The 288,358-nt window shown below is 36.7% G+C and overlaps 2 pseudogenes; one reads left to right on the forward strand and one right to left on the reverse strand.

Annotated features, from left to right (window-relative positions):
• Positions 1-156,300: 156,300 nt before the first annotated feature.
• On the reverse strand, positions 156,301-156,832 carry LOC116905616 (annotated as a pseudogene).
• A 32,591-nt stretch (positions 156,833-189,423) lies between these two features.
• On the forward strand, positions 189,424-190,823 carry LOC116905617 (annotated as a pseudogene).
• The last annotated feature ends 97,535 nt before the right edge of the window (positions 190,824-288,358 follow it).

Below are 288,358 nucleotides of genomic sequence, written 5' to 3' on the forward strand. Positions count from 1 at the left end.
GTAGATAGAATTATTATTGAATAATAACTTTTTATCCATCGGTTTTTTGACACAAACTAAACAATTGCTCTAATATAGAGATCTGGTTGCATGCATTTCACTGTCATTCCACATTAATTTAATGAGGAATTAGATTGACTGCAATGTAACATGCAAAGCTCTTGCTTTCCCTTAAGTAATTGCAAAACCACCTACACTCTCTAGAGATTTCTGATAGTAGTGCTCAATCCAGTCTGTAAAATTTATAGGTAGAAATTCAATTAGATTATGGTCTTCAGGGTTTTACACAAAATTTATTCATGCCTTCTTATCCACGGTTTCAAAGTAGTACCATTAAGCATTCTAATGCCTCAACATTGAGAGTTTTTTTAATCACAGAATTTTCTTCGTGAAAAGGAAATGCAGGCTACTCACTTGGAAAATAATTTGTGATGTTAAACCATCTCTTACTTCAACAGAGCTCATGTACTCCTTTATTTTCTTAAGCGTGATTGTCCTATACAGACAGCAAAGATGTAAATGTACTTCTTCTACATTAAAGAAAGAGTTAATTAAATCATAAAAGATACAATCTCTTATTCTCCAAGTATCTTACCTATTTTTTGTGATTATTCTTACTTGGATTTACCTCAGTGTCTTGAAAGATACTTACTGCTTTTCCCTTCTAACTGCCATATATATTTTATGAGGTTGATACCTTTCTGTTCTTAGTGATGACTGTAGGTAGATCTTCAGCCTTTAAAGTAGGATGACAGTTTTCTTCCCCTTTGTGCCCTCTCAGTTCACTTCACAAGCAGATGGTTGCTTATGACAATGCATTATTTTTTCTGTCTATCCTGCCTCAGTTTTCCTGGTGCTAAGAAAAGAGGTGTGAGTGTCCCAATCTAATATCTTCTTTTTTAAAGATGTATTTATTTTATTTATATGAGTATACCATAGCTGTTTTCAGACATACCAGAAGGCACCAGATTCGATTATAGATGGTTGTGAACCACCATGTGGTTGCTGGAAACTGAACTCAGGACCTCTGGAAGAGCAGTCAGTGCTCTTAACCACTACACTATCTCTCCAGCCCCACCTAGTATTTTCCTTATAGTGAAAAACTTTCTGGGAATTTTACTGTGATAACAGGATACTTGAGTGACTAATCAAGGCTTCAGAGCAACTTAAACTGCAAAAAGATAACTCTTCTATTTTAACAGGATAATTACTTGATGTTTTGTCTTAATCCAGCAAATAATCATGCATTCTTTACTTATATAGGAATATGCAAAGTATAATAAAATACAACATATGCAAAATAGCAGTAAAATTTATTAGCACGTGACAAATACTTAATATTTTGAGAATAAAAGTATATAACTCTATAAAAATGGTTCCTACACATAAGGGGAATAAGCCATTTAAGGAGATGTTTAATAATTCTGTATTTCAAGAGGGAGAAACTAGCAAGTATTGTAGAAACTAAAACAAGCCAGACATTTCTGAATGAGGGAGTTATTCATAAGTAGTAAAAACAGAGAAAGGAAAACTGGACAAAAATTGTAACCACTCTCTAAACACAGTTTTATATCTCAATTTATCCAAGTTTTTCTATTTTATGGTAGAAAATCCATCTCTGTGACAAAAAGGAACAGCATCAATTATGTCAACTTATAGCTAATTATAAGCAACGTTCCCTAAAGTAAAAAGAACACCTCAAATAATAAATATTTTTAAAATGTAACCACATCAAATTAGTTGAAAACTTCTATTTATTTGGCTTTTACATATAAGTGTTATATTAGAATTAATCTAAATGATAATGGGATATATTTGATTAATTAAAATATACTCTAGATAACACTATTTTCTTATTTTCTTTATCATTTGTGATTGATGAGTTCTTAAACAACTGTCAGTAATTCATTGAATTTTTATCTCATAATTGTTTCAATACATTTTTAAATTTTAAATATATGTGTCATTTATATTAATTGTGAATGGTAAAAATGAGTTAAATTAATTAAATCAGAATTTTCTCAGACACTAGCTAATATTTATACAAAACATTAGCATCAAGTCATTGAATATATCACCAAGTCCATAGAAGTAAATTCTCAAGTGTTTGATCAATGTCAAATTGGTTCTTCCCTGGGCCCACTTATGGTCAGAGCAGTCAGATATTGAAGTTGTTTGCATAAGATAAAAGGGATGTAGTATTACCTCTAATGACTAGAAGCTATAGAAGTTTATTTCTATGATTTTTTTGGGGGGGAGAGTCTAACATCATGCATCTTCCCCAAGAATATTTCAACAAGATACACAAAGATTCATCAAGCAGTAAGTATTGAGTAAAACCACTTACACTACACAAATGGATTATTCAAGAAAGCCCAAGGATCAGACCATTTGATCTCCAGCTATAGCTATTTATCTTTTCCTGTGACACCGAGTCACATCATCCATCCTCCTGAAAGTTCAACGATCAAAAAGTTAGAACTCCTTCTTTAAAAGGGGAACAAGAATACCCTTGGCAGGGAAGAGAGAGGCAAAGATTAAAACAGAGACTGAAGGAATACCCATTCAGAGCCTGCCTCACATGTGGCCTATACATATACAGCCACCCAATTAGACAAGATGGATGAAGCAAAGAAGTGCAGGCCGACAGGAGCCAGATGTAGATCGCTCCTGAGAGACACAGCCAGAATACAGCAAATACAGAGGCTAATGCCAGCAGCAAACCACTGAACTGAGAATAGGACCCCGTTGAAGGAATCAGAGAAAAGAACTCTTTCGAGACCCCATATGGATGCCAAGCAACAGAGCTTCCAGGGGACTAAGCCACACCTAAAAGACTATACATGGACTGACCTGGACCTGACCTCATAGGTAGCAAATGAATAAGTAAGAGCACCAGTGGAAGGGGGAAGCCCTGGGTCGTTAAGACTGAACCCCATTGAACTGACTGTTTTTAAGGGAAAGGGGGGGGATGTTTGCCTGGATCGAAATGTATATAAGAAATATTCAAGTTAATTAAAAAAAAAAAAAGTCAGAACTTAGGTACCCTCTGAGTGTTGAAGATCCATAGTAAACTTTTGATCCTTTGGTTTCATGGGTTTTAACTTGACAATGCCCTTGTGGCCATTCTCTTTAAAGATGGATCTTAAGGCTTAATGGCATCAGTAATGAGAATGAGAAGTAAGGACAAGCTTTATTTCTGTTTTGAAATTAATAGATCCAGACCGTATGTTATTTTCTAACACAAACACAACATCGATGAAAGTGCTTGAACACACAGCATATGTGTGAGAAGTTACTTTACCATAGGGAAGTGGATAAATAAAGAAGGTGCTACCAAAGAAATTTGCAGAAAAGCGATGCCCAGGAAGTGAAGTTCTGGGGATAGTGAGCATTAGATTCAAGGTGGGTATTGCTGGAAAGGTACATTTGATCTGCTCTGAGCACTCTTTACAAAGCTCTCATAAACCCCATTTTAGTAGTTCTCAACATTCCTAATGCTACTCTACTTTACTACAGTTCCTCCTGCTGTGATGACCCTTACAACATTACAATTGTTCTTGTTGTTACTTCACAACTTTAACTTTCTACTGTTATGAATCATAGTATAAGCATCTGTGTTTTCTGATCGTCTAAGGAAACAGCCATAAAGTTTGACTCTCAAGTGGGTAGTTACTCACAAGTAAAGAGGTAGGTATTCACAAGTCAAGAACCACTGCTCTATTGGGTGTTTTCCAGTGGTTTCTTCAGTTTTGGAATGTTAGGTATGTAGAAAAGAAAACAAACTGTTTTGAGATATCCTGTGGTTTAATATGTTCTTATGTATTTCCAGGGTACTATATTGACCTCAATACGGTTTTGTGCATTGTGGTTTTCTCCATGCACTACTACCTTTGTTTCTCGGTTGATATATATTATAAATACCCTTACAGCACTTGCCTACTCTCTTTTTACTGTCAGAAATCTAGGGGAAATTTTTCACTGTTTCTTATCCTATGTCCAGGTGAATCCTGGCACCACAGAGGAACATGATATAATGTATGTAATATCAAAGACATTGGGTCATTCATGTTTCTTCTTCATGTAATATAATTAAAGATTATATATATTTTATCTGTACTTTTCCAAATTCCAAAGAGTATTCTCAGAATGAAACATTATGCTCCCAAGAGGAAAGGTATCATTTACCAGCCTCTTAACAGAGTTCATTTCCTGATACTTTTGAATATCAAGTATAATGGGGATATTTGAACACAAGAAATGAAAAGAAAGAAAATTAAATCAGGGTGTGTTCAAAAATCTGAATAGCATGGTTCCAGTAGCCAATTTATCCAGATCTAAATACAAGAAACTAGTGCAAATAACTCAAAAACTACTATATGAAATAACAGTTCTTAGTTGGACCTGAAATTTCAAATTTCCTCTCTATCCCAACATATTTGTGAATTAGGGCACTAGGTGTCCATAGCTAAATAATGGAATATTTTTCCTAAACTTGCTCTTTCATTCACCAAGCAATTGAAGTATGAGAGAGAATTTTAAACAGAGCCTACTATTTAAATATGTAAAATTAACAAAAATGGCAAGTATTTCTCCATTATCATGCTTCATTGGCTATGAGTGTCATTAATCCTTCCACACAGCTGTGTCCATGTTAGCATCTGAGGACACCAACTGTAAATCTGCATAGAAAGTTCAGTCCATCGAAGTAGAAGTAAGGGCTTGGTAGCTTAACATAATACCCTGTGTTACTTATAAAGATTCCCATCTAAGTTATATTTGAGACGTGAACTTGACGCTGTAATGGTGATCTTAGTTGCAGAGATCTAACAATACTAACAATGTGCTAGCATTTATTACCAATGGATGCTGAACTAGATTCTCATCTAAACACTACATAGCACAGTTAATTTTAAAAATAATCCTTTGATGGTGGTGCTATTTATATTTTGATCCCAAAAGGGGTTTGTTAAATTGCCTGAAATTTCATCACTAATAAGAGAAGGGGAACGAACTCAAACCCAGGCAGTTTCATAAGAACTCATGCTGTCATCCTCAGCACTAGACTATAACAGCAACTATATCTGCCAATATCTGGAACTCTGTCAATAGCCAGGATAATCTGATCTTTATGTTAGGTTCTGTAATTTAGTAATGTATTGAGTTCAGCTTCCAAAATGTAGAAAGGATACTTGCTAAAACAAAAGGAACTTAATCCTTGACTGTTTTGATGGGTTTGGTAAAGCTATGTTGCCTTTGCACAGCAAAGATAACTGGGCTTCATATAGTCCCAAATCAGCCTGAGGCAGTTGAATTCATTCATAAATATCCTGATTAAACTCTCACATCTCTTCTTAAAAGGAAAAAAGGATTTTCAAGTCAATCCAAACAAGAGACAGGAGGGAAGGATTCTCTGTTATCCTTTGGAGGTTACGAATGAAATGCAGGGGTGTTAAAACCTACAAAAGAAAAAAAATAAAAACACAAACAAAGATGTGCATCAGAGAAGCAGTAGAGAACAAATTTCTTAGATTTCACAGCCAAAAAAATCCTGGCATGCAAATACATTTCTATATTATTCCAACCAAATGTTGGTAAGTGGACAGCTTCTGTTTCTTGTCCATTTTGTTTCTTGTCCAAAATGGAAATACCGTTCTGGTCCTAAGAGATAATACAGAGTCCTAAACTACATGGCCATTTCAGCTGTCTCTCAATAAATGTACATTAAGATATTATCATGGCAAAAGAAATGATTACAACTTTTCCCTTGTGGTAAATCTAAAAACCCATAGAAGGAAGCTATTGGCTCATCTAGGTGTAAAAGCCATTACCTTCGTTGTCAGCATTTGAAACACAGACCAGTTGGTTTTCAGAAGTTAGGATGTTTAGAATACATGCTGGGTATGGCTCTACTTGCTAGCGATGTAATTACTCTGTTTATTCATTTTAATGATCCCATAAAGGAGAATGAGATATGATGTGAGTACAGGACAAGAAAGGAGCTTGTAAACTGGACATGAAAATTGTTTGGAGCCAAATGTGAAGCTGTAGAACAGATGAGCTAAGCTGGTCAGAGGAAGCCCATCTTTCGTGAATTCAGAAAAACCATACCGGTCTAAAGGATTTCATTCTTAGATATCATCTTCTATGTATGTTCATGTGCTGGCTCGTAAAGCCATTAATTTTCATTGATGATGATCGCTTGCTATTTTTTGTGTGTTGCTCACTTCTGTTCTTGTTTCAAGGGAAAGCCACCTTAACAACATAGCTTTAAGCAAGGAAGACAATTAGGAAAAATTTTTTTTAAAAAGTAGTTTAGAAATAAATGCTATACCACCAAATGGAATTCAGATCATCTATTACTAAACATTATTATTAAAGTTATTTTTATTATTTAAATTTTTAGTATGAATTAATTGTACATGATGAATGATTTCACCCTGACATTTTTGACATACAAACAATGCACTTTGATTGTGTTTTTTTCCTGCTACCCTTTTACCTCTATAATATTGATGCTCCTTTGAAAATAATCTTTCAATTTGATATAGTTTTCTAAAAATCCAGATTCTACATAAGAAAAATGTGTTATTTGTTTGTGAGCCAGATTAGTTCACTTAACATGATGGTCTCGTTTCATCCATCACTGCACAGGTAACATAATTTCATTCTTCTTCATGACTGAATAATACTCCCATTGTATGCATGCATATATCACACTTGGTGAACTTATGCCTCTCCTTCAATAATGTTTTATGTATTAATGTTTATATTTCCCTAAATTCTTATACTAACTATATATTTAATCTTTACATGATGATTGACATTATAGTGGAGTTAGAGTCATAATCCTATAATCAAACTTTAGAAGGTTTCTTAATTTTCTCAACTTTCCCTTGCCTGCATAATTGGTAAAGTTTATGTGCATTAGAGGATCTAAATGTGTCACTATCTATCATTCATTCCTGAATATACACATAAATGCAAGGCCTCTGTCTGCTTATATTTAGTCCAAGAAATAGAAACAGTGATGATACCAGTAGTGTAAATAAATGCAGTACTGGAACCACTAGCTTTGACTTCAAAAACCAGACTTTGGAATGATCAAATAACATATTGGCACATCTTTAATTTTCTAAAACCATACTCATGCTCTATGGAGGTAGAAAAGACTGATGCGATGGTTTGCACTTTATAAGTAAATCTTGGGTTGTACAGTGTTTAAAGTTGCTTTGTGGTCCCTTTAGCAGAACAGACAGGACTAAGAACTAATCACTACTAATGTGAATGTGAACGTGATATGATTAATGGAGAAATATTCAGAGAAAAATGATAGATATTAAGCAAAAAAAAAAAGCAACATCCAGCAAAGGGACAATAGATGAAATTTGGCAAACTTGAACTCAGAAGGTTCAGATTGGCTTACGTCGAATAATCCATAATGAACTTTAAATTTCCTAGCAAAATTATGACGCTGTGATAAGGCTAAACATCCTGTAAGGAAAATGATGTGAGTCCTTCACCAGAGTCTAGAGGAGTCTAAAATCCAATCACTTTAACTCACATACTTTTCTTCGACTTGCTCTTAACAGGAGAACCATAAACTTGGACTTTCAATATAATCAGAACCTTTGAAGTGGCTATTTATTTTTGAAAGGCTTTGTGTAGCATACCAATAACTGCATTTCACAGTTCTCCATCAATATACCATTCAATAAACTAACCAGCTGACCACATTTATTTTAAAGTTCAGGTTTAATTAAAAGATAAGGCCAGAGTGACAAAGTGGCAAGGGAAAGAGAGGTGCTGCGGGTTTTTGTTTATTACTGCAGAACTGCTACATTTATTCTTAACTGATCCCCATTAATGTCAAACCAAACAGCAGCCTTTCTTACAAACACCCACATTTGCCTTGTTGCCTGTATCCCTCAAGAAATCCCCATGCAGTTCTTTGTTCTGACTTCAGTGTGAGTGTGTTTTTGCATAGCAGAAATGTTGACAAATTGTGGACACAGAGTTAGGTTTTCAAGTTGAAGTGCATTCTCTCATTTAGAAATATCTGCTGAAAATGCCTTCTCTCGTTTAGGATGCTGAGGTCTAACTGGTCCTAAACTGCACCAAGAGTAAGAATGTCTGAGGAACTATTTCAAACTCCATTTTTTTCCCATTGAATCATGAAGCTTTCCACCTTACCAAATGCTTCTTTTGTAATAAAAAATAAATTCTCTCAGACAATTAAATGTCATAATGATGACTGGATACATCTCTTGTTTTCTTGGTTTTTAAGCATTGTATGATCTAATCTAAAGCTGTTCTTTAGGAATCCTTATGGTAAAGAAAGAAAGATAAATCAAGGCAGGACATACACTTGGGGAAAGGGTACTCTATCAGCACCTAGTAGGTCTAATAATATTGAAGCTTTTTGTTCCTTGTAGGGCACAAGAGTTCCTGGGCCAAGCCATTTTCCAGAAGATAGGCTATCAACTGACAGATTAAGATGCAGAAACTGTTTTGCTCACTGGTCGCTCTGGGAGATGCGGTTAGTTGGCATTGTTGTTCTTCCTGTGGGGTTGCAATCCCCTTCAGTTCCTTCAGCGCTTCCCCTAATTCTTCCATGTGGTCCCTGTAGTCAGTCTGATGGTTGACTATGAGCTTCTGCATCTGTGTTGGTCAGGCTCTGACACAGTCTCTCAAGGGATAGCTATACCGAGCTCCTGTCAGCAAGCGCTTCTTGGCATCAGCAATAGTGTCTGGGTTTGGTGACATGGAGGGACTCATGGTTCTAGCTGTATATGTCTCTGGCATCAGTGGAATGGGAGGCCCTTTTTTCTGTGGAGGCTCAGTGCCCCAGCATAGGGTTTTGCTAGGGTGGCATGGTTGGAATGGGTAGGGTAGTGCCCAAAAGAGGGGTGATGCGATAGGGGTTTGCAGAGGGGAAACTGGGAAGGGGGACAATATTTGGAATGTAAATATATAAAATAACCAATAAAAATATGTATCTTAAACTTAAAAAAAAACAAAGATGTGAAAACTGTTATCTAGAACCCCGTTGATCAGGTTAGGAAACAGTTGGAGATGTAAAGAGCCTAACTCAAAATTTCAACAGATATAAATCATTTTCTCATCCTGCTGGCCTTGGGAATTATTGGAACAGAAATTTAAATAGATAATAATGCTAATTAATAATTCGGATGGGAAAATATCATATGTATGTAACCCCACAGTATGAGACTAATTTAACTTGCTATGAACCATGTTGTTCACATACTAATATGTCTCTTCTCACTTGCCTAAGAGCAATATATGACATAATTACTGCAGAGGAAACATTTGTAGAATAGTTATACTTAATGAATTCTAAACATTTCCTTTTTTCTTATCTTTCTTCTAGAAGATCTTCAGATAATCTAAAGTTCTCAGTAAAGCTTCAGAACACAGTTTATGTACAGAGAAACATATCTCAGGAAAGCATGCTGCATGTACCTATTTCCAAACCTTGAAGTGAATTATAGTAAGATTTTGCATATGCCCCAAATCTTCCTAGTGCAAACTTCTTCTGAGATCTGGGAAGGAAGATACATGAAAAATAATGACTCACAAAATAAATTCTGTACTCTGGCCAAATCCTAGAAATTTGGCAAAATTCCTTTATGAAGTTAAATGATTTCCTTGAAATATAGTTAAGGAAGAATTTACGGCAAGAGTCTCTGTTTGCAACTTGCCTATTAATGTGATAGATAATCTATAGATTCAAAAAATCAGGGCTGCTGTTTACAAGCATACATCTATTCATGCATCTTTATCAAAGAGAAAGTCCATTATCAAATTGCACACCAGTGAGAAGTTGAGGTAATTATGCTTTTGGTTCTGCTGAATTTTGCAAGTCTAAATTAATGACAAAATACTGATTTAGAAGAGAGCTAATAGGATGCCATCTCTCTATCTAGTTATTGCTTAACTCAGATATCATATGTCTTAGACAAGCAGTTGACAGGCGCTAAATTGAGTAAATTCATGATTGAATTCTCTAACAGGTACATGTAGTACTGATGATCTATTATATGGGTTAATGTGTAAGCCATTTACCTTTATCATTTCTGACATCCGTACTATGCACAGAAAAACTAAAGGCAGAGGAATTATATTTTTCCCCTTGCAGTGTTAGCATAATGTTGAGTCTGCAAACACAGTCTCAAGGTCAAATAATTTCCATTAGCCTGCATCTCAGGCTGGCTCAATCCTGCCCTATATAGGATTTCAAGATTTGAAACTCCACAGGAAGAACAACATCAACCAAACAGACCCCCCCCCAAAGCTCCCAGGGACTAAACACCCACACATGGAGTAAACCATGGCTCCAGTCCCATATATAGCCTAAGATGGTTTTGTCTGGTATCAGTGGGAGGAGAGGCCCTTGATCCTGTCACAGCTCGATTCCCCCATGTAGGAAGAATGCAGGGACAGGGAGGCGGGAGAGTGATTGGTTGAGTGGGGTAGCACCCTTATAGATGAGAAAGGGGGTTTCCGAAGAGGAAATCAGGAAAGGGGATACCATTTTGAAATGTAAATAAAGAAAATACCCAATAAAGAAGAAGTAGCATATAGAAATCATCCTCTCATGCCATGTCTAAAACTCCCAGCTGACCAAAGAAAATATTTCTATTGGAATTGTCTTTATTGTTGTGATAACTACTAAAACCAACTTGTTTGTATCTAATTCATCACTGGCACCTAGTGATTTGTCACCTAGCATTTAGGTAATATTAGATCTCAAAACTTTCATATCCATTAGACGGTATTTACTACAGTTAGACTCAAGATTTTTCCCCACTCAACTGTCTGGACCCTATTGTCTTCTAGCATCAGAAATATCTTACAACTACTCTCTTTATGAAGTGAGCTTCTCCCTCATCTCCACCATGTTCTTCACCTTCTCACTCCTTTTTCTCTTCCGTTTCTTCAGCTATCTCCTGGCTCAGTTCTTCTTTCTCCTATACTTTACCCACTCTTCCTTCTTTCTCTGGTAAAAATGAACTATAAGGTCCACAATATATTTTGCCATTCATCCTTTCAAAGTGGTGTTTGTGTAGTTGCAGTAAAACACACACAAATCACACACACACACACAAACACACACACACACACAAATTCACACACACACACCACACAAATCACACACACACAAACACACACACACAAATCACACACACACACACACACAAACACACACACACAAATCACACACACACAAATCACAACACACACAAATCACAACACACACACACACACAAATCACACACACACAAACACACACACAAACACACACCACACAAATACACACACACCCCACAAACACACACACACACAACACACAAATCACACACACACACACACACACACACAGTGAATATAGATGGGAAAGTTTCTTCCTCACTCCGCGGGCCCAGCCCTCCCCCAGGTATTATATTGTAAGCCATGAGGCATTTTCCGCATCTTTGTGATTACCTGTTTCTCCTGGGCATTCTCACCTTCACAGAAGAAGTTTAGCAATATGTTTGCTGTGTATTTCCCACTCTGTCTTCCATCTCAGTTTCTCACATTTTAAAACAAACCACCATGTTGCAGAATCTTTTTTTGTATGTTTCTGCATGCCTGTGATGGACAAACTTTCCTCTTTTCTTCCATCACTTATCATGTGGTCATGTGGTCATTCTCATGGTCATTTCTCTTTCCAGACCTCTTTTACACCTCATAATACTCATTCCCTTTTCACGTCCTAATAGCTCACACTGTCTTCCTAGGCTTTTCACTTGATGATCACAATCTGGCCTACCAGTGTTTCCTATACACTTACACAAAACACGTCTGGGTCCACTATGTGCCTACTATTTCTATGTTAATATCTATCCACTTTATTCCTTGGAGTCAACAGTAAATAACACATTTCCTGACAGGCTGAACTATTATGATCATTTTTGTCCTTCCTCACAACTTAGTATTAGAAACAGGAAATCCGGTAATACTTTACTCTTTTTTCCTGCTCAAAGTCCCATCTAATCAGAGAATAGCTGGCATTGTGGACTCTATTCCTCAATGTATGAAATTTAGAGGGAGAGCTCCATATTTCCAACAGTCCTATGATTTTATCATAGCATTCAATTCTTCTCTGTTCAATGTAAATGTGTCATGTGTGAGCATATGGCCTTGATTTCCAATCAGTGAAGGAAACAAACAAACAGTTGAAGCTGGCCACATTCTACTATAATGACATCTTTTTCCTAAGGCATGAACTTGAATCTGTTAGCTACATATTCTCCCAATGAGGGTACTTTCTCGTTGATAAACTCTAAAGAGAAGTTTTCATGTATTAAACCTCGTCCACTCTGTGCACATTATCATATGTAATGAGGAAGTAAATGAAATAACCACTGTATTAAGAATGTAAAATTTCAGACTGGACTCTAATCATTCCATTAGAATTCATGTTTATTTTGAATTTTTTTTTCATTTTTCTTTTTTTCGGAGCTGGGGACTGAACCCAGGGCTTTGCTCTTGCTAAGCAAGCGCTCTACCACTGAGCTAAATCCCTAACCCCGTTTATTTTGAATTTGAAGAGTTTATCTCACACATATCGGTTTCTCTGCTCTCTTGAAAGAGATTTCTGTGCATATTAAAATCTTAACTTACCATTTTTTTTTATTCACCTCCGGTTAAAATACTTTTAGAAAGCATTTTTCTCTATAATGAAAAAAATCATGTTAGCACATTTTTCTATTTTCACAATACCAACCATCACCTTTCTCAGCTTCTAGGTAACACTTGCAGTGTTTCCTAGTATATTCATTCTATCTCTAATTCCTCCAATGGGGACCCTGACCTCTGTATTTGTCATGCTCTGGCAGAGCCTCTCAGGAGATAGCTATATCAGTCTCCTGTCAGCATGTACTTCTTGCCATCAGTGATATTGTCTGGGTTTGGTGGCTGTATGTATTTGGGCTGGATACCCAGGTTGGGCAGTCTCTGCATGCCCTTTCCTTCAGTCTCTGCTCCAAACTGTGTCTCCATATTTCCTCCTATGAATATTTTTGTTCCCCATATTATAAAGGACTGAAGCATCAAGCATTCAAACTTTGATCTTCCTTCCTCTTGAGCTTCATGTGGTTTGTGGTTTGTATTTTGGGTAATCTGAAGTTTGGGCTAATGTCCACTTATCAGTGAGTGCATACTATATATGGTTTTTTTTGTTTTGTTTTGTTTTTTGTTTTTATTTTGTTTTGTTTTGTTTTGTTTTGTGATTGGGTTACCTCACTCAGGATTATATTTTCCAGTCCATCCATTTGCCTTTGAGTTCCATGAAGTCATTGCTTCTCATAGCTGAGTAGTATTCCATTGTGTGAATGTACCACATTTTCTGAATCCATTCCTCTGCTGAAGAACATCTGGGTTCTTTCCAACTTCTGGCTATTATAAATAAGGTTACTATGAACATAGTGGAGCATATGTCCTTGTCATATGTTGGAGCATCTTTTGGGTGTGTGCCCAGGAGGTGGGTCCTCAGGCAGTACTAAGCCCGATATTCTGAGGACCCTCCAGACTGATTTCCAGAGTGGTTGTACCAGCTTGCAATCCCACCAACAATGGAGGAGTGTTTCTTTTTCTCCACATGCTTGCCAGCATCTGTTGTCACCTGAGTTTTTTAACTTAGCCATTCTGATTGGTGTGAGGTGGAATCTCATGTTTGTTTTGATTTGCATTTGTTGATGACTAAGGATGTTGAACAGTTCTTTAAGTGCTTCTCAGTCATTCAATATTCCTCACCTGAGAATTCTTTGTTTATCTCTGTACCCCATTTTTAAATAGGGTTATTTGATTCTCTGGTGTCGAACTACTTGCATCATTTATATATATTGGATATTAGCTCTCTATCCAATGTAGGATTAGTTAAGATCTTTTCCCAATCTTGTGGTTGCTGTTTTGTTCTAATGACAGGGTTCTTTGCCTTACAGAAGCTTTGCAGTTTTATGAGGTCCCATTGTTGATTCTTGATCTTAGAGCATAAGCCATTGGTGTTTTGTTTAAGAAATTTTACCCAGTGCCCATGTTTTGGAGGTTCTTTCCCATTTATTTTCTATTAGTTTGAGTGTATGTGGCTTGATGTGGAGGTCCTTGATCCACTTGAACTTAAGCATTGTATAGGGCAATAAGAATGGATCGATTTGCATTCTTCTACATGTTGACCTCCAGGTGAACCAGCACAATTGGTTGAAAATGCTTTTTTTACACTGGATGCTTTTGGCTCTTTTGTCAGAGATGCAGTGACCATTGGTGTATTGGTTCATTTCTGGGTTTTCAATTCTATTCTGCTATCTGCTTGCTTTTCTTATTACCAATATCATACAGTTTTTATCACTATTTTTCTGTAATATAGCTTGAGGTCAGGGATGGTGATTCCTCCCAGAAATTCTTTAACTGTTGAGGATAGTTTTCAATATCCTGGGGTTTTTGTTATTCCAAATGAATTCGCAAATTGCTCTTTCTAAGTCTGTGAGGAATTGAGTTGGAATTTCGATGGGGATTACATTGAATCTGTAGATTGCTTTGGGCAAGATGACCATTTTTATTTATTAATCCTGCCAATCCATGAGCATGGGAGTTCTTTTCATCTTCTGAGATCTTCAATTTCCTTCTTCAGAGACTTGAAGTTCTTGTCATACAGATCTTTCACTTGCACGGTTAGAGTCACTAGTATTTTATATTATTTGGGACTTTCATTTCCCTAATATTTTTCTCAGCCTGTTATCCTTTGAGTAGAGAGGAAGGCTACTGTTTTGTTTGAGGTAATTATTGTCCCAACACTTTGGTGTAGTTGTTATCAGTTTTAGCATTTCTCTGGTGGAATTTTAAATATACTATCACATCATATGCAAGTAGTGTTATTTTGACTTCTTCCTTTCCAATTTGTTTCCCTTTGACCTCCTTTTGTTGTCTGATTGCTCTGAGTAGGACTTCAAATAATATACTGAATAAGTAGGGAGAGTGGGCAGCTTCTCTAGTTCCTAATTTTAGAGAGATTGCTTCAACTTTCTCTCCATTTAGTTTAATGTTCACTGCTGGTTTGCTGTATATGGCTTTTACTTGTTTAGTTATGGGCCTTGCATTCCTAATCTTTCCAAGTCTTTTACCTGGAAGGGGTGTTGAGTTTTGTCAAATGCTTTCTCAGCATCTAATGAGACATTCATGTGTTTTTTTATCTTTGAGGTTTAGTGTGTGTTTATGTATGTGTGTGTTTGTGTGTATATATATATATATATATGATTTTATTGATGTATTATCCTATATTGAACCATTCCTACAACCCTGGAATGAAGCCTACCTGATCATGGAAGCTGATCATTTTGATGATTTCTTAGATTCTGTTTGCAAGAATTTTATTGAGTCAGTTTGTATCGATATTCATAAAAAATTGATCTGAAGTTTTCTTTCTTTCTTGTGTCTTTGTGTGGTTTTGGTATAAGCATAATTGTGGCTCCATTGAACAAATTGGGTAATGTTCCTTCTGTATCTATTTTGTGGAATAGTTTTGAGAGTATTTGTATTAGGTCTTCATGAAGGTCTGATAGAATTCTGCACTAAACCTTTCTTGTCCTGGGCTTGACAGTCTTATCTAAGATTCTGACTTCAATATTATTATTTTCATCAATTTCATACTTACAAATATAACTAATTAACCAATAAATTCACTTTGCTTTCTAGGAGTCATCTTAGATGCTACACTATTCTATCTTTATAAGAAGTACTTAGAAGGCAACTGAAGACTGTATCAGTTTACCATACAGTAATAATAACATCTTCCCTAGGAGCTGTGTTTTCTCCAGTCATGGGTTCTTGGCTAGGTTTATAGTAGCAGGCATAAGTTCCCTTTTGTTGAGCCAACCTTAAGTCTTATTTGGCTTGATACTTAACTCCGAGTCACTAGTACCACTGTTACACCTTTGGTCATATTTTACCAAATAGGTGTGATATATTTCACAGGATTTAGAGACAGCTAGTAGTGCTGATACCTTTTTCACTGTTGCCTCCATATCTCCTTCTAAACCAATAAACCCAGATAGTTCAGGGCTGCAAACGAAAGTGGAGTCAAATGATTTTATGAACGAAATCCCTGACAAGTTCCCCACATTCCAGGTGGTCAGCTGGAAACCCAGTTTTATACAGACAACACTAACTAGACTTAGTCAGTATACATACATGCATACATACATACATACATACATACATACATACATTTGTGAAGGGAATGTGGAGGTATGAATTGTGGAGAAGAGTCATGGGTAGATTTGTTAAAAGTGCATTGTAATCTTTTATTAAGCTCTTAGAAAAGGCAAAAAAAATATACCCAAAAGATGCCCCAACATATAAAAAAGACACGTGCTCCACTATGTTCATCGCAGCCTTATTTATAATAGCCAGAAGCTGGAAAGAACTCAGATGCCCTTCAACAGAGGAATGGATACAGAAAATGTGGTACATCTACACAATGGAATATTACTCAGCTATCAAAAACAATGACTTTATGAAATTCGTAGGCAAATGGTTGGAACTGGAAAATATCATCCTGAGTGAGGTAACCCAATCACAGAAAAACACACATGGTATGCACTCATTGATAAGTGGCTATTAGCCCAAATGCTTGAATTACCCTAGACGCCTAGAACAAATGAAACTCCAGACGGATGATCAAAATGTGAATGCTTCACTCCTTCTTTAAAAGGGGAACAAGAATACCCTTGGCAGGGAATAGAGAGGCAAAGATTAAAACAGACACAGAAGGAACACCCATTCAGAGCCTGCCCCACATGTGGCCCATGCATATACAGCCATCCAATTAGACAAGATGGATGAAGCAAAGAAGTGCAGGCTGACAGGAGCCGGATGTAGATCTCTCCTGAGAGACACAGCCAGAATACAGCAAACACAGAGGCGAATGCCAGCAGCAAACCACTGAATTGAGAATAGGACCCCCGTTGAAGGAATCAGAGAAAGAACTGGAAGAGCTTGAAGGGGCTCGACACCCCATATGTACAACAATGCCAAGCAACCAGAGCTTCCAGGGACTAAGCCACTACCTAAAGACTATACATGGACTGACCCTGGACTCTGACCTTATAGGTAGCAATGAATATCCTAGTAAGAGCACCAGTGGAAGGGGAAGCCCTGGGTCGTGCTAAGACTGAACCCCAGTGAACTAGACTGTTGGGGAGGGTCAATGGGGGAGGGTGGGGGGAACACCCATAAATAAGGGGGGGGGGGACTGTTTGCCCGAAACCGGAAAGGGAATAACACTAAATATATATAAGAAATACTCAAGTTAATAAAAAAAACATTAAAAATAATACAATATAATGAGCACATCAATCTAGCATAAATGCTTGGCTATTGATATTGAAATGGAGGGTTTCCCTTGTTCTTCATTATGGAGACAATATTTCAATTAAAACATATTTTCCTAATCAAAAAAAAAAAAAGAAAAGGCAAGAAAGATGAGGAAACACAAAGGCATACAGTGCTGCACAGCGCGTAGTACTTGCTGATAATATCCAATGACTATTAAATGTCTTTTACTATTTTATGACATGTTATGCATGCAAATAAATTTCATCGTAAAGCAAAACCAAATGAACAAATAACAAGCCTTTTTCTCTATTTGATGCACTCCAACTATGACCACTCAATAGATCATTCAAGGAAACTAGTAAAAGAACTCTTCACAGAGACCCAACCTGTTCCATCCAGAGGCTCAGTCACAGCCCGTATGCAACTCCGAAAGCTATCAAGCTTCAAAGTGTGATTGATTTTATTTCACATTGTTTTATTTATTTATTTTTTTAATATGGTGCAATCGCCAAGCAGAGTCTAGAAGTACGAGTGTTGCTTTCCACGCTCCCAGCTGGATTATTCATCTTTCTGTCAAGTCTAATTCCTGACCCTCAATTTAGTTCTACTTTGCAGCTGATGCCTCTATTAGCCTGACTGCACTTGAATTCTGTTGCTCCTGTGGCTACAGCCTGCTGAGAAAGGGCTTCCTGAGTGCTTAGCAGAACAGCTCTATGTTTTATTGACTCAGATTTTAATTTCAAATACTACCCTGACTGATCAGGCCCTTGAAAACAAATGCTGTGAGAGGCTCCCCTCATGGACAGTGAGGTAACAGCAACGTTCCATGCACATACAAGCAGTGGATTTACAAAACCCTTTCAAATCTTACGCTCCTTCATTCTTTATAATATTAATAAAGTCTCGGAGAAATCATGACTTTGGGAAACATAAGAAAATTAAGAAAATTGAGAGCAGTGCCATATACAGGTAAGAAAGAAAGGAAAACATTGGCCAGATTTCACTATTTGTACATCGTGGTCATTGTAACAGGATAAATACAAGTAGACTGAAATACAAACTCAGTGTTTAAGTGAAAATATGAGGTAACCCGAAAATAAACAAAGCACAGTTCCACAGTGAAGGATCAATGCAGTTGAAGGAGGTGGTGATGTCACGCTTTTAGGTTTCCTCCACTTCCGAGCAGCCGGAACTGATGACAACAATATAATGAACCAACCAGCTGGATTTTGCTGGCTTCTTATTACAGTTTTATCACTGATGGTAACAGAGCATTAAATACCTAAGAAATGAGGCATCGTGACAAAGCATTCTCCAGTATTGCTGCATGCATGAATCTATAAAATGCTTTACTCTCCTCCTGTGATGGAAAGTCAAATTGGATCTCTAGTATTTCTTCTCATCACATCTCTCGTTAAACAACATTTACATACAAGACTTTAAAGTCATTAATCCCAGCTTCTACACTTAAATGAGAACCTACTCACTGTCGATAGGAAGTGCATTCCAGTTTTTTTCTGATCTTAATATTTAAAGAATATAGTCTTTCAATGATCTCTGTATAACCTCCTGCACTACTCAGTGACACCGTGGAGACACTGGAAATTGTAGAGGAAATATTTCCCTGTCCCTACTCCTTTGTAGTACTGAGTCACTCAAAAGTTTAGTTTCTAGTGTTTCCTCTTCATTTTCTGTATTCCTCCTCCCAAGTATGTTTTCATGCATTATCCATTTCTAAAAGTAGAAAATGTATGACAGCATTAGAACTAAAAAAGCTAATAGTTTTCCATCCTCTCTCATAGCTACTATCCATTGCCTGTATTGTCTTTCATTTTCATCTAGTATTAGACTTTGTTTTCATTTTTTGTTTGCACATTCTCTACATAAATTTTATTTGTGTAACATTACATACATATAATATATACATATATATTACATATATACATATACATATATACACATATATACACATATACATATTCATACACATACATGTACATCATATACATACATATACATTCTTAAGATGAGAAACAGCATACTATTTTCTGAGATTATATGACCTTGCTTCATTTTATACATTGTTTTTTTCATTTTATACATTCTAAATCCATCTCTCATTTATCTGAAATTTTCATTATCACTTTATCTACCGATGAACAGATCAATTGATTTTATTTATTTGCCACAATGAATAGAGCTGCTAATGTATTTATAAACATAAATAACTTTATGGTGTAATAAGGAATTTTCTGGGTATTATCCTAAGAATGAAATAGTTGGGTCATATGGTAGTGCTCTTTTGCATTATCAAATTTAAAAAAGCATTTTTAATCTTAGTTAAGTAATTATATATGTTTTATTACATTTTAGTTTTGTCATACTTTTCAAAAAACATGCATTTATTCAGCAAACACTTGGAAAGTACATGCAATGAAGTTGTGGACTTCTCAGATTCTGGATAGTAGGGAAAAAAGTTGCATGTCCCTGTCTTGTATTAAAGGGAATACAGTATGTATTAAAGAAAATGGGTGAGAAAGCAACTAAGCAAAACTCAGATGTGATATCTGTATTGTTTGAGCTGAAAGTTTTATTGTAAACAAACAGATGGTTGGGACTTTTCTATATACAACTGAGAATAGACACGTTTAACAAAATGCATTTCTTAAATTCTAGCTAATTTTCAGTTTCTTGCTTGAGGTATGCATTACAAAACTTATGAAAATTTCAATGAAAAGATGTGTATTCATTGTAGCAGATCAAACAGGAAAACTCAGATCAGATGTACACAAAACACTATCTCTGACTGTTTGTGTTTCCCAGTTAGTGTTAAATTCAATAGAGTATACATATTAAACCTTCATAACATCCACGAACCTAAAACAATCAATTCTCTCTCTCTCTCTCTCTCTCTCTCTCTCTCTCTCTCTCTCACACACACACACACACACACACACACACACACACACACACACACACACACATACACACATCCACATTCTTTCAATTTGTTAGGAATCAATAGGGTTATACTATTGAATTTATAAAGGAAAATGGGCATTTAGATAGTTTAAACAACAGTTTGAAATGGTGTTAATCTGAATTACTGAAAAATGGATTTTGACACCCAAGAACATTTTGTTAACTTTCTATTGATTTTTCTTCTAGAAGAACAGCAGTATTACTATATTACTATTACAGTATAATAAACAAAACAAACTTGCCTCAAAAGACAAGTATTTGGAAGATTAATATTTAAACCAAAATGATTTCCTTTTATAGTGTATTTATGGTTATGGACTTTAAATGGATGTAATTTCTATCATATAAAGTTATATAAACCACATCAAGCTCATATCAAGAAATCAACCTCACCTATATATTAGTGTTCATAAATGTGGAATTTCATGAACAGATAAAATAGTCACTGAATTAGACAAAGTTTCGGAGAAATATCCAGTGTTACAATTATAACAAGGCACAGATTATTAGCAGAACTTCTCAGAGTTAATTTATAGTTTTCTTGGCCAGTGCCTTTCCCTTGATATTTTACTAGAGTCTGCCAAGATGTTTCATGGCAAAACCATGCACTTTGCTGGGGCCCCGTTTACATTCCTGGCTTCCAGTCTCAACACCTGGCTCCTGTGGATTCCCACAGCCCATACTTATGTTTTTGGCACACGTTGGTGACTAAAAACCACAGTGGCACAGCAACAGACTGAGTGATCAAAAAGCAAAATATCAATTCCAGGGCTTGGCATAAAACCATGGTTTGTGTCAGGTTTAAATAAGTGTATTCTGTTTTGCTAACAGTTTTCAAAAAAACAAATGCACAAAGAACACACCAAGTACTGTGTGTTCCCACTTACCCTGTTATGTGAACCTATTTCTCTTGTAATAACCTTTCTTTTTTGTCTAGTGTATTTGTTAATAGCATCCGTTAGTTACGTATTGTGAACGGTGAGCCACGTGTTAATATTAATTCTAGTCTATGGTTCATATATATCTTTAGCTTTTAACTGATGCACTATTCTTTTAAAATAAAATCTCCAAATATCTTACCTAGCATGCCACATGGCACTTTTGTTGTGTCTTCTTAGATGTCTGGAGCTATTACAGTTCACTGTACTTCCTAACTATAAGAAAGAAATCATAGAAGCAAGTATATTACCAAATCACCTCAAAGGTACGTGCTGTTATCGTGAATCACAGCTGTTGGTCGACTAGCTGAACTACTGGTAAATGTCTCCATTGCAAAGTGTCCCAAGTCATTTTTTTCTTTATCATACCTGCTTTAGAGTATACTCTTAAATTTACGTTGTGCTGAGGAAGAAGTGAGTCATTCTCCTTTATCATACTTGCTTTAGAGCAAACCTTTGAAGAGACCCTGTACTTAGAAAGAAGTGAATTATCCTTATCTTCACTGAGGATTGGAGAGCTATATAATTTTTTTTTAAATATTGTGTTTGACAATTGTGTCTCTCTCTACCCTTTATTTATTTATTTAATCACTGGTTTGTTTCACTAAAATATATACCATTAACATTTCATTTAAAAATACATTTTAAATTACAGAATTTTATAAACACAACGTGTACATCACAAGTTATAGCTCCTTGCAAATTATTTGGCTCTTCAGGTCACATCAGCTTTGGCCACTGGGGATTTTTCCACTGGCTTCTTTCCCATATGGCTACAACTTTTCCTTTTGAGTATTATGTTCTGGCTTTTTGAAGTTTCCTGGGAATCTTGAATATTTCCTTTCCCACTCCTAAAAGCAGTCATTTCATTGGGCATTTAGGCCATCTCACCGGTACGTGGCAGGAGACAGCAAAGTCAAGACCCTACACTTACTTTCTGCTAGTTGGATTTAACCTGATTTAACACTAACCTTACAAAGCAAGTACATATATGTGTGCATACTATAAAAATACAGATGTGAATTTACATATACACATACATGAAACAACTAAAGTGCAAATAGACATTCCTTGTTCTTGGTTTTACAGATCAATTCTTTATAAAGGTGCACTTCTACGAGGGTCAATAAATTTTCATTAGTAATGTGGCTAGTAGTTGCTGTAGTTGTCTTCATGATGTCTCTGGACTCTTCAATTACCTCTATACTTCTAACTGTTAAAATTAAAAGCCAATCTTAACTCTAAATTTACCTCTTAAAATTAAATTACACACCATCTTTACATGTCTCTCAGTTTTCTCAAACCCTTCAGTCTTCTCTAACTTCTGCTTTTGGTTTTCTCATGTGTTACCTTTCCCGAACTTCAAAATAGTTGAGGTCAAAATATGGAGCTCTCAAAAATCCTCTTCCTTTCCCAAAGCATTATGTGTTTAAGGACCATTCAAATCTCTCTCTCTCTCTCTCTCTCTCTCTCTCTCTCTCTCTCTCTCTCTGTCTCTGTCTCTGTCTCTCTCTGTCTCTCTCTCTCCCTCTGTCTCCTTCTCTCTCTCTCTGTCTCTCTCTCTCTCTCTGTCTCCCTCTCTCTCTGTCTCTCTGTCTCTCTGTCTCTCTGTCTCTCTGTCTCTCTCTCTCTCTCTCTCTCTCTCTCTCTCTCTCTCTCTCTCTCTCAATGAGCCTGCCTAAAAGTGTAGCATGTTTTCCATTAAAAATTTACTTATCTATGTTGTGATGGTACAAGTTCGCACTGCCCTCAGCAATGGAGAAATCTTTGTCTTGCTCTACTATCTAGACAGCGTGTGCTATCTTCAAATTTTTTATGACAGTCATTTGGAGCACTGTGAGATGTGCTCTCAGACTTGGTTTGATTTGCATTTCCCTTTGATTAAGGTCTTTGAAAGTTACTTTAAGTGCTTCTCCAACATTCAGGATTCCTCTGTTGAAAATTCTCTGTTTAACTCTGTTCCTGATTTTTTTTTTACTTGGGTTATAGTTGGGTTGTTAGTATTGAACTCTTGAGTTCTTTATAAATTTTGGATATTAGCCCTCTGTAGGACTTAGGATTGGTGAATTCTTCCCCAACTTGTAGGCTGTCATTATATTCTATCGACAATGACACTTGACCTACGGAAGCTTTTCAGCTTCATGAGGTCCCATTTGTCAATTGCTGATCTTAAAGCCTAAACTATTGGTGTTCTCTTTAGGAAGTTGTCTCTTCTACTAAGGAGGTCAAGGCTATCCTCTACATTCTTTCCACTGATCTATGAGCATGGGAGATCTTTCCATTTTCTGATATGTTCCTCAATTTCTTTTTTTCAGGGACTATTTCACTGTATACAGGGTATATGAAATAAATGGTTTCATTGTGCTATTACCACACATACTGATGATGTATTTGATCATATTAAAGCCAATTTTGTTATCATTCTACCATTGTATTTTTGTCCATGTCATCCTTCCTTCCCATTTAGGTTTCACACATGAGCAAAAACACATTTGCCTAGAATAGTGACTAGCTAGTATTTATTAGTATTATCTCCAGTTCTGACTATTTTCTTGTAAGCCACACTTATTCTCAACTTTCGGTTTCTGTTATTGATATTATTATTAGCTGTTATCAGTTTCAAATGGTGATGATTTTAGTTTGGGCTTGTTTCTGATTATTTCTTTTCCCAGACATATTTGTATTCTTCTGATTAATTTCTTTTTAATATTATGAGTATACTTCTAAACCATTGCTTTCATTTTAATCTTTGTATTTTGGAGTCTATACGTTGTTTTGAATTTAAAGTCTGGGTAGTTTATGGCTACCTTTGGTCTCCTTTCTTCTGTAACATTTGGTAAAGTATATGCAAATAAGGTTTTGTGCAGTTTCAGTTTACCATTATGAATGTTCCATTATTATATGAAACTTAAAGAAAATGATATTAAAACTACTCTCACCCCAAATAGAACTGAATATATAAAAATTCTCTACATTCTCAGAAAGTCATAAAACTATAGCATTAACCAATAATATGAACCCATTAAATAGTCCTTGGAAAAAGAACACGAGGGATTAAAATTATAAGTATATTGCCACCCTTTCTATTGCTTCATTTTTATAATGCAAAAAGATCTATTTTCTATACAACATTTCTATTATTGCGGACCTCATTTGCAATAATGAAGATTGGAAATTGTATAAAGAAAGAAATTGCTTTTCTATTTAATATATCTTACAATACCTATATCCATATCCATATAATATCTATATCTATATCTATATCTATATCTATATCTATATCTATCTATCTATTTATCTATCTATCTATGAGGGATTTTCATTGATTTGATTGGATTTACTTTAATATTGAGATATCCATCCACTTTATTACTTAATTTTTCTGTAAAACAACACAAAAAGCAACTATTAATACATTACAATTATTAATGGTCATTTGAATTCTACCTATTTTTTAACTATCCAAATTGACAAATCTAAAGTTGGCATGTTAGTTTTCCAATTGGCTTGGGGTTTCCCAATTCAAAGCTGGGTATTTTTTTGAGTATTCAGAATATATGACAAATGATAAAACAAAGCAGGAGGTAAAATTGTCACAGATTCTTGACTATAAAAGGAAAGAATCAAATCAGTTCAAAGGGGGATAAAAGATGTATGACTGAAGATCTGAAGATTCAAAAAGGCTGTCTGAAAGAACAGACTCTGGGATTGGCTGAGGTTCCAAGGTAGTGCCTTTGCATTTTCTTAATGAAGCACAGTGAACTGACTTCATGGAAATCAGAGTAGGGTGCAGTATTGTTATGGTGAGCTCACTAGAGTAGACCACACAGACACAGTTTATAAGCAATTGAGAGTCCTTTCTCCAGCCCGCTTGAACTATGCTCAAGTATTCCATCCTGTGAGCATCATCAATCATCTAGATCAAGAGGCTCTTAAGGGCAAAAATCCAAATCCTGGCAAATTGCATTATACCTGTGAGTGGAAATTTGCACAAGCAAGCACTTCAAAGCTAAGTTAGTTGAGGAATTGCTGGTCTTTGGTTCTATAATAGAGCTTGCTAACATCCTATGGCATTCCCCATCAAGGAGAGCAAATTCTAGTTACACTTGAAATGGCCTCAGAAAAAAGACAGGATGGAGGCGCCTCTGCCTTGCCCTGTTACAGTATAAAACACATAAGATAATCCTTATATATTATCTAATCCTACAGTCTTTACAAGGGAAGTGAAAACTTAGCGTTACTATAATCCTCAATTCAGAGATTTTCTGTTACTTACGTTATAGCTCCAGTTTCAAATAAAATTGTATTCTGCTGTTACATAATTCACTTCTTATCTACCATCCCAGTTAGACCTTCAACTTCTTTGAACAAATTATTTTCAGATATTCATTTTGTACCATACAGTGTAGTGTGAGACAGATATAATAGGAATATAACCAATGCTAAATAAGTGAATTTCTGTAACCAGATTTTTAAATCTTTAAAATCATGTTGTATTATCACAAGCATCTGGATGACTCCCATACATGTATATCTTCAACCAAGACAGAACTTGATACATCAGTCTCCTTCACCCATATTGTCTGACTTCTTTATTTTTCATGTCTATTATTTTCTCTCAACACCATCACAAAAGAAATATATCCACAGTGTGATATTCTATCCTTTGCTTGAATCTACATTCTGATTTCCCATCAAGCTTAAGGAATCCCTTTCTAAGTCAGGTTTAATTAGTGTCTTACAGGTGAATTAATTCACCTGAAGAATGCAACATTCTGATACAGACGTAAACACCAGTCTTATTTATTTGTGCATGGATCATTGGAAGCCATTATCCCTTACCTCAGCATTGAGCTAGCTTTTGACTATGGCTTATTCAGGAATTTTTCATGCTTTGTTAACAAGCCATTAGTACTGTTGCCAGTTCATTAGCCCTGACTTTGAAAAATACTTCTTCCCAGCTCACTATTGTCCAAAAGGCCTATAAACATAATAAAGTAGAAGAGAATTTCCAGATTGAGACATGAGCTAACTCTAATCAGTAACTGTGGGAATTACACTTACTAAGATGTTCTTATATATGGAAAATGTTAACATTCCTGCAATAATCTATATTAATTTTTTGATAAAAAGGGGACGTTACATGAAATAAAAGCTGTTCAAGTATCATGGTTTGTGTATCGTCTTTGGCCTTGTTATTATCTCTCTAGCTTTTCTACATAATTGGAGGTAAAGATAAACTTTCTGAAAATGAATGTTCATTACCTATCATTGATTTCCCATGTTGATACAATTGCCTCTGATGTGACCAATATATTCACTGAGTTCCTTTCCCTTGCTTTTCATCCTCTCTGTTCGGTATTCTTTTTCTTTATTCATACACATACACATACACATACACATACACATACACATACACATACACATACACATACACATACACATACACATACACATACATATTTTTGAATTGCTGCTTGGTCCCCTTCTCCCTTCCCCGCTGTCTAGTTCTCAGCATTGACATTCTTCCTTTCTAAGGCACATTTTACTTTCCTCGACCAGAAAATATTCAGCACAATCAGTTCCAGCAGCCTACAAAGGTTCATGCAAATAGAATAAGTGAGAGAATTCATAAACTTAGTCATACTACTCTTCAATAATAACTCATTTTTAAAAAATTTCTTATCATAGATACATTCTCGTCATCTCATTCCTTCCCCCACCCCTGCCTTTTTCTCCCGTCTCTCCTCTCTCCCTCTTTAGCAAATCCCAATCCCTTTGGATATATGATTTGCTTTAGCATTTTTATGGACAGGGCTTAACCATGGCATGAGAATCAGTGTGGGTCTGTTTCACACTCCATGAGTAATCTCTTGGGACAATCTCACTGGAAAAAATGACTTCCCATAAGCTCACCCAACTCATAGCCCTAATCTGCAAGTCGCTACCTTAGGAGATCGTTTTTCTATGTAGTACACCTGTACCCTTTCTCTTAACATGTATTGCAGAATGCCTGTGTGGCACAGGTTGTTTCCTGGGTCTCATTGGTATTAGATCACTGGAATTTATCTCTAAGTCAAAGAATCAGAACTCCCCTTTCTTTTCTCTCTAAGCCGTCCTCACCTTACCCTAAAGTCTCTCCTAACTAGAGAAAGCAAACCAAAGAAAAGTATTTTAAATTCTTTGCAGGTCACTTCTTTGTAGGGGTTAGTCTGGTGTGGCTTGTCTTAAAATGCTTAATGCCAGCTCTCAAGATCTAGTTTCTCTTTGACCAGGATTTCCTCCTGTGAACCAAATGTTGTCATGTAACTTTGCTCCTCAATGAATTAGTCAGTAAGAGGCTAAAACTGTGAGTGGGAAGAATGTAGAGGAAGGAGGGTTTTATTTAACTGGCTTGGGGTTTATTGGTAGTGGAAAAGAAGCTTCCATGAGAGGAGATTGTGGACCATGATCATATGGCCAGGAGAAACTTGAGTAACCAGGAATTTATGGCTGGGTGTAATTTAAAATAGCTTCAAATCTGCCAAATCTAGGTTTACAGATTGCAAATAAAATACCTGGATTGTGTGTCTTTTATATGGATTAGAAAAAGTTCATAATTCATTTTACACTTCCCATTCCACTCAGCTGAATGCAGTGGTTTCTCACAGAGCCACTACTGTATTTCTTTAACTTGTAGATGAGCCCTTAAACTATGACCAGCAAAGTGAAACGAAATTGGCCAAGACTTTTAAGAGACACCATTTTAGCTTATGTTTGGGTGCAGAATTTTAGTATTTTATACATCTGTAGTCTATGTTCAGTTATATATTACTATAATTTCATATAGATTATCATCAACTATTTCCTATTGTATATGCAAAGTTCTCCTGTACATTGATATCTATTTCAATATTCCCCTATTGGAGATGAAAATACTGAAGTTACTACAATTTTAAAACCCAGAAAACAATTTTAAGTTATCTTAGATAATTGGAGGTTACAATATTCTTCATGGTATGATTTGAGGCAACAAATTAATAATTAGTCATTGATAGAAATGATTTTTCTGGGGATCTTAAAGTCAATAGAATCCACAAAAGATTGTAAAATGAACTACCATATAAAATTCGAATATACAGGATTTGAATTTATATCAATATAGTATTTTAAAAGTAGAACATGAAGACTCTGCTTAATGAATCTCTTCTTTGACATGTTAGCACTATTACGTAAGTAATATCCTTGGGTACTTTGCACATAAAAATTATCTATTAAAATTCACTTTTGATTCATAAATAACTATAGAGTTAGAACATTCACATACAGTCAACTCTTTCAATATGCTACCCTAAATAGTACATTGAAATTTTTTAATAATTATAATTAGATTGATTGTCTCAGGATCATTTTTATATCCCTTTATTTTAACATTTGTTTCCATATGCCTTCCCCAGTTTAGGCAATACAATGGATAACCTAATTATATTCAGCAATTTCTTCCAGATTGACTACTAATATCTGTGACTCAAATTATAAAACAAACTTTTCATGTTACCTCTGATGCTATCCACTCTCTCATCAGTAGGGGGAAATTTGCATGAAAACATATTACCCATGTAAATGCTTCCAAATTATTGCAAGAAAAAATAAGACCATTGAATCATTATCGAGCTCATTAGAATAAATATGCCATGCAAGTGCAAAATATTATCATTTTGTCTGACAAATACCATTAGTTCATTATGAAGTACAGCATTAATTATCTCCAACATGCAACAGAAGCGAGAGGCTTTGTTAGGTATTGCTAAAGTGTTCTTCTGAAATTACTTTTTAAATTTATCTGGCACTACACTTTTGTTATTAAAGAAACAGTGGGCTTAACTTAATTCAGAAAAAAAAATGTTTGCTTTCCAGATAAACGTTTTGTAAGGCTTGAATAGTACAGAGAATTTTGCCGCCTCTGTGGCTCTGCAAACATCAGAGTCATCGTAAGAAGCTCAGCGACAATGCCGTGCATTACGTAATATACCACGCTATTGTAAATAAGGCACACAATAGAGGGAAAAGTTTTGTGAAAGTTTATTGTAATACAAGTGGTTCCATTTTGTTTTATAATGATTTTTCTGTTCATTATTTGTTTACTTCACATCACAACTGCAGCTTCACCTCCCTCCTCTCCCTAGTTCTTCCCTCTCCTCTGCCCTTCTGCCAACTTCTGTTAATCCCCTATTGCTCAGGAAAGCAGTTAAATCATCTAAAACTGATAGATAATTATAAAGAAGAATTATAAACTGATGTTACTTATCTCAAGTATACAAGGCTGTTCAGCGCTCAAAAATCAATATCCTCTATCTCATCATTGGTATAGACAAAAAAAAAAACCCACAAGATAATATTAACAGATGAGTTGGAATGCTTCAGCAAAATGAAATACCTATTGTGGATAAACATGCTCATGAGGCTTGGAATAGAGATTTTTCTTACTGTCATAAAGAACATCTTTCAAATACCTACAGTTACATTATTGTGGAGGAACTCAAAACATTCTCTCACTAATGCTGGACAAGATACAGATAGTCCTTCTTGCTTCTGACTTTCTGTTCTAAAGGATGAGTACTAGCTAATGCAGTGAGATGGAGGAGGAGGAGGAGGAGGAGGAGGGAGAAGAGGAGGAGGAGGAGGAGGAAAAGGAGGAGGAGGAGGAAAAGGAGAAGGAGAAGGAGGAGGAGAAAAGGAAAAAGATAATATGTATTTTTAGGGAGGAAAAAGGTTGCACTATTTCTGTGTAAAAAATGCACAGGGACCCCAGTGGAGGAGTTAGGGGAAGGACTGAAGGAGCATAAGGGGTTTGCAACCCCATATGAAGAACAACAATATCAATGAATCAGATTCCCCAGACCTCCCAGGGACTAATCCACTAACCAAAGAATAAACATTGAGAGACCCATGGCTCAAGCTGCATATGTATTAGAGGATGGCCTCATCTGGAATCAATGGGAGGGGAAGCCCTTCGTCCTGTGAAGAGTTGATGCCCCAGCATAGAGAAATGATAGGGCGAGGGGCGGAAGTAGTTTGGTAGGTGGGGAAGCACCGTCATGGAGGCAGCAGAAGAGGGAGGGGAAACCGGAAAGGGGGATAATATTTGGAATGTAAATAAACAAAATAACCTATAAAAATAAACAAAGATATGATCAACTATATAAACATACCAAAAAATCCACTTAATCTTAGTCTACTGAGTGATCAGAGTTGTCAGATAAGGAGAATATGTTAAAATACCAATCATTTTCCCATCCATTAAGAAAAGAACATGAAATTTTAATTTAAAAACAGAAGTACCAACTACTATGACATCCAAAGGTTATAAAAACTGTGGGTTAAGCATTAACAAAACACATACAAGACACCTGAGAGGAAATATAAAATGCAATGAAAGAAAAATATCAGATTAATGAGCATTCTACATTTATGGTTATAAAAGTAGCAGATGTCTAAGTGAAATTATAGATACAATGCAATAGTAATTAAAATATTATTAAATGCCGTGGCTATGAAGAAACTATATTACATATGCTTAGAGTGGTAAAAAACACAAAAGTCAATGTGTTTTAAAAATCAAAAAAAAAAAAAAGAATGAATGAAATTACTGTCTTGAGATTTTTTTATGAAGCTACCATCACCAAATCAGAACATTGTTTATAACAGAAAGACAAATAACAAACAACACGATCAGGATTTTAAATACCTATGGGAACACTCACCTGTTATTTGACCAATAACCAAAACCAAGATGAGAGAGAATGGGCAATTTTCATGAACTAAAATGCAAAACTTGGACATCCATTCAAAAATGAATGTTTCTAGACATCTATATTCTTCAAGAAATTAATTCAAAACCAATTTTAAAAGCCCATATGTAAATATTTTCTAAAATCCTTAAAATGCATCTCAAAGTACTTAGCATTTAAATTTCTTTTCTTAGTGTCGTAATAAAATATTCTGGAAAAAATAGATGCAGGAGAGAAACAGCATATTGTAACTCACGGGTCTAGAATACAACTCCTCATGGTGTAGAAATAAAGACAGCAATAGCTTGAAGAAGCTAATTGGATCACATTTGAAAGCAAGAAGCACACTGATAAATGAATGTACTGCTCTTCGATTCTGTTCTTTGTTTATTTAGTTCAGGATCCAATCTATGGAAAACGGACATCCACAGTAACACTGGGGAAACACTTTACCCTTTCTCTTGAGCCTGTCACATGTGTATAAATCCCTTTCCAGTCTCTCATGAGTTGGTCTTGGAATCTTTGACTGTCTGAGGAAATCTTTCATCTTCTTTTACTATGAAAATGGCAACACAGAGGAGTGCACTCACTCAGAACATCCTTATCTGCCTATACCTGAAACTTGTCATTATCACACTATGCTGGTAGTCTCTGGGTCTCGGTGTCTCTGTATCTTAACACCACACCATGGTTACCATGCACGGAACCACTTGTTTTATTTATGAGTGCCTGGGTATCTGAACTTAAGTCTCAAAGTCTATACAGACACCACTCATACCTACCAAATCACCTCTGTAGCTCTAGTATTCCTTATATAAATTATGCAATAAATGGAGTCAGGTCAATACAGGTCATAATGGACAGGACTGAACACTAGTCTTATAGCTGTTGTCATTTTAAGATAAAAGCAACTTGAATGGGGAGAGAGAGAGAGAGAGAGAGAGAGAGAGAGAGAGAGAGAGAGAGAGAAATTGGTGTGATATATCCAGAACTTTGAAAGAATAAATTTCTGTGGCTTCAAGCTATTTAGCTCATAATACTTTGTTATGGCATCCCTAAAAAATGAAGACAATAAGCGAGGTTAAATTGTTTCTTTAGACATTATGACTGGCTTGCTGCTCATGTTGATGCCTTAGGCAAATGAATGAAAAGTTTTGTTCCTGCGTTTGATGGTGACATAAAGAAGATATTCTTGGCAGCATCATGTAGTGCTGAAGTGCAGAAGCTAAACTTTTGTCTTAGACTGGTCAAAAGTAAACTTTTCTTTTTGGATTTCTCAAATTCTCTCTCATATATATATATATATACATATACATATATATGTATATATATATGTATCAATATCATATATTATATATGAATGCAAGTGTTGTTTCAGCAGTGAGAGTTTTGATTCATGCACTAAGCAAAAATGAACCTCACAGTAAGATGACTTGGACAGTAAACTGATTCATGTATTTTAGTTTAATGTAGTCAGGGTGAACTGATGATGAAAGGACCAGTATACGGAGAGGTCATTCAGATAACTAATATTTTCCTCTAACACCCCCTAAATTATCACCTCTTCCTCTCTACATGTTTTCTTCCCACATACATAACCTTGTGTGGTTGCTGCATTCTTTTCTTACTTATTTCTTTATACCCACTGACCTTAATCAGGATCACTGTGGTGCCCAGAGAATTAGAAATATTTGCTAGACCCTTATAGGTATCTCAGAGGCTACATAACTGAAGGCAAGGAACTTCTCTCCCCCTAATCCATTAGCTGTCAAAAATTCAACAGTGAAGGGTAGGACCTGATAATCCCCTTCCTGATCCACATTTGACTATTGATAAGCCCAATCATGTATTTGCACATTGCAGGTAGCCACAGGTGCTGTGATACTGTGACTGTATTTAATGCGCCATCCCAGAGGAAAACGTTTCACATCCCTTCTCCTAGTCTTCCTGTTTTAACATTAGTGTGATTTTTTTTTCTTGTAGCTTTTATGGATCTTTGAAGGCATGGTTTAAGTTTCCTGGTCAAGACTGACTTCTCAGACAATATTCTCAGCACCTTAGTCATGTGTCTCTGCCATTATTATAAAGAGAGGCTTCTCTGATTAAAGCTGAGAGTACCACTTGTTCGTCAGCATATACATTTGGAAAAACAACTTGGCACAGTGCCCATTTAGCTACATAGGCATATTGAAATTGTCCCAAGAGCTTGATAGCTTTTGCCAGTGATTTTTTTAATGTATGTACAGTACTGGACATGAATTCCTTTTTTTAACAGCATGCTTCCAATCTTATCAAAATGGTTACTTTCACAGTAGTAGTGCTACTCTGACATCGGTGGCCATACCATGCCTGGCAGATGGATGATATTATGGATAAGCAAGTTTTCAGATGTGTAAAGCCTTACATGCCTTATCTCCAAGCAGTCTGACCACATTTGTCGTACAATGAAAGCCATCTGGAGAAAGGGAAAATTACTTTGTGGTTAAGAGTACTTGCTGTCCTTGCAGAGGACCCAAGATTGGTTCCCAGTAAGCATACTAGGAAGCTCACAACTAACTATAATTTCAGTTCTAGGGGAACTGACACCTATGCGTGAGCAAGTGTGCATTACACAGACATGTGTTTGCGTGCAAACATGCACACACACACACACACACACACACACACAGACTTTAAACTCACTTTCAGTTTCAGCTTGAGTTCTTTATATGTTGCAACTAAAAAAAGTTGTGTCTAATTATTTAGTTCTCATGGCCAGTTAAGCCTCTGAGAGCTCCTGGACCAACATTTCATAAGGACACATGGCCAGCTTTTGTTTATTACTCCCTGGCATCATGATTCTCCCTCATATTATAGTCTCTCTCTCTCTCTCTCTCTCTCTTTCTCTCTCTCTCTCTGTTATTTTTATTTACATTAAAAATACTGTTTTCCTATACTTTTTTATACATTACTAGTTTTTAGTTCACTTAATTTCCCCCACCCACATCACTCCATTCCTTTTATTTTTCGACACTGAAATGTCAATTTTTCTTTATATATTACATTTATATAGGATCAGAATGAATTTTTTAAATCAGTAATTTAAAAAATGTTTTGCCTGCCCAGGATAATCATCAATAGCCAGCTCCTAGTTACAGAGACACCTTTACTTCACAGCAAAAATCTCAAACGCAATCTTCTCACAAGGGAAGCAAGCAGAGTGGTTCATATTAATTTTCTCAAATGCCATATGCTCAGTAGATTTGGTCTACAATCTGGAGCTAAGGCCATAATGGCCCCTGCTGGGTAAAACATCCATAAGAACAGACATTTGTTGGTGCACAACTGAGAGATCCAGGCACTTGGCACTCACAGAAAGAGTATGAAATAAAGTGAGATTGTATTAGCAAATGAAAGAATCTTGACAACTCTTGAGGTTTATACAAAAACATTGCTAAACTGTGTAATTGTTATCTTTTAGGAGGCACTAAGTGACTTTTTTTTTTAATACTAATGATCAAACCCAGCTTATAACACGGAAAACATTTGTTTATATTCCAAATTACCGTTTTTGGAATCCCATTGTTCATAAATAATTTTTCACCCACATACATATATTAACATATGTTATTATATAAAAGTGGAATTTAAATATGTTGTTTTAATAAGTTTTATTTTTACATATGGTACATTTGACCGTTTTATGGAAAGAGGACTGTAAGATACCTTTTGTGGAATGGTAGCTACATAGAGAGGGCGTACTACTATGAGTGAACGTGGTCGTAGATTTTGTGCTTTTTATGAGTGAGAGGTGTCCCCAGAGGCTTATATATTTAATAACTTGTTTCTAATGGGTGGAACTGCTTGCAATGATTAGTACTTGTAGCCTTCCTGGAGGAGGAATTTCACTATGGGAAGTCTTTGACATTTCAAAAGGCTCCACCATTCCTAGTTAGCTGTCTCTGTGTTAGGTATGTGGATCCAGATGGAAGCTCTCAGCTATTCTTCCAAGGTTATCGTGTTCCAGCCACGAGTGCCATGCACTTTAACCCTCTGAAATGGTTGTCTGCCAGTAAAACCTTCTATAAGTTGCTTCTGTCATGTTATCTCATCATAGGAAGAGAAAAGTAATCAAGTATTCCATTCTGCCTGAAAATCAATACTTGTCAATACTGAAATGCAGACAAAAATTACGTATTAAGGCTAATTCCTGTTAAAATTGTGGCTTTACATCTAGGGGTAGAACCCCAGAAAATGTCCCTCCTTCCATATTAACCTGTCCATTTTGTATTGATCTTGATTCAGTCTTATTATTTAGCTATTTCTAGGAAAGACTGTCTCACTGCAAACTTCCTAGTATAATGGTTTCTAAAATCTTTTTACCTCAGTAATTTACTTGTGTTATTCATTTTACATCCTGATCACAGCAACCCCTCTCATTCCCATCCTTACAAAATTTCCCCACCCCTTACCCCCTGCCCTTCTCCACAGAGAAGAAAGAGCTCTGCTTATGGCACTACTCCACCTTGGGACATCTAGTCTCCCACAGAGACAAGGCTCCTCCTCTCCCACAAAGGCCCAACAAGAAAGTCCATGTAGGAAAAGGGAATCCAATGTCAGGCAACAGAATCAAGCACAGTAACTGCTCCAATTGTTAGAGAACCACATGAAGGTCAACTGCACATCTGCTACAAATGCGTGGGGGGCCTAGGGCTATCTTGAGCATGTTCTTTGGTTTGGTGGGTCAGTCTTTGTGATGTCCCATTGGCCCAGGTTAATTAACACTGTGGGTCTTCTTGTGGTGTCTTTAATGTCTCAGGCTCACTCAATTCTATCCCCCATTCTTTCGCAAGACTCCCTATTATGCCTGAAGTTCGACTGTGTCTCTCTGCATCTATTTCCCTCTACTACTAGATAAAGCCTCTCAAGAGACAGTAACACTAGGCATAGCACAGTATCATTAATAGTGTCAGGGGTTAGCTCTCTAACATGGGATGGGTCTCATATTAGGACAGTTGTTGGTTTGCTGATATTCAGTCTTTGCTTTGTCTTTATCTCTATAGAACAAATTCGGGGTTGAAGATTTTGTGGATGGGTTGATGACCCCTCACTTCACTGGAAGTCCTGTCTGGCTACAGAAGGTGACAATAACACTTTATTTATAGGAGCCAGAAACTGACAACAACCTAGATACCCATAAACTGAACAATGAATAATGAAAACGTGGTACATCTACACAATGGAATATAATTCAGTTATTAAAAACAAAGATATCATGAAGTTTGCAGGCAAATGGCTGGTGAACTTCAGAATATCATCCTGAGAGAGGTAACCAAGACCCAGTAAGACACATATGGTACATACTCACTTCCAAGTGGACATTAGCCATAAAGTACAAGATAACCATGCTGCAAACTACAGACACAAAGAAAGTGGGTAATAAGGAGGGTAAGAATTCTCCAAGAAAGTGAAAATGTTGCTAAATCTTGAAAAGTATGCTTGATACAAGCGCGTACCACTTGGAACTAAGAATTCGCTATGAAACCGAGATTCCATGAGTGAAAATCTTGCTATATCTTGAAAAGTATCACTGGAGGATGTGTGAATATCCATCAAAAAGGAAAGAAAGTAGTCATTAGATGTGGATGGAGAGAGGGAAGTGTGTGAAAGAGGATGTGAGAAGGGAAACAGCAATGGAGACCGATGTGGGGAGAGATCATGTGGGAGAGCCCTAAAAGTGAAAATGGAAATATAGGGGCATCTCTGGTACTAGCTGGAGAACTGGTATGGAGAGTCTATGAGAGGGACCCTAACAGATTCCTACTAGAAAAGACTTTTACAATCTTTTTAAACCCCTTTCCATGTGTTCATTGACTCATAGATGCAGGAGTTCTAATATAGATGTGTCCTTTGGTATTTGGTTTTACATGATCTATTGACTCTACACTGTGTTAAATTGTTGATTTCTGCTAATTGTATACGTATGTGTGAGAATGCACACACATATATGCACATGCACATGTATACACACATGCACACATGCACAAACAAACACACAACACACACACACACACACAGCAAACAAAACCTAAAATTGAGGCATAGCAAGGATTGGAGAGAATATAGATTCTGGAGAAAAGTAAAGGAGTAGGTGAAGTTGTATAATTAAAACATATTACAAACTGAAATAAATAAAATTAATGCAATTCTTAAGGTCATATGAAATTATTACTATACACTGAGAGTCATTCAATATTTATTTGATGTCTCATTTTATGGCTTCCTTAAGTCTTAAAGGACTATATCATAGACAAGTTGTATTCATGATACTTGTAGTAGCCATATTTATAATAGCCAGAAGCTGGAAAGAACCCAGATGCCCTCAACAGAGGAATGGATACAGAAAATATGGTACATCTACACAATGGAGTACTACTCAGCTGTCAAAAACAATTACTTCATGAAATTCATAGGAAAATGGATAGAATTAGAAAATATCATTCTGAGTGAGGTGACCCAATAAAAAAAAAAAAAAACCAAACAAACAAACAAAATCATACGTGGTATGCACTCACTGATAAGTGGACATTAGCCCCAAAGCTCCTTGAATTACCCAAAATACAATTCATAGACCATGTGAATCTCAAGAATAAGGATGACCAACATAAGGATGCTTCAGTACTTCTTAAAAGGGGGAATAAAAATATTCATAGGAGGAGATATGGAGACAAAGTTTGGAGCAGAAACTGAAGGAATGGCCATTCAGAGCCTGCCCTATCTGGGGATCCAGCCCATATACATACAGCCACCAAACACTGACAATATTGATGAAGCCAAGTAGTGCATGCTGATAGAAGCATGATATAGCTGTCTCCTGAGAGACTCACCCTGAGCATGACAAATACAGAGGTGAATGCTAGCAGGAAACCATTGAACTGAGGATGGGATCCCCATTGGAGGAGTTAAAGAAAGGTTTGAAGGAGCTGAAGGGGCTTGCAACTATATAAGAACAACAATACCAACCAACCAAGCTCCCAGGGATTAGACCATTACCCAAAGGGTGCTTGTAGACAGACCCACGGCTCCAGCTGTGAATGTAGCAGAGAATGGCCTTGTTGTGCACCAATGTGTGGAGAAGCCCTTGTTCTTGCCAAGGCTGGACTTCCCAGTGTAGGGGAATGTTGGGAGAGGGGGAGGAAGGAAAGTGGGGGTGGTTGTGTTGGGGGAACACCCTCATAGAAGAAGGGGGAGGAGGATGAGATAGGGGCCATAGGGATGGGAAACCGGAGAGGGAATAACATTTGAAAATGTAAATTAAAAAAAACAAAAAAAGCTCAAAAAAAAAAAAAAAAAAATAATAAATCCATAAGTCAAAATTAACTGTATAAAGTCTTAAGTGGATTAAAAGCAAATATTCCAGCAGCTATATATTACATGACACAGACCAAATGATAAAACTTGTGTTATCGCTTTCCTTTTTCTCTTCTTTTCCTTCCATCTTTTTTCTTTTCACCTCCTTCAAGGACAGGATGGTTTTTCATTGCGAGTTCTTCTTCCAGTCTAGAATGCAAAAATACTGAGAGGAGGTTAAATGCAGGTTTTTTTGCACTGTTTCTCTATATTGTTCTCCAAAGACAAAGGAAATGAGGATCACAGAAGAAAAAGTCTTCCTCTAATCTGCAGATATAGCTCTGTTGCCAGTCTCTTAGAAACAACTTAAGAGCCAGATGCCCACATCTCCAGAAAACACTGCAGAGTGCAATGCTACCATCCTTCATAAAAAATTTCCTGTCAAACTATTTCAGCAAAATTGGTTCTGGAATATATAACTGTCAAATTTTGCAAAGTACCAGCAGAGTCAGACAGATAAAAAGTCAGGTATGTTTTGGTAAACTTAAAATTGACATCAGACAATATCTAGGACTAAGTGCTACATAGTTCTGAAACAAGGGCTGGGAAACCTAGAGTGGCATATACATTGTAAGACAAGCACTCTCCAGTTTAGATTGTATTCTGTATGTGAAAACTCAAAACCTAGAATGCAGAAACATAGGACATCTCCTTGTAAGGAAATATTCAATATAGTAATGACATTTAATGTAAAATATACTTCGTTTTGATAAAGAAGATTGGAAAAAGAAATAACTGTATCTACTATTTGCATCATATGCCCTGAAGCAGTGGCAGAATTTTTATATAGCTCATTTAGATTCTATGATCAATCTTTCTTTGAGCTAGTTAGAATAAATAGTTTCATCTTTATTTCTAATAAGTTAAAAAATTTGGAGAGGCCAAATTATCCCAAATGCCCTGCGATGTGTTAATAGTTAACTCAGCAATTTTTAAAATACTCACATCTCTACAGATTATCATTCTATTCTGTTATAGCACAATTTTGGAACTACTTGAAAATATCTTTAAATATGTTAATTTCCAAAGGAATTGAACTGAAGTCTTGCTCAATATTTAAAAAGTGCTGTGAAAACTGCGGACATACTGTCTTTATGAAAACTGTTTTTAATTAATTATGCCAAAATGTTTAACTTTTGTTTGTTTGTTTTCACACACTCATTAAGATAACCTACATTTATGTCAAGATTTAGACCTCTCACAACATCAGAACGTTCTGCCCTTTCACTTCTCAGTGTCTCTAACCAGTATTGTCCTAGATAAAAATTTCTTTGAATTCTATCAATTTCTTCAATTGCTATCACATTGCTGTCTGCTTAGTTAAAAGGAAAGTAACACCAAACCTGGAAGGACCAGAATTTCATATCTTACTGTAATGTTGATACATAATCATCTTCTCCTCAAAGTTTTAATTATTTCCATCCTTCCTTGATCATTATCTACTATTGGTAAATGGGCAAATACACAAAGAATAGCTTTTAATTAAGGAGGACTGAACACACTACAGATGTGTGTAAGTTTAGGCACCAGAGCCATGATGTGGAAAGCCATTATTCTGGGCAGATTTGGAAGACATAGGACAGAGTCCATCCAACAGATCATTTAAAAAAACTAGAAAAGTAAAATAAATAAGGATATAATTAATATTATTTGTTAATATAAAACAATGTACAAAATGTAAATGATGTTCCAGAAGCAATAGAATCAACAATATTCAAAGGACTCATGATACCTCTTGAGGTTAAAATATCTTAAGGATTGCATTGAAAGCATGGAAGGAAAAGTTTGTGATGTTACAGAGAGAAGAAATATTCACCCATGGAACTATGCAATCACTTTATTTATCTAAAAACAAAAAAGATCCTTTAATATTGGACACTTCTATTATAAGTCCACAGTAGAAGCCAATACTGAAGAGAAGACCAGCTACTATCCCTATTTTTTTGGGATGACTGGGATGTGACTGAATTTGCAGTTTCTCAAACATATATCTAAAGAAGATAAATTTTACCTGCATATGACAGCTATTGTTACCTTCTTATTCAACATTAAGTATCCATCTTTTATTTATTAAGTTAATGTTTTGCCTTGTTTTGCCTATGATTGTAATGGAGACCTGTAGGATGATGTCAATATACAGAAAGGCACGTCCGTCTAGGGAGGTGAAGCCTATCACTGGATGAGAAGGAAGGGGGGTGGGGGGAGTCAAGGAGAGGAGAGGAGGAGGAGAAGTGGGAGATCAAGATGAAGTCTAAGGAGCTTGGTGGTTTATATCTTTATATAAATGGCAGTGATTTATTGTGAGGAGCAATTGTGGACGAGGATTTAACATGTAAATCTAATTGTTAAATTACAAGTTTCTGGAACTTTGATTTTACCGGGCTAAAGAGGACAGTGTGTGAAAGAAATGGCTGAGAGGCAGTTGGAACTTGCGCATCTGGTTCTGTTGCCTGCACAGAGTAAGAATGCACAGGATCTGCAGTATGAATTGTGTGTGTGTGTGTGTGTGTGTGTGTGTGTGTGTGTGTGTGTGTGTGTGTGTGTCAGAGGGCGACTAAACGGGAGACAGCCAGGAGAGGGTGGCTTGCAGACCACGTGGCAGAGTAGCAGCCAGAGCGAGCAGATCCGGCTCCCAAGAACTGATAGCAAATGAGTCCTTTGTAATTTTTACCACAACAGAGCTCCTCAAAACAAACAAACAAATGAACGAAAGAACAAAAAAAAAAAACATATTATTATCAAGAGATGGCACTGGCATCTCTGTTTTTGTAGGTCTATGATAATATTTTATTAATACATCGTTACATTATTGGTGTATACAGCATTAACTTAAAATGTATCTTAGGCTAAAATAATTCATGCTTTTGAGTATTGCATATATCAAATATTGCAGGGTTTTTTTTTTTTACGAAGTATCTGTTAGATATATAAAGGTACAAAGAAAAGACAGGATATATAAAAGAACCATGACCTTTGAACACTTTGAGTCTTGGAATTCCAATTTCCCATCTTAAGAGGCCTAGGTACTTTTCATGCTTTTGAGTATCAGTTAGATTGATTGATATTCTATAACATAAATTTAATTAGTGAAATTGTTACATTTCTTAATTTCAGATATCTCCAAGTTTTCTATTTAGGGCTTAATTCTTGGGTATTTCTGTGATGGATTAAACTTATTTCTTGTACATTAATTTTCAAAACATAAATCAGTTCAAAATTTTCCTGTTGTGTTATCATTCAGATTTTGAACTACTATAATCTTTGCTTCAAAAAATTCCCAGAATATGTGTTATTTCTTTGAAAGAGCTGGAGTGTATATCATATTATTTCTTTCTTAAAAATCTGGAAGAAATAATCATGAAGATGATTTGGACTTCATAAGAACTTTATGAAGTTTTAATTATAGACTGAACTTCTTTAAAAATAATAGACATTTCTGAGTTTCTAAATTTTGACGTGTCTGATGTTACATTTTTAAAGGCAATTTGTTCATTATATATAATTTGTCAACAGTTTTTTGTACTAAAATTGATCATTGTGCCATATCATTATCTTTTCAATGTCAAGAAAATTTGAACTGATGGTCACTCTCGGAAAATATAACATTGATTATTTCACGTTAGCATTTGTTCTTAACTATTACTTATTTTGCTAAATTTTGATTAGTTTCAATTCTCTGTCTCTTTTAAGTTGATATTTGTGTGGAATATATTTTAGTGTTAAGCTTTGACATCTTTATATTTAATGTATAATACTTCTAACCAATGTAAATTTTATATTCATCTAAAAATCATGAGTGCTTTATAATTAGGTATAAATTAGCATACTACTATTGAGTGAAGATTGCACAACACTAATAAAATTAGGCTCATCATTTTACTACAGGAAGTAAGTTTTTGCTATTTCTGTATTCTTGTGTGACATAACCTTTATTTATTTATTGTTTAATATATACTAGGGATAACAAGTGGAGTCACAGGACAATTTCAAGAGTTGGTTACCTCCTACTATTGTGAATCTTGGGAATCAAAATCATGCTGACAGCTTTGGTGTCAAGCACCTTAGCAGCTGACTATATTCCACACTAAACACATTTATTCTCCAAACTACCATATGTAATCATCTAAAAATTCCAATCTTCACACTGCGCTTTCTAGTTTTCTATGAAATTGCAACACATGTCATTGATACATTAGACATTGTGATTTTTCCATTTCTTATAAACTCATTCATCACATTCGTGATGATTTGTCTATAATTACAGCTGAGTCTCATATATCCCAAGCTAGCCTTGTATTCATTGTGTAACCAATTCTCCACTGGATTACAGGATGAAAGGAATGCATTATGGCTATTTATGTAGTGCTATGCATTCAAGTCATGATTTCCTGCATTCCATATGATCTTTCTTCTAAATCAATGTTTCTTTAGAATTATTTTTTTAAAAAATTTAATGATTGTATTGAAGTTAAAGCACCCAAATTGTTTAGTTCTTCATGTGTTTATTTCATTCTACTCAGCTATTTATTCCGATCAATTATAAATTTTATATATTTATTTATTTTTATTAAAAAGTATTTTTATTTAATATATTCTTATTATAGTTTTCTGTCTTTCAAATTCTCCCCAACTGATACCCACCTAATCTCACATCTTTTCTTTCTCTCAATAGAATACAAACAGGCATCTGAAACTAATAATGAAATATATAGGATAAAGTTAAAACAAGATAACCAGAATAGGATTGACCATGCAAACTAAAAACAATAAGCATGACATTGCTGAAATATCCAACAAAGGGGAGATAGAATATATAGGGACCATCTACAGTAGATAGGCACAGGCCCTAGTTGAGGGATGGGGCCACCCTCCAATCTCAAAATTTTTAACCCAGAATTGTTTCTATCCAAAAGAAATGCAGAGACAAAGAGTGGAGCAGAGACTAAAGGAAAGGCCATTCAGAGAGTGCCCCTCCTAGGGATCCATCTTATCTGCTAACCCAAAACCCAGACACTGTTGCTGATGCCAAGAAGCACTTGTTGACAGGATCCTGGTATGGCTGTCCGGTGAGAGGCTCTGCCAGAGCCTGACCAATACGGAAATAGATATTTGAAGTTAACCATCAGACTGAGCACAGGGACCACAGTGGAAGAATTAGGGTAATGACTGATAGAGTTGAAAGGGATTGCAACCCCATAGGAAGAACAACAATACCAACTAACCTGGCCAGGGACTAAGCTATCAAACAAATGCTACACGGGCATGGACCCATGGATCCAGCTACATATGTAGTAGAGGATGATCTTACCTGGAATCAGTGGAAGGGGAGTCTCTTGGTCCTGTGGAGGCTTGACACCTCAGACTAAAGGGATGCTACGGCACTGAGGTGGAAATGGGAGTAGGAGAGTGGAGCAGCATCTTCACAGTGGCAAGGGGGAGGAGCAATGATATGGGTGGCTTGTGGAAGGGAAATCAGGAAGGGGTAAACATTTGAAATGTAAATAAATAAAACAACCAATTTTTTTTTTAAAAAGAGAGAAAACCCAAAGAAATAACATAAGAAACACATGTGGATTCAGACACATACATGTTTACACCATTACAGATCCCTTAAAAATAAAATACTGGAAACCACAATAAATACTCAACAGCTTTTTATGTCAAAGAATATAAATAATGTCCAAAGAGTTATAAGTCATGGAACTTCCAGAAATAGCATTGAGTTCATTAACTGCTGTCTGTCCATGGGGTCTATGCATATGGGTGGTTTGTACATCCAGTAAGAGTACATTGGAAAAACCCCTATTTTTCCTATTGGGAAGTGCTACCAGCTAAAGATAGCAGCTGGATTAGGAATAGGTACTTTGTCTACTTCCCCTCTCAGTGCTGAAACATCTGGCTTATACAACTAATTTCTAATAAGTATAAAGGACTAAGTCAAATTGATTAAAAACTAGATACAATGCTAAACAGATCCTCAATATATGAAAAAGTCATAGCTGAAAAATACCTAAAATAAACTCATCATCTATAGTCATCAGGGAAATATAAACCAAAACTATCTTGAGACTTCATATTATATCAATAAGAATGGGCAAGAACAGTAAAACAAATGACAGCTCCTGTTGGTGAGTATGTGGAGGAAGGGGACATGCCCACATTATTAGTGAGATTTCAGATGTATACAACCGCAACTGAGAAAGGATCCGCCTCAAGATCTAGGTTTACTACTTTCAGACACATACCCAAAGGAAGCTACAGTGTCCTACTATAGAGACACTTACTTAACCATGTTCGTTCCCATGCTGTTGGTGATACCTAAATATTCTAAGAGGGCATACAATCCCAATTTATCAAGTTTGCTCTGGGGTCATTAACAGTGTCATAGGAAGAGTGTTGTATCATTGTTTATCTTTTATTAGAAAATGAATCACTTATTACTTTCTTATCTGTATGCTTAATTGTGCTTTATAGTCAAATTTTAGAATTTGGGGTACATATCTTGCTATTCCTAGGGCGAACTTTCTATTCTTTTCTCTCAGATAAAAGTTAGGTTCCTAAGATTAGGTTTCTAAATACCAGGCCGATCTTGCATTTTTAGAATGCAAGGTTATTACAAGTTATTAGTATTTTCTGTATACCTTTGATTTCATACACTTCATAAAATACTGTAATAAAGAAAACCAACTGATAATTTCTCTCTTCCTTTCTTGTGTGTCTTTTAAGGTTGTATTTGACTTGCAGAACTATTGAGAAATAGTTTAAATTTTAAATTTATTATGTGTGTCATTGGTAAAATAAAATTATGTTCATTGGAAGATTTAAAACATAATAAACATTTCCAATATTTTCCAGTTGACATTGTCAGTTCTCCATGGCTGTGACCAAACTTCTCAGATACCAAGTCTGCATGGAGATTGTATGCACTTTGAGTTTTAGGTTCAGAGGTTTCAATCCATGGTCACTTGTTCACATTGCTGTGATAGAATGAACATTGCTTAATGATATAAACAGGTGAAAGAGAACCTCTGACTATCTCAGGGTATCTGAGAAATGAGGAAAAGCCTAGGGCCCTATTATCCACTTCAGTGAGTTCACCCCCCACAGATAGAACTTTTTTTAGGAGCTCTGACATGATTAGGAACCACTAGATGACAACAATTCTGCAGTATGGTGACAATATCCTGATCATGAGAGTCTTTGGATAACAAGACTCTCATTAAATTACGGATCACAAAAGACATCACTTTTATTATTTCTTAAGCAAATTATTCTCTACCTTTGCTCCTTTTTCTACTCACACTTTAAAAAGGTTTACATTTTCTATCTCCCCTTTCTTGAATATTAGCTAAAATAACAGAAAAACACAATTTTCTTTCCCTATTCTTCAAACTTCCAATCTGACATTTTCCCTAAAGTAAGTTAGAAATTCCTTCATGATTTGCAATATCCATATATTTATTTTAATACATTACTATTACCTTTCAAATATGACTACCAGGAGGCAATGATAACTGTAAAATAGTTTATATTCTGAAACAGAAATCCTTCTCAGAGCTTAACGTGTTTGATACAAGATAAGAATATAAGATTATTCCAGGTCATTCATTAGAGGATACAGAAAATATCTGATTCACTGTCATGATTTCTAAAATTTTCATAACTCATCTGCAATATAAGCATTTTGATAAGATACACAGGCCAAATAAAGGAGAAGTAAGGCCAGGCACAGCGAGGGTAAGACATTCTCTCAAGCACAAAGCTTGTAGCAGATAGGTTTAAGACTCAAATAACATATACCCGTCTGACTCCAAGGCATGCTCTGAGAATTAATACCTGTATTTTCAAGTGATTTACCAAGTACACTGCAATCCTAATCACCCTTTATGTACCTTTTCTTCAGTACATCAGGAAACCTTGAGTGGCATCTCTGTCCCTAGATAAGCATCTTGGTTATAGTGAAATTAGTGTATACCTCAAATACTTTGAATTTAAGAATTATTGATTTTGGCATCAGAACCAACAGATCTCAGTTTCTACTTTTGGCCATTAAGCAGAGATCACTCCTGTACCCCTTCGTTTATATTTCCTTTCTTTGTTCAGTCCATTTTCTGAAAGATACGCAACATATTTGTTGCACAACATAAGGAAAACTGGAAAGGGTCATGCAAAGAAACAAATTGGCAAACCATCAGGAATGCAGACTTTTTTTTCTATTCATGCTTTTGAAAATACCTGAGAAAAACAGGAACCTTATGAATGCATCAGAAGTTTTGAGATACAGAAGGAGGAAAGGAATATGAGAGAAGGAAATGAAGAGATAACAAAACATTTATTCTCTGAAGTGACTTTTGCTTCCTTTAGCCTGTGAACAGAGGGATAAGTCTATAGCATCTATAGGTTCTTTTCTGTCAGAAAAGAACATTGGGCAAAAAAGGACTGTCAATGGTCTCTGCTTTGTTTTCTCTGTTTCCCTTCTCCATCTCCATTTATAATAAAACTGTATACATACACACTCTACATATTGTTGTGTTTTTGAAAGAATAAAAAGTGTTCAAATCACACTCCTCCATTGTTGGTGGGATTGCAGACTGTTACAACCATTCTGGAAATCAGTCTGGAGGCTCCTCAGAAAATTGGACATTGAACTGCCTTTGGATCCAGCTATACCTCTCTTGGGCATATACCCAAAAGATGCCCCAACATATAAAAAAGACACGTGCTACACTATGTTCATAGTAGCCTTATTTATAATAGTCAGAAGCTGGAAAGAACCCAAATGCCCTTCAACAGAGGAATGGATACAGAAAATGTGGTACATCTACACAATGGAATATTACTCAGCTATCAAAAACAATGACTTTATAAAATTCGTAGGCAAATGGTTGGAACTGGAAAATATCATCCTGAGTGAGGTAACCCAATCACAGAAAAACACACATGGTATGCACTCATTGATAAGTGGATATTAGCCCAAATGCCTGAATTACCCTAGATGCCTAGAACACATGAAACTCAAGACAGATGATCAAAATGTGAATGCTTCACTCCTTCTTTAAAAGGGGAACAAGAATACCCTTGGCAGGGAATAGAGAGGCAAAGATTAAAACAGACACAGAAGGAACACCCATTCAGAGCCTGTCCCACATGTGGCCCATACATATACAGCCACCCAATTAGACAAGATGGATGAAGCAAAGAAGTGCAGGCTGACAGGAACCAGATGAAGATCTTTCCTGAAAGACACAGCCAGAATACAGCAAATACAGAGGCAAATGCCAGCAAAGCACTGAACTGAGAACAGGAACCCCCGTTCAAGGAATCAGAGAAAGAACTGGAAGAGCTTGAAGGGGCTCAAGACCCCATATGAACAACAGTGCCAAGCAACCAGAGCTTCCAGGGACTAAGCCACTACCCAAAGACTATACATGGACTGACCCTGGACTCTGACCTCATAGGTAGCATTGAATATCCTAGTAAGAGCACCTGGAAGGGGAAGCCCTGGGTCCAGATAAGACGGAAGCCGAAGTGAATGTGATTGGTGGGGGGAGGGTGGTAAGGGGGGGAGGATGGGGAGGGGAACAACTATAAGAAGGGGAGGGGTAGAGGTTAGGGGTGTGTTGGCCTGGAAACCGGGAAAGGGAATAATATTCAAAATGTAAATAAAAATACTCAAGTTAATAAAAAAAAGTGTTCAAACCATTGAAATTCAAAAACACTATTAGAACAAGATGACCCTTACTGTCAACAATCATATTTCAAAAAAGTCAACCATATTCCTCTTGAAAATACAAGACACAAATGAGTCACTTCATCTGGTCTCAGGATCCACAATACATGCAAGCTAAAATATAGATATAATCATTTACAAAATGATGAATGACCTCAGAGAATATAGACTTGCCTAGTCACTGCTTCTTGGCCTTTTGGTTAAGATCAAGTGCAGACTTGGCTAGTGTGGGGAATGTCTCTAATAGAGGCTTGCCTAGAATGGTTACCATCATAAAGGATGAACACTTGACCATGTTGGAGAGGAGCTAGTAGAAGGTTAGGTCCTATGGCTAGGTCATAGTGAACTAATTACAAGAGTGTTTGAAGTCATAGATGATGGATAGATAGTTGTCTGCAGTGGGAAGATCAAAGAATCAAGGCTTAGCTGGAGTGAGTATGGTGAAAGTGGGCCAAACCTTAGCTAGAATGGGCAAGGGCCACAGTGAAGGCTTTTTGCTAGAACCTGCAGATTATATAGAGAAGCCTCACTAAGAGTTGGGCAAACAAATAATACAAAATAAAATTAAAAATCAATGTGTAGTAGCTAAACGCTCCCATTTTTCTTCTTTTCTGGTTTTAATCTATAATAAAGTCAAGTTTGCTTGAAAAATTAAAAAAAAAACAAATATAATGTCTTCTAGTTTGTAAGGATACATACAGTTCCAGCACCACTTCTTGAGAAGCAAGGTAGAAGACAAAAGGTCAAGACAATGAAACAATGGCATTATACTTGCTCTCAGAATCCAGAACATTTATGAAATGATAAAAGACCTCTCACATGCAAAGTATTTTTCTCTATATGGTGCACTACCTGCCTTCTAACTCTCCTTCCTAATCATGCCCTCAAATAGCAGAAGGCACAATGATTTCTTAGTTTAATATTTTAATTAATTATTTATTTTATGTATATGAATGCACTGTGGGTGTCTTCAGACACACCAGAAAAGGGTACTGGATCCCACTACAGAATGGTTGTGAACCATCATGTGGTTGCTGGGAAAAATCAGGACCACTGGAAGAGCAGTCAGTGCTCTTAACTGATGAGCCACCTCTCCAACCTGATTTCTTAGTTTTGAAAGAATGTGTTGTGATTTTATTTTTGTACATGTATTTCCTCTGGAAAACACACATAAAAATATCCCCTTAGTTATCACTTCAATCCCCTTGTCTTTTATTTTTCTGCATAGCACTTAATAATTATCTAACATGCCATGGAATATTTCTGGTTTGTGTTGATCTGTCTCTATTGCTAGGCTACAAGAAAAATAAAGCCTGTGATTGTTTTGTATTTTATCTATTATTCTATTCATAGTGATCGTTTGATATTCATCCTGTGGAGACTTGCCAGATATATAACAAGTACTTAAAATTGTTGAATGTGTGAATGGATAAACATACAGATAGGACATCACTGTTTTCTTACTTTAGAGAAACTTAATTTCTAGAAAATTCATTTTGTTCATTCTTTTTTGTTTACTTGTTGTTTAAATCTATGTTTAATATGATAAATGCACAGTTCTCAGTTCATAAATGTATCCAGCCGTTAATATGGTAAATATGAAGAGCTAATGGAGAACAATCACGCCACTCTTTTACTGTCTCAATCAATACTCAAGTAAAGAACTTGACTCTCATAGAAATGAGAGTACCTTCCAGCTAAAATTCTGAGACTTAAAGAATATCAGAAAGGAGTGTTACTTGCCCCCACACTTTCTTTTTATTTTCATTTCCTTTTGCTGATTTTTTTGTTTGTGTTACTTTGTTATGTCTTTCTTTTTTTTTAATTGAAAATATATTCTTCTCAGACACAATACATCCAAATCACAGTTTCCCCTCCCTCTGCTTCTCCCAGCCTCATCCCCCCACCTGCTCAGCTGCTACCTACCTCTCCCTCTGCTTCACTCCTCCTCAGTCTCCCCTCAGAAAACAACAGGCCTCCAAGATACTATAAGCAAACAGGACAAAAAATATGGTAAAAAAATATAAAATTTCCCATACGGAACCCTGAGCTAAGGATTCTGAGGAAGATCAGAGGAAGATTGAAGTCAGACAGGATGGAATACAGCAGGAGAACACAAGCCACTGAATCAACTGACCAGAGACCACATGAACACACAGCAACTGAAGTGACAAGACAAGCATGGGGTTTGCATGGATATGGACCAGGTCATCTGTGTATATGTTCGGGCTGTTAGCGTGGTGTTTTTTGGTGTTCTCCTAATTGTGGGAGCAGGTAGGTTTCTGACTCCTTTGACTCCTCTTAAGACTGTTCCTTAAAGATACACGAGGACTATAAGACTGATGAAGCTAAAAAGTGAACGCTGAAAGGGACCGGATGTAGATTTCTCCTGAGAGACACATCCAAAGCATGTCCAATACAGAGGTCCATGTTAGCAGCAAATCAGTGAACTGAGAACAGGACCCCCTTTGGGGGAATTAGATGAAGGATTGAAAGCTGAAGGGGCTTGCAACTCCGTAAGAACAACAATGTCAACCAACCAGAGCTTCCAGGGACTAAATCACTACCTAAAGACTGACTCAGGGCTCCAACCTCATTTGTAACAGAGTGGTGCCTTGTTGGGGCACCAGTGGAAGGGGAAGCTCTTGGTCCTGCTGAGGTTGGACCCCCAGTGCAGGGGAATATCGGGACTGGGGGGGTGGTGGTAAAGGAGGTGGATAGGTGGATAGTTGGAACACCCGTATGGAGGAGAGGGAGGGGATGCGGGCTTATGGACAGGAAACCGGGAAAGGGAATACTATTTGAAATGTAAGTAAAGAAATATATCTAATAAAAAATTTTAAAAAAGATGTGCACGAGGACAAGTCTATTAAGAGAAAATGGCTTACTGTTCATTTGTACTCAACTGGCCAATTATAGTCACAGGCTTACAAGTATGTATACCCTTGAGTACCCTCCAGTAACCTTCCATAGTGGATATTTGAAGTAGTCTCTTTGTCATGCATTGGTCTACTTTGCTCTGCAGTCCCCAGAAAAATAATGGAACCTAAACCTCAGAATATAGCCCACAGTAAGAGAAAAAATAATCGGAAACTGGACAAAATAAGGAAAATAAAAAATAAGGCAGAATCTCTGAGAATTTTGAAAATACTCTCCATCCTTGTTCTGAATTACATATTAGACTTTTATGATAAATGATAAATAGGACTGTTTTTGTTTAAAATTCATTTTAGGTGGAAATTCTTTGATATCTATGAGCCAAATTGTTTCTATTAACATAGCTTTAAACATAAACCATGTCCTTCATGAATTATGGCTGTGTGCAGACATTTACCACATGCTCCACTTGCCTTCCACCTCTAAGGTAAACAGAACAACCCAAAAATGACTACAGTTGTGAATGTGCTATAGGATTGAATAAAGAGTATATATGAAACCTTTACCATTATGACTCATGCAAAGAGCATATTGAATAAACATAGCAGAGATTTTTTATCAGAGAAAATGATCTGTATAGTCTATGGCTTGAATAAAATCTGAGGGAAATTTTCGAAGGTTCCTCATAAATAGACATTGCTGTTCTTTTGCCTTTATACTACATGTGCTGCCTTTAGACATAAGAGATTGTTTGCTTTTGCCCTTACAATTTCTTTTTCTCTCTGTCTATCTGTCTACACACACACACACACACACACACACACACACACACACACACACACACACACAAACAAACACACACACACAATTTAGTTTCCAAGAACTAAAATGTTTGAAAACTTTTTTGTTAGAAAAAATAAAAATCAACAGAAATTTTTTCTTCTTAGCTTTCTATCAGAATATTTAAGCTATTTTCCTTTTACATAGCATAAAAATGTGTGGATAAAAAAATGGATTCTGAACTCTGCATCAACAGAAGCTCTTCCTAGTTACTCATCTTATCCATACTAATGCCATGCTCTCATGAAAAGCAATTATACATCATAAATCAATAGTTCTATTTCAGTTGTATATTTGAGCAGAAATGCTTATCTGGAGAGCCAACAGATAGGGAAACAAAAATAGAGAAGAGTTCGTTTTTTATTTTATATGAAAGATTCAGACAGAATTATGGGTGCCTTAGATATGTTAAAACATATTAAAATTTGATATTAGGTCATAGAAAACATGATTAGAGTAGATGAGTAGACAAAACATTCAAATTTCAAAAAGCTCAAGATTTTAACTTCAAGTAGCAAATGATTTTTTTAACTTTTTAAGCAGATGAACTACAGTGGGAACAGCAGTTGTTGTGCACATTGTCAGTTAGAGTAAGTCTATCAGAGTACTTGATTAAAAAATACCACAGGAGACATTTATTTCACAATTAAAAATCAAGGGAAAATAATATTTCCTCTAGGCAGAGGAGCTGCAAAGCCAACCTCTAAGAGGTAATAGATTGAATATTTCTAAGTACTTTAAAGTAAATTTCAAATGATCTTGCCACCAGAAAGGAAAAATGTATAAATTGATGGATATGTTACATATCTTGAATTACTATTTCATAGAATTGTATTACATCTCACAACTCTGTATAGCTTTAATTTGTTTATAGTTTTTAATAACTTTATATTAGCAATTACAAAAACAGAAGCAGTATTCAATTAATAATTCCCAAAATACTATTGATAAATATCACCATTATCAAAAGTATTTTTCTATTTAAATAGGGAATGTTTTAAATGTACTTTAATGGAGTACATGTATGGATTGATACATGTCCATGATACACAAGAGCAGATACAGAGCACAGACATGTAAAATAAAAAGTAATGTAGGAAAAGATAAGGATTGTGACTACACTAACTGTAGTGTGTGTGCTGAGAATCCTTGGAACAATGTCCATACACTCACCCAACACAGATACACTAAACAGATACAATAATAAATAATAAAACTGATTAGAATTATTGGAATCAAAATATATTATCTGAAAAGAAAATTTGAAAGTTGTACTAATTTGAAAACCAAAAGGATTTCCTCTGAGAGTAAATCTTGATGGTCAGCATGGTTATGTATAGAATCCACCAAGAGAAACACTTCAGCTTTGTTTCTGAGGGCATTTTCAGGAGAGGTAGACAGGGGGAGAAGACCTCCTCAGAAACAATACCAACTTTCCCACAGCCTCTCAGATATATTGAGATCCAAGGAAACAACAGTGCTGTGTGCTACCTTGTCTTTGCCCCTAGATGGTGAGTACATTGATCCCTTTACTGTTGTTGCCATAGATGCTATGCCCATCCTTCACTGATAACAGGGGCCTGAACAAGAAGTACTCATGGATGTAGGTGGCATTGAACAGTTGATACCTAACCCATAGTAGCATGTTTAAGCTATTAGAAACTGTAGAGCTACTGATATAAAATAGTCCTCTTTCCACTGGCATGGGATCACTGAGAACTTTGGTAATGAAAGAGGTTGCCTTTCAAAGAGTCTGAGAACTCATTCTGCTACAGTGTGTCTCCAGTATAATCCTGCCTATTTATAATGTCTTTGTTCTACTTAAACATGATTAGAAATTTGTTATTGATCTCATCTGCCTAGTGATTCCTGCAGTTTGTGTATAACCACCACCACAGATATGAGGTGGGGCAAATTCTTCACTTAGCCTTTGTTATTCATAATAATTGTGAACAATTGGCAAACAAAAGTAAACAAATTGGGGAGGGGGGATATTGTAGAAGAATTCCAAAATGAGTAAAGCATGGGTAAGCTTCACAAGTGGATGAGTATGATGTGGTCTCTTACTATTCTTCAATCACTTCTGAATATATGCTCCTATGGAATAAAAAAGGACACACACACACACACACACACACTGTATACATATATATATATATGATATAGAGAGATACAGATATAGATATAGATATAGATATAGATATAGATATGGATATAGATATAGTCTCTATGTATATTGATGAAAAAATTTTCAATTGCATGGTTGAAAATTGTCAGTCTTGTGTTTTTCTAGAAAGAACAAGAAATAGAAATGGAACCTCAAGTTTATTTTAGGATTTATTGCATAAGATCCTCAGTATCACTGGTGTTCTTTGATAGATCAATGTGGGCTGAAAACTGTGGGCAGAAATCCTGGTTCTTATGAAGAAATTTCAGTTTGCTGAAGGCTGACATTTAGAGATTTTGTATTGGTTATGCACTTCTTGAATTTCTCAGTAGACAGGAGGATTTCATAAATACAAACTTAATTAAGTCTGAAGACTTGGTGCTGGATTTCAGATGAGAGGTGGGAAGAGTTTGTACTGCCATGTTCTCCAATGAACCAATTTGGTTAAATAAATGTAAAAGTCATAATAAATCACTGCTAAATTCCACCCTATATTTTAGGAAAGTGTTGCTTGTAATTAAAGTACTGACTCCTCTGCTTCTTCCTAGGAATTAATCAACAGAAATTTTCTTACATCTTGGAACCTGAATTTCTAATAAAGTTAATAACTTTTTGGTTCTAATAAAAATTAATCATCTCTATTGATAAAGGTAACTGTCCCTTCATTCAAACAGCTTTGACTGTCTTTTCCAACCTGCCACTGCGTTACAGTAAATGTAAATAATGAATAAAATCTGTGGTGTAACTGTAGAGAAGACTAATATCAATTTCTACATTATATTACATGTGTATCTTTGAATTTATTTATTATGATGAGCATGTGAGTTTCTCAGGAACTATTGTTAATTCCATCATTAAAGATTCTAAAAAATGTATATTGTAACAAATTGTAATTGCACCAATCATTTTCAACTCCTTGAAGAATCCACAGATTATGCCTTTATCCTTCTCCAAGCCCTCCCAGGATATACAACTATCATTTCCATTCTTGAGGGCAGAAATAATGCTCCTGTAAACCAGGAATTCCAATAAATCTGATGTATATATAGTATGATTATGGTTGATACACGCTTAGAAGTTCAATCCACAAAGTATTTACATGTACAAAGAGATATATTTCAAAGAAAATATTGCTAGTATTCATTTTACTTGTCTTAGATTGTTGATATTTTGCAATTCTCAAGTAAAAGTAGATTTTATTGAATCTCCTTGATAGAAGGAGAGACCTCATGAGGAAACAGGATTCAAGCCAACCTAGATTGTTATTGGAATCATCAATCCTTTGTGTGTGTTTATTGGGTGTAGGCCTGTGAATGTTTTGAAATTTAAGAAGGAATAAAGATACCAGAATGGAAAGACATAAAAAGCAATACCAATTACTTTTTGCCACAGCAAATACTCTCATTTTGAATGTTTTCTACAGTTTCTTGCTGTACTATCTTTATTGAAATTACCATCATTTCTAGCCCTCTTCCTCACTGAGGTCTCTGCTCCTGTCACTTAGTACTTGCCACAGATATTCGGCAGACTTATTATCTGGTGTTTGGTTTCAAAACATGATTAGAAACACTTCTTTGTGCTTTTTCCCTGAATTTCAATATGGACAAGCATGCAACTGTGCTAAGTACAATCTGTCTCTTTTACTTTTCATTACAGATTTCCAGTGAACTAGAAAGCAGTTAGAACTTGACAGAAATGGTCCCAATCAAGTGCACTAAAGAGACAGAAAGTCAAAGTTTTATTCATAACTCAGAAGTGGAAGGCATGGTTGCTAAATCCTTACTGGGTTACTGATCGTAACGAAAGGAAAATTTACTGTAGAAGGTGGTTTCTACCTAGGAAAAATTGACTGAGAAGTAGGACATGTTTACGTTTGTTCTTCAGGATCTATCAAAATAGTAAGTAGATGGAATTGAGGCTGTTATTTTCTACAACAGGCTTGTTCTTCAAAGGTGATCATTCTGTCTATCCCAATGGACTGAATGTCATTGGATAGTCACTGATGCTTCTAGAGGATCAACATATATTCTAAGTTTGGGTGAAGGTCAGAGATAAAATCCAGGCAATGGATTCCAGAGTGTATCTCTTTCTTCTACATATCTAATGTTTCTTTATGGTATGATAAAAAAAAAAACTGATTTCCTGACTATCCAACACCATCAGCCATTTTACCACTAACCTCGTGATTAGATTCTGCTTGAAATTGCATATTTCTGAGCATTCCTAAATAGATTACACACATTTATATTACTGCAATATGACTCTGAGCAAAAGAAAGAAATCAAACTATTATATGACTGAGTTTGATTGTTCCCCAAATGGAGGAGAATTATTTGCGAGGTAGGATTGGCGATAGAGTGAACTTCTAAAAGAATAGATGGAATTATAGACAACTCTGTAGTTGGTAACGTTATTCTGGCTACATTTTTATGTCTCCCTTTCTAAGATGCCCTCATGCAGTCTTCCTTTGAAAGTATATCACTTCCTGTTAACACGTCTTCCTTCAGTGGGAATTTCTTCTTCAATCCTGCACTGAAATAGATGTCTGACACTCTGCTGAGAAAAGTGGATGCTATGAAAACAAATGAGATTAAGGATTGGCTTTCTAAGATTTACAATTTCATACAAGCTTTTGTATACAAACACTGAGCACAGTTTTCTCTGGATTCTGTTTCCTAAAGTTCACATTATTTGTCTTTTTTTTTTAAAGTAGAAAGGTAGTCTTTCTCAAAATCCATTAATTATCATACACTAATCTTCTGTGCGAGAAAGAAACCTCAGTTCAAATCCTAAGCAGCCATGTAAAAGTTGATCATGCTCACACATGCCTATAATTTCAGTACTGGGCCACATCAATGCAGCAGGATCCTAGGAGTTTGGATACCCATAAGTGTAGCCAAATAGGAGTTCCAGGATCAGTGAACTTAATTGTTTTAAGTCAAAAGATTGGGAGAAATCTAGGAAGACTCACAAAGTTCTTTTTCCTCTCTACATGAACAGAGAGTTACACAGCCACATACATACACACACACACACACACACACACACACACACACACGCAAGCACACACACACATACACGCACATGCACACACACATGCACACGCACATGCATACACACACAAACACAGGCACATATACACATACACACGCACACACACTCATGCACATTTACACTCTCACATATAGATTTTCTGGAGACAATAATGATCAAAGTGAATTTTTAGAAGAATTTCAGAAATTTGTGCATATTGTCTATGGATGGTCTTCTTGGATAGTTAACAACATCGAATTTCTTCACTTCCAGGAATTATTTTTTTTTCATTTTATATAATACGCTATTGCATGTGGCAATACATAGCATTGATTCATAAAAGTTGACCAACTTAATTGGAGAGGTGGTACGCTGGTTTAATATTTCCCTTTTACATGTAACTTACTCTACTCTATACATTCACTATGTGGTATTTTAGGAAAACCGTCCTCATACAGCGTGAATAATGTCAGAGTTTTCACACTATTAGTATTCAGCTTTGGGCTAGGGAACAAAGTTGCCAGCAAACCTGAAGATGTGTTCAGAATACATTCCGTGTTTAAAAGCCCTTGCAGTGATTCAAACTACAGACGATTTTTGCTTTTATTAAGCTAGAGAAATTGGAACGGAAAGATGACCACTTTTCCTTTGGGGAGGAGGAGCTTTACTGAGAATCAAACTGTTAGGTGTATGCAAATTTGCCATTTTACAACATGAACCAATGTGTCCATCTCCTCACAAAGAGAGGAGAAAGGCAATCCCAAGGTCGGGGTTCCAAAAACACTTTATTGTACAATGGCAATTCACTGACCTTTGTGAAATAAAGATATATTAAGTTCAACCTGATTTGTTTACTCTCCAGTGATGTTATCCTGCCATGCATACAGATCAGTGAGTGCAAAGAAAAAGGAGAAAAAGAAACACATTAGAGAGCAATTCAACTGTTTAACGTTCTGTATAGCTAATGTTAATATCTGAAGAGATTATTTTTGCTTTTTAATCTTCTCTTGGACATTAATGACAGAAGTATTACAATCTTTTGAGGGAATAGTCATTAAGCCAGACGGGTAAATGCTTTCCTAACCTCTTTTAGAAACTAATAATTTGGAGGAAGTTGTAAAATATGGAGACAAGAAACACATTGCATAAATAAACCATTTTGGCCTTGTTAAAAATTATAATCCAGAAGTATATATTATATGACAAGTTAAAAGCATTTCTTAAGTTTGTTTAGTGTGGCTTCACTGTAACCACAGGTTAAGTAACAGGGCACAGACTTCAAAAACAATCTAATAAGATATTTAGAAATAGGAATATCTGTATCACAAACACTTCAAAATAAAATTTAGTATTGTCTACTAATCAGTCTTCAGGACAGTTTGCATTGCAGGAAAGTATCTAGGAATGTCCAAGTTCTAAAGTCTTTATAGCAAAGTGAGAACACCCCTTGAAGTGATGATAACAGTTATTTTTACTCCATATATATAAGAGCAATAGGGTAGGTGTTAGTAATCTTTCTGTTGCTCTGACTAAGCACTCAAAACAACCAATTTAACAGGAAGGTAAGCATATTTTGCTGGTAGGTGTGAATCTTTATTGCCCAGAAGATGGTACTTACCATTTTGGGACCAACGAAGAGGTAGCACATAGTGACAGAATATCTGCAGCGGTGTAAAGTGTCACCATGTAGAATCCAGCAAAAAGTGAGAGTCAGGAACCAGGGCTCCAGTATGTCCTTAAAGAGCATGCCTCCAGGGTTGGGGATTTAGCTCAGTGGTAGAGCGCTTGCCTAGGAAGCGCAAGGCCCTGGGTTCGGTCCCCAGCTCCGAGAAAAAAAAAAAAAAAGAGCATGCCTCCAATAACATCATTGCCTTCCATCTGCACCCCCCTCTGAGATGCAATGACGTCTGGCAACCAAGTTTTTAGTATATAGGCCTTTAGGGAATATTGAAGATATGAATTGTGTCATCAACCTTTTTAAGAGAGTGATGTCTGGCTACAGTTAAATACACAAATCTTTCAAGTAAACATTGTTATTCATTATGTATATTTTACTAGTTATTGTTATGTATATTTTACTACAACCTTTGAATCACTTAGACACAGTTGGAATCATAACCTTCAGTCCTTCTTAGAAGGAGGAACAAAAATATTCCTAGGAGGAGATATGGAAACAAAGTTTGGAGCAGAGACTGAAGGAATAGCCATTCAGAGCCTGCCCCACCTGGTGATCCAGCCCATATACATACAGCCACCAGACCCAGACATTATTGCTGATGCCAAGAAGTGCAGGCTGACAGGAGCCTGATATAGCTTTCTCCTGAGAGGCTCTGTCAGAGCATGGCAAAAACACAGGCAGATGCTTGCAGCTAACCATTGAACTGAGAACAGGGTCCCCATTGGAGGAGTTAGAGAAAGGATTGAAGGAGCTGAAGGGGTTTGCAACCCCATATGAACAACACCAACCAACCAGAGCTCCCAGAAACTAAACCATCATCCAAAGAGTACACATGGATAGACCCATGGCTCCAGCTGCAAATGTAGCAGAGGATGATCTTGTTGGGTACCAATGGGAGGAGAAGCCCTTAGTCCTGCCAAGGATTGACACCCCAGTGTAGGGGAATGTTGGCTGGAGGGATGGATGGGTGGGGGAACACCCTCATAGAAGAAGGGGTAGGGAATTAGCATAGGGAGTTTATGAACAGGGAAACCAGGAAAGGGGATATTTGAAACGTAAATTTTAAAAAACCCAATAAAAAATTTAGAAAACCATTAACATATTTTTCATATAAATAATGTTATCCTCAATAAAAATTTTAAAACTGACACATTTCAAATTTAGAATTTCCTTAACGAATGAATGATAAAAACATACTTTACATTCTGATTAACACATAAAACCTCTTTAATTCTAATTCTTGCAAGCTGATAGAATGTCAATTTTCTGTTTAAAGCAGAGAATGCAAGAATAGGAAAGATTTAAGAAACGAATTAGTAAAATAGTAAAATGTAAAAATACAAATCTTCCATAAAATCTATTTTTTTGCCTAATTCTCATTTCAGAAAATATTAAACTATTCACTTCAATAAAATAAGAAAAATCTTACACAACCTCCTCCATGCATTTGCTTGCATACAGTTGTCACAGGATGTGAGAGGAAATTTCAGAAATGAGTTTTTCAATTTAACTTGGAAATAATTCAGATTGAAAACCCGGTGTCTAATATTAACACCCTGCCTCCCCACAGCTGAGACTGGCAGTGCGTCTGGCCTCACCTTTTCAGTCCTCACCTCCCTAATATTAAATCAGTCATGTCATATGCATTGGAATGAACTTTGTCATTTACAAGTTAGTCTCAAAACAATATCATAAGGACAGATAGTGGCATCTATTTTACAGAATTGAAAGTGTCTAATTCACGCCAAGTCTCTGCAATTATCAGAATGAATGAAATGCCAGTTTCAAACTCAGATCTGTCTAGTAAGGACCTCTGAACTTTTTCCTTGAATTCATCCTGGTGCACAATGGTCCTGGAATGATATCAGAGCAGGCAAGCTCTCCTCGTGATTTGACACAACCTCTGTTTAAAATCCGTAATTAATGAAGTCTACTGGAACCTCATTAAAGAAAAACGATCTTTGTGTTTTGTTTTGTTTTTCTTTCTTGATTTTTGACTCAAAAAGACCTCTTTTTTTCTTTCTTGATTTTTGACTCAAAAAAACCTCTTTTTTCATATTAACTTTCTATGTTTTGAAACTTCTATACATGCCCAGAATTTTATTTGATCCAATCCAAACCCATTCCCTTCTCTCCAAGTTCTGCCCTGACTCCTTCATTATTTTTTTGGTCCAATTTCTTGTGTGGCCTCCACCCTCAGTGCTGAGGCCACCTAGGGCTTTCAACATGTAGATGAGTCTAGGACAACCTATTGAAGCATGAATAGATTCTGCAGATTCCCAGTCCCGAAGAAGACTGTCCTTCCCTCACCCAAGAGCCACCAACTGTCTTAAGTAGGACTTCATGTGTATATTCCCCATTCATGCTGAGATAAATTTATTGTTCTCCATGTACCTCACACAGTTGTATAAGTACAGTTATCTGTTTAAGGATATTTAGTGTTTTGCATTCAAAATATTTTACATAAAGCTCACACACAACATTGGAATATAAAAATTTAAAGCAAAAAAATAATAACTAGATAAGTTTTTGTATGTAAATCCTCAGGGAGACTATTAGACAAGGTTTTATAAGTACACATGTTACCCGATCTTTTGCATATCCATTTTGGAAAATGTATAAACTTTAAAGAAACAAACAAAGTCAAAAGGAAGAAACACTTTAGAGCAGAAAAGAGTTGTTGGTTTAAAGCTATTGTTTTGCTGTGTTGAAAACAGAGACACTTGATTAAAATGACCTCGACTAATAGTGGCCAACTTCCTAATGTTGTGGTACTTTATTTAATACAGGTCCTCACGTTGTGATGATCCATAACTATAACATTATTTACATTGATACTTCATACCTATAGTTTTGCAACTGTTATGAATGATCATGTAAGTACTGGTGTTTTCCAATGTTCTTTGTGTCACATCCCACAGGTGAAAAACCAATAAATTAGATAGATTGAAGTTGTTGAGGGAAGAAACAGATATAGCTATGTCTATATAAATATAGTCAATGTTATAGATATTATCTTATAAATTAAATGCATTCATCATATATTTTTTAAAAGGCTGGATACTGCAAGAGCTCATGGAGCAGATTTCAGCAAAGATAGAAGAGAACAGTGTCCTAATCCTTTCACTGAAGCACAATAAATTCCCTCTAGCTAAGATTTTATCGATTCTACCCAGGCTTTTGATTTACTGATGGGAGTCACCTATAATAAGTGACTCCTATAAGGGGATGATCTCATTTATCAAATTTAGCATTATCTCATCTAGAAATACCTTGAAAGACACACTCAGAATAATTATGTACCACATGCACATATATGTACCTTGCGCAAGACAAGCTGAAACAGTAAGGTAGCCATCATGGCATTCATCAAAACAGATTCATCAATGCGTGTTCCTTCACTGAATGCTTACTGAATTGTTGGTTTTGTGTTGGAAAGAGAGATAGAGCACAAACATAATATAGCAATACTAGACTTTTCAGGGAGATCAAATCTGAATAGAGTGATATAATGTGGTTCTTAGACCTATCACTGTCAAAGGCTTTGTTTAAAAATCACGATTTCTGTGTGCCAACCTAAAGCTTTGGAACTGAAAAGTTGACAAGTGCTTTATTAGTTTCTTCCTCTCTACTATTATAACGTTCCTAAAACAGGCTACTTTATAAAGAAAGATTTATTTTGCCTCTTGGTTCTGGAAATGTGAGATCTATAAGCTCCTTCTGTTGATTGCTTTCGTGGTCCTACAATTCTAAGACACAACATAAGGCAGGAGAAAAAGAATACAGGTACATTTCTTCTCTACGTCCCATAAGCTGGCAAAATCCTAACAGGCAAGCTCCCTCTAGTGGCCTCATCTAATCCTACACTTATCGTTTGAGTTGACTTCCTTTCTTTCTTTCTTTTTTAAGTTGTTGGTCTCTTTATTGCAGCTTTTTTTTTTATGCATAAAAAACAAAATGAATAAAACGTAACTTCAAATTGGACAGGCTTTTAATCCGGATTGGAGGCATGACAGTTGCTTTGAAAATCAAGTCGGTTTTCTTCTTGACACGTAAATCAAAATATTTTGTCGGTTATTTTTACCAGAGTGGTAATAAAACAATTGGTATAGGCTAGAAGGCAGTATCTTAGGTAATCCATGTCAAAACAAGTCAAGAAAAAGGGCACATAATGTATTTGTGTCTGTTTTAGCTGGTGATTGATTCCATTTCTGTTAATAATTTTCTTACTGGGAAATTTAATTTTCAATATATAAATTTTAGGGATACTTTACATAGCCCACAATAATAGGCCTTGGGCTACATGCCTCATATATTATAGCATTTAGTTTTTATAACAATGCCACAAAGTCTACATTATCCAATATATCTTACAAATGAAGAGATAGAGATTCAAATAAATTAAATAATTACTGCCTTAAAATAAAAAGAATATTAATGGTAACTTTGAGAGTTGGAGTAGACTTGGGGTTTGTAATGAGAACTGCTTAACTGCTTTTTATGTTTCTTCTCAACTGCTCCCTAAGGTTTCATAGTCATCTCTATTATACTGGATATTTTATTTATTTATATTTCAAATGTTTTCCCCTTTTCAGGTTTCCCATCTTGAAACACCCTATCCCTTCCTCCATCTCCCTGCTTCTATGAAGATGCTCCCTACCCACTAATTCCCACCTTCCCACCCTGGCATTTCCCTACACTGAGGCATAAAGACTTCACAGGACCAAGGGCCTCTCCTTTCTGCCTTCTTTCGATACGGTTAGCATGCAGCTTTGGCAACTAAACCCCAACATGAGTTTCCAGAAATTAGACACTTTAGATCCTGTCATGAACATTGATTAATCTGCACTATTAGCACAAACAGCACCTATAGCATGAGATATTCTATGTCTTTGATGACACAGTAACTGGGTAAATTACTCTGCTTAAACTGACTCCAGGAAAATACCTCAAATCAAATGAAGTATGGGAAAGGGTTGGAAAAAGACACCTACTATGTAACTCAATGGGGATTCTTCAATAATTAAAGTTACCTAAAGCCTGAGTAATGTCCAGGTTATAAAATGGCAAGTGCCAAAAACCTGTGCTGCAAAGTCAAATTAAAGAAATAATTTACCTTTTTCTAAAACTTTATGGTTTCGTATTTGTGCTTAAATAAGGAACTCATTTGTTCTAAAAATTTAACACTATATATGGCATGAAAATGGTATTAGTATTTTAGTGCTATTAGTATGAAATGTCATATGTTTGTAATATGAAAATATCAATGTTCATAGTAAATTTGTTGAAGAAAGCACATTGATATAAAATTTTATACATGCCACAAATAGTGAGCAAGGAACTGACATGGGATGTCCAAAAGATGCTAAATAAAAAAGCAAATATATGAGTTATAATTAAATGTATAAATATAAATATATCCTAATTGTGTGTCCGCAAATGTGCATAGACATTGTCTGAATGAGGCTAAATGAGCACATACTTCACTTGAGAGAACAATGACACCAAATATTTGCTCCCTTTGAACTGAAGTCAGGTGACAGTCTAAGCCCAAGATCAGGGATCACATCAGAACCATTCATGTGAGACTTAAGTACGGCGTCTTAACTGCATAAAAAGTCCAGATAGAAGTGCCTGCATCTAGTATCTGCTGGTGTTGGCAGAGTTTTCTACAAGTGATCTCACTGCATCAGTAATTTTTGAGAGCAAATCACTAAGCAAGGCTAAAGAACTGGGAGAAATGATTGTCACGGCTATTTCTCCTCAAAACTCTGAGAAACAGAATCACCCTCCCGAATGACAGCCAGCAAGTTATTTATTATTCTGCCCATTCTGTCCAGCTACAGATCTTGTTTCTTGAATTCAGAGATAAAATTGGAAGTCACAGACCTGTAGGAGTTGCTGAACACTGCTTTCAATTTCAAAGGAAGCTGTATTAATTACTCCCTTGAATGCACATAGAAAATTATGCAAACTACATCGTACATTAGTTTTAAAAACCAACAACAGATAATATAACACGATGTACAAAAAAAAAAGCAAAGATAGACTGCCTCATTTTGTATATGGAGTGAAGAAAAGGGAAATACTGAAGTCCTGCTAAGATTAAAAGAGGGTTCTGATCCTTAAGTTAACCATAAATCTGGTTACTGACATGTTCAGAAGTTCAATAAGCCTATCCCATTCTTACCACTTCTGTCTCTAAATCCAAATTAGTTTCCCATTAAATAAATAGTAACTCAAAGCTGATGGAATTTTTTTAAGGGCTTTAGGAAGCTGCACAATTTTAAAGTACACATCAGAGCAGAGGAATGAGAAACCAAATTAGAAAATAGTACACGTGTGTTTATGTGTTATGATCCCTTATGTGCTTGTGTGTGTGAGACAGAGAGATAGAGGGACAGAGACACAGAGACAGTTGGAGACAGATAATTATCTTAGATAATATATAGAAGGGGAGAAATATTGATAATTACAAAGTATCTTTATCTCTCTGATTCCATAACATTCTATCCACAGTTTCGTCATTAAAATTCTAACTACTACACTACTGAAGAACATAGGACCTAGCATAGTCTTAGCTTGCTTGCTGTAGGAAGAGGATGTTTTACAAAATTTTTGACATAATTTGTGTACGTTATGTCCATTCTGCCATTTGGTCTTGCATCTGCTCTTAAGAATACAAGATATCAAGGTTTATCATTTACTTCATGAACACAGAATTATTCTACTCTCAACTTCTCCTTCAGGTTACTTCAAATGTATCCACCTAAATGGTCTAATCTCTCACTGAACCTGTATGCTGCAGTATATTTGAACAGAAGCAGTAATTTTAGCATGACAGTTTATGTCTATAAAAGAGACTATAAAAGCTTCAACTGTATAAAACCACTTCAATAACTAATGAAAAAACTAAAACTGCAATTACTTTTAGAAGTTTTATTGTGCAAAACATTAAAAATTCTCTTACTCCTGGTTATAAATTTATGTAGAGAAATAAAAATTATGACATGAATTCTTATGGGTAACATTATTATTTTAAACTAAACGTTTGAGAATGTATATGTCATATTGAAAAAATAATCTACTGGCCATACCAGCAGGTGAGTGAGACAGATGCAGATATTACACCCAATCCTTAGACTGAAGTCCGGAACCCCTATGGGAGAATTAGGGGAAGGAATGAAGGAGCTGAAGGGGATGGCAACCTCTAGGAAGACCAAGATTTTCATCCAACTAGAAACCCTGAGAGCTAAGCCACCAACCAAAGTGCATACAAAGGCTAGTCAGAGGGCCCCTGCATATACATCTGAGGGCTGCCTTGTCTGATCTCACTAGGAAAGGATGTACCTAATCCTGTGGAGACTTGAGGCCTCAGAGAACTGGATGCCTGAGGGGAGAGGGAGCATCCTCTCAGATGCAAAATGGAGGGGGAATGGGATAAGGAAATATGGGAGGGGGATTCAGGAGGGAAGGCAACGTCTGAAATAAATGTAAATATTTGAAAGAATTAATTTAAAGTGAATTAATTAAATAAAAAGCGTTCCCTTCCTGTGTAAATCGCAATGTGGGTTTGGAATCTTGTAATTTAGTCACCTGTGCAGCGTTTTGGGTAGTCACTGACATTCATCCTTTAGCTCTTTGTACAGAGCACCTGTGAATTTTTATGCCGAAGCGTTTAGCCAGTGCCGCTTCCTCTGGGGTCTCTCAATCCTCTTCTTCCACACCACTTCTCATGTGTCTCCCCAAGTGAACGTTCACTAATTTTTGGTGGCTAATTTGTTTAAGTGGCATGCTTTCTATTTCAGCGCTCAGCTTCCTGATCGAGTCCGTGGACGCTGCTTTTGAATTTCACTCTGTGACTTTGCATGTCTTTGTTGCATTTCATTCTGTGCAAGCCAGTCTCATTTTACGATTCCTTATTTTTACACAATGCAACGAGAAGTCATCATTTGCAAACAAGTAATCAGCACAACTCCAGAAGTTTGATGAATAATAAGCCAATGTGCTCTGAGCAGTAAAGTGACAGACTTTGAAGCAAGTCATGTGGATACTGACAGGATACGGTATGTGTCTGCTATTTATATGATAGAGATACTGAATGGAATGTCATTAGTTGTAATTTATGTAATCGGCAACAGTTAAAATGTGGTAGGAGCTAAAATACTGGGTTTAATATTGAAATTTAGTATGATTTCACTATACCATAATAGTAGAAATTCATATATATATATATATAAATTCATACTTATATATATAAACAAAGCAAGATATGTCTATTTATATATTCAAAAAGGCTTTACATATTATTTAAAACATGCCAAACCTTGTGCAGTTAATTGTACTTGCGTGCTAAAGGTTGAGAAGGATTACAAGGTTGAAGCCTTCCTAGGCTATGTAATGGGTTCCTGGCCAGTATGAGATATACTGAGTACCTCTCTCTTGGAAAACAAATAGCAAGAAAGACACAAAGTTATTTCAAAATAATTGTACACAACCTAACTCCAAAGTTAGTTTTGGTATTTGAGAATATTTTTTAAACAACAATAATAAAACCCAAGATCTCAGTGGGTAGCCCAGGCCTCGTTTTTATTTATTTCTCTGAAAATTATCATAGCAGGCATGATTGGACAGTAATTCTGAACTTCAAAGTGTGTGACAAGAGCTATCTTTACAGACAAACTTATCAATTTCAAACATTTTTTATGTAACCCAGAGCTATGGATTCTTTTCTTATGTAAACAATAACAATATCAAAACTTCCAAATACCACTGGAAATGTAATTAAATTTACTTCCTGAATAAATGGAAGTAATGGCCATTAATGCAAAGTCCATACATAATTCCCATTAAAATAATGAAACGCTATGTGTTAACATTAAAGTTTATCTTCTTCGTATAGTGAAAGACACCATAATAATGACTGCTTGATTTTCAGTGGCACAGTCACAGCTCTTTTTAATTAATCAAGGTAACTAGAGAGGATTGATGAGAAGTCAGATAGGCTGCGAAAGAGGTCAGAGGACTAATGGCACACAGGTCCATGGCTTTCAACCACACAGATAGCTCTGCTATTAATTCATTTCATTCCATTCTTCTCTTCTCCTTATCTTCTAGCTCTTAACTATCTCTGGATCTTAGAGAAGTTACATGCCAACTGAGTATAAGGAATGTATAATGATAATATGGGACTCCATGGGGCATGCATGTCTGAAGTTTAGAATTTGGAAAATATTGTAATTATGCTAGGGAATAGGTGTGAAAGGATTATTGATAGTAGAATGCTGCTTCTCCGGGTTATTCATACAATGATAAAAACTAACAATAATCAATATTGTGTTTTAATGCCATCAAAGGTTGCCTATTGAAGAAGGTACATGATAATGAGAAAATAGATTATTAATAGTGGATCACTACCAACAATACATTCAAAATAATATGCTTTTAGTACTGACAGTATCCATTAATTAAATTCAGGGACAATCATATAAAAAGGTATTTCAAAAATTATCAATCCTGTAGCTCCCTTTAGAAATACTGAAGGGTCAGATACCGCCTCTAGACTCCATTCTTCCAGAGAATGGAACTGAAATGCTATGAACACTGCCATGGAGAAGAGAAATTTAAGATAGACTTTTCACAAGAAAAGCTCATGTACCCTGGTTCTGTCACCCTAAAGTCGTGGTCAGTCATAGATTTGAAGGTAGAGAAACTACTAAAGGAAAGTAGCTATGTCTGGGAGTAGGTGGTGGTGACATTGTAGTCTTGTTGGTGTTGGGAAAAATGTAAGACTGAGTGTAACTTTCCTAGAAAATTGATCTGTTAACAATTCAGAAGGACACTATATTTTTGACTGATTTGGAATATCCACCAGAATATCAGGGGAGGGCCACTGCACATGCACAGTGTTTCCCAGGACTAGGGACCTCTGTGGGTAACTTAACCATAAGGCTGAACTCTCAGGTTCACATGTTAATATTTCATCATTAATCGTATTCATTGTCATTCTTTCTTCTCTGCTTCCAAAGGAGTATCATGTAGACCTTAACAATAGCGGAACAGGCAAGAACCACCTGTGCACAGTTATAAGGCAATGCTAACACAATTTTCAACAATTAGTATTTATGTATGAAAAACACTCCATTTGCTTTTTTCTTAGAGTAACAGGATCTGAACGCCCTATCTGAATTTAATTATTTATATGTAGGTTATTCATTTGTGGTGATGGAATACTTATTAGAAGTTATATATGTCAGTAACCTGTGGTGAAGCTATATAAGAAAGTGTTTTTCTAAATTATTCAGTTATAAAATGAATAATGAATTATAATGGAAACTTACCTGAAAAAAAATAGCTGTTCAAGTTAGGGGGGTAAATAGAGTATGGATAATGAGTTATTTCATCCCTGTGGGAGAGTAGAGCAATCTTTTTGATAATGTAACAAGTGATGCATCCACAGGGGGTGGCATAAAACAGTAACAGTCGTAGTCACGGCACCTTGCACACTAATTTTGCTCCATTTCTCAAAGTATATCACAGCATTGTTGAACCATCATGCTCTGTGTCCTATGTCCTTTAGCACAAGCCTTACATAAACATAATTTTTCTATTCATGACAAGGAAATATTTTAGCAGTTAAGCAACACAAATGTGTGGATGAAGTGCTCTAAAGATTGGAGATGGAAATAACTTACCGATGTTGCAGTGTATATGCGCGTATGAGGGAAAAGCCTTTACTTGCCATTTGCTCTCCCCAAAGTAAGCAGAGTTCGTTGGCATTTCTGTGATTCTATATGATAAAGCTGCTTCCTCCGATCTAGTTCATTTCCTTTGGATTTCTTTAATAGAGGTGCCTGCAATTTGAGTAGGGGGCTCCAGTGATATGGCTTCTGGGACCTGCTACTTACAATATTATCAGTAAAACCATTGTGGAAAATCATTGTTTATCTACCTAAATTTAAATGGAATCACTCATTTATTTTTCATTGCTATTTTTTTTTCTGTAAGGAATGGACATTGTTCACTTCCTCTACCGTGAAGTCACACAACCAAGATTCTGATCATAGGCAAAACAAAGTGCTTATAATAACAAAATAGCAATGAAAACCCTTACACATTAATCCTGAGCAGAGACAATATCACGGCCACTGTTATTCAGACAGAGTAACAGACATTTCTAGAATTTGGTTGATTTGGACAGTGCAATCCCATTATCATGTTTCTGGGCAGTTACCCAAAGGAGTTGAAAACTTATGTCCATCCAATATGTTATTAAATAATTGTCAAAACTTGGAAACAACCAAATTGTCTGCTATGACCTGAATTTATTTGGCCTTCCCTAAACTTACACTGAAATGTAATAATGTAAAGAAATGCAAAAGTATGTCATGAGGCAAAACCCTTCTTAATGCTTCTGAAAGGAATCAAATGATGAGCCCGGAAATGAAATAAATAGATATCATCTTACCAATTCAATAAGTTATATTTAGGAATATATGTGTATATGCTTATACTTTTATTCATGAAATAACAATTAGAAGGAAAAAAAAGCCATGATTTTAAAGGAGAATGAGTAAGGGCATATTTGAAGCTTTGGAAGGAGGAGAGAAGACTTGATAAATGTAATCAAATTATAATCTCAAAAGCTAAGAAAATTGATAAGGAACAGGCAGCACCTAAATATTTAAAAATTTATAGTTAGTATTCTTCAGTGAGATACATAAAAGCTGCAGCCATCTGCTGGGGAGAGAAGGATCTCTTTTGTAGCAATGCCTGCAACTTGAGCAGGGGTTGCAGTGATATTGTTCTTTAGAGCTGTCACTCATATTCCTGTGAGTAATTCCAACAAATAAACTCATTGTATAACAAGGTAAATTTAGATGAATATGAATATTTGTATGTTTATGTGTATATTTCTGTGTACCTGTAGATAGATAAATAGTTAGATTGATAGAAAAATAGATAGATAGACCAACAGACAGACAGATAGTTAGGAGAACATATTACCCAACAGGTTGTGTGTGTGTGTTTGTGTGTGTGTGTGTGTGTTTGTGTGTGTGTGTGTGTGTGTCTCCAGTTCAGTGTTCTTTTGAGAGTCCTGAGAATGTGAGTGAGGTGATCTCTGTTCTTTTGCTTTCTCTTCACCTATTTTCTATATCTTTATTTTGCCCAAAAGGATGTTACTTTTGTTTATGTTGTCATATTTTATCTTATTAATTTTATTATCATTGAAAAGAATAATAAAATAATCTCATCTTTGTAATTGGAAACTGCCTATCACCAGACATTGAATTGGCCAATAATTCGATGTTGGACTTATTTTCCAAAACTGTGGCTGGCATTTCTAGTATACATATTCCAGGATATCATGATTTTGTTAGAGGAGTTTAAATAAACTAATACAATGAGCACGAGTAGGTAACTGAATCAGTTCTTACGTACAGGTAGTGAGAAAATATTCGCTGCTACAAGGGAATGAGCAAAACCGTGAAAGGACACAGAGAAAACAAGTGGATGTGGCAGAGGGAAAGAAGTCTGCTGAACTTAAGCCATTAGAGCCTGTCCAAGAATTCTGCTCCGGGGCAAGAAGATAGCTCTTATTGGCATGTTTCTTTATCCGTGTCCTTCTCCTTCACATTTCTGTGCTCGTTATTATTCTGAAATGGCTGTACCTCTGCACTATGCTCACCACTGCATCTACAACAAAGTGCAGGTGCATGGGGAGCCCCTGGAACCTCATTTTGTTTTCATGACCTACCCCATAGCCAAAAGTAGGATGTAGTAGTTGGGTTTCAATTTCAGACAACCTGAACAGATTTGATTGCTATAATATGAAGCATAATTCCATAAAGAGATGTAGGAGGGGATAGACAAGCACAACTTCTGCACTGACTTAGATATTTTCTTAGTTTACCTGACATTCATGATTTGTTGACACCTACAGTTCCTCAGGCTCATGAGCACCACAGTAACTACCTTATAAACAAAAGTGTCTGGAAAGTGTTTTAGGTACCATTTTCTACAGTAGACATCAGATGAGGTTGTGATTATTCAATTGTTTATTGGTTATAAAGTTGTCTTCAGTTTCTTCCACTTTCTTCAGCCTTCTCATCTCCTTAATCTAACTTAATTATTTTATTTTTGAAATCATAATATGATTATATCATTTACCCTATTCTTACCTTCTTCCAACTCTCCCATGTAGTCTCCTTTCTCTCAAATTCATGGCTTCTTATTTCATTAGTTACTGTTACATAAAAACATATACAGACATGTACTCCAAAATGCATAAAAACAACTTGCTTAGTCCATATAATATCATCTGAATGTATATCATTTCAGGATGATCACTTTATATCGAATAACCAGTCAGGAACTGGTTACCTAAGAAAGACTATCTATTACATTCTCAGTCCTCCATGCTTATCTACAGTGTACTCTACTTAGTGTAGAGTTCATGCATAGTGTGCTTGTCTCTTTCCATGTTAGCATGTCTATCTGTATTGTCATTATTTAGGTGTTATTTTGGTAGCCATTTAGATTTCATGGGCATAGCTTCTCCAGAATTTCTAGGAGATATAATCTTACCACATCCCTCCTGATCCTCTAGCTCATTCAGTCTTTTTATTTTCTCTTTTACAATGATCTCCGAATATCAGTGGCAGTAATCTGTTTTATATATATATATATGTATATATATATTATAATATATATATTATATATGGGTGTGTATGTATGTGTGCATTATAATTATATAATGTGTAAGTATATGATGTATATGTTTGATTTATAGGTATATATAAGTTATATAGTCATATATATTTCTATGTACATATAAATATAATAAATACACACACAGGCACACACACACACACATACGCACACACACACACACACACACACACACACACACACACACACACACACACCTGTTGAGACTGGAACCCATACAATTTTTTGTTCCTTGTATTTTTACCAATTGTGACATTTCTTTATGAGGGGGAAGAGAACTATTCTTATTCATGTATAGTATAAGAGTATAATCAAAAGACAGAGAGAGAGAGAGAGATTGAGATGGGGGGCAGAGACAGAGACAGAGACAGAGACAGACAGACAAAGACAGACAGAAAGATATATCAAATTGAAAAAACTATTAGAGGAAGGGCTTAGTTAAACATTTAAGGGAAAAAGTTGCAACACACATACACACACAAAATAACACCCATATAGAAGGAGAGGGGGAGGGGGAGGGGGATGTTGGCCCAGAAACCGGGAAGGGGAATAACAATCGAAATGTAAATAAGAAATACTCAAGTTAATAAAGAAAAAAACGGAAAAAAATTTTTAAAAAGAAAAAAAATAAAACCCTTGATTTTCAATATCATTTCCTTTACTGAGACTGCATAAAGAATGTCTTGAAAGTTTAAATAACACTAAAGAACTACTTTTTATCTTTTGTTAAAGGACACATAAATTAAAGAGGCTGAGATGTAGTCTTCAATCCAAAATTTACATCTTTTTCCTTAACCCAAAACCAATTTTCTCTGTGTTTAGATAGATTTCTTAATTGTGTTTCCTCCCTTTTAATCTCAGCAATTTGTGGTCTTTATTTTAAGAGATAAAGGCAGAGATAAAAAAGCAATAAGAATGATAGAGTAAAAATAAGATTGTAAAGAAAGTATTGGAAATTTGGGCAGAGGCATATTTGAGAAAGTTATAATGGTTATTGGAGATCTGAAAGGAATTAGACAACCAGGAGATAGAATGTAGAGCTACAGCGGGGTTGCTGATTTAATCTAATGCAACATAGAGCACCAATGGAAGGGGAAGCCCTGGGTCCTGCTAAGACTGAACCCCAGTGAACTAGATTGTTGGGGGAGGGCGGCAATGGGGGAGGATGGGGAGGGGAGCGCCCATAAAGAAGGGGAGGGGGGAAGGGGATGTTTGCCCGGAAACCGGGAAAGGGAATAACACTGGAAATGTACAAGAAATACTCAAGTTAATAATAATAATAAAAAAAAGAAAATGCACTCTCCATAGGATTCATTTTATTCCCTTCCCTACCTTCTCTCCAAACCTTCCTATATATCCCTTCCCGATCTTCAAATTCTACACCTATTTTTGCACTAATAATTATTACACTCATCTGTGTACAGTTTTATTCATATATGTTTCTGAATGTAGCCTGCTCAGTCAGTATAATATTACATGTCTAGAAGATAGACATTGTGAGTTTCTCCTTATTCTTGGTGGCAAAGTATTGTGTTGTCATTATTATGCAGGCCTTGTATTTGAGATTTCAAGGGTACAGTTTCCCAATCTAATTTAGAAAACACTAGCTCATAAATGATATCCCAGTCACTTAAGTCTTAGAGTCTTTACCATGTGTCTGAGCCATAGATTTGTGTCATGGATGTACCAACTGGGTTCGGGTATCTCATGTTCACTTATTTACTGTATTTTAACCTGTATAATATCAGTAATGGACTCTGTAAGTTACAAATAATAACATCTTTGAGTTCCAAAGAGTACCCCAAAGAGTACCCAGAGGTACCAATGGCTCCAGCTGGATGGATATGTAGCAGAAGATAGCCTTATCTGGCATCACTGAGAGAGGAGCCCCTTGGTCCTGTGGAGGCTTGAGGACCCAAGACAGGTGAACCCTAGCCTGCTGAGGCAGGAGTGGGTGGGTGGGTGGTGGGCACCCTCATAGAGGAAGGGAGGGGAAGGAGAGGATAGGGGGCTTGTGGAGGGGAAAGTGGGAAGGGGGGTAATATTTGAAATGTAAATAAATAGAATAACCAATAAAATTTGATAATGGGTGAGAACTACACTTATTTGTGGTCTGTGCCTCCAAAGCTAGGCCAGATAGTATGTGTTGATACAGGGAGGCAAAACAATGAGTTTCCCTTTGGTTACTTACCTAAGCTTAGGTAAATTCTGTGTTCTCAGGATCGGATCACATTTTAAGAACTTAAGCCTTAAGGATTATTTGGATAGCAAATGTGATACTAATGATAAATAGGGTTTTTATGCAAAAACCCACAACCTTTTCATGCAACTTCACTTCACTTCTAACTTTCTTACATAGTATATTAGTGAGAAAAATCATGAAAAATTCTTCCCTCTGGGAATTTCATTAAATGTGTTAGAGGTGCTAAGAAATGAATGTGCTTGCTAAGTTCTGCCTCCACTACGGGCTCCCTCTGTCACTCCACAATGTAGGCAGACTTTCAGAGCCCAGTCATTTTCTCCATGGGAGGCAGCACTTTCTACCATCATCCAGAGCACTTTTCTAACCTTTGTAAATGCTTCATTTCAAGAAAAGAGATGACAGAGGTTGGCTTTCCAGAGGAACATCTGAAATAATTAGGTTTTCCCTTGGATGAGACTTTCATGGAACTTTCCCAAGGTTGTTAGAGAAAGTGCAGACAGTTTAGATCAACCCCCACCCCTCAGCACAAGTCTCTCTTCTCACTATAGCTTCATTCATTCTCCAAAGGTTGGCATTTGCTCATCTCAGATGTGATTGCATAGCTTGGTCCTCAACAATTTGGCTTAAATATTTCCTTTCTGAATTACTATCTACAGTTAAGAACAACTCTGATATGTAAAACAGGGAACGATGAAAATACAGTGAAAAGTTATCCCAATTATGTTTCTGGTTTAATAAGATATGACAGAAAAATTATTTTACATTACTCAATTTACTGGAATCTACCTATCAAGGATGCTAGTCACTGCACATTTTATTGCATGTATTTTACTCCCACAACTGCTGTTCTGCTGCACTGGGTTGTTATTGTCCACACTCTCAACCCTCCTTTCTGTTTATGAAATGCATAATGTTCTTATAAAGAGACAGTGTCTCAAAATAAGAAAGAAAAAAAAGGATTTAAAAAAATTACATTTCTTCTAATTGTTATTAACTCTTTCTAAACAATTTCAATTATGTCATAACTGTGAATATAACTAACTTCAATAATCGTAGAGACTATGATATTTTAAGTGACTCACTTATTTTAATGCCTAAACCACTATTTACAGGTTTATAAGCTTTATAGAATGCCATGTCCTTGTTTATGTTGGTTCTGTGTTTCTACTGTAATCTTGCATTAGTTGAGACATCAATTATAATCAGAAGTGTCAAAGAAGTGCCAGGCATGTACATACTTGCCTATGTACATACGCACACATAAATATACTACATCTAGGCTTTTGGACGAGGTTTTGCTAAATCCATGGCTTGGAAAGGCTAATGGTTCTTAGATTCTTTAAATCATCTTGGCTTTAAACATAGTTCTTCCGAGTGTTTAAGTACAGGACATAGGACAAACCATAATTGTTGCACATTTAAAAGGAGAGGAATGAAGACAAAAGAAATAGATACTGATGGACTTTCGATGTAAATAATTATTTAATGGATTTTTTCCTTCGATAAGAAAATAATTGAGAACACTATTCTTAGGTGACCCCACCCTGATACGTCAAAACTTGCTGTCAATGACTGTTGCATTAGAGTTTCCAATAACAATGCACATGTGCTGTGACAGGGATGTCAAATGTCACCGAATTTATACAATCCGTTTCAGTCACGAGTTGTAAGAAACAAAAACAATGCCTTCTACTTGTCCAAGTAAAACCCACTTTCAAACTCATTTCATCGAAGAAGGATAATATTCCCTCAACTTCATTGATTAAATTTCCCACAGTCCTCTAAGGTATAGTTGAGATTTCAATATTATAATTTATCAGAGTACTGTACATAAATCTCAATAAATGTAAGGAATTAGTTCCTGTCTTTTGGAATTTGGGTGGGATTCTGGTATGAATAAATGTAGTTCCACTGAAACCTCCTGTAATGACTCAATTTGATGCCATATAGCAGCATAGTGGTGTAAAAACTGACGTTTTCTTATTTGCCATACACAGGGGGGCTATTTCTGTCTTAGAGAATTAGGAATATTTGATTATGGTTGCTTTTCCAACCTCTCTGCTTGTATTCATCTGCTTTATCTTTGTTGCTGACTACATAGCATTTAAAATTTGACTTTAAAAACCTGAATACTTATTGGTTATAAAAATAACTATATACATGTAGAAGCAGTTGGTATATATGTCATATTTTTATGGATGGATCCAAGGTGGCATCTCTGTCTCTTAACTTCAAAACAGAAATATCGTTAAAGGGTCTAGTTTATGATATATTATTGAGCTGGCTATGGCATTGTCTCACTAATTACTGTTAATTTACCTTTTATATATAATGGCTTTAGACATTAAAGAAGACAGACACTGGACATGATGGCAAATATTTGCAAATGCCAGCACCTGAGAAGCTTGAAACAAGAAAATCATGGCTAGGGGGCTGGAGAGATGGCTCAGCGGTTAAGAGCACCCGACTGCTCTTCCAGAGGTCATGAGTTCAATTCCCAGCAACCACATGGTGGCTCACAACCATCTGTAAAGAGATCTGATGCCCTCTTCTGGTGTATCTGAAGACAGCTACAGTGTACTTATATATAATAAATGAATAAATCTTTAAAAAAAAAGAAAAGAAAATCATGGCTGGATTTGAGGTTAGCCTGGGCTACATATTGAACTTGAATTGAGGCTAGAGAAGAGATGAAATTCTCTGTCAACTAACCAATTAAACAGACACAAACAGAAAAAACAAATTCTTACATTCCAGGTACTAAATTGCTTTGATTAAGAATTATTAATTCAGGTGTGCTGGGAAAGACTCTTGTCTCCTAGCCTGAAGGCTTGAATTACATCCTCTGGAACCACAGGTTAGAATGAGAAAACCAATTTCTACAAGCTTGTCTTTCGTCTCCTGTATAACTGTAGTGTCATACCCATGGACACACACATGCACAAAGACACAAACAAAATAAATAAATGTTATATGTGGGTATCTCATTTCAGATTGTGGTTCCTTTATTGCATTAACTTCAATTAGGTAAATGAGTTCAATGACAAGCTTTTTAGTTACTTTATCTGTGTCTGTTTTAGGAGATTTTTGAAGGAAGTTCTTTAAGATATTGAAAGAAGTTTCCTTATGTAGTAGTCCTCCTCCTTCAGCCTCCTAAGAGCTGGGATTACAGACACAAGTGCCTCACCAATACAACATCCATTATAGATTTCCTAATTCCTATGTCTGCATTCATAATATAATAGCAAGGTAATGTTTTGAGCAGCAGGGCTTCCTTGCACACATTCTGGTTCCTCTAAATGTTAAACATTGCCATGTATTATATCTAACTGGTGACTTTCACTGGATTTTCTAGGTGATGACTTCTTCAGCAAACAGTAACAAATGCTGAGTGTTTTGCCTTTATTTCTGAGCCATGATAATATGGAAAAAACACAAGGCATTGTGGGTATCATCACCACTTACATACCTCCTGAGGCTCTGTGCTATATTTTGTTGGCTCCAGAATCAATAGTCTTCGAAACATAGCAACCACAACCTACAAACAATTCCCACCTTCCCTGTAGCTATCATGCATTTACTTTCCCTATGCCAGTTTTCTTCACCGATTTTTGGCATGACATTTTAGCACCAAACTAGGAATATCATAGAAGAGTCTTAGAAGCTACAGCCATGACAACAAAACAGAAGAACTTGAAAATTCAGAATCAGAAAAAGTTGAGAGTTTCTAAAGCTCGAAGAGAAAGAATTGCTGATACTTCTGCTTCCATGTTATCCACTTCATTTCTATCAAGAGACACTTTCATTTTCATATCACTGTTTTGGATTTCCCTGTCTTGAGTGGATAGATAATATATGTAGATTAGTTTCTTCATTGAATTAAATTTGGTATGAAATGTTTGCTCCACTCAGTTGTACAAGCTCAGAAAAAAACAATATTTTGTTTTTCTCTGACTCAAGTTATCTATGTGACAAGCTTGTCAAAAATGGGACTTCAAGATTATTCAAGAGGGAATTGGACTTTTTAATTTTTATGACTTTAGATGGTACAAATAATAGACCAGATGGCCACCTAGACACCTGACCTTAGGATTTCATAGAATATCTTCCAGATGTTAATAAGCTGACTTTGCCATTACCAATACAGGAAATGTAACACACACACACACACACACACACACACACACACACACACATTCATTCGTTCATTCATTCATTCATGCATGCATGCATGCATGCAAACACTCATATTCTTTCAGCTCAAATAAATATCCCACCCAAATTATGGATGTATCTATTCATCATATAAATCTTCCAAATGTAAGGTGAACATCTGTTGATCAAACTTCTAGTATGCAAGTTCCTAGGGATCACACTGTAAATCCAAGCATTGAATTTTATGTGGGCATCTTCAAAGTTCATAGACATTTGACTGTAGACGGTCTTCAGTTATGAGAGACCTCATGATCTTAAGAGTTTCAATATCGCTCAAGACCAAGTGCAAAGTCTCCTATGAGACTCATATCAAGTTTTTAGCTGTCAGAACCTGGCAGAATGAAACTTGAATTGTACACTTTAATGACAAAATAGTATTACTTCATAAATTGTTATTCAAAAAGGAGAAATAGAATGACTGCATGGAATGACATAAAGCAAGCTCTCATCACAGCAAGGCAAATATTAAACATTAAACATTGTGCCTAGTATCTAGAGCCCAAGGTATGATGTGCACTCTTATCACTGAAATAGATACCCTTTATTAGTTCTGGACCACAAGACCTCTCTTTTTTCCTCTCTTTTTTTTTAATTGGGTATTTTTCATTTACATTTCAAATGTTATTCCCTTTTGGGCTTGCTGTGGTCAGGTTCCCATTGTTTAGTCAGCTTCCCTATCCTATCCTCAGGTGAGTCTTACAGGAATTCTGGAGTTGCTATGCATTATACAGCTTCCCAATCCTTCTTTCAATTGAGTGGAAAATCTTATCATCTTGTAACTGCAAACCTCCAAACCAAAATGTGTGGATGATGCCAGCATCTACATATGTGAACAGTAACAGGGTCATCTGAGACCATGGTTGTAGTTGTTCTATTCTGTCTGGGTTTCCTATGTATAAGGGGTCCTACCCATTATGAGAGTGAGTCTTCTGTTCCTTTGTGGACACTATTATTGGATGAATCCAGAATTGGGCTTTGTTAATCTACCAGTCACTTCTCAGTCCAACGAGTTGAAAAATCAAGATTAACTATCATATAACATACACAATTATAACTGTGGAGTTCCTTGATTATTATAGCAAAACATTTTTCATACCAATATATTACATTATTGGGTGCCAAACTGCAGTACTGTTTGCTTCCATGATTTCTTTTTGCTATGTTTATCATCACAAAATTTATATAAATAACATTTTTTTATGAATCTATTTCTCTTAATATAAGGCAGGTGCTTTCCTGAGGAGAGTTTCTATAAGTGCAATTACCCTCTCCATAGGTAGGGCTGTGCCCCGAGGCACGCAATTATTCTGAGTTCAAACAATGTTTATTCACAAGGAATATACTTGGAAAAGATTCCACTGTGGGTTTTATTGTCATAATAAATTTTATGTTAATGTTGCTTTAACAATATGACATTTTGCATTATAAGCTGGCTGTTTGTTATTCATACTATATGGTATGGGGATCCACAGAGAGTGCAGCTCAGAGCACTAGAATATTTTTAATAACTCATTTTTTATGAAATGTGGGGAATAACAGTTGAAAATCAGCATCCTAAAGTGAACTGAATAAGCCAAGACCAGTTGGACATGGACTTTTCTTCACTCTGTTCACTCTGTCCTTGCATTCTTTCCCTTTCTCTATCCCACATTTCCAGAAATGTCCTCTAAGGCCAGCAAGATGGTTAAATTTCTAAAGTCACTTGCACCCAAGCCTAATGACCTGAGTTTCACATCTGAGACATACTTAGTGGAAAGGAAGTAACAATTCATTTAAGTTGTCCACTCACTTCTATTTAACCCTCATGTTGCAAGCGTATGAGTATACATGGGCGTGCACATAAATAAATAAGTAAATTAAATGTAAAATATAAAATATAAAGTGTATTTAGTATAGCATTTATATGTTACTTCATTGAAGCTGTGTCTAATAATTCTGGGAAAATTATATGGTTGATTATTAATTGAAACACTCAAGAGGAATCACACCAAGTGCATATTTAGACAGTGATGACACTGGACAAGATATTAAGACTGAATTTTATATATCATAAATATTATCAACTTTATATGATACACATAGATGTAAACTCATGGACTTCCTAGAAACTTTGAGAAACACATAATGATTATCATTCCTTATTGTTGCTGGAAAAAATTTTGAATCTGATGTCATGTCTATATTTATGAGCTCCAAGTTATGGAAAAGCATAATCAGATGAAAGATGTAAGAGTGGAACAGTTTCTAGAGAGATGACAAAAGGCTCTTCATCTATCAAATGAAGTCATGAGCAGCTCCTTGCATTACTCTTCTGTTGGAGAAAATGGAAACATGTTCTCTTGGAAAATATGATACCTATGTATTTCTTTAGCTCCAGTCTCCCAGGAATCTACTATGTTTTGAGTTATCTGAATAAATAACTCTTGAATATGCTCAGCATATGCTTTCCAAGAAATCACAAACTTAAAAACTTTGCTTTAAACAGTCCAGAACCTACTGGTTTTTAAGGGAATTTTCTCATTTCTGGCTATTATCACTACCGCTGCTATAAACATAGTAGAACACATTTCCTTGTGGCATGGTGGATCATCTTTTGGGCATATGCCCAGAAGTAGTATAGCTGGTTCTTCAGGTAGAACTATTTCTAATTTTCTGAGGAATTGCCAGATTGATTTCCAGAGTTTTTGTACCAGTTTGCAATCCCACCAGCAATGGAGAAGTGTCCCTCTTTCTCCACATCCTTGCTAGCATCTGCTGTCACTTGAGTTTTTGATCTTAGTCATTTTGCTTGGACCTAGAATTATTTCTGTCTAAAAGAAATGCAGGTACAAAACTACAACAGAGACTGAAGGAAAGACCATGTAGTGACCCATGCAACTTGCAATCTACCTCGTGGGTGGTTACCAAACTCTGACGCTATTACTGATGCCATGTTGTATTTGCACATTGGAGCCTAGTATGACTGTCCTCTGAGAGGCCCTATCAGCAGCTAACTGAGACTGATGCAGATACTTACAGCCAAGCTTTGTATTGAGGTTGGGGACTCCTATGGAAATGTTAGGGAAAGGATTGAAGGAGCTAAAGGGGATGGCAACCCCATAGGAAGTCCAATGTCGTCAACTAACCTGGAACCCTGGAAGATCCCAGATACTAAGCCACTAACCGAAGAGCATCCATGGACTTTTTCTTTTGTCCCAGATTTATATGTAGCAGAGGACTGCCTTGTCTGGCCTCAATGGGATAGGAGACACTAAATTCTGTCTCAGGGAAAGGGGGGCATTGTTTAGGAGAGGTATGGGGTGAGTGAAGAATTCTCAGAGTGGGGACCAAGAAGGGGGACTTTTGAAATATAAATAAAGAAAAGAATTTAAAAAATAACTTTCCAATGCTGATTACTTTTTAGGTAAGTTAAACAGCAATCAAAACTGGGAGTCATTTAAAGCAGGTGCTTTTCTTTAAAAGATAAATATAGTTGAATTTTTTCTGTGCTTATATACTACATATAATTCATCACCTTCAATACTAGATGCTAGAAATTCAAAATAATTCAAGGCCACCATCCTCTTCAGCTTCTTCCAGTTTTTCCCCAATCCCACTACAGAGATCCTCAGCTTTCTTCCATGGGTTCGATGCTAGTATCTATATCTGACTCTTTCTTGTTGGGCCTCTCAGAAGGCAGCCATGCTAGGTTCCTGTCGGCAAGTATACCACAGCATCATTAACAATGTCTGTACCTCCCCTTGAGCTGGATCCCAATTTGGGCCTATCAATAGACCTCCTTTCTCTCGAGTTCTTTTCCATTTTTGCCTCTGTACTTCCTTTAGACAGGACCAATTCTGGGTCAGAGCTTTTGACTGTGGCATGGCAAGTCCTTCCCTTGATGTCATGTCCCACCATTGGACATGAACTCTACAAGTTCCCACTCCCCACTGTAGAGCACTTCATCCAGGGTCGAACCATATGAATTCTGAGAGCTTCTTATGTCCTAGGAATTTGGTACATTCTAGAGGGTCAACCTACCCGCTACCTCCTGAGGTTGCCTGTTTCCATTCTTTCTGCTGGCCCTCAGGGCTTCAGTCCTGTCCCCCCAACACACAACCTGATCATCTTCCTCCTTCCCCTCCACATCCCCCCCCACTATGGTCCCTCCCTCCCTCTGGCCCCAGTGACTACTTTCTTCTCCCTTCTAAGTGCTTTTGAGTCATTCTCACTTGAATCCTTTGGCTAATTAACCTTGAGTCCTTGTAGGTTGTGTCCTCGGTATTCTGTACTTTGTTGGCAAATATCTACTTATTAGTGAGTACATACCATGCATGTCCTCTTGAGTCTGGGTTTTCTTACTCGGAATAATATTTTCTAGTTCTATCCATTTGCATGCAAAAATCATGATGTCCTCATTCTTAATAGCTGAGTAGAATTCCATTGTGTAAATGAAGCACATTTTCTGTATTCATTCTTCCATTGTGGGCCCTCTGTGTTGTTTCCAGTTTCTGGCTATCACAAATAACTTCACTATGAACATAGTGAAACACGTATCCCTGTGGCATCTTTTGGAATATTCCCAAAAGAGGTACAGCTGAGTCTTCAGGTAGATCTGAGTCTCAGCGACATACTGATAATCTATGCCTGGAAACAACCCAAGTATAACATCTATTGCTACTAGAAAGCAAAAATCCTAATTCTGTTAGATCCCATTAACTTTAAAGCGCATTTTTAAGGAAACAGTATAAAAGAATGCCCCTTAAGAGTCTAAAGAGGTGGTCCAACTGTTACACCTGATCCTGAGCTTTTATAAACAAATAGTCTTAGAGGAACTAAAGCTCTCTGTACCAGCCTGCTTCTGGCAAGAATAAGAATAAATTAAAAAAAAAAAAAGAATTCAAGTCAAATATCCTCACGAGTTCATATGTAAATAAAATAGATTGTTGAATGATTGACTTATTAAAATATGATAAGCCCTGTAAGAAAATTAACATAGGCAGGGTACAATAAGATAGCAAGAACTCATGATGTCACTTGTCTGGTTTTTAAGTAATTACCATTCTAAAGTACAATTCCTGTCAATATTTAACAGAAATTGAAAGGTAACAAAAGGAAGAAAGGATCATATTTCAGGAAAAGGGAAAATGAAACAATACTACTAGACATACATGGAGATGGAATTATGGGAAGTTGCTAGACCTCTCAACATGACTGGACACCATGACTCTCTCCTGGAGGAACACTAAAGGTACTTTAGAAAGATGTCTAATGAAAATTACACCAAAATAATTATCAATAAATCACAGGATGGACATTTCCCTACATGTTTGGAGAGTATGTTTATGATATTAGTATATCTAAGAAAGCAAGACATTCTTTCCCCAAATTATGAAACATTTAGATGTCTGAAACACATTAAGTAACAAAGAAAATGTAAAAATGAGCAGGATTGAGGATAACAAGGATATAACCAACCTAGATTTGAATATCAAGATCGAGATAATAATTAAAAATAGCACAAAATGTACAAAAATTAAATTTGTCATTGTAAGGAGGGGCCTCTAGAGACAGAGGTATGGCTTATATGAGAGGAAATCTGTTATTACTTAGGAAATACATCATGATTGAATAATAAAATGTACAAATCTAACATACTATGAATTGGGAACCACAGAACACTGCGGGTAAAAATGAAACTAACAACAATAATAATAATAATTAATAATAATAATAGTAAAGTATATATTTAAGGAACACAGAGAATAAAAACATGTACAGTTACAAAAAATAATAGAAAAGACATAGAAAACCATTTAGAAGAAAAATTGAATGAATAAATGATTTATTTTAAATTCTCTATGGGTTGAAATTATTCAGTCTAAGTTAAAAAAGAATGATCTTTTTGACAGTGGGGTAGATTAGTGAGGTCACTTGTAGGGACAAGATGTTATTTTTGGATATATATACTCTACATGGCTAGTATGTTCAAACTTTAGAAATGGTTATAAGGAGAATGCATTAGATGAGAGAGAGAGAGAGAGAGAGAGAGAGAGAGAGAGAGAGAGAGAGAGAGAGAGAGAGAGAGGAAGAGGAGAGAAAAAGAAACACAGAAAATGACAGAGGCAAAGGCAGAGAGGAAGGGAAGGGGAGAAAGAGAGGAGACATAAGACAAGCCAGATTCTCTTTTTTTCAATTATCTTACTTACATAAGTTGTATATCTTCAGATATGTCTGTGTACCATGCTATCTATGCATACCAGAAGAGGACATTAGATCTGGAACTGGAGTTACTGAAGACTGTGAACTATCATGTGGATGCTGTCATTCAGACTCTAGAAGAGTAGCCTGTGTTCTGACATTCTCCAGCCCTGAATTTATAAGTTATGTATTAAGAAGATTGCAGAGAGTGGTCGAATTGGGACATGGGGCAGTTTCCTGTGGTTGTATTTTCACAGAGCTTCTTATAATTTTTCTTTTATTGGAGATGTCAATGTGGATTATTAGCTGATGGAAATTAATGCTGGTGCCTGGTGCTACAACACCGCTACAGTAGATATTCAGAATTTGTTTCAGTGCCTACCTTGGTAAAATTAATATCTTCAAACATACCTACCTGTTCCAGTTATGATGGCTCATCACTGTTAATTACAGTTCATGTTGTCAAAGATATCAAGTGGTTTTGATAAAAACAATGGGACCAAGATGAAGAAATGTGCTATAAGAGAATACTATGCTTGCATTTTAGGGAACTTTTAGAATACAGAACTTGACATGTGCTAAAAGAAAATGGTTTCCTAAGTTCCAATGAAATAATACTGAAGCCAATTATGTTTATCTAACAAATTGATTCTGCTTCTAATTTAGGGCAATGTGAGTAAAGCATTGTGGGGATTTCAAAGGTGACAAGACAGGTAAGGGTAGCATTAGTCAACTTATTCACATGTAAGTAACACAGAAATGAAATATTTTCAGTATAAAACTTTCCTACAACATCCATGTGAAGCTCAGTAACACTCAAATGACTACAGTGATAAGTTACAACATAGTGGAGCATTAGTTCTCCATGTAACATCAGATCATTTCTAAAGAAAAATATTACCATATCATCTCTGTTGCTAACATTTACAAGGAATTATACTTTTATGTAGAAAGAAAATGCTTCCCTCTATTTAATTTTGAATTTGAATTAGAGATACTGGAGTACTACTCAGCTATTAAAAACAATGACTTCATGAAATTCACAGGCAAGTGGATGGAACTAGAAAATATCATCCTGAGTGAGCTAACCCAGACACAAAAGAATACACATGATAGTTACTCACTGATAAGTGGATATTAGCCCAAAAGCTCACATTGCCCATGATACAACCCACAGACCCTATGGAGCTTTGGAAGGAGGAAAACCAGGGTGTGGATGCTTCAGTCTTGAATTGAGGGGGAACAGGATGATTGCAAGAGATGGAGGGAGGGAGAAGCTGGAAGGGAGAGAGGAAGGAGTGGAAATAAGTGGGACAGTATCAGGTACTGGAGTGGATGAGAGAGAGGTTCAGAGGGTCAGACATTCAAATAAAAATATGTAGAAGTGCAGGATGAGGATGTGGGGAGAGCCACTGGAGGGTCCCAGACATCAGGGACGCAAGAGTCTCTCAGGACCCTACAGGGATAACTTTAACCAAACTGTGCAGCAAAGAAGAGACAGAACTTGTAGAGGCCATCTCCAGTAGAGAGGAATGGCCCCAAGTCGAGGGATCTATCCATCTCAAAGGTTTTAACCTAGAAATGTTCTTGTGCAAAAGAAAGACAGCAACAAAAAAATGGAGCAAAGACTGGAGAAAGGGCCTTCCGGGAACCACCCCTCCTGGGAATTCATCCTGTCTGCAGACATCAAACCCATTGTTGGAGTTGCCAAGAGGCGCTTACTAACAGCAACCTGGTATGGCTGTTCCCTGGGAAGTTTTGCCAGCACCTGACCAATACAGATGTGGATGCTCCCACACGACCATCAGAGTGAGCTTGGGGTCCCCCGTGGGGAAGCTGGCAGAAGGACTGGTGGAGCAGAGGGGGGATTGCAAACATGTAGGAAGAACAATGTTTGCTTGCCGGACCACCCAATGTTCCCAGTGACTAGACCACTAACCGAGGGGTGTACAGGATGGGATCCATGGCTCTGGACACATACATAGTAGAGGATTACCTTGTCTGACATCAGTAGGAGAGGAGCCCCTTGAATCTGTGGTGGTTTGATGCTCCAGAGTAGGGGGAACGGTGGGGTGGGAGAGGGTGGGCAGGTGGGGGAGCACGCTTATTAGAGGCAAATGGGAGGGGGGAAAGAGTGTGAATGTGAGATGGGGGTTTTGTGGAGGGGTAACGGGGAAGTGGGATATCATTTGAGATGTAAACAAATGGAATGCCTAGTAAGAATAAAAAAAAAACTTGAAATTAAGTCTATTGTCAATGCTTCTTTATTTTATCATTACTGCAAACACTTTAAGGCTATATATTAGAAAAACTGTTTAAGAAATAACGGAACTTCTCTCATTGATCACGCTGACATTCCATTATGTCAACAGGAAAGAGGTTACAAGCTTAAGCCCACACTCTTTACATAAAGCAGTATTTAGAATCATACTGTTTTTAAACTCTTAAAGCTGTAAAGCTATGCTTCATTTCCTGCCTTGGTTCTAGTCAAGTTCCTTGCATAAAGTAATTACAAGTGACATTATGTATTCATTTTCTTACTAGCTTAAAGCAAGTTTCATAAGATTTTATACCTAAGGTGGTAAATTTCCCATCCAAGGAATGTTCAACAATAATTCTATAATTTAAGCTGTTTTACCCACCCCCAAGAAAACTTTTCCTCACATTTATCAAAGTCAACTTGAATCTCTTAATCCATCTGTACAAGGCATTCTTACAGCTACATTGTCAACTCTATATTTAGGCTTATATCCTGATGAAACCTCACCTGTGAAAAAATATATATGGAGGATGGAACACAGACACACACACACACACACACACACACTCACACTCACACACACATACACGCACACACACACACACACACACACTGGTTGAAAGCTGTTTCTTGTATTCATTTTTAATTTAAAACTTAAGCATGTGCATTTGAAGTGATGAATAGTTTTTGCAAGTCATATTTATTCTGAGCATACGATGTGATATTTTCATCTGTATTATATAAACAAAATTCTTACTGCTGAATATAACTGTGAATGTTAAATAATGAAAATAACACATAACTCCTAGCTTGTCCATAGGAATTACTGAATACATTCTCTCATATCTATTTTCATTTTCTGTTGTTTTATTATTCTGATTTTTACAGCTCACTAGGATACATATGATTAAGCCAAATACAGTGAAGATTAGGAGTTCTGAAAGCCTGCTGTTAGCATCCCAACTCAGATTATCCTAATTGTATGACTTTGAGGGGAACTCTTATCCCCACTAAGACATAATAGTGATTATATAGAGATGGTGTGATCTATGTATAGGAACGGACATAAAATGTGTCCTCATGTAGTGCCTCTTGGATAAATATGTGAGTGATGCACACTTATGTATGTGCAGTGCAGAATTGTTATGAGCGGTTTCAAAAGGACCTTCATCAAATCACTCAGCAATGGTTTATTTATCAATCACATATGGCCAGTATACTGTGAAAGGCACTAAAAATAACTTCAAATAAGGCTGATAAACAGCTTTATCTGTCGATATAGTATACAATATAGCATCTCATGCCGTTAAATTGGTTAATGGTTCTCTTGAAACAATAGCAGATGTCGCTACTCAAGCCTAACCTGTAATTCATGTACATCTGGATATGCCTGGAAAACTGATGAGGCTGCCCTTCCCAAATCAATTTCCATAACTTATTTTATTTTCTCCTAAAATCTTATCAAGCCACTAGAGAGAGTTATAGGTACACCTAAAGAGTAACAGCATCTAGAGAAACGTATTGGGAGAGGGCACTTGGAGATTAGCTATGACAGAACTTGCAGGGTAAAGTCTGACTGGAGCCTAGGGGAAGAGCACTATTGCATTAAAAAAAGAAGAAGAAAAAAACATAGGAAATAAACTGAAGTGAGACTCAGGCCTAGTCACTGGGCAAAGCCTGGCATAGAAAGTAGCAAATCAGCATTGCACAAGAGATAACGTACTGTCTAGTTTAATATCAACTTAACAGAACTAGAGTCACCACAATGGAGGACCCAAACTAATGTGGGTGGTGCCACCCATGGGCTGGTGGTGCTCAGTTCTATATGAGAGCAGACTGAGCAAATGATGGAGAACAAGCCAGCGAGCAGCACCCCTCGATGGCTACTGCATCAGCTACTGCCTCCATGTTCCTCCCCTGGCTTAGTTCCTGTCTAGGGTTGATGTCATTATGCAGGTGAAGGCAGACAAGATAAAATGATGCCTGTCATTGGACGAGAATGAAGGGAGGCTAGAACAGAGTTTTTAGAAGGAGAGGGAGAAGCAGGAGAGAAGGAGCTAGGAGAATCAAGACGAAGATGGAGAAGGATGATCCAGGTGGTCTTGAATTGCCAAAGTGGTCACGATAGATATCTGTTGGCAAAGTTATCTTATCTAGGTGGGAAGTCCATATCCTTATAAATTGGTTGTGAGTTCATCGTGAGGAAGCATTGTGGATTGAGAATTTAACATATAAATCGGATTGATAAATTACAGTTTATTGAGTCATGATTTCACTGGGTTGTTGGGAGTGTGAACAGAGTCCCATTTGGCCCCAAAGTTACCGAAATTAACACCAGAGAGCAGCCTGGCAAGGTGCCATGCTGGAACGGTCCATGGACCCCCCCTGGGTCAGAGAGTACTTGGGGTTAGCATGGAGCCACTGAGAGAAATTAGGGCTAATTCCTACGGCCTGATGGAGACAGAACTAGCAAGAGAGTGACTGCCTGGGTCAGAAGAGTCCAGAGTGAAGAGCGAGCGGTACTTCCGGGAACCGGTCATGCTGTTTTTTTTTAACCGCAGCACCTGCCCTCATTTCTTTTGGTGATGAACTGTTTTATATAATCATAAGTGAAATAAGCCCTCCCTTTCCATGTTGCTTTTGGTTTTAGTGTTTCATCACACTAACCCCAACTAAGCCTGATAATGAGGACAAATGTGGCCATGGAGTCTGGATTAATTTTTCAGTACCACGCGCAAATGTTGAGGAAAATTTTTTCTTAATATTTTTTGTTTGAATCATTTTCATCAGCAGCCAAAACAAATGTAATTGTCATTTTTTGGAAGAAGTATGTGTTTAATAATCAAATTCTCACTATTGACTCCTCAAAAGGTGATGTAAACTGATTTTAAAAGGTCAATGTAATTATGACAAATGAATATTGAGTGCATGCATACATTACCTATAATTTTATAAATAGATGATTTATATGGAAGATTATGCAACATAAGATGATGCATACATGAATACTGTAGCAGCAATTTCCTCTGTTTGAGGTGCTACTAGATTATAATAGTTGATTATCAATAATTTTTTCTTCAGTCCATATGATGTGTTTATTTCACTCACTCTTGAAATTTCCAGAAATTAGAAGAACAGCATTATCACATTGGAACAAAATCCAATTAAATTTCAAAGCTATATCTCACCACCCGTAATCCCTTGGAAACCAAGAAAACCTGATCAGAGTTTTTAATCCCAATTTGATTTTTAAAGAACATATTTGTGGTAGGAATTTTTGAGAGTCCAGTGATGGAGGGGAATTAATTGAAAAAGCAAATGGAAACACATTCATGTTATTTCCAAACACAGATAAGATGATTGACACACGACCGTGAACTTTTGGAGAGAAAAAATAGATGGAAATCTCCTGCTATTTGACATTAAAATTCCAATAGCAAATGTCTCTGGCAGTCTTCCAAGCTGAGCTCTTCAGTCTTCAGCTCTTCTATAGCATAAGCTTTTGATGATTTTACACTTCTTGGTATGCCCTGCTTTTACTGCTTCATTTGGTGAAAAGCAAGGGGTAGGGGAAAAACAGAGGGGTAAAACTGGAAATAAGGAAGGTCTGTTTTGGAAAAACATAGGCATAGATTCAGACTGACTATGTCATACATTTACACACAAAAAAATATACACATTCATATACACATATATGAATATATGTTAATCTTGGATGACATTAAATTCTACAAAATATTTTCCTTTTCTTTATTTGATTTTTTATGTGTCTGATTGACAGAGAGAGAGGTGGGGGGAATGAATCGGGAACATGTAATATACAGGTAAAGCTAAGAGAAGCACAAACAGTACACCTATTGCTCTCTACTCTGTTGCTTTAGGGAAGACTCTCAATGAAGCTGAAACTCATGTCTCCAGCTTGGAGGATGAAGTCTGTCTCTACCTCTTTTCTACAGTCCTGGCATTACAGGCGCAAGCAATCATGCCCAGCTTTTTACCTTCACAACCCCAAGATCTAAACATACTTTAGAGAACAAAAGAGCAAGGCAAACAAACAACAATCAAAATCTCCATTGTTTCAGTGTCTGTTTGCTATACATTTATATTTCAATATAGTTTGGGTGTGTGTCAGGATCTCTTGCAATGAAAAATACTGGGCAGGTGGTAGGCCCACGTCAAGGTGGATGAAGGCTCTTTATGCCAACCTAGTGACCTGAATCCCATTCTCAGAACTTATGCAGAAAGATGGAAGGAGAGAACCGATTCCGCAACTCTGTCCTCTTATCACCACATACTCATCACACAATCACAACACATACACATACACAAACACACATAGACACCACACAGACACACACACACACACACACACACACACACACACACACACACACACACACATACACACCTCCCTCAGCTTTAGTAGAAGACAAGCCTGTAGACAGAAAGCATTTTAAGCATTTTACTTTCAGCAAAGTTTCCCATTACCACTGAGTATCAAGTAAACCGTAGGTCTTGGGTATCCTGGGATTTATTAGATACTATGCATTTAATTTGGGTTATTAGAAATGAAGTTTGAAAAATCCTGAAAATTCTTTATCTAGGTTGCTGACTGACCATCCTTAGAATGTGTCATAACTGTTTTGAACCACTCTACCAATTCTGGCACGCCACTTTCTTTTAATACACAGTGCTGATTAACAAAATTTAGTGCTGAATTTAAGATAAATAGCTTCTGAACAAGGCAAAGGAAAATAAACTGAAGATGTAATACATGTGCCCCAGGTCTTGGTGTGTAAATCAACTGAGAACCAATGACCATCTAGGCAGTAGTTGAGTGTAGTTTAATCTCACTTCCTGGGAGGCAGAAGCAGTTATATCTTTGTGGGTTTGAGGCCAGCCTGGTCTACAGAGCAAGTTCCAGTATAGCCATGGCTACACAGAGAAACCATATCTCAAAGACAGAGACAGAGACAGAGAGACTGTTTTAACAAAGACAAAGTACCATTAAAGGTCAAGATAAATTAAAGCAAGATTTTTTAATTAAAATATGTTTTATTCATTTATTTGGTGAGCATATACACGCCACTATATGAGTATAAGAAAACATTTCAGGTATGAATCCTCCCTCTCCTACCACGGAATTGAATTCAAGTGGTCAAGCATATATTGACAACCTCCCACTGAGCTACTTCACAACTTTAAAGCAACATTTTGGAAAACAAAACTGGTTCACTGAAATGTTTTTTTAATTTTTATGACATGATTGCATTTTATAAAACTTTATGAAATATGTTACTACATTTGACCTTGAGATTTACCCTAATATATTGTTTGTAGATAAATTTAACAAAATAGTTACCGAGATATTTCACCCATTTTAGCAGATATGAAAACAGTGCTAACAGCAGGACACAGACATTCTACATGGAGATCTACAGTAGTGTGTGTAGATGTTGAGTGTCTAATTACAGGTAGTATGCACTGTGTTTAAAACTGCTCACATCACTGCAGTTCAGTGAAATATCTACTTCCAAAGTATGTTTCATTCTGACAATAAACTGTGTTATGCAATTGAAAGAAGTTAGAAGCTCTAGTGCAATCTTTTTATATCACAAAGAGATTTTTCATTTGATTTACATATCAAAACTGCAAGGCTACTGTGGATAGGTAGGTATCCTAATCAACCAGCACAGCTCCACTTAAAAGCACGAACATGACTGTTGTGTCACACCAAGGGAGTCGAGATATCTTTGTTATGCTCAGGTCACCTCTGAGGATTGGCTACTTTAATGAAGGATCAAGAGAATGAAAAAGATGGGTCACTCTGAAAGAAGGTACATTTGGCATTGTCCTGGCTGCTTCATCTCCAGTAACATTTTAAGACCTCCCAACAGCCTTATAAAGAAGAAACATGATGTTCCACTTCTACAGATGATGAAACTGAGTCAAAGAGACTAGAATAACTGTTTAAATGCTTCATGAAAGGTCAAAGGCTAGGATGTGTTTTGCCTCTAGGTACATCTGGAACACAGGAAGTGAAAAAAGAGAATACACTGTCCTTTTGAGAGGAGGTTTACACAATGGTGGTGTTGTCTAAAACTTTTCCTAACTTACTCAGAACATGTTTACCTCACCTATGGCATAATCCATTCTCCAATGAGATGGATATTCTGAAAAAAAGCCTTCTCTTAGGATCATTAGAAGATCGGGAGTTGGGGTATGAGGATGGGTCTGCCAGTAAGGTGTCTGTCACTAAACATGTCAACCTGGGTTTGATATTAGGGATTCAGTATGTGGAAGGAGATTGACTCTTGGAGCTTGTTCTCTAACCTCCATCCTCGCTCTGGAACATACTCACCTACCCATAACATATGTAAATGTTCATATGCACCACCTGCTGTATTTATTTAATATAAAAAAATACTTTATTTATCTACTAAATATTATGTTAGTCTCTAGATTAAAAAAAAAGGCAAGTGTGATGACATATGTGTCCAATGCACCCAGATGATCATGTCTACATGCTGACTGTAGAACATTATCAATTACATTTTTAAAGTAACTTCTCCTAGTCAGTTCTTAAAAGCAAAAAAACTGAGGGCTCAAAATGTGAAGTGACTTTGATTGTGTCATCTAGAACAAATTCAAGATTCACTCAAATACCCTTGCAATCTGTGAACCCCAAATGAGTAAATAAGGATCGCATTACTTTTGTATTTTCCCCAATTAAAAATTGTAATAAAATATTTCAAACTAGTTTCCTCTGTTTTCATGGTTTCCCCCTTTGAGCGTAATGAAAATCAACTGTGATTGGAATATCCTTTTAGACAATTTTATATGTCATAGTTATTTCCAAGAAGACTGTAAAAGTCTTTCTCCTTTCAAAGGCAACTAATAAATCATACTGAAAAACATAAAATAGTATCAAACATATTTCAAATTCAGCATTCTCACACCAATAAAATCACAAAGGAATTGTCTGCCTTGCTTCTCATTGCTAGGGTGTCTTTGTGATTATGTAGCTGACAGCAGCCATGGCTTAAAGTAAATACAATAGTTAAGAGGTTAGAAGATCCGAAAACGTTATAAAGAATAAAATCAAACTCAGGCACATAAAAGGCAAACTCTGAAAACAAGGGAACCTTCAATCCCTGCTCCCCTGTCCATCAGCAAAATCCATGAGCCAATCGCAAGTATGATTTACCAACACAATGACCAGGCTGTCAAATAGATCTTTCTATTGTAGTCTGTGGATTTTAAAGAGCACAGCTCCTGATATCCAAAGTGGTAACAGAAGGGCAAGGATTGAAATAAATTTTTCTGTCCTTCTGTGACTTTTGTATAATACAATGGAAAACAGAAGATAATTCCGTCTAAGCACAGGAGTCTCTAAAAATTCAGCCATTTTCTTCATCCCTAGCATAGAACTTAATACAGGTTTATAAAAGAAAAACGAAACAGTTTAATTGCAATCTACAACAATGTGTTAGATGCAAATACATGTAAATGTATTTGTTAGAGGGAGGCTGCAGGTCACTTCCATGCTAGAGTAAAATACAGATTAAGGAAGTGTACAAGGAAAAGGAACAAAACTGTAAGGGAATTTTACGTGAAGTAATAGGCACATTTCTGATATTCAGGCCTGGAAGGATATACATTGTGCTAACAATTCTTCCATTGTTTTAATTTGAATAATAGATGTCAGCTGAAAATAGTTCTTGACTGTCTATTGAATCTTTCTCAAGCTGACTCAGCTGCAAAGTGATAGTGGTGGAAATCCAATCAGACAGGGGCACATGTTCCACTATATTCATAGTAGCCTTATTTGTGATACCCAGAAGCTGGAAACCACCCAGATGTCCCATGACAGAAGGATGGATGCAAAAAAGTGGACATTTACTTAATGGAAGACTACTAAGCTATTAAGAATGAGGACATTCTGAGTTTTGCAGGCAAATTCATGGAACTAGAGAATGTCATCCTGAGTGAGGTAACTTAAACCCAAAAGAAAATGCACAGTGCATTCTCACTAATAAGTAAATATTACCCACAAAACAAAACAAAACAAAACAAAACAAAAAGTACAGACACCCAGCATACAGTCCAAAGAACTCAAAAAGATTAATAAGCTGAAGGGCCCAAGTAAGGAGGCCTCAGTTCCACTTGGGAGGAAGAAGAAAGCAACCACAAGAGGAGAGGGAGGAAGGGACAGGGGAGGGAAAGAATATGGGGTTGAGGGAAAGGGGAAAATGATCTGATATTGGGTGAGGGAAAAGGACTCAAGTCCTGAGTTCCAGCAGAAAGAATGGAAACAGGTGACCTATGGAGGAAGAAGGTTTGAAAGATTCTCTAGAATGTACCAGAGACCTGAGAAGTGAGAGACTCTCAGGACTCAAAAGGGGGTAGACCTTAGATGAAAGGCCCTACAGTGGGGGAAGGGAAGTTACTAAATCTACCTTCAGCAGAAAGACAGGGCATCAAGTGAGTAATGGGGTTGCTATCCCACAGCCAAAGCTCTGATCTATAATTCTTCCTGTCTGAAAGAAATACAGGAATGGTAATGCAGGAGAGCCTGAGGAAAAGATGGTTCAGAGACAGGCCCAAAGGGGGATCCAGCGCAATGGAGGGCACCAAGACTGAACACAGTTACGGAAGCTATGGAGTGTTCACACAAAGACCCAACAAGCAGCCGAGTCAGATGCAGATGTGTGCACCCAACCAATGAACAGAAGCTGCTGACATCTCTGCTGAATTAGGGAAAAGCTGGAGGAAGCCAAGGAAGAGGGCAACCCTCTAAGAGGACCAGCAATCTCATTTAACCTGGATCCCTGAGATCTCTTAGATACTGGATCACCAACCAGACAGCATACACCAGCAGAGATGAAGCCTCCAACACATATACAGCAGAGGACTCCCGGGTCAGGGTTCACTCAGAGAAAATGCACCTAACCCTCAAGAGACTGGAGACCCCAGGAAGTTTAGAGGGCTGGTGGGGTTGGTGGGGTGGGTTTGGTGGGGACATCCTTATGGAGACTGGAGAAAGGGGAGTCTGTGGGGAGGAGTTACGGGATGTGGAACTCTCAGGGGATGGTCCTGGAGGGGAATAAAATTTGGAGTATAAAAATAAACAAACAAACAAACAAACAAATAAATAAACAAAAAAGAAAGAATCCAATTGCACTGAGGCTCAATACTGTTTTGGTTTCCGTTAGGAGCGTATTATTTGAGACTCATTATTTTTAAAATAGCACATGAAACAGAACAGCCAGAGGAGATATTGTTGACTTTATTTGGAATATAAAATTAATTTTTAGACAGTAATGGGGTTTGCTGTATTTTCATTTTCAGGATATTTTTATACTTTTCATAAAATAAGTAAAATTCTAACAGTGAACTTTATATACTCACTCTTTTTCTGCTTGTCCCATATGTAGACAATACAGAATATAAAATTAACAAGCAGGGGAAAAGGCGAAGCCTGAAGAATGAAAGCAAGTCGCTTTATGCACACATAACTATATCAAACATCCCTAATGTTGCTATTTTCTTTCCTTCAGTTTTGCTTTTGTCAATTCATTTAAATGAACCACCCTTTCTTCCTAGAATATAACATTCACAGTAAAAAGAAAAAAAAAAAAGGAGAGAGCTGAAATATATGTAATCAAAAGACAAATGTCATAGGAGTACTTTGTTCTGTGTCGATGAATCCTAATGTGAATTTAACTCATAAAACACCCAAAATACCCATTATCATCGATTTATAATGCTTTAATAAATCTATATGACCACACAGCTGCATGGATATATTATAAATGTATAATAACTCAATAAATGTTTATTAAGTTGAGCATCTCTATAAAAACACCAGTTTGTAGAACACTCAACATGCCTTTTAGCAGCTTCCCAAAATACCTATATACTTTTGCCTCACTGAGTGCACAAGCTATTCTGAATTCTATTGTTGTTTGAGGCTGTATCTCTCTGTGTTAGTCAGGTTTTCCTTAACCATGAGACCTTTGTGCTTTAGCCTTCCCAATGTTGAATGGTAGGTTTCTGTCATCACTGATGAATCCTTCTGCCAGGACTTCCAGTATGTAAATCAAGTTGGCCTGTTCTTACATATTTTATAAATGGATTCATAGCATATGTATTCCCCATGGCTTCTTCTGTTCCAATTTATGTTTACATAATTATACTTCCTTTTTTATGTGAGCTATGGAAATCATAAATTCCTTGGAGAAATCACTAGTTGGTATATTTTAAACCTTTTCTTTCTTTTTAAAGGTTTTTAATATTTCTGTATACTTTAGATACATTTCAATGTCAGACATATATTTTGTAAATATTTATATTATATTATATGGGGTTGCCCTTTACATTTCTTTATTATATTCTTTGAATTCTTTTTGAATTATTGATTAAATTAATGTACTTCAATATACATGGTTTTCCTCACTGGGTAAATATTTCTTGTCATATCTATGAATCTCTGCTAAGCACAACATTAAACATAATTATTCATTTTCTTCTCACACTTTTTAGTTTACTACTTGCATTTATTTTATTTGTTCTGAGTTCAGGCTGCCTGTGGAAAAGTTCACCGATGATCTAATATCATTCTATCTATGCATGCCCATTTGTCTTGGTGTCATTTGTTCAAAAAATGTTCAATTAATTCATCTGAGTTTTCCATTTTTGCACGATTGAGCTATCTTTAAATGGGCATTTGTCACCCATTACATGTACATACAGTTATTAAAATAAAATCAAAGAATTCTGGCAATATGATCAAACTATGCTTGTTACATTTTCTATATTAAGCAAAAACAATTCTCAGGGTCAAGTTAGGGCTCAGTGGTGCAGACCACTTATTGCTCTCATGTATATCCAGGGCATCAAGTATCTCCTAACATCCATGAGATTGTACACACATGTGGAGACATATGCACACTCAGGCACACAAAAACATTTTTTTATAAACCAATTCTCCTATAGCACTGTTTTTCTTCCTGGTTTTTAAGGTTAAAGAAACATAAAGGATCTACAAGGAGGAATTCAGATGAAAATATATAATAACCTTATGACAAGATCTCATGTTTGAACAATCAATACAACCAGAACTGTGGTATAATGATCACAACTCCGCATTGCATATCATATGTCTCTAAGAAAGCAAGAGCTTTCTAGTAAAGTCACAAATATAATTTCCAAGTTTCAGTGTCAGCAGTGTAGAGGTATACTCTTCATATTTCAATTCCTAACTAGGCTCTATACTGCCAGTTTTCTAAGTTTCATATTAACTTTGGAGTGAATCTACTGGTTATCTTGCAACAAAGTGACTTTTACTTAAATTAGACTAATGGGAAGACCTGGTGTAACAACATGGCCAGGATGTGATATTTTGTATGCTCCTTACGATCCCCCAAAATACTATTTATGATGTTATTATTTTAATTCTATTATATTAAGAAAATATTCTGGCTTTAATATCCCGATAGATTAAAATTTAATAAACCCATTGAAACAATGTGTGCTTTAAAAATAATGGATTTTTATTAACTTCTTATATTGTTTTGACTTACAAATGTGAACTTTATGTTTATTATTTGATTCAAAATATATTTTAACATATATTAAAATCTACAAAATTTTGGATTTCATTATAACATTTTAGTACATTTATACAATACAAACCACATTAGAACTCCTTTAGATCTGGTAAATTATGTGATTTAAACTAGGGCAAAAACTTTTCTAGCATAATTTAGAAAATGTGAACCTGGCTCAAAAACTATTATCAACCTATGTACAGAACATTACATGACAAAGTGTAATGCCAGCCATGGTGGTCATTCCTTTAATCCCAGCACACAGCAAAGGTAGGTGAATAATTGCATGCTCAAGACCAATCTGATCTACATAGTTATTCCCCCAATGATCAGCTACATATAGGAACTGAGAGAGAGAGAGAGAGAGAGAGAGAGAGAGAGAGAGAGAGAGAGAGAGAGAGAGAGAGAGAGAGAGAGAGAGAGAGAGACAGACACACACACAGACACAGAGACAGAGACAGAGAGAGAGACAGAGAGAGAGACAGAGGGGGGGGGGGAAGAGAGAAGGGGAAGAGAAGATATGCAGGGAAGGAGAAGGTGACTGCAACATTAGCCAAAAATAAACATTGGTACAGAAAACACAAAGGACACTGAAAACCAAGAATCATGAGAAAAAGTTGAAGCATGAGGCAGAGCCAATTACTACATCTCATGTATGTCTATCTATAATACATTTTATTTTTAAGAAAACATATTAAAAATAATATTCTCTCTCTCTCTCTCTCTGTGTGTGTGTGTGTGTGTGTGTGTGTGTGTGTGTGTGTGTTAAATGTTTGAAATGACACAGAAAGTGAAGGCAAACTGGCATTCCAGTTTTATGGATCCCAGCAGACAATATATAACCCTTCGTTAGTGGGGGTGGGTGTGTGAGAGAATTGGTTAACATAATTATCTGCATTACACAGGACATTAGTATTTTTGTACTGGTTCTTTGAGCTAGATTTCGAATGGAAGAATTGTATGAGGTCCATATAATGTCTATGTGATGTCTGGACATGAAGTGTTTGTGAGGTTTGGAGAATTGAGGTATGGAAGAGGGGAAGAATCCTGAACATAGAAAACTCAAATCTTGTATCATAGGATAATAACAAGGTTTCTAACTCTGATATTAGTAGCCCTTATAAACTAGAGTATTGAAAAAGCACAATCCTTTTCTACACATACACATCTGTCATTTTTTTTTCATTGATAGTGAAATGACATTTGACCTTTTAGAATGAACCTTGTGTTTTGGCCACTCATTATGCCATGATTTGGAAGATGATTGGGTATCTTAGCACTGCAATTTAAAGCCCAACAGAGTGGTATAGCTGGATCCTCAGGTAGCACTATATCACATTTTCTGAGCAACCACCAGACTGATTTCCAGAGTAGTTGTACCAGCTTGCATTTCCACCAAAAATGGAGAAGTGTTCCTCTTTCTCCACATCCTCTCCATCATCTACTGTCACCGGAGTTTTTGATCTTAGCCATTCTGATGGTGTGAGGTGGTATCACAGCCTTGTTTTTATTTGCATTTTCCTGATGACTAAGGATGTTGAACATTTCTTTAGGTGAATCTTGACCACTCAGTATTGCTCAGTTGAGAATTCTTTGTTTAGCTCTGTACACCATTTTTAATAGGATTATTTAAATCTCTGGTGTCTAACTGCCAACTAATGAGTATCCATGGAGGGACCCATGACTCCAGCCACAAATGTGGCAGAGGATGGCAATGTCCAGCATCAATGGGAGGAAAAGCTCTTGGTCCTGTGAAGGCTTGTTTCCCCAGTGTAGGGTAATGCTAGGGCATTGAGAGTGGAGTGGTTGAGTGGGAATGGGAGAGGGAGTATGGGAGAGAGGGAAAGGAGAAAACATTTTAAATATAAATACATAAAATATCCATGAGAAAAAATTATTAAAAATAAAGCCCAGCAGAGAAATATGAATAATTCCAGACTCAAGATATCACTTTTCTGTCTTATTGGGGCCTGAGTAATAAATATTTCAAGCTGAAGCTTTATCCAATAACATAATTCTTCCTTGGTAGCCTCAACTTTGGTAATTTATCATCTGTATGTCTTTGAAGTAGTTCTTAGTGTGAAGACAGCATATGGAGTTGACGTCATAAGACATACAATGGCAAAAAAGAGTATTTTTCTTCTACTTCTCTAGGAACTTATCAACACCTCTGTATCTACAACAGTTCATGTGGTTTCATCATGTTCAAATATAAGCAAATTGATAGATTCAACAAAAGCTATCAGGACCAAGTTTTCTCTCCAACGTCTCTCTTTGTGTGACTGTGCACTCCGCATTTTAAAATATTCAAGGCAGACTCTTTTAGCTGGCTCAAGGTAGCTATCGGATTTATAATTCAGTGCTGCATGTGGCTGTACAAGAAAGCATACCTGTACCGAGAAAAGGGGTGGAATGACTAACAGCAAGGTAAGGTTTAATGCCCAAAATAGATTGCTTGATGAAGGGCTTATGGATTAACTTGTGTGACCAGCTAGATATCACGCCCATTCCTCTGATGGCACAGAGCATTCCTAGAAGATGGGAATATCCATTTATTCAGCAACAATCTATTATAATGCACCTCTATTTTAACAAGAATAAACATCTATTTTTTGTTTTACCTCCATTTAAAGCTCATGAAAAAACTCTCAGGATGCTCAACTGTATACAAATCAGTTTGTAGTCTGCAAGATATCCCTCTTTGTTCTCTGAAGCAATAATGTTAGTACTGGAATTACAGTCGGCAGAGGGCTATTGCTGATGAGGGTAAAGATCATCATCCTACACCGGATAATCAAATGTTTTAGGATAAACTGTTGGGTTGACATATTGGGCTGGATTAAAGGGCTGCAAGTGACTAAAGCAGGACAATATAGCTACAAACTGTAGTGTATATAATAAGCAGATACAGAATGTCCCTACAAAGGGACCTCAGGGATGGTTCTCCTAATTTAATACTTGAAGGCTACACCAACATCATAGAGAGGAAAAAGATGAGAGTCCAGCCTTTGGTTTCTGTTTCTAAAATATTTTCTTAAATCCAATAAGTATTTCAGTTAAATATCACATATAATCTTACTAAATAGTAGACATTTTGGATGATTTTTAATGTTTTAAAACATAGTGGTGAAAATAGTTTATTGAATAGTAGAAAATGATCGGTTTCAGATTAACATATAGAATTGTGCTTAGTGGTTACTTTAAAAACCCCACTGTATGTAAGGAAGGAAACAGCAGAAAAGAGATAGTGTTTCCTACAATTAAAGTTCTTTCTCTCTACATTTAGATTTTCATATTTTAGATATGTGATTTTTTATCTTTGCATGATATAATTTTTGAACCTCTCTTAGTCCCTCCGCCCAGAATTCTTCATCCCTTCCTTTTCCTCTTTACCTATGAGAGGATGCACCCTGCCCCATCTGGGGATTCCCTTTTCCAGAGGAATCAAATCTCTACAGCATTGGGTTCATCCTCTCCAACTGAGGCCAGACACGGCAGTCCTCTGCTACATTTGTGCTGGGGGACTCAGACCAAACACTTTTATGCTCTTTTGTTGGTGGTTTAGTCTCTAGGAGACTCTAGGGGTTCAAGTTAGTTGACCCTGTTGGTCTTCCTATTTGGTTTCCTCCCCTTCACTTCCTTCAATCCTTTCCCTAACTCTTCCAAAGGTGTCCCTGACCTCATTCCAATGCTTGGCTATAAGTATCTGCATCTGTCTCAGTCAGCTGCTGGAAGAGCTTCTCCAAGGACAACTATGTAGGCTCCTGTTTGTAAGCACAGCATAGCATCAGTAATAGTGTCAGAGTGAAGTAAAATCTTAAGGGTTCTTTGGAAAGTTGTTTGGAAAATGTTTTGCTGGGGCAAACATGTGAAGTAATGTTTAGCTGAAGTGATCACAGGTGAAAGACTAAGGCAGACTCGTGAAGGAAACTTTAGCTGAAACAGACACAGATGAATGGTTCTTCTGCTACAGCAAGCACGTGAAAGGATATGTGAGGAAGGATTCTTTGCTAATGACATGCATCGATCTGCCTTACATTGCATAGATGAGCTGCATGTGTCAGGACTCCATAGAGAGAAACGCAAAAACCTTCTGGAAGTATGCTGAAGGTTCTTGCCACTTCTGTAATGCTTGTGGGTCTCAAGTCTTCGCTGATATGTGTGCTTCCCTGAGAGACTTTCATCCTTGCATTCTTATTGGCTTCCTCCTGGAACCTCCTGCCGATTGGAGTCAAGGCTTAGGTCGGGCTATCTCTGCTAGGTAATAATAACCGTGATGATTCCTGTTTGCTTTCCACTCTACCTAAGTGGTATCCATGAAGTGTTTGCGAGTGCATTGAGCTGCCCCTGCTGACATGTGAACTAAACTACCAATTTCCAGACAACACAGTCCAGAATTGCTCAAAATAACCTCTCCAAACATGTCTACTCTGCCCTCACATTTATCCTTTCTTCCCTACTACCAGTAGAGTGTGGTGGGTTAAAAGGGAAGGTAGAGCATTTAAAAATGAGGTTACATCATGGTTTGGTGCCCACCCATGAGATGGATGCCAAGTTAGGCCAGTTACTGGTTGGGCATTCCTTCAGTTTCTGCTCCATTTTTGTACCTCCATTTCTTATAGATGGAACAAATCTGAGTCAGAATTTTGAAAGTGGGTTACTGTCCCCATCTGTCCATCGGGAGCCCTGTCCAATTACTGGAGGAGTTCTCTTTAGGTTACATCTCCCCACTGTTGGACATTTCAGCTAAGGACATCCCCATTGAGTCTTGGAAGCCTCTCACATCCCAGAACTTAGGAAATTTCTAGAGAGGTTCCTCATGATTTCCCACCCCTTGAATCCATATATTCCATTCATCCCCCTGGCCTTCTTGGCCTCTCTCATATCTTCCCCCTTATCTGGTTCTGCACCCATTTGCTCTTCCCTTCCCCCCCTCTCCTACACAGGTTCCTCCCACTGTCTGTCTCCTATGATGATTTTATTCTGCCTTCTAAGTGGGATTGAAGGATCCACACTTGGGCCAGCTATCTTGTTTAACTTCTTATGGTCAGTGGAGTTTACCGTGGGTATTCTGTACTTTTGGGCTAATAACGACTTATCAGTGATTAAATACCATACCTGTGATTTGGGTCTAGGTGACCTTGCTCAGGATAATATTTTCTATTTCTATCCATTTGCCTGCAAAATTCATGATGTCCTCATTTTAGTAGCTGAATAATATTCCATTCTTTAAACAAAAAATCATCCATTTCATCAAGATTTTCTAGTTGTGTTGAGCATAGCTTTTTTGTAGCAAGATTTGGTGATTTTTAAAATATCTTCAGTTTCTCTTGTTATGTCTTCCTTTTCATTTCTGATTTTGTTAATTTGGATACTGTTTCTGTAACAAAATAGGAGATTGACTATCTTGTTGACTGTCTCAAAGAACCAGCTCTTCCTTTTGTTGATTCTTTGTATTGTTCTTTTTGCTTCTAATGGATTGATTTCAGCCCTGATTTTCACTATTTCATGCCATCTACTCTGCTTGGGTGTGATTGCTTATTTTTATTCTAGAGCTTTCAGGTGTGCTGTTAAGTTGCTAGTCTACGATCTCTCCAATATCTTTATGAAGGCACTTAGTGCTATGAATTTTTCTCTTATCACTGCTTTCATTGTGTCCCATAAGTTTGGGTCTGCTGTGTCATCATTTTCATTAAATATCAGGAAATCTTTAATTTCATTCTTTCTTTTTCTTTATGAAGAGATTATCATTTAGTAGAAAGTTGTTCAGTTTCCATGACCATGTAAGCTTTCTCTTGCTTTTTTTTATTCAAGCACAGCCATAGTCAGTGGTGATCTGCTAGAATATATGGAATTATTTCGATCTTCTTGTATCTGTGGAGGATTGTTTTGTATATAATTATATGGTCAATTTTAAAGAAGTTTCCATTAAGTGCAAAGAAGAAAGTATATTCTTTTCGGGTGTATGAAATAGTGTGTAGATATCTTTTAAATTCATTTGGTTCATTACTTCTGCCAGTTTCACTGGTTCTCTATTCAGTTTCTGTTTTGATGTCCTGTCCACTGGTGAAAGTGGGTTGCTGAGTCCTCCCACTCTTATTGTGTGAGGTTCAATATGTGTTTTGAGCTTTAATAAAGTTTCATTTTTGAATGTGAGGACCTTTGCATTTGGGGAGTAGATGGTCAGAATTGAGACTTCATCTTGGAGAAGTTTTTTCATTTGATAAGTATGAAGTGCGCTTCCCAGTCTCTTTTGGTTGAATGTCTATTTTATTGGATATAAGAATGGCTACTCCACCTTTTTTTCATGGAACCTTTTGCTTGGAAAACTTTTTTCCAGCTCTTTACTCTAAGGTATTGTCCCTCTTTGTTGCTCAGTTGCATTTCTTTTATAAAGCTGAAAGTTGGATTCTTCTTACTTATCCAGTCTTGAGAATTGAATCCCATTGATATTAAGAGATATTAATGAACAAGGATTGTTGGTTCCTATTATTTTGTTGTTGGAGGGGGTACTGTTTTGTGTGTGTGCTTCTCTTTCTTTTGTGTTCATTGTGAAATGATTATTTCTTGTGTTTTCTTGAATGTAGTTATACTTGTGTTGGAGTTTTCCTCATAGCATCCTCTGTAGGGCTGGACTAGTAGGAAGTTATTGTTTAAATTGGATTTGCCATGGGATACCTTGGTTTGTACTTCTATGAAGATCGAGATTTTTTTTTGGCTATAGTATCCTGGCTGGCAATTGTTTTTTCTTAGGGTCTGTATAACATCTGTCCACGATCTTCTTGCTGTTAGAGTCTCTGTTGAGAAGTCTGATGTAATTCAGATAGATCTGCCTTTATCTTACAGCTTTTAGTATTCTTTCTTTGTTCTGTGCATTTAGTGTTTTGATTACTATATGGCAGGAGAGTTTTCAGCCTGGCATGATCTACTTGGTGTTCTGTAGGGTTCTTGTACATTTATGACCACCTTCTTCTTTAGATTAAGGAAATTTTCTTGTCTAAATTTGTTGATGTATTCTGGTACTTTGAACTAGACATCTTTACACAATTCTATTCCTATTATTCTTAGGTTTGAACTTTTCATAGTGCACTGGATTTTTTGTGATAGGAACTTTTTCACTTTGCATTCTCTTTGACTGCTTTATCATTATCTCCCATGTTGTCCTCCACACCTGAGATTCTCTCTTGTATTCTGTTGATGATGATGTTATCTGTAATTAATGTTCTCTTTCCTAGGTTTTCCATCTCTGGGTTTGTCTCCATTTGTGATTTCTTTATTGTTTCTATTTCTGGATTTTGGTCTTGGACCATTTTGTTTAATTCCTTCATCTGTTTGCGTTTTTCTGTATTTCTTTAAGGAAGTTATTTATATCCTTCTTAGAGGCCTCTATTGCCTTCTCAAGATGGGATTTTAGGTAAGAATCTTGCTCTTCTGGTGGGTTACAGTATCCAGCTCTGCTGAGGTCGTGCTGGATTATGATGGTACCAAATTATATTGGCTTTTGATACTTACGTTCTTGGGATTGCCTTTTACCATCTTGTTTTCTCTGGTGTGAATTGGCCTGCATATGTGAAATTCAAGCAAGCCTTCTTGGTGACAGGCAGAGCTGTACGAACTAGGCTAGAGTAGGGCTCAAAGGAGGCAAACAGTACTGTCTCTGGATAGGGCAGGCCTCCTGTGTCTCTCATAAAAGCAATCCTCCTATATCCTTGGATATGCCCTCCTGGGAGAGAGGCAGGGTGTGGGTTCTGGGGGGTATGTTCATTGATCTGCCCAGATACATGATTTTTATATCTAAACTATTTCAAATGTATTACCACTAGAAAGTATGAATCTAAAATCCTGTCCTAGCATTTACTTATAGAAGAAATTTCATATCTAATGGATATCAACATAATCAACTTCAGCTTGCTTGTTTTAATATTGTGAAAATTATTAAAATATTTGATATTACAAGCTGGGGTGCTTGTGAACACTTGTAACCTTAGTACTGATGAGGCTGAAATGGGAGAACAGTGAATTCTAGGTCAGCTGTGGCTACTTGTTTCAAAGAAGGATAATATATTTCTGTATCCTCAATTCTTGTTCTGCATTCACTTTTTATGACAAGCCATCAGTTACCTCTGAATAATTAACTGATGACCTACTAAATGCCAGATGTCAATCTTTACCCTATATTTGGCGTACTTTATTTTAACTTATTAATGAAGCTTGCAAAGTATTATTATATTCATTTCACTGAAAATAAAAGAAACTAGTAGTTTACAAATTAATCCTTTTACATTGGAATGATTGCTCAGTTTGTAAAGAGCCTCCCCAACAAGCAAAATAATGTGAGTTTGAAACCCTGGACACAAATAAAAGTTTTATATGGTGCCTGCTATTTAGAACTGGAAAAGATGTGACAAAGAATTCCAGGAGTTTACTCATCCCCAGTCTAGTTGATTAGGTGATACCCATGTTCTGTTTGAGTCCTTGTCAAAAAGCAAGTATGGAGATCCTTCACAGAATTTACCCAACATCAAATATTGGCTCCCAATTGTGTGCTCTACCTCTTTCTCTTGTACATGTACCCACACATGTCAAAACTCATTTCTTCAATAGACATTTTAAATGCTTGTTGTCAATAGAAAATAAAAGTCTTTTTCTGACTGAATTTGCAGAGTATCTATTTCTGGTTAGGTTAAATACCCAGTCACTATGACTAGTAACCTTCAAGCTTGGAATGTGTTATAGGCCTATCTAAGTGCTTCCTCCTCTAAAAATAGAAATATGAAATTAGTAATATAAAATAAAAAGTCTTATGTGAAATAATTGAATTAAAGCCTATGAACCTGTGTGGACATTTTTCCCATTTTTTTATTCCAGTATATAATAGTTTGTGGTTTTGAGGAAATATGACAACAACTAGGCCAACGAACTGAAAATCACTCTGATGGAGAAGCAGTGTGTGGAGAATCTGAGATACTGTAGAACAAGGGGGAGCCTCAGATTTCACTTTCTTAGCACACCATTTAAATATTTTTTGCCAAAGACTATACATTCTCTCTGAATTCCAAATGATAACATGCGCTTTCAAAGACTTTTCCAATGCAGATTTCATGTTGGTTGCCCTTATCATAAAAACCTACCTTTTTACTAACAGTCTACATTTTTACCATCTCTAATTTCATTTTAACATCCTGTCATCTTAAATTCTGTATTTTTTGGAGCAAATATTTTTTGAATTAGTTTGCTCATTTCCTTCCCCTGGCACAAATCTCACTCATTAAGTGTGTTATAACATAAAAAAATCTTTCCTAAAAGTTAGTGAAGATAATTTGTATATGGATAAAATAGTTAAGTAAAGAAAACAGGAGGCCATTCTTATTGTCTCTTTAATCGGACGATTATGTTCTCCTTATTTGTAAACCAATTACTGCCTGCAATCCTGTCATAAACCAACTGCAATAAAACAAATCCAAACATACAATATTCTGTGACTTTTCCATCTAAAACTATCCTATCTTCAGTTATGGTTGTGCTATCGATTCAAATAAATTATATTTCCTTCCATTTTCTGAAAGCTTAGCTATGTGTGCTACAAATGTTCTAGTCTGAATTTTCATTTAATTGAAAAGTCTTAGGAGATGGACATTAATGTTGACTCTCTTTGAGGACTGAGAACAAAGGTGATGACTTGACAAATTGCAGAAAAGAATCATGTTAATATTTAATCATCACAAAGTCATGCAAAATTTTTTTCAAAGAGATGGAAGTATTTCTGAGGCTCTCTGAGACCACATAATACCTGGCTACCCACATTTTGATTTTGGCTGAAGTAATGCACAGGAATATATTTGGTTTGCCAGTTCAGTTCAGAAAAATACACTAATTTTAATTAGCACACTCTTTCATCCATTTATTTATTAATTATTCATCTGAAAAATATAATTTATGGGACCAGCTGCTATTTTAGAAAGAATCTCCTTACAATTCCAAATTAAATTTCACTTCTCTATTTCTTATTCTGTCTTTAAATTGATTGTGTTTTACTTTTTAAAAATTTCATCCAAATTTAAAACATCATGTTTTGAAAATACATGTTCCCCTAACTTGTCCTTTGGCCTGCAAGCGCTTTGGATTTATAATATTATTTGGTCAATACCTGAATCTGGATGACTTGATAACTTTTATTTTAAAAATTCAATCATGCCTTTAGACAGTATTTTAAGATATAAAATAACTCTAGTAAGTCTTATTTCTCAGACTTAGAAAATGCTGTGACAGCTTTCTTTAAAATGCTCCCCTTCTAAAGAGAGATAAGATTCTTATCCCTGGATTTTCTTCTCTAAGATGGCAGCTTTAAAATAATGCGTGCATTTTCAGTGGCAACTGCCTTCATCAGAAGGTATATTGTTGACATGATGCATTTTCCTAGGGAGCCATTCAATTCATTTGTGGATTAAAAGCTATAAAAGAAAATAATAAATGAGGATAGGAAACCATTCTATTTTCTGATTTCTGTGTTACAATATGGGATATTTCAATGGGCTGATAATTGAAAAGATGTTTACTTCTCTTTTTCTAGCTACACATACATCTCTTTCACACACACATAAACACACTTGTGCTCAAATAGAAAGGCAATGATCACATATAAAGGTCACTTCAAAGATTATAATCTACTGCATATGTGCATGTGTAAAGAGGGCCTTCATAATATATTCAAATAAGTAAAACAATTGTTCATGGATCATGTACATCCAACGCTATTCAGAAGGTTAAAGTTTGCAAGATTTTAAGTATCACATGCCATGTATAATCACATAACCTACTAAATCAGTGCATTTCAACCTTCATAATACTGCAACTCTTTAATACATGTCTACAAGTTGTGGTGATTCCCAACCATAAAATTATTTCATTGTTACTACCTCACTATAATTTTGATACTGTTATGAATTGCAATATAAATAATTTGTATGCAAGATATCTTATATATGACAGCCCCTAAAGGTTGAGACTTACAGGTTGAGAACCAGTGTGTTAAGTAGATATTGCTTTGTGACTTAATTTTTGTCTTTCTCCAATCAACAGACTCTTGCTTGTAAATCTATATTCATATTTTATCTAAAGACAATGGCTTTAATGCTTCCTATCTCCTCTCCAGAAAGAACAGAGTGCTAACTCTAGACCCAGAGAGTGGCAGGGATTGTTGTTTTATAATTCTACCTTCCAGGATTTCATCTCCAAGGAATACAATTTGTATAACACAATATATGCTCCTATAAGTGATAAAGGAAAAGTCCTAATATAAACCTTAAAAAGCAATTACAGAAGAAAAAATAAAAAAATCTGCTGTTTTCTCCCAATCCCCTCTTTACATAGTTATAGATTATTAATATTTCATGAAAACATTGTAAATCTCTGCCTGGAAATACTACAAATTGTGAACTTGGGCCAGTGATGACAATTGAAAGTTTAATTGCTAAGGTTTCTTAGAGCTTTTCTCTAAAATCAGAAGCAATGTATTCTGAAACAAAAGCCTCAATAATTTATAAGAATTTGTTTAATTCTCAAGAATGTAACAGCATAGAAAAATCTTGTATTATTAAAAAGTGGAAAGATGACTCAAAAATGGACAGAACAGGGACTCTTAGCTAAAGTATTAACCTATCCATCCATCTTCCAAAGCAAAATAACAATTTGAATAATGTGAATACTGTAGAGGTAGGTGTTTCAGCTTTAGATGTGAATGCCAATACCTTATTTCCCTTCTGATCATTTTCTTCATTTTCCTTTTCCTCTTTCCATCTATGCTTTCAAAAATAGTAAACATGGCCATTTTGCCAAAAGCAATCTACAGATTCAATGCAATCCCTATCAAAATTCCTACCCAATTTTTTTATAGAGATCAAAGAGAATTTGCAAATTCATTTGGAATAACAAAAAATCCAGGATAGTGAAAACTACACTCAACAATGAAAGACCTTCTGGGGTAATCATCATCCCTGACATCAAGCAGTATTACGGAGCAATAGTCACAAAGACTGTATGGTATTGATACAGAGACAGGCAGATCAGAGGAACAGAATTGAAGACCCAGAAATGAACCCACACATCTATGGTCACTTGATTTTTGACAAAGGAGCTAAAACCATCCAATGGAAGAAAGATAGCATTTTCAGCAAATGGTGCTGGTTCAACTGGAGGTCAGCATGTAGAAGAAGGCAAATCGAACCATTCTTATCACCATGTACAAATCTTAAGTCCAAGTGGATCAAGGACCTCCACATCAAACCAGATACACTCAAACTAATAGAAGAAAAAGTGGGGAAGAGTCTTGAACAATGGGCACTGGGGAAAGTTTCCTGAAAAAAACACCAAAGGCTTATGCTCTAAGATCAAGAATTGACAAATGGGACCTCAAAAAACTGCAAAGCTTTTGTAAAGCAAAAGACACTCTCATTAGGACAAAACGGCAACCAATAGATTGGGAAAAGATCTTTACCAATCCTAAATTTGATAGAGGGCTAATATCCAAAATATACAAAGAACTCAAAAGTTAGATACAGAGAGCCAAATCACCCTATTAGAAAATGGGGTACAGAGCTAAACAAAACATTCTCAGTTGAGGATTATCAAATGTCCAAAAAGCACCTAAAGAAATGTTCAACATCCCTAGTCATCAGAGAAATGCAAATCAAAACAACCCTGAGATTCCACTCACACCAATCAGGATGGCTAAGATAAAAATCTCAGGTGACAGCAGATGCTGGCGAGGATGTGGAGATAGAGGAACACTCCTCCATTGTTGGTGAGATTGCAAACTGGCACAACCATTCTGGAAATTAGTCTTGAGGTTCCTGAGATAATTGGACATTACACTACGTGAGGACCCAGCTATACCTCTCTTGGGCATATACCCAAAAGATGCCCCAACATATAACAAAGACACATGCTCCACTATGTTCATAACAGCCTTATTTATAATAACCAGAAGCTGTAAAGAACCTAGATGCCCTTCAACAGAGGAATGGATTAAAAAATGTGGTACATCTACACAATGGAGTACTACTCAGCTATCAAAAACAATGACTTCATGAAATTCGTAGGCAAATGGAATGAACTAAAAAATATCATCCTGAGTTAGGTTACTCAATCACCGAAAAACACACTTAGTATGCATTCATTGATAAGTGGATAGTAGCCAAAAGGCTCAAATTACCCAAGATGCAATCTACAGACCACAGGAAGCTCAAGAAGAAGGATGAAAAAAATGCAGATGTTCCCACTCCTTCTTAAAAGGGGGAAAATACTCATAGGAGGGGATATGGAAGCAAAGTTTAGAGCAGCGACTCAAGGAATGGCCATTCAGAGCCTGACCCACATGTGGTCCATATATATACAGCTGCCAAAACTAGATAAGATTGATGAAGCTAAAAACTGCACGCGGAAAGGGGCTGGATATAGATCTCTCCTGAGAGACACATCCAGAGCATGTCCAATACAGAGGTCAATGCTAGCAGCAAACCACTGAACTTAGAATAGGACCCCCATGGGGGAATTAGAGGAAGTATTGAAAGAGTTGAAGGAGCTTGCAACCCATAAAAACAACAATGCCAACCAACCAGATCTTCCAGGGACTATCCCACTATCGAAAGACTATGCATGGACTGACCCACGGCTCCAACTTCATATGTAGCATAGAATAGCCTTGTTGGGGCACCAGTGGAAGGGAAAGCCCTTGTTCTTGCCAAATTTGGACCCCAGTGCAGGGCAATATGGGGGAGGGAAATAAGGGAAATGTATAGGGGGAATACCAATGTGGCGGAAGTGGAGGGGAGGAAATGGAGGCTTATGGACAGGAAACTGGGAAGGGGAATAAACTTTGAAATGTAAGTAAAGAAATATATAATAAAAATTTAAAAAAGAGGGGTTGGGGATTTAGCTCAGCGGTAGAGCACTTGCCTAGCAAGCGCAAGGCCGTGGGTTCGGTCCCCAGCTCCGAAAAAACAAAAACAAAAACAAAAACAAAAATTTTAAAAAGAATAGGATTACTTGAATTTTGATCTTAGCATATGCTGTCAAGTTGTTAATGTATAACTTATGACTCTAATTTCAGTATCTCAAATCCACTGGAGGCTATCATTAAAGAAACACCAGGTAGTTTCCCTGAGATTCATTTATTTATCAAATATTTGCTGAACATCTGTGTACCAAATTCAAATGTGTTTGATGATAAGGTTCTGTTCTTTAGGACAGACCTATTCTTTCTCAGAAGATATCTCACAGTTAAACAATATTTTTATGGAGGGGTGATATAATGGTAATAATTTAGTAGTTAATCCATAGCATTCAACTATACCAATTATAGGAAAAATCACTACCTTAATATGTGTCTCACAGCAGACTTACTTTCTTTAGATTTTGGTGTTGACAGAATTATTCTGGAAACAGAAACAGCATGATATTAAAAAATGTTACTGCTGTCTTACATCTTCTCTGGTTCACCATTTAAGTATATTCTTGTAGAATTCCAAGGATATTTGAAACTCTTTACTTATGTGTCCCTGGATATGGATATTTAAAGAGCCTTTGTCCACAACAGACTGGATGTCACAGAGAATTAACTGCCTAGGCAAGCAGCCCTCCAAAATAATGGATATGAGTATATAAGTATTTCTGTTCCTTCAATACTCATGAAGAATGGCTGGGATTGTCCAAGTACAGGAAGCCACACTGTCTATGAACTTAAGTCTGCTTGATAACCATGTTTGGGTGCCTCTGTCCTCATTGACTCTTATCTCAACATTCTTCTGACTCACATGCATTTTCCTAAATAGTTCATAAATAAATTGACTCTATGTGAATTAATTTTCTTAGTGTCAGCTCATGAGAGTATCTAATTTAAGGTCTTTTTGTTGTTTGTTTTCTTTATTTCTGGATATTTTCAATTTGTTGAAGAAGTTCGTTTTCTTGAAGTGTAGAATAAAAGTCCATTTTTTTCTTCTAAACTTGGATGTCACAGTTTCTTAAATGATTAAGAGACATCATCATGATATTAATAATGGCAATTATAGCTATTGAGTAGTATAGCATCATAATGACTAATATTCTGCTTGAAGTGAATTAGTAAATTATTAAAATGGCTTTTAGAATTAATAAAATTATCATTGTTGCCTTTGGAATATCTCTAAGAAAGTGAAAATAAATAACTATTAAAAGGGGCAAAGAATTCTTTTATTATGAATATATAAAGCAAAGCAGTGACAAAATCAACTCAAGGGGGCTTTCCACTTTGGGTGTGACTGTAATTAGCAAGACTGATATTTCATTTCCTGAAATTGGAGAATATGACCTAGAAATTTGACCTGAATGTCCTAATAATAAGTTGACTCAGAAGACTGAGTTCACATCCTGTCAAAACTTCAATGTCTTGAAGTAAGAGTCCTTGATAAATAAGAAGACTTTAAAATCTTATATGAGATATTTCATTACAATATATACCTTGCAATTTTCTAATAACCTCTGAGCTACTGGAGGGATCTAAACATTGCCAGGCAAAACAGACCCTTCTCTGGAAACTGTGCAAAGAATTTATCTACAATAGAAATCTTATACAATCTTATTCAAAGAGGTTTTTATTCTGAACATGCCTGCTGCCTTTGTAATTATGATCTAGCATGATCCTACTGGGAAAGCACCCATCCTATCGTTACAATTTCTGTGTAAGGAATGATTATAAAATTGATCTATTTAAAAAGCATATTCATAGCACAGTTCCTTGTGCTAGTCTAGAGTGGAATTAGTTGGGCTTTCTATTTCACTAAGTTACAAAGCTATTATCAACAGATAAACAATTCCATTCCATCTCAAGCTTCTCTGGGGTGAAATATTTTTAAAGATTATATACATTGGGATAGTCTTTAATTTGTGTGAACTTTGGACTGTTTTCCTAAAAAATATCAGCTGATCTGTAAAATAAAAGCAATAATAGCATACAAACACAAGGTATAAAAAACTAAAATGTAGACATATATTACAAAATTTGTGTGTGTGCATGTGTGCATGTGTGCATGCTTGTGTCCATTTTTAGAGCTCCTGTTGTAGAGGAAGTATGAGCAATGCCTGAGTAATGCTATGTATAAGGGACAATGCAATACATGCAGTGGTAAATCTTTCAGACTTTCCTGCCTTAAAGGGGTCTTGAGCCTTTTGTAGCCACTAGGCTGATAACTAAAAGCTGATAGAGCCAGCATCCCCCAAGGTCTAAACTGATATTGTTATGTGGAACCCAAAGTGTAATGAAAGACCCCAGTACGAGTTAAATTTCATAGAAGCTAGACAACGTAGAGCCTATTGGCCTCTGTGATCTCATTCTGAGTCGTTCCATAGACAGAAAAAGGAGGGAGAGAACAAAATTAAATAGGATGAGACAAATGACAAGGTGCATAAACTTAGCCAGGTGTTACTTGCAATTGCAGCTGCTGTGCCAGATGTGTAACTTTGCTAGAACAGATCAATATAGCCTTGAGTATCTGAAATACAATTATTGATCTGGAAAATGTGCTTTTTATTCTCTCTCATGCTATTGAGGAAAGAGGATTAGAAGGAGTTTAAGTTCCCCTGAAATGCATGAACTATACACTTTGAGTCTTGTCTACAATAGTTTTAAGTCTTCTTTTCCTAACCCAATTTTCTCAGAGATGACCCAGATCAGTAGAATGTATACTTGATTTTCCAAATAATGCCATTACATTTATTAGACCTAGTGAATGGAAGGTACTATGCACATTGGATGTCATGTGTACCAGGGATTATTAGGGGAAATAATATGATGTGAAATCCCTATTGAAAAATGTTTCAAGCTAGGCATGTATTTATCTACTGATGCTGCTAATCTTAGCTAGGAATTGCTGCACAAGCACAGCAGAATTCCATCACAGAAGAAAATTGACACATTCATCACTATTTCTGAAGACATCCAGAAGCTAAAGTAAGCTTCACAACAAACTAATCCTAATTCTTAGAGGTCCTAAATCTATCCCAACATCTCTTCCTAAGTAAAGAATCCTAACTCGGTATCGGATTCTCCATGTCCCCATTGTAGAAACAAACCTGGTCCACCTTCATGGAGAGATTATTTATTGTAAGTCAGTAACTCAGTGCTAGCTAGATTGGGAGGTACTCCAAAACAGATTTGATAAGAAACTTTGCGAAAATATAGAACTTTGAACAAAGTCTCAGGCCTTCAGCTTTATGTCAGAAAAAAATCATAATTAGGAAGTACTAATAAATTACCAGTTCATAGATAAAAAAATCTATACTGCACAAACCTGGAAATACTTCATGGCAAATCCCTAAATGAATATCTGTCCCAGAGAAAGCATCAATAATTTAGACATAAGGACCCTTGGTATGCTTGACATGCTTGATAGGCATCCTTGGACTTCTGATGGCAAAATGCTTATGAACTAGTCTCATGAATGAGGTATTTAGGATAGAATGAGGAAAGTCTGATGCGTTGGCCTTTAACATTGGACCCTTCTTAGTAAGAAGACTATAGCCACGGTGTTGCTAAATTTCTGACCAGTCAGAATTTTACAGCCATACTAATGCACATGATAAGGATGCTGTTTGTCAGTTTATTATCTATGAATTTTTCCATCCCCACTACTTTGTTTGGCTTGGTTCTGTGATATTGAATTGCAATTTTATGTATTTATTTATTTATTTATTTGTTTGTTTTACCATTTTAGATATTTGATTCAATGTTTAGCTTTGTTACTATGGGAGAGAAGAGAACACAATGACAGTGTTCCAAAAGGAAGGGGATTTTCTACTCAGAGCTCCAAAGATCTGGGAACAAACCCTGTCTATTAGTTTACTGGGCATACCAGAAGTCTTTCTGAAACAAGTGAGTGGACCTGAACTTCTGACCCATTTCTCCATTTCTCTTCATAATGGTGTAGTAACCTTGCTCTAAATCAACGTCTTCCAGGCAGATTCTCCAGGAAATTCTTAATTTCTTCCTTGTTAATTGCCTCTCCTTATTATGTAAAAATAAGACTTCTTTTCACTTCCTTTGATACTGAATAATATAATATACCAAATTATTCCTATCTACCAAGCTGGTGTAACTTGTACCAAGAGTAAAAACCATGCCATAACAGTCAAACCTTATAGAGACTAATCAAATATCTTTTGGCTGACTGAGTATATGACACTCCACATGGAGGAAGAATAATTAATTTTCTTCTGGTATCCATGTATTTTTAGAGTCTATGATTGCATTGCCCCTGTCCAGCACATGAGGCATTGCCACTTTCTGATGGCTGTCAAAGAAACTGCACATTGCAAATTGAACATTTATTAGCACAAGACATGTAAGAGTTGAGTTCAAAATGCAGGAGCAACTTAAAGTTTTTGGGGAAGCTCATAAACAATTTAGAAAGAGATTTTGAGTGGGATCATGCCTCTGCCTGCAGAGTGGCATTTTCTGACAACATTCAAGTTACTCCCCTAGTGCTGGGGCTTGGTTGAAGAACCAATTTCCTTACAGACTATGTTTCAAGGGATGATCACCAGGGCCTTGAAGAAGACAGTTTCGGACTCAGAACTAAACAGAAGTTTTATATATCAGAAAGGTGAAAAACTATGCCTTCTACATAAATGTCTAAGGAACAAAGGTACACGAAGAACAACTTATAACTAAGAAAATGTTTAGAGGAAATCATCTCGGCCAGGTTTCAGAGGCACTGTTTGTAAACACTTGATTCTGTACCATACCACATTCAATCAAGACAACCTGTTTTACAGAAAGGAGTGCATCATTGGATCCATTTGTCTAGGTGGACCACATAACCAGACACTTCCCTTAACACTATCACAGTGTTAAGATTGCCTCTGACACAGTTGTCACATCTGCTTGAAGATGATGTCATTAGAGTTCTGGAATATATTTGAGGCACTGTAAATGTCATAGTATAAGAGGTAAAACAGAAAAAGTGTCTTTCTCCTGATTTCCCAAAGATTCACATATGGCAGTGCTGGCTTCCATGAATATATCTTTAAACTCTGTTATAACAAATGACTTCTCTTTAATGTTCTATTAATCAATGACAAGAAAATTTCTACAAACATCATAGCTGAATTACTACCTCAGCATTTGGACTTTTATCCAAAGACCGGCAAGCAAATGAACAAATAAACAGTACCAAATTATATCAATGAATTACATTCCTCTCACCACAGAGTGAATAAGACAGAGTTCATGATTAGCCAAATATATGTGAGCATAGCAGGAGAATATGAGCTTGGACTCTTCTGCATTATATGCTCTTTCATGAATGTTTAATAGTCATTAAATGAAATGAAGTCATAAATCAAAATGTTTGCTGAATACATTGACAATAGGATTAAGTAGTCAAGTTAAAGTGCAGCAAAGAGCCTCTCATAGGTTTTAATTACCGATGGCATTGTTAACTTTGGGGTGGGCAGAAATCAGTGGCCTCGTAAGATTTTGTCTGACTGTGAAATCCAGACACAGATATGGGTGATAAACAGTTATTGGGAGAAAAGCCTAGCCCAAGGTAATTTTGATTCTGGACATACATTACACTTTTCAACAAACCAATTAATCCAAAGGGTCATCAGCCCAAATGAAACTTCTTCAAGGGACTTTAGAGCATACACAGTGAGATAGAACTCTGCCACCTGAGAAAGCTGGAGTTATATGGAGACTTAATATAGTTTCAAAGTTGGCTCATATTGCTTTATTGAACAACAGCTACTAAAGCATCATTCCTATTGAGGCCATAATATGTCTCCCACTGAATTACATATTTTTGAATGGTAAAATTCTATATGTAGACATTGCCCAAGTGATATAGACTAATGAAAAGGCTAGGTGAGACTGAAAGGAAGGCATCATTGATGATGACAGTGGGGTGATCTACTGTCAAGTAAGGCTTTAGAACCAACTTGGGAAGATTTGACCGAGATCCAGCTATCCTTCTGTTAAATCTCTAAAAATGGTGAAACAGCAGGTGACCTCAGGACAAATTGTTTGACAGTTGGTTTGAGTTGATTCAGAACTCAAGAGCTTTCTATCTGGCAAGGCATACACTGGGCCAGAGGATCATTTATCTCCATTCACATCTTATACATTCCTACCATTAATGTACATCATAAGACTTTTCTTAAAATTTATTTTTCTTGAATATTTTATACATTTATATTTCAAATGTTATCCCATTTCCCTCTGCTCCCATACCACCTACTCCTGCTTTTACAAAGTTGCTCCCACTCCCACCTACCCACTCCCACCTCAATACCCTGGCATTCTCCTACATTGGGAAAATGAGCCTTCAGAGGACCAAGAGCTTTTCCTCCTATTGATGCTGGATAATGACATTCTCTACTACATATGCAGCTGCAGCCATAGTTGCTCTAATGTGTACTCATTGGTTTACCTCGGAGCTCCAGTTGAGTCTGGTTGATTGATATTGTTGTTCTTTCTATGGGATTGTAAACCCCTTCAGTTCCTTCAGTCCATTCTCTAACTCCTTTATTGGGGTCCCCGTGCTCAGTCGAATGGTTGGCTGCAAGCATACTCATCTGTATCAAGAGTGGGCTTTCTGATTTCCAGCATTGCCTCTTTTCACAAGATATCATAAAGGACATTGCTTATAGAAAAGCAGACATTAGGGACATTACCACACCACTACTCTGCAGAGTGACATAAAAAGAGCTCAGTCTTTCCGATCTCACATAGCCTGTGGTCTACAATGTCTAAGGGAGTTCTCTTTGTCTACAAAAGCAATTTGTTTGATATAAAGCACTCTTTTTGGTCACTTTCTGTCTTTTCTTTCTTTTTTCTTTTCTCTTTCTCTTTCTTTTGATTATTTTATTTGTTTATACTCTTGTTTGTGTTTTTTTGTTATAATATGAGGAAATTACTTGAAAACAAAAACTTTTGTGAAAGTTGAAGTCCTGTGGAAACTGGGAAATCCTAAATTAAAGCAAGCCTTGGAACTATACTGATTTGATTCTACATCTGACTGAAATTTCTCTTTTTGTAATGCCTTTCCCAGCCTTTGTTTTCAAATCAAATGTCCCTTTTGGAATATAATGAAATTTAGCACTTGTAATGGAAATATTTTTATAATAATTAGTTGCAAGATCCAACACTTTATTTAGCAAAGTATATTTTGTTTCCTCATTTTGTAATAATAAAAATTCTTATTTGACAGAGTATTGATCAGTACTGAGTAGATAAAGAACTTAAAACAATGACCTCTCTGTCTGAAATAAAAACTGTCTTAACAACCTTGCATTTACTTAATCACATTATTTTACATTGATAAATAGGAATTAAAGGAAAAAGTTTTACACTAGAAAAATATTTGTGATTGTATAACTTTGTCATATGTTTCATGTGAATGTAATTAATTAATGTGAGAATATAGTTTCTAAAATCATGTGTATGTAAGTTCATATGGCAATGTTATTCAGATTAGCACCAAATTGAAATTGTTCAAAATATCAATAGTAGCATGAATACATCATATATTGGTTAACTAATGAAATATTGTGCCATGATAAAATTTAATAACTTTTATCAATAGTATAGCTAATTTAATGTGGTCTGTTATAAACTGTCCATACTTGTTTTGTTGTTCCATTTTGAGAAAGCACAAAAATAGGTTAAGCAATGTGTACTATTAGCAGGCAGAATAGTCACTAGACTAGGGTACATAAACTAGAAAAGAGGCATAATGAGGGACATTTGGAATACTTGCAATGTTGTCATTAAAATTCCAAGAATTGTTTGCAAAAAAAATGTTTAATTTGTGAAAATCCAACAGACTTTAAACTTGTAAGTACTTGCTTTTAGGTATCTTCAAAGAGTTAATGAAAACTAAATGGAATGAAAGACAGAGATATTTTTTCTAGAAGTTATCTAGCCCAAACAGGTTTCTCGAACAATAGACAATGGTATTTGAATACATCAAAATATTCCATTTGACATTCATCATGATTTAGGCTTCAATGCTTTATTATTGCCAGGTAATTGATTTCTTTTGTAGCATCATTGCGTGTGTAGTTGTGTGGTGTTTAAAACTCCCACATCCATATAATGTACATCAGAACACGTTCTTCACTCAGGTAAAATTCATGGCAGGCTTGACAGCTTCTGATTGAAAAATTAAATGATTCCTTCAAATTAATTTCCATAATATTACTTTGAATTGTTTTAAAATTGGCCTTCAACTTCTTAATTTTATTATATAAATCAAATCAGACACTCATCATTTCTTAGGTACTTTCATTCTTATTGTATTCCCATTTCCTTTACAAATTCTTTTTGTAACTCAGGAAAAACTATAAACTATGTATCACAACATCAGATTGGAAGCTATGCTGTTTAATATTTTTCTATATTAGAGATTTCAATGACAGGGCTTGTGAAGAAAGGATGGTGGCGATGAAAAGTAAAAGGTTGCTATTATGTCCTATATCAGTAAAAATGTTAATGTTCTCAATTATGCTGCCATAAACAACTACAATGCATTTTTTTAAATTTTTGCATGAAGGGCTGTGGCTTCATGTATGTTTGTGTAACCCTTGTGTCATTGCAGACTACAGAAGAGGGCAATATTTTCACTGGAACAGAAATTCCAGAAAGTTGACACCCACAATGTATTTACTGGGAATTTGAACTGGGTCCTCTGAAGGTGATTTTAGCCACTTCCCTTCTCTCTATCCCATATAAGGCACTTTGTCATGCTTATAAACATATTTTGATGCCAGTTCCTTTATTTAAGATACATAAATAGACATAGATAGCGATATAGTTATAAATAGATAGAGAATTATATATATATATATATATAATGGATAAGTATATGTTCATATATTTTAATGTCTATAGGAAAAAAGAAAGAAAAACTGCTGTATAATATATAATAACTAGACTAATATCTTAAAAATTGTATTAGTCCGATTCTTACAGAACTCATAAAACATTCAGAACTATTGTGTACAAAGAAACAAAACAGAGATTTACTTAGTGTATAACTTCAGAGTTGAAGGCCTAGATCAGGCAGGTCTGTATAATTCATCTCTGGTGACACTCTTCTATCAATATCACAATATGGCAGCCCATTCATAGCGAAAGAATGTTCAGAAGATATCACTTGGTACAACAAGAACAAACACAAGTTCTGGAGTCATCTTCTCTGTAAATGGCACTTTCATTATTTAATTACCTCCTACTACAGTCAATGTCCTAAAGTTTCTCCAATCAACACCATCATACTGAGAACACAGATATTTAAAGGTATAGAGGATATACTCTTATATATAACAATACTCATAGAACAGATGAATAATATAATATAAAGCATGCCTTCAATCTCTCACTAAACCACACAGAGAGTTTCTAGGTGAGAATTGTTATACATGTCTTATACATGCTTATACAATAAATATACAATAACTTTATTTTGGTTTATTGGTTATTTAGTTTTTTTTTTTCATTAAAGGTCAAATCCAACAGCATATATATATATAGAAGTTGTTGACTCATGGTTTTCTTCTCCTAAAAGAGCTGAACTTGGTTTGTCCTGTTAGTTTTATAAAATTTTATGGTCTTTTTGATATTTTATGTAACCTTCCAGGCACTGAGTAAAGATCAAGGGGGTGGAGAAACAAAACTTTTTTTCCCAAACTTGAGTCATTGTACAGAGGCTGTTGAAGGAATGTCTGGTTGCAGAGGTCAGGACTAGTGGTATGGGAACAGATTTGGAGACTTTTCTCTAACATGATAAACTGACTAAACAGGGTTGTTCTTGTATGTGGTAATGGCCACTGTGGGGATAGTCACTGTAAAACAGAAGTGCATATGGCAACCTTTACGTGCCATCTGTGACCTACTTGGCTTTGGAGTCAGACAGCAATCCTGCCCACTCAGTGTTCAGTGCTCATCAATGTACCCTGTGCATCAATGTGTTACACAGATGGTGCACCTACTACGCTACTGGGAAGCACAAACCACATGGAGAAGGCAGGAGTCAATATTTCCATCAGCAATTTCAGCTCAAGGCTGAGAACAACAGTCATAAGTACACAGCAGTTACCTAAGTAAACACACTTTCAAACTGGTCAAGTACCCAGTCTCGTTCCACTGAAGGAGGACAGAGGAACTTTCCCTGCACCAGAGCCCTGAGGAAAACAACCTGATAAAGCTAACCTAAACAATTCTGATGTAAAACCTGGGCACTGTGCATGGGGTAATTATTTTGTACCTTCATAATTACTGAGGTAATTATTTGAGACAAACTCTGAAGTAAAACTCACAAATACCTTCTGGAAAAGCTTATAGGTCAGGAAAGCTAATGACAAAAGCACCCACACCTGCAGAGAATAAAGTAGAGCATAAAAATTCATAATACATATAATTTGAAATTTGAAATTATACGGTACAATAGCCAAGGTACTCAGGTGCTTAGATTGATGGAGCATCCATTGGATGGCAGGAAACGATACATCATTGAAAAATGTTATATTTGAGATGTACTTTGGAACATTAGTTTCCAGGGAAATTATGCACTTTTTGATTGGTTAGTTTTGGTTTTGAAGCAAAACTATCCTAGGGCATCAATGCCATATTTTTAGAGAAATGCCAGGGGCTAGACCAGGCAATGGTCAGTTGATGCAGTAGAGGCGAGGAGTCAGAGATGGACGAGTAAGTCAGGCAAGGGTATTGTAGAAATCTTATCGCCTCACTAACGAGCCACCAGAGTGCTTTTTTATTTATACAGAACTCAGTAGGCAAGGATAGATTCACATTGTTGCAAAACATAAAGCATACCATTATGTCCCTGGATATGTGTTTTAACTTTATCTTGGTTATAAGTGTAGTCATCATTGGTAAGCCATGACAGATCAAAGTTATCTTTTACAATCATTTTTCCCATCAACCCCATAACACTATTTTTAAGAACCTAGAAACAGATTTTCCCAAAGCATGGCAGCCCATTCTTGGGCTGGTTGCTCTTGTGGTTTCCAGGGCACTAGACATAAAGAAAATCTCCAAGCCAGCCTGGGAAGATTGTCATGTCCCAAGCAGTATATTGTCAACTTTTAATTGTCACTAGACCAGGAGAAGTCTTCAGGCCAAAGCTGCTTCAGCTCTTATGCAATTTCTGCCATGTTGTATCTTTGCAGAATGTATTAGTAAGTCTAATTTTGTTATTATTTGGTTCTTTCGATATATGATACCACAGTGGCTCTGTACAAATTAAGTTTTCTAAAAAAGCAAGGTATGATGACAGATTCTTTTATCATTTTTCCATACCATTCTTTGTCTATCAGTATAAGTCCCTCTGTCGGGCAGAGATAACACCAGCCAGTCTAACTTTATTGTTGCATCTTTTTCTTGAGGGCCCCCAACTTATATGCCACATAATCACCTGAGCATATAGAAGGAAAAGATATTTAATTTGCTGTGCTACCAACTTTTCTAGTCCACTAATCTTGTTTACCTTTTTATGTCTACTTTGTTAGGATTCCTTACTTATTCCTGAGTAAGTATAGGGACAGAAGTTTCAATCATATCAAGGATTCAGCACCTCACAAGGAAATTTTTGGAGTCTCTATTAGAGTTACAAAATCCAGCACATAAGAAGTACCTTCAAGTAATGCCAGAGAATTATCTCCCTAAAAGCAGGAGAGGAGTGGTAGGATGCCCAGGACTTTCCTGGGGAAGCCTAGAAGCAGTTCTCTTGAAAGAAATCATAAATGAGTCATAAGAAATCTCCAATGAATACAATGTCCCCAAGTTATACAAATATTAACATAGCCTCTAGCATGCAACATGTGGACAACAAGACCACAAGTGGAAGACTACATGACAGAAATTGCATCTTGCAGCACAGCATGGCTGGATCTTTGCCAAGCAGCTCTGCTGCTTTCTGACTTTCCCTATTCCCGTTTGATATGGCTTTGTGAGAGGAAACTTTTTATCTCTTTTTTTCCTTATTAGATATGTCTTATTAACATTTCAAATTTATTCCCTTTTCCATTTCCATCCATGAACCCCTATCCCATTTCCCCCTCCCCCTTCTTTTATGATGGTGCTCCCCACTTTCCAACTCCCTGCCTTGATATTCCCTTACACTGGGGGGCTCCAGCCTTGGCAGGGCTTCTCTCATTGGTGCCCCAGAAGGCCATCGTTTGCTGCATATGCAGTAGTAGACATGAATATGTCCATGTGCACTCTTTGGATGGTGGTTTAGTTCCTGGGAGCTCTTGTTGGGTGGAATTGTTGTTCTTATGAGGTTTCAAGCCCCTTCAGCTCCTTCAGTCCTTTCTCTAACTCCTCAAATAGGTACCCCATTCTCAGTTCAATGGTTGGCTGTGAGCATTCGCATCTGTATTTGTCAAGCTCATGCAGAGACTCTCAGGAGACAGCTGTATCAAGTTCTTGTCAGTATGCATTTCTTGGCATCAGCAATATTGTCTAGTTTTGGTGGCTGTACATATATATATATATGTATATGTGTGTGTGTGTGTGTAGATAGATATATAGAGATATAGATATATAGATATAGAGAGAGAGGTATATAGAGAGATACAGATAGAAATATATAGATATAGATACAGATACAGATACAGATACAGATACAGATACAGATACAGATACAGATACAGATACAGATACAGATACAGATACAGATATAGATATAGATATAGGTAGATAGATATAGATGGTCTGGATCCAAAGGTGGGGCAGGTTCGGAATGGCCATTCCTTCAGTCTCTGCTCCAAACTTTGTCTCAATATCTCATTCTATGAATATTTCTGTTCCTCCTTTTAAGAAGGAATGGAGCATCTACACTTTGGTTGTCCTTCTTCTTGAGTTTCATGTGGCTTGTGTATTGTATCTTGGGTATTTTGAGCTTTTGGGCTAATATCCACTTATCAGTGCATACATACCATGTGTGTATTTTGTGATTGGATCACCTCATTCAGGATGATAGTTTCAAGTTCCATCCATTTGCCTATGAATTTCATGAAGTCATTGTTTTTGATAGCTGAGTAGTGCTCCATTGTGTAGATGCAACACATTTTCTGTATCCATTCCTCTGTTGAAGGTCATTTGGGTTCTTTACAGCTTCTGGCTATTATTTAAAAAAGGCTGCTATGAACATAGAGGGGCATGTGCCTTTGATGTTGAAGCATCATTTTTGTATATGCCCAGGAGTGGTATAGCTGAGTACTCAGTAAGTCTAATTTCCAGTTTTCTGAGGAACCTCCAGACTGATTTCCAGAATGGTTGTACCAGATTGCAATCCTACCAACAATAGAGGAGTGTTCCTCTTCTCCACATCCTTGCCAGTATCTGTTGTCACTTGAGATTTTTATTTTAGCCATTCTGACTGGTGTGAGGAGGAATCTTAGGGTTGATTGATTTGCATTTCCCTGATGACTAAGGATGTCACACATTTCTTTATGTACTTCTCAGCCATTTGATATTCCACAGCTGAGAATTCTTGGTTTTGTTTTGTCCCCCAATTTTAATAGGGTTATTTGGTTCTATGGAGTCTAACTTCTTGATTTCCTTGTATAAATGGGATAATAGCCCTTATAAATGTTGGTTGTCATTTTGTCATAATGGCAGTGTCGTTTGCCTTATAGAAGCTTTGCAGTTTTATGAGGTTCCACTTGTCGATACATGATCTTAGAGCATAAGCCATTGGTGTTATGTTCATCCTCATTGCCCATGTGTTCGAGGCTCTTCTTTGCTTTTTCTTCTATTAGTTTGAGAGAATCTAGTTTGATGTGAAGGTCCTTGATCCACTTGGACTTAAGCTTTGTACCAGGTAATAAGAATGGATCAATTTGCATTCTTCTACATGCTGACCTCCAGTTGAAGCTGCACCATTCATTTATTGAAAATGTTATCTTTTTTCCACAGGATGGTTTTAGCTCCTTTGTCAAAGATCAAGTGACCATAGGTGTATGGGTTCATTGCTGGGTCTTCAATTACCTTCCATTGCTCTACCTACCTGTCTATGTATAAATACCATACAGTTTTTTATCACTATTGCTTTGTGATACAGCTTTAGGTCAGGGACAGTGATTCCCCAAGAAACTCGTTTATTGTTGAGAATAGTTTTTGCTAACCTGGTTTTTTGGTTATTCCAAATGAATTTGCACATTGCTCTTTCTAACTCTATGGAGAATTGAGTTGGAATTTGGGGGGATTGCATTGAATCTGTAGGTTGCTTTTGTCAAAATGGCATTTTTACTGTATTAATCCTGTCAATCAATGAGTATGGGATGTCTTTCCATTGTCTGAGATCTTTTTCAATTTCTTTCTTCAGTAACTTGAAGTTCCTGTCATAGAGATTCTTTACTTGCTTGGTTAGAGTCACACCAAGGTATTTTATGTTATTTGTGACTATTGTTTAAGTTGTCATTTCCATAATTTCTTTCTCAGCCCTATTTATCCTTTAAGTAGAGGAGGGCTACTGATTTATTTGAGTTAATCTTATTTATACCCAGCCACTTTGCTTCAGTTATTTTTCAGGCTTAGTAGTTCTCTGGTGGAACTTTTGGGTTCCTTTAAGTAGAGTATCATATTATTTGCAAATAGTGATATTTTGACATCTTTCTTTCCAAGTTGTATCCCTTTTACCTCCTTTTGTTATGTGATTGCTCTGTCTAGGACTTTGCATACTATATTGAATAAGCAGGGAGAGAGTGGGCAGCCTTTTCTATTCCCTGAATTTAATGGAATTGCTTCAAGTTTCTCTCCATTTAGTTTCTTGTTGGCTACTGGTTTGCTGTATATTGCTTTTACTATGTTTAGGTATGGGCCTTGAATTCCTGATCTTTCAGGACTTTTATCAGAAAGGGGTGTTGAATTTTGTCAAATGCTTTCTCAGCATCTAATGAGGTCATGCTTTTTTTTGTTTTGTTTTGTTTTGTTTTTGAGTTTGTGTACATAATGGATTACTTTGACAGATTTACATATATTGAATCATCCCTGCATCCCTCAGATGAAGCCTACTTGATCATGATGGATGATCGTTTTGATGTGTTCTTCGATTCGGATTCCCAAGAATTTTATTGAGTACTTTTACATCAATATTCATAAGGGGAACTGGTCTGAAATTCTGTTTCTTTGTGGGGTCTCTGTGTGGTTTAGGTATAAGCGTAATTGTAGCTTCATAGAAGGAATTTGGTAGTGTTCCTTCTGTTTCTATTTTTTGGAAATAGTTTGGACAGTACTGATATTATTTCTTCTAAAAACATCTGATAAAATCCTGCACTAAACCCATCTGGTCCTGCGTTTTTGTTTTTGTTTTATATTTGTTTGTTTGTTTGTTTTGGTGGGACACTTTTAATAACTGCTTCTATTTCTTTAGGATTATGGGACTGTTGAGATGGTTTATCTGATCCTGATTTAACTTTTGTACCTGATATCTGTCTAGAAAATTTTGCATTTCATTCAGATTTTTCCAGTTTGTTGAATAGAGGCTTTTGTAGTAGGATTTGATGATTTTCTTGAATTCCTTCAGATTCTGTTGTTATTTCTCCCTTTTCATTTCTGACTTTGTTAATTTGGATATATTTTCTGTGCCGTCTGGTTAGTCTGGCTAAGGGTTTAGCTATCTTGTTGATTTTCTCAGTGGACACGCTCCTGGTTTTGTTGATTCTTTGTATAGTTCATTTTGTTTCTACTTGGTTGGTTTTCGCCCTGTGTTTGATTATTTCCTGCCATCTGCTTCTTTTGGGTGTATTTGCTTCTTTTAGTTCTAGAGATTTCAGGTGTGCTGTCAAGGTGCTAAAGTATACTCTCTTCAGTTTCTTTTTGCAGGCAGTCAGAGCTATGACTTTTTCTCTTAGTAGTGCTGTCATTGTGTCCCATAAGTTGGAGTATGTTGTGCCTTCATTTTCATTAAATTCTAAAAAAAAAAATCTCTAATTTCTTTCTTCATTTCTTCCTTGACCAAGTTACCATTGAGTATTGCTCAACTTCCATTTGTATGTGGGCTTTCCGTCATTTTGGTTGTTATTCAAGACCAGCCTTAGTCTTTAGTGATCTGATAAAATGCATGGGATTATTTCAATTTTCTTTTATGTGCTGAGACCTGTTTTGTAACTGATTATATGATCAGTTTTGGAAAAGATACCATGAGGTGCTGAGAAGAAGGTATATTCTTTTGTTTCAGGATGGAATGTTCTATAAACATCTGTTAAATCCATTTGCTTCATAACCTCTTTTAGTTTTTCTATGATTCTTTTTAGTTTCTGTTTCCTTGATATGTCCATTGCTGAGATTGGGGTGTTGAAGTCTCCCACTATTATTGTGTGAGGTGCAATATATGCTTTGAGCTTTAATAAGGTTCCTTTCATGAATGTAGGCACCCTTGTATATGGAGCATAGATATTCAGAATTGAGAATGCATCTTGGTGGATTTTCCTTATCCTTTTTGATAACTTTCAGATGAAAAATGATTTTATTCGATATTAGAATGGCTCCTCCAGCTTGTTTCTTGGGACCATTTGCTGGAATTTTTTTCCAGCCTTTTATTTTGTGGCAGTGTCTGTCTTTATCCCTGATGTGTGTTCCCTGTACGCAGCAAAATGCTGGGTCCTATTTATGTATCTAATCTCTTAGTCTATGTCTTTTTATTGGGGAATTGAGTCCACTGATGTTAAGAGATAGGATGGAATAGTGATTGTTGTTTCCTGTTATTTCTGTTGGTAGAGGTCGAATTATATTTGTGAGGCTCTCTTTTTTTGGTTCATTGCAAGATTGCTTTCTTTCTCTTTCTGGGATGCAGTTTCCCTCCTGGTGTTGAAGTTTTTACCTATTATTCTTGTGAGACTGGATTTGTGGAAAGATATTGTGTAAATTTGTTGTTCTCATGGAATATCTTGGTTTCCCCATGTATGTTAATTGAGAATTTGATTGGATATAGTAGCCTGGGCTAGCATTTGTGTTCTCTTAGTGTCTGCATGACATCTCCCCAGGATCTTCTGGCTCTCATAATCTCTGGTAAGAAGTCTGGTGTAATTCTGATATGTCTGTCTTTATATTTTATTTGATTTTTTTCCTTACTGCTCTTCATATTCTTTGTCTTGTGTGTTTGATGTATTTACTATTATGTGATGGGAGGAATTTCTTTTCTGGTCCAATCTACTTGATGTTCTGTTGGGTTCTTGTAGGTTTATGGGCAACTCTTTCTTTAGGTTAGGGACATTTTTCTTCTCTAATTTTGTTGAAGATCTTTAGTAACCCTTTAAGTTTGGAGGCTTCACTCTCTTCTATACCTGTTATCCTTAGGTTTGATGTTCTCTTTGTGTCCTGGATTTCCTGGATGTTTTGGGCTAGGAGATTTTTGTCTTTTACATTATGTTTGAGCGTTGTGTCAATGTTTTCTCTGGTATCTCCTGCTCCTGAGATTCTCTCTTCCTTCTCTTGTATTCTGTTGGTGATGCTCGCATCTATAACTCCTGATCTCTTTTCTAGGTTTTCTATCTCCAGAGTTGTCTCGCTTTGTGATTTCTTTATTGTTTTCAATCTTTGTCTTTGAATCATGCATGGTTTTGTTCAATTTCTCCACCTGTTTTGATGTGTTTTCCTGTAATTCTTTAAGGGATTTTTCTGTTTCCTTTTTAAGGACTTTTACTTATTTGCTTATGTTGTCCTGTATTTCTTTAAGTGAATCTTTATGTCCTTCTTAAAGTCCTCTATCATCAAAATCTTGCTTTTCTGGTGTGTTGGTATATCCAGTATTTGCTTTGGTTGGAGAACTGGACTCTGATGATGCCAAGTAATCTTGGTTTTTGTTGCTTAGGTTCTTTTGCTTGCCTCTTGCCATCAGGTTGTTCCTGTGTTAGCTTTTCTTGCTGTTTCTGACAGGGGCTTGACCCTCCTGTAAGCCCATGTGTCAAACTCCTGTAGATTCCTCCTACATCTGGGTATAGAGAGCTGTGTGACCAGGTCATCTCTAGGTGCATGCAGGAACCAGAAGGGTCCCGTCCCAGACTGCTCCTGGGTTCCTGTGTCCTGGGCACCCAGGCAAGTCACTCAGAGCAGAAGAGTTGGTCTTACCTCTGCTGTCAGGAGTGTCAAGATTCCTGGAGACTGTCTTTCAGCTCTGGGGGCAGGCAGAAACTGGAAGTGTCCTGGCCCTGACTGCTTCTCAGTTCCTTTGCCCAGGGGGCACTAGACTGGTTCCTCTTGGGCCATGTATGTGTGCAGAAGTGGTGGTCTCCCTGAGCTCTCAGAATTGTTCACAGTTCTTAGAGTCAAGCTCTCTCCACCCTGGGATTTGGGCATAGAGTGCTATGGGACTGATTCAGCTTTGGGCACAGGACTTTTTTATATCCCATTATGTTCTCAGCTGAGGCCTTCATAGAAAAGACAAATTAACAACATAAAAATACACAATTTCCTGATATTAATTTTAGATGATGTGGGAGACATTATAACAACAACAACAACAACAAAAGAACCATAATATATGTCAGTTTGTGGCACTGTGTGCTGCATTTGATGAAGAGAGAGAGGGCAATGGAGAATTTGGTAGAATACAGGAACAAAACAGGATCAGTAAATAAGAGACCAGGTAGACAGTTCATCCAAGTCCATTTCTCACATCTATCTTCAAGTGCAGTTTTCTTCTCCCAAATGTCTCTTACAAGGGAGAATATTCTGAACTAATTTGAGGAAGTGGTAGAGAGTTATTTCTGCAGTGGTTGTTTCTGAAAATAATCAATGCACTCTTTTGCTATGTTTGTGGTTATAGTTAATTCTGAAACCTTCAAAGTCATGGCTTAAGTCTGAAAAATACAGTTTGTCTTTTGCTTTCCTTTGTCAATATTATGGCCATATACATAGTCTAAATGTAAGACAGAAAAAATCTCTAGAGGTAGGTTTTAGGGTAATGGATGTAGTACATAATAAGATAAATAAGATGCCCTCACTTCACAAGTTCACAGCTTAGAGGACTTCTGAGACACCCAGATGTGCTTGTACAATTGGGTTAGAGTCCTGCTGGAACAATTAGTCGCTCAATTTGTGTTTACTACAAACACGAAAACCACTTAAATAATGCTTCAGACAGACGTAGAGATTTAATGTGCCCCATACTGGCAGACCTGCCTAAGCCTGCATATATGAAATGCCTCTTACCTGAGCCCTCTTCAACTCACTTATTAAAGAAGTTGAAACTTCAAAGCTACAGGGAATTGGCGACAGACAGTGTCTCTTTCTTGTCACTCTTCCACCTCTGTGCTTTGTTTCTAGAAAGGGTGAATGCTCCTAAACGAACCCTTTTATTTCTAAGACATATTTATTCACACACAAAATTAGCTAGGTAATAAAATGGCTCTCAAGGCTAATCAGAACATAGGATAAATATAATTTCAAAATCAAGTACCTCCATAAAACATCACAAAGCTAAATATGATTTCTATAATACTGTCTTGAATAAAATTTATTTTGTACAATTTATTTATTACTGAATTGCATTAGCTTATTACTTTTCTTTACTAACCAGAAAAACGGATTGTGATGCTTAGAAAATTATGTTAAATACTTTAAAATGAACATATAAGAAGGACACATGACCTTTGAATATAGTTCATTATTTTATTTATTTAAATGCTAAATGTTGTTCCTTCCCATTTCCCCATTTCATAATTCTCCCCTCATCCTTCCTTCATTTTACCTCTGAGAAGATTCCCCCTACCAGTTATCCACCTACCCTGAGACATCAAGCTTCTACAAGATTAGGTGCATCTTCTCCCACTGAACTCAGAAAAGGGAGGTCTCTGCTACATATGTACCAAAGGTCTCGGGCCAGCCTTTGCATGCTTTCTAGTTGGTTACTCAACACCCAGGGGTCCCAGTTAGTTGATGTTGTTGGTCTTTCTATTGGTTGCCATCCCCTTTAATTCTTTAACTCCTTGCCCTAGTCTTCCATAGAGGTGACTGGCTAAACTTGGTATCCATCCCATGTGTGGGCAGCAATCCCTGACAATATTATTGATACTAAGTTGTGCTTGGAGACATAGCTAACATAGCTGTCATCTGAGGGGTTCAACCCAGCCACTGACTGACATAGGCAGTTACCCACAAACAAAGCTTGGGACAGAGGCTGGAGCTATACGACTTTGGTATCTCATTTCCTTTGTTGAACCTAACCCAGCACTGTTAGCATTGTTGAAGTATGGCCTTATCTTGAGCCTATCATAGCAAGTCCTTGACATCTTAAAAACATCTTAAATATACAAAAACACTTTAGTTTCTCTTTCATTAATAAAACTTAAGCACCATCTCTAGAGTCCTATACCTGGGGACATTTGTATTTTCATGGTTTCTATTCGTAGTCCAGTAATAATTCACAGCTGACCATTTTGAACAAAGAATCACAATGGAAGAGAGCAATAAATTTGTCTTTCTGGATCTGGATTACCTCACTCTAGAAAAATATTCTATGTCCACACATTTACATCAAATTTCATGATTTCAATTTTCTTTACATTAAAATGTATTCCATAGTTATAAGTATTCCGTTCCCATTAACAATTCACCAGTAAAAGAATCTTTAGGTTTTAAACATTTCCTATGCTGTGGTTATGATAGAGTCTCCACACAGATCCTTGGGGCCCACTGACCAACTAACTTTGTACATTCAATGATATTCAAAGGCCAATAGGAGAAACTGGTTCAAAAACAGAAAAAAAGGAGGAAGGGATACAGGGACTAGGAATGATAACTACATTTTTTTTGTAGCCTCCACATGTACACATACTTGCAACACACTCACACACACTTGCATTTGCACAGCTGTATACACACATACAAGCACAAAAGAGGGGGCAAATAGACTGAACCACTGAAGTTCAAAAAACAATTAAAAACCATTAGCATAGGCAAATAGAAATCTCCGATATTTATATTCACACCTGTTTTAGAGGAATGTCAGGCATAAAATTGCTTCGAGAGATATAGAGATTTGCTGGAAACACTTTGTAGAGTGGTTTAAGTTTTGACTCTGCTTCAATGTGCAAGAGAATCCTACTGGTTTAAACAGCATTGCCAAAGGTACTCTGATTCCCTGGATGAAGTCTCTTGCTCAGGTCAATGAAGGGATGCACTTGGTTTCTACTCAGTACTTTATCTAGTAATGAACACATTGGAGGCCAGGCAAAGGTGTATTCACCTGTGACCCCAACACACAGAATGCCAAGGCAGGACTATGAGGATTTCCCCACCTGTTCGGTTTCAAAACAAGACATCATCTCATAAAACAGGGAAAAACATTGCCTGCAATTTCACCCTAGAAACCTGATGATCCAAGAAAAGGGAAAAAAACAGGAGGCAGGCAGACAGGGAAGAAGAAAGAGAGGGAGAGGAAGGAGAAGGGAAGAGATGACCTTGCAGGTATTACTGTTTAAAGCCGTCCCTTGCATTTCCCTTGGAAAGGACTTTAGAAACGTGCATTGTGGCTCTGGTTTTGTTTTGTATTCTGTGCCTGTGCTTCTCTCCTCTAGGCCTTAAATGAACTCACCTTGAAGACAGATGAGCCTTTTGTATAAAAGACTAGGAAATGGATTGGAACAGAAATTTGTAAATATATTCCTAATTGTTAAAAGGCAGTCAGTTACTTTTTTACAATAATATAAAAAAGGTTCCCTCTCCGTTCTGATAAAAACCATTTTATAATTTCAGGTACACAATAGAGCACTATATTTTAAATGTAATTTTAATAGTATTGATAAATCCTGCATAATTATTCCATTAACCTCTGTAAACACTTTCACTTTCTCCTGCAATTCTGTAGCTGAATGAAAATAGACTCCCGGGACCTCATTTACTTGCTATACCTGTCTCGTTTTAAAAGCCAATTAATTTAGATTTTCAGCATTTTAATTACATGACTCCATTAATGCCACCAAATAATCTATAAAGAATTGCTTCGTAAATTCAAATTAATCTGAAACAAAAATTCAGCATTTTCCAAAAATTCCATATTTCAAAATATATCTTATTTAAATATGTGACACAGCCCAAATATATATTTTGAATTACATAAGAATGAGTATAATAGTCTTGTATTTCAAAAGGCAATATGTTATTAGATCCAACATTTAATATTTGTGAATATTCAGTACAATACTAACAGCACACATTTTTATGCACACCTCTAATCCCACCTTCAAGATGCTGTGGTAGCCCATTATGGACTAAAGAGCAAGATCTAGATCTCAAAAGCCAAAGGCAAGAGCAAAACCTTTCTGTGCAGGCTTCATCCCAAGCAGAACTTAGTGAACATATTATGTTCTACAGAGACAATTGGCTGCCAGATCTCAGATCCTACTCTGCTCCTTCCTGGGTACAGGGCATAGCAAGTGAGGGCAACCACATAGAGGTGTAGATAATGGAATGTGAGCAGAAGAGAGTTGCGTTTGCTCAAGTCAAATGGTGGACGTGTCTTCAGGCTAGGCTCCCATATTTGCTTCTCTCTCATTTGGATGAAATGGCAGAGATCCCAGGATGCTTTGATCCCTTCGACTTAGAAGGTTTCAGGCTGAGAGCATCTAGTTTGATGAATTGTATGTGGGTGAGAAGTGAAGGTTTTGAGCACAGGTCATGTGTATGAAAGCAAATTAGCTATAGGAGCAGAAAGTTTCTCTAGCATGTGGAACCATATTGATGAGAAACACCCATCCACATATGAAACCAAGTACATAGAAATTTAGTTACGTTTATTTAGCTGATATTCTTTTGGTGTTTTTTTTTTAATACTGTATCTGTTTGGGAAACTTTAACAAATACAAAGATAAATATAACTTTAATTCAATCTGCAAATGAAGGAAAATCCATTCTTTTCATTCTTTCTGTTGCAAATTCTTTTTTGATATGTTTTAATTAATTTGATCTCATATATTACATCTTGACTGGAGACACCCATCTTTCTTCTCCTCCCAGCCATTCCACTCCTCACCCCTTCCCATCCACTCCTTCAATTTCCCCAGAAAAAAGGTCGGCCCTTCCAGGGATAACAACCAATCACTGAACAGAACATATAAGGTAGCAATAATACTAGGCACCGGAAGGCTGGCCAAGGCAATGCAGAAGGAGGACAAGTGTCCCAATACGTGCTGGAACTATTCTTGTTCATGTAGTCACGTAGTTCATGTAGAGGAAATTCCCATGTAAATTATTATACAGTTTCATTCTCTGTTCCCTCTGTCCTCCATTCCTAATGATTCAACTGCAAACAATTTCACTTGGCTTCACTTTTTATTCCAGATTCTTCTCTTCTGTCCTTGGTTTGTCTGCCACTGATATGCAATATCATAAAACTTTTAGATGTAAATTACTAAGCATGAGACTTATTCTAAATATTGTATAAGCTGGGGCTATATTCATTTTAAATGTTCTTTTTTGATTCAATCAATAGGCAATATTTCAGAGACCAGTAACCTGAAATTCATTTTTACAGAGCTTTTTTTTCCCTCCTGCATTTCAAGCAACTGAACTGAACAAAATGATTGTCTTTCTTTTATTTTCTCAGAACTGTTAACCCAAGTATCACCTATAAAAGTAAAAGTAATAATTTCAAAATCATACGCATCTGGTGACATTTCTCACCATGATGTGAATATTATAGCATGTTCTTTTTCAATGGATAGCTTTTACAAGATACACCGTGTCATTGGCCTTTTATTTCACTGAGAGGCTAGCCATGTTCACAAAAGCCTGACAGCTCTCTTCTAACTAGTGAGATTTAAAAGAGGAAGGTGACAGAATGGCTAAACCAGACTTCACAATGGGTCATCAGTGTTAACATGAAAAGTCAGAGAGAAAAAGAGAGGCTGAAAGGAGTCCCTGATAAAAGGGAAATGAAGACCTGAGAGCCAGACGCATAACACTTATTCTTTTTTTCTGACTAAATGTAACCAAAGTATAATGGAGATGGATAGCTGTGAAGTCAGGAAGACCTGTATTCCCATGTTTTAGTTCTCTCAGTTTCAAGGTCTTCACAAGAAAAAGCAGGGCAGGATCTACATATGAAGACAACAAAAACTGTCATCACTATAACGCTCCACCTGTATCACAGAAGGATGGATATTTAAAAAACCTCTTTAGGGGTGAGCCACATTCTTTGCTTATGAGCCTATTTTCTTTTTTATTAATTTTATTTTTCTTGAATATTTTACATTTCAAATGTTATTCTTTTCCCTCCTCCTCCCATACTTCCTTCCCCATCCCCCTGCTTCTATGAGGATACTCCCATGCCCACCTACCCACTCCAAATTCAATGTCCTGGCAATTTACTAAATTGAGGGAAGTGAGCCTTCCCAGGACCAAGGTCTTTTCCTCTTATTGAAACTGGATAATGCCATCCTCTGCTACATATGTGGCTGGAGTCATGGGTCCCTCAATGTGTATTCATTTGTTGGTAGTTTTGTCCCTGTGAGCTCTGGTGTGGTCTAGTTGGTTGATATTATTGTACTTCCTATGGGGTTACTAACCCCTTCAGCTCCTTCAGCCCATTCTCTAATTCCTCCACTGGGGGTATCTGCTTAGTTTAATGGTTGGCTGCAAGCATCCTCATCTGTATCAGTAGAGCTCTGGAAGAGCCTCTCAGGAGGCACCCATATCTGGATCCTGTCAGCAAACACTTCTTGGCATCATAAATATTGACTGGTGGCTGCATATGAAATGGTTATCTAGGTGGGGCAAACTCTAGATGACCTTTTCTACAGTCCCCGATATAATGTATTTTCACTATATTTGTACCTAATTTCCTCCCATGAGTATTTTGTTCTCCCTTCAAATAAGGAATGAAGCATTCAGAGTTTGGTCTTTCTTCTTCATGAGCTTCATTTGATTTGTGAATTTTTTCTTAGGTATTCCAGGCTTTTAGGCCATTATTCACTTATCAGTGAGTGCATACCATGTGTGTTCTTTTGTGACTGGGTTACCTCACTCAGGATGATATTTTCTAGTTCCATCCATTTGCCTAAGAATTACATGAAGTCATTGTTTTTGATAGCTGAGTAGTACTCCATTGTGTAGATGTACCACATGTTCTGTATTCATTCCTCTATTGAAGGACATCTGGGTTCTTTCAGCTTCTGGCTATTACAAATATGGCTAATATGAGCATAGTGGTGGATGTGTTCTTGTTATATGTTGGAGCATCTTTTGGGTGTATGCCCAGGAGTGGTATAGCTGGGTCCTCAGGTAGTTAAATGTCTAATTTTCTGAGGAACCTCCAGACTGATTTCCAGAGTGGTTGTACCAGATTTCAATCCCACCAATGGAGGATTTTTCCTCTTTCTCCATATACTCACCAGCATCTCTTGTCATCTGAGATTTTGATCTTAGTTATTCTGACTGATATGAGGTTGTTTTGATTTGCATTTCCCCAATGACTGAAAATGTTGAACGTATCTTTAGGTAGTTCTCAGCCATTTGATAGTCCTCTGTTGGGAATAGCTCTGTACCCTATTTTTTTTAATAGGGTTATTTGATTCTCTGAAGTCTAACTTCTTGAGATCTTTGTATATACTAGATATTAGCCCTCTATCAGATGTAGGATTGATAAAGACCTTTTCCCAATCTGTTGGTTGCCATTTTGTCCTAATGACAGTGTCCTTTGCCTTACAGAAGCTTTGCAATTTTATGAGGTCCCATTTCTCTATTCTTGACTTAGAGCATAAGCCATTGGTGTTCTATTCAGGACATGTTCCCAGTGCCCATGTGTTTGAGGTTCTTCCCCATGTTCTCTTCTAGTAGTTCTAATGTATCTGGTTTTGTGTGAAGGTCTTTGATTCACTTGGGTTTGAGCTTTGTACAAGGAGATAAGAATAGGTCAATTTGCATGATTCCATGTGCTGACCTTCAGTTGAACCCACACCATTTGTTGAAAATGCTGTCTTTTTTCCTTTTGATAGTTTTAGCTATTTTGTCAAAGATCAAGTGACTATAGGTGTGTAGATTAGTTTCTGGGTCTTTAATTCTATTCCATTGATCTACTTACCTGTCTCAGTACCAATACCTTACAGTTTTTATCATGATTTCTCTGTAATACAGCTTGAGGTTAGGGATGGTGATTTCCCCAGAAGTTCTTTTATTGTTGAGAATAGTTTTGCTATCCTCTGTTTCTTGCTTTTCCAAATGAATTTGCAAATTCCTGTTTCTAATTCTATGATAAATTAATTTGGAGTTTTGATTGCTTTCAGCAAGATGGCCTTTATACTGTATTAATCCTGCTAATCCATGAGCATGGGAGATCTTTACATCTTCTAAGATCTTCTTCAATTTCTTTCTTCAGAGACTTGAAGTTCTTGTCATACAGATCTTTCAGTTGTTTGGCTAGAGTCACACCAAGGTATTTTATATTATTTGTGGCTATTGTGAAGGGTGTTGTTTCCTTGACTTTTTGCTCAGCCTGTTTATCCTTTGAGTAGAGGAAGGCTACTAATTTGCTTGAGTTAATTTTATATTGAGACAATTTGCTGAAGTTGTTCAGCAGCTGTAGGAGTTCTCTGGTGGAATTTTTGAGATCACTTAAATATACAATATCTTTTCATATCTGCAAATAGTGATATTTTGATTTCTTTCTTTTCTTTTCTTTTTTTTGGGGGGTTAGTTGGGGATTTTTTGCTTTTTGGGTTTTTTTGTTTTGTTTTGTTTTTTAACTTCTTCCTTTTCTTCTTTTTTGTCTTTTCAATTTTTATTAAATTGGGTATTTCTTATTTACATTTCAAATGTTATTCCCTTTCCCAGTTTCCAGGCCAACATACCCCTAGGCCTGACCCCTTCCCTTCTATAAGGGTGTTACTCTCACCCCATTACTGCCCTCCGCCCAACAATCATGTTCCCTGGGGGTCGAGCCTTGGCAGGACCAAGGGCTTCCCCTTCCACTGGTGTCCTTACTAGGCTATTTATTGCTACCTATGAAGGTGGAGCCCAGGGTCAGTCCATGTATAGTCTTTGAGTAGTAGCTTAGTCCCTGGAACCTCTGATTGGTTGGCATTGTTGTTCATATGTAGTCTCAAGCCGCTTTAGCTTTTTCAGTCCTTTCTCTGATTCCTTCAACAGGGGTCTCCTTCTCAGTTCAGTGGTTCATTGCTGGCATTCGCCTATGTATTTGCCATATTCTAGCTGTGTCTCTCAGGAGAGATATACAAATAGTTCCCGTCAGTCTGTACCTCTTTGCTTCATTCATCTTATCTAGTTTGGTGGCTGTATATGCATGGGCCACATGTGAGTCAGGCTCTGAATGGTTGTTCCTTCAGTCTCTGTTTTAATCTTTGCCTCTCTATTCCCTGCCAAGAGTATACTTGTTCCCCTTTTAAAGAAGGAGTGAAGCATCCACATTTTGATCATCCTTCTTGAGTTTCATGTGTTCTGTGCATCTTTGGTAATTCGAGCATTTGGGCTAATATCCACTTATCAATGAGTGCATACCATGTGTGTTTTTCTGTGATTAGGTTACCTCACTCAGGATGATATTTTCCAGTTCCACCCATTTGCCTATGAATTTCATAAAGTCATTGTTTTTGATAGCTGAGTAGTATTCCATTGTGTAGATGTACCGCATTTTCTGTATCCATTCCTCTGTTGAAGGCATCTGGGTTCTTTCCAGCTTCTGTTTATTATAAATAAGGCTGCTATAAACATAGTGGAGCACGTGTCTTGGTTGTATGTTGGAGCATCTTTTGGGTATATACCCAAAAGTGGTGTAGCTGGGTCCTCAGGAAGTTCAATGCCCAATTTTCTGAGGAACCCCCAGACTGATTTCCAGAATGGTTGTACCAGTCTGCAATCCCACCAACAATGGAGGAGTGTTCCTCTTTCTCCACATCCTCGCCAGCATCTGCTGTCACCTGAGTTTTTGATCTTAGCCACTCTCACTGGTGTGAGGTGAAATCTCAGGGTTGTTTTGATTTGCATTTCCCTTATGACTAAAGATGTTGAACATTTCTTTAGGTGTTTCTCAGCCATTTGGCATTCCTCAGATGTGAATTCTTTGTTTAGCTCTGAACCCCATTTTTTAATAGGGTTATTTGTCTCCCTGTGGTCTAAGTTCTTGAGTTCTTGAGCCCTGTATCTGTTGTAGGATTGGTAAAGATCTATTCCCAATCTGTTGGTTGCCGTTTTGTCCTAACCACAGTGTCCTTTGCCTTACAGAATCTTTTTGCAGTTTTATGAGATCCCATTTGTCGATTCTTGATCTTAGAGCATAAGCCATTGGTGTTTTGTTCAGGAAATTTTTTCCAGTGCACATGTGTTCCAGATGCTTCCCTAGTTTTTTTTTCTATTAGTTTGAGTGTATCTGGTTTGATGTGGAGGTCCTTGATCCACTTGGACTTAAGCTTTGTACAGGGGTGATAAGCATGGATCGATCTGCATTCTTCTACATGTTGACCTCCAGTTGAACCAGCACCATTTGCTGAAAATGCTATCTTTTTTTCCATTGGATGGTTTTGGCCTTTGTCAAAAAAATCAAGTGCCCATAGGTGTGTGGGTTCATTTCTGGTCTCTTCAATTCTGTTCCATTGGTTTATCTGTCTGTCTCTGTACCAATACCATGCAGTTTTTATCACTATTGCTCTGTAATACTGCTTGAGTTCAGGATAGTGATTCCCCCTGAAGTCCTTTTATTGTTGAGGATAGTTTTAGCTATCCTGGGTTTTTTGTTATTCCAGATGAATTTACAAATTGTTCTGTCTAACTCTTTGAAGAATTGGATTGGTATTTTGATGGGGATTGCATTGAATCTGTAGATCGCTTTTGGTAAAATGGCCACTTTTACTTTATTAATCCTGCAAATCCATGAGCATGGGAGATCTTTCCATCTTCTGAGGTCCTCTTCAATTTCTTTCTTCAGAGTCTTGAAGTTCTTATTGTACAGATCTTTTACTTGCTTGGTTAAAGTCATACCGAGGTACTTTATATTATTTGGGTCTATTATGAAGGGTGTCGTTTCCCTAATTTCTTTCTCGGCTTGTTTCTCTGTTGTGTAGAGGAAGGATATTGATTTATTTGAGTTAATTTTATACCCAGCCACTTTGCTGAAGTTGTTTATCAGCTTTAGTAGTTCTCTGGTGGAACTTTTGGGATCACTTAAATATACTATCATATCATCTGCAAATAGTGATATTTTGACTTCTTCTTTTCCGATCTGTATCCCCTTGATCTCCTTTTTTGTCTGATTGCTGTGGCTAGAACTTCGAGAACTATATTGAATAAGGAGGGAGAGAGTGGGCAGCCTTGTCTCATCCCTGATTTTAGTGGAATTGCTTCAAGTTTCTCTCCATTTAATTTAATGTTAACAACTGGTTTGCTGTATATAGCTTTTATTATGTTTAGGTATGGGCCTTGAATTCCTATTCTTTCCAGGACTTTTATCATGAAGGGGTGTTGAATTTTGTCAAATGCTTTCTCAGCATCTAATGAAATGATCATGTGGTTTTGTTCTTTCAGTTTGTTTATATAATGGATCACGTTGATGGTTTTCCGTATATTAAACCATCCCTGCATGCCTGGTGGATCATGGTGGATGATTGTTTTGATGTGCTCTTGGATTCAGTTTGCAAGTGTTTTATTAAGTATTTTTGCGTCGATATTCATAAGGGAAAGTGCTCTGAAGTTCTCTTTCTTTGTTGGGTCTTTGTGTGGTTTAGGTATAAGATTAATTGTGGCTTCATAGAAGGAATTCGGTAGTGCTCCATCTGTTTCAGTTTTGTGGAATAGTTTGGATAGTATTGGTATGAGGTCTTCTATGAAGGTCTGATATAATTCTGCACTAAACCCGTCTGGACCTGGGCTCTTTTTGGTTGGGAGACCTTTAATGACTGCTTCTATTTCCTTAGGAGTTATGGGTTGTTTAACTGGTTTATCTGTCCCTGATTTAACTTCGGTGCCTGGTATCTGTCTAGAAAGTGCCCATTTCCTGCAGATTTTCAAGTTTTGTTGAATATAGGCTTTTGTAGTAAGATCTGATGATTTTTTGAATTTCCTCTGAATCTGTAGTTATGTCTCCCTTTTCATTTCTGATTTGTTAATTTGGACACACTCTCTGTGTCCTCTCGTTACTCTGGCTAAGGGTTTATCTATCTTGTTGATTTTCTCAAAGAACCAACTTTTGGTTCTGTTGATTCTTTCTATGGTCCTTTTTGTTTCTACTTGGTTGATTTCAGCTCTGAGTTTGATTATTTCCTGCCTTCTACTCCTCCTGGGTGTATTTGCTTCTTTTTGTTCTAGAGCTCTTAGGTGTGCTGTCAAGCTGCTGACATATGCTCTCTCCTGTTTCTTTCTGCGGGCACTCAGAGCTATGAGTTTTCCTCTTAGCACAGCTTTCATCGTGTCCCATAAGTTTGGGTATGTTGTAACTTCATTTTCATTAAATTCTAAAAAGTTTTTAATTTCTTTCTTTATTTCTTCCTTGACCAGGTTATCTTTGAGTAGAGCATTGTTCAATTTCCAAGTATATGTGGGCATTCTTCCCTTATTGTTATTGAAGACCAGTTTTAGGCCGTGGTGGTCTGATAGCACGCATGGGATTATTTCTATCTTTCTGTACCTGTTGAGGCCCATTTTTTGACCAATTATATGGTCAATTTTGGAGAAAGTACCATGAGGAGCTGAGAAGAACGTATATCCTTTTGCTTTAGGATAGAATGTTCTATAAATATCTGTTAAGTCCATTTGGTTCATGACTTCTCTTAGTCTGTCTACGTCTCTGTTTAATTTCTGTTTCCATGATCTGTCCATTGATGAGAGTGGGGTGTTGAAATCTCCTACTATTATTGTGTGAGGTGCAATGTGTGTTTTGAGCTTTAGTAAGGTTTCTTTTATGTATGCAGTTGCCCTTGTATTTGGGGCATATATATTTAGGATTGAGAGTTCATCTTGGTGGATTTTTCCTTTGATGAATATGAAGTGTCCTTTTTATCTTTTTTGATGACTTTTAGTTGAAAATTGATTTTATTGGATATTAGAATGGCTACACCAGCTTGCTTCTTCCGACCATTTGCTTGGAAAGTTGTTTTCCAGCCTTTGACTCTGAGGTAGTGTCTTTCTTTGTCTCTGAGGTGTGTTTCCTGTAGGCAGCAGAATGCAGGGTCCTCATTGCGTATCCAGTTTGTTAATCTATGTCTTTTTATTGGGGAGTTGAGACCATTGATGTTGAGAGATATTAAGGAATAGTGATTATTGTTTCCTGTTATACTCATATTTGGATGTGAGGTTATGTTTGTGTGCTTTTCTTCTCTTTGTTTTGTTGCCAAGCACAACATCCCCAATCTTATGGGATTCAATGAAAACTAGAGGAAACCCCATACCTCTGAGTGCCTCCAAAGAGATATTGAAGAAAGCATACACTAACAACTTGACAGCATATCTGAAATGTCTGGAACAAAAAGAAATAAATTCACCCAAGAGGGATAGAAGGCAAGGAATAGTCAAACTCAGGGCTGAAATCAGCCAAGTAGAAATAAAAAGAACTATACAAAGAATCAACAAAACCAAGAGTTGCTTCTTTGATAATATGAACAAGGCAGGAAACCCTTAGTCAGTCTTACCAGAGGACAGACAGACAGTACCAAAATTAATGAAATCAGAAATGAAAAGTGAGATATAACAACAGAAACTGAGGAAATGCAAAAAATCATCAGATCCTACTACAAAACCTGTACTCAGCAAAACTGGATAATCTGGATTAAATGGACAATATTCTAGACAGATACCAGGTACCAAAGTTAAATCAGGTTCAGATATACCATCTAAACAGTTCCATAACTCCTCAAGAAATAGAAGCAATCATTAAAAGTCTTCTAACAACAACAAAACAGCCCATAACCAGATTGGTTTAGTGAAGATTTCTATCAGACCTTCAAAGAAGACCTAATATCAATACTCTTCAAATTACTCCTCAAAATGAGGCTATTTTCTAGTGGGAGAAATCAACAAAGACATAGAGCAGTTTGCTTTATACCTTAGAAAAATTAAGTGGTAAGAAGGGAGAAAATTCAGAAAGAGGGGTAAAAAGGTTCAATTTGGAAGTATGGTAGACTAACTTCTCAGGATAATGTCTGTGGTGACCTTTAAATGAAGTGGAAATCATAACAACACAGAGTCTTCAGGACAAGTGCTCCTAAGAAGGGGAAATGAAAGGTCACACTGAGGCATGAAATCAGTTACTACTGCAGCAGAGAAGGTTGTGTGCAAACACTGTGACCAGGGACAGTGGTATTGTGAAATGGGGTCAGATTAGAGTAACCTTGTAGCTCTATTTAGGTACTTTGATGTGACCTCAGAAGTGGGTGAGGGAATGCCAGTGGCATGCACAAATTAAACATTTCTGAGATAGCTACCTCCTGCTGGTATAACTTAGACAGGTAGAGAAATAATTTTAAAGCTGACCAGGGTAATAATGTTGACTCATCCATCTGACTTGTTTGTAAGTGGCAGTAGCATCAGTAATGAGTGATTTAATTGGGTGTCCAGTGGGCAGAGTCGCCCAAATGGCTGAGTTGTATCAAAGATCAGCTGACTTACAGAATATTCACTTTTTCCCTCTCCCTTTTTTTCTTTCTTGAATTTTGGGACTTATTGGTCAAGTATAAATGATTAGTTTTTGATCTAGAAACTGGGTTCCCAAAGAACTTTAATTGAAGGGTCTATTAACTTAATCATGTAACCAAGACTGGGAGGTGAGGGGGGCTTGACCGAAGATGGAAGAGGTCTTTATTTGTTCTCTGTGCTGATATTTAAATTATGCAAAATCATTTATAATGATTAAATTATAAATATCTTCTTAGTATTTTGCAGAAGGCAAATGAGACAATTGAAAGAAGAGATTCACACTTTAGCTGTTTAAAATTCAGTTTACAAAAATTCTGCTGGTGCTGTCAGGTTCTTTTCCTTCACCTAATCATTACACTTTTGATGATGGATTGGTTTTTCACATGTTATTCTTAGGTATTTTATTAGTCATATTTGATGAAATAATACTCCCCACAAAAGAGCAAGTAGCCTGTTCAGGTAAAGGTTTAGTATTAGTTCCTCACAGTAGTCCTAGGGATTCCTGTCTGCCTGTAGATGTTGGTTCTGATACTCAGGCCCCCAATAACTTAGAGATTACTTCTACTGTCACCAATGAAAAGGTGGTTACAATTTCAAAGCATGCATAGGCTCTTTAAATGAGAATAAAGTTATAGGGAGCTGGCTCAGTAATTAAAATGCTTGCCATGCTAGTGTGAGGATCAGAGTTCAGATCACAAAACCCACATAAATACAAGGTGAACATTGTAGGTATCTGGTAGAAGATTCTATGAGCAAGCACATTGCCAGAGCAGTCATACGTGAGTTCTGGGTTGTTTACAGACTCTGACTCAATGGAAGATGTGATGAATATCAGAAGAAGATCCTTAACATCATCCTTGGACCCCACATATACAGATGCATGTGCTCACACATGCATATGAAAATAAAAAAACATAAACACATATATTAACAGTATAGATATATACAAATAAGAAAGATGCACATGCAAAACAATTGAAAAACTAAGTTTGTTCTGCCACTAATGACTAATTTATTCAGGTTCCTTTCTTATCCTCTCTCCCCTATAGAATAATGGTATTTAATTGCATAAAGATAGTGTAGAACCTTTTGATGTTGTAGCAATGTTAAAATTATGTATATGTAATCAGAGCCAAACAGAAACTCAAAATAGTTAAAATTATATAATCTCTCAGTTTTTCATGGATTCCTTACCTTTTGGTACTGCTGAGAGATTCTAGATTTTATCACTTGGCTTGGAAGATTTTTCTCTATTTTTTTTTATATTTTCCTCTGCATTTATTTCTATTGTAATGTTTATTGCATCTTTCCTTCTGTCTCCTTCTGATTTAGGATTTTCCTTTTTCCCCTTTACTTTAACCATTTTAGAATGAAAAGTGAAATTCATGATTTAAGATTTCTTTCTTCAGTCTATAGCTCCAAATATTCCCTGGAGTACTGCTCCAGACACAATTCCAAAATTTTATGCTGGATACTGTTTTTGATTTTACTTCACTCTCCATCGTCAAAATACCAAAAATTTCTGTGTGTGCTTGTGGGAAATAAAGTCATTAAATAGAATTCCCACATTTGACTCCCAATAGACAGTAATAAGATATTTTAAGGAAAGTAGTCAGTGATGATCAGAAACTTCACTATTTTTTTTCAGGCCCCGTGTCTTAAAGTCTGAAATATCTTCTATATTTACAGAGATTTTCTATAGCAATTCACAGGATGTCTAAACTCTTATACTCACAATTACAATACTTAAAATTTAAAAATGCACAACAGTACCCCAGAGTTAGAGCCTAAGCTTTCAGCTCTCTCTGCCTGTGCAGTAGCATCGGCATTCACATTTCCTGAAGCAATAAAAGGATCATTTAAAGTCCATGTCTTGTGAATGTAGCCCTTGCACATGGCTGAACATGTGACCATCTCAGCTTGGTTTCTAGATGTTTCAATGGCTACTTCATCTTATATCATACCATCATATAAACTGTCTTATATGGCAAGGTAAATAGAGATACTTCTAAAAGGAAGAATATTTCAGAGGTAGAGGTCACACTGAAAGAATAAAGAAAATGTTAAATATATCTTTCTAGAAGTACAACCTGAGACTGAGTCCAAACTTATTGAACTACTTTATTCTTTTTTTCTGGATTTATTCTTCAAAATGCATATAAAATATCTTGGTTATATTCATTCCACTTTCTTCCTTCCAACTCTCCACCATCCTTTGTCTACAACACAGTTCCCTTTTAATTTTACATTCCCTTACATTCTTAAAAAGCACACTCATATATGCAAGCACCAAGAATTAATGGCAAAAGATTTGTATTTCATATAGAGTTGAAAGAGAACAAAGAGAGAGAGATGCATGGTTCTAAGGGATGGAAATGAAAATGACAATGAGGTAGTAGTAGTATAATTTCAAATATAAAACAAAATGTAATTTAAATTGGTCCTGTGTTCCAACTGGTGCCATCCATATGTGAATAGATGTTGGATCATCCATTGGGACATGAGAATTGCTATTCACCCAAGGAAAAGTGATTATCTTTTCTTTGGCAGCCATAAATGTCAAAGGCTTCTCATCTAGGTGCTTGATTCTCTCTTCCTTCCATGATAGAAGTTTTAACAGTCTCATGTAGGTCATGTGCATGTGGCCACAGCTATTATATGCTTATGTGCCAAATAGCCATGTCATGTCAAGAAGACCTCAGCTTCTAAAACTTCTCCCTGGAATCTTCCATTCTTTCCACCCAAACTTCAGAGACACACCCTGATCCTTGGAGGAAGAAGGTTAATATGAATGTTTCGTGTTAGCTAAGCACTCTCATTCATATATTATTAACACTTCAAAATTTATGAATTTCTTTTCTTATATTTTTTTATTTTGTTTTACTTTGTTTGTTTTGTTTTACTTTTTGTTTTGTTTTTCAAGATTTGGATTTTTCTGTGTAGCCCGAGATGTCCTCAAACTTGCTCTACAGACCAGGATGGCCTCAAACTCAGAGATTTGCTTCTGCCTCCATTATGGTAGGCCTGAAGCACTACCAACTTCAATAAAAAGCTTCTCTGATAAAGATTTAGAGTAGCACATATCTATGGATATAAACATAAATATATAGAAGAGAGTTGGACAACATTATCATTTAGCAGAACAACATCGATAAGTTCTCTCCTAGAGCCTATGACTTAACTAGTCATGGATTTTTACAATATTGTTAGTTAACCATCAACAATATTGTATGTCCTCTTGTGAAGCTATGGGAGGGATCTGAGTCCCCTGTGCAGTATATGTAATACATCTCTGACAAAGCCTAGGTTCTATCAATGCAGAAAACAGCCAGTAACATTCTAAGACAAAAATACTCCATTGGGTTCTCATAAGAACTTGAAAAGATTTCTTTGTAATACAGATTTGAACAGTTTTATTAATGAAGCGAAATAGTCTTACAGTAAGCTTCACATGCCATTCACATAGTAAATATTTTTATTAACATCCACATAAGTAGAAGCTGCACCTCATCTCCCCAAAAATAAGCAAAGGTCAAGAATAGAGAACCATCTTCAAAAATCAAACAAGTCCATCACCAGGAACCCAGGGAAAATGTGGCAGAAAGACTGTAAGATCCAGAGGATCAGCAACTCTACTGTGAGATTGAATACTTTAGTAATATCAGAAGCCATCAACACCCATTAAAGTCTCACTGACATGGCTGCGCAACATGAAGTGTATATGGATAATAACAGACATGATAAAGTTGACAGAGAAAAGCCCGCAGCAATACTATAGCTCGACACAAAGATCTCCAAGCAACAAAAAAATTCTGAGAGCTGGAGAAATCATCTTCCCAGGGAAGCTCACACCCTTTAGTTATCAAATACCAAATGGACATCCTGGAAACATACATAGCAGACTGAAAAGGTTATGTTCACTAGTATATTTATATGTATATAAATATATTCATGAAATAACAATTGTTTAAAAGAGAGGTAATGAATTCGAAGGAACAAGGAGGAATATCTTTGAGGGTTTGAGGGAGGAAAGGGAAGGAAAAATGACATAGTTATCACAATAAATAATTTTTTAAGAAATAGCACACTAGGGACTGCAAAGATGGAATTAAACATAATGGTGCTAAGAATAAATCTGACTGTGTCTATGGCAGACGGGAAGCAGCTTACATACAGAATATTAAAGGACACGTAGGAAGAGAAAGGAAGAGAAGTTCATTTTGTCACACATGTCTCCACATGCAGAGAGACCTGATAAAATGTATTGATTTGGGGAAGCATCTAGAGGTTATTTTAGATGAAATAAAAAATGCTGTGGCCTGTAGTCTGTCCCAAGAAACCGATAAGAAATGTGTGTGAGAGTCAGAACCACTCCATGTGTAAGGCTGAACAATTAAGTTTTTTAGCAGGATTATCCTTAAAAAACTAAATGAGAATGTTCACAGGACATCAAAGTTGTAAATGAATGAGGGACCGAATACTTTTATTAGATTATTTAAGCACAGCTTGTTTTAAAAAACATAATCTACCATTTTATTCTAGAATATTACATTTCCTTTCTCCACGTATGTAAGCAGATATAAAAAAGCCATAGCAAGTATAAGTGAAGTTTATGTAAATTAGTAATCAAATTTCAGTGAAATGCATAAAGTTTATTCTCAGAAGAGTAAGCCTGCATTCAGCAAAGCTGTGCCAAGTTCTTACATGTGACTATAAAAAGCACTATCAAATAGAGAATCTTATTTCATAACACTTCTAGCAGACCGGAGGATTATGCCACACATTATGAATGAAAGGAGTCTTCTTATTGCACTCTACAGTCCCGGGATCCAATAGACAAGCAGTAATGCATAAGTAATTGTGCTCTACTCAGATCTTACTTTCTTTGAATGCATTTTTAGCTATTTGCATTTTAGAAAGGAGCAAATGCCTTCTGGTGGCAAATTGCTGCTTGCAGTGCAATAGTAGTTTCTACTTCACAGACAGCACAAGGTGCAAAGGCAATTTCAAAATTACCCTTGAAGCATCACTTCTTCCGCAGTGCTCCCGTATGACTGTGAAAGTAAGGTCAAAGCCTGGGGAAGATGCTAGACTACAAATGAGGTGAATCCGAAGCTGAAACAGTGAAGCTGAGATCATACTTGCAGGGCAACCTTACAAACAGTATAAAACCCTGCAATAAATACCCTGAGGCACTGACAGGATCCCTGAGAAGGGTTTATATATACTGAACCGTTACTTTAGAATCTGGGTGAATGCTTTGGTGTTAATATCCCCTGTTAGTTTTAAAGGATTCAAAATTGCATTATGAGATAGTTTCTATCAAGTCCATACAATAACTTGAGGAATACCAAGAGTATGATTGATACAAGGGAGAAGAGGCAGAACAAAGGAGCAGTGAACTTGAGTGATGCAGTGGAGAAAAGAGAATGAAGCTCTAGAATTTGCTTTCCCCCATGTCCTCAGTTATAAGTTTTAATCCTCCTTCCTGTTGCCTCTTTGCTTGACATAACAGAATATAACATACTCAAAATCCTAATACAAACACATAGTAAACAAAGAAATATTTCATAATCTTGTTACACAGAGAATAAAGAGTGTTACCATGCAAATTCTTAGCAAAAAAAGAAAAAAATAGTTATGTCTATTACACAATTTTATTTGTCCCCAAATGAGACTTGAATGATTGTCAGAAAGTATTCTTACTGTGTTTTTAGTATCTCAGCACTGGATAAAAATGAAAGTAGGCAATTGGTTCTATATATTTAATTTAAATTTTACCATAGCTATGGACATATTTAAATATGATGACAAATACACTTTGAACTAATGTGGGTAATTAGTCTTATTTGTCTTTGAATAAACATCTGTCATCCTACATGTGATCAGTAGCTGTCTGCAATGTATCAAAGCTGGAGGTTAACATTTGGTAGCTTTGAAAACTAGAGAAACTCTCTGGCCTTGTTACCCAAACAAATACGGTGGAACTGAATGGATCACAATACCCTAGCCTAATATGTGTTTTATGGACATGTGCTGAGTATTAATGATCAAATATCAGCTGTGTGAGTGATGTAAATACCATTGAGTAAGTAGCTCTCTTTGAGCCAATATGAATCCAAAATATTGATCAGTCCTGTACATGCTACCCAACCTTAGGGATAGTTAATAGAAGATGACCCTTATAAGAAAGCAATAAAAAGAACAGAATTCAATATGAAAGCAACATAGCAGAAAAGTAAAATCCACTGACACCATGTTAAGGCTGGGGGGCAGCATGAGCTTGAGGTATTTTGGGGTTACATGAATCTCTGCAACCCAACTTTCTTATTGACCGCACATCAGTACAAAGAATATCACCACATGTCATCCAATATACAGAAAATTAGTCCATATTCTTAGTAATAAATCTCCGAGAAGCAGCTGAATTAATGAATAAGATTAGATAGGAAAAAAAAAGATGAAGCTAACTTTGGTCTTTCTTGTGTATTCTTGGTGAAAGCTATTGCTGTCTTGGCTAGTTATGGCTCCCAGGCCAAGTCTGTCCAATTGACTATCAATAGATTCCTTGGAATGCAGCCATGCATATTCTTTTTGTATGTTATATATAATTATCTATATATGGTGCAGGCGACACTAAGGAAAGGAAAACGCTAGATATCATGCTAAGTTGAATAGACTTAAAAACTAGAGCCTAGCTCTTCAACTTGCAGATGGCACAGCCATCTCATAGACTATGACAATAATCACAGCCTGTGACAACAAATTAAGAACCTTATGACTGCATTTCAGGTCTGTACCTCCACCTGCACCAGGGAAAGATCAACATGCCTGAAACCGCTCCCCAAACCCTATAGCCTGCATGTCTCCCAGGAGTTCTGCCCTAACCGGTGACACAGGCAGACTGTCCAACCAGGGACATAGGAGGACTTCTCTGATGATGGACACAGGAGGCCTGCCCTAACCAGAAACAGCACACCTGACTCGCAGGCCTGCTATAATACAGCTCAAAGAGCTCTAGCACCCTGTAAGGAGGCTTGCTCCATCCAAATCATCCAAGACAGTTAACACCAGAGATAACCAGATGGTGAAAGGCAAGCACAAGGACATAAGCAACAGAAGCCAATGCAATTTGGAACTATCAGAAACCAGTTCTCCTACCACAGCAAGCCCTGGATACACTAACACATAACCTGAAGAGTGAAATTCTGACCTAAAATTCTATCTCATGAAGATAATAGGGTCTTTAAGAAGTATATAAATAACTCCCTTAAAGAAATACAGGAAAATACAGATAAGCAGGTATAAGTGCTTAAAGAGGAAACAAATAAATCTGTAACTTAATTTTTTCAAAGATTATTTTTAATTGTGAGTCTTAAATGTTTTGTTCTCTCTTCTATCCCACCATCCACCAGAGGTAATGAAAAGGAAAGGATACAGGGGAAATGGACCTGTTTAGAAATGGTTCTTTGGAGTAAATCCTATCTATCTGCATTGTCAGGAAATCAGCAGTTCAATTCACAGGTCAGTCATGGGAGCTCGAACCACTAGTAAGCACTTCATGGACATACCAGCAATTTAGTTCACGGGCATCAGGATAACAGCAACAGTGGCATGACATAGCGGGAACAGGGAGTCTTCAGCCAAATAAGCACGAGTCAGCAGGAAGTTCCAGGGCAAGGAAAAGTTCTTGGCTGTGCTCCTTTCAGTGAAACAAAGATCAGTGAAGAATCAATAGCAAAAGAGGAAGCATTGCACAGTTATATAAGCTATATAAGCAACCAAAACTCCACTCAGTCCTTTGAGTCCTTTGTGTCCTATTTATACTCCCTCCAAACATCATGTGCCCTCCACCAGTCTTGCCTCATCACATCTTACCTCAGCAACTGAGTGACAAATGGAACTCAAGTAAGAAATGTAAGGCAGACCTTACATGTCCTTGGGGAAGAATCCCTCAGCACCTGTCCTTTCACTTGCTTGCTTTAGCAGGACATCCTTTTACTTGTGCTGGCTTCAGCAAAAGATTTCTCCAAAAATGTTGCCCCAGATAAACACTATCAAACACAATTTACTTTTCAAAGAATCCTTAAGTTTCCCCTTCTTAAATCCCTTAAAGAAGTATGGAAAAATACAATAAAAAAGGAAGCAATTGAACAAAAAGGTACTAAAAAGGGAAGTAGAAACAACAAAGAAATCACAAATAGAGGTAACCCTGGAGATGTAAGGCCAAGGAAATATATAAAAAGCTACAAATGCAAGCAAGCATCACCAACAGAATAAAAGAGATGGAAGAGAGAATCTCAGACATAGAAGATTCTGACATATCTGTCAAAGAAAGTACGAAGTGTAAAATGTTCCTAAACCAAAGCATGTATAAAGTATGGGATACAATAAAGAGATCAAACCTAAGAATAACAGGAATAGAATAGGGTGAAGATTCTCAGTTCAAAGGACCAGAAAACATATTTAACAAAAATCATAGAAGAAAACTTCCCTAATCTAATGAAACAGATGACCATAAATGTATAAGAACCCTACAGAACACCAAATAGAATGGAACAAAAAAGAAACCCTCCCACCATATAATAATCAAAACACTAAATGTACAGAACAAATAAAGAATATTAAAAACTGTAAGGGAAAAGGCCAAGTGACTTCTAAAGACAGACATATCAGTATTCACCAGATTTCTCAACAGATGTGATAAAAGCCAGAAGATCCTGGACAGATGTCATATAGACCTTAAATAACCAGAGATGCTAGCCCAGGTTACTATAGCCAGGAAGACTTTTAATCACAGTAGATGAAGAAATCAAAATGTTCCATGACAAAACCAAATTTAATCACATCTTTCTACTAACACTAGAGGACACTAGAAGGAAAACTACAACGCAAGGACAATAACTATACCCAAGAAAACATAAGAAATTAATAATCTCGCAACAAATCCAAAAGAATCACCCACATGCATAATACTAACTCCAACAATAAAAATAACCAAAATTAACAATCATTGATCTTTAATATCTCTCAACCTGAATGGACTCACATCCCCCAATAAAAAGACACAGGCTAACAGACTTGGTTCATAAACAGGATTCATGGGCATACCCCCCCCCAAAAAAAAGTGTCCCGACATACCATAAAGACAGATGGTCCACTATATTCTTAGCAGTCTTATTCATAACAGCCAGAAAATAGAAAAAACCCAGATGGGCTTCAACCAAAGCAAAATGGACACAGACAATGTGGTTCATTTACACAATGCAATAATATGCAGTTGCTAAAAATGAGGACATTATGAATTTTGCAAGCAAATAGGTGAAATATGAAAATATCATTATGGGTGAAGTAATCCAGACACAAAAGGACCTGAATGGTAAGAACACACTGGTAAATGGATAATAACCAAAAAGTACAGAAATCCCATGATATAACCCACAGACTATAGGAAGTTTCAAAAGGACAGCCCAAGTGAGGGTGCTTCAATCCTGCATAGAAGGGGGAACAAAATAATAACAGGAGGCAGATAGAAGGAAGCTTTCGGTGAAAGAGGGAAAGTGGAAAGGAAAGAGAGGCAGAATCAGGTATGGGGAGGCAGTAGAGAAGTCCAAGGGCCAGGAGAATTAATGCAAATATGCAACCTCCAGGGACGGTGGCAACCTGTTGAAAGTCCCAGACATCCAGGAGGTCATGGATTCCCAAGATTCAATGTTGGTGACCACGGGAAGGGCCTAACAGTGAAGAGAACACAAGGTCCCCTAATGGAAGCATAGGTCACTAACCAACCTTTATTTTTTTTAAGATGTATTAGTACTGAGGACAAAGAGAAGAGAACATTCTCCGTATCCATTTTTCTTAGCACTCCTTATCTCGCTTTTTTATTTTTTTTATTGAGTATTTTCTTTATATGCATTTCAAATGTTATCCCCTTTCACGTTTTCCCCTTCACAAAACCCCTAATCCAACCCCCTTCTCCTTCTCTTATGAGGGTGCTCTCCCACACATCCACCCACTCCTACAAACCTCCCGAGCATTCCCCTACACTGGGGCATCAATCCTTCACAGGACCAAGGATCTCTTCTCACATTGATTCCCTACAAGGCCATCTTCTGTTACATATGTGGGTGGAGCCATGGGTCGCTCCATATGTACTCTTTTGTTGGTGGTTTAGTACCTGGGATCTCTGGGTGGCCTGGCTGTTTGATAGTGCTCCTCTTCCTATGGGGTTGCAAACCCCTTTAGCTCCTTCAGTCCTTTCACTAACTCCTCCATTGAGGACTCTGCTTTCAATCCAATGGGTGGCTGCTAGCATCCCTCTCTGTACTTCAGGCTCCTGTCAGCATGCACTTCTTGGCATCCAAATTGTGACTGGGTTTGGTGATTGTATGTGGGATCGATCCCCTGGTAGGGCAGTCTCTGGCTGGCCTTTCCTTCAGTCTCTGCTCCACACATTATGTCTGTATTTTTTCCTGTGAGTATTTTGTTCCCCCTTCTAAGAAACATTGAAGCTTTCACACTTTGGTCTTCCTTCTTCTTGAGCTTCATGTGTTCTTTGAATTGTATCTTGGGTATTCTGTGCTTTTGGACTAATACCCACCTATCAGTGAATGCATACCATGTGTGTTCTTATTAATTAATTAATTAATTAATTAATTAATTTTTACTTTATCTTTATTTATGGTGAATGTATTCCCATGCCATGAGTTTTTGTTTCTTCTGGGGTATCTTTTGCTTCTGTGCAACCTCATCTTCTGGCTTTGGAACAATCTGTTCCTTTTCAGTGAGGATCATCTCAATGTGGAAGGGGGAGCTCATGTATGGCTCGGCACATCTTAGGTGCCTGGTTCACCTGGATGTGTTCAATGACTAGAGAATCTATGTCTAAACCCTTAAGTTCAGCATTACTCTCTGCATTTTTAATCACGTGCAGCAAAAAATCAGCATTCAATTTTGGCCACCGCCATTGTGTCCAGCCCAACTGTTAGGCCTGGGTGCACCTATGGACTCCACTATTATACCCCCAGAACGTCATGAGTGGCTTCATTAAAGTGACATCCATCAGATACTTGGTGGTGTTGCAGATGTGCATATCCTTGGTGGCCTGGGCAGTTTCCCAGGTGTTCTTAAAGTGAACATGAAGGTTTGAACCTCTTGATTGGCATGATTTGTGGGATTTTTGTGGGTCAAGGGAGTAGCACATCATCTTCACAGGTCACCTCTGGCTGTTTACAAGAAGAGGAATCCCCATGTGTGTTCTTTTGTGGTTGGGTTACCTCACTTAGGATGATATTTTCTAGTTCCACACATTTACATAAGAATTTCATGAAGTCATTGTTTGTAATAGCTGAGTAGTACTCCATTGTGTAGATGTACACATTTTCTGTATCCATTCCTCTGTTGAAGGGCATCTGGGTTCCTTCCAGCTTCTGGCTATTATAAATAAGGCTGCTATGCACATAGTGGAGCATGTGTCCTTGTTATATGTTGAAGCAACTTTCAGATATATACCTAGGAATGGTATAGCTGGGTCCTCTGGTAGTACTAATCTTCTGAGGGACTGCCAGAAGTTGTACTAGCTTGCGATCCCACCAACAATGGAGGAGTGTTCCTCTTTCTCCACATCCTAACACCTGAGTTTTTGATCTTAGCCATTCTGACTGGTGTGAGCTGGAATCTCAGGGTTGTTTTGATTGGCATTTCCCTGATGACTAAGGATGTTGAACATCACTTTAGGAACTTCTCAGCCATTCGATGTTCTTCAACTGAGAATTCTTTTTTTAGCTCTGTACCCCATTTTTATTAGGGTTATTTGGCTCTATGGAGTCTAACTTCTTGAGTTCTTTGTATATATTAGGTGTAGAATTGGTAAGATCTTTTCCAAATCTGTTACTTGCTCTTTGTTCCTATTGACAATGTCCTTTTCCTTACAAAAGCTTTGTAATTTTATAATGTACCATTTGTCCATTGTTGATCTTAGAGCATAAGCCACTGGTGTTCTGTTCAGGAAATTTTCCCCTGTGCCCATGTTTTTGAGGCTCCTATCCATTTTCTATTCTATCAGTTTCAGTATATCTGGTTTTATGTTGAGGTCATTGATCCACTTGTAATTGAGCTTTGTATGAAATAAGAATGGACCGATTTGCTGACTGACAAATCTAATGGTACCATTTGTTGAAAATGTCTTTTTTTACTGGATGGTTTTAGCTCTTTGTCAAAGATCAGGTGACCATAGGTATATGGGTTCATTTCTGGGTCTTCAATTCTATTTAATTGATATACTTGCCTGTCTCTGTACCAATATCATACAGTTTTTTAATCACTATTGCTCTGTAATATAATTTGAGGTCAGGAATGGTGATTCTCCCAGACATTCTTTTATTATTGAGAATTGTTTTTGCTATCATGGGATTTTTTTGTTATTCCAAATGAATTTGAGAATAGCTCTTTCTAACTCTATGAAAAATTGAGTTGGAATTTTGATGGGGATTGCATTGAATGTGTAGATGGCTTTTTGGCAAGATGAAAATTTATACAATATTAATTCTGCCAATCCATGGGCATGGGAGATCTTTCCATCTTCTGATAACTTCTATTTCTTTCTTCAGAGACTTGAAGTTCTTGTTATACAGACCATTCTCTTGCTTGGTTAGAGGCACACCAAATTAATTTATATTATTTGGGACTACATGAAAGATGCCATTTCCCTAAGTTCTTTTTAAGCCTGTTTATTCTTTGAGTAGAGGAAGGCTACTGATTTTTGAATTACTTTATGACCCAGAATTGCTTCACTCAAAAATAAATGCTGGTACGAAAATGGAATAGAAAGTGAAGGAAAGGCCATCCAGTGACTGTCCCATCTTGGGATACATCCCATGGATAGACTCCAAACCCTGACACTATTATTGATGCTATGTTTTGTTGCAGATAGGACCCTAGCATGCTTTGCCTCTGATAGGCATTACTACAAGCTGACTGAGACAGATGCACATGCTTACAGTCAACCACCGGACTGAAGTCTGTAACCCCCTATGGATGAATTAAGGGAAGACTGGAAGCAGCTGAAAAGGAGGGTAACCCCATAGGAAGACATGCAGTCTCAACTAACCTGGACACCTGGGAGTTCCCAGAGCCTTAGCCATCAACCAAAGAAAGTCCATAGGCTTGTCTGAGGCCACCTGGCACATATGTAGCAGAATTGCCTTATCTGACCTCAGTGGGAGATGATTTGCCTAATCTTGTTGAGGCTTGATTCCCAGGGGAAGAAGGGTAGTGGAGTTAGGAGAAAGGCACCCCCTCAGAAGCAAAGGAGAAAGGGAATGGGGTGAAGAACTCTGACAGGGAGACTGAATTGAGGACAACATTTGGAACATATATGAATAAAATAATTAATTTAAAAAATAAGAAAAAAACTCAAGTAAAAATAAGTAAATATACAAAAATAACAAGAAAGCTTTGTAAGAGCTATAGAATGCTAAGTATCCATAGCATGCAAGGTCAAGGTCGGGGACCTCTATTGTGTAACCTACTGTCTCCTCATTTTTTGTTTTAAACTTAAATCAAGTGAGAATTACCGTGAGTAGACACCTAGGGGCAAATCTAATACTGCTGTTCTGATAAAGGAGCAGAGCAGTAAAATGACTCCTTATGACATTCTGTTATATTCAGATCAGTGCCTTGCTCAGTCATCAGAAACGCTTCTGCAGCAGAGGAACGCAAACACAAAGATACACAGCCAGACAATATGCAGAGTGAGAGAACTTGGAATAGTCAGCCCTAAGTGAGACGCCTCCATCAAATCCCTCCCCTCAAGGCTCAGGAAACTCTATATCAGTGGGGATGGTAAGAGTTTAGGAGCCAGAGGGAATGGTGGCCACGAAAACAATAAACATTTCAAAACACCGGAAGTCCAAATCTTAGAGTGGTAGTCGGATATGTAGGGTCACAGGAGGGAGAGACTGCTTGTTTATTGAATGCTAAAATAATGAAATTTGGCATTTATTTTCACAGATATTTCATTTACTAATCGTTGGCATGTTTCTTTACATGAGAAATGAAATTATGTTCCCTATGGAGAAATTTGATTTTGTGTCACTAATATCTCAATGTCTGGATGAAACAGATTTTTCTACACATTTATTCTTGAAATGGCAATTTCAAAGAAGCCTTAACTGAATCTAGGACACATTTCCTGAAAAATAAATAGAGATTTCCCTAGTCTTAATCAATTTTATTCTTTGAAAATTCCATACATGTCTCAACATAAATTTTCTTTCCCCACTATGTCTGTGGCCCAACTTCATGCTAATATTTTTTGCTCAATTTTTTTTATTTTTATTCTATTATGTCCTGGCCATAACTAATTATAGTTCTTATGTCTATTCTGATAAAACTTAATAGGATTGCATGTTTACTAAGTAGCAACACGTCAATTTCCAACACACTTTTATACCATGTAAAGTGAACTTTCTTGGAGAATTCACATCGTTTTCCATAGCACTGTTACCTCAATGTGTTCTGACTTTATAACATGTTACACATGTCACAAATGATAATCATAATTAATTTCATTAATTTAAAAGGTAAAGATTATTGTTCTTGAAGCACAGTTAGCTTATACTTTAGCTCCTCAGTTCTGGAGTTTTCTTTGAATTACTGTCAAAGAACTGATACATTATCAACTAACTTTATTCAAATATATGCAATTATTTCTCTCACTTCTTACTGTTTTACTTTTTCCCCTTTCCCTCTGCATCTCCTCACACAATAGGAAGTTCTAGGAATTAGAATAAATGAAAAATTACTTCTTTTAGCTCATTTGTTTGCCTTGTTCTGTTTAATATTGTTGACAAGAAATAACACTATATTCTATTGAGTTCTTTTGTTTATACTTTCTAAGGAGAAGGTAGTCATAAATAATAGTCTTATTCTTGGAATTTTCCTAGGATTACATAGTATTTAGGAAACTGAAACCATGCTTTCTGGGATCATACTCTGTGGTAGTCTGAAAGGAAAACAAAACAATTCCGGGTACTTTTTAAATCACCAGGAATGCCTTTTCTCAGTGGTAGTACATTGTTTTCTTTAAACTATAATGAAATACCTGGAGCAGGCTACTTTACCAAGAATAGAGTATTGTTTGACTCAGGTTTCTAGAAATCTGTGATGGATAATCTTGATTCTCAGTTTTGTTACATTTGAAACATTTTTATAAGATAAATAACCTGTGTGTCTTAGTATTTCTGTGATATTCTTTCTAGTGAGAATTAATGATGTGGGAAAGACAAAGCTGACTATAAACAGAACAATCCATTGGTGAAGGGAGTAAATCACAGAAGAGAGTCTGTTAATATCAGTGCTCCCTCTCTCACTCATTCTTGCTTTTGCTCTCTTTGTGGCATTAATGATATATGTCAAATGCTCTAAAGTGTCCAACTCATGAGGAGCTGAAACATTTGAAACGGTGATCCAAAATACAAGATTTCTCTTCCATGTGTTTAGCTTAAGTAGCTTAGGTATTTTTGACACAGCAGTAAAAAAAAGTAATATCAGCTTAGAAATTGAGAGGTCACACCTGACAATGGCCACCTTTTTGTGGAGTACAAGACATCACAGCACACAGCATGCCAGCAAATGGGGATTCTGCATGAGTATATTTCTATCAGACCTTCTACTCCCTTCTTATAAAGTTATCTGTTTTCAATCACATGAACTTTCTCCTAATGGCATTGTTTTTTTTTTTTTTTTGGTTCTTTTTTTCGGAGCTGGGGACCGAACCCAGGGCCTTGCGCTTGCTAGGCAAGCGCTCTACCACTGAGCTAAATCCCCAGCCCCGGCATTGTTTAATCATAATCCATTTTCAATGTCCAGATTCTAAATCCCATAGTCACAGTAAATTTTCAATATGGTGGTATTATTGACACATACTATTATTTAGCAGTTGAGGACATATTCAAACAATAGTACACCCTTCTACAATAGCATTATTTTTTCTTTAAATAGGAGAGACAGACCGATGATAGATAGATAGATAGATAGATAGATAGATAGATAGATAGATAGATAGATAGACAGACAGTCTGAGAGATTGTGAGACTGTATTTAATTTCAAAGACAGCAAGCAAAAGTAAGGAAAAGGAATTATTGCCATGAAGCATCTTGGGGGCTCAGTGGGTAGATAAAAAGAAGAAATTGGAAAACAAAACAGGGTATAATACCATTGCTAGACAAATTCCCGTGTGCTGAGAGGTTGGCAAGTGAGGAATTTCATCAAATATCAAAAGTGGATATTTTTCTAAATATATTTCTAAAAATTTTAATTTTAAGTTGCATATGTATGTTTGGGAGGTGGGTATTTGCATATGAGTTCAGTGCACATGGAGATCAAAAAAGAAACTTAGCATCCCTTGAGCCAGAATTACAAGTAGTTTTGAGCTGCCAGATATGGGGTCCTCCTGGAAACTGAAGATGGTCTTCTGAATGATTGCTAGAGATATTTTTTCAAAACAATATATTTATTTTTATTTTATGTACATTTGTGTTTTGCCTACATGTATGTCTATATGAGGATGTTGGGTCTCCTGTAACCAGATTTACAGAGAGATGTGAGATACCATCTTAAGCTGGGAATTGAAGCCTCTGGAAGAGTAATCAGTGCTCTTAACCATAGAGCCATTTCTCCAGCCCTCTTGATGGCTGAGCTATCTCTTCATACTTAAAAGTAGGAAATTTCACTACATGGGTTGTCTTGGTTGTTTTCACTGTTGGGGTAAAATAAAAAGGGCTGGAGAGATGGCTCACAAGATAGACAGAAGAGGAAGTGTGGGTTCCCATATGCATACTGTAGTTCATAACTGCTTGAGGCTCTAGTTCCAGTGATCTGATGCCCTCCCATGATCTTTCCTCAAACTTCATGTATCTCAGTTGGGAAATGTTCATCAAATGTATTCTTGAGACACAAAGTCACTGAGAATTACATACAAGGAAGAACCTGGAGGTAGACTTTGGTGCGTGTTCCTGTCTAACGTGCTAAGCACGGTTGGCTTTTGAAGCTTCTTTTTCCCTTGCCCAACAGAAAAGGATAGCATGTCATTCTAAAAAATCTTCTTCAGAAAGTAATCATAGAGAGGTTCATAACTACCTGGGGTTCTAATTTCATTGACTCAATCTCCACTTTGGACTTCTGTTCAAATAGTATGTTCACTCAAAACTATGTGTGTGTGTGTGTGTGTGTGTGTGTGTGTGTGTGTGTGTGTGTGTGTGTGTTAAGTAAAAGAAGTAAATACTTTAAAATACCATAGCAAAAGCAACTGAGAAGAGGGTTTATTTTGGCACAAATTTGAAGGCATACAGTTCATCATGGAATGGAACTCACTGCAGCGGGAGCTTGTGTTTCTTGATCTGCATGAAAAAAGAAAGAGAAAAAGATAAAGACAGATGCTCTATTTGATTTTTTTATTCAGTCTATGATCCTAGAACATAAAAATATCCCATCTCTGTTAATGTAAGTTTCTTATCCTCAGATAAACAATCCATATAATTCCTCATAGATGTGCACAAAAGTAAACCTACCCTTGATCTTTCCTCATAGATGATCCCCCAGGAGCTTGGCTCCTGCTTAACCATAGAGCTTGTCCAGTGTAAAACTATTGTCACTCATAATACCAACCCAGCAAAATTCTCATTAACATGTTTCTAGATGACCCAAAGGCAGACCTCAGTCGGGGTTTTGTCAGGGGGAAAACTGCAAGGTCTCTGACTCATAAGATTGTTAAACAGGGCTGGAGAGATGGCTCAGAGTTTAAGAGCATTGACTGTTCTTCTGGAGGTCCTGAATTCAATTCCCAGCAACCACATGGTGGCTGACAACCAACTATAATGGGGTCTGATGCCCTCTTCTGGTGTGTCTGACAGCTACAGTGTACTCACATACATAAAATACATTAATAAAATTAAAAAAAAAGATTGTTAAACAAAAATATCTTTTGAAGGATGTTGATAAATAATTTGTTCATAGACTCAAAGAAGTTAAGATGTATAGACAAAGAAGGGCCTGGAGGTAGCCTTTAGTGTGTGCTTTCTAAAGTGTTAAAAACTACTGGCTTCTAAACCTTGCTTACTCACGTGACCATCAGGAAAAGATAGCATGCCATTCAGAAAGTCTTACATGTGCACATGCAGATTTATATGTGCTGTTCTCATTGTGAGAAATATCACATAAAAAAAAACAATCTATTTTTGGCCATCCATATTTCTGTCCACCGAGCCTACTGGTTAGGGCACTGCATTAAATAAAAGGTAGCCACAAACCCAATGCATACTTTGTTTAAACTGCAGGATATTTTATTTTTTTGTTGTTGTTGATGATGACCCAATGAATAATTGCATTACTTGGTTAAAGAAGCCAATGAACATTGTCCTTGAAGAATATCCTAAGACTCAACCTCTAAACTCTGTATAAACAAGGCAAACACACAGTGAGTGAATTATGGTTTAGTGATGACAAGTTGTCTGACATTGCATCACAAGCCGTTGGTATTTCAGGTCTATCTTTTGAATTTATTCTTGGTACTGAGATCAGCTTTTATTCAAGATCAGCAATAATTCAACAAAATCAAAAGAAGGTGGGCTGGAAATATGCTGAAACAGTCACACCATAAAATCCCTTCTGTTTTTATTTCACATAAGTGTTTTTATAATGATGTATCAATGTTGAAATAAGAACAAGTGACTCTGGTGGTTTAATGTAAATATCCTCCAGTAGAAATGAGTGATGCTGGGTTGAACCATAATGTTTGGTAAGCCTATTGAGTAAATTACTAATTATCTTATAAAAATGCCTACTTAGTAATGTTGTTTTTTTCCCACTTGCATTTCTTATGTTAGCCAAATCAAATCTAATCACAGAGAAAATGATGCTAACATAGTCAAGATAAATCAAAATTATAAAAATTATATAAGCAACAGACATGGGTTAATTACAGACTATAAACAATAGAATGGATTTTGATTGACTTGAAAAGCTACATGCCTTTTGAAAGATGATGGTTCTATATAATGCACAACATAATCATATTTCTTGCTTCTGAGAACATAGTATAATCTGCGTAGGCACAGGGAATAGCAATGAAAGATTCCATCTTCCTTGAAGAAGGGGTTAAGCATTTTCAATCTCTCAAAATGCATTCAAACTATACACTTTCTTCTGCTGCTTTAGTGAAAATAATTGAAACACCAGAGTTGAAAATGCACACCATTTTACTTAGTTCTTACTCTTCACTAAACACACTATAGAGTTTTGATGCCACAAACAATATTTACTGTTTTCTCACAAGGGCCTGACAACATACTAAAAAGACCTACATTCAGAAAAGACAATTAAGCTTGTCAACTCTTTCATGGGGTCAAAAACAAGAAGCAAGTGGGATGTACCAGGACTGACTCTGGAGATTCAGTGCAGGCTTCCCAGAGGAGTAGAACACAAGCATTATGGACATTTTGACAGGAATCAAATAAAATGAATAGAAATGGGGAAATGTCATGCATTCTCGAGTGATATTAGCTCCCAAGTACCTTTTCTACTACATTAGACAAGCAAAAAACGTGATACCTTATGGAATGCTGATTTGTGGTAAGACATATGATATTTTCCTGTTTATTTGAATTCAGAATTTGTTCAAAATGAAAAGTCTATATAAAAAAGGAAATCAACTATAAAATTATCATTTAAATTTAAACATAACTTAAAATAATTATGAAAAATTCAGAGATGCATTATTCATTATTTTATACTTATTTACCCAGATAGATAGATATAGATATATACAATATATATATATATATATATATATATATATATAGAGAGAGAGAGAGAGAGAGAGAGAGATACATATATAGAGGCACAATAGACAGTATACTGAGGCTATAAAAGGAGAAATAAAATTCAAAATTCCATGCAAGCTCATGCAATATGTTAACACCAATAAATAATAAAATTCATACATTAATATAAAATTCATACATGAATATATATGAGATTCATGATTCATTGATTTATTTATAAAACATTGTTAGAGTAGTCCAACAATGACTTTCTCACACTGGTGATGCTGAGAACCTCTTAGTTGTTCTTTCTAGGAGGTTGGTTACCTCAACAATCTGGAACGCAGGGACCAATGATGAAGGGATTCATTTTTCTATATGTAATTTTTACATATAAGATGTTTTGTGTTGTTTTTCTTAAAGAAAAGAGTCCTCAGAGATCTATAAGTAACGCAGTCAGAGACTGAGAAAGTGGACAAACAGTAATTGGTCCATCATGAAACATATCACATGGGAAAGCACCAATCCCTAACACTATTTATGGTGCTCTGTTATGCTTGCAGAAAGAAGCATGCTGTCCTGTGAGAGACTCCATCCAGCATCTGACTTAGACAGATACAGCTGCCCACACATAAGTGGATGTGGAGCTTGGGGACTCTTAGGGAAGAATAGGAGGAAGGATTATGAGCCCTGAATGGGATAGAAACTCCACAGGAAGACCAACAGAGTCAACTAACCTGAACTCTTGTGGCTTTCAGAGTCTGATCCACCAAGCAAAGATACATGGGTTGGACCTAGGCATAAGTGCACAGATGTAGCAAATGTTTAGCTTGGTCTTGGTCTATTGCTTGTATATGGGATGTGTTTTCCAAGATGGGCTTACACAGTTTCAGAAGAAGCGCCTAGCCTTGCAGAGGTTTTAAGTGCTAGGTTAGGGGATGCTCAGGGGCCGGGTTTGCTCAGTTGGAAGGGGAGGGGTGATGGGGAAGGATTGTGGGAGGGTGTGACCAGGAGAAGTACAGTGAATATAACATAAAATGAACAAAAATTAAAATAGAGCTTCCTTACTGACCCAATTTTACAGGCTTCATTTACATAAATTTGGAACATTCCTTTATAAAACATGTCAGCAATATTGAATAAAATCTTCGACTTTCAAGATCTTTGTGAGACAGACAATGAAATGTATTCTCACAAAGAACTAAAAGTATGCTGATCCCAGAGAGATTCGTTCAGAAAGTATCCCAGGATGAATTTAGGCCTCAAGAAGTAACAGCCCCCAGAGGAAGACACTCCTTGTGCCAATCCAATTTTAGTTTAGTTATCTAGAGTCCGGACAATAATGCTTATTATAAAAATGTATTTGTAATAACAAATATGTTATAAAATAACTTAATATTTCGATTTTGAATGAGCAATTCAGAAAGAAGCACATAATAAGATGCTAAAGAGACTATAAATGCAAATGTAGTCTTCTAAGCTGGTGCAAAAAAGGAGGATAGCACTTAGAAAATGGGAGATTAAATGAATGTTCTGATTTTTTTTTAAATCACAATAGAGAAGATGCCATTTGGGAAAATTACAATCTGGTGGTAAGAAGCCATTTTAGCAAAACTATAGACAATCAAGGAATCTGAATGGATTTTGTAGAAAGTATGTCATAATTTCTATGATCAAGCTCTGTTCAGCTCTAGTACAAGATGGCAAGCTTACCTCATCCACATGCTAAGTGAAATCACTAGAAAGACCTCAGGAACCAGTGTATCCAGAGTACTAGGTTCACGTCAAGCTACAAGGACACCAAGGACAAAAATAGGGTGATGTGAAGTAAGCTGTCATTCATTATCATCAGCTGCCAGCCAAGAAAAGTGCCTGTGTAGGTGATTTAGGGCTGTGATTTAGGTTTCATGAATTGTTATTTTTTTATATTTCAGTTTTAGTTTGTTTTTCAAATCAATGTTAACATTTTAAAAGGAAACCTAAAGGAACAAAATCAGATCCTGTGAGGACTCTTTCTTGATGTTGAAAAGTATGCCAGTGCTGGACACCTACACTTGTCAACATTTGTCAAAATAAACAGTCAGTGTGATCCCTTTGCAGTTGAGTGACCCTTGGGTGGCATATCATATGTTTTCCAAATGAAATATTTATATTACATTTCATAACAGTACATAAAATTACAAATATGAAGTTATGCTTGAGGTCACATCATGAGGAGCTATCATTAAGAAGATTAAAATTCACTGCTTTAGATTATGCCAATAATGTAATGGTGCAATCTAAGAATGCACAAACACTAATATGTGCAAAATGTATTGATATTAGGGAATTGTGCCTCTGTGATGACAATATACAGATCATAGCCATTTTGGATGTTTTTAATGGTACACATTAATAAGAAAAACCCAGAACTGCAAAGTAGCTGTACTAGATCAAGAAGGTAAATACTATTTAGAGTTAGGGATCATATGTGCACTGCACAATTTTCAAATAATTATTTAGGTTATTTAGTCTAAAAGATCATTGGCCTAACATCCTTGAAGCTATGAATTTGTACCATAAAACAAACAAGAAGTGTTTAAATGAAGATCACCAAGAAATGAGTGGTAATGATAAAAATTTAAAGATAGGAAAAGTTCAAATATATTAGGACCTAGAAAACTCTGTCTATACAGTTTCTTTGTCTGAATAAACTACTAGACTCATGGACTAGGGCAAAAGCTAGCTGGATGTGAAACTCCCTCCAAACTGAGAATACATTTGTTTGTAGATTTTCTGTGGCTATTGAATTAACTACTGTAATATGCATTGCCTATGTGTAGGTATTACGTGTATATGGCTATGTTCCTCATGTAAGTAGAGACTATATTACACTTAAGATTATAAGGAATCAACTTTTAGTTTAATAGACATCAGAGTGTTCAAGCAATTAGAGAGGTTCAACAGGAAAATTGAATGAAGGATTTTAACAGAAAGCATATAGTAGGCACTGACTTAAAAGAGCAAAACTTTCCCCTCTTAGTGGCTATTAGGAGATCCTTTTTATCAAATTAGATTGAGGAAAGGTAGAATTTGATAAGGTGATCACAGAGCTTGCCTCAACTCCAAAATGTAGAGGATTTCTTTTTCTTTCTTTTTTCTGTCCTTTTCCAATTCAATTCAATTTTATTTTATTTTTTTTATTAACTTGAGTATTTATTATTTACATTTTGAGTGTTATTCCCTTTCCCGGTTTCCGGGCCAACATCCCCCTAACCCCTTCCCCTTCCCTTTTTTATGGGTGTTCTCCTTCCCATCCTCCCCCCATTGCCGCCCTCCCCCCAACAATCACGTTCACTGGGGGTTCAGTCTTAACAGGACCCAGGGCTTTAGCTTGCTCTCTTTCTAATGCCCACATGGTTGTGTTTTAAGGCCATTTTGCTACAATTATTTGTTTATTGTGTGTGGCTCTGTGGAGATATCTGTGCCATGGCATGGTTGTGGAGGTCAGAGGATAGCGTGTGGGACTCTCATTTAGACAAATAGGCCCCATGAATTGATTAGCTGCCATTTTCCAGGCTTGTCAGCAAGTCTCTTTAGCTGTTGGCCCTATCAGCCCCACACATCATTCCCTGATTCTACAGTGATAAAATGGCATGATTAAAAGCAGGCCTTTCATTTCTGATATGGGAAAATCCAAGTTCTGTCAGCTTGTCTGGGAAGGAGTCCCTTTGCTTCCAATGACACCTGCTGCTTGGCTTCTCACAGATGGAAGAAACCTCTTTTCTAATTCATAAGCCCTCTGCCACAGATCACACTCACCTCCCTAAATTCCACTTGTTGAGCTATTGTGGTAGGAAACTTATAGTGCCAAACATTCAGACCACAACTGGCATTGATGCTAAAGGAATGAGACATGAACTGCAACCGAAATGTAATGCATTTCCTTGAATAAGACCACTATTATATAGGCAGACATTCTAATGGGAGTTTTGAATATATCACTAGTGTAGCACTGAAAAGTGCACTTGGAATGGACCCTGTTAAAGAATATGAAATTTGGAAACAGTCTGGACTTATCTGAATCCACTGCTTCACTGTAATACTCAAATTGTCCTTTGAGAGAATGCATGGGATTGGATATACATTCTAAGTGATGATACGCTTGGGGTAGGATATACATTCTAAATGATAATATGTTTGGGTCATTCTGCCCACAGTATACCCAGGATATGTGTGTGACGTTGTTTTAGGAGACAGTAATGTACTTAGAAGGAAGTGACTCCCACTTGACCAGCCTCAGCTTATCTGCCTACAGGTTCATGGCCTTCTCCTAGCAGAACATAAGATTGGGTTTAGCATCATTTAGTGCACCGATTCTAGAAGTCCTTAACTTCTGGCACTAGAGGGGATTTTATCGTCCTAAAGATAATTTTAATATTTCTATTTGAACTTCCATGAGGAGGGTGTGACACAACACTGTGAACAAGCCTGGATTTTACCCTTCTGCATGGGTCTTGTCACTGAATGTCATATTCAAATATCAAAGACTTTGCATTAAGGAACAAGTCACTCATTCATTCTTTGAAATTGCTTCAGGAGTAAATATTAGCCACAGAGTTTGTGAGGACCATTGTAGAGTAAAAGATTTGTTTAAAAATTACTAAATATTTCAGCATGATGACCTCTCAGTTCACTAAGCCCTGGGCTTCCTGAGTACAGAGCCCTGGGTAACTGAATGCTCCATCTAACCATGAGATTGTTCTGCCAAGCACCTAGGGAACAATGCTAATAATGCAATTGTTAACCTCTGTAACGCAGAAGTGAAGACTTTATTGAGAAAGGACTTAAAAATGTCAGAAGAATGAGCTCGCACAATGTTGAGCCATAAGACAAGTCACTTAGGTTTCTGTGACCTTGATGACAGGTGTCTAATGACTCTACAATATCATAAAGATCATAAGTGAGAGCTCTGTCATGTTAAAGGCAGTTACAGTCTGCAATGTCTGTGTAAGTGGTACACAAGTGAACAACACATGGATCCACTCTTATTCACGACTGCAATTGTAATAACCTAGGCATCTTGGACACCACACAGGGAATACCTATTCTACACAAGAATTCCTGTTTTTTCCCCAGTTGCCATCATCATTTTCCCAGAAAAAAAACCCCACATTTTCCTTCTTATTTAAGGTGTCTCAGTTTTCCTTTGGATGTAAATGCTTGAACCAATACAAACAACATTTTCTGAATAGGTATAGTGCTTTTTAACAAATGTCAGACACAGTTCAAACTCCAGACAGAAAGAACAGTTCTACTTTAACTCTGTCTGAAGGCATAGCTGAGTCTCTAGAGTCTTTTTTTGAGGATTATAAACTTAACTACCAGAAAGGATTGAGTCCCTATGTGAGCACTCCCCTTGGTCACAGCTGGTTCCAGTCTAGTGGTCAAGGCAATCCTGACACAGCTTATTGGTAAACATTTGTAAGTGCTTTTGAGGAAAAAAATCTCCCTCGGCTGATACAAATTATAATTTGTACAATGGAAACTGCAAAAGACCTTCAAATGACTTCATATTTCAAGACTCAAAAATGAAGAGAGTAAAAAGGATTGAGAGAAAGGAACAGGAAGAGAAAACAGGACAAGCAAGTGCTTAGGGGACATTTCATCCCTTGAACTATGCTCATTACATTTCATCACTAATGTAAGATGTTTAAACTATGGGACAAATGCAGGGGTACATGGGACTGACTCCATCTCTGTGTTACCAAATATATGGCTTACTCTTGCTTTGGGGAGAGAGAGAGAGACAGAGAGAGACAGAGAGAGAGAAAGAGAGAGAGAGAGAGAGAGAGAGAGAGAGAGAGAGAGAGAATGTATGTATGTATGTATGTATGTATGTATGTATGTATATAATATACTATGCATGTGGAAGTCAGAAGGATACCCAGTGGGAATCCATTTCCATCTTCTACCATGTGTGTCCCAGGGATTGAACTCAGGTCTTCAAATTTGTGTCATTTCCAATGTATCGTAAAAGTTACTATGACTTGTCTTCCATGTATACCAGTGTCAAATGAAATGTCACAGTAAATCTGTATCACTAAGTAATAGTATAATGCTTCTCTTTCATCAATGAATCTCCTTTACCCGTTGAAGCATCTGGCAGGCCCACCAACTTTATTTTGAAAGAACATTTACATCACTGGAACTACAGTGTTTCAGAGAATCCTCAGAAAGGCTGGAACTCTTAAGCCCAGCCTTGACTTTCTAGTACCTAGTGAAACCTGCCCCTGTGTAGATATTTTAGACCATGGTCAGAACACATGCCTAAACAAACTCGGACATCTGTTATAAAGCATGCATCATTCAGTGCTATCCTTCGCTGAATCATACCTCTCTCATTAATAAAAAGTATATCAGTGAAACCCCACATGCAAAGGAGACTCACAGATTATTTCTCACAGAGAAATTAATTGTAGCATTTCTTCTGACTCTGGTATACATAGAAACCAATTCAGAATACTTTTTTGGTTGTAGATTTGGAAATGACACAAGTGTCAAATAGGGACATGGGAAAATATTGTGCATTAACTTGAGAAGCTTACAATTTAAGCAGTGAAATAGCTCAGTGATTAAAGGTTGTTTGCTGCCAAGCACGAGAAGCTGAGTTCAATTCCTCAGATTCACATGGCATAAAAAGAGCTGACTCTACTCCCTTGACCTCTGATGCCCACAAAGTGTCTCTCACACTGAGTCTTCTGTAGCAACTTCCCAAAGAAAAAGATTATAGATATGATCCATAACACTTTTCCAAATTCTAGATGAGTTTTATCAGAAACAGTATGGCATTATGGTAACAATCTTTTATACTTTTAGAAGTATAATTATTATCCTTCATGAGAAATGGAGACATGGTTACTGGTTTGTTTATACATTAAATCTATTCTGTTATGATTCAACCAAATATTTAAACATTAAGAATGATAAATGTCATCTCTTTTAGATGTCAGAAAAAAAACAGGCAGATTTCTACTCCCTAACGTGAAACAAAATTGTAAAACTGAAATCACTTCTGCTAGCCATATTTAAGATATTCATCTTTATCATTAATTTAAAATCTGCTCATAGAATATATTTGGTTACTTCCCTTCCCACAAGTCTCCTCAGATCTTACATACCGCCATACCCAGCTATCTTCATGTTTTTCCTCTTTCCATTTCCCCTCCTCTTCAAACACACACACACACACACACACACACACACACACACACACACAAGCACAAACACACACACACAGACACACACACAGACACACACAGACACACATATTTTGGAGAAGAGAGGAGAGAGAGAGAGAGAGAGGAGAGAGAGAGAGAGAGAGAGAGAGAACCAAATATAGAATATTTTTTTGTACTGATAAACTATTCTTGAGCACAAGTCTTATTATAGATTGTGGTGGATCTATCTTGTCTCACTCCATTGTAAAAAAAAAAATCATGATTTTACCCCTCTCACTCCACTGTTAAAAAAAAAAAATCATGATTCTACCCCTCTGAGAATGCATCGATTACAAATAGCATCTTGGTTAGGGATGAGGCTTTGTGCTTACTTTAACTTTTCAATGCTAGGATTTTGCCAGCATTAAATGTATGCAGATCTTCTAAGTTCATACCTGAATCAGTCCTGTTGCAACTGAAAAAACAAAAAACAAAGAACAACAACAACAACAAAAAAAAAAAACCAAAAAACAAAACAAAAAAAACCCCACACAAACAGTTTCCCTGAAGTCTTTCCAGTTTTCCACTTTTTTTCTTTTTTATTGGATATTTTTTAAATTACATTTAAAATGTTATCCCCTTTCCCAGTTTCCCGACCACATAACCCCTATCTCATACTCCTCACCCTTTTTCTATGAGGTTGTTCCCCATCCCCAGTCACCCATCCCTTCCTGCCTTGCCTTCCCATCTCCTTTCCCTGACATTCCCAAAAAACTGGGGGTCCAGCTTTGTCAGGATCTAGGGCTTCTTCTCTCATTGGTGACAAACAAGTCCATCCTCTGCTGCGTATGCTCCTGGAGACAAGGGTCTGTCCACGTGTGCAAAACTCAGGTCCGAGTGGATCAAGGACCTCCATGTAAAATCAGATAAACTCAAACTAATAGAAGAAAAAGTGGGGAAGAGCCTCGAACACATGGACACTAGGAAAAATTTCCTGAACAAAACACCAGTGGCTTATGCTCTATGATCAAGAATTGACTAATGCAACCTCATAAAACTGCAAAGCTTCTGTAAGGCAAAGGACACTGTCAGGAGGACAGAACAGCAACCAACAGACTGAGAAAAGATCTCTGCCAATTCCACATCTGATAGAGGGCAAATATGCAATATCTATCTATCTATCTATCTATCTATCTATCTATCTATCTATCTATCTATCTATCTATCTATCTATCTATCTATCTATCTTTCTATCTATCTATCTATCTATCTATCTATCTATCTATCTATCTATCTATCTATCTATCTATCTATCTATCTATCTATCTATCTAATCTATCTCTCTATCTAGAAGTTAGACTCCAGAGAGTCAAATAACCCTATTAAAAATCAAGTACAGACTAAAAAAATTCTCAGTGAGGTATAGGAGCCTTGAGAAAATAAGCTGGTAAAAGACACTGCACTTATGCCTGTGTGTTCTACGTCCTCTCTGAATACAAAGTAGTGACTCTCTCTACTAGACTGTGAAATACCATCTACTTCAAAGACAAGATTCTTTGATGAGGGTCAACTAATACACTTATTTCTAGGTATTCATTATTAGGACATATATCATTAGAAGTCATTTAATTGATGTGTAAAATTGACAGACTATTAGTAGTAGGGTTTTTTCTTTTTTCTTATTTTTTATTGGATATATTTCCATTTACATTTCAAATGTTATCCACTTCCTCATTTTCCCATCCATAAAATCCCTATCTCATTCCCCTTCCCACTTCTTGTATGAGGGGGTTCCCCTCCAACCAGTTACCATTTCCTGCCTCCACACCCTGACATTCCCCTACACTGGAGGGTTCCAGCTTTGCCAGAACCAAGGACTTCTCTTCCCATCAGTCCCCAAAATGACCATTCTCAGCTATATATATAGCTGAAGCCATGTGACTGTCCATGTGTAGTTTTTGGATGGTGGATTAGCCCTGGGAGCTCTGGTAAGTGGTTGGTATATTGTTCCTATGGGGTTGCAAGCCTCATTCAGCTCCTTCAATCCTACTCTAACCCCTCCAATGGGGACTCTATTCTCAGTTCAATGGTTGGCTGGTAGCATTCACCTCTGTATTTGTCATGCTGTGGCAGAGCCTCTCAGGCAGCTATATCATGCTCCTGTCAGCATGCACTTCTTGGTATCAGCAATATTGTCTGGATTTGGTGACTGTATATATATGGGCTGGATCCACAGGTGGGGAAGGCTCTGAATGGACATCCCTTCAGTCTCTCCTCCAAATGTTGTCTCTATATCTCCTCCTAGGAATATTTAAGTTCCTTCCTTTTAGAAGGACTGAAGCATCTGCACTTTGATTGTCCCCCTTGAGAGTCATGTGGTTTGTGGATGGTATCTTGGTTAATTCGAGGTTTTGAGCTAATATCCACTTATCAGTGAGTGCATACTATGTATATTTTTTATTATTGGGTTACCTCATTCAGGATGACATTTTCTATTCACAATGATTTGTCTATGAATTTCATGAATTGTTTTTAGTAGCTGATTAGAACTCCATTCTGCAAATGTACCACATTTTCTGTACACATTCCTCTGCTAAAAGACATCTGGGTTCTTTCCAGCTTCTGGTCATTATAAATAAGGCAGCTATGAACACAGTGGAGCATGTGTCTTTGTTATATGTTTGAGCATCATTTGAGTATATGCCCAGGAGAGTTATAACTGGGTCCTCAGGTAGTGTAATGTCCAATTATCTGAGGAACCTCCAGACTGATTTGTAATGACACCAACAATGAAGAAGTGTTCCTCTTTCTCCACATCCTTGCCAGCATCTGTTGTCACCTGAGTTTTTGATCTTGGTCATTCTGACTGGTGTGAGGTGAAGTCTCAGGGTTGATTTGATTTGAATTTCCCTGATAACTAAGGATGTTGAACATTTCTTTAGGTGCTTCTCAGCCATTCTATAGTCCTCAGTTGAGAATTCTTTATTTATTCCTGTACCCATTTTTCAATAGGGTTATTTGTTGCTCTGGAGACTAACTTCTTGAGTGCTTTGCATATATTGGATATTAGGCCTCTATCAGATGTACGATTGGTAACAATCTTGTCCCAAGCTGTTGGTTGCCATTTTGTCCTAATGACACTGTCCTTTGTCTTACAGAAGATTTGCAGTTTTATGAGGTTCCATTTGTCGATTCTTGATCTTAGAGCATAAACCATTGGTGATCTGATCAGGAAAATTTATACACTGCCCATGTGTTTGAGGATCTTCCCCACTTTTTTTCTAATAGTTTGAGTGTATCTGGTTTTATGTAGAGGTCCTTGATCCACTTAGAATTGAGCTTTGTACAGGAGATAAGAATGATTAATTTGCATTCTTCTACATGCTGACTTCCAGTTGAACCAGCACCAATGGATAAAAATCCTATCTTTTTTCCATTAGATGCTTTTAGTTCCTTCGTCAAAGATCAACTGACCACAGGTATGTAGGTTCATTTCTGGGTCGGAATTCTCTTTCACTGATATACTTGCCTGTCTCTGGACCAACACCATACATTTTTTTTTTATCACTATCACTTTGTGATATAGCTTGAGGTCAAGGATAGTGATTCGCCCAGAAGTTCTTTTATTGTTGAGGACAGTTCTCACTGTCTTAGATATTTTTGTTATTCCAAATGAATTTACAAATTGCTCTTTCTAACTGTATGAAGAATTGAGTTGGAATTTTGATGGGGATTGCACTGAATTTGTAGGTTACTTTAGGCAAAAGGGCCATTTTTACTATATTAATCCTGCCAATCCATGAGCATGGGATATCTTCCCATTTTCTGATATCTTCAATTTCTTTCTTCAGAGATTTGAAGTTCTTGTCATATAGATATTTCACTTGCTTGGTTAGAATAATACTGAAATATTTTATGTTATTTGTGATTATTTTGAGGGGTGCCATTTCACTACTTTCTTTCTCAGCCTGTTCTTTCAGGATGCTATGGATAGAGGAAGGCTATTGATTTGTTTGAGTTAATTTTATACCCAGTCACTTTGCTGAAGTTGCTTATCAGGCTTAGTAGTTCTCTGGTGGGATTTTGGGGTCATATCATCTGCAAATAGTGATATTTTGACTTCTTACTTTCCAATTTGTATCCCTTTGACCTCCATTTGTTGTCTGATTGCTGTGGCTAGGACTTCGAGTACTATATTGAATAGGTTGGGAGAGAGAGGACAGCCCTGTCTAGTCAATGATTTTAATGGGATTGCTTCAAGTTTCTCTCCATTTAGTTTGGTGTTGGCTGCTGGTTTGTTGTATATTGCTTTTATTATTTTTTATGTATGGGCCTTGATTTTCTGATCTTTCCAAGATTTTTTTCATGATAGGGTATTGGAATTTGTCAAATGGTTTCTCAGCTTCCAATGAGATGATCATGTGTTATTTTTCTTTGTGTTTGTTCATATAGTAGAATAGATTGCTGAATTTCTGTGTATTAAGCTATCCCTGGATCCCTGGGATGAAGCCTTCTTGATCATGGTGGTTGAACCTTTTGGTGTATTCTTGGATTCGTTTGGTGAGAATTATTATTGAGTATTTTTGTGTCAAAATTCATAAGGGAAATTGGTCTGAAGTTCTCTTTATTTGTTGGGTCTTTGTGTGGTTTAGGTATAAGCATAATTTTGACTCCATAGAAGGAATTGGGTACTGTTCCTTCTATTTCTCCTTTGTGGAATAGTTTGGACAATATTGGTATTATTTCTTCTATGAAGGTCTGATACAATTCTCCACAAAATCCATCTGGTCCTGAGGGTTTTGTTGTTGTTGTTGTTGTTGTTGTTGTTGTTGTTGGTTGTTGTTGTTTTGGTTGGGAGACTTTTAGTAAATGCTTTTATTTCTTTAGGAATTATGGGAATGTGTAGATGGCTTATCTGATACTGATTTACCTTTGGTATCTGGTATCTGTCTAGAAAATTGTCCCTTTCCTCCAGATTTTCTGGTTTATTTAAATATGGGATTTTGTAGTAGGATCTCATAATTTTTTTAATTTCCTCAGATTCCATTGTTAAGACTCCAATTTATTTCTGATTTTGTTAATTTGGCACTGTCTCTGCCCCCTGGATAGTCTTGCTAAGGGCTTATCTATCTTGTTGATTTTCTCAAAGAACCAACTCCTGGTTTGTGATTCTTTGTATAGATCTTTTGGTTTCAGTTTGGTTGATTTCAGTCCTGAGTTTGATTATTTCCTGACATCTACTCCTTTTGAGTGTATTTGTTTCCTTTTGTTCTAGAGATTTTAGTTGTGTAATCAAGCAGTTAGTGTATGTTTCTTTTTGGAGCACTCAGAGCTGTAAGTTTTTCTCTTAGGACTGCTTTTCTTGTGTCCCATAAGTTCAGGCATGTTGTGCCTTCATTTTCATTACATTGTAAAAAAAAGTCTTTAATTTTTTTATTTCTTGACCAAGTTATCATTGAGTAGAGCATTGTATATCTGGGATTTCTGTCACTTTTGTTGCTAATGAAGAACAGCCTTATTCTCTGGTGATCTGATAAAATGTATGGGATTATTTCAATCTTCTTATATGTTGAGGCCTGTTTTGTGACTGATTATATGGTCAATTCTGGAGAATGTACCATGAAATGCTGAGAAAAGGTATTTCTTTTGTTTTAGGATAAAATATTCTACAGATATATGTTAAATCCATTTGGCTCATAACTTCTGTTAGTTTCTTTGCGTCTCTGTTTAGTTCTATTTCCATGATGTGTCCATTGCTGAATGTGGAGTGTTCAAGTCCCACTCTTATTGTTTCACATGCAATGTGTGCTCTAAGCTTTAATATGGTTTCTTTTATGAATGTAGGTAGCTTTGCATTTGGAGCATAGATATCCAGGATTGAGAATTCATCTTAGTGGATTTTTCCTTTGGTGAATGTCAAGTGTCCTTTCTTATCTTTTTTGATAACTTTTGGTTGAAAGTCTATTTTATTTGATATTAGAATGGCTACTCCACTTTTTTTCATGGGACCATTTGCTTGGAAACTTGTTTTCCAGACTTTTACTCTTAGGTAGTGTGTCTGTCTTTGTCACTGATATGTGTTTCCTATGTGCAGCAAAATGCTGGGTCCTCTTTACATATTCAGTCTATTAGTTTATCTCTTTTTATTGGCAAATTGATGTTAAGAGATATTAAGGAATAGTGATTCCTGTTTCCTGTTACTTTAGTTGTTAAATGTGGAATTATGTTTGTGTGGCTCTCTTGGGTGTTTTTTGCAAGACGATTAATTTCTTGCTTTTTGTAGGGTTCAGTTTCCCTCCTTGTATTGGAGTTTTCCATCTATTATCCTGGGCTGGGTGTGCGGAAAGATAGTGTATAAATTAGATTTTGTCATGGGATATCTTGGTTTCTCCATCTATGTTAATTGAGAGTTTTGCTGGATATTGTAGCCTGGGCTGACATTTGTGTTCTCTTAGGGTCTTTATGACATCTAATCAGGATCTTCTGGCTTTTATAGTCTCTGGTGAGAAGTCTGGTGTAATTCTGATAGGTTTGCCTTTAGATGTTACTTGACTTTTCTCCCTTTCTGCTGCTAATATTCTTTCTTTCTCTTGTGCATTTGGTGTCTTGACTACAATATGACAGGAGGAATTTCTTTTATGCTCCAATCTATTTGGAATGCTGTAGGCTTCTTTTATGTTTATGAACATTTCTTTCTTTAGGTTAGGGAAGTTTTCTTCTATAATTTTGTTGAAGATATTTACTGCACCTTTAAGTTGGGAATATTTGCTCTTTTCTATACACATTACCTTTAGGTTTTATCTTATCATTGAGTCCTAGATTTCTTGGATATTTTGGGCCAAGAGCTTTTTGTATTTTATATTTTCTTTGAATGTTGTGTCAATGTTTTCTATGGTATCTTCTGCCCCTGAGATTCTCTCTTCTATCTATTGTATTCTGTTTGTGATGCTTGTGTCTATGATTCCTGATCTCTTTCCTAAGTTTTCTATATCCAGGGTTGTCTCCCTTTCTTATTTCTTTATTGTATTGCCCTTTTTGATCTTGGATGGTTTTGTTCAATTCCTTCACCAGTTTGGTTGTGTTTTCTTGTAATTCTTTTAGGGATTTTTTGAGTTTCCTCTTTAAGGGCTTCTACTTGTTTACCTGTGTTATCCTTTATTTTTTAAGAGATTTTTTATGTCCTTCCTAAAGTCTTCTATCATCATCATGAGATGTGGTTTCAAATGAAAATCTTGCTTTTCCAGTGTGTTGGTATATCCAGTATTTGCTTTCATGGAGAATTGGGCTCTGATGATGCCAAGTAGTCTTGGTTTCTGCTGCATAATTTCCTGTTCTTGTTTCTAGCCATCTGGGTTTAGCTGATCTTGAGGTCTCTGACAGTGGCTTGACCCTCTTGTAAACCTCTGTGTCAGCATTCCTGGAGACCAACTTTCTCCCAGCAGGATCTGGGTACAGAGAGCTGTGGAACAGGTCAGCTCATGGTGCATGCAAGAACCAGAATGGTAGTGGCTCAGACTGCTCCTGGGTTCCTGTGTCCTGAGTGCCCCAGGCAGGTCCATCGTTGAAGATGTGATGGTCTTACCTCTGCTCTCATTTGTGTCAGAGCTCCTAAAGACTGGCTTTAAGTTCTGAGTGCAGTTAGAGTCTGGAAGGCTCCTGTCCCTGACTGCGTCTAGATTCCTTTGTCCAGAGGGCCATTTGCAGGTTCCTTTTAGGCCAAGAATGTGAGCAGAAGTCAGTAGTAGGTTTTTTCTAGGCCGCATGATCTATGTAGGTTTAGGTCTTGATCTCATTAACATCATAAAGCTTGTATTCTATATCTTTAGAATGGACTTTAAATCCAATACATTATGGTCTGTTACTCACATAACCTTTCTGCCACTATTCTACCAGTATATCTTTCCAGTACTGTGGATGTGAGTCTCTGCGTGTAGATTCCTGAACTATTTTTTTTAAATAGTTGTCAATTCCTACTCAATTCATTATAGATATAGAAAGAGCAATTTGCAAATTCATTTGAAATAATGAAAAACCCAGGATAGCGAAAATTATACTCAACAATGGAAGAACTGCTGGGGAAACACCATCCCTGACTTCAAACAGTATTTCAGAGCAATAATCATAAAAACTGTATGGTACTGGTACAGAGACAGGCAGATAGATCAGTGGAACAGAGCTGAAGACACAGAAATGAACCCACACATCTATAGTCACTTGATCTTTGACAAAGGAGCTAAACCCGTCCAATGGAAGAAAGATAACATTTTCAACAAATGGTGCTGGTTCAACTGGAGGTCAGCATGTAGAAGAATGCAAATTGAACCATTCTTATCACCCTGTACAAACCTTAAGTCCAAGTGGATCAAGGAACTAAACACCAAACCAGATACACTCAAAATAATAGAAGAAAAAATGGTTAGAGTCTTGAACACATGGGCACTAGAGAAAAATTTCCTGAACAAAACACCAATTGCTCATGCTCTAAGATAAAGAATCAACAAATGGGACCTCATAAAATGGCAAAGCTTTTGTAAAGCAAAAGACACTGTCATTAGGACAAAACAGCAGCCAACAGATTGGGAAAAGATCTTTACCAATCCTACATCTGATACAAAGAACTGAAGAAGTTAGACTCCAGAGAGCCAAATAACCCTATTAAAAAAATATGGTACAGAGCTAAACAAAACATTCTCAGCTGAGGATTATCGAATGGCCAAAAAAACACCTAAAGAAATGTTCAACATCCTTAGTCATCAGGGAAATGCAAATCAAAACAACCCTGAGATTCCACCTCACACCAGTCAGAAAGGCTAAAATAAAAAACTTAGGTGACAGCAGGTGCTGGCGAGGATGCGGAGAAAAAGGAACACTTCTCCACTGTTGGTGGGATTGCACACTGGTACATCCACTCTGGAAATCAGTCTGGAGGTTCCTCAGAAAATTGGACATTGCACTACCTGAGGACCCAGCTATACCTCTCTTGGGTATATACCTAAAAGATATTCCAACATACAACAAAGACACATGCTCCACTATGTTCTTCGTGGCCTTCTTTATAATAGCCAGAAGATGGAAAGATTCCAGATGCCCTTCAACAGAGGAATGGATTAAAAAAATATGGTATATCGACACAATGGAGTACTACTCAGCTATCAAAAACAGTAACTTCATAAAATTCATAGGGAAATGGAATGAACTAGAAAATATCATCCTGAGTGAGGTAATCAAATCACAGAACACCACAAATGGAATGCACTCACTGATAAGTGGATATTATCTCAAAAGGTCGAATTACCTAAGATCAATCCATATACCACATGAAGCTCTAGAAGAAGGATAACCAAACTGTGGATGCTCCCACCCCTTCTTAAAAGGGGGAAATAGCTATAGGAGGGGATATGGAAGCAAAGTTTAGTGCAGCAACTCAAGGAATGGCCATTCAGGGCCTGACCCTCATGTGGCCCATATATATATACAGTCACCCAAACTAGATAAGATTGATGAAGCTAAAAAATGCATGCTGAAAGGGAATGGATATAGATCTCTCCTGAGAGACACATCCAGAGCATGTCCAATACAGAGGTCAATGCTAGCAGCAAACCAGCGAACTGAGAATAGGACCCCTTAGGGGGAATTAGAAGAAGTATTGAAAGAATGGAAGGAGTTTGCAACCCATAAACAACAATGCCAACAACCAGAGCTTCCAGGGACTAAACCACTACTGAAAGCCTATGGACTGACCCAAGGCTCCAACTGCATATGTAGCCGTGAATAGCCTTGTTGGGACACCAGGGGAAGGAGAAGCCCTTGGTCCTGCCAAGGTTGGACCTCCAGTGCAGGGGGAATATGCGGGACAATAAGGGGGATGTATAGGGGGAACACTCATATGGGGGAGGGGAAGGGGAAGGAATGGGGGGCTTATGGACAGGAAACTGGGAAGGGGAATAAAGTTTGAAATGTAAGTAAAGAAATATATCTCATAAAATTAAAAATAATATATCAGGAAGCTGAGGGCAAAAGTGGATATAGGAAATCAATCATCACCAGTCCAGTCTTTATGAAAGTCATGTTAGCTAGTTCTCATTCCCTGACCATAAAATCCCTAGGTTAACTATTAAGTATACAACTTTCTGAACTTCAAACGATTCCCTAAGATTTTCTACATCAGAGCCAGTAGTGAAACCATCTTAACCTAGCTTCCTAAACAGCTTTGTTTTTTTTTTTGAAATGCTTTCTAAGAGTGGTGGTTGGAACTGACAATCTACATCTCTAAGTTCTTTCCCAGGATGGTGATCAAATCATTAATCTGTAGACAATGTCTGAAAGAGATCTAGCACTACTATCAGGAGTGCCAGAGATACTCTCCAGTCAGGGTCTGGAAGCCCCTTAGAGTTTTTCTACAATTGTTAAGTTATGAGGGAAGCGAGGGCAGCCAGCTGAGAGAACTCCATAACAGCATGAAGTTGTCAGGACACATAGTCCCAGGGGCCATGCCTTGACCAAAGATCAGTCATTGTGATTGTGCAAACCAGTGGGCACTGCATGAGTTCTAAATACATTTGTCATTCCTGCTGCATGACCCTCAGTAAAGTATTCTGGGAAATGCCCCCGGATAGAAAAGAATATGTAGTTTTACTGGTGTTTATGGTGTGTTATTTATGTGTCCTTAGCACATGTAACTATAATAAATATGCATATAGCTACATCATATAAATGCTCCCCTACTTTTTCACTCCTAATTTACTTCTGACCCTTTTTGTGATCATGAATACTTAGTTTCACCTTCACAGTTTCCCACTAACAAATCAAAAAATAGCTGCCTGCAGGATAAAGAAAGAAAGAAAGACATCTTTGCATGCAGACACCTAGCAGTACAAAAGCAAATGTTCCTTGGAATAGACAGTTCAAATGCTGGTTTCTGACAAGATTTTCCACTTAAACCCCCTCTTTTATTCTACTTAGGAAGTCTGTATTGCTTCCCCAGCAATCACTGGAGAAAGTAGAAATATATACCTGGGTAATTAGGCATTAATCCCAGTAATGGAACAGGCTTGCCTGCCCTTGACCACATCAGTACTCATCAGGAAGCCTTTCCGACATTTTAGTGAGAATTGTCTCTGTTTCTTGTCTTGCTCTGCCTCTTGTCAAGTTGAAAGAACACAGTGTTTCCTTGATTGGATCTTTGTTGTGAGGATGCTCTGATTCAGAGTTGTGGGAATAGTTGAAGATAAAAAGTTATCTAGAAACAAAATGCTGCCACTTTCAAAGACAATATCCTGCAGAGTAAGGCATTGATTATTCCTGGGGACCTTGTAAGAAGGCTTAATTAAAGCTCTTGGAACATCACACCTATTCATTTTGTGATGCACACGAGCAAATGTGAATAATACTTTCATGAAGGCAACCATATATGCAGCAACAGAAAGGACTGACTTGATTTCAGAAAAAAAAAGTCATTTATTACATTGCGGAATAGCAAAACAATTAGCACCTATGTCTGTACAGTCAATTCATAATAAATATTATAAACATATGATTTCTGATAACCAGACTATAGACTTTTTTAACTGTATGCAAGGGAAATTACCAAAGATATTACATCACACCCATTCTATTTACTGAATACAGAAACCCAAGTATTACCCAAACAAATTCTTGATGGAGTAATGCAGAAATCACTGAAGCTGGGAGTGAATGCTACGAATACAGAATTAAGTGGGGTCTCCTTATAAAGACAGAAATTCGTTAACTTATTGAGAATTATATTTTTGCTTAAAGGAGACTCTTAATGATAATAGAGGTAAGAAACAGAATATTCTAGCATCATTTCTATTACTATAATTAAAAAAGACCCTAGCCTAATGCAACTTGGAAAGAAAGGTGTTTTGTTTTGGTTTTGGTTGTTGCTTTGTTTTGTTTTGTTTTGGTTTGGTTTGGTTTTGGCTGAACAGTTATTTTCTATCATTGAGAAGAAGTCAAGAAACAAAGGGGGAAATGCAAGTAGCTGCATTTCCTCTATCACTAAGAATAGGAAAAATATGTATATATACTCATGGCATCTACTTACTTGCTGCTGATGCCTGTTTCTCCACTCTACACACAGTTCAAAGACTTTTCTCTGGCATTTATAGTAAATCTTCCAACTGAAGTAACAATGAACAGTTCTCCACAGACATGTTTACAAGCCAACCTGATCTAGACTATTCTTAATTAAGGTTCTCTTTGTAAATGATTCTAGGCTATGGCAAGTAGACATTTAAAAATCACAAAGCAATTGGAGGTTGCTGAGAATGACTAAAGGTCATAAGAATAGCTCATATTTGATAGGGAAACAAATTTAAACACAATGACTGAAAGAAACACAATGCCACAACCGTCTTGTTGATACTTTCTATTCAATGACTGGTCCCTTTGTTAAAGATCTTGAAATGAATAATGAAGCTACTTTCAAGAGCAGTATTCTTGAATATGGATGACACGACAGAAGACAAGGGGAACAGAAGATCATGAGGTACTCTGGGAACCAGCAAAGCACCTGGGCATGGATACAGCAAATTTGAGAAAATTCTTCACATCTTTAAAGAGTTGTTTCAAAAATTACCAAGATATCATGGTCACAAAGTGTATGCCATTTAACATCCTGGTTCTTTACAGAATAAAAAAGGGTGACATCAGCACCTTTGCTCAGCAGGAAGTACTTAGCCTGCATGTCATGTGTATCTGTAAAGAGTCTCAGTTCTAGGCGCTCAAACAGGATGGAAAGGACAATGGATGCTGTGAGATTGTCACTGGGCTTGTGGATTGTGCAAAGGAGATTGGGATTTAGCAGCACCAGCTAAAGAGGCAACCTGTTACAAGGGTATGCATGAACTGTGGTAGTTTCCATTTTTATGATGGCCACTAGCTTCAGGAGTACTTACTGAGATCCTGATTTTGACAAATAACCATTTGAGCAGGCCAATCAGCTTTGTGACTGTGCGTGTTGACTGGGTGTCTAAAACACCAGCATGAGAGTTACTGACACATTACAGATTTGCATGCTCACAGAATTTTCTGTATTGCTGTCACAGCCAGCTATATCTCCTCATTAAGGCATAGTTCTTGATGTTACGAGTGCATAAACACTGAAGTCCAACTAAGCTTTTTCCTTTTGGAAATGACTTTTTTTTGGTTAGGCATAAGTACAAAGCTAATTACAATAGAATACTGTAGAAGCCTATCTAAAATCCATTAAAAGTGGCAGGCCCACTTGATAAGATGTGAATAGCTATCTAATGAATTCGTTAGAACTTAAGCATTTTGAGTCTGAAGAATCAATGAATATACATGGGTTTTTCAGGGATTCTAGAAAAATATTTCACAATTGTTCTCTTTTAAGCTGAGAGTGAGCATTATTAAATATCAGTAATAAAAATTAAATATCAATAGATATACTCATGAATTGAAAATAAAGTTGAAGAAATAAAATATCTATATATGTAGGTTAATTATGAATATTGACCTAACTGAGTTGAAAGACCCAGAAAATGATTTGAGTTTGTAAGAACATTTCTATAAGAGATTATCTTTTGCATCTTGCACCTAAGTAAATATCCATTTTTCCTTAGGATAGGAATGCTTGTCCAATTCTCTGGTGCTTTATCAGGACAAAGAAGCATGTGGAAAGTGGAACTGGTAGATAGCTTTCAGCTAAAACATTTAGCTTCTCTTGGAGACATCAGAGCACCTGTTTATTATACTTGGAAGTGATATAATTGCCTGGTTCCCGTGTCTTTAGGCTCAGTATGGATTATCTGACCTGATTTCCTGTTTCTCTTCCCTGTGATGATAGGCAATGTTTTTCTTCTACTGGATAATGGCATGATCTGATTTCTTCGGAAATTTCTTCCTTCATATCTGTGTCTAATCTGTCTGTATTGGTGTTCACATCTATTTTATTCTTTCCACTTCTCTGGAGAACCATGACTAACACACAACTCAATGAGAAAGTTACTATTTCCAGGTTCAGAAAAAGTAAAGCTGCAAAAGAAGTAAGGTAGAGTCCTTTCTAATAATGTTGAAGAAGATAAAAAAATAAAGTGAGACAGACAGATGGATAGTTACATATATTTGTATAGACTACAGAGTTTATATCAGTTCAATCTATCAGACATGGCCGGATGAAAGGTAAAATCTCAAAATTACTTCCTAAATGTTTATCTTTAACTTTCAAAACAATACAGGGAAACAAATATCATCACATATTTATTTCCATGGAAGTCATGAGTATACATTTTCAGAGAAGGGGAGTACTCCCATCTAAGACATTGTTGATCTGTTTTGTGTGAATTGAAATGTAGCAATGTGCAAGAACTCTATTTTGGTAATAAAAAGGAGACATTACAAATTAAATGCCTTTTATTGAAGACTATTTGTTATAGACATATGCTAACCTAGATCATTTAATGGATTATTAGCTTAATTAAACAATCTATGTGCTTAATATTAACTTCTTTTTAATGTAATAATTATGGTGGAAGATTATAGGATGTCCAAGTGTGCTGGCTCACATCTACAATCCTAAGATTTGAGAGGCTGGATCAGGAAGATGGTAATCAGTTTGAGGCCATCCTGGACTAAATAGTCAGTGTTACATCAAACTGCGCTAGATTGAGACACTGCTCTAAAAATTATCCTATAAAGGACAAAAAATAATATCCAAAACCAGAAAACCCTTATAAGCAATGAAACACACACACACACACACACACACACACACACACACACACACACACACACGTACATGCACACATGTATGCCTATAGGCAAACATGCAAGCAAGTTCACACAAACACACAAACAAAAATATATTTATTTCTCATCCATCCTTAGACAAAATCATCAACTTGATATCTCAATGTCATTGTTAAAATAACTGGGAAAATTATGAGAGTAGGAATGTCATTTGCTGTGGTTCGACTTACAAGAAAATATAGAAATGAAGATTCAGAAGATAAAGTTATGGACTATAAGATCCAACTTTTCTGATACTTATTTTCTTCTCTTTCTGAGGAATTTGAATTAATATAAAGCACTGGCTAATTCTCAAGCTATTGTACAATGAGAAAAAAACATAGACCATAAAACTGAGTACATTGGTTAGTTCAGTGTTACTTCCTGTATACCACATGCCCTTCTCTCAAATACCTATAGCTTGCTAAAATTACTGAATTACTAAGGTTCTCTTTTCATTAGAATCTTGGCTTTCAAGAATATTTTTAATCTTTGAAATTTGAGCCATCTTCCTTTTTCTTACCTATAAAAGAAGCAAATAATCTACCTTGTGACAAAGACCATGTAAGTTCCGAATCTCAAGATTACATCTAATAAAAAACTTGACTTCTTCTATTTAGAGCCAAGCATTGTCAAATTGTGCAAAATATAACTCTCATTCTGGCTTCCCAAAAGTAGTGCATTTTAAAATTCTACACAATTTTCCTTCTGGTTGTTTGTCAGTTTACTTCAAAATCTATGTTACAAACTTAAATAAGAAAAGAATCTTAGAAATTATGGATGTTTTGGCATGGAATGAAATTAAGTCTATGGCATCCAGTTTTCTGGAAAAGAATGATGTTCATTTGTCTACATATTTTATAGATTCTTCTGTTAATGTCATTGGGATCTCAAACTCAGCTATTGGGTATTTAGTGCTGTAAAATAGTATAATTAATTTCTAAGTTCTTTTTCTGTTAGTTTTTCTAACATGCTAAAATACTGGACATGTGTTGTAAGTGTAAAGAATTTGAACCATCATACTTAATAATTTTCTACATTCAATGGGTGCAGAGCATGAAACTACTAATTTCATCTTGACAAAATATGGCACTTAAGTTAAAGCATTTTGTAAATAGCATTAGACTATAGCGCTCTGGTTTTCATCTCCATGTGCCATGAGGGAAGGTGGCTATATGCTCTTGATATTGTAAATATAAACACAAGTCAATAATTGATTTATAGCCTACTCCCATTCTCTAAGCTTTTTCTTACTGCCAATTTCACTGAATCCATGTTTCTGTATTGTCACATCATAAGGATAGGAAACAGTGAGTTATAGAGTAGAAAACTTGTGTGTTATTTGATGTTTTAAAATGTATTATAACAATGAATAAAAATGTAAACTTGAATTACTTCAAAAATATCTAAAAAATTAACTTAGAGAAAGAAGGGCTCCCATTTCAAGATAACAGGCCATCATGTCAGGGACCACAGGGCAGCATGAACACTATTCAGTTGCTTGCATTGTATCCACAATTGGGATGCAGAGAGAGATGAATACTGGTCCTCAGCTCCCTTAGTTTTCCTTACCAAGGACAGTTCTCCAGACCATCAAATAATGCCACCCAAAATTAAGAAGAGCATTTCCACCTCAGTTAAACTACTCTAGAAACTCTTCACAGACATACCTAGAAGTTTGCATCCACTGTGATTCTAAATACTATAGGGCTGGCCGCTAAGATTAACCATCAAAATTGACCATTATCAACCAAAAACTGGTTAGGGTCTATGGACTGATTGTCTATCATTATTTTTATTTTCAAAGGTTTTTCTTTTTTACATAGTATATATATATATATATATATATATATATATATATATATATTATAGTTAGGGCCAGAGTTGTGTTGAATATGATCAAAATATATGGTATAAGTCAACAACTTACAGCATAAGCAGTAGAGTTTGAGCCATTCTGGCACACGAGGTACTTGTTTCCTGTTTTCTAGCTCCTGCAGTGAAGATGCCCCACCCATCCCCAGCAGCCAAGCCCTCAAATTCCAAGAACCCATGAGTCTTCTTTGAGGTGGACATCAGCAGGGAGAGAGTTGGACGCATTGTTTTAGAATTGTTTGCAGATATTGTTACCAAAACAGCAGAAAAACTTTGTACATTGTGTACAGGAGAAAAAGGCATTGGATCCACAACTGGGAAATCTCTCCATTTTAAAGGATGCCCTTTCCACCGAATTATTAAGAAATTTATGATTCTGAGTCAAGACTTCTCAAATCAACATGGGACAGGAGGAGAAAGTATTTTTTTATTAGATATATTTCTTTATTTACATTTCAAATGTTATTCCCTTTCTTGGTTTCCTGTCCATAGCTTCCACCCTTCCCTCTCCCCCTCCCCCATAGAGGTGTTCCCCACATCCACTCCCTTACAGCCCTCCCCCAACTTTCTCCTGCACTGGGGGTCCACCCTTGGAAGGACCAAGGGTTTCCCCTTGCACTGGTGCCCTAACAAGTCTATTCTCTGCTACATATGCAGTTGCAGTCATGGGTCAGTCCATGTGTAGTCTTTGGGTAGTGGTTTAGTCCCTGGAAGCTCTGGTTGGTTGGCATTGTTATTCTTATTGGGTTGCAAAACCCTTTCAGCTCTTTCAATCCTTCCTCTAATTCCCCCAAAGGGGATCCTGTTCTCACTTCAGTGGTTTGCTGCTAGCATTGACTGTGGAGAAAGTATTTATGGTGAGAAGTTCGAAGATGAAAATTTTCATTATAAGCATAATTGGGAGAGGTTGCTGAGCATGGAAAATGCAGACCCCAATACAAATAGTTCTCAGTTCTCTATCATAGCAGTCCTAACTCCTCATTTGGATGGGAAACATGTGATGTTTGGTCAAGTAATAAAGGGACTAGGTGTGTGGCAAGGATGCTTGAAAAGGAAGAAGTGAATAGTGAAAAACCTATCAAACTGTTTGTTATTGCAGAATGTGGAGAATTGAAAGAAGGGCTCCAGCCACATATGTAGCAGAGGATGGCAGTGTTTGACATCTTGGTCCTGTGAAGGCTCATTTCCTCAGTGTAGGGTAATGCCAGGGTGGTGAGGTGGGTATGGGTGAGTGGGAGGAGTAGCATACTCATACAAGCAGGGGAAGGGTGTATGGGAGAGGGGGCAGAACCAGTACAGGGAATATTTCAAATGAAAATACATAAAATATCCAATACAGAAAAGAAAGAAGGAGATGACTGGGGAATGTTACCTAAAGATGTCTCTGGTGATAGCCACTCAGATTTCCACAAGGATACAGATATAAAATTAAAAGATGTAGATAAAATTTTATTAATGTTTGAAGACTTAAAACACATTGGAAATACCAATATCAAACATTGGCTGATCTTAAGAAGGTGCATGAGATAGTCCCAAGAGATAAAGCTAGCCAGGCAGAACTGCTTAAAGTCAAACAAACGATAAAGGCACAGAAAGATAAAGAGAAGGCAGTGTATGCAAAAATGTGTGCTTAATAAGGATTAAACTCTCCTTAACTATTATACATTGATTATATAAAAGACAATGTATATGACTGTCTACATGATCCCTGATGTGTTTCCCTTGATCTTCGTCATTGTTTACACAGCAGTGCTGACATAGGTCCCTTCTTAATAAAGTGCTATGAATGGAATGTACAGAATTCTCAATTCATTTAAAATGCTTAAAATTATGTAAATAGTAGTATACAAAATTCCTGTGGAAGGCATTTTGAAATAATTGTGTCTGTGTGATTTAGCCGAGTTATTAAGTACATATAGCCCTGACCCATTCCTGCTACTTTCTGTATAATTTTCATTGTATGTTAGGAGTATGTTTATCTAGTAAGTTATTAGTTTCATAATTTAATTTTATTTGTGCTGAGGGATACCCATTTTATTGCCCATTATTTATATAAACCTTCCTCTGATGTTCTTTAACCATCAGAGTTTATTTTGTAATAGAGTGTAGAAGGATAATCAAATTTCATTGTTTCCCTAAAGAAAGCTCATTAGTGCAAGGTCCTTTATGAACTGGTCAACAATTTTCTTATTGTTCTGTGAGGGTGGCACTTTCACACACCAGGCTTCTGTTGATCTCCTTGTTCATCTCAGAGCAGTAATTGTACTGGATAATGAGGTGCAGTTAATGATTGAAAGCACAGACAGAAATCTCAGTGACTAAAGAACTCTCAGAAACTGTAATAGGCTTCTCTCTTTGATTCATGGCATGCATAAAACTTATCCTTCTTTTAATCATGAATATTTTAACATTGTGTAGCTCTCTTCCAACTATACCCAGCTATGTCCTTCAAGTTTTTCAGCGAAGCATTTTTACCGTTTTTGAGTGCAACAAATATTTCAACTGACAGTTTTATTTTTCCTTTAGTCACTTTGACATCTCTGTACAGCAGTTTTTCTTGGTCACTTGCTAAAACAATTTATTCAGACTATACTTTTCAATAGTTGTCCCTTATTATGGTTCCAATATCTTTATTGTTAATGATGTACAGCTATATTTATAGCTATTCTGATATGACTTTACCTCATTTAAAATACATACATCATTTTGATTTATGGTATATTTTATTCATTTTGACATTATATAGTTACATTCCCTTTGTGTTTCCAGTAAAATTATTTTTCATTCTAGTCTGCCTATTTGAAAGTAGTGATTTGATTTGATTTCCTATGTAAATATGTATGCTTAATACACACATCTATATTTGCTAGTTTTCAATTGCCTTCATTGCTCTCTGTCTCTTCTCCCTTATTTATTTTCCATTTCTTCCCTATTTCTCTGTATTTTTTAATGGGTTACCTGCTTAATAAATCCAAAGAATACTACCATATGGGAATTCTGCTGTTAGAAATTCTTGCTAAATTTTAATAGCTATCTATTTATTTAGAATTAATTGTATCTTTCATGAAATAATAAAGAAATCTCAATAGAAGAAACATCTGATGTTACATAACATTATAGTATACAACACAATACACTATTAAAATATCAACTACCCTACAATTGTATTGATAAAAATTAACCCTGACTCAATATACAATGCTAGTTTAATTGCCACCAGTATGAAGTCCTCAGTTGAGTGTATGTGCACAGTTTTGTGCAGTTTCATGGGGAGTTTCTATTCTGTTCTTTTCTATTTGGTATTTGGTGTCTGTTTGTCTGTTTGCCTATTATACCCTGATATTTGATGGACATCTTTATTTTATTTTATTTTATTTTATTTATTTTATTGTGAAATTTTTCTACAATGATTTTGCTATAAATATTTCTAAGCTCTTTACTGGGGTTTCTTTTCCTTCCTCTGTATTTATTACCCATAGATTTGGTATCCTCATAACACCCCATATTTTCTGGATGCTTTGAGCCTAGATTTTTTTTTCACAATTAAATTGTTTTTGACAGAACTATCCATTTCTTCTACCTTGTCTTTAAGACCTGAAATTCTTTCATTCTTGCATTTTAAATTGTTGGTAAAGCTGACCCCTGAGGCTTATGTTTTATATTCTGAGTTTTTCATTTCCAGTTTTATATCACCTTCAATTTTCTTTAGGTATTCTGTATCTTTGTTAAATTCTTCTTTTAATGTCTTGGATCAGTTTTATTATCTCATTCATCTTTCTTCCTTCATGGTCTTCATTAAGGCATATAATCATGTCCACTTTAATGTCCTTGAACATATCCAAAATTACTATTTTGAAGTCCTTGTTTTGTATTTGGTTAAATTGCATTTCCTGGAGCCTATCACAGTTTGATTTATAGCTTCCGCAGGGAGCTGCTTTTGCTTAGTTGTTTATATTTGTGTTTTGGCATAGGAATCCAGGCATTAGAATTACTGTGTTTGAGATTTACTTCATTTAGATACCTGGTCTCATCTTTGTTGCATGGGTGCACCTTTTTGGTTTTTCGTTTGTTTGTTTTGCTTGTTTGTTTGTTTGTCTGTTTGTTGTTGCTAGTCCTGAATCTAGGTTCTTGCCAAGTAGAGGTTGTAGTGAAGAACCAGGGATACAGAGGGTCTGTATTAACAGACTATAGCCTAGGTGGTAAGGGTGTGCAGGGAGGAGGGACTACAAGTGCAGCCAAAAATTAACAATTCTGTCACCACAGGGGTTCCTCGCATGCCTCTGATTTTTCTTATACTTTCTTTTATACTTTCCAGATGTCATGCGTACATGCATCTGGATTTCTATCTACAATATTCTAGTTCTAAAAAAAATGAAGTAACTTAAATATGTTTAAGCGACTATCCCATACAACAGTGCGCAGGCCTAGGAAGACCCAGCACTCACCTGAAATCAGACCAGAGCTCCCCCTTTGCCATCTAGTATGCAGTACTCACTACCGAGCTGATAGTAGCACCGTGGATGTTCTATTTTATGTTTTCTCCTAGTGTTGGCTGTTGGTTTATGTGAGGCTGTAGGGGCATTTATTCTATGCCCATTTAGACATTTTAAAGGAAAGCCTGAAATTGTTTCTAACACCAGAAACTGGTTGCTATATAGACTATTTAATGCTGAATGTAAGTCAGCGGTCATACTTTTTCTAACAAAAGAATATGCCATCTTTAAATCTCCATAGGTTCGTGAATCTTCTCAACACGTTATTGCATGTGTGTTTAAATTGTAATGTTCCCTCTAAAAATATTGCAGTATCTATTATCCCCACTACAGTCGGCACATCTGAGGTCTTACCATCTCACCTGAGTTTGCATACCAAGTTAGAAAGCCTGCATGTGCTTATTAACTTTTAACCCTATGCTAAACTTGTTTTATTCAGGAAGCAGCAGGCAGTAATTTAGTTGCCTGGCTGTACATCACTGAAGAAGTGTATCTTAATGCTTTATACAGGAATCTCCTTTTGTAGTTTCAAGGTAATAATAGCAGAAGTGGCAGAAAACCTGTTCTGAGCCCTTACTGTATATGTGCAACTCGGCAAAGCACTTAACAAGTGGCTCCATTTCATTCTCACAGCAAGCCTGTGGGCTAGTAACATTATTATCCCTGTTTTACCAATGAGAAAATTGAGGCTCATGGAGATTTTCCTGTCTGCTGAAGGCTTTTGCCGTGAAGATGGAGCTGAATCTTAAATGAGATATGAATATCAACAGTCTAAGGCTCTGCTGTGCTCTGGATAACTGTCTTTAACCCTTTATGTTGAGCACAAGAAAAAAAGTCGAATATATATAAACAAGCTGTAGTCAAGCATGTTTTTAAGTGAATGACAGCCATCTTATGTTCAAGTCTATACAGAGTCATTTAAAAGACAATGGAAGTCTGCAGATCAATGGCAACAGTTTGAAAATTTGAGGTGAATGAATTATGAGTCTAATGTAGCTTTTGCATCAAAACTGAGGTGTAGGTGCTAGTCAATAAAGCCTGCTTGGCTAACCAGAGGGCATCAAAGAGAAGATTAGCACAAAAAGTTATCACTAACCTTAACTAAAGTTGATAATTATAGTGACTAGAGTTCTTTAAGAGTTACTCTAACAGCCCATCGATTTATTTGCAGCAGTGAACTAGGGAAAGCAAGTCTCATATTACACCAAAGGTGAAAAGAAGGAATACATAATGAACAACTTGATAGAATGTAATGGATTCTTTCAAGAGATCAGAGATGAGGTCAGATTATTATGGGATGTCTGCTGTGAGTCCTGTTTTAAAGGTGGGAACAGGAGGCAGGTTTCCTAAAGCACTCATTGCTGTTCCTTGTCAAGAAGGCACATGTGGCGCCTATCAATGTTGTTCAGTGTTGTAGCAGCTTCACTGTGTGGAAATTAATTTGAAGCTCTCTTCTGGAAAAGTGCTGTCTACTGTTACTACACCGACCCTTGATTGTGCTAACCAAAAATGTCCATCTCCATAAGAGACACAGAGCCTGAAAAAGCCTCTGGTTTCAGAGGCAAAGACATGGAAATCTTCAGAGGAAAAGGAATGTAGTTGGTCATGTCAGTCAGCTGCAGTGACTAAGCCACAGAGTGAGTACCTCAAACAACAAACATTCATTTCTCACAAGTGTGGGAACTAAGTGGTCCAAAATCAAGCTTGATTCAACCTTAGGTTTCACAAATGCCCGTTTTCTGCTTGGTTAATGATTCACTTTTCAATATGTCCTCAGATGTAGAAGTGAGAGGAAAGAAGAAGAGTGGGCCTCCTTCTCTTTTACACAGGGATAAATTTAGTTTCCAAGGACTTCATTCTCACAACTTGATGTCATGCAGTATCCTCACCATGGACTCAATGACTTGAGTATATAAGTTGTATTACTCCATGGCCAGGAAATAAAACTATAACAACAACAACAACAACAAAATTTAATTCATCGCTAGCATGCTAACATCTTAAAGAAAGATAGTACACACTCCCTCCAGTAGGTAGTCACAGCCCCTAGTTGGGTGATGGGGCTACCCACTCATCTCAAAATGTTTAACCCAGAAAAGTTCCTGTCCAATGGAAAGATACGGACAAAAAAAATGAAACAGAGACTGAAGGAAAGGCCATCCAGAGACCACCCCACCTAGGGATCCATCTCGTCTGCACAAACCAAGCCCCAATACTATTGCTGATACCAAGAAATGCTTGCTGACAGGAGTTTGGCATGGCTGTTCCCTGAGAGTTTTTACCAGCACTTAGCAATACAGATGCAGAGATACTCAAAGCTAAGCATTGGTCTGAGCCCAGGGACCCCAATGAAAGATCTAGGAGAAAATCTGAAGGAGGGTAAGGGGACAGCAGCCCCATAGGAACAATAATATCAACTAACTGGACCATCCAGAGCTCCCAGAGACTAAACCACTAACCAAAGATTAAATATACATGGAGGGATCCATGGCTCCAGATACATATGTAGCAGAGGATGGCCTTATCTGACCTCAATGGGAGGGGAGGCCCTTGGTCCTGTGGAGGTTTGATGACCCAGAATAAGGGGATGCTAGAGTGGTAAGGCAGGAATGGGTGAGTAGTTAGAGGAACACCCCCATAGAGGCAAAGGGGAGAAAAAAGGGGAACAGGATGTGGGAGTTGTGGAGGGGTAACCAGGAAAGGGGATAACATTTGAAATATAAACAAATAAAATGATTAATAAAAATAAATAGTAAAGAAATGAAAGATAATCAACCAAATGAACCACTCTTACATTAGTAGAATAAAACTATCTGCAAATAATTATTTAAAATACTAATGGCTATCATTCCCCAAACATAGGATATTCACAGCATTGAGTACTTCGTATATATCAAAAGTAACCCCCACCTTAAAACTACAAGGTAAATGACTGTATCCTTACATAAAAAAAAACAATTAAACTGGGGCCCAGAAATGTAAGATATTTTAGTTATATTTCTATATATCCCAATGAACAGAACTAAGGCAAACCAATTTTTATAAAGCAAGCTTAAGATGTTTTCCAAACATACTTCTTTTAAGGTTTGTTGGAATGGGTAAATATCATAACAAAAGCCATGGGAACTGCCATTATTCTTCTCATGTTCTCCCTGCACAAGAGAATTGTGGGGATTTTCCTTGGTTACCTTATTTGAGTAGGCAGATAGATAAAGCATTAGTAGAACAGAGTTTCAGAAATTACTTCCTTGCTAGACCTGTATAAAACAATACTTAATTAATTAATAGATGAGAGAGATAGATGAAGAGAGTACAATGTGGCCTGATATAAAAGTGATTGCCTATTGCATTAGAGTAATAAAAAAATAAGACATAAACTCTTCTTTAGGTTTGTCAAACAATTAGCCCTATTTATTAACTATTGTGGTGGAAGTAATGAGCACTAAGGGATCTCGTGATTATACTACTTTAATTCTAGTGGCTAAGGCACAAGTTCAATTGCACCCTAACATCCATTTAAAAGTCTGAGTCAACCTGGGTGATGATGAGTTTATCTAGCACAGCACATTGAAGCTGTAAGGTAATTTTTTAAATAAGATTTTACTTTAAAGCGTGGGAACAGACTTGTTGGTGAAACTTTGCAGATATAGCTTTCTATGTTAACTAGTAAACACAATTTGATAGAAATATCTCTATTTCTCTGGATCTTACAATCTTTCTACCCTGTTTTCTGCAATATTCCTTGAGCCTTAAGTGTGGGAGTGCGTTTTAGATGAATCTATTTGCACTGGGTTTCAAAGCCCTGAAATTTGATTGGATTTGTTTGTTTTAAGTTGGTAGTTGTCTCTGCTTCTTGTGTATTTTCCTTGATGAGCTGGGAAGACAAATGTTTGTCAATTGCTCTTAAGTATTATGCTTGCTTAGTAAAGGATAGTTGTAGATTCTCTTCAAATAGCCATGACTTCCTTAACATTGAGGAGTTAGTGTTTTTTTCAACACCAGAGTGACATCTCTCTTGTGCAAGAGATCTTGAGTTCAAACAGAAAGATCTTTTTGTTACCACCAAGGCAAGTGTGCTGCTAGAACATGTAAAAGTTTATCTTTACATGCTAGTGATTCATAGACATTGTAGTTGAGTTGGATTGTTAATTGTCTCCCTTTTTTGAAGCTTGCTTTGTGCCTTTTGGTGGTATAAAAGCTAGTTTTCAGAGAGGTTCACCAACACGAGGTTGCAAATGTAAGCTGAAAAAGATGAGCCCAAAGAAACATACTAAAATGCACAGGGAAAAAACACACAGTACACAACCTTATCTTAAGAACTATACTTCCAATTTCTATCTAGGTCCAGAACTGACCCTATGACACAGCTACCAGATTTCTCAGAGAGGTAGCCAGATTCTCAGAAGAGAAGACAATCCTGAGAGTACAGGTAAGATTACCACTTCTGCTCACATTCCTGGACCAAGAGGAACCTGCCTAGAGACCTCTGGAAACACAAAGCAAGGAGCAGTCTGGGAGAGGATCCTTCCTGTTTCTGCCTGTACCCAGAGCTGACCTTGCGACACAGCACTCTGTACCCAGATCCCACTTGGAGAAAGAGAGTCTCTAGGAGTGCTGACACACAAGGTTAAGCCACTGTCAGAGACAGCAAGACTAACACCAAAGCTTAGCAGATGGTGAGAAGCAAGGGCAAGAACATAAGCAACAGAAACCAAGGCCACTTGGTATCATCGGACCCCAGTTCCCCCACCACAGCAAGACCTGAATACCCTAACTCACTGGAAAAGCTAGATTTGATTTAAAATCACAACTCATGATAATGTTAGAGAAGTTTAAAAAGTACAAAAATAGCTCCCTTAAAGAAATACAGAACAACACAGGTAAACAGGTAGAAGCACTTAAAGATAAAACACAAAAATCCCTTAAAGAATTACAGGAAAACATAACAAAACAAGTGGAGGAATTGAAGAAAACCATCCAGGATTTAAAAATGAAAATACTGAAACGCTTAAAGGAATCACAAAAGAAGGCAACCCTGGACATAGAAATCCTAGGAAAGAGATCTGGATTAATAGATGCAAGTGTTATCAACAGAATACAAGAGATAGAAGAGAGAGTCTCAGGGGCAGAAGATACCATAGAAAACACTGACACAACTGCCAAGGAAAATGCAAAATGCAAAAAGGTCCTAACCCAAAACATCTAGGAAATGCAGGACACAATGAGAAGATGAAACCTAAGAATAATAGGCATAGAAGAGAACAAAGTTTCCCAACCTAGTCAGTAAATATCTTCAACAAGATTATAGAAGAAAACTTTTCTAACCTAAAGAAAGAGAAACCCATAACTATATAAGAAGCCTACAGAATTCCAAATAGATTGGACGAGAAAAGAAATCTCTCCCATTACATAATAGATAAAACACCAAATAAACAAAACAAAGAAAGAATATTAAAAGAAGCAAGAGAAAAAGGTCAAGTAACATATAAAGGCTGACCTATCAGAATCATACCAGACTTCTCACCAGAGACTATGAATGCCAAAAGATCCTAGGAAGATATCATACATACCCTAGGAGAACAGAGATGTCAAACCAAGCTGCTATATCCAGCAAAAATCTCAATGAAGATAGATGGAGAAACCAAGATATGACAAAAACAAATTTACTCAATATCTTTGCACAAGTCCAGCCCTAGAAAGGATAATTAATGGAAAACTTGAAAACAAGGAGGGAAAATGTACCCAAGAAAAAGCAAGAAAGTAAGCTAATTTCAACTAACCCAAAAGAAGACAGCTACACAAACATAATTCCACCTCTAATAACAAAAATAGCAGGAAACAATATCCATAATATCTCTAACATAAATGGACTCAATTCCCAAATAAAAAAACATAGACTAACAGATTGCCCACATAAGTAGACCCAGCATTTTGCTGCATAATGGAAACACACCTCAGTGACAAAGACAGAAAACTACCTCAGAGTAAAAGACTGGAAAACAATTTTCCAAGAAAATGGTTCCAAGAGACAAACTGGAGTAGCTATTCTAATATCAAATATATTTGAACTTCAACCAAAACTCATCAAAAAGAAAAAAGACACTTCATATTCACCAAATGAAAAATCCAGCAAAATGAACTCTCAATCCTTAATATCTATGTTTCAAATGTAAGGGCACATACTTTCATAAAATAAACATTACTAAGGTGTAAAGGACACGTTGTACCTCACAAAGCATTAGTGGAAGACTTCAATATCCCACTCTTATCAGTAGACAGGTCATGGAAATAGAAGCTAAACAAAGACACAGAGAAACTAACAAGAGTTATGAACCAAATGTTTTTAACAGATTCCTATAAAATAATTCATCCTAAAACAAAAGAATATCCTTCTTCTCAGAACCTCAGGGTACCTTCTCCAGAACTGACCATATAATCAGTCACAAAACAGGACTCCACAGGTCCAAGAAGATTGAAATAATCTCATGCATCTTAACAGATCACCATGGACGGAGACTGGTCTTCTATAACAACACAAACTATAGAAAGTCCACATATAAGTAGAAGCTGAACAATGCTCTACTCAATAGTAAATTGGTCAAGGAAGAAATAAAGAAAGAAATAAAATACTTTTTAAGAATTTATTGAAAATGAAGGCACAACATATCCAAACTTAAGGCACACAATTAAAGCAGTGCTAAGAGAAAAACTCTTACCACTGAGTAGTCCAAAAAGAAACTAGAACATACACTAGCAGCTTGACAGCTCTAAAAGCACTACAACAAAAAGAAACAAATACACCCAAGAGGAGTAGACAGCAAGACATATTCAAACCCTGGGCTAAAATTTACCAAGTAAAAACTAAAAGAACTATACAAACAATCAACCAAAGCAGGAGCTGGTTCTTTGAGAAAATCAACAAGATAAACACTTAGCCAGACTAACCAGAGGGCACAGAATATATATCCAAATTAACAAAATCAGATATGAAAAGGAACAAATAACAACAGAATTTGAAGAAATTAAAAAAAAACATCAATCCTATTACAAAAGCCTCTATTCAAAAACTGAAAAATCTGGAAGAAATGAAAAATTTTCTAGACAGATACCAGGCACTACAGTTAAATCAGGATCTGATAAACCATCTCAACAGTCCTACAATTCCTAATGAAATTGAAGCAGTTATTAAAGTCTCCCATCCAAAGAAAGACCAGGACCAGACGGGTTTAGTATAGAATTCTATCAGATGTTTATAGAAGAAATAATACCAATACTGTCCAAACTATTCCCCAAAATAGAAGCAGAAGGAAAAGTACCCAATTCCTTCTATGAAGCCACAATTATACTTATACCTAAACCACACAGAGACCCGACAAAGAAAGAGAATTTCAGACCAATTTCTCTTATGAATATCATCACAAAAATACTCAATAAAGTTCTTGGGAATCCAAATCCAAGAGCACATCAAAATGATCATCCATCATGATCAAATAGGCCTCATCCCAGGGATGCAGGAATAGTTCAATATATGGGAATCTATCAAAGTAATCTATTGTGTAATCAAACTCAAAGAGAAAAAACACATGATCATCTCATTAGATGCTGAGAAAGCATTTGACAAAATGCAACACCCCTTCATGATAAAAGCCCTGGAAAGATCAGGAATTCAAGCCCCATACCTAACATAGTTAAAGCACTATACAGCAAACCAGTAGCCAACAACAAACTAAATGGAGAGAAACTCATCTCAGTAGATGGAAAGATCTCCTATGCTCATGGATTGGCAGGATTAATATAGTAAAATGGCTATCTTGCCAAAAGCAATTTACAGAAAAATGTAATCCCCATCAAAATTTGAACTCAACACTTCTTAGAGTTAGAAAGGGCAATTTACAAATTCATTTGGAATAAAAAAAAAACAGAATAGCAAAAAACTATCCTCAACAGTAAAAGGATTTGTGGGGGAAATAACCATCCCTTACCTCCAGCTGTATTGCAGAACAATAGTGATTTTAAAAAAGTAAGGTATTCCTATGGAGACAGGCAGTAGATGTCTTCAATGGAATAGAACTGAAGAGTCAGAAATCAACTCCCACACCTATGGTCACTTGATCTTTCACAAAGGAGCTGAAACCACCCAGTGGAAAAATGATAGCATTTTCAATAAATGGTGCTGGATCAATTGGCAGTCAGTAACATGATCCGTTCTTATCTCCTGTACCAAGCTCAATTCCAAGTGGATCAAGGACCTCCACATAAAACCAGATGCACTCAAACTAATAGAAGAAAAAGTGTTGAAGAGGCTCCAACACATGGGCACCAGGGAAAATTTCCTGAACAGAACACCAATGGCTTATGCTCTAAGACAAAGAATCAACAAATGGGACTTCATTAATCTGCAAAGCTTCTGTAAGGCAAAAGACACTGTCATTAGGACAAAATAGCAACCAACATGTTAGGAAAAGGTCTTTATTAATTCTCCATCTGAAACAGTATATATACTATATAAATAAAGAACTCAAGAAACTAGACTCCAAAGAATCAAGTAACCCTATTAAAAATGGGGTACAGAGCTAAACAAAGAATTCTCAACTGAGGAATATCGAATGGCTGAGAAGTTCCTAAAGAAATGTTCAACATTCTAAGTCATCAGGGAAATGCAAATCAAAACAACCCTGAAATTCAGTCTCGCACCAATGAGAATGACTAAGATAAAAAACTTAGTTGACAACAAATGCTGGCGAGGATGTGGAGAAAGAGGAACACTTCTCCATTGTTGGTAGCATTGCAAGTTAGTACAACCACTCTGGAAATCAGTCTGGAGGTTCTTCAATAAATTAGACATTGTACTACCTGAGGACTCAGCTATACCACTCCTTGGCATATACCCAAAATATACTACAACATATAACAAGGAAACATGCTTCACTATGTTCCTAGCAACCTTATTTTGAGAGCCAGAAGCTGCAAAGAGTACAGAAGTTCCTCAACAGAGGAATGGATATGGAAAATGTGGTACATCTACACAATGAAGTACTACTCAGCCATTAAAAACAATGATTTCATGAAGTTCATAGGCCAATGAATGGAACTAGAAAAATATCATCCTGAGTGAGGTTACCCAATTACAAAAAAAATACACATTGTATGCACTCACTGATGAGTGGATATTAGCCAAAAGGCTCAGATTACCCAAGGTACAATCCACTGACCACATGAAGCTCAAGAAGGATGATCAAAGTGCAGATGCTTCAGTCCTTCTAAAAAGAAGGAACAAAAATATTCATAGGAAGAAATATGGAGGCAAAGTTTGGAGCAGAGACTGAAGGAAAGGTCATCCAAAGCCTGCCCCACCTGGTGTTCCAGCCCATATACATACAGTCAGTCGCCAAACTCAGACACTATTGCTGATGCCAAGAAGTGCATGCTGACAGGAGCCTGATATAGCTGTCTCCTAAGAGCCTCTGCCAGAGCATGAGAGACACAGAGGCGGATGCTCACAGCCAACCATTGAACTGAGAACGGGGTCCCCAATTGGAAATGTTAGAGAAAGGACTGAAGGAGCTTAAGTGATTTACAACCCCATAAGAACAATACCAACTAACCAGAGCTCCCAGGGACAAAACCACCACCAAAAGAGTACAGATGGATAAACCCATGGCTCCAGCTGCATATGTAGCAGAGGATGGTCTTGTAGGGCACCAATGGGAAAAGAAGTCCTTGGTTCTGCCTAGACTTGACCCCCCCCCAACCCTCAGTGAAGGGTAATGTCAAGGCGGATGGATAGGTGGGAGAAAACCCTCATGGATGAAGTGGGGGGTTTATGGGATGGGGATTTATGGTTGTGAATCTGGGAAACGGGGTTATATTTGAAATGTAAATAAATTTTAAAAATTCAGTAAAAAAAATACAAGAAAAAAAAAAGAACTATAAGAAACTAAGTAAAGCTGGGAGCAGGGAGAATGGTCCTCCATGGAAAGAATACAACCAAATTGTTTATCTAGTACCAATTGTTTAGCCCTGAAAACATACAAAAAAGTAATATTATATGCTCTTATCTTGTTATACTTAGAATATATGTACAAATAAACACATATATGCATGCAACAACACTATGTGTAAACAGAGAGCATGTACTTGAAGAAGAGCAAAGATGGCTGTATAGGGAAGGACAATATGATATAATTAAATTATAAACTCAAAAACTAAAAAAGAACATTGGATATGAATAGTACCTAATGGCAGAGCAGGTGTTCAGTTATATCTCCAGAAATAACTCTGTGGGGGTTAGGTGGGGTGGGGGACAGGATATGAAGTCTGGAAGGTGCAGAAATGTCATCCTGGCTGTTCCTGGGGTGAGAGTTAAGAATGTGGATGAGCAAACAAAGGAGAAAAGTGAAGGGAAGTGTTGCCTGCTCATGACTCCAGCCCCATATGTAGCAGAGGATGGCATTATCTGGCATCAATAAGAGAAGCCCTTGGTTCTGTGAAGGCTAGTTTTTCCAGTGTAGGGGAATGTCAGTGTGTTGAGGTAGGAGTGGGTAGGTACATGGGAGGGAAAGCATCCTCATAGAAGCAAGGGTAGGAGGTGATGGGAAAGGGAGAAGCCAGAAAAGGGGATAACATTTGAAATATAAATCCATAAAATATTCAATTAAAAAAAAACATGCTTCTATCTTTATCCTGGACCACGCTCCTCCTTCTCCGCTTAGCTCCACCACTGGCCAGCTATCACCTTCCTTGGTAGGTGAGATTGTGCTCCCAGCCTCTCTCTTAATTTTGGATCGATCACAACCAACCTCAAACCCCTAGGAAAGCAGGGAGCTGCTGTCCACACTCCACCTGCTTCCTCTTCCTCCAGGTTAGCACTACCCTGTCTTCTCTCTCCCCACTTTTCCTCCATGGATGCAAAACACTAGAAAGCTTTATTTTTGAACTTTCTAGATAACACAATTGCTGGGCACAGAATCTATTCCACATACCTTGTCATCTAGCCTATATCAGACATCTGCAGGTGGCAAAGGCTGCAGGTTCTAGCTACTCCAAGATCTTTCATAGTTGGAGCATGCATCTCATTTCAAAAGCCTGTCTGAAAAAGCCCTTTCTCCTCCTTGACCTCTCTTCTTCCTCAGAAGTCCTACCTTTACCCTTCAACCAGCAATTGGCTTCCTCCTCCTTCATTGACCAAATCAAGAACCAATTAGGGAACCAGCTTTTAGTATCAGCTCTTCCACCTACAGGGGAGTGATACAGAAAAATAGTTGACAATTTTTTTTTCTGGGTTGTTCTAAGAACAGATCCTCATCGTCTTGGATTGAACAATGGTGTAGCATGCTAAGAATCAGGGTTTTCTCAGAGGCAAAGCAGAAATTGAGGAGAAACATCTGAGACATTCAGTCTGAATCAACTAGGATAAACAAGTGGCACTTAGTCATTCCTTATCTCCTTGACACTCACACGTGGGGAAACCATTTGGTAAGCACTGTACAGAGCAAGGACTAAGCCGTGATGTAAATTGATGCTTCCAACCTCCCATGGCCATTTTTCATTTGGAATATGTCCAAAACTCTTCACCTGCACTTTCCTAAATGGTCTGCATAATTGCTTCAGCTCGCTCCTTTCCTTTGGTCAGGAGAGCTGACTCAGGTTAAAGCATTTTTTTCCCTCTCAGATAACACTCGCTTGGCTCAGGTGCTCCAGATGAAGCAATGGGGTCAAGACTTGTCGTCAGACCTGACAATTTAGATTGTCTAATTTCCTAAATGTCTTCAAGTTTGAAAGAAGGAAGAAAAAAATGGCAGAGACCTTATTCTACTTGGACACTTTAAAGTGTAAATAATTAACCACATGTCAAAGTTAGTTGCAGCTGGGTCTCTCTTTCTGAATCTTCTTTTTTTTCCTCTGCAGTATTCTAATGCATAGCTGAATCTTTTGAATAGGTAGGGATATATTCTATAGATGTCCTTTTTACTTCTTCATAGATGAGTTTTTCTACAGATCAGTCATTCCAATCGTATAAATAAAAAAAAAATGATGACTGAACTTAAATGTTCTTGCATGGAAGCTAGCATTGGTGGGTATAAAGTATTTATACTAAAATTTAAAAAGTGATGAAGCTACTGGAGGCTATCTAAAGTTATTTGATGAGAGAAAAAGTCTCTGGGAATAGGCTTATGAAAGGTGTATGTAGTCTTATACACAAGTTTGTCGTGAGATTCAACATGTTAATGAGCATTCCCATTGTGCTCATCTTTCAAAATATCCATAAGTTTCAGAAAAGTGAAAAGCATGGTTTCCACAGAAAGCATACGACTGCTGACTCAAAGCTTACAACTTCCTCTGGCTACAGAAAAGATGGGGAGGACAATGCTGGTGATTCAGAAGGTAAAACACAGACACCTTTTATAGCATCACATACAAAACAGTAGCAAACAGTCAGAAACACCAATTGTCTAAGGCAGAAAAGTGTGATTTTTCTGCATGTTGTTGAGAATATCAAAGACTGGAGCTTCGTAGACTATAGGTCCTAAAAATATGAGAGGCAATCCAATCTTTAAAATGGGAAATGAAATATGATTTGATGACAGCAAATCTATGTCTTGCCTTTCAACCTCAACATATTAAAATTTTTGGTCATTTATAAAATAAAAAAAGGAAATTGTAATTATAGAAACTGCTTGTATGAAACACATGATGCTTATAGAGAATAAAGTGAAAAGATCATTAAGAATCAAATTTAGGAATTCAGTAGTTCTACTTTTGATGTCTCTGTCGGGCACATTTATAGGGTTGTAAAACAGACATCTGCTTAGTAATTTAACCTAAAATGCAAAAGTATCAATTTGGGTTTGCTATTTCTCCATGAGTCTGCAAACAAAGATTGAAGATCCCTTTTGCCAGTCTTGATCATTGAGATGCATGTGAATTATAAGGGGGTTATTTATTTAAGTTGTGTATGGGTATGTGCTTATGACCTTGGTAATGTGGAGTAGAGTGGTAGAGTTTTAGACGTAGCAAAAACATAAATGAAGTTCAATTCTTTGAAATTCAGAGAGGCTGTCATACTCTGGTCATTCTGACTCAAAATCTGAGAATATAAGTACACGATGCCACATACTCCTTTTTCAGTTTTCTTTGCCACTTTATTTTATATCATTATTGAGATTATGAAAAGATGACAACTTGTCATCTTGATCTGAGATTGATTTTAGGTCAAGACATTGATAGAAAATAATGCATTAATAGGTAAACATGATATTTATAAATATTACAACCATAGTATTCTTTTTAAATGCTCCTTCAACACTCCATATCTAGTAAAAAATTAAAAAAAAACTGAAAGCTTTCTCTCTACAAGGAGTCAGCATATGTGCCACCTGAACAGGTCAGCAGTGAGTGACGGGGAGATTTGTGTAGCTGTGGATCAGGACACAGGAACTCTGTAACTCAAAATAAGCCTCATCAGAAGAGAAAACTGCCTGAGTGACTTGGATAGCTCATATGGGAGGTGGATGTAGGCCTGTGTTACTTGGTGACAGGCAATGCTGACACCAGTGATACAAGATGTCATTTAAGGTAATGGAAATCTCTAAAAACATGGCTACAATGTTTGCTATGGCTTATAACCCTCTTGTCAAGCTTCAAGCAAGCCTTTTATGATATTGTTATTGTCACAAGGGAATTGAATCTGGAGCTCACTGTTGCCTCCCACAAAGGTGACTACTTTTATACTGATTGCAGGGTGCCTGGGAACTCAATAACTGTAGAACTCAGGCTCATGACTTACATATGTTGACAATTACAAGGTTAAGAAACTCGTGCTAGTCATATGTGGATTCTGTCAGTAAATCACTTCATTATTAGAACACCCAGACCATCACATGTTAAGTCACACAGATTTCCTAGTTTCTACATTTCCAGAAAAATTGAGAGGCTGAGAATTAAAGGATTAGCCTAATCCAGCCCATGAACTTAACCATTAAAGGTAGTATTCTCACCACTACATGACCAGATCATAAATTAACCTGAAATAAGAAATCCCCATAGCTGTGAAAACAGCCAGGGTTTCGGCTGTCACTATATGCTCGGTCATTTCTAAAATATATAGAGCAAAGAATTCCTGGAAGCCTATAAGCCTATAATTTGGATGAATATCTGCTAGGTTATTCATGCTAATAGAAAATTGTTCACAGCCTATAGTTTATTCACTTGGGAGAACCATGATTAGAGCAATTTTTGTTCTCTCAGTGACTTATCCAATGAGATAGAACTTTCAATTAAATATATTACAATCTGTAATCTCACTAATTGGATATCTATAAAGTTTCAGTAACATATTTTCTATTCATTTGTATACCACCACCATTTTCCATATTTATAGATTCTTGATTCCCTCTATGGTCTTGGTTAGAAAATGTTTTACACTCTCTGGCCTAACAATACTCTATGTGATCCTGAAAATACCAGGGACAATGAGAATCCTCAGGAGAGTCCTTTCCAAGCTAGTTTAATGTTGAATCTTTTCCACTTACTACAAGCATACAAGAATGTTTTCAGGAAAACTGTGGTATAAAATCAATTGTTTTCTTAATATTTTTGAGTTTGTTCTTCTGTGTTCTTTAATTCCTATAAAACTTTGGAGATTATTAAAAAATAACAAAGACAAAGATTACAACTAAATAAATTATTTTTATTGCATATGGTATACCACCCAACTATCTAAAGAATGGTCAATTAGTCAAGAGATAAGATACATACCTAATGTTCAATTACACTGCTATAATAATTTGGCTGAAACTGATAATTATAAAGAATAGGAATTACATTTTTATAGTTCTTGAAAGTGAAAGTATAAAAATAAAAATACCAGCAGATTTGCTGAATGGTAAAGCCTTTTCACTATGGAAAGCAGTAACACTTATAAAGTGTTATGAAGTTGCTGAACTCTCAAAAAAGCAAAGGGCAAGAACTACAAATGCCATCTATCACCATGTAAAAGTGTCTCTTGTATAGCATGTGGAATTCTTGCAACAGCCCACTGTGCTTAGGGAATTTTTATCAGGTAAATTTTGGAGGATGCAGACATTGGCGTTCATCAAACTTTCAACATTTAGCATTGGAGAAAACATAAAATACTAGTCACTCTACCACACACACTTTAAGCTGGTACATAATTTGGAATGTCACTTTTGCAATTTGTAGAAAAGACCCAAACCACCAATCACATCAATCACAAATCATCTTTTCAGAAAGGAATACCTACCGCTTCTTTCCCATTCCCCACGGAATTTCAAACAGTACTGCATTCTGACAAACACTGGTTTACAAATTCAACGCCCAAGAGTTGGTGATTGTAGAATCAGCATTTGATAGAAATTAACTCTTTTGGATATTTATTTTGACACATATAAACCCAACAAAACATCATGGCTCTAAAACCCAAAAGTAACATGATCTCTGTTTTGATTGTCAGTCAACACAAGATTCACAAGTTAAATCAACTGATAGAACTGTGATTCAGGAAAATTCAAAACTGACTTAACAAAGTATAATAAAATGAGTTTGAGAAAGTTAAATTCCTATGTCAAAGTTACTTTAGTGTAATAACTTCACAATGGCACTGGTACTGATCTTCTACTTGAGTTTGGATCAGGGTTTTATACACTTCCCCTTACTCAGTATCAGCAAATATTTAATGTGAAGTTGCATGCTTTTGAGAACACAGTTTCCTTAACCATTTCCAAGATAAATGTCTTTTCTGGTGCTGGTCCCATATCCACAGTCTGAGAAAGGCAGCTGCTTTGCCAGTCATCCTCCGCATTGGTATTCTGGGATATAGCTACAAGGAATCTCGTAGGAACTGCAAACACCTTCTGCCTTTAACTACTACAATCCTTACTGAACTTTATTGCTTCATACTGATTCTTTTAATGATTTACTAACATTGTGCTTTTTCTTTATACTCTTGAGTGATGACCATTTCCTTCTCCCATATTGCCTACAAGGGAGTCAATACAAGTATTCTTCTCCATGAAGACACAACGTTCATCCCTGATAGCAAGCTTGGCTATCTTTCTCCTCCTGTGCACCTTAGCATTGCAGATGGAAAACACTAGACATTTTTCATATTTTAAAACTAGCCAGATAGCACAATTGCTGGGCTCTTATCAGGTAACCTATTTGAGGCAACTGCTGGTGACAGAGGCAGCCTTTTCCAGCCCCCTAAGATCTTACCTGGCTATTTCTTCTTCTCTTCCTGGGACGCGGAAAACTCCCACCTTTTCCACTTATCCCAACAATTGGTCTTCCACCTTCTTTATTGACACAATCAAGAATCAATTAGGGAATCAACACATCCCTCCATAGTCTACAAAAAAAAAGGAAACTCAAAGGGCTTCACCTGAAAAGGACTTGACAGTCTGTATACTGGACTTTATCTGCAGGGATCTGCAGAGATATGACCTGGCCTGAGCAACCGAAGATTTGCAGGTCTATGAGGGGGAGACAGAGCAAGGCATGTTGCCTTCTACATTGGCTGTGGCTACACAGGAATCAATGTGAGGTGGCAGGATGCAGTGGGCAGCTAGGACCAAGGCTGGGGCAACCTAGTTTGATTGAGCAGCTTCTAGCACTGAGAGCTTTGAAAGAGAATCCTCTTCCCTGGATTGTTAAAGCTTGATAAAACAGGCACTCTTATAGGATCTTTGGTGAATTATGTGCACTTTATTGCGTGTGGATAGGATCTTATAAACATTGGGAGGTGGATTGGGATCTAGAGGCAGATCTATTGGCTTGGTGTGAGATGTTAGGGATACCTCATCTGCATGTGGAAGGACTTCATGTACTATCTCTATATGACAGATTGTCACAGTTCTCTCCATGGGGTAGAGTGAGGAGTAGATTTAAATCCTACCATTTTCAATTATGAGAATTGCTGGAGTTTCTGAATCCTATTGACCTCCCCAGGTTTTCAGTCTTGTGGGTTGGTCCACTGCCCCACTGAGATAAGCTCCTAAACTCTGGCACCAGTAAAAATCTTAATTGGGTCTTAATGAACAAGCATTCTTTGGAAACTCATCTAAGAGGTGAGAAGAATTTGAATTCACAGCTCTGCCTATAGCCTTCTGTACAATATAGAGGAATGGTCCTATTGCATTATCTGCTCTGCCTGGGACATTCTCTATCCTGAAGTACAGTCTTCACATTCAATATATTTTCTAGTCATCTTAAAATCTTAGCTCACAGGTTATAGCCTATCCTCCATGTTGACTATTCTTGCTTCCTCAAATAGATGCTTTGTGGCATTCCTTACTTCTATATCTAATTCTTCATAGCATGCGTAATATATTATAATAGCATAATTGAAATAAAGAACCTTATCTCTTACCTCAATTATTCTCAATGGCTCCAATGACTTAAAAAATGGATTGCATATATCCATACTTTAAAACAATTTCAAAATTCTCTCTCTTTTCCTCTCTCTTCTCTCTCTCTCTTCTCTCTCTCTCTCTCTCTCTCTATATATATATATATATATATACAGTTATAGTTATATAGTTATATATAGTTATATAGACAGATAGATACAGATACAGATAGATATAGACAGATAAACAGATATTTAATAGATGAATACATAGTATGTGTGTTTGTGAATATATAAAATTATATATAGTATACTATATATATATATTATAGTATACATTATGCAATTACATTATTGGTTATCTTATTAAATAAAAACATAAGATATATATTTTTTCCAGAACAAAACACCAATGACTCAGACTCTAAGATAAATAATGGATAAATTTGACCTCAGGTAGGTGAAAATCTTCTGTAAGGCAAAGGACACAATCAATAGGACAAAATGGCAACCTACTCACTGGGAAAAGATCTTCACTACCCTACATCTGATAAAGAGCTTATATTCAAACTATAAATAGAACTCAAGAAGTTAACCCCCCAAAATCCAAATAATCCTATTAAAAATGAGGTACAGAGCTAAAAAGAGAATTCTCAGTAAGGATTCTGGAATGGCTGAGAAGCATGTAAAGAAATGTTCAGCATCCTTACTCATCAGGGAAATGTGAATCAAAGCGACCATTACATCAACCGGAATAGCTAAAATAAAAAACTCAAGTAAGAGCACATGTCACTTGGTGAAGATGTAGAGAAAGAAGAGCACTCCTCCATTGCTGGTGGTTTTGCACATTGGTACAGCCACGCTGGAAATCAATCTTGCAGTTCCTCAGCAAATTTAAAATAGTTCTATCTGAAGCCACAGATACACTACTCCTGAGCATATACCCAAAAGATGCTCTACCATACCACAAGTGCACATACTCTGCTATGTTTATGGCAGCCTTATTCATAACAGCTAGAAGCTAGAAACAATTCAGATGTCCTTCAACTGAAGAATGGATTCAGAACATGTGGTTCATTTACACAATGGGAGAGTATTCAGCTATTAAAAATGAGGACATCATTAATTTTTCAGGCAAATAGATGAAACTAGAAAACATCATCTTGAGTGAGGTAACTCAGATCCTAAAGGACATGCTTGACATTCCCTCACTTATAAATGGAAATTAGCCAAATAGTACCGAATACTGAGGATATAACCCACAGACTGTAAGAAGTTTAACAAGAAGGAAGGCCAGAGTGATGATGCTTCAATCCCATTTAGAATGGACAACAGGGAGGAAAGGACCTGGTTGCAAGATGAGAAAGGGAGAAGAAGAAGGGGGCATAATAGTATATATATATATATTATATTGGCCTGACTAATCTGAATAAAACAGAATGCTATGAAAACTGTGAATGCATCTTTTGGGTTAAATAATAATAGAAGGTACGTTTGTGCCAACTCATTATTTTATTTCTTTCTATTCATCTTTGATTAAGAGATGGAGAGCAGGGACAGTATCTACATTTCTGAAGCCCTTTTCCGATCATAGAAGTCCTGAGTAATATTTGTAAATGATTGCATAAAAATGTCCAATTGTTTATCCTTGTAATTTACTCTTAAATTAACTTTGGCAGCTAAATGTTATTTTATTCCAATTGTCTTGGTTAATGTAATAAATGTCATTTACAAAATTTGTGTTTTTAACATTAATACCCAAAAAGTAAAATGTACTTTATAAACCATTTAAAGAACACTTACTTATGAGCCACTATATGTATGTACACTGTTAGGTAACCATGAGACAGGAACAGTTCTCCATGCAGGTATGCTGAGTGGCTTCCACCTTTTGTCTATTGCAGATAATATTGATATACAGAGGATTCCAACCACTCTTCCACTTTTGCTTTCATTTCTTTGCATTTGGTAAATTAACCACCTTTAATTCTGTAGGTTAAAATATACTTACATTGCCTTTCAAAATCCTTGTAGAATTAATTTTTGAATGATTATAGCAATGCTTTCCATTGTAGTTGCACCATTTTATCTACCTACCACTTGCATTTCAGTCTCTGGGTGAGCTTTAATATTTGGTGGGTGTAAATATATCATATCCCTTTTATATATGTGTATTCCTAGCTTTTTCTACAGAATTTGTTGAAACTATTTTTTTTTACTTTTCGAATGAGTGCTTCTGAAACCTTGTCAAAAAAATCTGGTAATATACATGAAGACTATTTATGGATCCTCTATTTAATAACCACCATAACATGTGCTTTTAATATTGTTTAAACATACTTTCTCTAAAATTTTTGTTTAAATTTAATCGCCATAGTAGTGATATCAAAATTGATTAGGCTCTTCTGGAACCTTTTTCTGATGACTTAGTGCCTATGTAAGGTTGAGGGGAACCCTGTTTTTTCTACTCTGTCCTCCACTATGGAAGAGACACCATTTACCTCGCATTCATTGAAGATGCATCAGACACTTGCTGTCTATGAGAAAGAAAGCCCAGAGTAGTCACAAATCTATTGATGACTAAATTGTGACTCCTCAGCCTCCAGAACTATGAGTAATCAATTTGCAGTATTTACAATTACTCGATCTCTGATATATTGTTTTAGCAATACAAACATCCAGATAGAGAACGCACATCCTCCTTAAATATACAATCAAGTGAAGGTATCTATTTCACTTTTCTTCAGGACAAGAGGGATAAGGGAGACTATCTACAGGTCAAGTTCTTTAAGGTTTGAAATGAAAGAAACAAATTAGCAATAAAAAATATCAACGCCCTGTGGGATTAGTGAGTCTAATTAGTATAGTGACTTGAGCAACAAAATTTTATTTCTACATTTTCCTTTAGTTCATATTCTTCCTCTCCTTTTCACTTAGTCACAATGGTATCAGAGATGAGATGGGTCTCAGGCTAATGATAGAGTCCAATTTGATCCTGAAACTATCCTGCTTTTCATTGTGCTTGCAATCCCCAAGACCCTCCCTTTCATTTTAAACTAAAACACACAGAGGCTAAGATGAGCAAACAGATGCACAGTGTACACAGGGGCCATTCACTGAAGGACAAATGAAAGTTTGGAATGTTATATTTTGGATTTGAAACAGTAGTTCAAGAATATGGGTAAAGTCTGATATGTAAATAGATTTCTTCAAAATTTGCCTAGATGTTACAGTTCCTGTTGGATTACCCATCTTTTTCAATCTATTATCCTTAGGTTTAATCTTCTCACTGTGTCCTGGATTTCCTGGATGTTTTATCCTAGGAGCTTTTTGTGTTTTACATTTTCTTTGACTATTGTGTCAATGTTTTCTATTGTTTCTTCTGCCCCTGTGATTCTCTCTTCTCTCTTTTGCATCTTGTTAGTGATGCTTGCATCTATGACTCCTGATCACTTCCCTGCGTTTTCTCTCATCAGGCTTATCTCCCTTTGTGCTTTCTTTGTTGTTTCTAATTCCATTTTTAAGTCCTGGATGGTTTTGTTCAATTCCTTTACCTGTTTGGTTGTGTTTTCTTGTAATTTTAGCCAGACTGGGGGAGAGAGAGCTGCTCCTGGATTTCTGTGACCTGAAGCCTCTAGGCGAGTTGCTTGGAGCAGAACAATACCTCTGCTCTCAGGTGTGTAGATGCTCCCAGTGGCTGGCTTTCAGGTCTTGGTCCAGGTGGAAATCCATAGGGTGCTGCTCCTGATTGCTCCTAGGTTTCTATGCCCAGAGGGAACAGACAGCACTAGGCAATTTCCTCTTAGAAAGGAAAGGTATGCAGAAAGTAGTCGTCTCCTCTGAGTTTTCAAGATTGTCTGCACTTCTGAGGGTCCAGCTCTCTCCTCCATGGGATTTGGGTGCAGGGAGCTGTGGGATAGGTTCAGTTCAGCTTCAGGTGCAGGCAGAAACCAGCTGGTTCCTGCTGCTGACTGCTCCTATATACTTGTATCTAGAGGCTACCATGTATATTCCTCTTGAATCAGGAATATGAGCAGAAGTGGCAGAAGTGGGAATCTCCCCTGAGGTCTCAGGATTGTCTCCTTTTCTTGGATTCCAGCTCTCTCTAGCTGTGGGTTTTTTATGTGGGACTCAAACAGTAGGAGTGGGGAAATTTCTGACTCCTTTTCCTGCTCTTGGGTTCCTTTCCCTTCTGTTGACTGAGTTGCAATGTCCAGCCATAATATGAGTTTTGTGCCTTATCTTATTGCATGTTTTTATGCCATTTTCAGTTGATATCATTGGGAATGCTGCTCATTTCTGAAGGGAAATGGAGATTCAGTGTAGATGAAGCAATAGAGGTGGTACTTGAAGGAGTAGAACGAAGGAATGCTTTAATTGGGATGTACTGTAAGAGAGAATAAAAAATGCAAAAGTATGGAAGGATATACAATTACAGAAAAGAGCCATGTTTTGCAATGAAAATACCGCTATTTCTTCAATCCTGAAGAGGGAACATAGAAAACCTGAATGAAAATATAGCACCACTGAAAGTACTAATCACACATGATGAGTATTTCTATCCTAGATTGTTTTGGAAGTCTTTAAATCAATGTATGACAAGTAGCCAAATAATGTTAATAGCCAAAGTACATAGGCCAGTAGGTTTCAGGAATGAGAATCGTGTTGAGATTCTTTCCCCGTCCTTTTCCTTCATTGTGCAACAGGAAATGCCCCTACACATATTCCTCTCCTCTCAGACAGGTACACCCCTGAGGTGCTCTGTAGTGGAGCAATGAGCACAGACTGAATGGTTGCCTGGGGCATAATTTATGTGTTTGACAAGAGTCTCCTGAGCCCTTTACACTTTGTTTGACTGGTCTTCCCTCCATACAACACTGCGGATGAATGTCACCTTCTTCGATCTAGGCTAATCCTTGAAAACAAGACTTCACAACTAAATTTCAAAATTCCTCCATTACTTATCTCTTTCATTGGATGAGCTATATATGATGATTAGAGAACTGCATCACTCCTTATAAGATATCATTTCCTTAAGGTTTTGAGTGTTAATGTGTTTCATTTTTATTTAGCAGTCCTCTGAATTATTGACTATTTTTTAATTACCTGTTGTAGGATTAGCTACTAAGGCTTAGGACAGCTTTGTAGATATCTATCACTTATCAAGAGGAAGAGGAAAGAGACACGCAATATTATATTGAGAAATGGAGCTAGCCACCAAAATGACATTTCACATGGCTGCCTCAGGGTTATTGAACCGTAGGACAGAGAACCTTTTGTTTTCATTAAAAAGCTCATTTGTTTAATGATTTTTTTTTAAATCTTGAGAATGCATTAACTTAGATTTGTAAATTTTTCAATTAATGGAAAGAATAATTTAGTATTTGACAAAACATGGATCTAAATATTATTGCCTGTAAGAAATAAAAAAGAAATTTAAAAAAGAAATTAATACCATATAATCCCCAGGCAGCTCATGCACAAAATAAGAAAAAATATAGCCAACCTCATTGCTTTCTTCTGGGAATTAGATATTTTTAAAATGCTAATCATTATTACATTCTCTTCTTTGCCCTAACCTTTTATTGGCTTTATGTTTCTCTTTTAAATCACTAATTATAAATTGTCTAAAATTTATGAAGATATAGTTGCATCAATAAATTTAATCATCACAATATATAAGTTAATAGTTTTAAATTCGATTTGCATTTTCCCATCAAAAACCTTACAATGAAGATCAGGATGAATGGTAAGTTTGAATTACACCTTAAATGCATCACTAAAATCTGGTAATAACAAAAGCCACAAAAGAAATGACTATGCTTGCATTTTCCATCACGACAACTGATATCAACTAATGATTCGCAATGATATTTGCAACTGATTTTGCATTGGAAGGGAGCCTGGGATGAAGACATTATGTTAGCATTTTTGTTGTTGTTCTTTATTATTATTATTATTATTATCATTATTATTTAATGTATTTTTACAGTCCAGAATTTATCCCTTCCCAGTTTACTCTCTGACTCTTCCACATCTCATTCTTCCTCCCCATCCCTGTTCATACACCCACACCCTCTCTCCACCAGACCTTCACACTCTCTGGGGCCTCAAGTCTTCTCTGACTGAACCCAGACCCGCAGTCCTCTGCTCTATATGTTTTGGGGATGTCATATCAGCTGGTGGGTGCTTCCTGATTGGTGGCTCAGTGTCTGAGAGATCTCAGGGGTCCAGCCTAGTTGAGACTGCTGGTCTTCCTACAGGATCACCCTCCTCTTCAGCTTGTTCCAGCTTTTCCCTAATTCAACCACAGGGGTTACCACTTCTGTCCATTGGTTAAGTGTCGATAACAGAATTTGACTCTTTCGGTTACTTGTTGATCCTTTTGCAAGGCAGTCATGATAGGCCCCTATTTATAAGCACACCATAGGCTCAGTAATAGTGTCAGGATTTGGGGAGTCCCTTAAGTGGAACGCCGCTTTGGACCTGTTGCTGGACTTCCCTTTCCTCAGGCTCTTCTCCATTTTTGTACCTGCAGTTCTTTCAAACAGGAATAATTCTGGGTGAGAATTTTTGACTCTGGGATGGCAACTTCATCCCTCCACTTGATGCCCTGTCTTTCTACTGGAGGTGACCTCTGTAGTTTCCCTCTCCCCACTGTAGCAGCTTTCATTTAGTTCCCTCCCTTTGAGTCCTGAGACTCTCTCATCTCCTAGGTCTGTGGTACATTCTAGAGGGTCCTACCCCCCACTTCTACCTACTGAGGTTTCCTGTTTCCATTCTTTCTGCTAGCTCTCAGGGATTTAGTCCTGTTCTCCTAACCAATATCTGATCATGTTCCTGTCTTCCCCTCCCTGTCCTACTTCCTACTCAGGGACCTCCTCCCTGTCCCCTCCTGTGATTCCTTTTTTCTCCCTCCCTCCTCAGTTTGAGGCATCATCACTTGGGCCCCTTGGCTTGTTAACCTTCTTGAGTTCTGTACATTTTATCCTCTGTGTTCTGTACAGTTTTTTACTAATCTCCACTTATTTGTGAATACATACCATGCATGTGCTTTTGGGTCTGAGTTACCTCACTTGGGATGATATTTTCTAGTTCTATCCATTTTCCTGCAAAATTCATGATGTCCTCGTTGTTAATAGCTGAGTAGTATTGTGAAAATGAACCACATTTTCTGTATACATTCTTTCGTTGTGGTTGTTGTTGGGGCAGCCATGTTGTTTCTAACTTCTGTCTATCACAAATAAGGCTGCTATGAACAATGAAACAGGTGCTCCTGTGGCATGATGGGGCATCTTTTAGGTACATGCCCAAGAGTGGTATACTGATCTATACCACTCAGGTAGATCTATTTCTCATTTTTTGGGGAACCTCCAGATTCATTTCCAGAGTGGTTTTACCTGTATGCAATCCCCTGGTAATGAAGGAGTGTTCCACTTCCTCCACATTCTTGCCAGCATCTGCTGTCCTCTGAGGTTTTGATGCTTTCCTCTAAAGCAACCACACAACGTGCAAGATATAGAAATCAGTCTTTAAAGAGTCACAGCTCACTTCAAAGGGAAGGATATACAAAAGAGAAAGGAATGATAGACTACCTAACTACAGAAAACTTTAAATATCATGGCAACTACTGTCTAATTGACAGCAATCGCTTGTCGATCATTGGGTAAAACTGCTCATTACCATATCTGATGCTAAATGAGTTTAATCTCCAGGCCTTAAATTACAAAAGTCAGGAATCATCTGCTGTGGCTTGTTCTCTGACCTTCACATATGCATGTCACATGCATAGATAAACACACACACACACACACACACACAGAGAGAGAGAGAGAGAGAGAGAGAGAGAGAGAGAGAGAGAAACACACACACACACACGACGTAGTTTAAAAATAAAACTAAAATGATGCTGTGCATGTCTTTCACTAATAAGTATTTTCATGAAATGAAAGAAGGAGAGGATGCTGGGGTGACATAATTAAATATGGATTAGAGAGAAATGATGAAAAATAGGCAGTTTAATAGAATCTAAAGGAATGTGAAAAACCTTATGGAAATCCACTAAGTAGCAACTTAATTTCAAAACAAAAATAAAACAAAGTTGTAAAAGAATCATCTTGCATGAGTAAATAATGTAGCTCCCAGAATACATGTGTTCTTTAATGAAAATTACACTACAGTATGGTCATATCTCCCTATGAGTTACTGCTTACAAGGCTCCAGAAATCTCCAAAACCACAGTCTTCTGCCTTTATTCTTGGTTACTCGTCATAACTTCTTGAACAGACCATATTTCTGGAGACACTACACACTTCCTTCAAGTCATAGAGAAATGAATTTCAAACTGACAGGGGACCATCTCTCTTACCTCAGTAGCTTACAAAGTGGGAAAAGGTGCAAGTACACTACTGGAGTAAAAAAAAAAATCACATTTGACAGTTTTGCCCAACAATTGACCCTGCATGTTACAATCCTAACTGCCAGACAAGATGGACTTCCCGGAGCAGTAATAGCATGACTATAATGGACTAAGAGCTCCAGACCACACCCATTACTGAGGAGCTATTGGCCGTGAGTAGTAACTGGGTGTATATGAAGGAAATTGGGAGGAATCACTCTTTTGAGACTACTTGATAGTTGTGACTTCCCCACAGTCAAGTGGATAGCTTCACGCCTATGGATATATATATATATATATATATATATATATATATATATATATATATATAATTGTAGCATCTTCTTATTTTTTAAAGATATGAAATTAAGGGAAGATTTCAGTGGATAGGATATGAAAAATGGTAGGGGAAAGTGGAAGTAGATGTGGAAGGCCTAGGTACAGCCTTGTAGGAAATGGAGTGAATTGGTTGTATGATCCATTGGAAGAGGCTGCTACTGGTGTTACTGAGAAGGGCTACAGCTGACTTGTGTAATTGTGAATGGGTACCTGTCATTATACCTACAGATGCTCCCTTTAGGGGTTACTAGCAGAGTAGTTTCTTTTGAATATCCCATGCTCCTTAGCTTGTGCTTAGATGTGACTCTTAATGGCAATGCTGTCTCTGGACCACCACCACCCCAGCCTGAGACAAGGAGTGAATGCATCCCAGGGCCCTCCATCAGAATTCTCCAATTTTCTGGTATCCTCAAGGCCCTGCTAGTTCTCTGCTTTAATGAGTCAGTCTATATTTGTCCAATAAAAATCTGAGCAAGAGTACAGGTGCATGTGTGAAATTGATATATATGTGTTTCTATAATTTTTTTTGTTTTATTTGGATGGATCAGAACTAGATACTATTGGTTACAACTAATAGCTCAGTCTTTAGCTGAGGAATAGATTTAACTTATTTGCTTATGACTTACAAACAAGAGCCAAATTTACCACTTATTGAGAAGTCATGTGATAAGGATATAATTCAAGTTATTTTGAAGCAGCAAAGCATTGAACTCAGAGACGAGGCAAGAGAAGATACACTCTTACATAGAGCTAAGAAGAGTAAAATTAACCGAAATATGTGAAGATTGTCAATGACAATAATAGGGTTAAATGGAATTAAAAACAGAATTTGAAGTTTAAAAATTTTCTGAAATGAAGCTGAAGCTAGGAGATACAATAAACATCAGGAATATTTGAATATGTAAGTGGAGTTGTTTAGAATTGTGTGGGTATTCTGCTGTAAAATTTATTTGCCTTCCAATTCCATACTCAGAGATCTTCCAAAATATTAATATTCAGAAGTAGAATTTTGAGTTTACCAGTCCATGAGGAAGGAGCCCACTTGAATGGGAGTAATGACGTTCTGTGGTAGGGAAAAGACTCTACCCATGGAAATAGTCTCAGAGAACACTAAAGCTGCTGGCACTTTGACTCTTCACTGCACTCATGACATGAGATGTCTTTCGTGTGTAAATAATGCAGTCTAAGGTATTGTAGTAGTAATCTGAAAGGATGATGACTATGGAGAGGAGGTTAGGAAAACAGAATTTTAGAGTTACTGTCAGAAAGTGGGAAAGGGCTGAATAATGTGTAGCCAAGATAACAAGTACTAGAAAAAATATATATGATCAACTGTACTAACTGTAGAAAGGGATTTAAGGAGTGAGAGCTGGCCAAAAAGGACAATTAGCATAGGATACAAAGGAAGTAACATCATGTACGGGGAACTTCACACTCCCAGAGAGGTTTCTTCTACAAACTCACATAGTTCCTGTTCTGCAAAATGCATAATAAATATGCAAATAAATGGATGCAGTTCTTCTAGATTCATTAGTGAGTCTTCTGAGTCATTTATTTTTGTAGCCATGAGAGTAGAGATAGCTGCAAGGAACTACGGTTTCCATGCTTCAATGTTGGTTTCTTTCATGCATAAGAGGTTGTTATAAGTGGAGTGGCACAGGATAGTGTGAAATGGGAACATAAAGGAAGAATTTCCTACAAACAAATTAACAAGTTCTATAATAATAAGTACTTATTGAGAATATAATAGTAATTACATAATTTAATGTAGCCATATAAATTAATATGAACTAAGTATATAAAAACAAAAGGCATTCAGGAGCACATACCTAATATGTCCTTTCTGTGATTCCATTGGTTCTTTGTTGACAATTGAAAGACCCCCCCCCAGAGCAGGGAGACTCAAGTCTCAGTATGACGCGACCCCCCAAGAACTCACAAGAGACTGATCTTGATGCAATCAACAAAAGGTTTATTGATAGGGACAACAGAAACCAGTGCAATGGGGTCGAGACTCGTATCCCATTCAGGGGTAGAGGAGTTCGGCCTCGAATGGTTGGAGGAAGGGGTATTTAAAGGAAAAACCATACCGAATCACAAGGAAGAACCTCCTGTTTCTCATGATTGTTCTTTAAGATTTTAATCTAACTTTATGGTTAACCAGTTCCTGGCACCATGGTCAGCTGCTATTATGATTAGCTTGTTTCTGGAACAAAGTAAGGAACCAGTTGGTGCAATTACTCTTTCTGTGATCAGCTAGTTTCTGGAACAGGCAGTTCCAGGGCCCGCTTTTGACTTAAACTTTTGTCTAGGGGGCAATTTTAATTTTTTTCCTTTCACAGTAATGGTTATAATACTTTAAAGTATTGTTTAAAGAATTTTAAGAAAATTTATGCAAACAATATAAGTAGCCTTTTTAAGGATAATTTTTCTTTTAACTAGGTTTCTGTATGTCTGTGTATCTAATAAAATCAGAAGAGGTTGTCAGACCCCTTGAATTAGTAGTAGTTAGTAGTAGTAGTTAGAATCGTGAGCTCCCTTTCTGGGCACTGGAAACCAAACTCAAGTTCTGCAAGAAATAAAAGTTATCTTAACTGCTGAGCATCTCTCTAGCCCTTATAGTCTTTATTATTGGGATGTTTATAATCACAATAAATACTGAAATTTTTAGATGTATTTTCAAGAGTGCCAATGTCTTTTCCAAGTCATTTTTCTATACTAAGCTTCATTTCCTCAAACATTATATTGATCTATTGCTTTTCATTATGAAAGCTCAGATACTCCAACACAGTTTAGCTATTTATGTGAAATCATTTTATATTTAATGACAAAGTTTATTCCTGTGAACTCATTAAATAACAAACTTTTAAATAGCTCATTATAAATTAAAAATAATATGAAGGACAAGGAGGGTCATATAATCCCTCTTTTTGTTTCTGAACCTAGAGGATGCAGTGACTATGTGAGCATCTGCAGAGAGTATCCTTACATCTTTGCTTGGAGTGTATCATTTAAACTATTTCACTTAGAGACAATATGCCAAGATTGTTTTCGGTGTCCTCCATGAATAACTTCAAATCCAACTTATGATTTCCATTATATTACATGTATGTGTCCATTAATTTCTCTACCAGTGTTCAAAGGAGAAAAGCAAGGAAGAACACCACCCCCATGTCAACATTAACAGCACCTATAAAATTTCTGTCCTTAGCTAATATTTCTACTACATCAAAAATGTTCCATCGATATTTTAACAAAAAACTATGTTCTGGTTGTTTGGATATATTACAGTAAATACTAAATTTTCCAATAAAAAAACAATAATGTTAAATGGCATGCCAAATGTTCACATTTAGTTTACTTTTTTTTTTTTTTTTGGTTTTAGCCCAGTATTTTTGTGAAATCTAAGTCACTCACAAACAAAATCTGATGTTAATGCTTAGAACTAATGTCAACTTTATGTGAGCAGGACAAGGAACATAACAACAGCAAGTATTTGGGCATCCAAAGGAAAGGTTTTAAGTGGGGCTCACAACTCACTTTGGGCGGTTTCCTACAAGTCTTTAGCATTAAAAGATTTATATAACCCTATGAACCATCTCAAGCTTTTCCAGTTTGTGACTGAATCTCTGGTGCTGGGTCTTCTTTTCTGCTTAGATGGTAGTTAGCAGGTATGTCCAACTACTGTCAGGTTAGCCATATTAATTCCACAATACATATGAATACCATCCTATACATATTCAGGAAACGATATGGCGTCATAGTTTCAAAATGTCACAAGTAGAATTGGACAGTCTCGGCTAGTTGCTAAGGCATAACTAATTTCATTGGTGAGGCACTTTGTTTCAAACGGCGCATAGCTCTTATCTGGAAGATTGAATACTGGGCTAGTAAAGAGACATACTTGAGGAAATTATAGATAAATGTTAATCTTCTCCTCATTTTGCACATAGAAAGGAATTTCAGGTATTGATTTTAGTGGCATTTCCTTTTTTCTAAGTAACTGGAAAAAGACAGGGTCCTTTCCTTTGAAACATTTAGGTTGTGTCAGTTGTATAACGCTGGAATTTGTATTTAATATGTACATATATGGTTACTGTCTTTACAAAAACCCAAAGAAAATGTCACTCATTCAAGTCTTTTAAGCCTAAGGGTTCCAGGTCAGAGGTGTCATTTAGCAAATTCTCTCCAGGTTAGAACTGCAGAGAGCACAGTCATGAAAAAACTTACTTCCTATCCACATTGATACTGAATGTTTTATGTGTCTTCCCTGATGTAGAATTAAATTGGAAGTCAGAAAAGTTTTTAAAAAGTATGTATGGCAATGAAATGAAATTATTTACTTCAAGCACATGAGGTGATTATTTGTGGAAGGCAAATCTTATTTCATCTTGTGCTGCATGGAAAAGGCACAGGGAAAGATTTATTTCTTGTGCATATGGGAGGTCAGAAGTAAAGTAATATCACAAAATACATCAAGTGTTTAGATAGCTAAACAATAATACCTCAAAACTAATTTCATAAAATAGAGAAAAACACTGGCATTACTTATAATGAAACATGAAAGGTAATTTCTGGTAATCTGTTTAAATCTCTGAAAAGAAGGAAATGATGTTTTCTCTGCACTTAGTCATCAGGTTCTAGTAACAACAATAGCTGATAAATATTACTTTTCCATTTCATTTTATGTGTTGGGTTCCTTAATCAATTCCACAGAGTGTATGTGGATAAATGAAGAATCTCCTGCAGATAATGAAGCTGCTTTTATTCTTCATACATAGGCATCACAAACCACAAGGTCATGTCTCTCTAATTCTGTGCTATGATGTTTCCAAAATGCCATTTGCAACTCAACTGTAGACATAGAAATTAATTTGATGAGGTTGACCAGTGTCCTTCCTGAAATAAATAAAGTAGCACAAAAAATCAGTAGAGTACATTATATGTAAGATATATAGTATATCTAAGATAGTTTTCTATCACTGGATTGTATGTCCATGATGTATATGCATATATGTACATATCCATGTGTGTTCATTTATATCTATATCTATATCTATATCTATATCTATATCTATCTATATCTATATCTATATCTATATATGGTCTTAATCTGCATGTCCACAAATCTTGATTAGTAGAATGAGGCTGAAATTTTTTATATCAGTAATGATGTTCTATAACATAAAGTTAAAAAAGAAGAGAATTGTCAATGTCTTCTCTGAGCTGTGAACTCCAAACTAGTGTAATTCTTGTTCATTTAAAAGGTCTGAGCATTTGCAGCAGGAAAATAGCACAGCAGGTATTGGCAAGTATAATTTTGTTTCATTTTGTTTTTGTCTTCTAGGAACAAGCCCAGATGAATCTAGCAAGAGGTCATCTAAACAGAGAAAATCCCTTCAGAAGACTGATGTAGAGACAAGTCTGTAGGGGTTTTTCTTGATTAATGTCGTCTGTGTGAGAGCCCCGTCCATAGCAATCAGTGCCACTTCTAGGCAGGTGGTCCTAAGTTGTATAAGAAAGCAAGCTGAGCAAGTTCTGAAGAACAAACCAGTAATAGCCTTTCACCAAGGTTTCATGCCAGGAGCCATCAGGAGAGGCTAAAGGGTAGTAGATGATCATGAAGAGATGTTTCACTGTGGAACTATGAAGCCCTTGGAGGCAAGGCCTGAGGGACAATTCTCAGGATTTGATTCCTGCTATTGATAAGCCTTTCCTGTCATTATTAAATGAAATAATAGTCACTGGGCATTAGCCCACCTTATTGGGCAGATTTTCTGCAGACCAATCAAAATGTACTGTCTTATAATGATGCTATACAGACAGATGCTTTCCTAATTCCTAATGATGATTCTGTAAGAATTCCTAAAATTATACTAGTAAATATTAAGTCCTTTATAATAGGACTGCTATTAAGGTCCTCTCTTATATGAAAAGTGCAATTAGAACTCTGACAATCTTCACAGGTCACCAGCTAATTGCTTCTGAGATAGAAAGCAGACATTAACAACTTAGATTACTTTCCTTAGGGCTGTAAAACAATTAACCAAAGGTCATAAATGGGAATGAGCCCTTTATGATAGGTGCAAGGACAGAAGATAAAATATGGACTGTGCTTGTCTTCAAAAACTTCAATGCTAACTTAGACATGAAAATCCTAGTTCTAGACTCTCGATGAACCTGTGGAGCTAATGGCAAATCTAGTCTTAAGGAAAACAGATGTAAACATCTCTTTTGTAAACTTGCTATTCAATTTATGGTTTGAATTAACGTTTAAACTTAGGGGAAACTTCTGCAGTAGATACCATATGATCATGTATTCTGAGAAAATGCATAATGAACTAAGAATAATGAGAAGAGGAGGAGCAGCAGAGTAGTATGGGAGGAGCATAATGTAAAAAATTAAGAGAGCAGAGTATCTTAGAAACTAAGAGGAAGGACAGATACTCAAAGCAAAGAGTCTGATACATATTTTTCATCTTTTACTTTCTCTTAAAAATAAAGATTAGAGTTCCTTTGGTAAATTGCCTTCTTTCTTTCTTTTTTCTTTCTTTTTCCTGCTACCTGATCTTCCCTACCTGACAAAGAATTAAATAATTTCTCACCGTTAGTGCCTGTGGAGGACCTGTGGAGAAAAGAACAACAGACCACTTCATCTAGTCTTCCACTGTTAAGCAGCAGGTATCAATTTGTCCAAAAGCCTGCATCATCTTTCTTCAAAATAACTTAATATTTAAGACCAGTAAGGTAGCTCCTGGCTTCACAATATCTCAGAGTGAAGACAGGTAAATTTTATTATAGAAAACAACGTTAATCTCTCACAAGACCAACTCTTGCTCTGGGCAATGCTCTTTCAACCTTTGCTAGCTTCAAGGGAGAGCCAGAGCTACAGAGTTGGTCTTCCACAGCTTCTGCCTCAGTTTCTGCCTCTAAGTCTCTACCTTGAGTTCTTGCCTTGACATTCCTCAGGGATAAAGAATGATTTGAGAGTTGTAAGGTAAAATAAACCCTTTTCTCCCTCAGTTGCTTTCAGTCATGTGTTTTACTACACCAACAAAAAGCAAGCTAACACTTAAGAGTTTGGAGAAATTTGTAGGTACAGGTGCACATAAAGGACTGGACCATTCATTAAGGGCAGTAATGAGTTTATTGGTAAGAGCAGCTTGGATTCAAACTGTTTTTTTCATATTTTTTGACCAAATTATAAATATTTGAGCAAATTACTCAAGCCTTTATTTTTACTTTAATGAATAACCTATTTTATCATGTTTTTTTGACACTGTGTTAGAGATAATCAAAAAAGAATGTGAAGAAAATGAATTAACAAAGTTAGTATAAATGAGAACCAGCATAATTTTAAAGAGCATTAGGAATACCTTGTTTTTTTTTACTCATGAATAAGTATAGCCCTCATCACTCATCTCTGAATCTAATTGCAAGACAAGAACATCGTAGAAAACCTCAACCAGTCAAAATAAGAGAATCAAGAAGAATGAGCTGTCAACTGATATATCTGCTACTCAACTCCTGTACCCAAGGCTCAAGAAACATCATGGGGAGGAAAGTTTCTGTGCAGTTTAGTCTTCTTGAAATGACAGGGGAAAAGGGAAAACTTACCCATAATGCTTCAACCATATGTCTGCCCCACAAAAACTTAAAGAAGTAAAACAACTTAATATATATCTTAGCCAAAATTCATCATATCTTACTTCTTTGATTGATGATCCTACTTAGAGGTAGATTACATTATCATTTGACAATACCCTCTTTCTGCTCTTTGGCCAATGTCCTTATTCTCGCCACTCTATAAACTATACTTAGTTTGTAGTACTATGAAGGACACCAGGATTATAAATTCAGATCGGGTAGATATAAGAGGTGTGGACAATAGACTCTCTGTTTTAATGAAATAGCAATTATTTTCTGAACTATCATGTAGAAAGGTGTTGCATCTTTAAAATAAATGCAATATATCACAGTTTGTTTTCAAATTCTTCAGTGCTACAAATGACACTTGACTGTGTACCTGTAAGTTAAAGTAGTTAAATAATTTTATATACTTGCATAAACATTTTAAGTAACTTTTTATGCTTATTATTCTTTCTACAGAAATAGCTATTATACTACTTACTTTAGTCTTCAAAAGTTTCAACTTTCAACCTGTAGCGCATCACTGACAATAGGTATTTCCATTTTAGATCTGTGTGTGTGTGTGTGTGTGTGTGTGTGTGTGTGTGTGTGTGTGTGTGTGTGTGTGTGTGGGTGTGTGGTGTGTGTGTGTATGTGTGTATGTGTGTGTAAGTGTGTGTGAGTGTGTGTGAGTGTGTGTATGTGTGTGGTGTGTGTGTATATATATGTGTGTGTGTGTGTGTGTGTGGTGGTGTGTGTGTGTGTGTGTGTGTGTGTGTGTGTGTGTGTGTGTTTGTGTATGTGTAGGCCCACGATGTCCAGGGGCATTGGAATTCCTTGAAGCCAGAGTCATACAAGGCCATGAGTATTAGACCTGGATTCTGAGATATAAAGTTGGTCCCTCTCAGAAAACAATTCAAACTTGCCATCATGATACAGTCTTTCCAGTCACAGATTTACATTTTCCTTTTATAAGTGTGAATGATAGCCTGCATGCCTGTATGTGTTCCATGTGCACAAGTGCAGCTCAGGGGGGCCAAAAGTTAATGCCAGATACCCTGAATCTGGAGTCACACACTGTTTTGCGATGCCATGTGGATACAGGTTGTTTCCAAGAATAGGAAGTCAGATTTTCCACTGAGGCTTCTCTCTAGCTCAGATTTGATCTGTTCTAGTACCTCTTCCTTTGGATTTTAATTTTTTTGTGATCAGAGTTGAAATTCTGAAGAAGGTCTAGCTTCTACCCAACTGAAGACATTATCGAGTCCTTAACAGCCACACTTCAATCATCTGGATGAAAGTATTAACAGTGACTAATATAAGCCCTGGATTTGAGAGTGCAATGAAATTCAAACAGCAGTAATGATTCAAGGTTTAATAGGAATATTTGTAAAGTCATTAATGTTTGGTTTTGGATTCACTGTATTGAGCTTCAGAAAATTTTCAATTTTCTTCCACTTTCTAATTTGCTGCTATCACCCAGCTTTTATAGTTGAAGAAAGATGCCTATTTTTATTCCTGACCTTGCCATAAGATATTTTCATATGTTATTATCATAAAACAAATTGGCAGAATTTTTGCTTTATGCCTAAACTTATATATGTTAAAATATTGATGAATTCTGTTTAATTCACAATGTCTGAATTGATAGGGAAGTGAATATGTATATGTGTGTTATAGTACTATCTTATATTGAATCCTTATCACACATTTATGAAACCAACGTCAGCATTATTTTTGTTACAAACATGAGAAACTACTGTCCCTTTGACTTAAGTAACTATTTTTTTATTATTGATATTTAAGTTATTTATTTGCCTTACATTCTGGTCTCAGCTTCTGCTTCTCCTCCCAGTCCATCCTTTTCTTCCTGCCCTCCCTCATCCACTTCTCCTCCCCCCTCTCCTCAGCAAAGAGGAAGAGGACTATATGGATATCAACCAGCCTTAGAATATCAAGTTGCTGTAGACTAGGTACATCTTCTTCTATTGAGGCTAGTTGAGGTAGTCTAGTTAGCAGAAAGGGATCCAAAGCCAAGCAATTTAATTAGAGACAATCCCTGTTCTTGCTTTAGTAGTTCCACATGAAGACTGAACCACACAGAAGTTACAGAGCTTTAAAGGGCTTGTTTCTTGCATCCTCTCTGATTCGCAGTTCAGGCTCTAGGAACCTTTAACGGTCATGGTTAGTTGATTGTGTGTTTTTTCCTGTGGTGTCCTTGAATCTGCTGCATTCTTTTGTCCTTTGTTTCTCTCTTCCAAAGGATTCTCCAAGATCTGCCAATATGTATAATGTGTAGCAGTAGGTCTCTTCATCAGTTTTCACCAATTGCTGAGTCAATCCTCTCTGATGACAGGTGTGCTAGGCTCTTGTCTGCAAGATAGCAGAATATCACTAAGAGTCAGGGGTGGGCAAGTATCCTTGTGGCTTGGTGAAGCATATTTTAGGTATATGCCCTGGAGTGGTATAAATGGGTCTTGAAGTATATCTATTCTCGATATTCTGAGAAATGTCACATTGATTTCCAAAGTGGTTGTACAAGTTTGCATTCCTACAAGCAATGGAGTATTGTTAACATTGCTGCACATCCTTACCAGTAAAAGCCATGGCTTATGTTTTCTCTCTTAGTCATTCTGAAAGTTGTAAAAAGCAATCTCAGTGTCATTTTGATTTATATTTTCCTGATGACTAAGGGTATTGATCATTTCTTTAAGTGTTTCTAAGCCATTTGAGATTATTCTGTTAAGAATTCTGGCGCATAAGGCCCTGGGTTCGGTCCCCAGCCCTAAAAAAAAAGAACCAAAAAAAAAAAAAAAAAAAAAAAAAAAAAAAAGAATTCTGCTTAGATCTTTGCCCCAATTTTAACTGGGTTATTTGGTAGATTAATGTATAGTTTCCTGAGTTCTTTATATATTTTTGATATCAGCCTTCTATCAGATGTGGTGTATCTATTATATCCACAATAGGCATGTGTTTTGTTCTAAACTGTTTGGTATGACTATACCAAAGTATAATGATTCCAGATGTGTGTGTGGGGTAGGGAAGGACAGAGAGACAGAAGGACAGAGAGATGGAGAGGAGGGAGAGAAAAAATGGCACCTCTTGCTCAATAAATAACAGGCTATACATTCTTACCATAATTCCTCACTTCTTAGCATTGAAATAATAATAATAATCCAATACTTGGGCAAGGTTAGCTTTAATGATTTAGAGTGATATAATGAGATGTTGATTGGTGGCTCGTTTAATTTTCAGAAGCAACATTATGTTTGAAAAGGAAGCTATTCAGTTACCAATTCAACCATGGACTCAATAAGTAATTCTCTTTATCCAAGTAGCCTAACAAAAATATTCCTTAAATACTATTTGATTTACAAATAGATAAATATTTCAAGAACTCTGCGGGGCTTTTTTGTAATTAAACATTCGACTGTGGGATCAAAAACTCTAAACCATAATTGTTTGTGTCTTAAAGAAATGCAGGGACAAAAAGGAGAAGAACCCGGGGAAAAGAAGGTCCAGCAACAGGCCCAAAGTGTGATCCATCTCAGGGGAGGCCCCAAGGTCTGACATTATTACTGAGGCTATTGAGTTCTATCATGACTGCCCTCCAAAAGACCCAACAAGTAGGTAAAAGAGTCAGATGCATATATTTACACCCAACCAATGGGAAGAAGCTGCTAACTACTGTGGTTGACTTAGGGAAAAGCTAAAAGAAGCTGAAGAGGAGGGTGGTCTGATAGGATGACCAGCAGTCTCAATTAACCAGGGCCCCTGAGATCTCTCAGACATTGGATCACCAACCAGGAAGCATACAGCAGCTGATATGAGGCCCCAAACACATATAAACTAGACGACTGCAGGATCTGGGATCAGTCAAAGAAGACACACCTAACTTTCAAGACACAGAAAGCACAGGTGGCTTTGAAGTCTGGTGGGGTAATGGGTAGGGGGGTGAAGACATCCTCATGGAGATGGGGGGGGTAGGTATGGGATATGGAACAGTCAGCCGATGAACCAGGCGGGGTTAAATCTGGAATATAAAGAAAAACTAAATAAAATTTTTTTAAAAAATAATTATTTGGATCTGAACATTTTCTTCCTACTGGAATGCTATATGTTACAAGTAAAAGAACTTTCTTGACTTAAACTAATAATAAGTAGTTCTGTGAAAATAAATCTCATCAGCTGCAAAAGTTTGAGTATGAACTCTTCCCAGTATCTGCACTTCATCACCACTCTACATATCATAATAAAAAGATAAAGTGTTCTTTACAGTTGATTAGGTGAATTTTGTACTATGTACACATAAGTACCATTTCTAAACAAATGATGTTTCCGAAGATAATTTAAATCAAACATCAAAATCTAAAATAGTATATAAACTCGTGGAATGTTGGCAGCATCAGGAAAGGTGGCTATGATGTTCACAGTAGTAATAACTGAAATCACTCTTGTTGAAAGTCAACTAAAAATATCTGTACAGTATTTCTGGTTCATAAATTGAAAGAAAAAGAGGTTCTCTACCTTAACAGAGAATAGGGTTGCCATTTCCCTCCCCTCACCTCTCAGCCTGCATTATCTAGGTATGATACTACAGCTTCAAAGGAAACCCAAGAAGGAGACTTCCAAGGACCCAGGAGTGGCAGCAGCCATGTTGGGGATGATGCCCAACAGGTCAGTATGGCAATGTTGCCTGTGGCCCATGAAGCCATGGCATGGTCATGTCTTGAGAGTAAATCCATGTAGCAAACCATATACTTAGTGGATCTTTTACCAGCATACATTGCAGCCAGCCACAGATGGCAAGGAATGGTGGTCCTCAAAGTCACAGAAATGATGTTAAGCACCAAGCAATAGTGCCCGTCTTTTCTCTTTGACTTAGTTTCTCCAATTTTCTAGGAAGCACAGTATCTGTGATTGTTCTATACACACTATTTACCACACCTGGCATTTTTCAAACATTAAAAGCATATATATTCTTTTTTCCTTTCCTAAAATCAGCCCAACACATTACTTTGTGACACTAGTCTCCAACAATGACACAGCTGGAATCAGTGCTCACATCTTCTCCCACTGTTTGACACTTGCTATCTTCCCACATGAGTTCACAATTTCAAAGGGAGTCTATTTCTTCTGTTTCATTTTAATGAGAGATGAAATATGTTGATTCAAAGCAAGTGCTTCTTTTTAAAAGAAATGAAATAAGTTTTTAAAATTACCAGAAGCAATGTTGCCAGCCACAAAGATCCACAGATAACCAAGGAGAAGCACAGCTCCGGGCCTACATGAACTAGAAAGTGAGTTCAAGGCCAACCTAAGGAAATTAGGGAAACCCTGACTCAGTTTATATAACAACAACAACAACAACAACAACAATAATAATAATAATAATAATAATAATAATAATAAAGGTCTGGGGACACAGATCAGTGAGAGGTATACTGAAAAATGAATGCATACATACATGACTTGGTGTCAGGCTTCTTTGCTTATGTTTAAATCATAGAGTATAAACTTATTAAGGAAACCATACAAACAGAATTAAAAAGAATATGGTCCCTGTTGACTCTGTACATATTGAAACAATTTTCCTATAATAGTTAAGTAAACATTTTCTGCTTTTAATCCATATTAATAATAAATTATACCTTGTTATGTTAAAGTAGCATAAAAATTTTAGGCATCACAATTTTCCAAAAAGAATACAGTATTTCTCTAACGTGAATACTGTTGACACATAAGTGTAGGAATTACTGATTAAACATTCAAATCAGGTGCAGTTTTAACCATGTATAGTATACAGTATGACAGTATTGAGGACCACACATGTATTCAATAGATTCTGTCTATTTCACAGACAATCTGTCTAAACCTGATGGACAATGTCAGGACACTGCATGTGTTCTTTGAGAGTGCTGTATATGTGTTCACTGTATTTTGATCAAATTAACCTCTCTTGCCTCTCCAGCAGTTTTTTCCAGACCCACCCCCTTACCATGTTTCCCTCTTAGCTAGTTCTTTTTAAATCTATTGATCCCTTAATATTGCCAGGTGAATTGATCTTGTTTCAGGGTGGGACTTGTAAGAAGGAATACAAACACAGTCCACTCCTTTGCTTTAAAAGTTTTGGTATCTATCTTAGTTCAGTTGCTATGACAAAGCAGTGGTGGAGTATTTTGCAAATGAGGAAAGGTTATAGGTTTTGATGAGGACAGTCTTCAAATTTTCAGAATACTAACATCTCATTTTGACCTAATTTCATGGAAAACAAGAGAAGATACATAGCCATGGTCTTATATTCCATTATGAAGGATACATTTTCATGTTCTTAACTCCAATAGGCCTCACCTCTTAAATGATATCATCAAACACCCAGAGTCTGATAAAATGTGATACAAGCACAATTTGTCTATGTTTAGTTCTAGCTCCAATGGCATCTCTAGTGTCCTGCTATCACCACCGAGGTCATCGAGCTACATGAACCCACCAGGGACTGTCAGTTCTGCTTGCATTCCTGCATGCCTACTGCTAGTGGGGACAACTAGCTCTACCTGCAATACCAGATGACTGGTGACATCAGGAAACTCCAGCTCTGCTTATAGTCTCTGAACCCTGCTCCCTTAGGGACAGGACTCTAACAACAATGACAGCAATATGGCTAAAGTTTAGTGTATAAACAATCAATAATAGCCAGTACAATATGGCACCAACAGAACCCAGCTATCCTACTTGCAGCAAGCCCTGGAAATCTTAACAAACTTGAATCACAAGAAAATGATCATAAATCTATTATTATGAAGATGATAGAGGCATTTGAAGAGGAAGTTAATAAATCCCTTAAAGAAATACAGAAAAATACAGTCAAACACCCTTAAAGAAGAAACAAAGAAATATGAAGAAATACAGAAAATACACAGAAACAGGTGAGAAAAATGAATAAAACTGCCCAAGACTTAAATTTGAAAGAGAAGCAATAAAGAAAACATAAGCTGAGGCCATCCTGGAGATGGAAACTGAGGAAAAGGAACAGAAACTGTCGAAACAAGTATCACCAAGAGAATTAAAAAGATGGAAGAGAAAGTCTCAGATGTGGAAGAAACTATAGAAAAAAAGACTGATTTGTCAACCAAAAAAAATGCTAAAACTAAATTTGGGACATCGTGAAAATACCAAAGTAAAAATAATAGGAATAGAAATGCTTGTGCAAATTCCCAGGAAATACCAACATAATTTTCATAAAAGAAAATTTCCCCAACTTAAAGAAAGAGATAGCTATAGCTGTAGACAGACAAGAAGATTATAGAACACCAAATTTATTGAAGCAGAAAATAACATCTTCCTACCACATTAATAATCAAAACACTAAAAATGTACAACAAGGGAAGAATATTTAAAGCTGAAAGGAATAAAGATAAATTAACATATAAAGGTAGACCTATTAGAATTCCACCAGAATGCTCAACTGAGACTTTAAAAGCCAGAAAGGCCTGGCAGATGTCTTAGATCTGTAAGTGATAAGAGATTCCAGCAGGAACTACTACACCCAGCAAACTTTCAGTCACCAAAGATGGAAAAAACAAGATACTCCATGACAAATCCAAATGTAAACAATATCTTTCCACTAATCCAGCCTTAGAAAGGATACTAGAAAGAAAACTCCAACACAAGGAAAATAACTACACCCAGAAACAAAAGAATACATCTTCTTCTTCTCAGCACGTCATGGAACCTTCTCCAAAATTGACTATATAGTTAGTCACAAAGCAATCCTTAAAACATACAAGAAATAACTCTTGAATTCTATCAGACCAACATGGACCATTATGGACCAACGTGGACTACAATTGGACTTCAAAAACAGAAACAACAAAAAAGTCTATAAACTAAAGAAAATAGAACAACTTTCTACCCAATTATCACTGGGCCAGAGAAGAAAGAAAAAGGAAGAAGAAAGAAAGAAAGAAAGAAAGAAAGAAAGAAAGAAAGAAAGAAAGAAAGAAAGAAATTAAAGAGTTTCTAAAATTCAGTGAGAATGAAGGCAGAAAATACCCAAACTCATGTGACAGAATGACAAAATGCTAAGAAAAAATTTATAACACTAAATGTATCCATAAAGAAATTGGAGAGTTCTTATACCAGCAATTTAAAAGATACCTGATACCTTTCGAAAAAGGAGAAAGAAGAGAAGGAAGAGGAGGAGGAGGAGGAGGAGGAAGAGGAGGAGGAGGAGGAAAGGCAAGCACACCAAAAAGTAGTTGAAGGCAGGAAATAATCAAATTCAGGGCTGGGATCAATGAATTAAGAACAACAAGAACTATACAAAAATCAATAAAACTAAGAGCTTGTTCTTTATGAAAATCTACAAGTAATACAAGCCCTAAACAAAAACAACCAAAAGGCAATGAGACAGTTTCCAAATTAACAAACTCAGAAATGAGAAAGTAGACACAACAATAGATATTACATCTTAATTCAAAAGCCTGTACTACAGAAAGTTAGAAAACCTAAATGAAATGGATTATTTTCTAGGCAGATACAAAATACCAAAGTGAAATTAAGATCAAGTAAACTATCTAAATAGTTCTATGACACTTGAGGAAATTCAAACTGTCATTAAAAGTCTCCCAACCAAAGAAAGCACAGGATCACATGGTTTTAGCACAGAGTTATGCTAGACACTCATAGAACTAATACCAATACTTCTCAAACTATTCCATAAAGTACAAACACAGGAATGTTGTCAAACTCATTCTGAGGCCATAGTCACTTTGATATGTATATCACACAAAGAGATTTTAAGACCAATTTCCCTTATGAAAATGGATGCAAAAATACGCAATAAAATATTCACAAACTGAATTTATGAACTTCATCTACCATGATCAAGTAGGCTTCAACTCAGGGCAGTTCAAAATATGAGCATCCATCAATATCATCCATTATATAAATGAACTGAAAAAAAAAACCACATGATCATTCCATTAGATTGTGGAAAAATCCAACATTCATTTGTGTTAAAAAGTAGTTGGAGATATCAGGGTACAAAATACATATCTAAATACAATAGAGGCAATATGCATCAAGCCAGGAGCCATCATCAAATTAAATGAAGACATGAAGACTCAAGGATGTGTAATCTTTCCCTATCTCTTCAGTATTGTACTTGAAATTTATCCAAATCAATAAGACAACTAAAGGAGATCATGAGATACAAATTGGAAAGGAAAATATCAAAATATCTCATTTTTCAGATGATATGATAGTGTACACAGTGACCACAAAAATGCTATCAGAAAATCTCTACAACTAATACATAATATAAGCAATGTGGCTTGATAAAAACCTAACTCAAAGAAATAAGTAGCGTTTCTTTATACAAACAATAAACAGTCTGAAAATGAATTTAGGGAGATTAACATCCTTCTCAATGGCCATAAATAATATAAAATATCTTGGTATAACTATCCAATCAAGTGAAAGAACCTGTATAACGAGAACTTCAAGTCTCTGTAGAAAGAACCTGAAGAAGATATGAGATGATGGAAACATCTCCCATGTACATTAACATAGTGAAAATGGATGTCTCACTACAAGCAATCTACACAATCAATGCAATCCCCATCAAAATTCCAACACATACTTTACAGACCTTGAAAGAACAACTCGCGTTTTCATATGGAAAAAGGAAAAACCCAGGATCACTAAATAATTCTGTACAATAAACAACTTCTGGAAATATCACAATCCCTGACCTCAAGCTGTACTACAGAACAATAGTAGTAAAAACTGAATAGTATTGGTATAGAAACAGACAGGTTGATCAATAGTATCAAATCAAAACCCAGAATTTAGCCCATATACCTATGAATACTTGATTTTTTGACAAACAATCCAGAACCATACAATGGAAAAAGAAAAGCATCTTCAAAAAAAGTGCTGGTCTAACTGGATGTCTGCATGTACAAGAATGCAAAAAGATCCATACAGTATATAATGTATAGCATAATATAGTACCTTTCATAGCAATTTATCTTTCCTCAGGTATTATACATGGAAACATTAGGGTTTTCTTTCCTGTGTTCTTATTATATTAATGTATATAAAATTAATGAATGGGACTTCATGAAACTGAAAAACTTCTGTAAGGCAAAGGATATCAACAATAGGATAAAGCGATAGCCTATAGAATGGGAAAATTAAATTAATCAATAGTATCAAATCAAAACCCAGAAGTTAGCCCACAGACCTATGAACACTTGATTTTTTGACAAAGAATCCAGAACTATACAATGGAAAAAGGAAGGCATCTTCAAAAAGTGTGCTAAATTAAAAAACAATGGGGCACAGAGTTAAACAGAGAATTCCCAACAGAGGAATTTTAAATTTAAATAAATGTTCAGGTTCCTAACTCATCAGGGAACTGCAAATTAAAATGACTGAGATTCTACCTTATACTCCTCAGAATAGCTAAGATCAAAAACTCAAGTGATAGCACATGCTGGTGATGGAGTAAGGGGAAAATTCCTCTATTGCTGGTGGGAGTGCAAACTTGTTCAGCCACGCTGAGAACCAATTAGAAGTTTTCTCAGTATAGACTCAGCTTTACTATTCCTGAGTATATACCCAAAAGATAATGTACAATCCCACAAGAACACCTGCCCTATTATGTTCACAGCAGCTTTATTCATGATAGCCAGAAACTCGAAACCATCCAGATTTCCTTAGTCAAAGAACAGATAAAGAAAATGTATTTAATGTACACAAAGGATTATTATTCAGTTACTTAAAAGGGGGGCACCTTAAAAATTGCAAGTAAGTGGATAGAACTAGAAAATATCCTGAGTAAGTTAGCCCAGAACCCAAAATGGCATGAAACTATGCATTCACTTATTAGTGGATATTAACTGTAGAGTACAGGATAATCATGCTAAAATCCACAGACCCAAAGACCCTAAATAACAAGGAGAGCTCAAAGGAGAATGCTTAAATACTATTCAGAAGGGCAAATAATATAGGTATTGGAAGTGAATAGAGGGAAGGACAGGTAGGAGAATGGATGGGGAAAAGTATAGCGTAGAGGGCTCAGATGTAAGGAGGGTGGTAGAAAGGGAACAGAAATCAGCAACAGAAAAGGGGAGGGCCCCTCTAGACCTGTCAGATATCTGGGTTGGGGGGAGGACAAAAGAAATCTATAGTGAGAACTCTAGCTGAGACTGCTAACAATGGGGCATATTAATACTGACGTGGTAACTTCTTGTATGTAGGCAAGCAGGACTCCGAATGGAGGATAAAGATACTTACATACAAAACCTATGACCTAAAATGTGTCTTGCTTATAAGATATACACGGGAAAAAAAGGAACAACGACTGAGTAAATGGCCAACCAATGATGGGCCCAGGTTGAGACCCATCCCATGGGAAAGAACCAATCCACGACACTATGAATGATACTCTGCTATGCTTACAGACAAGCGCCTTACATAAGTGTTCTCTTTAGAGTTCCACCCAGCAGCAGATGGAAAAAGATGCAGAGACCTACAGCCAAACATTAAATGGAGCTAAGATTGCTGGTGGAAGAGTTGGGGGAAGGATTAAGGGACCTGGATGGAGATAGGAACTCCACAGGAAGACCAACAGAGTCGATGTGGAGCCTTGGGGGCTACCAGAGACTGAACTACCAAATAAAGAGCAAGCACGAGCTGACACAAGGTCCCCCTTTATATGTGTAGCAGATAAGCAGCTTAGTCTTCATGTGGGTTCTCAACAACTGGAGTTGGGGCTGTCCCTGAATATGATGCTTGCCCGTTCCACTATCTTGGCCTCCTTATCAGGCCTCAGATGCACTTAGTTCTGCAGTGACTTGATATGGCAGGGTAGGATGATATCGTGGAGGTTCTCCTTGTCCTCACAGGAGCAGAAAAGGAGGTGTGTAGTGAGGTGCTGTGTGAGGGGTTCTAGGAAGGGGAGTTGTGATTGGAATGCAAAGTTAATAATTTCATAAATTAATGGAAAAAGTATCTAATGCAATGTCAAGTATTCATGAACATGTTATATCAGGTATTATTAGTATATTTGTTTCATAAACTACTGGTATTATGCTGGAATATGTGAATTTTGGTTTTGTAAGACTTTTCTATGTGTTGATTTAAACTTGCTGCTTAGTGAATTGAGCCAGATTTTCCTTGCCCCTATTACAGAAGACAATATTATTTGTTCTTTAATCTTCAACCCATTTACAGCAACAATATAGTGGCTAAGGGGTTAACAAACTGGAAGCTATGCCTGAGTTCATCCATCATTTTTTGTCAGTCACATGGATCTTGGAAAAAAAACACAAAAATATATTCTTCCTTCTTCATTGGAATTTTTATGAGATAACATTAATTATGCAAAGCCCTTAAAAAGTATCAACACATGCTAATAGCTTAATACTTCCTATGAATTATTGTGAATGATTACTATTAAAACCATTAAGAGATGGTTTCTAATTATAACTCATTTAAAAGAATGAGTGACTATTCAGATAATATCAAACAACGTGTAATAATCTCAGTATCCAGTAAGTCTATTCAAATTCAACACTAATTGAGTCACTGAAATAAAATTCTTCTGCAAAGATAATGGTGTCTACTTTTACCAATTAGACCCTGTAGAACACAAATCTCTTACCTATCCTGTCTCTTCATTGTCAATGGAAACTGAATGCCAGACTTGTCAATCTTTGTAAGCACTTTAGATCAAGATCTTTGATTGATGAGGTAGACTCTTACTAAACCTCCAGATTGGAGCAAAGGAGTCAGTGTCTTTAAAACTTTTGTCACCATGGCAACTAGGTAGAAATGACAGTAGCATCAATAAAACATTATTATGCATATTGCTAATGTATTGTTTAATAAAAAGGCTATTTTAAAATTTCAGTGATCATTAGAAATACATTCTAATACATTATAACTTTTGAAAGAAGTGTGGGAATTTATGTCATTATGTTTAATCTTTCTTTTATCCTGAACTGATTGGCAATGGTCTTAGATTGGTAGGTGAGTTTCTTCATAATACAGTATCAGCTCTACCCTGTGCAAATATTGGCTTCTGTGAAGTGGAGTTCATTTATTACTTGTCAAGTAGATATTGGGTGCTTTTACCGGAAGAGTTACATCACCAAGTAACAAAGCTCCATTATAAGCCAGCACATTGAACAGTCTATCATGTAACATAAAATTTAGATGACAACAACAAAGAAGATACTGAAATGGCTCACCTCAGTGTAGTCACAAGAGCGTTTTCAGGTGTTTAGTGTCATACATCATGAGGAAAGGCATCTCTTTAAAGCTCATAGTGATAATATTCTCTTGAGTCCACATTCCAGATAATAGTAACAGAGCTCTCTGAACTCTGACAGCCCTCCCAAAAGTCAGATTTCTATTGGGTGAGATTGAATGGAAAATAATCCTCAGGGGAGTTGCTGCTTTAGAACAGAAGGAAGATTCCTCTACTCGATGGAAATGTGAGGTTTCTGAGCAATAATCTTAGTGAGTAAAAGTTATGAATTACTTCCTCCTCTTTTTCCCTATTTAAGTTATGTTGACCTTCTAAGTCCCATATATTCCACAGCCATGTGCTTCCCTAGAAAGTGACTGCTGTGAGCATTTTGGTGAAGTAGCAGAGGAGAAAAGAAAGGGCAAAATTGAACTCATTTCTCTAGTAAAGTAAAGAAAATAATTTCATAATGATAATGACTGTTATTTTCGTGTTTTCTATGGATAGAAAGAGAGAAAGACAGAAGGAAAAATATGTCTAGGTTGATAATAGCATTATTTCATGATATTCAAACTTTGTAAAATAGTGAAGGAAGAGAAAAGGCATATTAAGGTGACCTGGGAATTTTTATAAACTCTGTACAGTATCTGCCTCTTATGTCTTAAGAGTCTCTTTGTTAAAATTTTATTAATATATAAATAAGTGACTATTTACCAAGGAAAATATTATGTTGCTAATGGTTTTAAGTGACTTTAGTGATGGATTAATTTGAAGTGTTCGCACTGGTCTACTTAACAGAAGAAAATATGGAAATAATGTAAGTAAGAAGGGTATATAATCTGTAATTAGACCTACATTTCTTATACATTCATTAGTTATAATCAATGGAGTTTTAATGAATGGCAAGAAAGCATTGCTATGATTTACAATGTTGACCAATAACATTCTGAATGACAATTTTTCTCTTTTGCTTTTATTTGAACACTAATACTATTGAATGTATAAATAGGACATGCTCTTTGTTTATATTCCATTAAGAGAATCACAGTATTGAGGTTTGGTCTGTTGCTGTGTATTGTAATGCTAAATTCTTATACCTAAAGGTATAAGCCTATGAGGAAATTCTCATATTTACAAGTTTTTGTTGTGCAAATCTAATTCCTTGATTTAAAACTGTTGGTTAAATAAAAATGGCTATAGCCAGTTATTGGAGAGATTAGAGTTTGGTGAGAGAGAGAGACCAGGAGGAAAGAGGAATAATGTGTGTGTGTGTGTTTGTGTGTGTGTGTGTGTGTGTGTGTGTGTCTGTGTGTGTGTGTGTTTGTGTCTGTGTGTGTCTGTGTGTGTGTGTGTTTGAGAGAGAGAGAAAGAGAGAGAGAGAATGAGAGACAGGAGGAGTGGTGAGGGAGAGAGAGAGAGAGAGAGAGAGAGAGAGAGAGAGAGAGAAAGAGAGAGAGAGAGAATGAGAGACAGTGAGAGAGAGAGAGGGAGGAGAGAGAGAGAGAGAGAGAGAGAGAGAGAGAAAGGAGAGGAGAGAGAGAGAGAGAGAGAGAGAGAGATGACCCTTCCATGAGGGGGAGGAGTCATGAGCACATGGCCAGGAGGAACAAGTATCTGGGGCACACCCTTGCAGAGGTAGCCAGGCCAGAAGTTAGAGAAGAGTGGATAAGGGGTTAGCTCCCAGTAATTGTCAAGGCCAGATAAAATAACCATAGCCTGAGTCTCATTTATTTGTAAGCTAGTTGGGGATAGCTTAAAGTGGTTCTACAACATCACTACCTTATTTTCTCTCTTTTACATTATTTAATGCTTGGCTGTGAATGTTCTTTGGCATTAGGTAGGGCAATTGATAATTTTGCTGTGTTGCATAAACATTCTCAGTTCAAAGAGATTGCCTGTCCATATTCCCATGGAATTATTTTAAGCCAGATGTCCAATTATGTCCAACATCTTAAATGTTTTTCAAATCATCTTGAGTGTTGTTAATGGAGGATCATTAGGTACGGTTTGGAACTTTTTAATGGACATTGCAAAGATTCAGATTATTTGTGCAATGTGCGCTCTTGTTTTGAAAGACTTTAGGGGATTTTCTTTCACATGCCATTTTCCTAACACCTCATTTTTTCATCACTTGACTTGTTTTTATAGTTTTAGTAAACATTTTCTTTCCTTTTGACAGATATATATTAAAATTATGGCAGTATAAAACATTATACAACACACTAATATAAGATATAACTTCTATCATGCACCTCTAGTTAAAAGGAATGGTAGAAATGAACAATACTGTGAATGTATTATGTCTTTATAAATTGAGAGCCCAGAGTGTTTAATGTTGTAAGGAGAAGGAGAGACCCTTGGTCCTGTGAAGGCTCGATGACCCAGTGCAGGGGAATGCCAGGGCAGGGAGGTTGGAAGGAATGGGTCGGTAGGGAACACCCTCGTGGATGTATGGTTCAGGGGAGAGAATAGGTGGATTCTGAGGGGGGAACTGCTGAAGGGGATAACATTTGAAATGTAAATAACGAAAATATGCAATAAAAGAAAGAAAAATGGAGAATGAAAGGATGTCATGATCAGGAATACAATACGCAGAACCTCAGGGGTATAATCACAACAAGGGAGGCCTTAGAAAAATTTATGTAAAGGTAATTCCTTCCAAAAGAAAAGTAACTCTATGGAGCATGGGATGAAGTGATATTTATCCTAGCCAAACAGCTGGTTGTGTCTCTTACAATAAGGAAACGATTGACTTTTTGAAACTGGAGACAGCGTGGTCAAATACATATTGAGTATGGCTAAGCCAAAAGGTTTCATGCAGAATAGATCATGTGTTAAGTCAGCTGTAGTAACTGTTCAGCTAGGAAGCAGTTGAGCCGGTACATATGAGGCATTTTAATGAATTAGAATTGAGAGAAGAAACATTATTCAACAGGAGACAAGTCAGATACTTTGTCAATTAGGTATCTAGCTGTAAGTACATCCTTCTGAAATGGGCCAACAATTGAAGCACTAAATATAAAATTTCTGAAATAGTATAAATCAGTGGTTTTCAACCTTCCCAATGTTCTGACTCTTTAATACAGCTCTTCATGCCGGGGTGACCCCCAACCATAAATCAACACAGGTTTATGTGTTTGGCGTTTTCATGTGCATATATGTGATAAAGGAATGACTCTGAACATTCCTGGGATCCTTGGTCCGTCTGATCCAGTAAACACAGACTTCAAGCTTTCCTCTGTATTCATAAGCTCAAACCTTCCAGCTCAGTGATGTTTCAGGGTGTTTTTTATTAGTTAAAATCATATGAGAAAGGGACATGGCACTAACACATTGATCCTTTAGGTTGGAAGCAGGAAGTTGCCAAGTGAAGGAGGTTAACTAGAACTCCAACACATTCTCAGAGCACATATGCAATGTTCCTCAGTGCAACATTGTTTTTGTAGGTAGGGTTTCTATTGCTGTGAAGAGAAACATGACTAGCTCACTCTTATAAATGACAACTTTTAATTGGGGCTGGCCTAGAGGTTCATAGGTTCAGATTATGATCATTAAGCAGGGAGAATAGCAGCATCCAGACAGGCATGGCATGGGAGAAGCTGAATTCTACTTCCTGTTCCCATGACCTCAAGAACACCGTCTTACAAGCAGCTAGGGGTAGGGTCTCAAAGCCCACTCCCACAGTGACACAATTCCTCCAACAGGAGGCCATACCTCCTCCAAGGCCACACATCCTAACAGTGCCACTCCCTGAGTCAAATATATTCAAATCACTACAATTGTTCATCACAATTATTGTATTTGTTTTTCATAGTTCTTCCATTCAAAAATAAGATATAATTTATTTTTTCAGTGCCTAGAAAATTAACTTTCATTCAATAGTAATTCAATGTCGCCTAAGGACCACTCCTCAATTCTAACAGCAGCAATGGAATCCAAATATGGCAATGCTGTTGATATTGAAAATGAAGGTTAATAATAAACTGCATCAGATAATAGAAGACAGAAAAAGATGCAACCACAAAGTACAGTAAGAGATGCCAGATCCTTTTGAACTAAATTCAAATTTTGTAAAGAATATTATTGAGATAATTAAGGGGTTTTGATTGGAAAATTATCTTCAAGTTATTTTCATAAATATTAATTTTCTTCAATTGTTCATTTACTCTTCTCTAGAGAGTCAATTACAAATACACAGATTTCTTTTCATAACTTCATTTAAAGCAATTTTCTCCATTGCTGCTTTTCCTTTTTTGTATTATACCAATATTGTATAGTATTTTGTTCACGGTTATTCCCCTACTCCCTTCAATAATATTAAATTTTTATTTAGCTGAATTGCCAGTGAGTGTGCCAAGCTCCATTCTTCAGTTCTTTTCTTTTGATCTTCTGATTTTTCCAGTGGACTATCCATACCCATTGAACTTCAGCTCTCATATATTTTGATTATTTCATTATTACACCTCTATTTTAATATACATAAGTGAGAATATAAGGGTCATTAATTAATCTGACATTGTATTATAAAATCTTGCCTCTAAGGATATTTTGGATGGAGTAGTTAGAAAATTTTTAATCCCAATGTTTGTCTTTCCTTCCTTCCTTCTTTCGTTCTTTCTTCTTTCTTGAGTAGCTAGGCACGTCACTGCTGTAATGTTCCATTTCTAGGCATTTCACAGACAAGTTGTGTCATGACTCTTCTCTGCCGCCAATGTAATGACAGATGGGTTCACTAATGTTTCGTGCTGATAGTATTGTAGGGGAAGGTCCACTTACTTTTGGTTGTGTTGTTTCTGCAGAATCAAAGCAATTTCCTCTTTTTTTTTTCTCTTTGTGATCAATACCACATGTCTTTCACGTGTCTCTGAGAAAAACCTGTCCATTCTGTGAAAATGATTCTGGGGTGACAACTTTCAAGGTATTCTCATCTAACTGAAGTTAGGAGCTAGCAAGCCCCAGAACTGTGTTTGCCATATTTGCAGAGTGTTGGCCTGTCTTCTAGAATTACTTTTCATTTGCTAGTATACTCTTGCTTGTCTTACTCTTCACTATCTTTGATCTTACCAAAGTCTCCTTCCCCCATTACTATTTCGTTATTCATACACCTGCACTCTTGAGGAAATCACCAGTATTCTGTAACTCCTCCTGATGCAGCTATCATATACATAAAAGTATGTATCATACATATAAAAGTAAGGCCTTTTATGAAGGTCTTCTTGAGGTTGTCTGTGTTTACATCTTTAAATATTCCTTATATTATGTGAATGACACATATTTAATTTGTATGCTTTATTTTCTGTGATCTTGTTTCATCCCATTCCAGCAGTGCCTGTGTGCATGTTGTCTATGTGTGTATGATTTACATATATATATATATATATATGTGTGTGTGTGTGTGTGTGTGTGTGTGTGTGTGTGTGTGTTTAGGATGCACATGTGTGTAAGGGCTCCTCTACATGTGTTTAAGTGTATATATTTATCCATGTGCCTACATGCCTACACACAGAAGTCAAAGGAGGACATCAAGCGTCCTGATTTTACAATCTCCACTTTGTTTCTTTGGGACACGGTGTCTCAGTGAACCTGGAACCAGATTGGCAACCAGCAAAACCCAGAAATCCTAATCCTCCTGTCTCTGCCCTACATAATGCTAGAGTTTCAAACATTGCTACAGTCACCCTTTTTCATGTAGGTGCTGGGCTTCTTTCTTAAAAAAAAAATAAAGCAAGCTATTTATTTAACTATAATGCATAGCTTCTATGGAATTCTCAATGATTACAATTATCTACATAACGTCTGAGCAATAACAAGCAGTAGTTATAACTCGTTAAATATAGCAAATAGGTTATTGCTATTTTCAGAATCACACCTAGATACACAGAGAATCACATAACCTGTTAGACAGGAAATTGAGAAACCAAGAGTACTGCTACTCATGTTTCCCTGAACACAGGTTTTTTATTCCTATTTTACATTTTCATATTTTCTGAGCGACCGTGTAAACCCACACTGATTTACTATAAACAACGAGCAAATTAGACAGAGCTACACAATAATGTATTTGCATTAAAATAGTTAAAGAAGAAGGGAACATGTAGGAATACAGAGTCAAATACATAGTTAAAGATCAACACATTCATTAAAACATTTTACAGCTATTCTACAGTGAAGGAAATCTTAATGGCAATCATTATAGCTTAAAATCAGTGAAACTTGTACATAATGTATTTTTCAAGGATACTTTAAAAGAAATCACTAATGCACCTACTGTTCTGCTTTAAAATAATATGGATTCAATACTGCTTATGTGAATCTCACAATAACATAAACATTAAAACTTTTCTTATTTCTTTTAATGATTTTCTTTCTTTTTAATTGGATATTTTATTTATTTATATTCCAAATGTTATTCTATTTCTTGGTTTCCCCTCCACAACCCCCTATCTCATCCCCCATCTACCCACCCACTTCCCTCCTCTGCAGCCTGGCATTACCCTACACTGAGGCATCATTGAGCCTTCATTGGACTAAGGACCTTCTCTCCCATTGATGCCAGATAAGGCCATTCTCTGCTACATATGCGTTTTGAGCCACAGGTCCCTCTATATGCACTCTTTACTTGGTGTTTTAGTTGCTGGGAGCTCTGTGGGGAAGTGGATCTGGTTGGTTGATATTGTTGTTCTTCCTATAGGGTGGCAAACCCCTCCAGATCCTTCAGTCCTTTTCCTAACTGCTTCATTGGGGTCCCCATGCTCAGTCCAATGTTTGGCCACATGCATCCACATCTGTATTTGTCAGGCTCTGGCAGAGCATCTCAGGAGACAGCTATATCAGGCGTCTGTCATGCTGGGCTTCTTATTCAGCAAATTCACACAGTAAGTGATCTTAAATTAGCCTCTCTATTACATATTATCTTCTTGGAATATATATCTAGAAAAGTCTTTAGACTCATAACTTTACCTCTTCAGACTAGAGTACTGTATTTACACTTTTGGTGTATAGCCATATCTTTAATGATATTTCATGAGTTTATATGATGAATTATTGGACATATTTTAAGTCACTGGCCCATAATGAACATATAGAGCTTCTTTAGATCTTGTAGATATTCTTAATACACCCTGTTTTATTCCTTTGTGAATCATACATGTTTTCCACTTGAATATTTATTTTTAATAACAAACTTTTACTCAGGGCTCCACAGAACATAAAAACATAAATGGAATAGTTAAATTAAAACTTCTACTATAGTACCTAACAGATAATTCAATTTTAATATGAATTTCAAACCTAACAAGTCACAAGGGCAAATATACAATCTGTCCTATATTTATACAAAAATACACGAGTACACACAAGCACAAACAGAAACCTACTGTACTCTAATATATATATATATATATATATATATATATACTTTTATATCGATCTATTATCTAGAAAAAAATGAACTTTTTTTCTAATTTTCTTCAACTTCCATAGTCTCTATAGAAATAGAAATAATTTCTTCAAAACCTAACCTAAACATAGTCATTTCTTATTTGTGAAACCATTATTGATATACTGGTCACCTCTCTTATGCGAGTAGAATAATGTTGGGTTCGGGTTAATTTGGAAACCTAATTTTTTTAAATTGATTTGAAATTTTTTATAATGAAGCTAAAAGGAAAACTAATATTAATGAGAATAATACTGTGATTTCCTAAGATATGTCCATGTTACCCCCTTCGGTTTTGTGTTCTCTTTTTGCCTCATGCTAAGGACTATAGGAATGTTTTCATGCTTTATTTGCATTGTGCAATAATATCATAGTCTGTTTTACAAGGTAAAGGTATGGGAATGTATGTAATAGAAATGGTAGAAAAAATAAGTGAGTCAGAAAGGTAGATTTTTTTTTCTTCCCAAAACCGGAGGTCAATGAATGTCTGCAGAACCCAATGCAGACACAGGGCAGGCAATAGACACAGTGTGGTTCAAGGTGTGAGTTTGTTCCCCTGTTTACACCAGTGAGAAGACTTCTTATTCTAAAAATTCCAGGAAAATATTGTAAAATGTGGCTGTCATTTTCTAGAATGTTCCTCAATATTCTTATGACAGATTATTTCTGCTCCAGTTAAACATTCATCTTCTTAGAAGGACACTGTCCAACTAACTACCCATCTCTAATTGACTGCTGATCACATGACATGATAGTTTTTATTCTTAGTATATTTATAATCACACTTACCAGTATTGATGACTTATTTTCTTAATACACACTTTTTCTGCCTCTCTTATAATGAAATCCTGAAATGGTAGATGTTCATTGTTCTCTTTTTTCATTGTCTGCAGAATGCAGAAAAGCATGTTATGAAAAGGTTTAGATATAAATATGAGTATTTTATAAATTCATTTACTATGTGTATATCAATGCTCTTACAAATATTATCTCTTCCAAATAACTTCCAGATTTTTGTCCTTTCTCTTTTTCTTCTTTTTTTTTCTTTCTCGTTTTCTGTTTCTTTTCTTTTCCTTTCTTTTCTAAGGGCAAATTTACTTTTCTTGTCAGTGGCTACTTACAATTTCCATTTTAATCTTTCTTTTATCTATTGTGGTCATTGATCTTGCAATTCTGTTTTCAGTGCTTTCTTTATCATAAAATCATTTTCTTTCACTTTCCCTACTTACATTTATGAGATTTTTCACTTTTTAAAATTTATTTATTTACAGTAAATGCTGCCCCATCCCAGTCCCCTCCTCACCGAGATCCTCCCTCAATCCCTCTTCCCTTCTCGTCTGAGATGGTGGGCCTGAGACTTTACTCTTTCAACATTTATTTTTATGTTAGCATCATCCATGTTTTTATTTTATATTTTATATTTGAGAATATTTACTTTTCATCTGACCATAATGAGCCATTTTCTTGTCTCCTTAGAATACTAGACTGGACTACTATATTGTTAAAAACTTCTGATAGACATATATACAACTGTTGGTCTGATCCTAAATCAGGAGAGAGGTTATTTATAATCAATGTTGACTTGCTTCAAAGAAAGTCATTATATGAATTTTTGTTTATTATCTTTTGGTGCTTAGGTTACAAGTCAAGGCATACAACTCTCTGATCCATTCTCACTTGTTAGACTCTCTGTGGAGTAAATGGTTTGAGATCAGATCTGTAACTGTGCCAATAAATAATAAATAAATAAATGCTTCCCAGGACTACAGGAACTAGTCCTCCCATTTCTTTTTCAGTGCCTGATTGTAAGGGTGGCCGCTTCAAAATATTAGGGTTCAGTGAGTGCCTTCCCCAGTTTTGTCATCACTGCTTAGTAGATCTTAAAATGTAATTATGACAGATAAGACACTTATGAGTGTTGAGCTTTTCTGTACTCTGACAGCCTGGCTGGGAAACAAACCCTCCTTATACTATCTGTACAGTAAATCCTGTTCCTCTGGTGGTACTTTCATATATTTTCTGTGCAAAGAACTTTAGTTAGAACAGTGGATTAGAAGTAATAAAATTTGCTTTTAATAATTTCATGTTTGACAATCCCAATGTGAGCCCCTGATAATAAATTTCAATCTGGTTCTTCTCTCTGTCGAGAGTTAGGAGACAATTCAGCACATCTAAGGCAATCAGTATGTCCTTCTTTATATTTTTCCTGTATGATGTGTTTGCATATTTTTAATTTCATCCGCATTTTAATATGAAGTTGATAAAATGTTGCCTAGGCTACATCCTAAGGAAATTTTGAATATGAAGTCCACTAACAATTTCTTAGACAATGTATCATGGTCAATTGTCTGCATGTTAACAGTGCTTTTATTCTACAGTTGGCTGCATATTTATTACCAAAATGCTTTCCTCATGAAGGAAATATTTCTTGTTTACAGAGGAATGGGTATTGCTAGTTTCTGAAGACAAAATGAATCTAGAAGAATTGCACATCTAAATCAAATACAAGCAATAACAAAATAATGATAATATAACCAAATATCTTGTAGTTTTGCATTTGAATATATTACATCATTATTGTTTATGATAGCAGTAGTTCCCAAGAGGGGAAAAAGGTAATAACACCAAAATATGAGACTTCAGGCTAAACATAGATATTTTTCAGATAATGTCATGTGGGACTAATCGAGCAAACCCTTCATTGTCTAATATAGAAACAATATTAATAAAGTCACATTAATATAGAGGAAGCAGAACATAACTCACAGACCTAGATCCAGATAATCAATGGTCACCAAAGTCATCTTTGTCAGTGACTTTGGGATCTTGTCTTATGAACTCAAAAAAATGAATTTCTTTGAGACCAGAAAGGCACGTTTTAGAAATAAGTTGTGTTAGAGGTAAAAGCTTAAGCTTAGAGAGAGAGAGAGAGAGAGAGAGAGAGAGAGAGAGAAGCAGAGCTTCCTCTTTCATAAGAGGAGTCAGTCCCACCACAGTGAAAACCAGTCTAGGAGTTAACAAGGCACTACTGGTTGAGAGAATTTGTTTAGAATGAGGTAGTCTGTCAAGTTGTCTGACAATGACATAGTCAAGCACCTCTTCATCCCCATGTCTAGACTGTACTACCAGACATATATTCTAGAAACAAAAACAGGCATAACTTCTAGGCTGTTTTGCTCATTGGGATGTTATGGGGAAGGAAAAGTAAAAGTAGAAAATCTGAAAACAGGCCAGCACCTTGAAATATAGATGTGGGCTGCTGTCAGTCCCGCAACAGTTCTGGTGGCTAGTCAAGAGGATACTGGATGAGAAGGAAAAGAAACAAAAGTACTCATATGTTTTAGACAATTGGCTGTGTATTTTATTTCAGTATAAACATTTAGCCAAAATTTTAATTATTTTATTTATTTATATCACAAATATTGTCCTGGTCCTCTTTCCTTGAGCTCTTTACCTCATATTTCCTCCACATTGGCACAGAAAGGGTGCTTTCCCACCCCAGCTATCCCCCTTTCCCTGAGGCACCAAGTCTCTATAGGATTAAGCACATCCTCTCCCACTAAAACCAGATAAGCCCGTCCTCTGAGTAATATGTGTTGTGGGGAGGGGAGCTCGAGCAGCCCATGTATTCTCTTTGATTAGTGTCTTAGTCTCTGGGAACTTACCAGCATACAGATTAATTAACACTCTTGGTCTTCCTATGAGGTTGCCATCCTCTTCAGTTTCTTCGATTTTTCCTCTAATTCTTCCATAGGGGACCCTAACCTCAGTCCAATGGTTGGCTGTATCTGCATCTGTTTTAATTAGCTATTTGTAGAGCCTCTCAGAGGACAGCCATGCTAGGCTCCTGTTTGAAAGCACAACATAGGATCAGTATTAGTGTTAGAGTTCGGTGTCTGCCAATGGGGATTCTAAATTGGGCCAAGTTGGACTGGTCACTGAACAGCCTTTCCTTCAATCTCTGCTCCATTTTATTCCCTGCATTTCTTTTAGAAAGTAAAATTTCTGATCCCAGGACCCAAAGGGGGTGACCTTAACCGAAATGCCCAACAGAGGAGATTTGAAACCTAAAGGGACCATTTCCAGTAGATAAAAGCAGTCATTTAAAAAATTAATTTTTTTATTTTTTAGGTAATAATTATAATTAAATTATTTCCACTTCCATTTCCACCCTCTAAATCCTCCAACTGACACTTCCTTTTTTTCTTCCTTTCAAATTCATGGCCTCTTTCATTGACTGTTGTTAGAGATGTACATGTATATACATACATATAACTATATCATCTATATCTATATCTATATCTATATCTATCTATATTCCAAATACACAAATGCAAACCATTCAGTTTATATAATGCTATATATGCTTTCAAAACTGACCATATGTTATTGGATAGCTGAGGTCCCTGTTTTTAGATTGTTCGACTGTTTTGACCCGGTCTCATCAATATGGCACCACATTAACTATTTATAAATGTATATTTTAAACATGTAGTCAAGTTGCCTTAGTTGCAAGTTTCTCTGTGATGGTGGTCTTAGGCTTACAATTAGCTTAAATGATTTCACTGAAATATGAAAAGTATGGCTGGCTGAAAAGTCCTAATCTTGTTTGAAAACTTACAACTCCTCCATACTGTAGTTTCTTAAATGTTGCAGGAATACACAGTGTTTCATATGGATTCCCTGCATGCTTTCCAGTAATGGAGAAATTGATTTTTTGAAAAATCTTCATGACTAGCCGTCCTCCATATCGCTCTCCATTCTCTAATTTTACTTCAGGAAGCTCTTAAATGAACAACAGAGTAGTATGAATATGTGTTTAAAAAAAAGGAGTGGTGGTCCGTGTCTGCAATCCCACCACTGGGAAAGCTGAAGCAACAGGATTTTTGTGAGTTTAAGTCCAAGTGGGGCTACAGAATAAGATTCATCTCAACTCAATCAGTCACCCAGCATTTCTGACATTCTGTTTCTATCTCTGTCTTAGAGTTTTACTGCTGTGAGCAGACACTGACATGGCTGCTTTTATAAGGACAGCATTTACCTTGGACTGGCTTATACGTTCAGAGGTTCAGTCCATTATCTTCAAAGGGGAAGCATGACAGCATCCAGGCAAGCATGGGGTAGGAGTTGCTGAGAGTTCTACACCTTCATCTGAAGGCTGTTAGGAGAAGACTGGCTCACATGTGGTTAGGTGGAGGGTCTCATTGTCCTGCCCCACAGTGACATCCATCAAGGCCCCAGCTACTCCAATAATGCCATACCTCCTAATAGTGCCACCCTCCCGGGCAAGCATATTCAAACCTCATAGTCTTCCTGGTCCAAAGCTTTCTGTACACACAACTATTGCTCCCTGTCAGAAAAAAATAGCGCATCCCAGTGCAGCCTACAAAAGGAACATCACAGGGCATGCCACAGGCTTTTCCAACCCTTTTGTAGAAAGCTTGCTTTGCCCAGATTATGCATTGTTCTTTAAGGCTGACTTCACACTACATCATTTTCTGGTACAAAGCCACAAATTTCTAACTTGATTTCTAGATGCTGTGAGTATTCTAGACTACCAGGATAAATCCTTCATCAAAACATATACTAAGTTCTCTGAAGAATATATGACACATGTAATGTGGGAAATTATTCTCTAGAAGAAAAACTAACTCAGTAAGTTTATTATTTATTTTTATGTAACTGGGATGCCAATGAAATTTTAATCTAATTCTTTACCTTTTATTCTCTATTCCATTTTTGTATTTACCTAATTTCACACATATCTACAAATTTACATTATGAAAAAAAGTCACTCAGGTCTTAGAAACATATGGGATTGTTGGGGGTGTGGTAAAGAGGGGTGGATGGAGAGGGGAACACCCATATAGAAGGGGAGGAGAGGGGTTGGGGGCTGATGGACAGGAAACCAGGAAAGGGAATAACATTTGAAATGTAAATAAGAAATACCCAATTTAATAAAAAAATGGAAGAAAAAAAAGTACACAGGGGGAGTTTGATGAAGTATAATCCATACTATGGGAGGGTGTGCACTTTGTATGGTCTTTGGTCTTATAAGCTACCAGGATTCACTTCATGGGAAAGGATAGTTCCCATGATCAAATTAGGAATTGTTGCATCAGGAATCTCATACCAACTTTATCTATTACTCCAGATACTTCACAACTGCACTTGTGTGTTTTACTCTCATCTGCATACTGTTATATCTGTATGTACTCATTTACTATATACTAAGATTATTTTTATTTTAACATAATATTGTTATTAATTATTTGGGAATTTCACTTAATACATCCCAATCATCTTTACTTCCCTGTCCTCTAAGTTCATCCATGTGGCCTCACTGTGTCAAAAGAAAGGGCAGTTTGTGTTTTGCATACTGATTAGAACATTCCATATCACTCCCAGCCATGCTCCTTAAAGAAAAATGGGTCATTTACCCACCACACTTTTACTAGTAGTTATCTATTGTGAAGATTTACATTTCAGTATCTTACCCCAATTTTTAATTGGATATTTTATTTATTTAGATTTCAAATGTTATCCCCTTTCCCGTTTTTCTTTTCTGCAAACTTTCTATGCCAGACCCCCTCGCCCTGCTTCTAAGAGGGTGCTCCCCTACCCACCCACCCACTCATACCTCACTGCCTTGGCATTACTCTACACTGGTGTATAGAGTCTTCATAGGACCAAGGGCCTCTCCTTCCATTGAAGCCAGATATAACCATCCTCTGCTACATATGCAGATGGAGCCATCGGACCCTCCATGTGTATGCTTTGGTTGATGGTTTAGTCCCTCGGAGCTCTGGGGATTCTGATTAGTTGGTATTGTTGTTCTTCCTTTGGGGCTGCTAACCCCTTTAGTTCCTTCAGTCCTTCCCCTAACTCCTCCATTCATGTGCCTGTGGAGTTCAAAGGTTGGCTGCCAGCATCTGCATTTATATTGGTCAGGCTCTGGCAGAGCCTCTCAGTAGATAACTATATCAGGCTCCTGTCAGCAAGCACTCTTTGTATCAACAGTAGTCTATGGGTTTGTTGTCTGTATATGGGATGGATCCCCATTTAGGGCAGTCTCTGAATTGCCTTTCCTTCAGTCTCTGCTCTACACGTTGCCCCTTTATTTCCTTGAGACAGGAGCAATTCTGGGTTAAAAATTTGGAGATGAATGGGTGGCCCTATCCCTCAACCAGGGCCTTTTCTTAACCTCTGGATATAGTGTCCATAGTTTACCTCTCCCTTTTGTTGAGTATTTCATTTAATGTCATTTCCCTGTTGGGTCCTGGGAGCCTTTTGCTTTCCTGGCATCTGGGACTTTCTGGTGTCTGTGCCAGTTCCCCATCCCCCATTGCTACATACCTCTGTTCAATTTCCTGACTCTCTGTATATCATCCCCATTTCCTCCCATACCTGATATTCCCCCTTTTTACTCCCCCTCTTTTTTTCCTCCCAAGTCCCTCTCACCACCTACCTCCTGTTAGTATTTTGTCCTCTCTTCTGAGAAGGAAGGAAGCTTCCACACTTGGTCTTCCTTCTTCTTCTCATATGGTCTGTGAGTTATATATCATGGGTATTCTGAGCTGTTTGCCTAATATCCACTATCAGTGATTACATATTATGTGTGTTCTTTTGTGACTGGGTTACACTCACTCAGGATTATAATTTTTGGTTCCATGTATTTGCCTATGAGTTTCATGAAGTCATTGTTTTAAATCACATGGAGAGAGAGCTGGTCTCCCAGGAGTGCTGACAAACCTAAGGACACAAATGAGACCATCACTTCTGCTTTAATAGCTGGCCCAAGAGGGACCTGCTAGGATCCCACAGGGCACAGGAACCATGGAACAGCCAAGGACAGGATCCTTCCAGTTTCCATTTGCGTGTAGGAGCTCACCCTGTTAGCAGCAACCAGCTCTCCACACCCAAATCCTGCCCAGAGAGAGCTGGACTCCCAGGAGTGCTGACACACATAAGATCACAGCTCTCTGCACCCCATTACCACTCAGAGAAAGTTAGTCTCCCAGGAGCCCTGACACACCTAAGATCACAGACACATAGGCTCACAGGAGGGACAAGCTCCAGTAAGAGTCAGCATGACCAGCTAACACCAGGGATAACCAGATGGCAAGAGGCAAGCGCAACAACCTAAGGAACTGAAACCAAGGCTACTTGCATCATCAGAACCCATTTATTATCACAATTTTTAAGAGTTCTTTTTAATAGCAGCCTATCTAGGTTGGAGATTGTCAGGAAAACCTATGTCTTTCTCAACTCTGAGTCTGCAGAAGAAGTTTCCTTGCTGTTCACAGCAGGAGAACAGGTCCTAAATTTCCACATGATATCTGGCAACAGCAAGAAGCATGTAAAAAGATATTTTCCCTTTCTTTTACCATGCCTGAAGGTTGCCTTTCAGAAGAGGATCACATTTGAGATGTTCTTCCATACTCCTTATAATAAAAGCCAGTTTGCTAAACTACGGGTTATCTTTCATTCACACATTCTGTTTTTCATCAGCGTTTGTATAGTACAATAAATACAGCATTGTCACATTTTTCTCAATTGGCCAAATAAATTTTTTTTCATTTTTTTAATCTGTGGGAACCTATGTTCTTGCACATGTGCATATATAAAACCCACGTATGAATATGTGTCTTGGCTCTAATGAGTCTCTAATGATTCATGTATATGAATTCTCATTGTAGAATGTATTCGTCAACACCTGAAATAGTGTTTTAGAGATTATAAGGGCATAAATGGAGAAATCATAAATCCTTATCTCATGGATGGTTCCTCCCTTGTTTCATTTGTATCTAGTAAAAATTTTACTGTTTTTTTCAGAACACTTGCAGTTTTCTACTGATGTACTAACTCCAAACCTATATCCACCAATTGTTAGTGCATCCACCAGCAATTATCTTTATTTATTTCTGTACTTCAGACTCAGGTGTCACTTTATAGAGAGAGGCACTGCATACAACATCTCCTTGTGTCCCTATTGGCCCTGGACCCACCTGCTGACTTGTGCCTATTTGGCAGAGACCTAGCTTTTTTCTGTTAGAACATGTCACCACTGCTGATTTGTGTTTGCTATCCTGACACTACTGAACTGGACTGCTGGAGTGTTCATGAAGTGTTTGGGAGTGGATCAAGCTGCTGCTGATTTCTGTGAACTGATCTAGAGGTTTCCTGACAAACAGATTGGATTGCTCCAAAGAAAAATTTCTAAACTGTTTTATTCCCCCTGTACTCTAATAACTTTTCTTCCCACTACCTCTGGTGGGTGGTGAGCTGGAAAAGAGGTTACAGCATTTAGTAAACCATATTAAAAGTAGATTTTAGAAAATATAAGATCATCGATCACCAGTACTTTTATTTTCTTGACCTGTTTAGTATCAACCAAACTTCTCTTTTAACCAGCCTGCATTCTGTAGTCATTATCTGAAACTTTTGTCACACCCTTGACCCCTTAGCCGCATTCTTCTTAAAATACCTGCTGTCTTATTTCCCAGGCATCACTTGGGCAACTGTACTCAGGAATGTCATATTTTATTCCACCTACACACTGGCCTTAAAGTTGAATTGGAATCCTAGACTACTTTTCTGGACACATACCCCATGTGTTCACTGGATAATGTAGAAGCCTACACTTGGTAAAGTTAAGTCAATGGCTTTCTTGATGCAGAATATGTAGAGCAACCAAACCCATAAGATAATAAATACAGCAATAATAAAAACAAGCTTATATCATCATTTCCCCTATTATATGTCCTGATTTTATATGTTTCTAGGGAGTACATGTTTTTATTTTCCATGAAGAAACATTAATTTACATTAAAATATATTATTTATTTATCTGGTCATTTGTAATATTAATATATCCCAGTGCTTTCCCTCTTCTGTTGTTTTATTTTTAATGTAAATTCCTCAAGTTCTCAATATAATTTATATTAAAGTCTATCATTCACATTTGTGTATATTTAACGTTGTCAGAAAAAAATATTAGTGAATATCTATATATGATTCTGGAACACATCCCCCTATTGCATTGTGTTAAAACTGAATATTTTGGTTAGCTTGCATACTCAAATTTTCTTTAAGTTTACCATACAAAAAACAACTTTGCTGAGTTATTCAATATTTGCTAAGTATAGTCTAGTAGATAATATTATAAAAAATGCATCAAAACAATTTAAAAGGAATGAGACTACTTAGAGAACATTATATCCAAAGATATAGCATGAGAGAAAATGATTTATTTTAACTACATACTATGTGCAAAAAATGCATAATTCATGATTATATAGGCAATAATGTGATGTCATGAAAGTGGACAAAAACTTGTATCATAGAAAGGTATTTATTTTAATGGGTTTTGCTTTTAAAATAGACATTTTTGAGCTAAACTCAGGCAGGAGTGGCAAGTCAGTTATTGGTTCACATCTCCTAGATTCAAAAGACTACTTTCTACTCCAAGAATGGGAATGCTGTGGAATTTAGCTTTGCCATTAATGAAGGCATTCTAGCTGTATTGAGCAACTTGAAATGCCTGAGTGTTACAAAGCTTTGGCTGAGAGCAGAAGAAATTCTTTCCAAATGAACAGCATAATTTGTTATTATGTACCAGAGAAACATGCTGTATTACTTGTACTTCCACAGTGATTTGTTTGTTTTCCAATGCAAGAGTGATCCTTCTCTCATGCTTACCAAAAAGCCATAAGAGAAATAAAGATGGCTTCTGTTTTCTCGACAAAGAGTATTGATTGTTCAACAAACCAGTAAAAGCAAGTTGGTACTAGATGGAAATCATAATAACCCTGTGAAGATTTCTGGGGACCAAAATCAATAGAAAGGGAATGGTTTTTATAAAAGATATACAACATTATTATTAGAATACCTTAGGTCATCAAGCAGAGGCATTTGAGTGTGGCATGATGTATTACTTGAAGGGACTGAGATGCTCCAGTGACCAAAATCACAACAGCTATTTCTGACAGTAGTTACCACCATCACTTTTCCCCATCTGCAGAGTCCAGGAGCACCAGAAATACATGCTTGTGATCCCTTAGTTTGTTCCAGTTGTTTATTTTTACATCTGGGTCTTTAAACATATGATTTCTTCTGTCTTTGCCTGGAACTCTTCAACAAGATATTTCAAGACTTATTTCTATCACCCATATCTCTACTCAAAACAATGACTTATGCCAAGAATGATAAAAACAACTTTGCTTAGTAAAACAAACAAATTTCAATCTTGCTCTATACTCTATACTAGATTCACTGCCTGGACCATTGCACTCTTTGCATGTATTATAAAGCCAATGATCTCTTTGTAGTTATATATCTTTTTATATTCTCTCATATTTCATAAGAACACAAGAGTATTTTTCTATCTTGTTCAGTGTTTTTTAATAAGATTCCAGAATCTATTTGAAATGCACTCAATGAAAAATAAATAAGCAGTAATAAATAGATGCATACCTTCTATCAACAATTTGTATCAACCCTATTTTATTTTCTGTCATTTGTTTGCTTGCTTACATGATTAGAAGCTTCTTGATAAAAAGGTGAGGACCACTCTCTTCTTCCATCACTGTTAGAAATTTAGACAATGCAGCTCATTCTTTTATAGACATTTGGCATTTTTTATTGTTCTTCAACAATATAAACACTTTGAGAAGGAGAGGTTTTTATTGTGTAAGAGGAGTTCTGACATTCAACCAGTGTACCAAAGTGAAATTCAGTATAATTGAAGTTACTAAAACTAGTAATCATTTCCAAATACCCTACTCCATCATTTCAACAAGAATATAATCTATCCATAGCTAGAATGCAAGTAATGAATAGAATTAAGAAATCACTCTATTGTATCTAGGTGGGATTTGTTGTACATATGCATAATGTGATGAGACTCCTAATTCATTGGGAACCTGTGACTGGAAGTTCTGCTACTGTGACGGGATAGCACTTAGCACCTTAGGCAAAGGACATAATCGAAAATTGCCTCTTGTCTATACATCAAAGTTGGTTCCAGTTCCCTATATGGGAAGTTATCTGGGCCAAAATTTACCACCCAATTTGAGAAATAAATTAGGCCAAGTTTATTCCAGCTTATCTCACTTGAGATATATTGAAGGTTTACTTTGTTTGGCAATTGGAAAGTACATTATTCAATGTATAATGAGAGCGAAGCAAAGCATTGTCACAGATTTGTCTTCCTGTCCTGATAGTCTAGAAAGAATACATTCTATATCAACAATAGAAATTCTTGTTCTTCAAGCAGACAGATAAAAGAGGAGGAAGCTGAAGGAAGCAAGTCAGCATTGGAAGTCTGTCAGGCAGCAAGGAATTCAACTGATTAACTGGTTGGTATACTCCAGCTACAGCCTCATCAACTAGAGTAGAAAAATGATCTTGGGTTGAAGCTTAAGACAAACCATAGCTTTTAACCTCAAGGGGAAATCCAATGATGCTTTAAAGAGTCTATGTGTGCAACACTGATATGAAATGCAGAAGAAAATGTTAAACTATCCCTCTAAAATCCTGGATGGATTTCTTCTACCTTAGTAACTTTTCCATAATTTTCATAAAATACTAGTTATTAATTGCTTGTGTTCTTTATAACTAGAGGCATTTACCTTGTAACTGATTTTCTGCATTTCCTATAGTTATGATTGGTATCTCACTTATTTAAAAGATTTTTAAAAGTAGATACTAGTAATTCTTTAGTCTGTTTTTAGGTTGAAGATAACAATTTAAATCTTATACATGTACTCTTGAGAATTAAGCAGCTAAACTTTGCTAAAGCCCCAGTGTAAAAGAATGTCAGGGTAGGGAGTTAGAGAGGGGTTGATGGATGGGTGGGGGAACACCCTAATAGAAGAATAGGGAGGGGAGAAGGGATGGAGGTTTTATGGACGCGAAATGGGGAAAGAGGATAACATTTGAAATGTAAATTTAAAAAAAAATCCAAGTTAACATAAAAGGAAAAATAACTTGCTAGTATTTAAAACACTTTTCTCAAGTATAAATTCAGAAAATATCAATTTACTTCCCTTTAAATCTAAGACTGATGTTGTTAATTTGTAGTGTCTGGTGTTTCTCTGAAGTTCTCGTATATTCCTCTACTTCTATGACTATGATTTTCAAATATACTATTTGGATTTGATCTTGAAATAAAATTAATAGCTTTTGAAATCAGAATTGCACTGTTTCAGGTAGCAAATGGCAGTAACATAACCAAGGCTCAAGTAGCCAAACAGTGTATATGGCGTTAATGATTTTTGAGAAAGTTAACTAAGTACATCTATCACTTTGTCATGTGTGCTAAAAGGATGCATCAATCAGGGGAGAATAGAGGACTGTCTTTCTTTGTATCTGAGAATACTAATAAAATTTCTCTTCAAAATCAATAGAACAGATATGGTAAGCTGTTGAATAAATAGACTCCATGGAAAAACAGACACAAGAAGTCTGATAATACAACTTCTAGAATAAAGCAAGGGTAAGTTTCCTGACATAAGGGTTATCTTTAATAAGTCAATACTTTTGAGATGCTTTATTTCAGGCTGATGTCTCTTGGAAATATGATCACTCAAGTATTATCTTCTGTCACTGTATTAATGTAAACATGTGGAGTATCTGCCACTTCGGTTCTGCATGTGGATGTGCAGAGTTACTTCTACTCTGCACCCAGATTCTGATTGTATTTTTATCTCCTTGCATCCAAAATGTGATTGTCTCTGCATAGTTTGACATCTGAAGCTTTACTATAAAACCTAAGCAAAGGGGGGGCTGGAGAGGTGGCTCAGTGGTTAAGAGCACTGACTGCTCTTCCAGAGGTCCTGAGTTCAATTCCCAGCAAAAATGGTATGCAAACCATCTGTAATGGGGATCTGATGTGATGCAAATCTGGAGAGAAAGCTGTATTCACCAAAAAATAAATAAAACTTTAAAAAAAAAAAGCAAAAAAAAATGAAAAAATAAAGTAGGTGACAAATCAAAGGAAGAAATAAAAAAATGATAAAGAGATCAGGTGTACTTTGAGTCTCTAGGACACAGATAGTAAGAACAAGAACCAAGAAAGAACATAATATTGAAGTCATTGCTAGAATTAAGAAGAAAGCCATCAAAGTTCACTTGAAAATAATTACCAAGGAGATAGAAGTTTTCAGAAAGGAAAGAAAGGAAGGAAGGACAAAAGAAAGCACACAAGATAGATAGATAGAAAGAACCAAAACAATACTCTCAAAGATACCCAATAAAGTAAGAATTGGTACATTTCTGTAGGAAAAAAAATTTAACATCCTTTCATATATTCCCATTAAAAAGTTAAAATGTACTCTAGTTTGGCCACAAATGCTGATCTACATCCCTCTGCCTCTCCAGCATACACTCCTGGCAGTCTCCACCACAGCCAACAAAAAGACAGGCTTTAACGTGAGAAAAAACCCTTGACAGTCATGCATATGATAGATGATATGTATCTAGACTATACGAAGAAATAAAATTGTATAATTATTAAGAAAACAAACAGCTCTATCAAAATGGATTATGGAATCAAACAGTATGTTCTTAATAGAAAAATATAAATGGCTAGTAAACACTTAGAAAACCAAAAATAATCAATATGCAGATTTCTGGAATCTAGTATCGATGGATACATAGACAAACCATTTCTATAACTAAGGCAGAGGGAACATTGTAGAGGGGGACTGGAAAGATACTATGAAACAGAGGATTGGGAATGTGTTTGTGTCTCCTAGCAACATCAGAATCTATGCCAATACTGTTTCATGTATTTCATGTCCATGACAACCCAAGCATGAGTGGGGCACTGATGACTCTAATGAGTATACCAAACTGGAGGAAATCCATGAGGCCTCAACCACAGAGAATCACAGGGACTGAGCAAATCTGGAAGAAAGAGAAATGCTCTGCCCCAAGGAAGTAATATGATTAAAATATAATATAAAAATCAACAACAACAAAAAAGTATTCACCATGCTTAGTTGTTGAGGATCTGATGATTAAAATTATCAATTCACTCCAGTCAGAATAGTCATCATCAAGGATAGAAATGCCAATGAATATTGTCATTGAAGTAAAGAAAAGCACCTATAAGGAGTGTTTGAAAAGAAACTTTGGAAATAATTTCTGGCCTTCAAGAAACTACAAGAATTACAGTATGACAAGCTATATCACTCTTAGACATAAATCCCCAAACATATCCTACAACATTAAATTTACACATTCATGTTCATTTCTTCTCTATTCGTAATAGCTAAGAAATGGATTAAACTAGATATCCATCAAATACTGAAGAGATAATGAAAATGTGCTACTTATATACTATAGAATATTTCTCGGCTGTAAAGAAAAAATGAAATCATGAAGTTTACTAATAAATATATGAATTGAAAAACAGTTATGCTTAATGAGACAACTTAGGCTCACAAATAGAAACACATTTTGTTCTCTCCGATATTTGGGTGTTAGGTTCAAATCTTTTACATGTTTATCCTATAACAGTTGTGGAAACAAGATTAGAAATGAACTGATGTATGCATTTAGTGAGGGTAGATAGTCAATTAGTGCTTAAACTAGAGTAAAGGAGTAGATGCTAGAGGTAGAAAGGTTGAAGAATTTTGTGGAGTGGTGAGAATAAGAAAACGAGAGGACAGCAGAAGGGTTAGCCAAAACCCTTGAGAACTAAGACCTAAATGTAAAATTAAGGCTGACAGCAGGCAGATGGGGGAAAGACGAGACAGCAAGTGGGCTAAAGTAGGAATATAACAAAGAATTCTTTTGTTAGTTTGCTATATTGAAATTAATTAAGATATACATTAAACAAAGTTTTTGATGAACCTTACATAGTAAAAAGAGCTGCTTTGAGAGTACATGGGATGTTAATAAAATTTACAACCACACATTGGTTTTATACTTACAAGTGAATGCTCACATAGGTCAAGGCACCCCACACAAAACAAGCCATCACCTTTGCACTTGGTTGTTGCTCATAAGTAGATGGCCAGGCACAATTGCTGAAGATACTACACTTTGGTTACAGGACATAGATAAGTAAATCTTTTATTCACCAGGAAGAACTCTCCCTGCATATTAGATTTCATAGTGCTTGGAGAATGCATGACATCAATCGTCTTACTTTGTGATATCTTCTGTTGGGTTCAATATTGATAGTCCAGATAATATTTACCACTGGTACAATACTTCCAACCAACTATTCACTTGATTGGATTTAAGGCCAGTCTTCCCCACAGGAGGGAATTCATGTCCACTACTCTTGTTAAATAGTCATGTTGGCAAAGTTCCTTCTTGATGTCCAAATAACTATAAATTGTGCTGTTTAAAACTGTGGTAGGAAGTATCTTATTGAAGAGGGTAATGGTTAATACAAAGTATGGTAACTGTTCAAGGTACTGAAACTAAGTGACTGGATGTTTATCCATAGATTGAACCTCTGCATTGTCCTACTCTTCCCAGCTCAGAGACTATTACAGAAATGGGACCAGAAATGTTGTATGGGAAATGAGTGTTTGGTAGTACTCTACTTTGTATGTGATACATCTGATGCATACATTAAGAAGAAATTCCACTTTTATTTAGAAGATAATTATTGATCTGCCATGGCCCAATGGATGATACTATACAATTCTGCATATTTTCTGAACTAATTTGACTATGTAGCTTATAAATAAATAAATAATAAATAAATAAATACTTTAAAGGAAACAAAGAGTTGGTAGAAAGATATGTCAAAGGGTTAGGAAGACTTGAGGAGAGTTGAAAGGAGTGGTGTTGGAGGATAAGAAGAAGACACTTTGTACACATCTTTGAATTGTTTTTTCATTAAGGAAATAGTATGATAGTAAAAGAAAGCCAAGGTGGTTCACATGAAATGCTGTAGCTGTTCCTTATTACCATAAAACTCTTAAATATCTTAATTTATAGCAATAGAAAAACACCACTGTATATTGTGCTACATCCATCCTAATGAATATTTTGGAAATTAGTGTATGGAGATCATTGCTTTAATCAAGCAAACCCTGTGAAAGTCTTATACATTATTATTACTATATATATATACATATATATATATTTATATTCATAGGCTCTAAGTTTCTCAATTTGCTAAAGGAAACTTGAAAATTCATTTTATGATAGGATGACGCAGAAGTAGAGAAAGCACATTGCGATGTTATTGACTAGGTGTGAGATTTTAACAATCTAATTTCAAGTTGTTTTATTACATATTAGAAATATTATGCTTGTTAGTTTTCAGATGCATCCAACTCTGTTTAATCAGAATGAAGCCATAAGAATAGTCTGGATCCTGGTCAAAGGACTGTGAAAGTGATGGTTTTCTTACCAGCAAGAGAAGAGACTTCATTCCTCTACCATCCTCTCTCTCTTCTTTCAATGTGTGCCTCAAGTTTGTGTGGCCACAGTAATGCCCTATAATAGGGGTGTAGCCAACTCTGCAATGTGGGCTGTGAAATGAGAGTAGGACAGACTTGTTTTAAGCCATTGGGTTTAAATGAATTGTCTATTCTAATATCACAACCTAATCCCTTCTAACATGCATTCATCAATAGTTCTATGAAGCTGAGATTCAATCTTTCCCAGTCTAATTCCCTCACTTAGATTCAAGGTTGGAGACTAATAAGAATATATCCCATAAGACTATCTTTATAATTTAGTGGAAAACAGAAAGTTATTGTACACTAAAACTTTAGGTTAACTGTTAATAACTGTTAAGCTGTTTTAGGCAAAATAATCAAATCCTATTTTACAAGCGTTTTCTTGCAGTACTACTTCCAAACATATGGCCTCTAATCAAGAGAGCAATTGCTATGTCTTCAATAATCTTTTAAAGGGAGAATCAGTATCAAAGCAGACTTTCCACCCATGGGTGGAGAAGTAAAATTGCATCCCATTACTGCATACAATTAACGTCTGTCAGTAGTATTTTATCAGAAAGGACAAAAACTCTAAGATAAGGGAAGCCTTAGGTATAGGAACAGGCTAAGATAAGGTAAAGGGTGACCATAAAACAAGAGGAAAAAGTCATTGAGCCTCCAATAGTAAAATTTGAGAGTTTTATAATAGCATAAAATATGGAAATTCACACTATTTTTAATATAGTTGCCATAAATTTAACTTATATATATGATTTTATACTTTGGTTATTAGATAAGTCAACTCACAATATATTGTACATAAACTTTAAGGTTGTTTCCTAACGAATAAAAGACATTTTCTATGATGTTGGGTAACAGCAGTAGTAATTGAAATTTTAAAGAAAGTGAGGTATGATGCAAGGTTGTATAGTTTGCAAGGTAAGAGATCAATGACTAATACCACAGTCAAGGGAGTCATTGCCACACTCATTTTCAACAACCTGTGCTTCACAAGATTAGACGTTCTACAAAGAGAAAGAGTAGTTGAACCTTAGAAGTGTCTCTAATAGTCCTACTGAACTATTCTTTCAGCCACAGAATATGTGTCCCCTTTACATGTCACTGAACCAACTTTTGGTTAAATAAGCACCAAAATTTTAGAAATGCATCTATAAATCTTGAAAGATTTAGGTAATAGCCCCAAGGGAAAATGTACCAATCTAATCACTTCAGTACTGCAACATGAGGCACTGAATAGAAAAGTCAATAAAAGCATCCAAGCACAGACAGGCAAGCCATAGTCAATACAAGACTTTGAAAGGAGCTGACACGTAAAAAAAAAAATCACTTACATTTACTAAACTTTGTTGCCTAATATTAGTCTGTATATGGGCTAAAATTCAGAACACACCTCCAGACATGTTTAATCTTTTTTGCCCTCTCTGCAACATTCTTTATCTACTACAATACTGATACCATATTCCTTTCCAGATAAAGTCTACCTGAGATGGAACTGGCCATCGCATAATATAAAGAAACATAATTTGTAGAAAAGAACGGCAATGTTTTTCAGTCCATACATTTACATCTAGCCATATCTAAACAAAATGACTGTTTGATAGGAAAATAAGAGACAGAAGCCCAAGTCTAGCCTAATAGTGACTTTGTGTTTTGAAGCTTAAGTCTCACATGAAAATTATATACAATTTCCTCAACCTCACACAGCAAAGATAACCTTTCCTAGTTTGTTTCCTATTGCTATGGTAAACACCATGCCGAAAAACAACTTAAGTAAGAAAGGGTTTATTTGATTCACACTTCCAGGTAACAGTCAGTTGCTGGTGGAAGTCAGGGTAGGAACTCAAGAAGTAGTTGAGTCTCAGAAGCAGGAAGCATATCCCAGGCCAAATGAGCTAAGGATTTACTGTCCAGAGTGTGGCCATTGTATCTAAATATTCCATCATGACAGTTCCTCATAGGTAGATACATTGCTCAAAGTGATAAATGTAGTTGCTTACTTGAGATTTCCTCTGCTGGGTTATTCTGGATAATGTCAAGTTGACAACCAAAGTAACTAGGACATTACCTAAACACAAAGGAGGTGTGACATAAATATAGAGTAAAGCCTACCTATCTTTCACTGAACAGCAGACCAAGCTTTACATGGGAGCATGTAGTTCCTTACCTAAATTCATTACCATGCATAAAATAGAGTTGGTGCTGTCTTTGGTAATTGGGAACTATAATTACTACCCTATAATTATTATCATCAACAATTTTTCTTATCCCTTTTCCTCTTAGTGAAGAATATTATTTATATAGGAGCTAACAAAGTTGTACCTCAAATTTCAGTATTTCAACAGATCTTCAGTTTTTTAATTCTAAATCAAATACAATTAGAAATATGTTTTATTCCTTTATATAAACTTGTATTTGCTCAGTAATCATTACCATTATTGTGTTATAGGTTGCACACATGAAATGATTACATTCCCTCCTTGCTTAGAGTTTATATTATTACATGCAAGAAAAACCATGTACAAAAGCTAAGAAACTAAGGTGAAATGAATCCAACATGGATAACAATCAAAAGGATACAGAATGAACTAGTCAGGTGCAGAAAGGACTTCCTGACAAGGATGGAAATTCAGCTTTAGAAAAGCTGGATATAAGAGAAAAATACATTTATTTCTAATACCGTAACAACTCTTTGCATGACTAAATTGCATTTCTTTTTTCTGCAACTTGCGGAGAAGTGATAGTAGACTATATCAAACCCTTTAACTTCCTTAGGGTATGAAAAATTACTGTGCTATACTGTAGGAGCTAATATCAAATGCCCCGGTTGCTCTCCAATAAATTAAAATAGGAAGCACTGAATCAGAAATTAATATAGAGTTTGTATACTTACGCAATACAACACGTAGCAAAAAAAATTTACTAGGAATAATTAGGAAGCCAGTGTTGACAACAGGTAAGATGAATAAAAAAATACTAAAAAGAGAGTTAACAAAAGATGAAGCACAAGTGATTGAGAAACATTTTTAAAATATTCAATACCCATGTCCATTGGGGAAATGCAAATGCAAACTACTGTGAAAGTTTATCTTACTTCAGACAGAATGGCCACCATCAATAAAACAAATGACAGCTCATCCAGGCAAGGATGTAAAGAAAGGAGAATGTTGTGGATTTGGTCTAAAGCTACTTATGTTTATTTTGCCCTCAAAATTACATAGGAATCCCTGAGGATTGTGCTGAGGGTCCCTGCTCCTAGTTGGTTTTGATTGGCAAATAAAGTTGCTGCAGTCAATAGGTGGATTTCCCCTGCAAGGGGACCAAGGGAGGAGGAGGAGGAGATAGAATTGCTATGCTAGGAAAAGAGTCTGAATGAGGCCTGAGAGGCACAGAAATATGAGAATTCCAATCATGTAAGAACCAGGGAAGAACAGCCCCAGGTTCCCCTACCCCCACTGGGTCTAGGCACCAAGGATAGAATATTGATTTTAGTAAATAATAAAGAATTTTGGAGGGGAAGAGTTAGTCATGTGGAGGTTTGGGCATGGCCCAATCATGTGCTTTTTAAGGCACATTAAAATATAAGGCTGTGTGCATGTGTGCATGCATGTGTGTGTGCATGAGTGAATGAGTGTGTGTGTGTGTGTGTGTGTGTGTGTGTGTGTGTGTGTGTTTAATTTGGGAACCCAAAACTTTGGCATGGGTAATGAGGAATGCACAGTCACCACAGGGACAATTTGAGCAAGATTAATTGGGAATTTCCATAGGGGAACACTTACACGCTTACAGCCACTATGAGAATCAGTACCTCAGGATGCTGAGAACCAATCTACCTCAAAATCCAGCTCCACAACTCATGGGCTCACATAAAGGATTCTCTATAATTCTAGAGAGGTATTTGCTCAATCAAGTTTATTGCTATTCTATTTACAGTAGCCAGATATTGGAAACAGCTTAAGTACCCATTACGCGATTAGTTTATAATGAAAATGTAGTACATTTACACAATGGAATATAATTAAGAATTTAAGAAATATGGAATTATGAAATCAAAGGTAAATGGACGGATCTAGAAACAATCATGTTGAGTGAGGTAACGCAGACTCAGAGAGAGAAACTCTGCATGCTCTCTTTTGTATGTGAATCTTAGCTTTCACACCTTATACAGATATGCTTTGTTTAGAATATTCACACAGGTTAGGTAGTTGGTAAAGCACCAATAGGAAGCAGAAAAAGGGGAAATAGAATATTCTGTTACAAAAGAATAAAGAGAAAACTGAAAGGAAGACTTTAAATGGGAACCAGATGGAAAGGCAGGTAAAGTAGGGAGTATGAGGAAGGACAACAGACACTGAAAACCCAGAAATGAACAACCGAGTTGAAAATATAAAATGTGGATGTAGGAACCACCTTTGAGATATTCTAGTCAAACCCACTTTACTAATGAATAGCTTGATGACAATTGGCACAGATGACCTTTTCACTCTCAACATCAATTCGTGTGAATTTTTCTTCCATTCTAGACTCAGTCATGATAACTTAGAAATAAAAATAAAATCTTTCAAGGAAAAATATATTCATCTACTATATCTGTCTTGGCATTCTCTAAATTTGACCTTTAATCAGTCTGAAAGAAAAGCCAAAATGAACGGCTTCTAATTCATTTCAGCTTAGAGCACCTGGTCCTTCCATAATATGCAGTGACTTTGCACTATATTTCTACGAATTGAGTGGCAGAGAACATCCAAATTCTGAGATTGTGAGGAGAGCAGGGCAGTCGCTGAAGTTATGAGAAGGCTCTTCCTGTTGTCATAAAGATTAGTTTTTCACTAGTTACTATGCTTATATAAATGTAAGGCATTCCTGAGAGCTAACAGCAGTGCCAGGACAAATGGAGAGCGTATATATGAATATTCCTAGTCTGGGTTCCTTACTAACACTACTTCTTAATGTTGTCCACAGGACACGGGGCCACTATTTTCAGCATCTATGATGAATTTGACAGATAAATATTTTTTATAAAAATTAATTTAATGTAATAAAACTTGTTAACATTTAAAAGGTAAAGATCAGTTATATTGTGTTAATATTATTTAATATTGAACATCTTTTTGTTTGAATGATGAAGGTATGTTTTCCACTTGGATACATTTCTTAAAAGGATTTTCTGTTGCAATGCCCTAGAAGTAATCACACAGATGTTGAAATATCTGAAATAACGTGGCACCAAGAAGATGAAATCTCCTGTGAATGACAAGACTGTGAAAATAGAAGTTTGTTTGCCAAATTGAGTGTAGCCTGTCTCGACGTGATAGGATTCCAGCCTCTTCTCTGAGACCTGCTATGGTTTGAATCCATGGTGTTCAGCACCAGCCTATGTTCTGAAAGATTGTTCCCAGCTGCTGCTTATCTCAGACAGGGAGGAACCCTTCGAAGGTGGGATGGAACCGTTAGACAGTGGGAACTTGCTGGCGGAAGTACCTCGATGGAGATTGCTTAGTTTATGGCTTGGTCTGCCAACTCTTTCATGCCGGGCTTGCCACTTCCTGGCTGGCCGGATATGAGGGATGCCATAACATTCTTCCACAACTGTGAAGGCATTTCCGAAACAAAGTCCTCTGAAACTGTGAACCCATAGATTTTTTTCCCTCTGATTAGACATTATTGAGTTTTATAATCATAGAGGATGCAAAGCTATATAATACAATAGGTTTTAGAAGACTTCACAAAAAATGGAAAGGTTTTGTTATTCAGCATTCAACAAGAAACTTTTATTTCCATTCTGTGGTGTTTATATTTGCTTGTGTGAAAAAATTGGAGTAAAATTTGTATAGTTATTGAATAAACACAAATGAGCAGAGAATCTCTTTCAAATCTTTTAAGTGCAAAAATGGGAAAATGGGATGCTTTTTCCTATGTATCCACTCCAACTGATGAGTACCATTAATAACATTCCAACAGCTTATTAGTCCCTAAGTATTTGCCAGATATTCAGTTAATGCTGAGAAAATCAAATGGTAAACAAATGTCACAGCTCTTCATTTCGTGGTACTTCTAATCTGCAAGAAAACAAGACAATATCCAAGGAATTATAAAACATTAACTCTCACCAAATTGCAAGGTTTTAGAGAGAATTTACTTAAAGAGAAGAATCTAAAGAGTTCTAGAAGAAGTAATGGTTTGGGTGGTGAGGACGACAGTGTACAGACTATCTGAATGGGGAGCAGAATCATCGACAAGGGTAAACTAAACATGCTGAAAAGCAGAGCTTCTAGACAAATAGTTTACTGAAAACCCTGAGATGAGTGCTTCACATGAGACAGCAAAATGTCTGTGGACAAAAAGGGCAGGAACAGAAAAGGTGTAATTGAGGGCAGTCTACTTTTGGGCTGAGTGCAAAAGAGATGTCAAGAATTAATCTAAGACCAATAGGAAACCAATCAGTTCTATTGGAAGGGCATTATCACTTTGGGGGTTTTCCAGTTATATAAACACAAAAGCTTGATAGAAAGCAGTAATTCAGGAGGGAAAATAAAACAGAACACTTAATAAGAAACAAATATTAACTGCAAGAAACAGTGCCATGAAAATAGAAAAGAAATGTGTTCATAGAGTTTCAATACTATTGATTGCCTCTAGGAATTCTATTAAGAGGGAGCCTGGCAAATACCCAATGGATTTCACAAAATAGAAATCATAGTTCATCCTAGCAACTTATATTTTTGTGAACTTATTGGTCTTTGAAACAAAAACGAAATGGATTAAGGAAGTGAAAAATGCAGTCAGTCATCATTCCCAGGTGGGCAATAGAACAAAGAAAGTGATATTAAGGGGATTGTTTTTGTGATGGTAAGACAGAAAACATTTAGACACATATGTAAATATTAATGAGAAGACCCACCACAGGAAAAAGGAGGGATTGAGGGTTTAAAATAATACAAAATTTCTGAGACCATGAAAAAGCAAATAAGACAGTAAAGATAAAAGAATGATTAAAGCATATATGCTTGCCTGGATGTAATTTGGGTGCAGAAATGAAAATCATTAATTCTCTAAAGACTTGCATATATTTTAGCAAAACAAAGATAATATCTCGTTCCAAGAATCAGGGTGGCAGTAATAGTGTTATCGATCTGAAAAGAATCATATAAAATTAACTTAATCATTATAGGAGAACAAGATAAGAATTCCAGGCTACCATTGTGTGTGGTGAGATGGGGGAGGGGAGCTTTCTGTTCACTATGGTGTACGTCTTTTCTGCCAGTGTCTTTCTTTAGTCCTCTCACTTGCTGAGGTGCAAGCAAAGAGAAGTGATGTATCTTGGAATGGTGTAAGATAAAGATGGTGAAAACATTAGGTAAAGCAGGGGTTTGTGTCTTTTTTAGGAAAGCTGAGAAGAGTCATAGGATCAACAGTGAAAACTGTTCAAAGCAGAGAAAGGAAGGACTGCTAGGAAGAAGCAGGAGCATTGCTCATAGTCCAATGGGATCACCAAAGTTGGACAGCAAACTGTATAACTAGACAATGGTGATTAGGAAAGTAATCGACTCTTCACAATCACAAAGAGACAATCACAAAAATGCTCCTATGCCGCTATGGGATGCTATGAGATCTCATTACATTTGTAAACCATGTTTTCTCCTACTTGCTAACATTTGCTCTTTATTGTAGTGTGGAATTTTCTCTCTTCACAATGAGAGACGCTGTTGAAGAGAAGAAGCAGAGTGTGAAAGCCAGGCAGAGAAGGGAGTACTGCTGCATGCAGAGTTAGAAGCAAACCTCAACCCTGTAGACCTAGAAGCAGAAAAGCAGGTGTAACTTCACTTTTGTTATAGAATTATTTCATTCATATTAACTGGCTACATGTCTGTAGACTTCATCCTACGCCAAAATACAATGAGAAAAAACCTTTACCCACAAAATATTGCCAACAAAGTCACTAGAAATCACTGTATATTAAAAATCTTAAAGCTATTCAATCACTTTAAAAACATTAAATAATTAACCTAATTTAATATAATTTAAAAATATGTATTATGTTTCCCATTTTAAAATACAGAATTGAAACCAAAATAACCCAGTTTGTTCAGGTCACTTTATTACTCTCAAAATTAGCCTGTAGTGCTAATAACGTGAAAGACTGCTCACTGTGGCAAATGGTGGATCACATTTGAAAATGCATTACTTGAAAATGTGCAAACTTCAGTTAGTAATGTATGTTGTGTGAATTTCTCCAATAGATAAGGATAAGATAAGTAAATAGTTAAATTACTTCCTGAATTATTGACCAAAGAGGTAAAAGAAAGCATTGTAGCAGTACGAATTGATATTTTAGTGAAACTCTTCTGGGGAAAGACACTGGAGTGAAAAAAAAATCTTAGAACACATACAGAATGACTATACCCTTTTAAAATTTTATTTAATCTGTTTTTTACAGTACAGGTTTTATTCCCCTCCCAGTCCAACCTCTGACTGTTCCATATCCCCTACCTCCTCTCTCCATGAGGATGTTCCCACCCCAACCCCCACCCCACAAGACCTCCTCACTTCCTTGGGCCTCCAGTCTCTTGAGACTTAGGTGCATTTTCTCTTACTGAGTCCAGACCAAGCAGTCCTCTGCTGTACGTGTGTTGCGGGTCTCAAATCAGCTGGTGTATACTGCTGGGTTGGTGACTCGGTGTCTGAGAGAGCTCGGGGGTCCAGGTTACATATTTAGTCTATTTCTTTTCACAAAATTATTAATATTAAGAGTGTAATATAAAAAATTTGTGCATAGTAATGTATAGTTAATAATTTTGTGGAAAGAAATAGACTAAATATGGTCATGGCTAGAGATGTGTAGATAAAACCCCCCATGAAATGAAATTCACCTGTTATAAAAATGAATATATGGAATTTAGTCTTTCATCTGAACTAATAATTATTCCAAGTCCTACATTTACTTAAACAATCTTCATAGTTGTTTAAATTTTAAAATGTTCTCTTCTGTGATTCCTGCAGGGCTAGATAGCTTATAAAGGCATTAAAAGGAAATTTCCTATGACATCGCCATTTATAGTGCATGCTTTACAAAGTCAGCTATAAAATTTTAAGACACCAACCTAAAATCTAGATTCTGTGGACCTCATGTCAGCTACTGAGAAACCAAATATTGATTTTCCAGGCAGAGCAGACAAGGCCTTCCTTTGATGAGGTCACACCAGTAAGTACCTACAACTTCTCAAAGTGTATTTCAGAGAATAGCAGCAGGAGGGTGTTGGCTAGACCCCCTTACTTTGTGACTGCTTAGGGGATCAAGTATTTCTCACACACCAGGAACTACAGAAATGAAAAGGTTTGTAGAGCAACACAAGTGACTTTAATTAGGGTCTGAATCAAGTCATGGCTGATGCAATCTGGTTTAGTATGCATCATGAGATGTAAATATTAAAACATTTTACTATACATTGGAGAACCATAAAACAAGATATTAACTCTCTACAAGATGAGTAAGAGATCATTGCAAATAGTGAGTTTGCTTAGCCACAGAGAAATTGATTTAAAAAAATCATTGGTCGATAAGAAATGAAATATATCACACTATTTTTTTCAATCAATGCTATAGGCTAAAGGATAAATATGTTTTTATCCAGAAAATTCAATTATTTGAGAAAATTAAGCATATATATCTATATTAATTTTCATTATGATATTTATCTAGCCATCCATTCTTTTTAGAAGATAGTTTTATATAAAATGAAGTGAAGAGAGTAAATTTGAATATCTACTATTTAACTTTGAAGCAAAATTACTCACTTGATCTTCAAACATTTTTCACTCATGTGTTTAAATGTATTAGTAAACATATTCTGATTAAAACAAGAGTAACTCAGTAACTCTATGATAAATAAATTGAACTACAAGTGAACTCTGTTAATCTGTCAAAAGGCATCAATACATGTTTCAAGCCAGCTCTTATTTCTAAACTAGGTTGTCCACTGGTAAAACTTTTGTTACTATCTCTGCTGAAACTAACAAGAGTAATATAAAAGATGAAAAGGAAATAAATAATGGAGAGATCTGAAAGGGTAAAATGAAAGTGTCTCTTTTTTCTTAATAGATGTTTATATTATCTCATTTAAAAAGTCCTAGAGATTCCATAAATCCAGAGAGTTAAATACTAAATTGGCCTTGTTTTATCAGATAAATGGATAGATAGATAAATAAATGATAGAGAGATGACAGATAGATGACAGGCTGCTAGACAGACAAAAATGCATATTACACACACATAGACACACACACACATACACACACAGAAACCCACATATACCACATATACACATGCATCTGTGTGTGTGTGTGTGCGTGTGCGTGTGTGTGTGCTATTTGAATTTGTGTATGGAATATTTATATGCCTATACATGCAGATACTCAAACACATTTGCATATATATACATAGATACTAGAGGTTCACATAGGATGTCTTCCTCCGCTCCTGCCAATTCAGTCCCCAGTTTCACCCCCAGTGTAAGGCAGACGTCCTGCTTCAACCTTCCCTTGCTCCTGCCACTCTTGCCCCATTGCTACTAAATCAGACATCTTTTCTCCTCCAAACTTTCATCCTGTTCTGCTCTCATTCTCTTACCCCAACCCTCATATCTACCAGGCAGTCCCTGTGAACCCACCAGCACATCCTGGCAGAGAATTAAATCAAGTCAAGCAGCATGTAGGGAAGTTTCAGATCCTTACTCTCCCTCCTCTGCTCCAAATTCAATCTACAAGTCTCATCGCCATTTGTGTAGCAAATACCCTTCTTTGGCCCACTCCTTATTCTCTGCCCCTATTTTCAGGTGACTAAACAGACTCTGGTGGACCATCCTGTTTCCCCCTCCCATGGTACTCTTACACACCTCATCTAGTTCATCCCCACTCCTAGTTAATTCCAGTGGCTATACCTAGCAGGATCCCAGAAGAATTAACTACCAGGAAACAAACTTATACTAGTCTCTGAAACCATAGAGGACAACTGAAACTAGGGAATAAAATACCCACTGAACAAAGATAAAAACCAGATATTCATATATAGAATGACAATTATCCCAAATCCAGATAACTAAATGTCAGGATGACCATACAATCAAGAAAAGTCATAACAATGTGTCCCGACTACGGCCCAACAAGTCTACTACAGTAGACATTGATAAATTCAACATAGTTGAAGCACAAGACAAAGACCTTAACATAACTTTTATGATTATATGTCTCTATCTCTATATCATTTATATCTGTAGATCTATAATATATATCCATATCTACCTAAAAATAAAAGGTGGTAAAAGTGAATAAAACACGTCAAGACATGAAAGTGGAAATAGAATCAATTAAGAAAATGCAAACTTAGGAAAATCTAGAAATTCTGGAAAAAAAATCTAGGAACTTGAAGAGGAACTTTTGAACCATGCCTTATTAACAGAATAGAAGAGATAGTGGCCAAGCCTCTTCCACAAAAGGCCTGAGAGTGTAATGCAGATGGCTTTCTTCATGGCAAGACCTGAGCAGTTGGGTCCCACATAGCAAGGACCAGTGGGGATATTCTGGCAGTATTGCCTGGCCTTTCCCAAGGCAATTTGCTTGGTTCACTATTGCATTTGAACTTGTTGGTCCTGTAATTGGAAGTTTTTACTTTCATTTTGCCTGTGCCAAAGGTTTCCCCATAATTAGAGAAAAAATGTTTGAGCCATGATTCATTCTTTGTTTGTCTTTGAGGATCATGGGAATGGAACAGACGACTATTCCTCTGATTGTTAATAGGGTAGATATGGTTGAGTCAACATGCAGGCCTGGATTGAGTACATCAGCTGATGTTCAAATGTTTTCTTTCTATGGGAACTTGGTTCTGACAATTTGCCCATTAAGCTGTTCCAAACAACAGCTAGATGATTATCATAATGTTAGGAAGGTCTTGTCGGATCATTGGTTCCAAGACTTAATGGGAACAATGCAGAGATGTGCCAAACAAGAATGAGGAACTGACTCAGGTTACTAATCTGCCAAGAGTCTTGGGAGTTAGAAGAATTAGATAACTTGTTTAGGGTGTGGGGATGTAGGATTAGTGAGGTCCTGCATCTGCTCTGCCACAGGGCTCAGGCCACTTGGGGAGGTAGGATGCACGAAGTTGACCCTCACTTACCCTACACCACTGCTGGGTAAGTGTTAGGCCTTAGGGCAGCCATAGGACTCAGCTTCAGGGTTGGGGGAACGCAGTCTGAGAGTGGGACATAGCTGGAGCTGGATGGGCATCCAGAAACCTTGGTATTCTGAGGAAGAGCTAAGAACAGAATGGGCTGGATCTAGCCTGGGGCAAAAGGGGAAAGAGGGAGAGCTCCGGCTGGTCTTGATGAGAGTAGTCCTTGGCTTGATGGTGGTAGGCTTGAGCTTGGTGGCTGCCCCTTTCTTCAGGAGATTAGATGGTGGTTCTGTAGGCAAAGGGCTTCTCTGTGTCTCCCCATGAAAAGAAGCAGTCCATGGTTTAAAGGCATTTATTGTCGTGACAGAAAGTAGATGAGTAAAACTGTACCCTGCTTCTCAGAATAGGCCTGAGATTAAATGCCGTTTGCAGGGAGGAGTGTCTGGGAAGGGAAATTCATTGGCTAAGCCTCCATGCCTTTAGGTACCTCATTATAATGAATAACTGTCTTGAGCCTATGTGACCTGTGGTCACATCCTCTACATGTGACGGGCTTGGGGCGTTGCCCTTATGTGACTGATGGTCACAAATCTATGGAGGGCTGCAGTCTAGTGACCAGCCTGGCTTCCTGGGAGTGAAGCAAAATGCCTACCATCTCTTCAGGGTCTCTGGGGTTCAAGACTCCTCAACCGGGAAACAGGATGCCTTTACTGTTCCACATGGGGAGATGCTGGGTGCCAAAATTAAATCAGAATATCCTGGGTAGATAGTCTAACACCTCTTTATATTTTAACTGCAGTTGCTACCAACCATGGTCATGTGGTTATGTACCAATGTGCTTGTTGATTGCTATTTCCATGTTATAAAGGAAGATAGATTAAGGAGGAGAAGGAATGGAGAAATGACAGTGTACCCATTATTATTAAATGTAAGAAGTTCTTTAAAGACATTGTATATGAAAAATTGAATGTAAAGCCTTTCAGCTGTTAAAAAATAAACGTATAAATAAAGGCGACATGAGTTATCTCAGTGCCAAATGGTGTGAACTGAATTTCTTGTTCCAAGTTTTGTTTTGCTGACTTTACACATCTACCTTGGTCTTGAACCCTCCATAGTTGGAATCTGACAAGACAATCTCAGGCATTGAAGACATGTTATAAAAAAAATAGATATTTCCATCAAAGAAAATGTTATATCTAGTAGCACCAAGCATGAAACATCCAGGAAATCTGGAACACTATAAAAAATAACAAATCTAATTATATTATAAATATAAGAAAGAGAAAATACCCAAGTCGAAGTTACAGACAATAACTTTAACAAAAAGCATAGAAGAAAAGTTTCCTAAATGAAAATAGGAGATGCTTTTCAATGTACAAGAAACAAACAGAACACTAAATAGAATACTCTGAAAGAGAAATTATCCTCAGTACACAATAATCAAAATACTAAATGCACAGGACAAACAAGAAAATTAAAAACTGCAAAAGAAAAAGACCAAGTAAGATATAAAGCCAAGATTATTAGAATCACACATGATTTCTCATTGGAGATAATAAAACCCAGAGGGACCTGAAAAGATGTTCTACAAATGCTAAGAGACCTCAGATGATAGTGCAGACTACTATATCCAGCACATATTTTAATCACAATAGATGGAGAAGGAAAGACACTTCATGATAAAACCAAATTTAATAAATCTCTACTAACAAATCCTGCCTTGCAGAATATCTTAGAAGAAAAGCTCTAACTCAGAAAGTAACCACAACCAAAATAAAAAACAAACAAACAAACAAAAAAACCAACCAAACTAAAACCAGGAATAAATACCAGGCCAGCAAATCGAAGGAGAAACACACACACACACACACACACACACACACACACACACACACACACACTGTTCATTGATAACTAAATATCAATGCCTCAAGTTCCTCAATAATAAAATCACAACAAAAGAATATTTGGGGTAAACAGGATCCATTTTTTTGTTCCATCGAAGAAACACTCCTTAATATCAAGGATAGCCATCAATTCATTGTAAATGGATGGAAAACGATTTTGCAAGAGAATGACCCTAAGAAGCAACCTGGTATAGCCAGTTTAATATCTAACCAAATATGCTTCAAACTAAATGTAATCAGAAGAGATTAAAAAGAGCACACATACTCATCAAAGAAAAAAAATGTCATTTTACTAAGATGTTATGTCAATTCTAAACATCTATTCCCCAAACATAAGGACACCCAAGTTCATAACACACTACTATATCTTAAGTTATATATTGACTCTCACACTCACCAGTAGACAGAGCAATTCAGACAAAAACAGAAATGTTGGAGCTAATTGATGTCATAAACACCAAGTATATAACCAGGATTTAGAGAACATTTCATCCAAACACAGAATACTGTACCTTCTATCAAGCACCTCGCAGAACTTTCTCAAAATTGACCACATTTTCAGACATAAAATAATTCTCAGCAGATACAAGAAAATTGAAATAACATTTTGAATCCTATCTGACTACCACTGATTAAATCTAGATAGTGGCAACAATAAAAGAAAATTTACAGACTATGGAAACTGAACTTGCTCCTGAATGAAAAGTGGGTTAAAACAGATATTGACAAAGAAAATAACTTCCTAGAACTGAAGAAAATGAAAATATAATACATCCTAACTTATGGGACACAATAAATGCAGTTTCCTGAGGCAATTTGAAGCACTAAATGCCCAAATAAATAAATCATAGGTATCTCATACTAGTAATTTAACACCACTGAGCAATCAAAAACAAAAAGAAGAAATTATGTTCAAAATGAGAGCAAAAACCAATCAAACTTAGAGCTGAAATCAATAAAATAGAAACAAACAAACATGATTTGAAGAATCAATAAAACATAGAATTGATTTTTTTATTTACCTATCATAATTTTTTAACTGGATATTTTATTTATTTTCATTTGAAATGTTATCCCATTTCCTGGTTTCCTATCTAGAAATGCCCTATCCCATCTCCCCTCCTCCTGGTCTATGAGGGTGCTCCCCTACCCACTCATCCACTCCTGCCTCCCCGCCCCAGCATTCCCCTACACTGGAGCATCAAGCCTTCAAAACACCAAGGGCCTCTTCTCCTATTGATGCCCATCAAGGCTGTCCTCTGCTACATATGCTGATGAAGCCATAGGTCCCTCCATGTGTACTCTTTAGTTGGTAGTTTAGTCCCTGGGAGCTCTGGAGGGTCTGGTTGGCTGATATTGTTCTTACTATGGGTTGGCAAACCCCTTCAGTTCTTTTAGTTCTTTCTCTAACTCCTCCACTGGGGTCCCTCTGCTCACTTCAATGGTTGACTCCATGCCTCCACCTTTGTATTTGTTACGCTCTGGCAGAGCCTTTTAAGAGACAACTATATCAGCCTCCTGTCAGCAAGCAGTTCTTGGCATCTGCCATAGTATCTGGTTTGGTGTTTGGATCCCCAAGTGGGGATTGGTTCTTTGAGAAAATCAGTAAGATTGAAAACTCCTTAGCCAAATTGATAAAAAACTGGAGATAAAACATCCAAGTTAACAAAGTTAAGTGAAAAGGAGGCTACAACAGACACCATGGAAATCCAGAGAGTCATAAGGACTTTTAAAACCTATACCCAACAAACTATAAAATATAAAAGAAACTGAAGTAAAACTTTTGGGTTTCTTTGGAGATTCAGATGTGTCATGTGATGATTTTTCTGAAAACTCTCTTATGAGAAGATATTTCTGCTCAAGCATACATTTGGGAGAATATTTTGCTAAGATGAGACACATGGTGGAAAAGGGGCACTTGATGTTTTGCTCTAGAGCAGATGCTTAAGAAAGCACATAATGTTTGGAAAAGATATAAATATATAGCAATGGTAATGTACAATACTGGATGGTATTGCCATTCTTCGTTGGTTATTGTTGAACTTTGCTGATTCTGGACTTCACTGGCAGTGCTGGGTAGTATTGTAATGTCTTACCATTCTTTGTTGGTAACAGTTAGTTGTGATTTCTCAGAGAAAAATGTACCAAACCTTTTCTTATGGTGATTTGACTTCTTCTTGTAACTCCAGCTGATTGGCAGAGACTTGTCATTTCCACCAGATCAACCTACAATTGTTGATTTATAAATGGCATTTACATGTCCTGCTGCTTCTGATTCATAAATGCTGTTTGAAAGGGGATCGGGGTGGCACTGTTGAATCATATGAACTTAATTGCTTATATCCTGACAATGAAGATTGGATTTGCTCCAAAGAAATATTTCTAAACAGGCCCACATTCTCCTTTGCCCTATTAACCTTTCCTTTCCACTACCTCTGGTGGATGGTGGTCTAGATGGGATGTTAAAGCATTTAAGAACCCTTATTAAAAGTAGATTTTGAAAAACCTAAGAATACAAGAAATATATAATTTTCTCAATACAGAGAAACTATCAAAGTTAAGTCAAGATCATCTAAACAATTTAATCAGATGTATAACCCCTAGTTAATTAGAAGCAGTAATCAAAATTCTCCTAATCAAACCAGCTCTGGGCCTGATGTCTAAGGGTATAATTTACCAGAACTTCAAAGAAAAGAGAACGCTAATAGCCCTCAAAGTATTTCACAAAATAGAAATAGAAGGAATATTGTCCAATTTCTTTTATGAGGCTATAGTTACTTCATACATAAACCACATAAAAACTCAACTAAGAAAAAGAATTATAAACCGATTTTCCTCATGAACACAGATTCAAAAATGCTCGATAAAATACTTGAAAATTGAATCCAACGATACATCAAAAAAAAAAAAAAAAAGATCATCCACAATGATCAGGTAGACATTATCACAGAGATGCAGGAATAACTTTTGAAATCTTAGCTGCAACAAAATGAGAACTGAAGGGTATCAAGGGAATACACATTGGGTGGGAATGAGTCAACTTTCTCTATTTCCAAATGATATGATACTATACATAAATTATCCTAAAATGAAATTGCTAAATAATGTGAAGATGGAGCCACCAAATAGACATCATCTCTCATCACCAAACAAAATTAAGCTGGTTGTCAAAGGGATCTCATGGGAACGTTCAAACAATCCAGTCTCTTGGAAAGGTTTTAGATTGCTCTCCAAAACTAACGTAATGAAAATATGGCTGAAAATAATACTACATAACCCTATGAAAACAGAGAAGGGTATCAGGTACCCACCAAAAGCCGTCACCACTATTATATAGTGTGCTTGGTACCATAAGGTACTTTCCATTCCATCATAGGAGAAATGTAAACACCAACCTATCAACAAAAGCTTCGATCCACAATGGGGTCTTGCCTGCAGATACATTAGGAGAATGGTGGCACAATGCTTAGGGGAGTTTACAACCAATATCCAACTTTATTTAAGGTCCACATTATGAGATAGAACCCATACCAAACACTGCTTTGATTACCAAGAGCCTGAAATGAGATATCCCATGTATTTGTGGGGAAACCTAAAAGCCACAGTTCTGTGAAAGAATCAGCAATTAACTGACTCCTAACAACATTTGGCTAAATCCCTACCTCAGTGCCTAGCTCAGCTCTCATCAGAGAAGCTTCTTTTTGCTGCAATTGTAAAAAATGCAGAGACTCAAAGATTGAAAATATGTAGAGAATAAAAGACCTCAGAACACTCAGCCCTAAACAGGATGTCGAAATCCCTCCCCTGGGGCACAAGATCCCTGCAGAAGTGGAGGCAGAGTGAAAGAGCCATGTGGGATAGAAAACATCAAGGAAACAAGACCTACTAGGCACAGCAATACCAACACACATAAGACCTCATAGAGACTGAGGTGACATGCATAGGACCTGGAAGGGTCTGCATTAGATAGGATCCTAAAACTGAAAGAAGTGCACATATGCCCCCATCACTAACCAAGAAGATACTTCAAATTGATAACCACTTGTAAATGAAAAAAATCCCTTAGATTTCTTAGAAACTAGGTTTACTTTCTAGAAAAACAAACTATTCTTTTTTTAATTTTCATTATATATTTTTTACTTTATTTCAAATGTTATTCCCCCCTTCCGGTTTCCTGTCCATAAGCCCCATTCCCTCCCTTCCCCCCCCATACGGGTATTCCCCTTTACATCCCTTATTGCCCTCTCCCTATATGCCTCTGCACTGGAGTCCAACCTCCAAAGACTAGGGCTTTCTTCCATTGGTGCCCAACAAGGCTATTCTCTGCTACATATGCAGTTGTAACCCTGGGTCAGTCCATGGATAGTCTTTTGGTAGTGGTTTAGTCCCTAGAAACTCTGGTTGGTTGGCATCGTTGGTTTTATGGGGTTGCAAGTTCCTTCGACTCTTTCAATACTTCATCTATTTCCCCCCACGGGGGTCCTATTCTGTCGCCTGTTGGAGGAATTGGGAAAGGATTAAAAGAGTTGAAGGGGCTTCTAACCCATAAGAGCAACAATGACAACCAACCAGAGCTCCCAGGGAGTAAACCACTACCCAAAGACTGTACATGGACTGACCGATGGCTCCATCTTCATATGTAACAGTATGGCCTTGTTTGGAACCAATGGAAGGAGAAGGTCTTGGTACTGCCAAGCCTGTACCTTCCCAGTGTAGTATAGGGGAATGTTGGGGGGCATGAATGGTGTTGGTTGGGGAGGAGAACACCCTTATAGAAAAAGGTGGGGTATTTCATAGGGGACTTATGTCCAGAAAACTGAAAAAGGGAATAACACTTGTAATGTAAATTTAAAAATCCAATAAAAATAAAATAAAATAAATGTAAATAAAATAATAGCCAGTAAAAAAATGATTTCGAACCACTGATTAAAAAGTAATAACAAATTTTATATTCAGCAATATTTCATTCAAACTTTGTAGAGCATAGCCAGAGCATGATGGTAAGTAATCCAAGGAATTAGACACTAGAGAGCCAAATAACCCTATTAAAAATGGGGTACAGAGCTAAACAAAACATTCTCAGCTGAGGATTATCTAATGGCCAAAGAGCACCTAAAGAAATGTTCACCATCCTTAGTCATCAGGGAAATGCAAATCAAAGCAACCCTGAGATTCCATCTCATAGCAGTCAGAAAGGCTAAGATAAAAAACTCAGGTGACAGCAGATGCTGGCAAGGATGTGGAGAAAGAGGAACACTCTTCCATCCTTTGTGGGATTGCAGACTGGTACAACCACTCTGGAAATCAGTCTGGGGGTTCCTCAGAAAATTGGACATTGTACTACCTGAGGACCCAGCTATACCTCTCTTGGGCATATACCCAAAAGATGTTCCAACATACAACAAAGACACATGCTCTACTATGTTCATAGCAGCCTTTTTTTTATAATAGTCAGAAGCTGGAAAGAACCCAGATGCCCTTTACCCTCAACAGAGTAATGAATTAAAAAAATGTGGTACATCTACACAAAGGAGTACTACTCAGCTACCAAAGACAATGACTTTGTGAAATTCATAGGCAAATAGAATGAACCAAAAATATCATCCTGAGTGAGGTTAGTCAATCACAGAAGAACACACTTGGTATGTAGTCATTCATAGGTGGATATTAGCCCAAAAGCTTGAATTACCCCGGATGCAATCCGCAGTAAGCTCAAGAAGAAGGATGACCAAAATCCGAATGTTCCCACTCCTTCATAAAAGGGGGAAAATATCCATAGGAGGGGATATGGAAGCAAAGTTTAGAGCAGTGACTCAAGGAATAGCCATTCAGAGCCTGCCCCACATGTGACCCATGTGGACCATATCCATACAGCCATCAAATCTAGATAAAGTTTATGAAACTAAAAAGTGAATGTTGAATGGAACCGGATATAGATCTCTTCTGAGAGAAACATCCAGAGCATGTCCAATACAGAGGTCAATGCCAGCAGCAAACCATTGAACTGAAAACAGGACTCCCTTTGAAGGAATTAGCAGAGGGATTGAAAGAGTTGAAAGAGCTTGCAACCCCATAAGAATAACAATGCCAACCAACCAGAGCTTCCAGGGACTAAACCACTACTGAAAGACTATACATGGACTGACCCAGGGCCCCAACTTCATATGTAGCAGAGAATAGACTTGTCGGGGCACCAGTGGAAGGGAAAGCCCTTGGTCCTGCCAAGGTTGGACCCTCAGTGCAGGGGATTTTCGGGTGGGGGCGGCAGTAAGGAGGGTGTATGGGGGAACACCCATATGGGGGAGGGGGAAGGATTGGGGGCTTATGGACAGGAAATCAGGAAAGGGAATAACATTTGAAATATAAGTAAAAATATATCTAATAAAATAAAATAAAAAAGAATGCAGGAAAAAGCAAAAAAATAGTAAATATTAGAATGAACATAGTAAAGTATACTGATTACATAAAATAATTTTGTACCTGAAATCAAACACATTGATGGGGTTTTCAACAAAAACAAATTTTCCTTAAAAAAATAAAATAAAGGATGTAGTAGAAAAAAAGTTAATAGAGGGTATCTAACAATTGAGAAAAGATCTTCTAGAAACTTATTACAAGACATGGAACTATTTTTACAATACTAAGGGTAATTTTTTTATCTTATTACTATGAATTTGTTAAACAGCAAGAGGCCATCAACAGGTAATCCTTATAGCCAATCTAGCCCCTAATCTGCATGTGGACACATGAACTAGCAATAAGATCAGCTTGAGGAACTAATGATCTTTTTTGTCTATGTTATTTCTTATAGAACTGTACATAAGTATCCTTGATACATTGTTTCCTTTTTTTAAGGCCTGCCGCAACCTACCAGCTCCTACTTTTTTTGTTATCTCCTCCCTCCTTCCATCCCTCCCCTCAACTGGCAACTCACTGAGTTTCCAATACTCGGGTTTGATACTTACCCTGTATTAAAATCAACCTATCAGGGGACACACTGGTAAAGAAAAGTGACCCTGTATCTCCCAGGAACTATCAAATTCCAATTGCTCCTAAGCTAGTGGCAGACTTCAAAAATATCTTACTATACCCCATCTTAGGATTTTTGCCTTGTGTTGGCTTTCACAGGCCTATGCCAGCTGTAAGAATTGTTGCTGACTACTCCAATGTGGAACTTACCCTTGCTTGTTAGCGTTACAGCACTGGACAGTGCCTTGTGAGAAAGAGATGTTGATCAGATGTGGGCTATTTATGCACAAAAATCCACTTTGATAAGAAGTACATCAGCCTGAATTTTCTCACTTCCTCCTGTGAAGTCTGTCCCCAATCTGCTTCTTGCGAGGTTGCCATGTTGCTAGAGAAACAACTGCTCCCATCAAGACAGAGCTTGTCCTGGAACATGATCTTTTCTGATCATGTCATAGTAATCACTCTTCTCCCTATGTCCTGAGTCTGCTCTGAGATAAGGCCAACTGATTGACGGGGCATTTTGGAAAAAAGAGACAATTATAATTAATGATAATCTGCTTTTCTGTCTTCCTTTATGTTATGTGAGTATGCAATGGAGAACAGGCTGTCCCCAAGAAGAGCCTATTGGCACTAATTATCAGTAGAGGAACTATTTCTGATAAGGTTAATCTGTCATCTTTCATTATTAAGCTAACTGCAATTTATTATTATTATTATTATTATTATTATTATTATTATTAAAGTGCGATCTTACCCCCTCCTAGTCTGTCTTTCCACAATTCTACATACCATTCCTCCTCCCCACTGTTTCCCAGAGGATGTTCCCACCCCCCACACTCCCCACTCTATCATGCCTCCCACTCCTCAAGTCTCTTGATGGCTACGTACGTTTTCTCTCACTGAGACCAGACTGGACAGTCTCCTGCTATGTATGGGTCAAGGGCATTAGCCAAGCTTGTGTATGCTGCCCAGTTGGTATCTCAGTGTCTGAGAGATCTCAGGGGTCCGGTTAATTGAAACTGCTGGTCTTCCTATTGAGTGACCCTCCTCCTCTGCTTCTTCCAGCCTTTCCCTAATTCAACCAGTGGGGTCCCCCTGACTTCAGTCTATTGGTTGAGTGTAAATATCTGCATCTGTCTCAGTCAGCTACTTGTTGGGCTTCTCAGAAGACAATCATGCAAGGCTCCTATCTGTAAGTACACCATAGTATAAGTAATAATGTCAGGCCTTGGAGCCTCCCCTTGAGATGGATCCCAAGTTGGGCCATTCACTGGATTTCCTTTCTCTCACTCTCTCCTTAATTTTTGTCCCCACATTTCTTTTAGACAGGAAGAATTCTGGATCAGTGTTTCTGACTATGTGATGACAACCCCATTCCTCCACTTGATGCTCTGTCTTTCTAATGAGCGTGAACTCTACAAGTTTCCTCTCCCCATTGTTTAGTAATTGCAACATCTTAAGATATTTTTCGGGTGAATTTGCTTTTGGTTCTGTGTGCTTACAGTGTTAACACATGAAAGTTATTGAACATTCTGCCTAAATGAATTTGAAATATAAAATTAATATAAGTTAGATATTTAAAAATATTTTCAACATTATTAACATGTCCTCACATGTGTTTTATTCCTATTGATACAGCTGTTAAAAGTAAATTAAATAAATACA

Source organism: Rattus rattus, chromosome 7 (assembly GCF_011064425.1).
Source record: "Rattus rattus isolate New Zealand chromosome 7, Rrattus_CSIRO_v1, whole genome shotgun sequence".
Taxonomy (NCBI): domain Eukaryota; kingdom Metazoa; phylum Chordata; class Mammalia; order Rodentia; family Muridae; genus Rattus; species Rattus rattus.